Raw genomic sequence first — 225,984 nt, 5'->3', positions numbered from 1 at the left:
AATTCTGGATTTGCACAGATGACCTCTGCAACTATGACTTATTCAGTGTACGAATAAATCAAAGGCGTAAGAAAAAATGTCAGAATACATTAAACTGAGAGGACCCCCTCTTCGAAATCCATAACGGCCTTAAAACGGCTGCACAGACCAGCAGAGAAATCAGAGCACAGCAATAACACCCCAGAGGCATAACAGAGCTGAGGAGGCTGAAATTTTTTCATCTTATTCCTTCTCTGGTAGAAGAAACAGCCCACAGTATGAGCTCATCCAACCCCACCTAACAGTAATATACTCTGTATATATATATGTGTGTGTGTGAAGCGTCGACACAGCTGGGCCCACTACCACAACATCAGGAATTAGGAATGCCAAGTTTTCCCTCCTCAGAAACACAAGCATAAAGAAACTGGATCCAGAGTCAGCAGGGGAGAGACGGCACTGAGTACAATCAGATCAATAAATGAGGGGAAATGCTTTGGCTGCTGCGCACTGTTGTGTCATTAATCTATGATACAGTCAGGCATTCATTATTTTGTGATGAAATGTGGTAACTTTGAGTGGCTTCTATATAGCTTTTCCTTTTAATTGCCTCATGTGTTTCTCTTTCTCCGACATTTGTTTTTTTTCCTTCAACAAAAAGCCTGTGCTGCAAGCATTTAGGATGTCAGGGCGTGTATGTTTACACAGTTCAGTATTTGATTGCTGAAGCACTTTAACTTTTTGTTCACTTCGGATTTCTTCATCAACTTCTCTTTTCTGGATTCGGCTGCTGAGCAAAGGTGAAGTTTGACAGTGATCAAAAGGTTATCGTGCTCTTTAGGCATTTATTTCTGAATGTGTTGAAACATTTTCTGTGCTGTGCAGTTTATCCGATTGTGTTCTGCGTTTTGTAATGTATCACCCCCGTAGAGATGTGTTTTTATTTCTCACAAATAGAATAAAAATTGAACATAGTTTATGTAACGCAGCATCTCAAGTTGCTGCACTGCATGCTGGTCTATTGTGGCTGCTCCACATGGTGAAACTGCCCTCTGTGTTTCTTCTATGAATGATTTTTTCTTGTATGACTATGATGCAAAAGGTTGAAACTGTTGAAAGAAGCATTTCCCTTTTAACATTTCTTTAGAAGATAAAAAAGTACAAACAGTACAATGTTGTGAGCTGAAGAATGTAAGAAGGTATTTTAAATGTGGTTATGGGACGTGGGATGTGAAATATAGAGTGCTATGGGACACGAGAGTGCATAACAATATGTAAATATTGGCATTGTGAGGGATAAGAGAGTAAAACTATATCCTCAGTTGTAAGCAGGCGATACAAACGTGTGCCTCAACAGAGAACCTGACATTTACTGTTCCTTTCTTTTGATATTTAACTCCCTAGCTGCTCAAAACATATTGATGTGACATTTCACTGGCTATATTTCATCTGTTATCTGCAGAAATAAGAATAATGCAACACCAAGTAACAGAAATGAAAGGTGCAACAGTGGAAACAATGTTAATGTCACAGCTCAAAAAACAAGTGGAGCCAAAGAGCATGACTCAGGAGGCAAAGGCAAGAGTAAAGAGTCTTTACTGAGCAAAAAAAAAGGGTAAAGAAAGACCAAAAGAAGTCACGCTGGGGCAGGAGAATCTGTGGTGCTTTGGCAGGGTAAAAAAAACTAGATCAGGATCAGAAAGTCACAGGGAGACAGTAATCAGAAAGCTTGAAGGCATGAAGCACAAAGACAAACTGACAAAGGAGCAGTGGGAATGTTCTGGTTATATACTAGAAAGCTTATGCAGGAATGGGGGAATGGGCAAGTGGGGAGGAGGAACTGGTGAAGTGATCTACTGGTGGGAAGAGCAGGTGGGAGCGGCTGGGTCTGAGACGACAGGGAAATGAAAACACGTTCACGCAAACTGAATGAATGAGGTGACTGAACATCAAAACCACGACAGTTTAAGTGTTGCAGGTTAGATTTTGTATCAAACAAATGAATCATCTGTTTGAAAAGAGTCAATTTTTTCCTCTTCAGTTAATTTAATCAGCTCATATAAATGCACTTTGTCAAAATCAAAGAGCCTAACAAGCTGCAGGCGGAGGTCTATCCTCTGTGTCTGCTGTCTCTCTGAAGCCCTGCACTTGGAGGTTAATCTCATTATACATGTAAGCTGCTATTCCCTCCCTTCCATCCCGTCACGGAGAGACTCGTCAGTAAACGAGATCTGCCCCGCATCCAGATTGTGTATATAGAGAGGGAAGGTCACAGGGGTCAGAGCCACATCTGGCTCAAGGCTGGGAGATATTTGTCTTCATTCGTACGGACAGGGCTGCGCCTCTCGCCGAGCTGCTGTCACTGTTATCTCTGGGAAAGACAGCGATGCCCCAAAGCAGAGAGGAAAAAGTCTCAGCACATTCAGACAAGGAATGGATAAAAGCACACAGCCAGTCACGGCGAGGTGTTGGTGCTGGCAGCTCGGTCGGGAATACTGCACACTCACAGTCTCAGCGTCTGGCAACCCAGCCCTTAACTGGCCTGGTCACGTCAAGATTACTGGGTGCAGAGAGGAAACGAAGGCTGCATGGAGAGTTTCCAGTGGGGTCGGTCAACAATCCCTCTCCTGAGACTCATGGAAAGACAAAGCTCCACATTCCCATGTCGGAAGTAAAAAACAACGGGGAAAAATGGGAGATTTTCCAGAGTTGAGTACACTGGGTGGGAACTGGGACTAAAAAGCTGTGCTGCTGTAACTCAAGTCAAAAATCACACAAATACTTTAATCTCAGCAAGCTTAAAGAAAGGATAATATTATTCTATTTTCTAGTAGAAGGGGACCAATCTATAATAACTTAGTGTTCTGCAGTTATCTATGTTAATAAGTCTTTAAAAAAGGCTCATTCATTTCCCACTTGTAACAATCCATCAATAAATGTCATTAAGTCCTCATTGATGCTGATAACTCATTAAAAAAGTTTCATTATAAAACCCACGTGTGCATTTGTAAATGTTATTAAACTGTCGGTGGATTAATCTTGGTCCAGATGCTCACGGTGACAATGTAATAACAAGCTGATGTTTTCCATGTTCATCATCCTAGTTTTATTAGCGGTGAGAGCAGCTGAGGATGATGGGAATGTAATTGATTAAGCATTAAGTATTTAATCACGAACTGAAGCAGATGATGTTGTAGGTGAAAACTTACACTTACCACCAAAGTGGTTAACAATTCCTCCTGATGGGGAACTGAGTGTGTGAACCAAAGTCAGCAGTATTCATCCTCTGGGAACCATGAATGTCTGGAAAGATTTTTCTGCCAATCCATGTCTCCGTGTCATAGCTGTCGGCAAAGCCAACAACTAGATGACACTTAGGTAGAACTCTTAAACAAAAACACAGGTATTAAAATCAAACAAAGACTCAACCACAGACTACAGAAGTTCACCTGTTTTAGAGCAGAATGTATCTGCACATACATGGTCAAACTGGAAACAGTGTCAGGAGTGTGTGAAGACTGTTAAAAGCACAAAGTCAGATGGGGCTTTGTGTTTTCTCTGCAGACACTTCCAGGCCATCACCAGCCTTTTAGTTCCGCCGAGAATCACTGCTGGCATTTCAGACAACTATGCCAAAATGGTGAATCCAGAAAAAACTAACAGACGCACACACAGAAATACCAGCATGCGTACACACACACACACACACACACACACACACAGATGCACTATCTTGCCTCCAAAAAGCACAGAGGTCTCAGTCATGCATGTTTGCACACACATCTTCCAGAAAGATGAGAAGAAAAACACACAGATGTCTTAGTGTACCTGAACATACACACACACACACACACACACACACACACACACACACACACACACACACACACACACACACACACACACACACACACACACACACACACACACACACACACACACACACACAATCCTGTAAGCCTCTATGGAATTCCACTATGATGATTGTGGAAACTCAGCCAATTTCCTCCCGGCTGTAACCAGTGATCATCGAGTTCTGCATCATGTACAAGTTCAGTCTTGTTTGTGTGTGTGTGTGTGTGTGTTCCACAAACACTGAGTGTCAGAGAGCAGACACACACACACACACACACACACACACACACACACACACACACACACAGTGAGGAGGAATTTGTCTGAGCTTCTGTCCCAATGCAGAGGGAACGAGCGCAGGACTGTTAACAATAAGCAGCTTTAGTGAGTCAACTCTGGATAACTTAAGTCTTTTTACATTGGACCAAGTTCAAGATTTAAAGCCACATCATCCAAAATCTCTCTTTTAGACATGAGAAGTGGCTGTAAATTCAACAAAAAAAAGTTTTCCCTGCAGGAAAAAAAAGTCTCAACTCCTCAGACTTCTCGCTGTGAAGCCCACTTCTCTCTCCATTTGTATTTTCAGTCTGTGGAGCAAGTCTTATCTTCTTCACAAGAAACTGTTATGATCTTCAACATCTCTAAATGCTGTGCAAATGTGCAAATTTGCAATGCAACAACTAATGCTAATAATTTAAATTCTGCTTGGTTGCTTTCTTGTTGTATTTTTCCTCAAGGTTAAAACATGACCCGAGGATTTCTGCATCCAAGTCTCAAGGCGAGTCGGGTCTCAAAGGAATAGTTTGTATCTCTAAAGCTTGTTTGTTTAATCTGTGCAAAAATGAAATATAAAAACCGGAAGCTTTACCAGGATTTACAGAGGAGGGGAGGAGGGGAGCGGGGGAGGAGGGGGTTAGGTGCCAGAATATTTCTTGGCACAGTAACACCCTGTTAATTACTGAGCTTTGGCGGCGCTGGAAGGTAGATTTTGTTACGTTTGAACAGCATGAGGCCAGCTGTTTCTCTCAGTTTGCAGTCTTTGTGCTAAGCTAAGCTAATCAGCTGCTGGCTGTGGCTTCACATTTAGGGGATAGTGATACAGACGGTCCACTTTCTACTTTTCAGTCAAGGGAAAACTGTATTTTCTCCCCCACATTTCTCTTAATGATGTTGCTTTGCAGATTTTTTAAAGGTCCTATATTACACAAAATGCACTTTGTAATGTCTTTTCAATCTAAATATGTGCCCCTGGTGTGTCTGGTGACTGCTAAATATTGAAAAAAGACGGCCCTCTTCCTCTTCTTCTGCATCATCTTTAAATAAATGTGTGTGAAAATGCTGTGTTCAGACGGCTCTGTTCCTCTAAAAACAAAGTATGAAGACAGAGGCTGAAAACAGCTGCAGTAGGTGTGTCTGCCATTACAAAAATAATGCATTTATTTAACATTAAACCACGTAAAAGTGGTCTAGTAGGACTTCCAAATACAAATATGAACTTGAAAGTGAGGAGAATTTGGGAGTTTCAGGATTGTTTCAGATTTGTATCATTACAGTGTTGGAAGTATGTGCAAATGTTTAACTTTCCTCTGTGATGCCGACACTAAAAGCTCCCTGCTGTTTGATTGAATAAGTGAGTGGCAGCAATGATTTAATTGTTAAGACAGTTGTTCATTCAAACAAAAGCCAGAGAGACAGCAAACGTCTGCCAGATTTCAAGTCATCCAACAGACTCTAATCTCTGCTCCTCAAGAAAGTTAAACATTGTTCATATAACAATATACGACCAAAACTGTAATGATACAAAGCTGGTAGAAAATGAGTGAAATATCCCTTTAATTGAAATTATCTTTAGCTTCACGAGCTGCGTGGCTCACGTGACGGCAATGATGGTCTGTTGGTTGCTACACTTTAGTTCAGACTAAAATATGACAGTGATTATCGGATGGATTCTGCTGGAAACTGATCATCAGGACAAAATATTCTTCAGATCAAGACTTTGGTTTTGTCACTAAATAAACCTGCAACACAAAAAACCTGTCCCCTCAGCCTCAGCCTGTACTTCAGTGCTAATTAACATGCTAAACTGGAGCGTTCAGTGGAGCAGACAGAACAATATTGGCACCTTTATGTGTGATTTTATACAAAATGCTGTGAGCTTGAAAGAAGGTTTTGGTTATTTCTTCTGAACTGAGCACCAAAATCTGACCTATAACCTCAATGTTGTACGTCTTTGGTACCAAACGTTGGTGTAGCTGAGCTGGAAATAACTCACTATGTCCTTACATCTCCTACTTTTGGCCAGTTACTAACAAGAAAAAGTAAAATATCATAATTAATACAAAATGAGCCCAGAGCACTTGGCTACCAGCTGCTTTTCTTAGGCTGAGTTGTCTCTTTAAGTCACTGTACCGCTGCACTGTTTAATAAGTACAACTGTTTTCTTAATCAGTCATTCTGTGAGAGCAGCTTACTGCTTTTTTCCAAATGATGTCTGATGGAACAAAGCATCACTTGTGGTTGGTTCTCTGCGAGATGGGCGCAGCTACAGGATACAGACACTTGAAAGCAGGAGAGCATACACTGAGCTGACCTGCAGACATCGTCAGACCGGCTCACGTCCGGGTTTGAACCACACCCATCACTCACATGACACACACACACACACACACACACACAGATATATGTTTACAAATCATTCAAATCAAGACTGAGAAGCAGAAAAAAAATGTAGTGCTCAGAATACCGAGTGGATTACTGTTGCCACAGGGGACAACACATCCGCCGCCGGACTGCCAGAGGCGAGCCGACAAGGCCGACTGGGAGCCACCGAAGGCCGTGTTGTCACAAGGCACATGTGGGATTAGGAGGGAAGAAAAGAGGCAGCCGCAGTGTTTACACACACACACACACACACACACACACACACACACACACACACACACACACACACACACACACACACACACACACACACACACACACACACACACACACACACCTACTTAACACACATCTCTCACACAACAAAACACATGGAGGATAATCATATCTTGGTAAAATAAGATAAAAGCTGATGCTTGTGAAGGCACGTTTCATAAACTGATGACAAATAGAGAAATAAATTCCCTGTGAAATATTTTTCTATGTTCCAAAGCTCTTAATATCTATGAAATGGGTATTAATTTCCTTCTCCTAACTCTGCCGTGGTTTAGCAGGCAGCCAGCTGTCAGTGTCTGTGTCCTAGTGAGTCTGTGATTGTATAAGCCACAGTCAGCAAAGAATAACTTCAGCCAAAAAAAAAGCTTTGCTACAATCCTCAAATTCAGTGTTGAGGCTGCAGGAGTTTGGGATTCACAGAAAACAGAATAAACAATCAATCTACAGCCATGATAGCCGCTCTGTGAGGCACTGTGGGGGTTTAAAGGCAGGATCTGCAACTTATTCTAGAGCCACTTCTGGTTTTATTGGTTGAAATTCTCATAAAAGCCTGACAGCAATTAATAAATTTAATATTTTGACCCAAAAAAAGAATGAAATGTGGTGTTTGGCTGCCACAAACATCGTCATAAACACGTCCAGTCATTTCATCCATTGTAATGATGAGCTCTGTCTTTTCTTTTTTTCTCCATTAGTGTGTTTGGGGAGTGTAAAGGAGCTTTAAAATCATTCAGACATCTCCTACTAAACTTGCACCCACGGCTACAGTTTTCATCCCATAGACATAACACTGCCAGTGTAGCATTAAGGCTCATACTATCCCGGGTTTGTTTGTACCATTAGGTTACAGTTTACATCTAGTGCATGTAGGATTAAAGTAAAACAGTCGTTTAGTTCACTTATCCTTTATTAAGTTGCAGGTAAAATCTAGTCAAATTGTTTGTTCCTTTGTTCATACTTACCTTTTGTTTGTCCTGGCTCACCATGCAGGAGTAGTGTTTAGAGAGGAGGCCGGCCCAGCACTTCCCCAGTTTATGGTGTTGGTGATGTCAGAGTGACATCATTGGGTCGGACCAAGTGGAGGTTTTTTTTTTTCCTTTTGACAAATGTTTGTTGGTATTAAAATGCATAAATTGTTGTTTCCACTTGTTTAGCTTGTGGGAAATGGTTAAGAAATGTCTAGAGGTTTGTAGTTTGTGTGCTGTGAGTTTTATTTGCAGATTTGTTGCATTCAGGGTACAGACTGTGTCACCATGTTACCGAATGGTAGAGCTGAAGTGAGCCAAGGTGGGGATTGAATGCCCTATATAAGGAGGAGGTACTTGGATGCCTGGGAGAGGACAGATTGACAGAGACGTGAGGGCTGTGCTGCCACAGTATCATAGTTTTTTTTTTTGGTTAGCTACAGTTAAGTTTTGAAATTATGTTTCTTTGTAAATAATTTTTGTATTGTTTTTAAATGTAACTTCATGGAGCACTCAAGAAGTCTGCCTGCCTACCACCTTCCTTCCACCACCTTCTCTACAGATCCTTCAGCTGTCTCATGTTGTTTTGCCTCCGATCAAACACATCAACGTGGGACTTTTTAAACTGTGATATCTCAGTGATTTTGAACTCTATTCACACAAATCACAAGGAATCTGTTCAGACATACGACCCATGGTTTTTGAGCTTTCACGTCTTGTTCAGCAGGTTCTCTGTGTGTTAAGGACAGTCCTGCCCAGATACAGTTACACACAGCTGATGCTGATTGGCTGATCGGACGTCTGCCCTTTTTAAAAAATTTGCTTTTGGCGATCGCTGACTAAAGTCCCAGATCACAGGCTCGCTCCCATCAGTGGCGGTCAGTAAGGCTGATGCTGTGGAGGCAGTGAACTGTCCAATGCAGGATGTCTCTCTGCCTCTATGTGTCATGTGTAACGTTACTGTCGACTGCAGCCTGAAGCAGTGAGTTCACACTACAGGATTGTGGCGATCTTCACTTTTGAAAGATCACTGACAAAAGCCCCAGATCATGTAATACACACACACACACACTGAGTCCCAACATGCACCGCCGGACACTCTTTGGGTCATTTAGAAGGAAAATGCATTCGTTTTAGCATTCGAGTCTCTTCAAAAGTTGCTAGGTGCTTTTTAAAAAAAGAAATGCGAAGGTATTCATGGCTTTACTGTCGAGATGCTTCAGTCTGGACCAGAGTTATGAACTGACATTGATATCCACGGAGCCGAGGCGTTTCAGGGTCTTATAATCAGTCATCACGTCTTCATCATCATCATGATTGGCTCAGTATTTACACAAAGAAAGAAAAGAAAGAGCGAGGAGGTATTTTCTCCCTGCCAGCCTTGCAGAACATAAAGCCAGGTGGGCTGGGTTAAACTGGGCAAACTCCTTCTGGCCTCACTCTGGAACATCTTTTCCATTTGCACACTGGTGCACCACTCCAAGACATTACAGCATCCCAGTAAAACCACACACACTCATTCAAAAAAAAAAAAAAAAGAAAGAAAGAGAGCAACAATAATTTGGAGCATGATGAATAATTCAATGTTTCTCTGAGTCTCATGGATGCTGCTTTTTCAAAGTCACCGGGGACCTTCATGTACGATCATGTTGAAAGTCTCCATCTGCTCCAGTGAGGCGACTATCGGCCGAACATATTCTGCCGGTTCGGGTCGAGTTCTCAGGCTCGATCCTGTCTCCCTGCCCAGACGAGGCAGTCATCAGGATCCATCCGAGGCCCCGATGCAGAGAGCAGTTGGCAGACTTCACCGAAAGGGCGTGTGACTGAATGCGTTGCTGAGCAGTCGGGCTGTTGTGATTCTGTTACTCCAGCTGGCTCGGCTCAGTGTAGGAAGTCCATTAGCGGGACAAGTAACAGTGTGGGTATTCTCCGGTGCCTCAGCCCCGAGGATAATGGCCCTATCTGGGAAAAGACTTCCAGATGAGAGATGGGGATGCTGACCGTCCATGAATAGATAAGTGGAGTATAGCCACTCTTCCTCATGTATGGGAACACAAAGAGGAAATGCTTTAATCTAAAATGCCACAAATATTTATAGCAAAAAATACTGTTTACTATCTTTAATAAGCTCAAAATCCAGTCTGAATATACACACAGACTCTACTGATGACTATCAGGTGTATTTTGTTTCTGACAGTGTGAATAGTATTTTTAAACGAGCTCGTGTCTTTATGGAAGTCCATTAGTGCCACAACAGTAACACCAAAAATCTATGAAGTAGAAATAATAAAAATACAAACCAAATACAGATTATGCAATATATTTGACTCACCATGTCAAAACTATGAAATAAGAGGTAATAAATAAGATATGTGAAAATATATTATAAAAAATGTTTATTTGTAATTATTCATAACTTTTAACTGTAACTTTGACATTTTGAACATTCATAATTTTGCTCTTTGACTTTTGATTCTCATAATTTTGACTTTGCAGTTTTAACTTTATTTATTCACTTTTTTTTTGCTCCTGGCATTAAATGTTCTTCTGTACGTTGGAACAAATATCTTTTAGAAATATCTACATGTACATAGGAATCACATTTACATGAAGTAAATCCAAATGTAAGCAAAAATAAGATGCTAACACCCAGCAAACTGAAACAAACATGAGTGGAAATGCTTGTTTATTACTGATAAAAGACAGACAGACAGACAGATTGCCCCTCAGAGTCAAATAACTTTGTAATTAACACTCCCAGTCTTTATACATAGTGGTAGAAATGTAAAGCACTAAAAAAAAAAAACAGTCTTAGCAGAGAATGTGTGCAAACCGTTCAGAGCAGAAGAGGTGGAGTTTAAAGGAGCAGGAGATGCAGACAAAGCTACAACTTGTGGGAAAGTTAACTTAAAAAAAAGTAGCAGGAACTATTCAGACTAAGACTTAGTGGTTATAAAGACGAGTTTGACTTTGACTGTCCAGAGTGTCACTGAGCAACGACACCGCGGACAAACTCAGTAAAAAAAAAATAAACATACATTCACTGCTTGTGTTTCATTTCCAATAATGAGTCCTGCTTCTTGAATGAGCTCCCAGACGGACAGTGAACACACATATCATAACAATATTGCTATTAAAATGCATCAATCCTTCCACGTCAATCATTTTACTTCCAGTTCTGATCGCGCTGATGTGTGATTTGACAATAAACAACCAGGACAACCATCCAGTTTTAAAGTGCTGTACTTCTGTGATCTGTTTTGGAGCGACACTATGGACCTTTTGAAATAAAAATAACAATCTTCCAGCTGAATCCTGTTCAAATTGCATTTATAAGCGATAAAATGCACTCTCGCTCAAGTCAACACATTCAGGGGTTTTGCTGCTACAGCTTTTTTTGGTCTGGTACGACCAGTCGATTATGGTGGCTAGTGTTCTTTAATAATAGCAAACTTAATGACTCATCTCCATTTCTGCTACTGTAACGCTCATTGTCACCAGCAATTAATATTACATTTATTTTCCAGAAATGTTAAATAAAACAGCCATTCACAATTTCTCAGAGCCCGTGCAGTCTTCAATCTTCTTGCTTTATCGAATCAACAGTCCAAAACCCAAAGATGTTCAATTTACTGTCACATGACAAAGAAAAATCATCACATTTGAGAAGCTACAACCAGTGAATTTTAGCTTTATTAGCTTGAAAAGTGACTCAAATGATTAATTGATAATCAAAATAGCTGCAGATTCATTTTCTAATTGATTCATCGACTTGCCATTGCAGCTCTAAAACATCATTCAGCATCAACGGGGAAATTAACTTAAATTCTTTATGATTATTCTGTCATTTCTGCTCAAAAGTAACAAAGTCTCACTTTAAATTAAAGTTCTTCATAAACCTTTAATGTCTGGGAAACAAAAACAAAGCAAAAGAAGACAGATGAGAGCTTAAAAAAATGCACTGAAGTGAGAATGATGTCTGGTAACAATCATCCACAAACTGTAAAGACATTAAATGAGGAAAAGAATATAAAGATGAATAATATGAGTTGGAGAAGCTGCCTCAAATGTTTAAATAAAAACACAAAAACACCAAACGCACTGTAAGACGAATGCTGTTTTACTTAGTCAGTACCGGCACATGCTAACAAAAAGTCCTGACAGACATCTGACTTCACTGTAAGTACAATCTTTAGAGTCACAAAAGGCATTTAACTGTTCTCCTGCAGAGTGTATGTGGCAAATCAAGCAGCGTTTGAGGCCAACACAGTGTTAGAGGAGGGATGGGAGACAGTGAGAGGCAGGAAGAGAGAGGGGGGGGAAAAAAAGAAAAGAAAACTGACAACCAAGGCTTGTAATCATCTCCTGGTGAGAAGGAGCACTAACTTCTGTTGTTACAACTCTACAGCTCCGTACCTCTTCCTCTGGGCGTCTGTCAATAGCGCCCATTTTCTTCCGTGGCGGCGTGTAGGGCAGTGACTCCCTTCTAGCGTTACAGTGACACATGCTTTTCAAATGTCAGAGTCTACCTCCCTCTCTGTCTTTATTTCTCCCCTCCTGTCGAGCGACCCCGGACATTCCTCCTGTTACTTCATGCACACAGAGAAAGAAAGTCGCAGCCTTTGCTTTCAGAGGGAGGCCTTGTTCTGCTCAGCTGTTAGAGCATGACAACAACGGCGCCCGAGGTTAACTCAGGTTAAGAAATGTCTGCACTTCGTGGTTCTGCAACGTGCTTTGGATACAAGCATCCGATTCTGCAGCCTGGCAATTACCCCGAGCGTTTCCGACCTTCTGATGCATCTCTAGTTCAAAGACGTCCGAGCATTGAAGTCCGCAGAGAGGGAGGGGAGGGGGGTTGTTCATTAGTTAACAGTCGCTGTCAGGTGGAGCCGTTACTGCTCAGTGGGACACACGGTGCGGTCTTTGCAGCAGAAGTAATGCACCACCACGCCGTTGGGATACCTGGCAAATGCACTGAAAGGGAGAGATAAACAAAGTGTTTGTTTTACTGATGGCGGGATTATTACTGCACCACAGCTGGTAAACAGGTGTTTGATTTGAAAAAAAAGAGAGAAAAGAGTTATTGAAAATCTGGTAGTATTATCAAGTTAATTGATAATAACACTGCAACTGCAGAGACACAATAAATCTAATGAAAAGAGATAAAATGGACGATCCTGTTAGTTTATACTGACTGTGTCATAATACCCCAATTAAAAAAATTCAGTCCACTTTTTCACGATTTAAAGCAACATTATGCATTAAGAACTATTATTCTCTGCGGCTTGGCGTCTCTCTACTGTCGCAGTGACAACGTCTTGTTGTAAAAACAAATTGTGTCTCTTTTTCCTCCGTCAACGTCCTCTTCGGTCACTGTGATCTCCGTACTGAGAAGACCGAGTGTGATGGTGTGTGACGAAGTGTCGTAAAGCGTTATGCGTTTCTCCAAAGAGATCGTATTCACAGCAGCGTACAATCAACCTGATTTTCAAAGTAGCTAATTTAAGGTAAAATAGGAGCAAAATGTTGCTTTAAGATTCACAGGCTTATTTGTCATATACTTTGTCACATATAATATTATTAATTAGAATAAGAGTAAAAAGTTGGATGTGTAAAAAGGATGAGAGAAAAGATAGATAAGACAAAGATAAAATCTCAAAGATAAAACAAAATATGAATAAAACAAGAAAAACAACAAAAACAAATCCTACACAGAGTGTTACCTGTTTCCGATTTTCTTCTTGCAGACTCTGCAGGTCTTTTCCTCTGTGATGACACATTTAACCTGCTGGTGGAAGATGCGCTCCTCCTGCACCTGAAAACAGAAAACATGTCAGCTGAGCAGAGACAGACACAGTAAATCATCTGTGGCAGAGTTACCTGTGTGCTACATTACAAGGTAAAAAACCTTCATCTCTGACCCCAAAACCCTCAAACATTCAATAATGTATCATGGCAGACTGAGGACAAAATATCATGGAACAGACTCCAGCTTCACCTAAATTATTTCTGTGTGATCACTTTGTTTCTGATCACCTGCTGATCCAAAACTCTGTAAAGGCTTAGAGAGTCTGTAAAGGCTTAGAGATGATTACAGGACCAACAAAAGATGATGCCACACACACATTATGTTTATTCTTGGGACTTTCCTCCGATATTTACATTTTTCTTGTGAGATCCTGTATACTTTCACCTCTTCACGCCTCTGAAAGATCCAAAGTCATCCCAAAGAAAGTCATCCTAAAAATGTGTTGCTTTTAAAATACATTGTTAAGAAAGAAGCCGACATGCTCTGGGCAGACGGGACCAAAGTGACATTTGCAGCTACGTTCAGATGCTGTTGAATGTGCTGCAGCTGAGTAGCTCCTCAGCTCTCTGACATCAGCGGTGCACTTTTCTCAGGTGAATATTTGGTCGCTCGCTCAACAAGCTAAGGTGCAGAACAACATGTGTTCAAATGTGAGAGTCAGATTTTGATTGTTGTTGGCTCAGTGTGACCCGCCACTGACGTTAGTGCAAGTTACTCCTGAAACACGTACTAACTTACTACTGACAGGCTCTGATTTTTTGTTTTTTGTCTCAAAAGGAGAACAGAGGACGAGTGATTTACAGAACAGGTATGTACTGTGTGCTGTAGCAGACATAAAAGGGCAATTTAAGTTCACTTGGACTTTAATCAAATGGAACAATCTGACAAGGAAAAATCAATCATCAATTGAACATGCAGCCTGTGACCAGGGGCAGTAAACAGACACGGCCTTGTATTAAAAGGTCACAAGAGGCTGGTTAACTGCTTCACCCTCCTTCTGTTGATGAGTGTCTGAACTATTGTGTAAAGATTTAATGTGTGCAGGTAGAACCACCACTGTAAATCGTGTGACATTCAGCACATTTAACAAAACACAGTATGTACAAGACACATGTTCTAACTCTAAAGTCTAAATGTATCTACTTCAGCGACAGACACTTGAGGCTTGACACTTGACCAGGTTCTTCAACTTCTTCGCTAAAAGTTAATACCTGAAAAATTGTCTTTCAAGCTGAGGATTTTGGTTTAAGCTCCACATGCACTCATCTACCTCCTCGAAAATGAAGTGAACGCCTCTCAGATAAAGACAGGCTGACCCCTGCTCTCTATAGACATACTATTTCTCTGTGGGGATCAATACAGCACATTATCTTCCTAAGACAGATTACAGAGGCCCAGATTTCTTGTCAGGACGCAGTCTTTGACTTCACCCAACCATCAGTCATGTCAAAGTCCAAACAAATCAGATGTTACAACTGAAGTTTTGATCTAATTTACACGAGGGCCGAATGTGAACAAATTCTCCAGGACTCACCCGGAGGAACTCGGCCTGCAGCAGACTCTTCAGCACTTGGTTGCAGCGTTTCCTCTGCGCCTTCTCCTCCAGGACGCTCTCCAGGAAGACCCGGATCTCTCGGATCTGGGTGTTTGCCGGGAGCAGATTGATGGCCTGGATAAACAAAAAACATGGCTCGTTAAACAGTGCTGACCGAGCGGACGTTATCAGCTATTAGGAAACTATTTCATTAGGAGAGGGAACTTTGTTGACTGGACGGAGGAAACGTCTCTCTTCAGAAGCAAATTACACTTATTCTAAAAGTATGTTTATTTAATTAGCATCTTCTGTAGCAGCGGTAGTAATCTCATTGTTATGGTGAAGCAATTGCTGAACTGAATACAGAAACGGGGAACAGTGATTAAGACTTCTAACTGAGTCATTTCAACGTTCATTAGTAACAATATGAAATCAAATGACTCCCTCTAATTTGCTGTGGCTCACGTTAGACTGCTGTTACATGACATCCCCTACATTAGCATTAGCATCTTCTCTTACCTTTAGAAATCAAAATACCACGCCTGTTTGCTTCTGTGTTTTTCCTCACGGAGACTAATCGTCTTGTTGTACTCTTTTTTCAAGTCAACTTTATTGTCTGTTCCAGGTAAAAACAGAAATTTTCCTTTTGTCACGGCTATAAAAACAACTAAACCGACTAAATTAAATTTCTACAAAAGGCCTAATTACACTCAGACAGCTTGAGTGTTTTCTACAGCACAACGGCCGACAAGCAGAGCTGGGATACAATTCAGCTTAAATAACAACAACAACAATCAAATAAACATCTTATTAAGCTACTTGAAACACAAACTCTAGCAATATGCAGTTTGTGTAATAGACTGAATAGTATTCATTATGGTTAGATTTTTTTTGTAATACAACATGGCCCATCGGAGAGCTGGCCCACTTTGCAACCACCTGCAGGTATTTGTTCTCATTTTTGACACCACATCAATGTCTTTACCACACCGTAATAAAAAAAATCTGTTAGCCTTCAGTCAATTTTTGTGGCTGCAGCAACCGCGTTCGTTCATTATCCAGCTAATCTCAGCAGAGTCACCAATTAACCGAACCTGCCTGTCATCGGACTGTGGCAGGAGGCCAGAGTACCCACAGAGACTCCACACAGAAAGGCCCCAAACCAGCCGGCTGGCAGGTTCGAACACGGGATGGCATGTTGGTGTGAGGCTACAGTGCTAAGCACCAAACCACCGTGCTGCACAGGATGCAGGTTTGTCACTGGAAGGCTGCACGTTCGTCCATTTGAATGAAAATATGTCTTGAGCCTGAGCTTCGACATACCGGGAGGTCCCGTTTACACCTAACTACTTGTAAACTAACCCATGCTACTAAGTTTTGAAACAAGATTTATGCTAAAATGATCAGCTGACAGAAAATGAATCACTTTTTTGATAATCAATAGGTCATTTATAAAGCATACATGTGAGCATACGCTGATTTTTCCTGTTTATGTTTTAAACATTGGACTGTCAATCAATCAGACAAACCATCGGTATGAAGATGTGACCCTCGGCTCTATATAGACTAGGTGACACATTTCTTATTTGAAAGACTAACTGATACAGAAAATAATCTTACGTTGAAGCTCTAGATGACAAATTGTTCATAAAGAGCTGACAAAATTTGCCAAACAAAGATACAAAAAACAAAAAAAAACAGATTCTTGTTGGAAGTATTGCCTGAAGTTTTGTTCAGTCTCCTCTTGTCTGGTCGCCCTTATGCTCTCTTGGTGAGGAGGAGTCTGGGAGCGAGGCCATGGGAAATGAAAGCAGGATGCCATGAAAGTCAACGAGGGAGCGCAGGGAGGCAGAAGTGGCACAGAAAGACAAGACAGAGAGCTTCTGGCTGCAGCATCTAAAGCCCAACATTCATATAAACCTGCAGTGTTCCCCTTGAGAGACTCTTAATTTGACATGTCTGTGGCTCCACACGGATCAGCGGTGCCTTTCACACACTATCACATCCAACTTTAATTCACAGATAACAGCGCAGTCTGTTATGGAGCATTTTACAGGAGCAATATAACTCAGAAGAGATGAACTTGCGGGTTTTTGGTATTAAAATATTTACAGTGACATGGTGGAGGCGTTTCAAAGACTCTGCTTCTGTTCCTTTGTGATAAGATAAGGAAAAAAGAATTTACAATTTACTGAGTGGCTGTTTTCTCCTCAAAGCGAACTGTGTGGAAGGATTTTTTCCAGCTGGATTGTATAGAGACGCAGTGAACCAAATAGCTTTCTTCAAGAGATCCCCTTTTTGATAGACAGCAGCCAGTGGTTTGCAACATTAAGATCTGACATGCAAAATAGGTCATGAGCTGGTGTTGATCAGAACAGCGTTTATTCAATTAACTCTTTGCTATTTTGGTTCTGGGTTCAGGTAGACGAAATGGAGTAAATATATATGAATGGAACTTCATCAAAGATATTCACTTTGCAACGCAGATGCCTCTCGAAGGAGATCAGCACCCGGGTGGAAATCTTTTTTTGGCTCGTTGGATCTTTTCTATCACAAAGGCAGCAGCTTGATTACCCCCGACAGCGCAAACCCCTCTCATCTCCTTCTGAGAACAAACTAAACCAAATCTTCAAAACGAGTTGTGCCGAGTTCATCGCTGCTCTAATTTCACACCAAATGCCAAACGTCTAATTTTGCGCGAGTGCATGTCAATAAATATAGAGGAGACAGAATAACAGTTAATCGTGTTATTCAATTGCATTTGAATCCAGCCCAAACAAGCCAACTCCTATCAGCTTCACTTTCACTGCCACATTTTGGTGAATTAGCAATGATTACTAAATTTGTTTGATGGCAAAGAGCCAACTTATCACAGTAAAGGCCTGGGTTGAATTAGAAACTAATTCTTGCTCTCTGGTTTTATAAGTGGTTTAAAGTTGATGAGTAAAGTTGAATCAATGCATGTGTCAGAGGTCCTGACAGCTTAACACTGACATGGTCTTAATGCAGTAAACAAATGTTAGACTCCAAGGAGATAAAAATAAAATTATGTCAGTATAACTAGACTGTGGTTTGATGTTCAGCCACCCTGATGAGGAATGGAGAGCTGCTCGGTTGTTTATTTACCTTGGTGGTGTTGAGCTTGCTGTGGTGGAGCTCCAGGACATGCAGGGCCGCCTGGAGGTTGGCCTGAGGCTCCGATGGCTCCATCTTGATGGGCCCCAGGCAGTGGACATCAGGAGGTGACAGGTACATCCGCAGCAAAGACAGATAAACCTAAAGGGAAGACATACAACTGTTAATACTTAACTTAGTCCACATTTTATCTGAATCACAATCTTCTTTATATCACTTGAGCAGAAATTTGTCATGGAGACACATTTGACTGCAAAATGTCAGTTTTAGTGAAATAAAATGTTAAATGAGAGAAATTAGACAAGCAATTGATTAGAAATGTGATTAGTAATGTGAAAAAAGTATCACAGAAGTTAGAGTAACCTACGTCACTAAAAACATCAAACATTTTGGGAAATACACTTTTTACAAAGTGTAAAAACATTATAGACTGAGAAAACATGACGTTGCAACGTGTTAATTATTGAACTTTAGCTATGCAGGTAGGTGGATTGTGTTACCTCCGGGCAAAGCTACCTGTTTGCCCCGTTTCCAGTCTTTATGCTAAGCTAAGCTAACCGGCTGCTGAGTATAGCTCCATTAAAAATGTTCACATATGAGAGTGATTCATCTCTCAGCAAGAAAGTGACGGTAAAAGTGAAAGTGAAAGTCTCTTTTGTAAAAAGTTCATTATAGATTGATTTTAAACTATTTGTCATTGTATCAGCCTATAATAATGGGCTTAATATAAAAGCAGGCATTACACACACACATCCAGTATTTACACATTTTCCTTTACAGGAAGAATAATGATTCATTCATTTTCAGCACTTAAATGGTGGTCTCAGTCAAAAACATAACAGACAATATCAGCTGTCGTTTCTGAGATACTACAGATATTTTTATAGGACTGACAACATGCCTGTCACTGGGTGGTTGAGCCATAAATAATCCATTATATTTGTATAGCGATTTCTGCAGACAAAAGGCACTTAACTGAAAGCACCAGAGCGTACAAAATAAAATAAGTGGCCATACTAAAAGACAAACACACCAGAGCTACAATAAAAACAAGAGGATACAACAAACAACGAAATCAAAGAGGACAAGGCAAATGGAACAAAGCATATCAAAATGAAATAACATTAAAAGCCACTTACGTCTTTATTCCCTTCCAACTGACTGTTGTAATGCCGATGACAGTATCTGAAGAGCAAACAGAGAAAACAATGAGCAAAGACAAAAAGGTCTAATTGACCTTCTTTGTTTAGCAGAACAAGCTGGCACAAACCAATTCACTACATTTAGCAATGTCTCTTTTACAGTCCAACATTAAACTAACCAATCCAAAATGTATTGTACCCATTACGACGTAAAAATAGGGCCCAGGTTTATCAATGTTGGAATTCTCCTTTAACTGCTGCTGGATTTGCCGAACATTTGGCAGGTGGTTGGTGCTAATTTTCCACCCAGTTATGCAGGATTCTGTGGTGTTTACAGAGTACTTACTCCTCAGCCATGCGGGTGTCTTTCAGGATGTGCACATAGATGAAGAGCGCCTGCTCGTGTTTACCCATCCGACCCAGAAGCAGAGCTCGTTCCTCCAGCAGGCCTTGGAGATGGAAAACAAGGTCAAAGGGCCAAGTCTCACCCTTCGGCTTATACATATATAACTTTGCTCAAACTTTTCTCTGTAACTGAGAACATATGGACATGACGTTGTGGAAAATACTTTACAGATTATATATATTTATAATCTGTGGTTTACTTTTACTTCCAACAGATTTCTGAGATGTATCAAAAACCATTAACTTCCTTCCATCACTAAAGTGCAAATACTTAAGACTTTATTTTTACATTATCACAAAAGGATCATGAAGTTATGTTAAACCCAGGTCTTACCATCAAAGGGAAAGTCACTGATGAGTCTAGCTGGTTCATAGCTGGTAGAAATATCCAGGAAAGACAGAAGCTTGTTCCTGAACTCTCCCAGATCGCCTTCCTCCTTCCCCGCAGCAACAGCTAGAACTCCTACAACAGCACAGAGGTTTTAATGATAAGAGTCTAGAGCTGCAAAGCTTGGTCCACTGATTGATGAGTGTATCAACGGAACGTTAATTTGCAACAATTGTGATCATGAACTAATATTTCTAATAATATTTCTCATTTTTTAAGCACAAAATACAAAAAATTCCACCTTGTCAAATAGTGAACATTTGCTGCTTTTTCTTAATCTTCTGTGACAGTAAATTGAATTTCTTTGGGTTTCGGACTGTTGGTCAGACATAACAAACCGTTTCAAGGCATCACCTTTGACGCTAAAACATATAAAAATGTAAATAATAAAAATATGTATAGATATCTGTATGGACTTAAAAGGTACCCTGTGGAGTTTTTAACCACTAGTAGGTTTGGGTAAGAAACACTGAATGTAAACAGAACATTTAATTTTTTCTTATTACAAGAAATCTGCAGAAGAAAACTCAACAGGAAGTAAACTGGTTAACAGTTTACAGTTTTATATAAATCATTTATAATTTTAAAATATAATGTTAACTGTACGGCTGCTGTTTAAACAGACTTCAATATTTACGAAGTCAGGATGCTGTCATGTTGAACAATGTCCTACTTCATTGTTGAGAATCCCAGTATCTTAATATCACTGGCTGTGTACTGCAATATGCTTCATAATGCGATGTGAAGCAATAACCTGCCTCAAGGACAGATTTATTTATTTTATTAGCTGCTTTTATTAGTTTATTTCTCTGACAGAGTGCACATTAATGAGCATCCCTGAAAATGTAGCCGTGTCGGCTGAGAGGTTCATTTCAATACACGGTCCCCGGATGTCCATTAAAAGGCACAAACAGAGAGAGATGGATGGACTTCATAATGAGTCCTGACACGGGCTTTATATGCAAAGAAATGAGAGACTATCTGGATGAGTAACAAAGGCAAACTGAAGCCATATGCAGTTATGTAATAACAAGAAAATCCTACAATAAATTAGAATTATGTTCTTGTGGCATCAAATGTATTCTCAAAAATGGTGGGAGGCTTTTAAGAAGATATTAAAGCCCTGAAGTTTATATTGCCCTGCAGCTCTGACACGAGAAGCTTCCATTGAAAAAGTAAAGTATCACTTTACTTCACAGCTTTGACTGAAGTATCTGTATCTCATAAAAATCTGTAATCTGAAAATTAAAAAATAAGCCCTTAATTTCTTGTTGAAAAGTCCTAATCATTTACAGTAAGAATGAGTTACTCCACAGACACTTAGCATGCATTCAGTATGTGCACGTTTTCTCTCACTTGTACCTTCTGGCAGTGAGTTGAGGTACTGTTTCATGAGGCTTTGAACCCTCTCAAGGTAGAGCTGGATCAGCACGTTGTGAAACTCCGGGCCTTTATCGTCCCACACGTAAATGATGTGCTCCAAATACGGGATGGCGAGCTCCTTAAAGCCCTCCTTCAGGAAGTTCAGCACCTTGTCCCTGGGCAAAGTCTCCACCTCCGTCAGGTCCTCTGTGAAGATCTGGACAGTTACAGAGACTTTTAAACCTCCTTTATGGTGACTGGACATGAATTATAGTTAGAGAAGGAAGGTTTTTTCTGCTCTTTGTCCTGATTGTCATTGTGGTAAGAGAGTTTATGTGAAATATAAAGGTACAACAAAAAGACTGAGCTTCCGTCAACAACCAATCGGCAATAAATACAAAAAGGTAGGACATTTTGTGTAAATCTGTGTCTCACCTTCAGGCCATCCTCCGGACAGATCTTCAACACCCAGGGAGAAAACTCAATGATTATCCCCAAATTCTCCAACCCTGCATGTGGGGGATTACAACACATGAGCATCAAACATCCCAGAGTGAAATAAGTCAGGATGGACACACAGCACATGAGCAGTTTGAGAAATGTTCCTTTCAAGGAATGCACGACCACAAACAACTGATTATAACAATGATTTAGAGTTATTGGCGTAGACGGCAACATAGCAGCAAACTTTGATCAAGGTATAGAAAAAATCCATATCCTGCAACTGCAATAGTTATTGCAGAACAGGTTAGGATATGTGAATAGAAAAGAAGCCCAATGCAGAGGAGCTGCAACAATTCATCAAATAGACAATCAACAGAAAAGGAACTGGCAGCTATTTTTTTTTTTAGTGTCTGCATCATTTTTCAGCACAGTGGTGCAGTGGTTCGCACTGTTGTCTCACAGCAGGAAGGTTCTGGGTTTGAATCTGTTGGCCGGCAGGTTTGTGGTTTGAGCCTTGAACCTTTCTGTTTGGGAGTTTGCATTTTCTCCCCATGCTTGCGTGGGTTTTCTGGGGGTACTACGGCTTCCTTAGGGATAAGTGGTATAGGCAATGGATGGATAGACTGTTAGTGAGCCAAAGTCATTTGGGAATGTTATCTTGGATTCTGTGAGATTGTGACAGACACCTTTAACGTATTTTTCAGAACACACAATCAGCAGATTGATTAATAACGAAAGAATTTTGTTCGTTGCAGCTCTGCAAAGCAGTGTTGCGTATAGCATTGTGGCAGATCTACTAATAAGGTGTCATTTGTTTATAGTTGGTAGAAAACAGCAGAATTGTGCCATTTACATTATCTAAAAATGATCAAGATGATCATTTTAGTCACTGCATCATTGCCGTTTACTGCCCACCACAAGGCATTGCTACTATCAATAAATAAAATGCATTGTTCATGAAGTTGACCACATTTTGAGAAACTGGATATTATGGACGGGTATTAGTGCTTGGCATGAGAAAAATAATGAATTTTTAGAATGAAGCAAAACTTTGAGAATGAAGTCGACATGTCCAGTATTTCAACGTCATTCTTTAGATTTTGACTTTGAAAAGTGAAAGGCTGATAAGAAGAATCATAAAACAAATCACCCTGAACATACTGCAGCCAAGAAAAACCCTACACTTGAAGAAATCCTCTTTGTGACAAAATGTAATGCTTTTTAGGAAAATGATTATAATGATTAATGGCCACTAAGTAAATAAACTGTTATTTAAAAAGGCTTCTAATCATCTCCATCATGAGCTACAAGAGACACTGTAATTACCAAATCATTGTACCACAGTGTCACTATCAATTTGACACGGATACATTAAACAAACACACACAGAGCCATTAACTGGACAGTAAATGCGTGAGCATGCTTGACATCCCTGGTGCACAGATTTAAACGACTGACAGAGTTACACAGTAATACTGACACATATGGTACAAAAACCTCTCACAGTGTAGGTGCCAGACATGTGAAAGACTGCAGGCCATGACAAGCAGAATTTATATTTCATATAACTTCCATAATCAATCAGGGTGAAAGTTTTCTCTGAGGCTTTCCCAAACCCCAACCCCCCCACAAATTTAACAAATCTAGCAAAGATGACAACTTTGACACTGTAAGCTGAAACAGGCTGGAGTTGGCCATTCATTCTTACCCAGCCTTTGGAGGTACTGCACTGTTCGCTCGTGGCCCTTCAGGGGAGAGTTGGCCTTGGTGGACTGGTCCAGCAGCACCTGCAGAGCTGCGAGAGGGCAAACAGGGTGAGGGGAAAGCGAAGGGAGGTGAGCGAGAGAACCAAATGTGAGATTAGCCTGAGCGATGTGTCATCTACTCTGGTGTGCACAGCATTACATAATTCCTCTGTCAACAGAAACTGGATGAAGCACATGTGGTGTAAACTGGTGGACGGGAACAGCTGGTTTGAGTTGGCACAGAAGGGGAGGCAGACTTGAGCAGCGTGACATCACAAGCACAAACTGCAGCAGGACGATTAAAACCAGCCGCACTCACGGAGAGCTCAGCCCAGAATCTGCCGTAGAATAATGCCAGAAAATAAATGACACTGAGACGACTCTGATCTACGAGGATGACGAGTTGACCACATACAGGAAACCTCCTCTGAGATAAAATGCATAGCCTGACGGAGCTGATCCACCCTGCGCGCAGAACACGGCTTTGTTACAAGCACATAACTGGTACCTATTGACTTAACACAATGGAACGATTCAGCCTACAGTGGCTCTTGTGTTTGAATTGGGAGGTGATGAGGACACTGCTGACAAAGGTGGATGCAGGTCTGGCATCAAGTGATCCATCATTAAAACACTAAACCCCAAATTTAACATGTAATTTGAAAGTGAAATTGGAAACAGATGTTTCATTGTGCTTTATTGTGATGTATTCAGTTGTCATGCTGAGGACTGCGCTAGCTAAACCACACGCTGACAAACTAAACTGAACTATGATATCAGTCATTATCCATTTGATTGACTTGTCTGTCAGCAGCCTGATGAGTAATTTCACACTTCAAAAACATGTTTCACATTGGAAATTTCACTGGAAAGTGATTCTCCACATGGAATTTTCCTTTGTAAAGTAGAATATAAATGTAGGTCTAACTCTGACACTCTAGCACTATACTTCACAAGATATATTTACATAGAAAATGTTTCAAATCCCAGATGGCTCATCAGTACAAAATGTTTAAAAATGGTTATGTGTATGAGTGTATAGTAATAGACAATCATTTACTAAGACTTAAATGTTTATCAGAAGTGAGGATTTAAAACACTGTGATATGTTCGTCAGGTTTGCAGCATGGATGGTGGACCAGTGGGCAGACCCTTACCTTTCTGGTGCAGGCCCTTCTTCTCATAGAGAATAATGAGCTCACTGTACTTGTGGGCCTTCTTCAGGACATACTCGCTCTCCTCGATGTGGCAGTGGTTGTTTTCCAGGCGAAGGAGAGGGGACACCAGGGCCACGTTGGTCTAATTGTGGTGAGGATAAGAGCAGATTACGAAACATGAACACCACTCATTTACAAACTTTACTTCCTTCTCCCCTTCAGGGCTCAGGTTGTGTTTCATCAACAGACTACAGGCCAGGTGATTTCACTGATTAGTTCTTCCTCTCTGTTTCACAGAGTGTTTATCATTTAAAAAAAATCTGGAGCAGATGTTTGGCCGTCATTGTCTTAGTGGATCTACACTCCTGGGTCATCCCTCCAGTGTGAAATGGGTCTGCCTTTGGAGTTCCTTTGATTAAATTGTGCTTATGGTACCTTCAAAGGGAAGCACCTGGTGGCATTTTTCCTGGCTGCCCAAACCACATGAACTAAATGTAGAGGAGTGGAAAAAAGACTCTGAAGTGCAACTAGACTGCTTAGCCAAACCGTCCTGGAGAGAAACTTACTTTGGCTGCTTATATCTGTGATCTCACTCCAACACAAGTTGAGCTTAAATGCACAGATTGCCTGGTAAGTCAAATGTTTTGCTTTGCTGTCCTGGCATCTACTTACCTGATTTAACAACAGCCCCACATTACTGCACTCACCAACGCCAATTTTATCTATGACTCAGTTTTTGTTACTTTAAAGTAAATAAACTATCGAGGTGCCTAACACAGAACCCATTTACCTACGTGTGAGGTAATGCTAAGTGCCTCATGGCTGCCAAGTTCTCTGAGTGTTTGTAATAACTTCCTTGGGACATCATACTCTTTTCCTGTAAGTGGACGGTGAAGACCTCCGAGCTCGCAAGAGCCGACATAGCTTTTATCATGAAACTAAAATATCTGGATCAGGGTCACTGACAATTGCAGGTTGGTTGTCAGTCAAAAAGTATGACATAATTCAAGATTGGTATGAAGGAAAAGAGAAAGAAACAGATTGTGTTTCTAATAAAATGTGTTTCATTAAAAAATTAAAAAATCCACTGTATGAAAAAAAAGTGAGGCAAATGATGGCATAAAATAAAAACAACAGTGGACCTTTTAGGTGTTTGGTTGACTAAAGACAACAGAGAGTACGCTGCATATTCTGCAAGACACTGGATTATCAATATCAATTGATCAAAATGTCTCCACTTGTTAAATCACAACACGCATGAAAAAAAACACCGAAAATAGGGCCCTTACGTGCAGGTAACATTTCAGCAGGGTGGTATCAATGATCTGCAGGAGTTTTTTGCGGCTTTTAATAGTCGGTGTGCCCTCCATGAGTGGAGAAGTTGTAAAGGGGTCGGAGTCATTCAGCTGTTTCACAAGGTGGCTCCGTTTCTGTGAGCAGAAATAAAAAAAGACCCATATTAATGTTACTTAATAGATTTTATTATCATTAAATCCTTGAACTGTGGCCGAATTAAGAGTCTCATTTAAACCGTAAAACTTTGTCTGACAAAATGTATTATTCCATGCGTTTTTCTAATTTTCTCTGTGTTGTAAGGACGTCATACACATGCACACACACACACACACACTCTCACACACCTGGGTGAGGTAATCAATGAGAGCGAGATGAGCCTTCTCCAGCTCTGCCCCGGACAGAGTAGGCAGAGGGTTGGGATAGTGCAGCTGTTTGCGGTAGTCTGACGGGAGCAGGTCTGGGTACAGCCCAATCACATGGGTGGGATCTGCAGAGCACAGGAAGGGAAACTTGTCACACTTTATTCCATTCATGATTAGTTTAGTTTGTTTATTAGCCTTTGATTAAAAGGAAATGTGACTTGAGGACAGACTTTATAAAACAAATGGTAAAAAAATTACCACAAAATATACTGCAACAAACACATCTTTAGTAACCACACATGAAATCAAGAGCTCATTAGAGAAAGGAAAAGTCTGTCATCATTATAAAGATGTATATCATTAATAAAGATGTGACTTCAATACATGTGAAAATAATATTTCCATCATTATATACAATAAGCAGTAGATGTCTAATGATGTCAAGGGAAGAGAAATCTAAAAAAATAGGCAAAATAAATGTGAGGAAATTATGACCATTTAATTAGGCTACAATACACAAGCTAACCATGGGAGTAAAACAAATGTATAACACAGTTGGGCGCATCCAATTACCTCATCAAAGTTGACAGCAGTACAAAATATTTATTTCAAAATAAATGTCTGAGCTGTAGGGACTTACTGTGGATTCCTATGTAGTGATTAGCAGCCATGTGTTTCAGGTTAAAACAAATAAATATTACAACACGTATAATTTGGTCCTAGTCTGACTCAGGTGTTCACTGGCAGGGAGTAAAGCCTTACCTGTGCCGAGTTTGGCGAACACCTGCATGGATTCGTCAAATCTCTTCTGGCAAAACAGATTGAAGGCAAAGAGATTCTGAATGTGACGAATCTGCTGCTTCTTATCACCATCTGAATCATCCTTCATCTTCTGGCAAAAAGAAAAATAAGAAAAGCAACAAAGAAAAAAAAAAATCCATCATGTCTCAGCAAAATATCTACAATGTATTCATCAGAGTGCAAGCTTATATGTAAAAACATGAAAGGACTTTTTTTATTCTTGGGAATGCCCCAGGACAGATAGATTAGTGATAGGCTGACCATAACACACCGCCGCTAATCAAGATATGTGGCTTTAATGTTGCATCTTCTGAGCTTAAGCACAAATTGAATCTTGAAGAATCAAATAACAAGATTTAATAGTGAAGCGAGGGTGCCTGCTGCTCACCGCCAGCTGAAGAGCCAGCTCAAACTGCTTGTCCTGAAGAAGCTGCCGGATCTGGCTGGCTATTGACACGGGCACCAGGCGCCACACAAAGTGGTTGCTGGCAACGTACACAATATTTGGCCTGTGGAAGATAAAAAGAGAAAACAAGATTAGAGAGAATAGGTTGGCAGTGAAGTGTTTTCCTTGTAAGGACGACCTGACATAATCAGCATGATTATCGCAAGAAATAGAAACCAGGAGAACTGATGACTGAGTCAAATCATGCACCATTCATTATCAAATCTGTAACTTTAAGCAGAAGTTTTTTTCCACAGAAGCCTTTTTACCGCAAAATATAAAAAACTAAATATACAGATATAAAAATACTGTAGTATTCATTTTTTGCATTCTAAAAGATTTTACATTTTCGCAAAATTCAAAAAATGTGATTATTATGACATAATGAGACATCGAAACTTCACAGGAGGACTGCCTCACCCTGCTGAGGTGATGAAGCGAGGTCTCTGCAGCTCCACACTCTGCACCAGCAGCCTCGGCTCGAAGGTCCGGATCTCCACGTACCGAGGGAGAACAGCTATGATGTACGGAGGCTGGTGCTCTGAGAACATGTGGAAAGAGACAGCAAACGAATCTGAACTCCTGCAAGTGGGTTTGTCACATCAAGATATTACATATCTGCAAGACATCAATTATGTGTGGACTTGGATACAGTAGTTTTTTAAGTTAATACATGGGTCTGACAAAATGAACGGTAAAACAATAAGACAAAGGTCCTAAGCTGTAAAAGTTATGTTGCACTTTTACCTCGTCTAATTGACCACTTATTTTCTCCGGTCAATCATTCAGTATATAACATGTCAGAAACTGCCTAGTGTAATTTCCCAAAACAGTATTTAATTTACAATTACAGGAAAACAGAGCAGTAAATCCACACACAGTGAGAGTTTTGATGTGTAATTTCCCAAAACAGTATTTAATTTACAATTACAGGAAAACAGAGCAGTAAATCCACACACAGTGAGAGTTTTGATGTCCACCCCACCTAAACTGTGTGTCTTGAGATCAGGTGCCTCAGTTATCATTATGGAGTGAAGACCTCAAGGTTAATGTGGCAGGAAATCCAGCCAGGGACAGCAATCTACACAGGCCTGAGGCTGAACTCTGGATACTACACCCTCGGGGCAGAGCCCAGGCCCTCTGCTCCAGCCATCAAAGGTTAGGACAGTCAGTTAGATGCATTTTAAACTGACCAGCACTCATCCTCTGCTAATGCACACCAAAGCCACAACGTTGGCTCTATCAAAACAAGGAAATTGCAAACAGTTTGAAATGACAGCTCGAAGGCTTCATTTCCCCTCCATATTGCTCCTTTCTACATTTCAATAAGAACAGAAAGAGGAGCTCGTGAGAACTCGTCTTCATCACCTCTGTCACAAACCTCATTAGTAACCCAGACCTGTGGTGTCTGAGTCACGGGATAAAAAAAAAAAAAAGCTGATGTTTCCTCGTCTGACATGTGGAAAACAGCAGCACAGCTCAGACAGAGTGAAAAGAAAGATTTCCACATGGGGAAGGAAAGCATGAGGAAGAGAAAAGAACAGACAGACAGCAGCTAGATGATAACTAACAAGTGAACTGGCAGTATTTAGGCCAAATGCTTCATCGTGTGTTTGATATCCAGCCTTTGTTATGTGAACAAACCTGCTCGATTGGCGTGACAAGAACAAAATAAACTGTACTGTGACGGGAACAGGCATAGTCAACAAAAAACACTCTCTCTCAAACAGGGAAGTCAAATAGCAAAATTACTGAACACTTTATACAGATGCAGTAAATCTGCATTAGATTTAATAGTTTACTATCAACGGACAGAAACTGAAACTTCCATCTATGGAAAGAGGAAGGAGATTAAACTCAGATTATGCTCACACTTGTGCTGAAAGTTAAATTTAGAGTTAGAGGTGTGATATTTTAGACGCTGGCCAGGTTTAATAATTTGTATGTGAAACAAAAGCCAGTGACCTAGAAAAAGGCACGTTTTACAGCATCCACATAATTGTGGCCTCCACAGCAGCTTCTCTTCAATCCTGATGTGCCAGAATGCTGAAAAACTTGTTTCTTCTTGTGCTGCTTCCTTGTTTCATCCTTTGAGGTTTTTTCTCTCCCCAGTGCAGAAGGGTTGGACGAAATCTTTAATGTAAGATGATAATGTCCTTGGCAAAATCAATAGTTGCTTGATTTTGAGATTACATAAGCACTAAAGAAAATTAATGTTTGTTGGATTATTAGATTGTGCTAAAGATGGATACATTCAGTTTGTGTAACACTGTGAATGTTTTGAAGGATTTACGGTTATAAAAAAAAGCACATAACAATTAGGCTGATTTTGTTTTTCCCCCACCGGGTGAAACTGACTGCCAGTGGTGACACATTTGGCAAAAACACCGTCTGTGTTATCTGGAAGACAAACCCACACAGAGCTGGAGGAGGATTTTTGGCTCTTGTTACTCAGCACGTGCATGTCCTTTTGACTTTACTGTCAGTTCCTGTGGATATTAAATACAAGTTTGCTCTAGCAAAGACATCAGGGATAGAAACAGCGACTTGGACTGTGTATGTAGTAGCTTGAACAGCACGGATGAAAATGGACGAGCTAAAATGCAAATGAGTCTTTTTTGTTGATCCTCTTTCTTACCCATTGCTATAGGGATGTCTGTCCAGTTCAGGGCACACTTCTGAGTGCAAACGCCCTCCTCATTTAGCACTACAGTGAGGTCATCCTGGCCAACAGCCACCTTCCCATCAGCCAGTGGGGCAACCAGAGGCTCCAACTGTTTCCCGGTGGGGAAGAGCTCCTTGATGGAGCCACGGCCATCCATCTGGTTGACAGGAGAGATAGTACCAGAAGATACAGAACATATTAGTAACATCTTACAAACTTCATCTGTAAGGGCCACTACAACGTGCTTTAAACAAACAGACTGTTGGACTAGCAATAACGCTGCCTAACATTAGTTGACAATAAGAATAACAGGAGTAAGAAATACGAAGGAAGAAGCCTAAAATAAACACAAAATTCAAGGACACTTAGAGGAACTAATTATACAACAGCCTGTTTCTGAACTTTTCAGAAGTGGTATAAAAATATAATCTTAAAGGGATACCACTTCCAAAGTCTATGTAACATTCTCTGTCGACTTGAGAGGGACCTAAAGACAATTGTAGTTTGCCTCTTCACAGAGATTCAAGCAAGAGTCACAAGAGTCCCGCTCAGTCCACGACGCTGCACATGAACCACAGAAGACTGAGGCTTATGCTGTGTTTTTAGCAGTGTTTTGAAGAGATGTGACAGAGCATACAGACGAACAGTGGAGAAGTCAGTTATGCTGCTGGGGTTTAAGTGGTTTCTGTGGATGATTCAGTACTTGGCTGAAAAACTGTTACAACTGGACTCCAGTTTAACTTTTGTGAATCCAAATCTCTCTTCTCCTTCAAGGAACACACATTAAACCTTTTACAGCTTTCCTACAAGACTGCAAGGGATGTGTTTTCATATTCAAGAGATAGATTATAGGTGGAGTGTCACTTTAAGTCGCAGCTACAGATCAGTAAAGCTGAGTGTATAAAGCTTGGCGTTGTCCTTTCCTGTAGCACATACCCGAATGAGGTAATAGTCTCGTTTGAAACCAACACATATGGAGTTTTCACACCAAGCCATGGACTTTGGAATATCTGGAGCTCCAAAGTCCCCCTGACAGACAAAAAGAAAACATTAGGATGTCTCAATGTGTCAAAGGAATTGGAAGAAAACTGCACTGCAGTGAGTCACATGTTAAATATATTTTATTTCACCTGCAGCTCGTGAAACTCTCTGTCCTTCCAGTAATAAAGCTGGAGCTTCTTTTTCACTGCAACACACATTCTCAGCCTTTCCTCTCCTGAGCTGGTTTGCTAAGGACAAAAGAGACAAAATATACAGTTCATGACCTAAAATCAAGGAAACTATGAGTATAACACAGAAATGTGGAAACAAGAGGAATAAATCATTGTTATGACTGTGTTGGACCGTGTCGTAAAATTGTACAGGAAACATTCCAGTTCCTTATTGTTTTAGCTTATTCACTGGAAATTGTGTGTGTCTTAGATTCAGTGGTGGGTAGAATACAGAAAATGTATACTCAAATAAAATACAATCACTGCCATAAAAATGACTCAAGTAAAAGTGAAAATTACCATTTGAGCAAGGAAGGAAGGAAAAAAAAGTATGTGGTTAATAAATACTGACAAAAAAAGATTACTTTCCATTTTAGTATTTTTAGGTTGTGCGAAATAATGAAGACGCAGCATTTGTTGATAAAACTGTGTAGCCAGATGCGACCAGATGTGGACGGGGATAGAGACTGCCTCGTTTTGGGTTTTGCTCCTACTTCAGCGCATCGTGGTCAAAAACAGGTGGGCCAACTTTTTCTTTCTGTCACCTTGGCATCTAGGTGTTCCTCAATCCCCACATTTGGTGGAGACTAGTTGTAGTTGTAGGTATAAACGATAAAATATCATAGTATAAATGATGAAAGTAAATTACTGGCACAAAAACACAATTGAGTAAAGAATAGAAGTGCAGTTTAAAAAAAAGGAACATGATAAGTACCACCTTCTTAGAAAAGAGGATGTGTGTTGTGTCATGTGCTGTACTTGTAACTTGTTCCTACCTACCACTGCTTACATTACTGCTGGACATCTCCACAAATGTACAGTTGTGTTTTCCCATCTTTAAGGCAGCCACAATTTTCATTCATTTCAATACAGTAAAAACTAGAAAACAGAGACTTGACAAATGCTTGAGCTTGGTGATCCATGACAATGAACACAGGATTACTTTTTATCCTTGTCAAGGATATGTTGGCACACTCTGAAATGGGGGGCTGATTTAATAAGCATAAATTGATCTGGTGTTTTTCATGTGCTGGTGGGAAAGCAATACATTTGACAGGCAATGCAAATAGCATATAGGGTTGTAATTACCCTCCTATTTTTACTTACTGCACTGAAATGTATTTGTTAATTAACAAGTTGTAAATTCAAATGGCCGAAAGACAATGGTGAGCTCAGGCAAATAGTCAACAGTAATTATACTGTACATGACATTGTACATTGGTCTAGATGTATAAAACCACTGTTAATACACTCAAAGCCTAATTTGGTGGTCAAAATTCACTGGTCATGAAACAGCTTCGCATTAAGATACTGACTGTTCTGCATGATTGCAGATTGAAGAAGAAATTGTTCTCACTTGAAAGATGTAGAGCGCAATATGACTGCATAAATATGATAGCAGTGCTGTGAAGTAAAAATACTGCTGGAATGATGCCTGAAATCCTAAACTGCAACCACAAGGGGACTGTAACTGACCTGCAGGTCACAGGCGAAGAGTGTGGCTCCTTTGGCTTTGGACACCACAGTGATCTGCTGGAAGGTCAGGAGGTCATGGACGTGGATGTTGTTCTCTGCAGGAAAAAAAAAACAAATGAAATGAGAATGAATATCAAAAAAATGCAGATTTTAACAATAAACAGATGAGATCTAAACAGAATGGTCTTTTAAATTGAAAATTAATTTGATCTATTTATTTATTTATTTGGGAGAGAAACTTACCAAGAAGACTGACCAGAATTTTGTACTGTGAGACAACATAAAGCTGTAGAGAGAGTAAGAAACCCAGTCAAAAGGAGGTTTGAACCAAATGAATCCAAGATCATCCTGGCATCTCATAAATGTCATTCATGTATGTAATTCATGTGTTCCCTAGGTTGGTCTGTGTCATTCCAATCATATCAATTATGATTGGTATGCTATGGTGGCATATGGATGGGTATTGAGGTGTGTAGGATTTCCAGATTAATTCCAAAAGAGGGACTTGGCCATTGGGAATTGAGAGCAAAAATCAGAGTGAGATAAATCTTACATATCCTGTCAGGCAGTCACAACTCAGTACAACAGAATGTGAGGTAGTCCTAAAAATATGGAAGTATTAGAGTTGTGACTTCCCTCACCAGGCTTCAAATACTTCTCCCCCACAGAATTTCTGATTTATGGAGAAATGAGTCTGCGGTTATGCTAATCTAACCCAGAGGTCTCATCTACCTGCTGAATCTTCTTTGAGAAGTTCTTATTGGATTTCTCCAATGTCACTTCAAACTGGTTTGTGCCTGAGTGGAAGCAAGACATCAAAACAGTAAGTTGAGATGGTCTACAAATAAACAAGGAATCAGTTGCATCTCCCATCTCCCCCTTTGGCTCTTCCTACCTGCATCTTTCTTTATTCTGTAGAGAAGCAGGTGCCCTGGCTTTGTTCCCACAAGCAGCCAGTCCTCTGTGGGAAGGACAAACACAAGAATCAGGGTCTGATGGTTCAAAGGATGCTGTCAGTCATTTCAGGCACGTTGTGCTGCCAAACACACGCATTTCAGTCAAACTCATTCATGTCTGAGGTGACGCAATTCATCACTTCTACCTGAGACTGCAGCTCAGTAAACGCCCAGAGGGACCACTTCAATGTCAAAGACTTACAGAGTGACTGCGGGATAGACAAAGTGTCAACAACTCACCCCAGGCCGCAAAACAGTCTATCTGAAGAGGAAGCTTCTCCAAAATAGGCACTGGTTCATACGCGTCGTGCATCTTGAAGTAATGTTTCTGATTGAATTACAGACCGCTCTGATGGATCAATCCCACACGGAGTTGACGCCCGCCGGGATAACAGCTGACTGGCTGACCGTCCGCCGAGAAGCCTGTCAGGGTGGCACCCCTTTACGTGTCGCCATCAACCGACTGAGCGGTTCTGTGTGTCGACAGGTAATGAGGATCTTCACGGGCTCTGGTGAACTGGTACACCGCAGACTTCTGTAATGCTATGCAGTTTGGCTTGCTAGCCAGCTACCTCTCCGACCAAAACAACAGCTGATCGTTAGCCTAGCTAGCTTAGAAGTTAGCAAGCTACGGCTAACTGCTCCTAAACATTGTTCCCTCTTTCTCCATTTCGGCCGAAACCCGAACAAAGACAAGTCGGTTAGTTTGTCGATAAACACAGACGCAACCTTTAGCTCACTTAATGTAAGCAGGAAACGCTGTGTTGGCTACAGAGGTTAGTTTTCATTAGCCAGATTAGCTTCTTGTTACTTCCTCAGTTGTGTTGACGACGGCTGCGCGAGGGAATGTCGTTTGACAGGCACGTGACAGAAGTCAGCGCACTCACGAGGAACGCATTAAAGGTGCAGTCACTCAATTTGGTGCTTTACGATTTTAGCGAGGCTTAAAAACACTGGTTCACCTGTCTCTCACACACACACACACACACATATATGTATATATATATATATATATATATATATATATATATATATATATATTACCTGCATGTACTCAGAAATGTTAAAAGAATCAACTCAGACTTGTATGTCTTAAAGGATGCCCTCATTCATCTCTTTTACATAAATATGTTGTAAAATTAGAAGCTTGAACAAGAGAGCTTTCTAAAAGTCGCACAGGCTTTCTTTCTCTAACAATATGCTTATTAACAGGCACAGAAATATTAAAAACATTTTTCATACATACACACAAACTGACTTTGTAACGATGATTCAATAGAAATTTTATTTGCAGGACATACGCAAAAAAGCCATACAGTATCGTCAGCTTCACATTACAATGCAGACTCACATCCAGAAATTAAGCTTTAGTGTCTCTCTAAAATAAAATATTCTCAACAATACTTGGATATAAATATAAAAAAACATAAATTAAGGAATTTAGAATATCCACACATACTGCAGTAGATTGCACAAGGACGGGAATAAAATTCTGCCAGAGGCAAGGCAAGATTATTTTGTAGTGTCAGTGGGATAAAAGGAATCTAATTGTAGTGAAATTAAAATTATTTAGCATGTACACAATTTCATTTTTTAAACTACCCCGTGCTTCTGAATTTGGGTGAGGACCTTAACAAATCTGGTTTAGTTAGTGTTGGGAGTGAGGTAAGATTACATACATCCAGTAGATCACATGTATATTTGAATTTAGGCCCACGCCACATCTGTGAGGCTGTGATTCAGTAGCTTAAAAAAAAAAAAAAAAAAAAAAAATTCACTTTGATGACAACAACATGAAGTGGACCTAAATAATTGCGGTTATGTGAAAAGCTACAAAATATTTTTCCATAGAGATTAAAATAAACATCCTTAATTTTAGACTCATGACAGCTTCTGCTTCAAAACATTCTTTTCTAAATATATTTATCCCCACGCGCTGAGGACCAAGCAGTCTTTCATTTGTCAGTTAAAGCTTGAAAATGACTAATATCAGTCACATTTTCAATTGCTTGAACTGCTCTGTAATTAATCTGGTGTAGCGCTCTTGTATACAAAACCTGACGCTTCTGATGACACCGATTTTATGATATAAGTACATACTTGGCTTTGAGAGTTTCATGACCGAGAGGGTCGTTTCATTCTCCCAGCCCAGTCCAGCTGTTTTAGTTAACACAAGAGTTCCCAAAAAACACTGATGTAGCACATTATAACCCGACAACCATGATATGCTTCAAGTATTAATGTTCACTGATGCAGTGTGTTTACATAGAATAACAGTAGCTTATTTATTTCTCTATTGAGGATTACCCAGTTAGCCAAACAACAAAGTGTTAATTATGTGTTAAATATAAGACATACAGTGCGTATATAATTTAATGATGCAGCTACAAGAAATGAGCCACGGAAGTCTTCACTGGGTAGGTAAAAGCATTAAAACATTGTTTTTCAGTTATCTGGCTAAATGATTAATCATACCATCCAGTTGCTTTCTCATTTCACTATTAAATATATGTGACTCATTAAATATGTAGATCAATAAAACACATTCTGAAAACAGCAATTTAGTAAACATTATCTAATAGCATCGCACACCTCTGAAGATAAGTGTCTGTCGCTGTGTTGGCTTAAATTTACACAATAACTTGGTGTTTTCAGCATGTGCTTTCCCTCCAGTTGTACCATCGTCTGATTTCTTGGCTGATACACACAGCAAACATCATGATTTGGACGTGACAGATTCTGAATAAGTCCGCAATCCTATAAATCGGGCCCTGCGGTGATTTGCAGTGGGTGGGGGAACTTTTCTCATGTTTTCCCTTTGACCTCCATGCTCAAGAAACCGCACGCCCTGGTAAATATTGTAATAGACTAAAACCACAGGACAGGAATTTGATAACTATTCTATTTTCCACATGGCCAACGTGTATGATACTTGATTTTGGCTGTTTGTGCCACTGAAGAAACATCTTTCAAACAAATAAAATATTAATCAAAGTTCTCTGCTGTGTAATTGCTTCGGTTTCACCCCCTCACAGAATACTAATCCTGACATCAACAGCCAACCCATCCAACTATGGGTTGCATAGTACCGTCTTAATATAAACACACTACTCATGCTTGCTTACACAATACCCGTGAAATGACATAAAAAATGTTAAGTGTCTGGAGGGAACAGTTGGCTTTGCCCACATTTTTTGGTAATCAGTTCACTCAGAACGCATTCATTGCTGCCTCAGTGAAATGGCCGTCTTTTCATTCTCACATCATTACTTCTACTCCATTTTGGATCTCTCCATCTTGGTTTTCAGGATTTCCTAGAAAGAAAAAAAAGAAAGAATGCAGATTAATGCATGCACAGGAGCGTGACTGTGGACTGATAGCACAAAAAAGGTCGTGACCGGGAGCATTTTAAATGTTAAAAATGTGATCATGGGACGAGCAAGGGGAAAGTAAAAGGAGCCTTTACCTCTTCTTCATCTAGCATTACAGGTAGAGCTCTGTATGGAGAGAAAAAAAAGCAGAGAAGGAGGCAGTGAATGCATTCACACAGTATGTCCAACCCAGGCCTGGTTCAAAACACATTTTAAAATACGTTCTACAGCTTGTTTCTACTTCCAAAGTGTTGCTATTTGTGCATTAACATCACATCTTTCTAGTCTGAGCTGTCCTTCTCTAGCTACATCAACACACTTACATAAAATGAGACAATATGACATGTGAAGAAGGATTAAGATACCTTATTCACACAAATTCCAGGTAGCATAATGCTGAATCGTTTTTTTGGAAAACATTGAAATGTGAAACCATTAGGTGGTATTTTTAAGGCAGCCCTGAAGAGACTGAAGCATCAGCTAAATGTCTAAAATCTAAATTTACTTTACTTACACGTCGGCAACAGTTGTAGGAATGTTTTCCTCTACCCATTTTAGGTCTTCATCCTGGCAAATACAGAGTTTAGAAATACAAAATTATTAGATATTATTATTATTATAAATGGTTAAAAGAAGAGTGATGCTGGCAGTCAAGACAGTCAACCCACCTCTTTACTCAACAGTTTCTGGGAGCCATTAGAGTCAGGCTTTGAGCCTCTCATCTTCATTCCCTCTAAAAGAACGAAAATGAGCCAATTGAAATCACATGAACGCATCTTCCCCAATAATATCATTATAACGCAACTAAGTTATCACATTTCCCATTTATACTATGATATGATTACAGGATGAACATTTCTAAATTCTCCATATATCAGCATGAACAGATCGTGGCCTCAGCAGCACTGGGTTGTGCAGCACAGCACCCAGCTCGTCCTTACAGGATCTGAGGTCAACTGGGATCAGACCCACATTATTTTTAGATGAGTGGGTTTGTACAAAAATAGATAAAAGCTACTGGAAAACATTGTAAGCACTAACACAGAGATCCTTCAGAACAATGTGGAGCAATTAAGACGCCAGCAGAGAAGATTGGGACTTAAGTGTTTCCACATTTAGTGTGCTGTGTGTAACAAATGCGAGGAAAATTGTCGTCATGCCTACAGACCTCACGGCCCTGGGATCTACAATACACTATTCAAGCACCGACTACATCAAAAAGCCTCCAGTCAGATTACCTGAAACAAAAGCCTGGCCTTTAGCCTTCAGTCAAATTTAGACAAGCAGCTGATATCTGTATAATTTACACACAGCACAGGAATGACCAGGAATTTCTCTACTCTGAGTTATTGTATAAAGACAAAAAGGACAAAGAAAATCATCCCACAGAAAAAAAACAGAACAAAAATTAATCATGAACTAATTCAGATCTGCACTGTACAAATGCAACCTCAAGTAACACTGTCTGATGCAGGTTTTGTCTCACCAAAAGCTTCATTCAGCATGGGCTCCTTGGCCTCCTCCTCTTCATTATCTTCATCGATCAGAGGAGAATGGGAGAACCTGAGAGAAAACAGAAGCAAAAATGAATTACTGGCAACTCGAAGTGACAGAAATGGGTTTGTGCTGCAGGATCGGCCCCAGCTCCAGATCGACTCTGACCTCTGGCTGTTAGCGGAGGGCCTCAGCAGCACCATGATAACCAGCAGAATGGTGGAGAACAGCAGACGCCAGAAGGCATCGTCTACCCACAAGTCCCTCCAACCCTGCGGAGAGGATAAAAATAGACGAGTGAACGCAGAGATGGATGATATCACGTTGGAAGGCGAGTTCACTTTTCATCTCCGTATAAACAAGAAACGGAAACCTCATGAATGAACAGGGCTGGAACACAATGCAATAACCAATCAATAATTAAACACACACTGACCGTCTGGCAGTCTACCAGCTTGAAGACTTTGGTGGTCCAGATGATGAATATGATAGAAGCTGTGGACAGAAAGTAAACATCGGTCTCACTTTGATGTCTGTAAATATGAAACTAAAGCTCACTAAATATGACATTATACATTGTCTATTTAATCCAAACAGAAAAGTAGAAACTAAAACATGTATTATTTGAGTTTCAAGGTGACCCTGCTAACAGAGTACTCCTACAAAAACAAATCTGTCTCAGAGCAGTCGCTACTCACCGACAACAGAGAAGATGAGAGTGTTGGTGAAGTGCTGATACAAAGAGAGTTTCACTATATTTCTGCGGAGCTTCAGGAGACGAGTGGTTTGAGACAGACTGATGAAAATGTACATGAAAATTAAGGAGAACAGACTGTATATGCGCTCAAATAACCACAATCAAAAGCTTTATTTTGCCTCTGAAAATGCAAATCCTGATCAGCTCTGAGTGGCCGTTATGGCTGGTTGGGTAAAGGATATCCACCACATGACACAGGAGTCAATAAGGGAGAGGCTGAGATTAGCCACCAGGGCAACCGTCCCATAGAAACCCTGGAAAGAGAAAACACAAGGGGTGGATGTTTTAAACGTCTACAGGACGGCAAAGAGAGTGTGTGTGTGTGTGTGTGTGTGTGTGTGTGTGAAGATGACTGAGAGAGAAAAGAATTACTTACTAATCACTGCTATTTTAAACACAAGATAAAATAGCAAAGATCTTTGGCTCTGCGTCCTGACAAAACACATCTGCTCACCAAACTACACAACCTCTCCCCATTCTTCTTACTGTCTTTACTTATCTTGTGTTTGTTTGTATGACTCTGTGTTTTCATGACTTTTTGAACTTGCTGCAGCGTCTTAGGCTGCTTTTGAAAATCACTCTCAGATCAAATTCGTCATTCCCCATTATCATCACTTGTCTGCCTCCCAGAGACTGATCCCTGCGTAACCTTCTCTCTCTCTATCGTCTCCTCTACTCAAATCAAATTTATTTATAAGGAGTGCCTCGAAAGCTGCACGAGGCAAGATTTTTATGTAAAAATACACCACCACTATCAGCTTCAATCAGCCCGTGGAGGCTGCAACAGATAATGTCCAATCTGCATTATTTGAAAGGCAGTAGGTTCATTATATCTGCCCGGATGAAAACCATCCGTGGCCACAGAAAATGATGAATTTTGGCCTAGAGGTGAAATAGAAATGGTCTCCTTAATAGCAGCAAGAGAGTAAACAAGACTCAGTGTTAAGTCTTTTTTCCTCTTTCATCCACTTGGTTATATTTGGGGATGCATTGAATCTACAACGGGTGGTGTGGTTGAAATAGAGTGATCTGTGCACACTATTAATGCTGCCCAACACACCTGTGCCGCCTGGCTGTTGATACTAATCATGTTTATCAGCCTCACTCAGTTACTGCTAATACAAACCAAACATTTCCAACCGCTGCTATTTCACCACTTTTATTGTGAAGCAGTTAAAACACATGCACTGTATTTGTCGCGTGGGTTATCGCTGACTTGGCACTGTGTAGGACATGAAATCATTATGGTAGATTAGTGAATTTCACTAAATTAGTATTTCACACACACACACACACCACTTGCTCCTCTATTGCATTTCTGACAAAGCAGTTGCTCAAGGAGTGTGTGTCGCTACCATGGTAACAACAGGTGTTGCTAAATCAACCAAGACTGAAACCTGAAAGAGATTACAACTTTAACAAGCAGGTTTGTCACACTGCTTTAGTGAGACACTAAGATAAAACACATAGAAATGCAACATGTGACAATAACAAAAGTTTTTTTTTTTTGTATCTGCATATAATTGTTGGTGTTTAAGCTGCTTAAACCCAACCCCTAATGGGGGGAGTTGGTAGACTGGAGATAGTTATATATACTGATACACGATGAATCTATTTGTATGAATTATCTGAAAGTGTTGCTGTGTCCTACATGACATCTGGTACTTCTATCGGGCTGAAATAAATACTGAGAATGATAGCTGATGGCCAAGCGAGAGCCTGGTGGAGTTTATTAATAGTTGATACTTACGCCTGTCACTCTGAGCACACCTTCCACAGAGGAGAAGAGCAGGTAGAGGAGCCCAACAGCTACCAGCCGGTGCACTGTCGTACCCAACCGGGGCCTACGTGAGTGAAATGAGAGTATTAGCAGCAAGTCTCCCCCCAGTTTTTAACTTGTAAAGAATAATATCAAAGATTCAGTTTTAAAAAGTACGCTTACTTGACTATGCCATAGCCAAGACTGACGATGAGGACCAGGATTCGGGCTAGAGATCTTTTGAGAGCAGAGAGCAGCTCAGCAAAAATCACAGCACCTTGAACTGTAAAGAAAAAAGAAACACACACAGTGACACCAGTGTCAAAAGAAAAAACTATTTCACAGACAATCAAATATAAAAATCAACCAACCATAGTCTCCTTTGTAACGGATACTCTGGTATTCTGAGTAAAACACGGCCTTCTCCAGCATGCCGAGGATGATGACCGCGCCGATCCAGAACTGGATCCGCAGCAGATCCCTCCAATAGCAGGCGCACCAGAAGAGCCACAGGGCCCCGAACAGCACGTACACAATGCACATGGCCATGAAGAACTGTGATGGACACGAGGAGGAGAGAAAAGTTGGGCTGCTTCATCTATATTGTTCCACTTGGGCTCATTTAAAAAGTTGTTTCCAAAGCTTTCAGCATGCACTCTGCACCACTGAGTGTAAGTGAGTTGGATCTTGTTTCTGTTTCTTTTTTGTTAAATATCATGAATGTTTCAATGTGAAAACTGTTATGGTTGAAAGTTTATCTTTGTTCCAGACTGTGATTTAATTTATTCCTACAATTTCTGTTTCCGATTTAGTTGTAGCCATCGAATTTGTGTTTAAGGCATTTTTTGAAATTGAAAATATTATAATTTCTATTATCTATAGCACACACCATCATCAAGGGCCAGTCTGCTGGAGAAGAGAAGTCGTGTGGTCCCTTCATCTTAACTTCCACTGGCGAAAGAAAAATAAAAAGTCACTTGTTTAAATTCTCAGTTCCATTTTCTTTCCTTTACTAATTCATCTAATAAATATGAAAGACTCTAAAGCTTGTTTCTCACTTGTGAAAGCAAAGTTGAACTGCTCTGGCCCGATGTCTTCATCGTCAACTCCGCGGAACAAAGGCTGCACCTTCACTATGAACAGGTACGGGCTGTCCTCCCACGCTTTGGCCACTGCACTGAAATCCTGCAAAGGATGGAAATCATTAAGGATTATACTTTTAAGACTTACATGTTTGAGACATTCGTTAATGCAGTTTAAAATGCTGCATCGGCTACACTTCATTCAAGCTAAACTTAGAGAGTGTTCCCACAACTAAGCCCTTTAGGTGACACATGCAAACAGGCCCCAGCGACCTTCTATCATACGTTGTGGTCCTAATAAACCTATATTACCTATTATTACCTGCTACCTGTTATTTTTCATATACTCCAGTGTCCCTGCTCACTTACAGAAAGTTATTGCCTCCTTATTCCTCTTTATTAGCTAGACGCTCTATTCTCTTTAAGTGGAAGGATGCAGCCCCTCCACGGTCCAACCAATGCATCTAAGATGTGACGGAGAACATCAAGCTGCAAAAACAACATATGTACACTCAAGAGCTCCATTAAGAGATTCTACGAAACCTGGAACCCATTAATAAACTATGTGAATAGTCTGGAACCATGAACTTAAACCTTTGCAGAAAGTCTGTGCTACATATGGCTAAATACACTGTGATGCACCTTAACTCTGTTAACTCTGTTGTTGGTTTTGCTCTTTCCAATATTCCTTATTTTATAGTTTATTACTTTGAGATGATAATGTCTTATTTGATAAACAGAGAATATCCCTTTAAATAAAGTTCTCAAACAAAAGTCTCACCGGCTTGTCGGGCCAAAAAAGGCTCTGATTCGATGGGTCACTCTAAACAGAACATAGAAAATATTGCTGAGGTGAACAGACAACACAAGCAAACAAAGCAAATGACATTACGGTCGTTCTGGTTATGATCAGTGACTCACCTTTGGGCTAGTGAGGGGTTGATATGGATTAAAGTCTGCATAATACAGCTACACAAGAGGAGAGAGTGAGGAAATATCCAAACATTAGATAACTGCACATCGTGATGATTGATTGTTATCATCCATTGTAAGACAACGAGTTGGTCACAGACCTTCGGTAAGAAGAGGGAGGAGCAGTTGTCGAAGTACATGTAGCCTTGACTGTAGAAGCCGCTCCAGCCGTCTTTCAGCATGTGGTCCATCCCAAACATGTTCATCGCTTTGTTGTCCTGCAAAAGGACAGCAGGGGCAGCGGGGGTTAATCACCCTGGGCGAGGCAAGGCTGCTTTCTTTGTACAGCACATTTCGTATGCTAAAGCAATTCAAAGTGCTGTACAGAATAAAGAAATACAGTAAACGGAGAATCAATGATTGAAAAGTGTAGAGAACAAGCAACAGATTCACAGGATAAAATGATCAGAGACCGAGCAAAAGGATTAGAGAAGTGAAAATTAAATTAAAATCATATGCAACAGAATTAGATAAGTAACTATAAAACTGCAGTCAGTTAATCCTCTAAACTAAACAGGCAGAATACCAGCAGACCACAGATGGAAGTCTTACACTGTTAAAACAACAAGAAGAAGATGTGTATATTCAATGGTACGCAGTGGGACGTGTGCCTAACTTTATTGCATATTAGGATGAATTCATGAGTGCAGGAGGAGTGCAATTTTTGATATATCTCCAGTTTATAGTTATTCCAAAAGTCAAAGTAAAAACAAAGAAAACACCACATTGCACATGATATTTCAAAATAAATAACAAAATGTGCGGAGTAGTAATTAGATCAGAATAAATAAGAAGTGAAATCAGTGGGAGTAGATTCTTTTCCCAGATTCAAACTCAGCAAACATTAGACATTAATTAAACTATCAGAAACACCATTGCTAAGCATGTGATTCCAGTTCAGACAGTGAAGAGAAATCACATTTCAAAGACCTTCAGCCAAACAAACCTGGCTGATAAACAAATGAATGTTGAGAGAACAGTTGCAAAAATCCAAACCAGCTCACTTTGCTCAAACAACAGATACGAAGTAAAGCTGCACATCTGAGCTACATATTAGCTTTTCACTGCACCCCATTGATGACAAATGGGAATTAACGTGCAGATGTTCGAGAGTGTGAGTGATGAAGACTGATAGAAGAATCTAACAGAACAGTTTGTTGACTCACATCTTCCTGTTTGGTATCTGCTCTCATTACACTTGTAGAAATATTGTAAATTGTGTTGCCACATCTGTGTTCAGGACTTCCTCACGGCTTTTTTTGTCATCCGCCACAAAGCGAAGCACAAAGGAAGGAAAACTACACCAAGGCTCTTGAGCCTGACAGCAGAGGACACTGACATTTCATCTGAATGAAAAGTGTTCTGATCAGGTGACCTCAAAATATCCACTCCATTCAGCTCCCTGCCTCAAGATCGACAGCGACAAGGTGAAGTACATCAAAGCCATAGCAGCAGCTGAGTTTGAGACGCTTCAGGACATCGAGCCAGCGCTGGCACAAAGACGGATGCGGAGCCCGAGGCCATGAACACACTTTCAGGGAGGACGCACCAGCTGCTCTGACTGACAGACTGTTGATGCTGAATGTGAAGCAAAAACCCCCAAACTGGTGGAAAGTCCACGGAGTGAACTTTTTGAGAGTGAACAGTGGCAAAAAGTGCTTAAAATCCTGAAGGCGTGGCTAACCTTGTCCTCCTTACACAAGTTATTCTATTTTGAGTGTTAAAAGCCCATTTTATGTATTAAAGGGATAGTTCGTATTTGTTAAGTGGGATTATATGAGGCATTTATCAATAGTTGTAGTCTGTAGTGTATTAAGTACAGCTGGCTCCAGACAGCACACCCCCAGTTTGGTTACTGGCTCTGAAGCTATGCAATGTACCACTGTGTCAGCAGCAGAACGTATTTAAGCCACCTAAAAAAAGGCCCACCTAAAAAATGTAGTATCAGTTTAAGCGCACACTATATTTTCACCCCTTTAGCTCACCATCAGACGGGGGAACTGAAGCCGTTATATCCATCCGTGCTGTCGTCCAAGACACCAGACTCCAAAGTCACACCATAACACAAATAAACTGAGGGATCAAGTCAGCAGCAGTCCAGCAACTCCAGCAAGTACTGTTTTTGCCAATGGAGTCTGGTGGCTTTGAAGAGAGCGTTTAGCATTTACTGTTATTGTTTCAGTTCCCCCATGAAAAGGGCTGTCTGGTGGTAATGTAAGGCAGTGACAATATTCTAAATATAGCGTACACTTAAACTGATATTGGTTTTTTTAAGTGGGCCTTTTTTCATGTAGATAAAATACATTTTTACAGCAGCGTATGTTTGAGGCTTCAGCCTGCTCCTCTGCCTGCACTCTGTGCAATATATTCATTCTTTTACCTCACTTCACAATGTGCAACACATCTTTTTATACCTCCCCCTTCTTTTTAATGTATATTCTTCCTATTTTTATACTTCCTCTTGTCTAACCTGTGCATATTTTATGTCTCCTCCTGTTTATATCACTGTCCACTAGTTTATTATTCACTGTTCGTATTGATCTTATCTTATCCTCCAAACTAGGGGCAGGCTGACTTCCATCTCCTGCAGTAAGACACCGACTATGGGTGAGTATCTCATGCAACTGTCCCTTTAACACTGATGGCAAAACAAACAGTTGAGACTCACACACCAACATGCAAAAGTCAATACTCACCGGTGTGTTAAAGACCTCATTGTAGCAAACGGAGGAGCGCAGGTACCAGCTGATGTTGAAGGCCAGGTTTCTCTCACACGAGCCTGCGTCACCCTGCAGAGGACGAACTGCAGAGCGAGATGAACGACATTCAGTCACTCAAAGGGCGGAGCGCTGGATTATTACACAGGAATTACACCTGACCAGTCGCTCCAGATCATCACATGCCAGTTTGTGCTCATCAGAGCATTGCAGGAGTTACTCTGGGTGTTGTAATCTACTTATTTATGTCCATACTTTCTCCTAACAACTTCTATTTCAAAATGTGACTTCAGCTTTTTTCCTGTCATGTTGCTGCATTGCATCCTGGTCTATTTTTTTGCTTCCGCTTGAGTAGGAATCAAAGTCTCAGTTTCTGACTGATGCATTTATTCTCAACAAAATGTGATATTTTACCACTAAATGTTATTTACTGTATTTTCTCTGACCAAACTGCACTGCAAACATGCTGAAAATATCATAAAATAGGCTTCATAGTTTGAATTGCTGTTTAAGAGTAACATTTAAGCACTTTCAAGGTCTCTGAACCACAAAATCTGATTTATCTGTTCTGATATCAGTTCTGATTGTAACTGCAAAATAGTTTTACATTTTACAGAGTTCGTATACAAACAAATATGACAATGAGGTCAAACACCAGCTTATGTTCAAAATCAAGCATTTTTAAGAAATTGCCTATATTTTAATTAAATTTTTCATATTCCTATCCTTGAAAACACAAAGGTTTCAAATTGAGCATTTTCCAAACTTACTTTGTCTTAAAACTGAAGTTGGGACCTTTTATCAGCAAAACTGTAATATTACTATATTAACATTTTGTCTGGGAGATAAAAAATTGTGTTTAAGAGTTTTAGGGTGAATTTTACCTTTGAAATATTTAGATTGCTGAAACTGTAATGGGCTTTTTATTGAAAAAAAAAAAATCATTATTTTAAACGCCAGTGACAAAAGGTGCAGTTTGCAGGTTTTTCTGCAGGTTACAGGACATCCAGCTCATAATAGTCATAAACACTATATTCTGATATTTTCAGATAAAACTCTTGTTTTTAAACTCAAACCAGCTTGAGGTGTATTTTAACTGGGTCAAAACTAAGAGATGTGATGCAAAATCTTCCCCCAGGAGCTGCATAAAAGGAGCTCACATGTACATAACAACTCATTTACTAACTGTACTCATGTATTGCTGTGTCACTACGTTTTTCCTTCAGGCCGGCACTATTATGTGGCAGCACAGGAAACAAACTGATCTGCAAACTCCTTTATTCCTTCTGCTATCAGGTTACTTGACACTGCAGCATCCTGTTGACCTGCTCTTGTCTCCGGCATGTTGTTACTGTGGTTTTGTTTGTGACTAACTTTTTTTTTAATAACTTTTTTAACTGACAAATTTTGATTGTGGTTAGTTTTTGATTTGGGTGCCTGTTGGGTGGAAGAAATTAATGTCTTTCATTTGTAGTTAACATTTATATTAAGGTGTGTGCAGATGTAGGAAGTAGCTGGTAGAATAAACTATGCTGAGTCCCTGATCCGGTTTTAGGGCAGTAAAAAACAAACAGTGCATGATGAAGAGGTCAGACTACTTACACGTCATGAAGATGGTGGTGTTGGCGTACAGCGTCTTTCGAAACACAGCATCCTGTGTCTGAAAACACATCAAAGACAAATTGGTTAAGATAAGATACAACAAGATAACAGAACATATTCCTTTATTTGTCCCACGACGGGGAAATGTACAATCTAACAACTCCAGCTCTGCTAATATGACACGTTAATATCAGCTCTCCTGCTTGTAGCCACTTCAGGCCACACAACATATCAACATGGACACTTTTAGTTTCTGTCAGCACATTTAAATCAGGCCTTAAAACATTACTATTTACTGCGGCTTTCCAATAATAGAGCTACATAACGTCTTTTAATTTCTAACTATTCATCCACATGCTTTTATTGTCTTTTACATGCAGCTTTTATGCTTTTACTGTGTTTTATGTCTCTGTAAAGCACATTGAATTGCCTTGTGTCTGAAAGGTGATATACAAATACATTGCCTAGCCTTGGACAAAGTGCACTAACATTGTTGTATTTTTGTATATGAGGAACATCACACCTCTGGCTACAGGACCGTGCTATTCACCAAAACACAAAACACAGTGCAACATCAGCTACAGCTGTCGACTGTGTCAAATGCAGATAAAAATACAGTAGGTATCTATAAAAGCAGACATGTTGACCCGTATTTGCAGGTGGCTAATTCTTAAAAATAAAAGTACTCATTATGCAGAATAACGTATATCAATGTGCAAACATCACTTTATTGTTAAAGGTGGTAAATGTAATATTACTCTACTTACTGCTGGGTAGCTTGTGAGTTTCCCCAAATGGATCAATAAAGTTTTTTCATAATCTACATCATTATTTGTTTGCTGATTATATTATATTACATGATAAAATGCAAAGTAACTAAGCTTATAGTGGAGAGAAGCTAAAATATCGGTGTAGTGCAGAAGGAGAACAGCAGAAAGTGGAAATACCTCAAACTTGATGCATAAATGTATGTAGTTACTTCTCAGCCCTGGTGAGGAGTTTATTCTGATGCTTTTCCCCTTTCTGCCAAGCCTGGCTGCAGTCCTATGAACATATGCAGCCATGTACAGACTGAAACATCCACAGCATCCTGATCTGTGACTGACTAATGAATGGCCTGCTGCCTTTTAATCCCACATCTCTCTGTAGAGGTGCAATCTCCTTTTCCCATCTGTAGCACACTTATAAATAACATTATGTCCTCAGAGAGTATCTGCGTTGCACTAAATCACACCGGTGACATATTAGACGTGCACTGCTGTCCAACAAAGGTGAAACCATAAATAATAATAATAATTTAAATGTATGACTGTAAATGAATGTCTAAGAGAGACCGGAGGAGCCTGGACCATCACCTGCACCTGCACCGTGTGTCTGCAGCCCTCAGATGCTAAAGCGCTAGTTAGCAGCCCGGCTAACAGCTGCTATGGATGATTTAGCACGACGGGCCGTGTAACTGCAAGATGTGCGTGCTGACGGGAAAAACACTGACCGAGTTGATGTCCACCGTCCATACGGAGACCTCTGCTGCAGCTCCGAGGCGGAAAACGAACGCAAAAAACAGCAAACACAACCGATGCACCTGTGCATCTGGCATCTTCATCTATCCACTACAGGTCACTCCGGTATCCGCCTCCAGTTCCGGCTGCAGTTCACGCCGTCACCGCCAGAGGGAGACAAAACCACCGAACCGGGTCTCTGCTCTGAAGGATCTCAGTATATTTTTTAGGAAAAATCATTTTTTCCCCTAAAAATCATGATTTTTCCTCCATGTAATCTGATGCAGTGACTCCAGATCAATACCAGAAATGATCATTGCACAGGCCACAGAGGAGGCACCTCTTCATGTTAGAGTTCTTCTATGTTACTTGAAATCTGGTATTTGCACAAGATATTTCTTCATGAATTCTTCAATCATGAATTTTCTATAAAATAAGAGAAACAGAAAATGAACTTGGTAGAGGTGTTTCCTATTTAATTAGTGAAGTAAACATTTCAGGTATTGATTTGGTGCTATTAAAAAAAGAGTTTCCGTAAAGTAAAGTAATAATAAAAGTAAATTATTATCATTATTGTTATTATTGTTGTTATTAATATTATTATTATTATAATTATTATTATTAATAATAATAATAATAATAATAATAATAATAATAATAATAGGGCCCCATAAAGCGGAAGTGGAATTTTATTTTGAAATGTCTTACCGGAAGTCCGGTTTGTGGTGAAACCTGGTGACAATCATGGCCTCTGAGTGAGCGCTGCTGTCTCTTCCTGCGTGTTAAAGTCACACAGAGTTTTTATTTTCCAGGTTTAGTTTCCTTCCCGCAGCCGAAGAGCTCCGACCGGCGGCGGCTGGTGGTTTTCTGTCCGCTGGACATGGCGGACATGGCGGACGTCAGGTACCAACAACCAGCCGCCTTCAGCCTCTGTGGCAGCTTCACTCCTGACCTCTGACTGCTCCCATGCAGCCAGTGAGAAGAGAAACACTTGTCTGTATCCCACAGTGTGTTTAGAGTGTCTGCTGATCTCTGCAGGACTAAAATCTGAACAGCTACTTCTTAGTTGATGGTTTTTACACTCAAACAAATCTACATAGTTTGTATAAATGTATATATGTGGAATTATCAGGAGAAAAGTGTGTTTCCCCTCCCTGTTCCTGCTGTCTGGTGCATGGAAGATTAACTTTATTTAGCCAGGCAGATTAAGATCTCCTTTACAAGAGAGACCTGAACAACAAATGTGCACAATAACAAGAATTACAGAAGCAGTTACATGAAACAGGTACAAGAATCAACAAAGACATCAGGTAATAAGTCTTTAAAATCCCAGAGAGTGATGAGTGAGTCCAGTTTGAGGGCAGATTGTAGGTGCATATTACCTGAAACCAGCTCTGCCAATATTAATGCAGCTGTAATGGATCTCTAAAGTCACGTAGGCAGTGGATCGAGTGCTGAAGTCAGTGGATTTAAACAAGAGAAGAGATGTGAGGACGTCCGGAAGCTTCAACCACAGAGGAGCTCTGTAAACCAACAACATGAGGTTTTTCTCCTGAGTATCTGTATGACTCAGTGAGAGCGACAGGAGTGAAAAAAGCTTTAACGGTAGGAAGGTTAACTGGAGGGAAGGTCCCTCAACAACAGCAGCTCACTAGTAAGACAAATGTGAAAGGAGAATACAAAACAAAGAGACATAAACACTGCACACGTCCTCCATAGATACAGATGGATGGATTTAGTTTTGTCTCTGCTTGTTCCTCAGTGTCGTCCCTGATGATAAAGGAAAAGAAATGTTCAAGAGCAGCGGCCATGTTGCTTTTTACAGGTGTGTTGTCTGTTTTAATATCCATTTTTTTATCATGCACTTATGTATGTAAACATAAGATAAGATAAGTGGTTAAGTGGGAGTGGTTCTGTCTCCCCCTCTCTCCCACCACCTCCACTGGGACGAGGGGGCCTCAGAGCCCAGTCTCCAGTCTCTATATCTATATATTCATAAATACCATAAATGTGTGTGTTCAGTAAGACCCCGTCACTACTGTTGAGATGTTTAATTCTCTCTAATGTCTTTGTGTTTTGTCACTTTTTTACTGTTTAAGGCGACAGACGCAGGGTCCCAGCAGGCACTACCAGGCCCTGCTGGACACCTTGGTGCTCACAGAGAAGGGGGCACGTATTGAACTGTCGGAGCCTGACACACAGGTCTGAGCACTGTTCTGTAAATCAAAACAAGGATGATCTACTTCTTTATAATAATAACAGTAATAATAGGCTTATTTTAAGTGCTTTACATGGTTAAAAACAGTTCAGGACTTAAGATGAATCAAATCAGACCATTAAAAGAAGAACAAAATGAAATAATAAAATATACTATAGTGAAAATAAACAGTATCACTAATAATAAAACCAATTAGACCGTCCACATTTATCCACATTTATCCACATTTATCCACATTTATCCACATTTATCCACATTTGACATCATTTAATCACTATCACATAATAATATATACTTGTAATTTAGTCTCTTTAATTCACATTTAACATTAATATGAAGATTTTTATTTCTGAATATAAACATCATGTTAATAATCACATACAACATGTTTTACATGCGTTTTTAAAGTGAGCTGCATGTTCAAAATATTACATTTTTTGTCATGTTAATGTTAATGTTAATGTCTGTGGGGGTAAATTTACAGGAAAATCACTGTACATGCATTTTTATAGAGAATTTATACGACCACACAACATTGAAAGAGACATGAATCTTAATTTGGGTCATAAATTTGAATTCATGTCACATTTAATCTTTAGAAACTCACTGAACTGCCAAATTTGAATTTTATGTTAGTGAAATCCCCACTAGGACAAAACCTCCTTCTAATCTGTAAAAGTTTATCAGCTTGTTTTTACTCTTTTTTAAATGCAGTTTCTTTATAATCTCTGAATCTTTAATCCTTTTGCTCACATTGTCTTATTCATTCAGTTTTCTCATTTTTAATGCAGTTTTATTGTTTTCCTAATGACTTATTTTAAACGTGTTTTAATGCCCCTGTAAAGCACTTTGAATTGTGCCGTATAAATAATGTTGCCTTGCCTTTACATGACAATAAGTAGCTATTAAGCAGTTGTGTAATATGATTATTCCAGTAAATCATAAAATCAGTCCCAAGTATCTCCTGAACTTCATGAGAAATCACTTTCGCTTTGTCATAATATCTGAACTCCCCTTATTAATTCTACATAATTAAACTCTAAATTTGCTCTCTTCACAGGCCAAACTGCTTCTGTCTGTGTCAGCTTGCAAAAACGACACTGTGAGGATGTTAATAGATGAACTCCAGCCCGTTAAAGCTCGCTACCGAGTTCCAGATGTGATGACGGAGGATCGGCAGTGTGAACAGTAAGAGCTACGTCAGCGTCCTCTCTCTCCATTATGACATCCAGTCACAGAGGCAGTGGACTTCAAAAGTCCTCCAAAAGCTTTGTGTCTGTGTCGTGTTGCACATCCGTGACTCTCATGTTATGTTTTCGTTGGAAAAAACAAGGAATGATAATTTATTGGCTTTTAGGAGCTTCTCTGAGAGTGGCAGCTTTTCCCCATCAAAAGGTTTAAGTCTTAAAGAAGCTTTTAAAGGTCCCATTTTCTGCTTGTTTTAAAGTTCATGCTTGTCTGAGGAGGTCCTACTAGACCAGGTTTACATGGTTTAATGCACGAAAAACACATTATTTTTCTGCTGCAGCTGTTTTCAACCTTTGTCTGAACGCTCTGTTCCAGAAGAACAGAACCGTCTGTGTGTGTTTTCCTCTCGCCTTCAACTTCTTAGTGTCACCAGAGCTGGTGTTAGTGAGGGGAAAAACGATGGCCGACAGCGAGGTGGATTCAGGAGGTTTTAATTAGCGTTGAGAGTCGGCCTGCTGAAAGGCTGGAGGAGGTCACGTGATCCACAGATCCCTCTTATGACATCATAACGGGAGCCAAATCTAAACGGCCTGTTTTCACACACATTTCCTGAAAGAGAGCAGGAGACGATCTCATAGTTTGTTGGTCTCTAGACACACTGGGGACAGACGTTTACTTTGAAAAGACATTAAAAAGTAAATTTAGCAAAATATGGGACCTTTAAGTTAAAACTGAAGGGTCCCAGTTTTTTCCACCTTAAGCGTTACATGGATTCAGAAACCTTTTCAAATGTCACTGAAATCATTTTAACCGTCTTGATTTGTGTGATCGCTGCAGTTCTTGGACATTTGTTGACCTTTTTCCTCTCATCACGCGGCAGGCTGAGAGTGGAGAGACGGTCTAAGGACTCCGTCAGCCTGTCTTGGTCTTCAGGACGTCACCAGGTCTGCGTGTGGCGTTTCCCTTTCCGACTGGAGATCCTGTGTGAAGACGAAGTGACGGTTACGTTCAACTCTAAGAGCAAACTGTGGTTCGAGACACTGCAGGATCCCAACAGGTGAGGATCGGTTATTTCCTATTTTTCATGTTATTAAGACATGAAAAAGGGGATTTAACTCTATTAATTGATTTTTAATTGATTAAGTTTTCTATGTTTCTCCCCCCTAGGGCCACTTCTCATGGTAGTGATGTAAGAGAACACCAAAGCTACTCAAACTGCAATGTGATGTCAGTCGTGCTTGAAGCCTAATCCGGTCTGTAAATGCCTTTGTTCTTTTACACTTTGTTCCCCCGACAGCTTCAAGAGGACACAAGTTCACTATGGAGAGAGACGTTCAGGCAGTTTGTGGATGTCAAAGCTAATGGTTTGTTTCTGCTGTTTGACCAGTTTAAAGGCAGAGCTGTCATTCTCTCCTATTATTCTTCTTTTAAAACATTTAATTTCTGAGCATTTCTCTCATTATGAGCACAATAAAATACACAACCAGGAAACAAGAGACCAGAGAGAGAGACAACTGTGCTACCGCCATCACTCCAATGATGTTTGTTTCTCCAAGAACACATTCATATTGTAAAACGTTCTTATTTAAGTATCTTTAAGTAAAAATGATTCTGTCAGTATGTTACATATTATCATTATTGTTATACAAACACAAAATATACATTCATACATGAAGAAAAATGATTTGTCTTCATGTATTTATCTTCATTATCTTCTCATTTATCTCCAGGTCCCAGCAGCGTTGGGTCAGACCTCACTCTGCACGGCTTCAGTCACGCTTACGGTCTACCAGAGCACGCCGACGGCCTCCAGCTCCGGGACACCAGGTACACACACGTTATTTAACTAAATAAAAGCAGCACAGAGGGACGTTTGTGCAGTAAATACGTATGTGTTTGTATTCACTAAATTGAATCATGTCTGATTCACTTTGTTCCCCAGAGATGGGGAGCCCTATCGGCTGTATAACTTGGACGTTTTTGGCTATGACTTGTACAGCCGCCTCGGCCTGTATGGGTCTGTGCCGCTGCTGGTGGCCCACAAGCCCGACAGGACTTTGGGCGTATTTTGGCTGAATGCCTCTGAAACTTTTGTGAACGTTCATTACAGCCCCTCTGAGCACCAGGTAAGCCCTGTTCTGATCATTCCCTTAACTCAAAATATGACAGAAGTAAGAAGTCTGTTGGCTTCCTGGTTGCAATCAAACAAATAGAAAAAATATTTAACTTAATTAGAATCATGTTTGTTCTGAAAACTTACTGGCGAGTATTTTAGAAGATGTTCAAAACTGCACATTCATTACCACTTAAAAAGCTTCTGCCTCACCCAGGACGAGCAGACGCCCCCAGTGAAGAGGAGGCGTGTGCAGCCTCAGACTGACGTCCGCTGGCTGTCTGAAAGCGGTGTGATCGACTGTGTGGTTCTGCTGGGGCCCAGTCCAGAGCAGCTCTTCTCCCAGTACGCTCAGCTGACAGGTGCGTGTGTCCGTTCACACTTAAAAACTGAAAAATAAAATAAAGATTTATCATGGAGGTTGTCAGCTGTATAATGTCATACAGTTAAACTGCAGTTATTCTTTTAACAAACTGCACAAAGTAAAATACTATTTAGCAAAAAGAGAAATGAATAAGAAGGAAAAGTAATGCTGTTCAGTCTGGTGCTGCTGACTGCTTTCAATTTTACCCTCCAGATGTTAAACCCCATGTAATACTGACTGTCCCTCCATACTTGATCCACCAGTATGAGTCTAAACTTCTATAAATATATAAAACTTGTCAGGATATCAGGCGCTGCCTCCTTTGTTTGCTCTCGGGTACCACCAGTGCCGCTGGAACTACAACGATGAAGCCGATGTGAAGGCCGTAGACGCTGGATTTGATCACCACCGCATTCCCTACGACGTCATCTGGCTGGACATTGAGCACACGGACGGGAAGCGATATTTTACCTGGGACCCTGCTCTCTTCCCCGAACCGGCCGGCCTGCAGCGGCACCTCGAGAAGAAGAAGAGGAAGGTCCGGTATAGGATTCACTGCACATTTACTGCCTCTTTCTGTCGTCATGTGCTGCAAATGTTTTGTTATTTATTGCTCATGTTTTTTCTTCTCTTGCAGCTGGTGGTTATAAGTGATCCCCACATCAAGGTTGATCCTGATTGGTTGCTGTACTGCGAGGCCAGAGACGGAGGGCATTTTGTCAGGAACAGAGAAGGGCAGATCTATCGGGGCTCATGCTGGCCTGGTAACGTTTGGCTTGATATAAATTAAGTTTAAATCTAAAGTAACAGTGACATCTAAACAGATATGACACATACTGTGAAAAGCCTCGGCTGACGTAATAAGAAACCTAATTTCTGAATGTAATAATGGTTAGTTATTAGTTATATCATGTGCTTTTTACCTCCTCCATTGGGTTTTTATTAATTATCAACCTCTCTCATGCTGTAGGTGAGTCCTCTTACCTTGACTTCAGCAGTCCAAACACTCGAGCGTGGTACTCTACATGTTTCAGCCTGGAGAAATACAAAGTGAGCGTGAAAATAATCCACAAACCAGCACTATTCTATACATGCAACCCAGTTTATCCAGAAGAAGAATTTATAAAATGTGACATTTTTTAAAACAGAGGGGCAGTACTTAGCCCCGATGAGGACGAAAAACACTTTTATTTTCTGTTTTTTTTGTGGCTGTTAAATCAAGAATTCTCACATTTTTGCACCAAAAGCTTTGACGTCCTACAGAATGACCAAATATGTAAGAGATACAGTAACGTACAGTGAGCTGGTCAATAATGACTGCTGCTCCCACTTAATGCACGGCTTTGTACTAAAGAAATCAATAATTTGACACAAAATACTGACTTTAAAATGATTTTAATGCTTTTGCCATCAGAATGGCGTCCACGTATAACAGGGCATTGATACAGTGTTTGTTTCTGTTGTAGGGATCCACGTCATCGTTATTTGTGTGGAATGATATGAACGAACCGTCCGTGTTCTGGGGGCCAGAGCAGACGATGCCGAAGGACGCAGTGCATCATGGGGGCTGGGAACACCGGGATTTACACAACCTGTACGGCTTCTACCAGGTGAGCGAACCCTTTTAACTTACACCAATATTCTCTGGATTACAGCTGCTGAGATGTAATATTTGTATCATCACCCACCTCCTGTAGTTTTAACATTGTCTGTTCAGAAAAATCTGCGTTTCCCCAAAACATTTAGACCATTAAGAGACACTAAAAACTGCCAAAGCTGCAGCGCAGGGGAGCTGTTAATCTGATGCTACAGTTTTTACAGTCTCATCTTCACCTCTGTCGAGTGAGAGATGTACAGCTTCACTACATCACCGTTGTTTGTGAAGCCTACGATGTGAACTCCGTTTTCTCTCGTCTGGTCGCAGCACATGGCCACAGCGGAGGGTCTGATAACTCGCTCGGGTGGCTCAGAGAGACCTTTTGTCCTTTCACGCTCCTTCTTTGCTGGCTCACAGAGATTTGGTACGTTTTTAAAAGGAAAAATAAACTCAGTCCCCTGTGATGTGTTCATGGCTGTTTTCTCACCTTCACTGGTTTGTTGTGGCTGACTTTGTTCTGGACGCAGGAGCAGTATGGACAGGTGACAACGTCGCCACTTGGGAGTATCTGAAGATCTCAATCCCGATGGTTTTGTCTCTAAGCGTGGCGGGCGTAGTATTTTGTGGAGGTGAGTGCAGAACTTTGCATGGTGTTAAAATCACAAGTAGAATTGTGACTGACTGGTTTTAGGGACAAAACTTTATTTGGCAAAGTTAGTTAAGAGACACACACTGTTAAAACTATAGTGCCTACCTTAAAACTTGTCCCACAGTAACTAGACTTGCTTTAATCCTCTGTGACAACTGAATATCTTTGGGTTGTGACCACAATAAGATACTGTACGATGACATCTTTGGGAGACCAAACAACTAATAAACAAAATAATAATCAGACAGGATGATCGACAATGAAACTAGCCATTGCAGCCCGACCTCACACTTTCATGTTCTTTTCCCGCCGTGCTTCAGCCGATGTCGGTGGGTTTATTCAGGATCCGGAGCCGGAGCTGCTGGTGCGTTGGTACCAGGCAGCAGCCCTGCAGCCGTTCTTCAGAGGTCACTCTGCAAAGGTGACAAAGCGCCGGGAGCCCTGGCTGTTCGGAGAGGAAGTCACAGCTGCAATCCGCACTGCGATCCAACAGAGGTACTTTAAGTGAGCAGACAGCTGAAAGAGCTTCAAACAGAGAAATAAGCAGCGATGATGGGAGCTGTTGTCTTTTCTCTGTTGGCTCAAATACTAATTTTCATGTCTAGATTAAGTCAACGGGCTCTTTTTTGGTTTTTATTGTTGTTTTGTTTGGGGTATGTTTTGTATGGTGTTGTGACTGTTGATGGTGTCCCCTGTACTCAGGTACTGTTTGCTGCCATATTGGTACACTCTGTTCCACCAGGCTCACACCTCTGGTCTGCCTCCACTCAGGTTAGTGCTGCCGCCGCCTGCTGCTCAGTGGAGGTACTGCAGGCCCCCGTCAGCCTCTGTCATTAGACCCTCTGTAGCTTTACCTTGTTTTCAGGCACTAGAGGTCAATGTCTCTCATGTTTTGATGATGTAATGTTGGCAAGAATGGCTTTAACTCTAAATTGTTAATGACAGATGGATAGACGGACGTTTAAAGTCATAGAAATGATCATTTTATGTCAAACTGTACAGACCTCTGTGGGTGGAGTTCCCGAGAGAACCGAGCACCTTTGCTGTGGACAACCAGCACATGATTGGTGAAAAAATACCTTTTATTTAAGCATTATTACACTCAAGAATTACCGCGCTTTTGTTTTTCTCAGTTTCACTTTCTGTGATTTCATGTAGGAGGAGCACTGCTGGCCTGTCCTGTGACTGAATCTGGTGCTAGAGAAGTCAAAGTCTTATTTCCTGGATCTGGTGAGGTAAATCAATCAGCAGGTAAAGTGTTAATGTATTCTAATGTGTTCATGATGCACCTCAGTAGGATGTTGCATTAAGGCTCGTTTCTGTTTCAGGTTTGGTATGATGTCCACTCTGTAGAGGTGTATAAAGGAGGCCGAACTCTGAGTCTTCCAGTCACCCTGGACACAGTTAGTGTTCGTCTTGATTCACAAAGCAGAGTTTATGCTGAATTACTTCGCATTCATTATATTTATTGGATTCCATTTTTGGTTCTAGTGCTGTACTTTTATGCAAATTGTTCATTCATAAATAATAAAGCCCCAATTCTGAAAGCTGACTTTGATTCTCTGCTGTTTCCTCTGTTCAGGTTCCTGTGTTCCAGCGTGGCGGCTCGGTGGTCTGCAGGGCAGCAGGAAGTGGATCCTGCACAGCCGAACTCCAGCAGCTCCCCCTCTCCATCACCGTGGCCTTAAACTCTCAGGTGAGCATCAAAGGACGTGAGAATCTCTGTCATCCTGTTCGGCCACATAGAATTCGTACCATTAATATCATTAAGGACAAATATATTTCACATTGATAAACAACAGATATTCTTTAACAGAACCAGTTATTGTCATTTTGCCGTACTTTGTGTGGCACTGAATTCTTAAAACGTCTCAAATTTAACTTGCTGATACACGAAGACACCCTGAAAGAGCTTTATGACCTTCCAGGTCATATTCACAACATTTATGAGTTTTCTCATGTACGTGCTGAAGGTCATGTTACAGACCAGGAATGATTGGTAAGACTAGTGTGTTTAAACACTTGATAAAATAGAAAATGGAAAAGTTCATTTGTAACTTGAAAAGCTGTGTAGTAATGAAACTCTATGTCGGTTTAGACTTGTGTCATTTGTATGATTTAATTAGTGATTTAATCTTGACTGCGGTCCCTTCTCTCCGCAGGGTGTCGCTGATGGTGAGCTGTACCTGGACGACGGCCACTCCTTTAGCTACCGTGACAGAAAGGCCTTCTGCCTGCGCAGGTTCAACATGCTGTCAGGCCGTCTGCTCTGCCGGTGAGTCATAACTCACACCTCCTAAAGAGGGATCCAGTTTTAGACCACCAGTGAAAGGAGCCAAGTGGCAGACATGAGAGCTGAAGTGAATCTGAAAAAGTTTGAAGTTTTGAAATGAAAACACCTGATTTGATGTGTGCCGCTGCGTCCCTCAGTCCTGCCGGTGAAGAAGGAGCGTTTGACTGTGATACTGTGCTGCAGTCTGTCACCGTCCTGGGGCTGAAGACCAAACCGTCCACGGTGGTGGTACATGTGTTGGGTGAGGAGCTCTGCCAAACAACTGACTGTAACTGAGACAGCTCACATGCACAAACATGGGTCTCCGTACCAGAAGAACCACATTAGCATCCATCCCAAACTACATTAAATGAAAGACACAGCCAGTTTAAAGGAGAAACCCGTCCAAAAACACACATTTCCAGGTCATTCAAACTAAAAAAAAATTAAATTAATGTCTTTCTTGACTCACAATTTAATAATAAATGTAATAAATGAATAAAAGATGCAGGGAAACACATTTCCTCCTGCAAATGAGGCGAATACAGGGACAGAACAAAAAGTAAATTACAACAATTTGTTACAAATTAATTAGTTTTTGTAATTCTCATCAAGTCGGAAGCTAAACACGACATCTTTTCTTTATATCACCAGGTGCTGAAGGCGCTCCTGCTGCTTTCCAGTATGTGGAGACCTGCTGCATGCTGACAGTGACAAACCTGAAGCTCAGAGTGACAATGGACTGGGACATACAGATAGGTTAACTGGGGCTGTGACAGTCTCCGCTTCTCCCTCCTCTGGATTTGTTGTTCATGTGAGGTTAGTGACAGGTAAACCTTGTCAGAAGGATTTTTATCAGCAAAGTGCAACACTGGCTCGAAGAATATTTCAAATATATATTTATTTCGAGACTTGTTTTACGCTGTTGGTACTGAAGTGTTCATAGAACAAATAGAACAAAAGGGACTCCATAATTATGTTTTAATTATCTTACTTATATCAAACGACAGATTTACTTTTCGAAGCCTTTAACACATTAATATAATAATCTCCTGAAAATGTAACAAAATTGCACTTAACTTGATTGAAAATGTCACGAAACCCATTAAAGCAATAAAATGTCCTGACTGATATCATAATAACATTTTTACTGCTAATGTTTTACCTTTCAGCTGATGATGTCATATGTTTTACAGATAATGTATTGATTAGCTGTCTGCTAAAAGTGCTCAAATCTTACACAGATTTCATGTGTGGAAATGTGAACTCAGGCTTTATGTGAAGTTTGAGATACAGATACAGATTTTTAAATGTAATTTAAGCATAATTTCAGGGTACTTTTTGAACATATTATTACATTATTGGTCATTCATGGGTTTTTATTGCATTTCATTTTCATGTACTTCATCAAGTCAAGTACAAATTTTATTACATTTTAAGGAATTTTTTATATTAATGGATGCTAAAAACCTGTTAAAAAAAACAATTACAGGTTGGCAAATCCCTCCACTGCCCTCTGCTTCATCGAGTACTGTACTTCTTTTAAATTAAGTGTCAAGAGGACAAAAGAGACGTGTTTTAATCTGTGAATGCTGAGGTTGTTATCACTGTTGATCACTGAGAGATTACATCTGGTTTCAAAGTTGTGGAGTGAAAGTTTCCTGAAGAAAGGCCGAACTGATGTGCAGCTTCATTGTAACTTAAATGTTGTCATGCTGAGCAAATATTTGGTTCAACAGCAATGTGACGCGTCACCTGACCTCTTCTCCAACCAAAGTGAACAAGCCATGTTCCTTTTTGAGAAAATACCAGGAAACAGCCGTGAATAAAACATAGAGAACCAAAACACCTTGACATTGTCACATACCTTTATTTTCCTGGAATGATTGTGTTTGAGAGGGAAGTGCAGTGAATTACTGTAAAAGAGACTATTTGGTGGTTGGATTTTTAAATGTTGAAGCGTCCTAATTTAATATCCTGTTATCAAGCAGGAGCCCTTCAGTGATGTAACCATTTACGTAACAAAAGTTTTTAGTAGGAGGAAGAAAGCAGGAGGAGAAATGAGAGAAAAGATAATATATACATAGAGAAATAAGTGTTTCATCCCAAAAAATCAGGAAAACAAATGGATTTTAAGATGCTGTGTGTACTGATTTGGAATCTGTGAGACTTTACGGGAGGATATTTCATATATTTCAGAGCAGAGGAGCAGCACCAGCTGTAGGACTCTATAGTGATAAGACTGACATCAAACCTTTCTGCATATATTCTGGGTTTTCACACACATTAGATATTCTGTGTTTGTTTGATCACCAGAGTGTCGTTCATTCATCTGAAAGGAAAAGCCACCTGTGAAGCGGCACACAGACCATCAGGTCGGACTGAACGTTATGATCCCTTTACTGTCAGCCTCTCTCTAAGACAGGCTGATTTACTGTATACACACAGTATCTATCGGTGATCATCTACCTCCAAAACATTGTCTTTGATCTGAGCTATTATAGCCAGTGCTAAAAATGGAGGATACTCCTCTCCATAGCATTAGCCTGCTCTAGTTATGCTGAGACTGCTCAATGCTGAGCTCCATTGAGAATAGGTTTAAAGGGGTTGAATGCCTTCTGCTGAGGCAGGGCATCTACCGACCACTCTTTACATGCCCTCTGGCGCGGCCCGCTGGCCTTTGTGTCACCCAACAATGATGGCAGCACACACACCACAAGAGCACCACAGCCAGGGAGAGATCATTGTTCACTTCAGCCAATGGGGAAGCAACAAACAGACGTTTATGTGATGTGTGAGTTTCTGTGCATATGTGTGTGTGTATGTGCATGATAATGCAAAGGTGAATGCATGTGGAGTGAATGTGTCTTTCACACCGAGCTTTTGCATGTACTCTGTGACGAAGGGGAGGGGTACGTCACACAAAGAAAGAGCCAATCAGACATTAGCTGTTTGGATTTATGCCAGGGCTTTTAGGCTTGTAAGACTTTAGTACAAGTGGCAAAAGCCAGTTTTTAAAAAAAAAAAATAAGTCAGCTTAGACGAGATGCCCTATACGCCGTCTGGCTTTTTCTGTGACCGGTTGATCCGGGAACGAGAGAGGAGAGACGGGGAAGGGTCGCTGAACAAGCCCCTGCGCTTCAACGGCCAGGACTACACCGTCCTGAGACAGGAGTGCGCTCAGAGGAAGAGCCTGTTTGAGGATGACTCTTTCCCGGCCACTGTGGAGTCTTTGGGCTTCAAGGAGCTCGGACACAAGTCCAACAAGGTCAAGAACATCGTCTGGAAGAGGCCCAAGGTAGGAGGGGGGTTTTGACTGGGATTGGCACATGGAGAGACACGTTGATCGCAAAGTTAAATAAACGGGATGGATCACACATGTGGGAGGTGGGAAACCTGCACGGAAAACTAACTGCTGCTGTTGGATTTTACCTGGAGATGCAGATGGGAGGAAAATACTCCCCACCAGTCCTTCATGGATGGATTAGAAAATAAGTTACTGTATTGCAGCACAACCTTAAACTGTCATTACGCCTGTTTTCTATTTTTTTTGGCTTGGTGGCTCTAATGTAATGGCTGTTTTATTACTTATACATGTAGAGACGGCTTTAATTTATCCACACTCAGTGTTTACCAACATCTGTGCAGCATACAACACTCTCAATCTTTAGACTAAGACTAAATCAAATGTGTAGCTAATATGAGATTGATTATTGGTTCCTTTTTCACTGAAGCTAACCTCTTTTGTTTATTATTGTTTACAGGAAATCTGTGAGAACCCTCAGTTCATTGTTGGAGGAGCCAGTAGGACAGACATCTGCCAGGGAGATCTGGGTAAATCAAACCTCCTTTAACGATTAAGCCGCAGTCAGTCACACCTCAGCATCACTGTGTCAGCTCACATCGTCATTTTATTCATTTTGCGACGTGAAAGTTTGACTGAGAATGACAAGAGGGATTTAATTTAGATTTGAAGCAGCTTGTTTGACATTGTAATCAACTGAAATCAACCGCTTGTTCATGATAATGGGTTGAAATAACAAGAACAGCACATCAATGGACTGACAAAAGGAAGAAATCCACCTTAAAACTCTTCACCACTGTCCTGTCTGCTGTTTGGTGGGGCATCAACTGTTTCTGGGTGTTGCTGAAAGTCACTAACAAAATTACACAAAGCATGTTGGGGAAAAAAGTGGTTACAACAATAAATGACCTGTTTGGACCTCACATACAGTGTGAGGCTGTGTGCTATGTACTAGATGGAAGCGCTCTCAGTATATTCCACATTCACTCACACTCTGTATTCAGGCAGCTTTGGGGGTAACAGGGTAGCAAACATCCCATCGATCCCCCACGCACGGCCTCTCCGCCTGCAGCGGCCTCCCCATATTGTGCTTACTCTTTTGGAAGGGAATCCAACCAGCAGCACTTCTCATTGTTGTTCAGTTCAGACTGCAAATAAAGGGGACCAAAGGGACAAAGGTCCTGGCAGACACTGTTAACCGTTCCCTGTTGAAAACCTTACATTGTTTCTACCCGGCAGCTAACACCCCGTCACACACACCTGGACAATCAGAAAACACAAACGTCAGCACTCAGCGGCGGTCTTTTCCTCCGAAAGCAAAACAAAATATGTCCAGCAGAGAAGTTCCTGTGTTCCTGTTCCTTTGTTTTTGTGTTGAGTGAAATCACAATCGAACAGGTACACGCTCTTCACTGAGGCAGCTCTTGTCTTGTTGCACAAAGGAGAGGCGACGCATTTCCAACTGAATCCATACAGCAGGAATACGGAGAAAGTGAATATCAATCAGAATCTGCGCTTCAAACGTTCAAACAGTTCGGAGCTGCTGAACACATTGTCCTCACACATTAGACTCAATTATTCCACATTTTAAAATCATCTATAAGCTCACGAATAGATGAAATATGATATGTGACCGTCATGAAGATCTGCTTTGCTGCAATACAAGCAAAATTACATTAAAATGATATTAAGGTGAATGACATGAAATACTTTTCTGTGTTCAGGTGACTGCTGGTTGCTGGCTGCCATCGCCTGTCTCACCCTGAATGAGAAGCTTCTCTACCGAGTTGTTCCTCAGGAGCAAAGCTTCTCAGAGAGCTATGGCGGCATCTTCCACTTCCAGGTCAGGAGCCTCTACTTCCCATGTTTACCCACTAAGCCTCCATCCTTACATTCAGTCCTTCCTTTAGCATTTCATCCCTTTAAAATTTTTCCTTTGAAGATGAAGGAATGTAAATGGCTTCCCATCCTTTAAACAGTAATTCAGTATTGTTTCGTCCTTCTGTCCTTCAGTTCTGGCGTTACGGCGACTGGGTCGACGTCGTCATTGACGACCGCATCCCAACCTTCAACAACCAGCTGGTCTTCACTAAGTCCGCCGAGAGGAACGAGTTCTGGAGCGCCCTGCTGGAGAAGGCCTACGCCAAGTGAGTACTGAAGTGTTTCCCTGTGATGTGGACGCAGAGGAAGTTTCCTGGTAAAGGATTCTCCAAAAGTTTCCCCTCAGGCCGAAGAGCTCAGCTACAGTCTGGTACCACACGTAGCACTTTTATTTTATTGGACTGCAGATGATGACAGGTTGTAGCTGAAGTTTTCTTGAGACTACTGTACAGACAGTGGATGCATAGAAATACACTACTACTCTGGTTAGGGCTAAATCATAGGAACATTAAAAAAAAATCAAAGCCAAGATATAATATAGAATATAGAAATAGATACAGGACGAACTATATCTATATATGTTTTAATTGTATACTGTCCAAATTATTGGACAAATTGTATTTTGCTTTTTATTTTTCTGATGTTTTGATGGTTTGGTAACATTGTTTCTTAAACTGTCATTGCCAGTAAAGCCAAATAAAAAATAATAGCAGCACATAAACATTCACAATATGACACTGGGAACGTAACACCTGTGCTCTTCCCTCCCCGTCCAGGCTTCACGGCTCCTACGAGGCCCTGAAGGGTGGAAACACCACCGAGGCCATGGAGGACTTCACCGGTGGAGTCACTGAGTTCTACGAGATGAAGGAAGCTCCCAAAGAGCTCTACAAGATCATGAAGAAAGCTCTGGAGCGAGGCTCCCTCATGGGCTGCTCCATTGACGTGAGTCTGACATTTTTATGTAGGATCATGATTCCCAGGTTAATAACCAGAGCTTTTTTATCATCGTCTCACTGACCTCCTCTGGTTAAAAGTCTGAAGTCTGTTGCAGCTATAAACACATAAGTGATGTCAAACAACAGTAAAGTTAAGAGCATTACATTTAATGCTCGATGTGCTTATAATATTTCTTCCTTCAAGTGTATTCTACTTGTTTTTGTTCTAAACGGCTACAATATTTTATTTGATTTTATTTTATTCTATTTGTATCTACAGTCCCTGGTTCCTGCTCGTTTTGAGACTCGTACTGTGACGGGACTCGTGAAGGGTCACGCCTACTCTGTGACGGCAGTGGAGGAGGTAAAGCTGGTCGCTGATAGGAAAACGATATTGTGTGCTAAGTACTCGAATTGTGCCCGCACAGCTGCACTGCCAGTGTTAGTATGGCGTCACTGATGCTGTATTTCACTGCAAATTAACAGCAAAGTAACTCCTGCTGTGACAATTAATGTATGTGTTATAGTTGATGTCATATATTTGCATTATAATCCCACCGACTAAGAATTAAGAGTAAAACTATATAAAAAAACTGGTGGTAACTGCTGCTAATAATAAAACAGTAAATTAGATTAAATGTGAGAATCCCTGCTGTTTTCCTACAGTGTAAACCGTCTCACCACAAGGAGTCTAAAGTTCGTCTGGTGCGTCTCAGGAACCCGTGGGGTCAGGTGGAGTGGAACGGCCCCTGGAGTGACAAGTCAGTGTTTTACCGACTTTACTGATGATTAAATCTTTTATTTTCAGCCGTACTTTTCCATTACAGAGGAGCAAGAGTCTGATGGTGGTGCAGCAGTGATAACTGTGATGTCTTAAGAGTTATTTATTCTTATTCATAACAATATTAAGCTCAATTATTCAACATTTTTCTCTTTGTACCAACAGCTCTAAGGAGTGGACCACGCTGTCCAAGACTGAAAAAGAGAAGCTGCAGCACCAGAGCGCCGAGGACGGAGAGTTCTGGTAAGTTTTTACAGTTTTACTGCAGCTGTGAAATGTGGATCTAATTAACAAGACCTCAAGTCTTTTTAGTTTATAGAAAACAAACAGAAGGCGAGTAGCATTTACAAATAATCCATTAAAAGGCACTTATTGTAACACAGCTGTAAACTCACCAGTGTGAGTGTGCTGCCACATTAATGTTGTGAGCAAAGCACTTGACTCCTCAGTCAGAGTCTTACTGATGTGGAGACACAGTTGGGAGCTTTACTTGTGCTGCAGAGATATCAGCTGGATGTCCCGATCTCCTCTGTGCCTATCTAGGATGTCATTTGAGGACTTCAAGAAGAACTACACCAAGATCGAGATCTGTAACCTCACCCCCGACGCCCTGGAGGACGATAAGATTCACAAGTGGACGGTCTCTGTGAACGAGGGCCGCTGGGTGAGGGGCTGCTCTGCTGGCGGCTGCAGGAACTACCCAGGTACCCCAGCCATCTCTCAGGTGGTTTTAAAACCACAGACAGAAGAGCTTCGTCGCTCAGGGTGGACTCATTTATCAGTGTATTTAATTTATGCGCTGCCAGTTTAATATTTGACGATCTAATACGGAGAATCAAGTCTGGAAAACACACCACTCTATTATGTGAAGAAGTGTGTTCGTCCATGTAAAATGGCCATGTGTATATTGAAAGAGCCTGAATGTTTCCTTTTTGAGATGTTGTTTTGGATCTCTACTATTTATACCAATTATTATTAATTTATCACAATGTGGGAAAATGCTAAATTCAACAAATATAAATGAAAACAAAGAAAAAGCCAAATGATACACCTGTGAAAATCCTTTCTAAATGTCCTGCAGACACTTTCTGGACCAATCCTCAGTACCGCCTTCGTCTGCTGGAGGAGGATGATGATCCCGAGGACAACGAAGTGGGCTGCACCTTCGTGGTGGCTCTGATGCAGAAGAACAGGCGGAAAGAGCGCAAGATGGGAGCCAACCTCTTCACCATTGGATTCGCCATTTATGAGGTGTCCTCTTCTTATTCACCTTCAAAAGGCTGAGCAACAAACTTTGGTTTGCACAGAAACTTAAACATTAGTTAAGAATTCCTGAGAACATGCAGACATTTTTATTACATCAAGATTTTTGTCATGTTCATTAATTTAGAGGATTTTTTTTTTTAGCACGTTGAGGCATCAAATTATGTTTTAAGTTTCTCGTTCTTTCAACAACAAGATAAGATAAGACACAAGGTAAGATACGATGAGATAAGATAAGATTTATTAGTCCCACAGCGGGAACAGTACAGTGTTCCAGGAGCAAAAGTCAAGCATCAATAAAACGACAAACACTATGTGCAATATAAACAAACAATAGACAGAGTTGAAATTATAAGATTGCATGTAGGAGATATGGCTGAAATACAGACATTGCACATTGAAGTGACAATGCCTTATTATATTATATATATATATATATATATATATATATATACACACACACACACACACACACACACACACACACACACACACACACACACACACACACACATATATATATATGTATAGCTGTAACAGGCTGCCACTAGTGCAGCGCCATGTTGGAAACTATGATTGAAAACTGATTTTACAGGTACAATGTAATACAATGAACATTAAGAAAAAATACTGCTAAATGTACTACTACTACTAAATAATACTAAAAACCCCAAAACAACAACATATTGGTCAAGTGAATCGTAAAACAAGAGAATATGCTAAATGAGCCATAAGAAATGTTCTGACAGAGTGTCCATCAATGGTTTAGTGTTTCATTTGTCCTGCGATGTCTTTAATTTAGCTGTGTTACTAATCACAGAGGCTCAGACAGATTCAGACTTCCCAGATGACCCCTTCAGGTTTAACAGCATCATGAAGGACAAATCATTTGGGGCAAAAACAGTTTTCTCCTCCGTACTAATAAGGATACAAAGGCACTACTGTCCTTTGTTTTCCTCTTAGTTATCTGATGACCTGGTGGCTCTGCACACAGTGTAAATGCCATGTTTTTAACAGCATTAATAACTTTGACGTCACAGAGGAAATGAGCTTTTAATTCTCTTCCTTAAATGACACAAACACTAATGTTGCCTCTGTCTCTCTACAGGTGCCGAAGGAGGTAAGGAAGGTGGAAAAGACGCTCTCACAGTGGAGCAGCAGTCTGCAAGTTTGATTGCACCCCACACTGTTTGTTTTGATACCCATGTTTACGATTTTTACCATCATCACGTCATTTGGTTTCGCTTTTTTATGCATACGAGTGTTAAAACGGATTTCCCCCCCGTGCCACTCCCTCCGCCTCCAGATGCACGGGAACAAGCAGCACATGCAGAAAGACTTCTTCCTCTTCAACTCCTCCAAAGCTCGCTGCAAGTCCTACATCAACCTGCGCGAGGTGACCCAGCGTTTCCGCCTGTCGCCCGGGGAGTACGTCATCGTTCCCTCCACGTACGAGCCGCACCAGGAGGGGGAGTTCATCCTGCGAGTCTTCTCTGAAAAGAGGAACACTTCAGAGTGAGTGGGTGAGGGCGATCAGGGTGGCGAGCTGGGTAAGACGAGGGAAAGGGCACGTCGTTTTCTCCCTGTTAGAATGATATGGTCACAGGTAGATATGTTTGTTAGTAGATGATTGATGTTGATTCTGTGTTTCTTAGTAGGGCTGGGTATTGAAATACAACGCATGTCCAAACTATATTAGTTTTTAGCACTGATAGGGTTTTTTTTCATTAGAGGATATTGAGAGGCATTTTTCTTCAGAGATGATAACGTTTGAGAAACCAAGTTGTGATTTCCACCTTACAAGGGTTTGCCCCACTGGATAGAGACTGCAAATCACAATTATTTTTGATCTGTCAGTCATTTTCTCATTTACTCAGAAGATAATGAAAAATGTCCAGCGCAATTCCCCAGTCGAAGGTGACGTCGTCAAACGTCTTGATTTGTACAAACAAGAGTTAAAAACTTCTACATATTCATTTCACGTTCATGTAAGACAAAGAAAAGCAGCAAATATTCTCATTTGGGAAGCTGGAACCACCAAATGTTTGGCACTTTTGTTTAGAATCTGATGATTGCTGATTAATTTTTGGTAATTCAATGATTTAGTCGTGTCACACCTGATGCTGTTAAAAGCTCCCAGTAAACTTTGTCATCTATTGAGCGATCAAAACAGCTGCAAAGTTTTGATTCCTGTTTGAATCAAAACAAAGTTAATTACTCTATCTACTCTGGATCTGGGCTGAAAATTAGATTTTATCTAATATAATCACATTTTAAAAGGAGATTCAACAGTGTTGTGAGTCTTTGTGAGGCAGAAACCACAACTCACTAATAGTCTCAGGTCACAGATAGATTGATTAATGAATAACACTTTGTTTAGCACTATAAGAATCCCAGGAGCAACTTTAGTGAATCTTAATAAAATAAAAATATTGTCAGTATAAATATACCCAGCCCTACTTGTCACTATTTAAAGCAGCAGGAATGATTTAGGATAGAAAATACCCAGTTAAGGGTTATTAATCCTCCCTCCATGTGTGTATTTCAGTGCGGGTTTGTGTGTTTGCTAATGTGGGAGGGGTTTTGTCGGGGGGCTTGGTGGGGTGGGGGGGGACACAAACCACCAAGAACAAACAATTTTAACGGCGATTTGATTTGTAGAACTGGAAGAAATCGGCCCCAGTTCGAAGCTGTTATGGAATCTTTTTTAGGACAAGCGACTTCAGATTCGGGCACGCTCCGGTAAACTCTCAAAGTGTTCAATACTGCATATTCAATCCCCCCATCCCGCCCCCACCAGAGGACCAGACAGCACGCAGAGGCGGCCTGCACTCTGATGGACCGGGACCTGGCTGAGAATCAGGCTGTGGGACAGATGTGCACAGCAAAGAGCTCACTGTGACGGGCTTGAGTTTCCAAACATGGCTGTAGATGGAACAGTTTTTGCAAATAGTCCAATATTAATACATTAGTTTTAACCCACTTGAACACCAGACGGACGTGGGCCATCACATTTATTAAGTGGCAAACTTACTTTAAAGGTCCCATATTCTGCTCACGCTACGACAACAGGTTTACCTGGTTTCATTTTCAAAAAGCACGTTACAGACGTGGCTGCTGCAGCTCTGTTTTAGAGGAACAGAGCAGCCTGTGTGCTACTGAGAGCTGGTGTTAGTGAGGAAACAACAACAACGAGGTGGAATCAGCAGGTTTTCAGCGGTCGGAGACAGTCGGCCTGCTGAAGGTCACATGATCGACTGATCCCCTTATTACGTCATAAGCGGAGCCAAATCCACACGGTTTGTTTTCACACACATTTACTGAAAGACGGAGCAGGAGAAAGAGAGACAGGATGGTCTTTCTATATAGTTTGTCTGCCTTCAGGCACACTGGGGACACACATTTGTGTTGAAACGACATTAAAAAGTGAATTTTGCATAATATGGGACCTTTAACCTCATCTAACACAAAGTGTAAGATCAAGAAAAAGACGCTTTCCACAACCAAGATTACTCAAAAAGGAAGCAACAGGTGGTACTAAACTATCAGACTTTATTCACAGCTTCATTGAGAGTTTTTCAGTCCAATGTGAGTATGGGACTTTAGCAATGGTGACGAATTAGAAGTCTGTTTAAGTGTCCAGCTCAGGATTTCAGGCTTATTTAACTTTCTGTCTAATAACATGACTGACTGTAGTAAAGCAAACGAGTGCGCAGGCTTGTTTGGTCCACATGAGATGTTGTTGTCACCATCGTGACTGCTGTTTGTTCGTCTTCACTCAGGGAGATAGAGAACAGGATCGAGGCCGATCATCCAGTGGTAAGTGGCTTTGCGGAATTAGGAGGCTTCATTTTTCTTTGAGTGACTGAATGATAACGATCTCCTCTTAAACAGCTTCATTTTTTATGTGTTGTAGTTTTTCCTATTTGCATACAAGCCACAGGAAATAGTGTAACATTGTTCTGTGTTCTAGATAATGTGCGTTAAAGCTTAAAGTAAATCTTCTCCGTCAGCATGTTCATCACACATCACTTGTCCTAATAAGGATAAATAATATAAACTAAGTTCCTAATGCATGAAGGTAGTTACACACTGATTCTGAGGTTTGTCACCTTTGATCTCCACATTTTCTCCCGTCAAATCTTCTCCCTCTTGTGTCTTTATCTCCTTCTGTGCTGTGACTCTGTGATGGTTCAGCCGGCGCCGGCCTCAGCGGGGGAAGAGAGCGAGGAGGACCAGCAGTTCAGGACTATTTTTCAGGAGATAGCTGGCGATGTGAGTATATAGTACAGAAAGACGAGGAGAGGGGAACTGAAGAGACTTACAGATGAAAAATAACAATTGTTTTATTTAGTCCTAATTACGAACATAGTCCTCGTGTGTTTTTGTGTTTTCTGCTGACAGCTGAAGACATGAACTTATTATCTTTGTGTAAATATTTGTATGGGAGTTGGGAATTAAGTCAAATTTTAATGGTTGTCTCCTGTCTTCTTCTACCACTGCTTTCTCCGCTCTGGTGTCTCTCACAGGACATGGAAATCACAGCCAACGAGCTGAAAAACGTCCTCAACAGAGTGATCACCAAACGTGAGTCCAATTAGATCAACTCAGCCGTTCGCTTTCAAAGTGTCGCCGCTACTTTAACGCTCAGTTTAAGCTCCTGTCCATTATTTTAAATCACAAAGGGCTTCACTTCAGCACACGGCACAAACTAAAGATGAAGTGAGGAACTTATATCAGAAACCAGAGCTGAGCAGCAGCATTTTTTATCGCAGATGTAGTGCACAAGTACATCGATACTGAAACCGATTTAGACTTTAAAATACACACAGCTCACAGACACATTATTTTATAAAGGAACTCCTCAATTAAATATTATCAGTGACATGCCAAAATAAGTTCTTTCAACCAAAATTGTACTGAAATTATGTTGCCTACTGCAGCTTTAAGTCTTAATATTTTCTCAATGGAGCAAATAATAATGTTCAGAATTTCCTGTCTGATATTAGAAGTTAAATTAGTCTTAAGACTTTATTTTTATCGGTTAGAAAATGAGTTTTGAAAGCCTAAAATGTGTCTTTCACCCAATCAGCTGTCTATAGATGTAATTTGGTAATTCTGTCTTTATCTTTTGTCCTCTAAGTCTTTCACTGCCCTGTGTCTCCCCCCAGATAAGGACCTGAACACAGAGGGCTTCAGCCTGGAGAGCTGCAGGAGCATGATTGCTCTGATGGACGTATCCTTTGTATCGAGTGCATCGGGCTGGCTGTGTTGTCTGTAGGAGGCACACCCTGCCGAGACCCATGGCGGGGTCTGTGATGGACGCTCACAGGGCCTAGTCCTCATTTCCCAGCGGTATTTGCAGAGTGCGTATTGACTCCTGACAATCCGCTGCTGTAGCGGCAAAGCGGGACGTGATGAGCTGATGGAGAACACGGTCCACTTGACACGGTGGCGTAAAAACAAAGCCTGCGGTCTTTTTGTGGGAGAGCCGGTGTTGCTGCAGGTGCAACACTGACGTGATGTTTTTAATTGAAATGTCAGTTTTAGCCCCGTAGAGCAGTAGTGGAACACAGAGCCAGTTGTTTTATGAGTGGACATCGATTAATATGTCACATGATTGTGGTCTTAACTGCTTCTGTTCAGATGGATGGGACAGGTAGACTCAATCTTCAGGAGTTTAGACATCTGTGGAATAAGATTAAACAGTGGCAGGTGGGTGTCCAGGTCCCCCCCCTCTCATTTTATGTAATATTTCTCTCCTCTTTTGTTCCCTGTATTTCCTCATAGTTAAACTTTCTGCAAGCAGTAAGTTAATCAGACTAATGATTATTTTCATTGTTGATTAATCAGTCATTTATTTTCTCAATTAATCAATTATTTGTTTGGTCTGTAAAATATCAGAAAATGGTGAAAACTGTTCTCCAAAGCCCAAAAATATTCAGTTTACTGTCACAGAGGAGGAAAGAAACCAGAAAATATTCACTTTTAAGAAGCTGGAATCAGACAATTTAGACTTTTCTTTTATTGTTAAAGACACAAACTGATTAATCAGTCATCAAACTAGTTGGTGATTAATTTGATTAATCATTGCAGCTCTTCCCAGCAGGATTATCTCCATCACATTCACACTTTCTCTCTTTCAGGGAATCTTTAAGCACTATAACGCCGACCAGTCCGGTAGCATCAACAGCTACGAGATGAGGAATGCCGTCAACGATGCAGGTGATAACTCTCACAGAAAAATGACTACTTTCAGTTCAAAACAACAGATAGTTTGCATCCACATAGATATTTGGGTTTTTTTTGCCCTGCTTTTAAGACGTCTGTGTCCTGCTGTAGTTCTAATACAACAGAGCTCAATAGAGTTTAGTTTTTTGTGCTCAGAGCTTTATCCAGAGTAACAAGGAGTTTCAGATTGAAATATTGCTTAAAACTATAACTATAGAACTAATATGCTTACAATGTAATGTGTAATATTGGTGAACTGATCCTTTAAGGTTGTTGTTTACATGATCATTCATTCAAAGCATTTTAAAGTGACACAGATTTTCCAGCTGCTTTAATCAAATTTGTGAAATGATTTTTAATGCTCTATTTTCACTTTGGAGCGTTTATGCTCCAGTAAACCAATAAATCCATTTGAATTTGATCCCTAAAATATGTTTACAATCTTTAAAAGCTAATTTGTTTGATGTTTTATTTGTATTTAGAAATCGTGATAGTGACTCGTATCCTCTTTGGTGTGAACGTGCTGTTTGTAGGCAGTAGGATTAATTCAGTCTGTGCCGCAGATGAACTCACAGCTTGAACTCATCCTCTTCTTGTCACTGTACAGTCATGTGTCTTGTGTCCCGCTCAGGCTTCCGTCTCAACAACCAGCTGTACGACATCATCACCATGCGCTACGCAAACGAGAACATGAACATCGACTTCGACAGCTTCATCAGCTGTCTGGTTCGGCTCGAAGCCATGTTCAGTAAGTCGGTCCCTCGGCCCGCAGAAAGCCTTTGTGTTGTCGGTATTTTACCTGTTGTGTCTTTGACCTTGATGTGCATTTGGCGTATCACTTATTTACTTCACAATATCAGTCTCTCCTACTAAAAACTAAATCAGAGTTTGACTTTCCACTGCTCTCATGTTCTTCAGAACAACAAAGCTGGACAAAGTAAATGCCACATTTGACTTAAGCATAAACTTTTAACCTCTACACACCATGTAAATATGTGTATAGTAAGTATAGATGGAAAAACAAGGACAACAAATTGTAAAGAAAACATCATCCCACATTTAGTCCAGCATCAGGTTCCATTATATACATGACATAGATAGATATATACAGTGTGTTCAGCATGTGTAGATTCATATTTGACAGTAATGGTTTTATTTACTGTGTTTTATGAACTGCAAAGAATAAACTCTAGAATAAGTAGGTGCAGTGTAACGGGGCTGTTGCTCAGGGATTGTTTGTGATCTGTAGCATCGCCGGAGGGGAGGAGTTGGAACAGGTTGTGTTCCCCTTGTAGATTCAGACACATTCAGATGTGCACAGATGGATTTCTAGCGTCAGGGCCAGATGTTTGTCTTCCTGGAAGCTGAGAAATTATAATCCTAGGAGGGAAACACAGCCATCAACAAGTATGTTCACAGAGAGAGACCTATTCCCTTTTGCCAAAACCCTTGAGCTTTTGAGCAATTACTCCTCCTGCAGCTGCTATCAGAGGAAAACAAGGTGACCTGTGTGTAGTTATCATGATTGTGGTTCCCCCCAAACAACGTGTTTGTGTCACATTTAATAGTTTGGTGTCCTTGCTGGGCTCTTACTGGGCGCTCAGGTTGAATCAGAGGTTAAGTGTTTTGTGTGTCTTTCTCCCTCTAGGGGCGTTCCAGGCCTTTGATCAGGATGGAGATGGTACAATCAGACTCAGTGTCCTGGAGGTAAGAGCTACGTAAACTGCTGCCTGCGCTCCACAGCCTGTGGATTAGATGTTCTTCCTTTGGGTTGCAGATGTGGCCTCTGACTACATCTGTTACTATAGAAGTGCATCTAAAGGAAGCATCAACATTCAACTCAACCTCTTAACGTTGTCCTGAAGGTTTTGTTCTACAAGATCTTGTGTAAAAGAACATCTGATGCAGGGGCTGGGGGTCACAAGATGATTACAGGGGAAGGAAATAAGAAAAAAACGACCTTCAGCAACACAAAATTGTCATTTTTTTCTTCTAGTCTTTGCTATTTTGTATGTCAGTGCTTTTCTTTTAGATTAATGAGCAACAGGCTGAGATCCTCTGTTGTGTACAATACTATATAAAAATCAGCAATCACTGTTGTAACCAACACTGCTGATATTATTTCTGTAGGAGGAGAAGCATATGTATAAAACTATTGTTGCTTCACAACATAGATTAACTATTTTTTGGTAAAAAAAAAATGAATGTGTTGCTCCTGAGGAGTCACTTTTGAAAGGTAGTCTGTTGTACAATTGTGCATCCAGGTGCAAAAAATGTAAATGAAGTGAAAAATGCCGACTATAAGGAGGCACATCAACCACAATTACTGACCCTTCTCCTTCTCTTCGCCTGCAGTGGCTCCAGTTGACCATGTACGCTTAGAAAGGCCCATCTTCTTCCAGGTGAGCTCCACTCCACACGAGGACCAGACCTGCCAGCCTTTACCTCAATATTCAGTGTGCCCGATCGTCGTTAGCTCTCATCCACTTCACCTCCAGCCTTCCCTCCCTCAGTGCCAACAGCTCTGCTATTTCTACTCCAAAATGTTCAACACGCTTCTTCCATTTTATCTTTCCAGTTTCATCTTCCTAGTTCCCTCTATCTAGGTCTCAGGCCTTTTGCATTTCTCTATCTGCTCGTCCTACCATTATCATCGAAATATCAGTCTCTCCTTTCAGCCATTAGCCTTTTTTTGAAACCCTCACGTAACACTTTTACGGTACTTTTCTCAGGCATAACACACACACAACCTCTTTTTTTCTGTCACAATACCTCACAGAGCTCCCTCCCTCCACCACCCCTCATGTTATTTTCTTCTTCTGTTATCAACCTGAGCAGCAAGGGCATTTTTCCTGTATTCATGCCAGTGAACTGGGCTCTCTGCTGGACAGTGAATAAATTTATGAATCAGTCCTACACCTGTTATATTTCTGATGATACAACCATCAGCTTCTATAGGCTTCCTGAGCAAATATCACTCTCTATGTGAATAAAACTGTCTTGCTGGAATTTTTGTGGGCCCCAAGAGCGAGCCACATTTCACCCAACTAGTGACTGTGCTCCAGTCTGATGGATAGCGCCCCCTGCTGGACAAACTCAGGCTTCTTTTGTTCATCTCAGCTCCAGCCGACAGGAAGTCTCCCCGCCCTCCTCCCCACTACCCCCTCCGACATCTGTCCAGTCTGCCAGTCTTTCAGCTCCTCATGGATGAGACCCAAGAACAAAACTGTGGAGCTGAAGAGTTTTTACTTAAACACCGACGTTCGAGGTTCAAATATGAATTTGAAAGAATATGGCTAATGGGTTGGACTGCAGCTTTTTGTGATTTTTTTTCTTCCCTTTTAAGGCTTTGGTCAAATGAGTGTACTGCATTTTTAACCATTTTAACCAAATAAATAAATGTGTAGTTATTGGTTTGACTGCGTTACCAGTAGATTTGATGTGAAATTGTAGTATTTTTGGCCTTAAAATGTGCTTCGTCTTTCAGAATTCAGACACATAATTCATTTAAAATCACATAAATCAGCATATAAATCACAAACACCATATAGAGGACAAAGGAAATTATAATGTTGCAACATTTTTTTATTATTAACAATGTTTTAGATTGCACTTTCTTAAAAAATATCTCTTCACAACTTTGATAACAACTGAAAAACTTGAAGAAACTCAGGAATGCCAGGTAAGAGGTGAACTGCACGCTTTCCTCGGTCATTAGTAACGAGCGGATGAGGCGCGTTTGGAAGACGGCGGCTGTGAGAACGAATCCTCCAAAGAGGGCACAACCAAGAGAGCTGTAACCACACAAAAGTCTGCCAAAGGGAGCATCGGCTGGGCTTTCACACTGGTTAAAATTGGTTGAATATGCCTTTAAAAGTGGCTTTGTGTGACCAACTTGCCTGTTTTTAGAGGGTGAGGTATGGCATGGGAGATGAATCATTAATTCTTCCCTTCAAGCTCTTCCATCAAACACCTCCTCAAAACATCCTTCACCTCCACACTTCATTAGAAAACTACCCTCACTGTGGAAAATACAGCTCTGGTGCTCCAAATATAAAATAAATTCCAAAAAAAACAACATCTCCAAGGAGGAAAGAGGTCACAGAAACAGTACTACACACTCACTCATGGAAAACAGGCTCCACCAAAGAGTTAAACCTCTCTGTCGACACTTAGGAAGAATAAACCCACACAGATAAACTCACATAGGAACACACACACACACACACACACACACAACACCATCGCCATCATCACAGTCATCACCACCACGTCTTGGTTCTGTTATCACTGCAAATTTAAATTATTAAATGGCAACCTCAGGCCAAGTCACACAACACTGCACCAAAGTCCCTCAACTCTTAAATATCACTGAGCAACAAAAAAAGAAAAAAGTTAAAGTTAAGTTACTCTGCTAACAAAAAAGAACGATTGTTAGAAACTGGGTTTTTCTATTTAAGAATAAAAACCAAACCAAAACTAAATGAAATGTGTCACTTCAATGAAACTTCTTCAAAACAAATAGTCACACCGTTGAACTAAAACACGGCCTGGAGACACATTTACTTCCTGAAAACTTCAAATCACTCATTAAGGTTACTTTGAGTGAATAATGGCAACTTAGGTAAAGAAAAGAAAATAGAGATATAGGTTGCTCAACATGACACATCACAACTGCACATCAACAATAAAAACATCTCTTAGCCCATGCCATATTGTAGCCAACACATCCGGAAGATGACTGTAGGTTTCTGTTGAAATGTCAACAGAAAAGCGTAACAAACGTCCCCCCCGATACTGGCAACGCTGGAGTTTCTTCAAAAAACAAAAGTCACGTGTTTCTTTGTCTTACTTTGGTCAGTGAAAAGAGGAACTGCAGTGGTCAGACAGAGAGAGGAAGGCGCGTTTTGTAGAATGTAAAAAAAAAAACATACACCGGCACAACCAACCCTCCTTTGATGACTGTATTATGGTTGGATTCCAACACCGAACATAAAGGATGGAGTCGTCAGACGCCACTCATCAGGCTCGACAGGAGCGCTGCTAAGTTAAGTGGGTCCCAAGAACATCCCCCCCAATATGGGAGGTTAACAGGAGAAGGGGGGGGTAAAGATAGCAGGAAGGGGAAGAGGGCTCAGGGAGAAACCATGTTCCCACCAGCAGCCCTTAAGGCTCCAGTTCACCCTCCTCCTCTGCATGTTTCTGCATGTGCACCAGCATCCCCTGCAACACATGAAGAAATATCCTCCAAATCAAGTTCACGAACCTCAGCGCACTCCTCCGCTTACAAGACGATAAAGCGTTTGTGGCATAAAAAACAGTTTCTATACCTGCTTGGAGCTGTTGCGTGCACAGAAAAACTCTTCACAGTTTTCCCAGCGGCACTTGACTGTCTGGAGGTTGCTTCTGGTGTGGTCACTGACGAGGTGGTGCCGCAGATGCTCCATCATCCCGAACACCAGCGAACAGCCGTGCCACTGCCGACACAAGACGCCTTTAATCACACTGAGGTGGTCTGCACAGCTTTGTTTTTGATGCTCAGCACTTTATTTGGGTTTTAAACAGACATGACAACCTTGAACAACAGGCAACGGCAGGAACAGAGAAAAGAACTTAACTCATACATTTAATAAAAACATCAAAATAGTACAAACTAAATAATTACGTTTACATAAAGGGGGCAGGGGGGTGCGGGGCTCTATCACTGTGAAACATGAGTTAGGACTGTGAGAGGTTACTGGACATTTAATGTGACTACAGTTCCTGTTCCAGTTAAAGCTGGTTATTAATCCTGAAAGGTAGATTTCTCATAAGCTGCTATAATTCTACAAAGATGAGAGAATCAAACATGTGCAGTCTGGGGGGCTCAAGGTGCATCAAAAAGTTATTCAAATAAGGTAAAAGGTCACTTTTTGGCTGGACTGGTCACAAACTGTGGACTACAGGGATGCCCACACTGAAAAATGATGAACAGGGTTGTTAAGACCCTCAGAAGCACAAAATAAATTCAAAAAAACTGATACCTTGTATTTTCTTAATTTCTCCTGTTCTAGTCACCTAAATGCACTGACACACTCCACCTCCACGACCCGTGGCGTAAGTGAATCTTTCCTCGTCTTATTAATCGCTCTTGACCCCTCAAATGATCCATTCACCTCTGATCTCCGCTCCCCGGCCCTCATCTTACCCTGCAGCGGTAGTTCTGCATCAGGTTCAGCTTGACGGCCTGCACGCTGCCATCGTAACAGCCGGTGTAGATCTGAAACACAAGATTAACACAAATATTATCATTGCTTATATTCATTTGGAAGGGAACATTCAGTACTTAAAAGGTGTATTCAGTATCGTGTATTGTGAATAATGAGGTCTCTCACCATGTTCTTGTGGATAGCCATACACATCACCATGTCCTTGTGTCCACCGTAGACCTGCAGCTGGTCGTGACACTGTGAGGGGAATAAAGACACAAGTTATCAACACAAAACAGCTTTCATACCCAAAAGTGAAACAAGAAAACTGAACCTGAGTGGCTAAAAGCATTTAAAGAGAGACTTAAGGCCTAAGGATGCAGACCTGTAGATCGTAGACGCGGACCAGTTTGTCCAGACAGGCGGTCACCATCACCTTCCCCAGGATGGCCACTACAGTAACAGCATGACTGTGGCCCTTATAGACCCGCACCAGCTCTCCTGTCTGTAGGAGAAAATACAGTTTCTCAATGATTCGTGATGTAGCTCCATGTTGTTTATGGCTTCTCTTACTTTTTTAATTAAATTTTCAAGGGAAGAACCAGACTAGAGCCAAACAGGAAGACTCACATGGATGTTGTGTGCGTAGACACACTGATCACTGGAGCCGCTAAACACCAGGTCATTGACCACCTGAGAGAGAGAGAGAGAGCAGAGACACAGTGAGGAATGAAAGTCACAAAAAAAGAAACATAAAATGTAAAAGAGACTAAAGACTCAAAACAGAAGTAAATATTCAATTATAATCACAGGTAACACACTGAATTTCTTTCCTCAATCTCAGCAGAACGCAAAATGTAATTTTTTCTAAATTTCTGTCCTTGTTCCTTTGCTTTTCTGTGTTTTCCCAATACGTTTTATGCCTTCAGTGAAATTCGCTCCAACAGTCATGAAGTCTCATGAGCCTCCACTTACCTTCATGCAGAGCACGGTTTTGGTGTGTCCCTCCAGTGTGCGCAGCAGCAGTCCATTCTTGGCGTCTCTCACGCTGATGGTGCTGTCGTAGGAGCCGACCAGCAGGAGCCTCCGGGCCCCCTCCTGCGAGGAGGCCAGACAGCTCACGGCCCGCGGCCCGTGGCACTCGAACACATCCATCTGCTTGTTTGTCTGGACAAATAATGGCAAAATAAAAATGACAGCCTTTGGATGGAGACGGTCTGTTTATGCTCACAAACCCACATAAGACAAAGTAAAGCAGCAAATCTTCATATTTAACAAGCTGTTTAAATGTTTAGCATTTCTGCTTGGAAAATTAACCAGTTGTAAAAAAGTTGTTGAAAAGTTGCTGATTAATTTTCTGTCAGTCAATTATTCAAGTAATTGACTAATTGCTGCAGCCCTAGTTTGTATTAAAGATTATTATTATATATTATTGTATTACTTAGAAGGTGTGACCCAAACACTAAAGTCACAGCATAACAAAAACAAACTAGCCGATCATGGCAGCAGTAGACCAGCAACTCAAACTGTGTTATACGAGGTAAAATTACTGTATTTGTCAGTGGAGTTTGGCATCTTTGAGGAGAGTAATGTAACGGCTGTTTTATGTTTTTATGCATCTCTCACCTTAAGGTTAAAGGTCACCACCGTGCCATTTGCCAGACCGGCGTACAAAATCTTCCAGCGGCTGTGGAGGCAGAGGACTCTGTCTGGAAGAGAGAACTGCTGCTCAAGTTCTCGTGTCTGTGGACATGAAGGAACAACAGCTGAGAGTCCAGAAATGATTCAGGAGAACTCAAACACACAGGATATGTTTTTCTTATGCTCAGGTGGTCACAGGAATGATTTATTCTCTGACTACGGAGAAGATAATCATTAATCTGATTAATCGGTAAAAGATGATTTCTGATTTCTGCATTTACCTTGAGACTGTAGCAGCGGATGGTCTGATCACTGGAACCAGAGTAAAGGCGATGATGCAGGCAGGGAGCGGCGGACACCAACAGGCAGCTCACTTTGGAGCTGTGACCCTCAAACACACCCACACATTTATGACTCTGCAACAATAAAAAAAAAAGTGTTCGGTTGCATTCACAGAGAATACGTATGAACACAGTTAGTCACAACCAAAAGCTCCTGATGTCCTGACAAACAGCAGCAGAAATTCATCCACACCCACCACAAGGTCGAAGGCTTTGACGGTCCGGTCTCCAGAGCACGTGTACAGCAGCCCATTGTGGATCTGCATGGCGTTCACGGCCTCCTGGTGGCCCTCGAACACACCCTCGGTGGGCAAATCATCCTCACCGTGGTCAGATGATGCATCTGTGTCACACCAAATACACAAAAACACATTAGCATCAATTTAAACAGCTTAAATGACAACAAACTATTCAAAGGGTAATAAGGTTGGTTTCTTTTTCTCTAAACTCTCCAGATTGTAATCTGCTTTAAAAGGTAGAGAAAATTTCATTTTCCCCTCAATTTTCCACATAAAAAACCCTCAAACATACAGGATCTAGTTTATATGAGTGTCATTTTGGTCATCAAAGTACATAATTTAACAAATGTCCTTGATCAAAGTGATTTTGGATTATTTTCTCTCGATGTTGGCGAGAGAGTAAACATTTAAATGAAGGTTAGACCAGCGATCACTGTGCTTCAGGTTAAATATACACATTCTGAGAAAGTAGCGTCCCTTCATCCACACACTCAATCAGGCGTCACTAAAAGTCTCCCAACAGCTCTATGAATATCTTGCCCATAAAAAGTCATTTGGGAACGTCAGAGTCTATTTTAACCTGGACAGGGAGCATGACGTTTCTAATTCAGGCTCCTCTGAACGTGGTTTGATTTAATGTTTCGTTCAGATCACGACAGTGGGTCAAATCTCTCTGTACTGATCAGTCACGGTGCTCCGCCATCACTGCAAAATTATCTTCATTGTCAAGAAAAATGCTAAAAAGAAATAATGTGATGAGAAAAAAAAACTTCAAATATAATACGACTGATACTATACTATAATATATATAATAATATTAATACTATAATACTACTACTTTATTTATAATACAGTATACAATAGAAACACCTTTAGAAATGTAAGATTACCCATAAGTGCACTTGAAGCAGGAAGTTAAAGGAAATCAATCATAAAATAACTTATGGTGCCAAATGACCCCCTTAGAGGTGCTTCAGCTGTCATATAGCTTCATAAATGCCCTTCTCCTACATGTTTCCAGTGTAAGACTGGAAGGGAGGCTGTGTCTGATCATCACTGTAACCCTGTGAAAGCTGAAGTCCGATATGCACACCTATTTCACAGTGACTGGCCAGCTGTGTGGAGGCGAGAAAGCTGGATTTGTATTTCTCTCTCTAGCTCTCTTTTTGCATTTCCGTCACTGTCGACAGTCATGACATTTTTTGATTCCACTTTCCAGTGTGGCTGTTACCTGCTCTCATAGCATGACCGACTCTGCAGAGATGAACATACCTGATGAGTTCTTTGTTATCTTGGGTAATGTGATGGTTATCTGCACGTCACTGTGGGGAGAAAAAGTGGAAATGATGAGTGATTTTCAAAGGTAGTAACTGGTCTTAAGCACAGCTCAGAGTACATGAGTAACATTTTTAAAGAATTATTTCTAGAAGTTTAATGCTTTGTAAAGTAAGCTCCAAAACTACATTCAACTTCATGCAACTTCACCTTTACTGAACTGTCAGGGTGAACAGCAAGTCTCACCTCTCAGAGGATTTACATATATCCATGTCACTGGTGGAGGTGACCTCGTTGCAGGCCAGGCTCTGTGGCTCAGGTCTGGACGAGTCTGGGATGTGGGGCTGCTGGCAGACTGCGGTGACCTCCATGCTTTCTTCTGAATCAAAGTTCACTGTAAGTTCGGCTGAGGCCTCCTGGAGAAGATCCACTGTGTATTTGGGGGACTTGAGGTCAACTTTTTCATTTTTGATGGCTGGAAACGGCAGCTTAGAGGCGTCCTCTGGAGGCCCCTCCATTTTCACGTCCCCCTCTCTATCTTCTGACGGCTGGGTAGAGGTACTGACCTGGGAGCTTCCACTGGGTCTCCTGCGTGGTCGAGGCCACCTTGGCCTCAAGGCTTCTCCATCTAGCTCTGTGTCACTGCTCTCAGGCTGCTCTGTCCCTTGAGCCTTCTTCAACACCTTCCTCTTCTTCAGCTTCCTTACACGCTTTCCGCTCCTCAGTTCAGATGGAGAGGTGGGTAGATTAAGGACTGCGGGGACAGCGGGGGGCTCAAAGAACGGTGTGGCTGCACAGTCAACAACACTCCCCTCTTCAGAGTTCCTCCTGCTGGCTGAGAGAAGCTTTATGGAGGTTTTGGAGTTGGGCAAAGAGGCGAGAGTGTTCTTCCCTGCCTGTGTGGCCTTTTCAGTTGTCTCAACCAGCCCTGACAAGCTCTCTTTGCAGTCTGCAGGCTCATCAAAGTTCTCCCAATGGTGTTCTGTGTTGGTTTGGTACAGCTCAGGCTTTCTTTCAGGAGAAGGTTGGAAATAAGGGGCAGGATCTGCAAGAGTTTCAAATGCACACGGATCAGTTCACTGCAAATTTAACTGACACTAAACACTGAATAGGAATTGTACATTTTCATCATCAGGCCTGTAAAACCCATGATTATCTATGACCACATTTATTAGATGCAGAATATCAGATGAACATTTGACGTTTCTTATGATCCAGGAGGAGAAAGTCTTGACAGAGGTATGTATTTTTAAAGTTTAAAGACCAATGGCATAGGGTTATGGTAACCTTTAAGGTCTAACATGCTAAATTAATTCCTGCTTTCATAAGTCCTGAAAATGAGCAATTTCCTTTTTTTTAGATACATTAGAGTCAGCAATGTTTACATCCATCTTTGCTAGATAGCAGTCTTCAGTTTTACTGTCTAAGTAATAACATAAACATAACATAAACCGTACTAAATGATGTTACCTGGTGAAGGGACAGGCAGCTCTGGAGTGGTGCTGTGAGCACAGTGGGTTATATTGTCCACAGAATCCAGCTCTGAGCTGACATGGACAGGAGACTGAGGCTCCTGCTTGATGACTACAGGTGTGAAAGGAAGACTGGAAGAAGGGGGGGAAGCACGCTCGGCAGGAGGACTTGGACTAGGAGCCGCAGCAGCGTCCGTAACAGAGGAGAGCGTAACGGAGGACGGCATGTGTGGCTCAACATCGACTGATTCCACCATTTCTTCTTTCAGCATGACCTGAGGCGTTTCCTCCATACTACCTGGAGAAAGATAACACCACAAAGACCTCATTCCACTGTTCATCTTGGTGTCAGTTATATTCATTACTCTCATCATAAGCTGCTTCTGAAAGGAGCCTAAAATACTGTACGTGTGGTGTGCTGTGTTCAAATAGTTCTAATAGGTTGGTTTCTGTAGTTAGTCATAATCGTCGTGGTATGCAAATGTTGTCACATTTAATTTTGAACCTCAAATGTTGTCAGTGGCAGTAAAAGTTACCATTTAATGCATTTAACAAAACATTCCATGTGTTTCACACCATGACATCTTACCTTGCATCCCTTTTAGTAGCTCAATGCGCTTGTTTCTCAGTGTGCTCATCTCTCCAGTCATCTGAGTAACAAAAAGTCACACAAGAGCCACCAGAAAGTGAATATTTCTGCTTGTAAGTGTGTAATATACATGCTTGGGTGATTACTGATTAAGGACCTAGTAGCTTCAATACCTCAACAATAGAAATAATCATGTGGCTGGCAAAGACATACACACCAACCTTCTCTCGTGGATTAAAAATGACAAGTAAAGTTTAGGCATGCAGGTGCTTTTAGGACCCCCCCCCCCCAACTCTTTTTACCTGCTGTTTAACCACCATGAGACGCTGCACCTCCATGTAGGCGGCCTCCAGTGCAGCCCGGGCCTGGATCAGGCTGGTGTCCACAGTCTGCAGGGAGCGACTCAGCTCTTCCTCCCGCAGAGACACAGCCAGCAGCTGGTCAATCTGTAATCGCTCTGCACAGAGCCAAACACACACTTATGAGCCATCAGAGGCTTGGCACAAGATAGAAGATAACGGAGTTTCATGTAGTCTTTGTAATGTTACGATCGTTTTAGCCTGTCTGCCAACGTATTACTCTAAAGCTTAAATGATGATTGAAGCAGTCAAATCATTCAACTAAAATCATTCAATTAAAATAGTATCCGTAAAATGATGCAGTATATATCACATATCCATGACTTTGTTATTGCAAGACAACTGGTAGACACCCACCTTTTTTGGATTTGACCTTCCTTCTTTTGCTATTGTGTTCTAAGCAAGACGTCTCTGCACTTGGAGCATCCTACCAGGGAGAGAAAAAGGGTCACATTCAGCTTGTTCGCATTTAGGTAGGCACAAATCAGATAGTTGGTGACGGACTGTTTTTTAAAACAACACTAGCATTGCATTATACCATTTCCAGGCCAGTGGTGGACAGTTTTGAGTATCAAAATTGTTTCCTTTACTCACCCCAGCTGCTCTTCGCCTCTTTCCTGTTCCCTGGCCGTCGTACTGCTCTGTTCCCGAGCTGCTGTCCCCAAGCAATGAATCGGACCGCTGGAGGGCCTTCACCGTGGACGACGTTAGCTTGTCCGGCTCCTTCTGTGCTTTACCCTCATACTGTCCAAGCATCTGCTCCACCTCCTGGTTGCCTTTGTTCCCTTGAGCAATTATGGGACTGGGAGAAACAGAGGATCCCTGCTGCTCTGACCTGAGGTCTTCTCTTTGAGCTGTCTCCTTTGATATGAGAGATGGAAACAGGGAGTGAGTGGATGCAGGGGCAATGCTGCTCTCCGATAAAGAGCGTTTTCGGGAGGCCCCCAGGGCGGAGATGTCCGTCAACGACTCCCACTGGAAACCCTCCAGCAGAGGAATGTCGTCTTCCTCCTGGCTCTGGTCCTCCTGTTCGCATGGCACCATCTCGATGCCAAACCTGGAGGACAGTAGACAGAAAGGATCGAACGTGAGCTTCAAACTGCTATCAACAATAACACTGAAGGAAAGTATCACTGCAAACTCTAAATGTAAGATCTAAATTTCACCTTGGCATGCCTTTTCCTTTGTCTTGCTTCTTCCTGACCTCCTGATACACCTGTTCCCAGTTCACATTGCGTCGGGACCCAGAGGAGCTGATGAGCTGCCGCACAGTTGGTTTGAGCCCTGAGTCCTTTTCTGTGTCACTTCTCCGCGACTCACTCAGGTTTCGCACCCGCCTGGCGATGTTCAGGTTAGGCTCGTGGCTACCTGTTTTGCTCTTGGAGCTGATGTGTTTGGTCAGGTCACGTTTTAAGACGGGAGGCAGGTCAAGTTTGGACAGACTTGACGTGTTTGACCCTGAGACCGTCTGTGCTTCACCACTTCTGGAGGTGTCACTCTCAGAGCTCTGTCCTGCCTCAACAGCCTGCATGGATTCATCTGGGCATCTTTCCATCTCCACTGTCTTCCTGTTCTCCTCATCTCCCCTGCTGGAGGCTGCAGGCTCTGAGCTCTCCATGGTAGAAGTGCTAACTTGCAATGACTGGAGAAACTGGCTGCTGTCTGAAGATTGCAGTGCAGGCTTTTCTGGCCTGACTGAGGCAGGTAACTGTGGGTTAGCTGCATTCTGCCTACAGCTGTTTTCTTTGTTCACTCCAGTTTGACTCTGTACGTCACCCCTCTGCTGCTCCTCAACAATGTGCAGTGCCATTTCCATCCTATTGTTTCTAGAGCTATCCAAAGAGCCCCTCTTCTCTAACACCATCTGTCCGGCTTTATTGAAACTTTCTGGGAGCTTCCCCTCTTGCCCTGATTGAAGGGGCCCACTGGGTGGAACCTGGAGTCCTCTTTGATTTGCGGCTGATTTTGATTGTGCATGCGCTTCACTTGAGGCCTTACTGTGTTGGGCTCCACTTTTGAGACCGAAACTCGAGGATATCATCCGATTTTTATGTGGTAATGGCTTATTTGCCTTCTGATTGGAAGGACCGGATGAGGAGTTCTGGTGGCCATCTCTCTGAGCACTGCTACTTCTACTCCTCTCTTTGGGTTTGGCTGTGGGGTTTATTTTATGCTTCTTGTTCTCTTCCACAATTTGTCCACTTGAAGTCAACTGCCCTGGTTTCTTTTCAGGTCCGGACTGCCTGTTAAAGGCACTAGTTTCTGGTGCCTTGTCTAGTTTCTGGGGTTTGGGGACTTTGGGGTACTTCTCTAATGAGTTTGGGTTGGCATCCTTATGGGGTATTGATTCAAAACCCTTTGCGACTGGATAGGGTGACCAGCGACAGGCTTTGTCCAGCTTTGGATTGCTACCAAAGGTCTTAGATGTCTTACTACCATTAAGCTCAGGTTCTGCTGTTTGTCCCTCCCCATTCTTTAGCCTATCACCATGCTGATCTGCCTGGTCATTGGCTGTGTTTTGAAACTGGTTTAAAGCCTGGGCAAAGACACAAGGTGGAGGTGGATACATAGAAGACGGCCCCACAAGGCTCAGGGGTCGGCTCTTTTGTGGGTGCTGGGAAATATTGTTTCGGCCATAGACTCCGTGACTACTGCCCCCATTGCTGAGCCAGGGCAGACGATTTCGGTGATTTCCTGAAAACGCACCCTGATCCCACTGCTTGTTGCCCCAACCATCCTGGCTATGGAAGCCTCCACCAACAAACTGTTCAGGCGCCCATTTGTGAAAGTTGGGAGGCTCCTGAGCGTGCCAGGTGGCGCTCTTTCCCTGTTTACTGTGGTGCCAGGGTCGTGGCTCCTTTGCTCCAGCATTATATTGGTTGCCCCCATACCAAGAACTGTGCTGACTGGGTCCATTGTACCCTCGTGACGAGTGCTTCCAGGCACAGTCCAGTCGGTAACGCTCCTTAGCTTCCTTTAATCTCTGCTGAAACTCGTCCTTTCTCCTACGATCTTCTTCTTCTTGTGCCAACTTTGCAGCGGCAGCCTCCTTCTCTTTTCTAAAAGCAAAAGGCAGATATGAAAATAGATATGTGCGTAATCTCTTAACTTCCGTATGTGAAAGTGCTCACTTGTAGTAATAAACAGACAGAAATTCTCACCTGATTCTGCTATTAAGTTTTAGTGCCCTTAAGTTTTTTGTTTTGCTTTTCCAGCCTGTAACTTTACTGTTTGGTTGCAGCTAAAGCAGACAGCTGTTATCATGAATGAATGCAGAGTGTAAAAAGGCAATTATTGGCAAGAAAGTTTGCCATAAAAGGAGATATATATTGTCAAAGTTCTGGGACACTGTGTGAAAATCATTCTGTCAGATACACTGGAATCTGTCTGCCTGGTAATAGCATCAATTGCAGCGCTGCTGTCAGATGTCGAGGATAATTCACAGTGTGACCTACAGAACCGACCAGCAGAGGGAAAGGATCTGGCATGTGACAAGCCGACAGCTGAATGCCAGTTTTTGCCTTCAACAGTCTTGACATATGTTTGTCTCCTACAACCACAACTATATATCAAAGGAAAATTTACACAATTTATTCAAAACTGCAGAGCGTCCCAGGATTGGAGCGAGGGTTTTTGGATGTGTTTTACTATTTCTAGGGGGCAGTAAACTTAAAGGCAGCATGTGTCTGAACTTTGTGTGTGCAGTCATGCTTTTTTTTAGGTTGCGGACCTGACATTCGACTCCAGCCTGAGCTCAACTTGAGGCAATAGCTAAAACAGGCCTGTGAGCACCACGGAGCAAAATGTGACTATACATGGCGTATGTACAAACAAACGAGAGCTTGTTAGCTATCACTTACTTTTACATTTGTGATTAAATCATAAAAACATTAAAAATGTTTGCTGGTGTTGAACAGTTAATCAAAGAAATACTGTAATGGAAATATTGCCCACTGGACGTGAGTTTTATGAACTGCAATATTTCTTTTAGGACCTGGAAAACTGATAAAACGCTGTGCTGACAAATGTGGAGTGTGTTTTGTTTTCCTAAAAACATCCCAAAAACCATTTTTTTCTCATATTTGCAACACAAACAATTTAATAAAATTTATGTTTTCATCAATAAATAAGCCTTAGGCAACTTTTTTTACTTAACTTTTTATAAATACTATAACAGCATTTTTGTTTTTGTTGTTAAATTAACACCACTGACTATTATTCCCCCACCTCTAAAGATAATAAAAAGGGGTCAATAGCACGACTGTCTTACCTGATCTGTTCTTTTCTCTTCTCAATCAGATCCACCAAAGCCTGGTCGAAGTAGTCCTCGTCACGGTCGTGCCCCGGATGCTTTTGTTCTGCAGCCTCCACATTCTGCTTGTGTGTGGGACTGGAAATGTGGCTGGCATAATCTGTCAGGCTCACCACTGTTACTTTGCACACTCTGCACTCGTGTCCACAGTCCCTGGGGAGGGAAGGTGAGAGCGGGCGTTCAATCGTTCCTTCAGGCATTGTTGTGATCTAGTCTGGATCGGTTTCTTTGCCTGCAGAGCCACCAACAGCGTTCTCTGGCTCTACTTTCGATTACTTCAAAGTCAAAATAAAATTAGGAAAGGAGAATACTCAACAATCCTTAAAAAATAACTTGTCCAAATTCTCTATCTGTCACAGATCAGGAGGTAGCTAACTTGTAATTTTCACTCGTTTAAAAAAAGTTAAAATCTTTATCTTCCTGATCTTGTTGTTCCTTTCTTCAGCAGGCCATAGGTGGCAGGGCGCGGGCAGGAGGAGCAGCCAGGCGGGACCCAGACAGCATGCTAATGTAGCTGTTTATGTCCAGCCACCACAACCAGCCATGCAGCACAGCACTGGGATGCGTGGAGGGGAGAGAGGCACAGCGCCCTCAGCCTAGTGCGCTTTCATGATGGTGTCCGCTGCGCTCTGAGACTCTACAGTGGGCAACGTCTGTATTTGACTCCACACTCCTCTCTGAGAGCCAGGAGCCACCCCACCCCCTCCAGGCCACCATGTGTTATAGGCCTGAGCATCCTGCTGACCAATCCCAAGAAAAGCCTGTGTAACTGGAGCCTTGTGCAGCTGCTCATCGCCTCCACTTCAAAACCTCTCCCAAGTATGTCATCCTGTGATTCTGATAGGGGCAGTGACTTTGCTGGCTCCTTCTCAGTTTCTTTTTCAAATCTGTGTCATGGTATGCTGCCATTTTGTGACCTCTCGTGCAGTTGGCAAACTCTTTATCAAAGAGATAGGGTTACTTTTTCATTTTGACACGTTATTTATTAGTTGCATTAGTGGGGGAAATGCAACTTGAATTAGTACTGATGAATTTGCTGAAATTGTAATTTAGATGTCAGCAGGGACCTCATATAAAGCCGCACCAAGCTGTAGCTAAAGTTTCCCATTCCTGGACACACTGTTTTCCAAATCACCCTGAACTCTTGTCAAACTTTCCTTTCATGATTAAAAAAAAAGGAACTTCCTGCAAACTGTATATATCAATTTATTAACAAATTGACCTTTGCGCCACTAGTGGATTAAAAGAAGATGCCATCTTTGCATATCAATGTTTGTATGAAATTCTAGTAACGTAGCAACAGCTTCAGCCCTCAATCAGTATTCGCTCCACTCCAGATTCTTCCATCTCAGCGGCAGACCGCATACTTTCTGTAATCTGCATGGGAGTCACAAGATAGCCAGTTGCCTTCTATCGGTCATGCCTGTTGTTCCGGGGAGATTGTGTCTAAATATATGAGCCACAGTTGAGGCAGCTGCCCATATATCCACTTGCCTGATAACTGATGAGCACGTGCCCGTGTGCACACGTGCCACATGACCTACATACGTTTTGGACAAATTTCTTGAAACCAGTAGTTCAGTTAGACATGATGTTCTGAATAAGATGCATTTAGAGTCCAAATTATGATGCTAAATATTTTGCTAGATGTTGTGAACCTGATTACTAATCAGGAAAATGGATTATTAGGGAATCAAAATGTTTCTATATTACTAATTTAAATGTAAATGTTTTAGCATCATGATATATATCTACATGACATCTGTGCATGATGTTTATTTTTGGAGAAACGTAACAACTCACCGGCCTTTCAGCTTCTCCAGCTCGCGGTGGTGAAGCATACTTCTCATGTGCTCATCCATCTCCTGCAGATTCACGATGGAAATAAAGTTTTTCTTTTAGGCATCCATTAGCATGTCAATTTCTTGCAAGTTTCTTTGTTTAGGTGGTGACAGATTATACTTTATTATGGAAAAATTCTACTCCTACTTCTAAGCTGAATGATGAATTGTCCCAAAAATGAAAAGTAACTGTTTTTAGGTCATAGAAAGTTGATATTTTGGAGCTAAGCAAAGAGGGTATTCATAAATAGGTACAATAAACCTACATAAAAAGGTAGACAAACACAGAGTCATCTATCATTTTCATTTTGTCAAAGAACTTCTGTACCACTGTCAAGGCAGCCACAACTCTTGAATGTATCAAATGAAATCATACAGTTTTTACACATCTATAGCATAAATCATGTTTTACGGGTGATTTACCTGCTTGGAGGTGTGGACTGTTTCACAGAGGATGCACTTTCGGTCTCTCGCCATCTTGAAGACGAGTGAAAATCAGCCCATTACTGTCAAAAGAGAGAATTTAATAAAGTAAAAGAGCTCATCAATCACAGCTTACAAGTGACAAAGCAGCAATGTCAGTAAAACCATCCTGAATTATAAATATATGTGGTGTGGTGAGTGTGGTTCAACCTCAGCTGGATAATGTGATGATCAAAAATAACTATGTTCAGAGCTCAAAGCTCATTTTCTCTGAACAACGACATCTAATTATTCATCAACACGCCTCAGTGCTACACCCCAAATGTCAGGACAGAGTTCAACCTGGACGTTGGTCTAATTCCAGCGTGCTGATTGAGCGACTCTGTGGCCAGAAGGCAGCAGAGCTGTGGCAGCACCAGCTATGTCTGGACTTGTTAAATGTCCACAAACAGGGTGGGAAACTAACGCCAGCCACGAGCCAAAGGCCGACGAAATCAAAGGCTGGTGAAGTTACGCCTGTTAGATCTTTTCAGGAAACCACTGACCCAGTGGAGACCCTGTTCTATTCTACATTCATTTTAGAACAACTGGGGATTCTTCCTAATAGCTTTGGTGAGCAAACTAAATCACAAAAAATAAAATAAAATAAACAACAAAAAGCTAAACATGCCTGCCTACTGATTGTTGAATACCTTGAACAGTAAAATCTGAAGTCAGAAAAAGAAAATATCAGTGAGTAGATCCAGAAAAGCATTGCTTCAGAATGAAGAAGGATCAATTACTGATGAGGAAGTAGCTCCAGTAATCGATTCATTCATCTAAGCAATGCTTTGGCTTCATAGTACCTTTTAAGAAACACTGTAATTGGCTGTTAATGAACATAATGTGGTGCTTTTCAAATCTGGATGGTGCCAAAGACCAAAGCGTTATCAAAAAATAGAAACTCTGGCACTCCAACCGTCCTACAGCCAACACCCATCATGGATCTGATGGGGTTATTGATTGGCTAACAACAAGAAAAGAGGTGTAACATTTGATGTGGTAGAAAATGATTGTTACAAGATTACATTTACATTTACAGTAAAAAAAAAACCCACAAATCTCTGAATTCTTATTAATAACTATGTATGAAGATGAAGCCTGGCTTTGGCCTGATGAAAGCTAACGCGGCGACAACTTTTCACACGACTTTTATAACATATTGAGTGACCTTACCCATGGGTAAGGTCTTGAGAGCCCATCTTCCTCATTAGTTAGACCTATAATCTGTTTATAACATCATAATAACTCCATAACTATTTCTATTCACTCCCAAAGCACCAAAGGGCAGCTATTTATAATATTAGAGGGATCCATGGGTCATATTACCTCTCAGCCACTGACTCTCTAAGGGGCAACAGGCAGGACAGAGCAAGACACCAAATTATTGTCTAAAGTCTGATATTTGACTGATATAAGTGGCGGACTGATGGTAAACATGTTAGTGAACAAGCAGGGGACTGTGTGTGTTTAATGTAAGACTGATTTAGAAAATGTTTAATCACCACAGGGCTTGCAGCTTTCTTCTGCGAGCTCCATGCAAAGTTAAATGGAATTAAGAAGATGTTAAACGCAAAATGAACCTTCAGGTTTTAAGATAATTAGCACTGAATGGCGCAGAACCCGGAAAAGACATCAAAAACACGTATTTGTTCAAAGCAGTTCAACAGCTAGCTTGCTAACAGTTGGAGCAGAAGTTAAACATAACAAGTCACGTAACACACAGCACCTGGGGTACATCTGACGTTGTAAAGCCTGCTGCTGCATTAAACCCATCCTCACAGCTGCTTTAATAATAAAAAACACACATTATGACCAACTTAGCCAGCTAGCAAAACGTTTAGGTCCTCGATTGTTGTTAGCCTAGCTGCAGCTAGCTGCTCGGTGCTATCAGAGTGCAAAAACAATCTCCAATAATCAATCAATAATTGGGTCGAGAAGCCAACAAACAGATCTGCAAAACTACAAACTATGACCCATAGTAGAATTAACAGTTACTTGAACTGCTTAGTAAGAGCTATATCCCAGTTAGCTAGTGGGTTAGCAAGCTAGCAATAGCATGCTAGCCAGCGAAACCAACGTTAAACCACTAATGTCGTCACTGATGTACTAAATATGAAAGCGTGAGGGAGTACAGCGAAAACTGGGTGGTTTACTACATTATAAATAGTGAGACATGATCGTTGGCTACCTTTAAGACATCCAAATTTGTGTGGGACTACAATATTTCCTCATCCACCGCTGGAGCTAACAACAACATCCTCCTCCTCGCCCCCAAAATGAACTACAACCCAGGCTGCGTTCAAGAACATCGCTGTGCAGGAAAACAGCACACCGCCTTCAGTGTTTGCGAGAAGTTTTGTGCAGTTTTTTTAATTGTCACACATGCAACACAAGACACTTTTATATTAAATAAAGTCCACATTAATTATCTATTTATTTCTTACCAAATGTTGCAGCTTCAGGTGATATCTGGTCCAATAAATCACCCACTCAGATTAAAATTAAGCCATAAAAATATATTTTTATTCTCCAGAATTCCTCAAAACACAGACTGTGAGATGTGATATTGAGCAACAACGTTATTAAGACATCAATTCAAGTAAATCTTGACAACAATGTTTACATTATGTTAAAATCATATAAAAATAGAACTAAGACAATGCTTGGCCAGGACAGATTCAGCCAAAACGCTACATCACTCTGATGGAGCAAAAGTAGTTGACATTAATCCCTTTAGAGTTAATCAGTGTCATCATGATGCTTTGTGACATGACTGCGATATTCTCTTGAAAAACAGCTGGACACAAACATAAAATACTCTACAATATTCCCTTTAGAATAAAGATCATACACCTGAGCAACATCCAGCAACATTTTTAACCAAGATAACATTTTCTCTTGTTTCCACCTGAAACAGCCATTCCTTTAAACATCCTTTAAAAATCAAACATTTTTTCAGTGTTCAGCAGCATTTTCTTTTACATGTGAACAAAAATGGCAATTCCAGAAATGACATAGCTTTTTCTTTTGAAATGCAACTAAAATTTCACAGAATTCTTGTCAAACTGACCATTTTTAGGAAATTATTTATCAATCAGTAATATCAGTAACAACATATCACTGTTAGGTTATGGATTAATATTCTTTAGTGTTGATAATCCTTCCCAAACATTACAAAATAGCGCAAGTAGTGACCTTAAAAAACACGGTGGTGTAAAAATAATACTCAATCAATCAGTTGGATTATTTGGATCTTTATCGGATTGTGCCACCAGTGTTTTTCTGTGAACCTTTTCAGGTTACTTGATTCAGTTCCCGTGCTTTGTTCCTCAGATGCCTCTTACGCATCCTGATGATCCACTGAATGGTGAGTTTGGCAAAATTAGCAGCCTTGAAAAGAGCCATGAAGACGCCACAGAGAATGGCTACAGAGCTCCAGGGATTCGCTGTCACTACCTGTTTGGAGGTAAAAGAAGCAGAGTTACAGACTGAAATGTTGGACAAATCAATTCCAATGGGGTCAGAATGTGTGGGGGGAACTTACCAGCCTGATTTCTTGCATGAAAGGATCCCGCCATTCAAAGACAGCAAAGAAGAGCTGATTGCTTTTCTCTGTTTCTGGCCTTTTGTCATTGAATTTCACCACAGCTGACTGGAAGATCCAACATAAATGATGAAATATAAGCTTTTAAAACCTATTTCTATCATGTATGTAAGTATGTGTACACTGGCTGGACACAAATACCTCTTGCCGAAACTCGACAGCCTCATTGCTTTTCCCCGACGTGCTCACTAAAGACATCTTGACCCATGTTCTGAATCCTCCAGAGAAGGTCCACATGGAGTAATTCCTCTCACAGTCTCTCATGAACTCTGTTTTATTTGCACTAGAAAGTCAGATAACAAGTCGAAAAGCAAACACACAATCAAACTGGGGGTTGAACAGCTTTTCCAAATTGTTCAGTAAGGCAATTTCAGATAAGTTGTCAGCCCCATAACGGTTTACTTAATTGAAGTGAAAATGCCTAAATAAATTCCTGTTGAAACTATCAGCCATTATCTGGACTGTCTGTGTTGTGAGCCTCTTCTTCACCAAGCAAAGCGTGAGCCCCTTCAGCTATCACACCAGTCAGACATCACAGGATCAGTACCTGTCCTGTGCAGTTACCTGTCAATGAAGTCACTAAACTTTGCAAAAAGCATGTAAGTGATGGCGCTGAAGTCCTCTTCTGTTTCATTATGACTGAACTGCATGAAGATCAGCTCTTTGTTTCTGACATCAGACGGGCCGCGGACCACAAGAGCTCTTTTCTGCAATGACAAATTGAGAGTTAATACTTTGAGAAACCTCAGAGTTACCGCTGCATCAATGAGTACAGAATCCTCCAGCCCCCCTGACATTAGGCGAGGGGTACACCCTGGACCGATCGCCAGACAATTACGGGCAATTTAGACACCAATTAACGGAGCACCTGGAGAAAACCCACACAAACATGGGGAGAACAGTGCTAACCACCGCACCACTAACCCTAACCCTATGCTGCTCGTGTTTATCTTAAAGTGTTCTAATTTTCAGCCTTTAATGTAAAGCACTTTGAGTTTACCTGTAATGAAAAGTGCTCTATAAATAAAACTGCCAAGTGCATCATTGAGACCTGCAATTCATCACCAGCTGAATGTTTTCATGGCTCACCTCTGTTTGATTGGTAAATGGGCCAAAGTAAGTCACTTCTTCATACACACAGTCTCCTTCTTGAGGCTTTCCCGGGTCCACTAAAGGTGGGATGTAGTCATGATTGTGATGTCTGCAGCTCAGCAGCTTAGCTTTGCCGGGGTACAGAGCGATACCTGTGCAAAGAAAAGAAAAGAAAAGCACAATTAATGATGAATCATTATGTATTGAGGCGTTTTAAGTCAAAAGAGTGTACAACATTAGGCTCACACTATTTAATTACAGTATGCTGCTAATTTAATCTTAATCAAGCTGACTAAAAAGGGTTTAAGACAGGACAGATATAATACATTTTTATATTCTGCATATACTGATTACTTACAGAAGTGGCAGTGGCTGGAAGAATTAGTACATTAACTACAGTAATGCACTTAAGCATAGTTTTCTCCTTTTCCACGAGTTCATCCATCTAATCCACAACATTTGAGAGGAAAATCATGTACTTTTTACTCTATAATATATAATAATCTATAATTACTTCTTAAATGCATAATAAGTTGATAATATCACAAAATACTTAAAGTTCAACACATATTAATATTACGGCTTCACCGTAACCAGCTGCAGCAATGAAACTGCTGCTTACTTGTCAATGTATCACAATTAATCCAATAATATATCACAATCTCTGGGAGAGGCCATTCTGCCTACATCTGATACTTAAGTTGATTTTCATGCTCATATTTCGGACTTTTACTTGTGTTATTTCTACCTTTAAAGATGTTTCCACCACTGCTTAGCAGCGCATGATCCCAAATGATCCGCCATGTGAGTTATTAATGCAAACCTGGGGGTAAAAACGTGTCAACCTCCTTGTAGGTGACAGACATAACAGGCTGGTTGAGTTTCTCCAGGAAGTCAGTGATGGTCTGGTAGGCCAGGAACACCGCCACCGCCGTCAGCAGCAGGTAGATGAAGATGAGCACCACCGTGAAGACGTTCTTCACACAGGCTTTGCTGAATCTCATCGGTGGACTGCCTCCCCTGAGGTCATCCTCTGTTACGAAAGAGGGAAAATGTTCAGGGAGCTCAACGTCACACTAAAGGCTCAAGAGATTTAGATGCAAATAACAGTTATTTTCATTACTGATTAATGTTAAGAAGAGTTTTCAGGGCTGAGATGAGAAGACGGACACACAAACTAAGGGTTGAGCTTCACAGTTTGGCTTTTAGTTTTAGTGACGTGACATGACATAGTCTGACTGTAGTAAAGAAGGTTCCACACATATAAACCCAAAATGTCATTCATCATTCACTCCATGAACGAGCCTCCACGCAAACCAAACTCTCCTCGCAATCAATCGACATTTCAGCTCTAAAGACACGACTTTAATTGCTGTATTGAGGCCCAAATTACTTAATTAAGTAAGGGATCATGTACATCGAGGTAACCCTGACAAGGTGATGCAGGGTCCGTCTCGCTGTGACCGCTGTTCACTGTACATCATCCCACTTATCACACAGCTTCGTACTAAAAACTACCATTGATTTGAAAATGATTTTCCTGCTTCTGCTATCAGACCAGCATCCACAGCAACAGTTTGTTATACAGATAAAACAGAGCTTAGAATGTCGTCATTGAATAATCGAGTATTCAACAAAGCTGTGTAATAAAAACTTAATAACTTCCATCCATCGCCGTCCAACGCCGCTGGGCATCACCTTGTGAGATGCTGCTGTTCGGCGCGTTGCCCTTCAGGTCTTCAGTGGCATCGTCGAAAAAGTCTGGGGACTGTGCGTCACCTTCGTCGTCATCATCATCATCATCATTGAACTGTGAAGTTTAGAAAAGGACATTAAAGTGGAGTGTAGTAACACCAAGGAGAGACAGTCTGAGTTTAGTCCATCATAGGAACGCATTAGTGGAGAAAATACACAAAACCTTTAACAGTAAAGGAAGTTAAACAATCTGTCACCATGTTATTAAAGGTTTAAATACAGAAAAATGTGAAAAGATAAAATATGTTAACGAGCATTCAGTGACTGAAATATACATATTTATTATGACAGTGAACAGACGTCAGCGATCAAATGAATGCACCATATTTGGCTGTGATATTATAGAAATACATTATTATCATATTAAGTATTAACCACATTAAGTACATTTCCTCAGTGTGGGATAAATAAAGTGTCTCTTATCTTATCTTGTGAAAATAGAGCAAGAATAACAATATAAAGAAATTAACTACAAACTTATACAACAAACTCTATGAACTAATTCTCATAACAACACAATTTATGTATCTGACGACACGTCCTTGTTAAATAAAGGATGCATTAAAGTTTTAGGCAACAGTCTGAATTCTTCAAATCATAAAAGTCCGATTCTGACAAGTCATAGAATAACTAAAGGGTAATTATAACAACTAAAACAACCAATGATACATGAGGATTGACCGTTTGTACTGTCATTTCATTAATACTAATACATTATGTTCCTTTAATGTCCTCTGAAATGTGTCGTGCTTCACAAGTGGAACAAAGTTTCACATGCATATTAAACTTGACAAATATCACACAAATAAAATGTCACTGCATATTAACAGCACAAAAAGCTTCTAACGTAACTGGTGGTGGAAAGTTATTTCAAGAAAGTACATTTATTCAAGTGCTGCGCAAAAATGTACCTGAATATTTCCAGTTTATGCTACTTTGCACTACATTTCAGAGGGAAAAACTGTATTTTTTTAATACTCCACAACATCTATTTAGTAGCTGCAGTGACTTCAGATTAGTAACATAAACAATAATCAAGTAATAAATTGTAATGTACTGTTATAGATCAGCTCCACCTTTACAGGCTGACACATTCAAATGATGCACACACTAATGCAAAGTGAGTACTTTTACTTTTTGGTACTTTAAACGTGTATTTTGAGGCTAATACATCAGTACTTTTACTTCTTTTTTATCACTACTTATCTGAGTACGTCTTCCACCACTGACACTGATGACAAAACTCCTACAGAGGGTATTTTAAAGGTACTTTTAGGGATGAAATCATGTTTGGCTTTAAACCCACAGGGTGCAGCTTTAACTCAGTGAGCCCAGAGGAATCATGAAGTCAGCTGTACAGTCACATGATGATCAGTGACCCAGACACTGTGGATTTTCTCATCTCAAGAGGAAGTTACATGCTACTGAACTGCTGCCTTCGGATTATTATAGAGACAAACACCAGGGATAAACACACACACACACACACACACACACACACACACACACACACACACAGAGAGACACACAGAGGAAGTTGTGTAAAGTTATCCTACCTCTTGGTACGGCCGGGAGTTTTCCTTCCTGTACATTCCTCTGCACTTCTTCAAGTCACTGCTCTTCATAGGGAACTATTTGGGCTATTTGTGCGAAGTCTGAACGCCACTTTGAATAAATAGCAGGTGCATGTTTAAGGACCTACAGGTAAGCTCTCCTGGCCCGTGTTTACTCCCCTGTTTTCCGCTCCGGAGAGAGACACACACACACTAACCGCACAAACACGGCGACAATGGCCCATCCCCTGATAATAAGCCACCTACAGCCTGCCCTCCAATAGGAAACCTCGTGTCCTTGTTTCCTTCCTCCTTTCCTTAGGTTGATACCTCGTGCTGCCTTCATGTGCTACTCGTAAAAGTGTAAGCTCAAAGGTAAAAAGTTTCGTCTAGATAATGTATAAGACACTTCCTTGTTAAATAAAGGACACATGATGGTTAATACAGTAGAATTCACTTTCTGACTTCCTCAATCATCTTGAATGAGCCAGTCTGCATACTGAGAACTTTTACTTTTTTACCACTTTAAATATTTACATTGGATTTGGAAAATTTGAATTTTCTTGTATACCAAGTATTTAATCATTGTTGTTTTGCTATTTTAAAAAACAAAATCAGAGTACTTCTTTGGTCACTTGAGTGATTGTGACTAACTTCAAGTGAACCGAAAGCCCGCCCTTTATTTGTTAAATTTCCGACAGCCATAAACGCCGCACCAACTCTCCGAGCAGGAACACGGAAGTGAATGAGGTCCTAACAACGATCCTACCATGGCAACAGCGCGAGTTTGTCTCCTTTTTCTTGTACTTTCTTGGACTTCAGCGAAAGACGTTAAGTTAAAAGACAAACCGGCCTCCAAACCTGTCCGATTATTCACCGAGGAGGAGCTGAAGAGACACGACGGCAGCGAGGTGAACTTTGTTTCTAACCCTCCATAATCCAGGGTGTGTTTGGGAGCCTGTGCTTTTGTTTGACTTCCTGCATGTACTTGTGATAATAATAGTTTATATTTTGTCATTTCCCTCCCTGTCTTAGAAAGGACAGCCTATTTACATGGCAATTAAAGGAGTGGTGTTTGATGTCACCAAGGGAAAAGGTAAATAAACCACTGACAATTAGGCTGATAAAGATGATAAGTTATTCATTCTAACTAAACAGTGACATGAAAGTTAAACTGACTCCCTGATGCCCACCAGACATAACTGATGATGTAAACCAGACATTTATTCTGGTGCTGTGTTCATTGCACTGTTTTGAAGTGATGTTTTATTTGACACATTGCAGACTTTTATGGAAAAGGTGCAGCATACAACGCCCTGGTTGGTAAGGACTCCACTCGGGCCGTGGCTAAGATGTCTCTGGACCCAGCAGACCTGACATCCGACACTGTGAGTTTACGGTGTTGTTGTTGTCCGATGTTTTGCAAGAGGTTGACAATGTGTTTGTTGTGGTTGACTCCCTTGGGTGGGGAGCACCGACATCTGACACCGACATCTGAGTGTCAGCTGCAAAACAGCATTGTGTTTATAAGCTTTATAATTGTCCTGGAACTTTACAGTTTTGTGTGAATGCTTTTAGCCACTCTGCACTGTCACACTTTTGAGAGGAAGAGATAACAAACACAACAACAAAATGTGTGTGGACAGGCCAAACACAATTCTACTGATGGAAAACACAGAGAGTGGACAGATGAAAGCAGAATCTTGAAGCACATCAATCATGAAGCGCCTCAAACACGATTGGCATTGCACGGATAATTTTCTGTTTATTCCACTTCTTACCTATTTACATTTTTCACACCAAGATGCTCCTGATTCAGGGGATAAGTGGAGCGTCTTTAAGACTGCAGGATCTCTGAGGAACTTTAAAGTGCTGAGAAAAGTAGTTGTTTTCCATCTTTCCATCCACAGACGGGCCTCACTGCCGAGCAGCTGGAGTCTCTGGATAGTATATTCGAAGGCACGTACAAAGCAAAGTATCCCATCGTGGGTTATACAGCAGCACGCATCCTCACGGAGGATGGAAGCCCCAACAAAGACTTCAAACCAGAGGACCAGCCTCATTTTCAAATCAAAGATGAGTTTTAATCTCATTTGAACCTCTTTGTAAAATATAGCTGTGAATTTCCTGTTTGATTCTTTTCTCTGTATTTGACCAGAACCTAATAAGCCAAACAGGAGGAGAACAAAACACATGTGATGGAAACGCTTCATATTTATTGAATTGTACTGTAACTAAATGTTTACATGATCCTTTATAATCTGTGAGAGCTTTAATGTGAACAGTCCCTAAGAAACCATTTCCATACTTGTTGGTGTTTCTTATTATATGTGTCATTCTGTACAGCGAATGATAAGTAACAATAAGTTATGGATAATAATAATGGAGGAGGACTTTAATTTGTGAATTATACTGAATGTAGTTACAGCAACAGTCGGCTACATTTGTCAGAGCATTAAGAACAGTGGAGTTATTTCACAGGAAGGCGTATAAAAGTAAGATCAAACCACCGTCTTCAGTGAGCAGACAGACCAGATGCAATAACTAAACGTCAACACTCACATCCCCTTTGAATTAGATAATAAAAAGTCGGGCTGCAGCTAAAGATCATTTTAAACATTGATAACAATGAATCATTTAGTCTATAATATGACCATAATATGTCCAGCACACATAGTACACATGTCCTATTAAAGTTTTTATTTTTAATTTCACTTTATTCTCATTTCAGTTTATTTTTTATTTGTATCAGTTTTATTTTATTATTTTTCTTTATTATGATATTTGGGGTATTTGTCAGGGGCAGATTGAAGAAGTTCAGAATTGGTATCACAATACAAACACAACACTTCGTCTGTCCTCGTGCGTGTTGTGTTGACAGATTTCACCAAATTGACTAAACAGAGTATTGTATTGTATATTTTTATTTCATTTCAGTTAACTTTGGAAGGACATTTAAGTTTTTATTTTTATTTCAGTTACCTCAAAATGTTTTTACACCTATTTTTAGTTTTATTTAACTATAACAACATTGGCCTTCAAATGTCTGCTTTTGTCCTAAACCCCCAAATATTCACTTTATCACGAGTTGTAATTAAAGTGGAGAAATGATCACCTTATTATTATCAAAATATGACCATATTCTAATACATTAATTGTTTTAACATTAGATTGTAAAATGTTCTCCTAAACGGATCATTAGAATATTGAAATAAAAAGCTCGGTGAATGTTTACACAAGTCTGTTTGTGTTCTGCTTGGTTTTGTTTTGTTTTGCAATTCTCATAAAAATCTGTAAATCTGAAACTCCTCATGCTGCCGTTGGGATGTTATCTTAAACATGAGCTCTTTATGACAGCCCATGGCTCACCATGCCACCTCCAAACAGGCAACATAAATAGTGCGTCCGGGCCTATATAGGCTTGTGTGCTCTGATCAAAGGTCGCAGCAGTTCAGGTGCTGAGACAGGTGATTGTCTTTTGGGCGGAGCTGTGTGTCATGTCCTGCGCGTCCCTGCCGGGTGGTCACAGCGGAGGCAAGTCCACCAGTTTATGTCATAGTAACCACGTTGAACCTCCCACATCTCTGTGAGTGATCTACAGCCGAGTTCAAAGGACACAAGCCCTGCCCTTGAGTCTGCCTGCAGGAGCGGAGCTGTGTTCTTTATCAGGTGGAGCTTCTGCTGGGAGTCGGCCACTGCAGCCTCGGTCAGCCTGGGAAACACTTTCTTCTGCTGGAGCTCGCTCACCAACCAGAGCCAAGATGCCCAAAACAGTAAGACTCTTATGATTTTGATGATTGAATGCCGCTGAAATGTCTCTTCCTGGTTGGTGGGTTTACAGATTTATCTATAAATAAACGTTGTTAACATCATAAAGCCTAAGTAGTTGTGGAAAAAGCCCCATGAGCATAAAATCATTAAAGGTTCAATCATGAGTATTTTGATAGTTTTAGTCACGTCTTGTGTCCATGTTCAGTCTTGCGAGTTATTTCCAGGAGGCACCTATCCTTCTTGCCATTTACTCATTAACTAAATGTAGAGTTTGACCCATGCTGCACACATTCCCCACAGAAAAACTGCTACTAAAATGCTACTTCATGACAAGAACTGGGCCATATGTTGTCTGTGGGGTCGTGGTAATAATCCTTAGTGACACTGGGGTGATTTGTAACTGTCCGCAGTGACTGTCACCAACAACTCATGACTACATGGTTTAACAGCTTAATTCTCCTCCTTTAATTTCTTTAATAATCAGATTTTCCATCCAAAATGAAATAAACACTTGTGATTTCTTTGCTGTAAGTCCTAAACGCCCCCAGCCGGAGTTACTTAAGTGTTCAGCATCAGTCAGTCTCTGATAAGAACGGCCGGCCTGCGCATTACAACTCTGAGCTTCTATTGACACTCCAAGGAGAAAGTCTCTCCTGAGAGGTCATGCAGACGTCCGCCTCCATTTCTCTGACGTTAAACTAACCGGAAATCTACTTTATGAGTTATGGTTGCAGGTATTGCTTGTGTTGTTTGGAAAAATGCTGAAAATGTGATTTAGGAGTTGAATTCTGGCTTAAATTTTGAACAGTTACAAGGGAAATGTAAGAGTGATAGCAAACAGAATGGAAAACCCCCCAAAGTTAACTCAGCAACACACTGATTGATCGTTATGGATTACTGCCTCCATGATGGTGGTTTCTGCCGTCAATGATTTGAGGAAAAGGTTCCTGATGCATTCCTCACTGTAGCTAGCAGTGAGGAATGCATCAGAGGGAAGTAAGAAGTTATCTCACACATGTGATCATGGAAAGTGGAAACAACTGAGAAACAAGTTTGAAATTTCATAAATGGATGATCCAGTTTTTGTTGCCCAAGTTTCAGTGGGTTTATCTTTATGACACCCGGGGTGTGCTCGGGTACAACTTCATAAATGATTGTGTAACTGCTACAAGCCCAACCAGGCCCGCAGGCCGAGGTCATGCAGTTTTTGTCTGTTTGTCGTGCTTTTTGGAAAATATTGAGGGTAAACCTTTGTTTCAGTCTGAGAAATTCATTCTACAAACACCTCAGATTTATGTGCCAGTTTTACTACTCTTGTTATAAAAGAGGCTGATCTTACTAACAGCGGTAAAGTCTAAAGTCAACTTGGCAAGCAGGGAGTATTTTGATATTTTAATCTACATCTGTTCAACCTTGTGGCACCTTGCAAGGGTAGTCCAAAGTCTAATGAGATAGTGAGCAATTACGGTTTATGAACAATCCACTTCACAGCTCCACATTAAAGGCATTCTTCACACAAATCACTTTATTATTTGTGTTGTGTCGTAATATTGCCATCAAAAGCAAAATTGAGAAGCAATTCTCAAGATTAAAAATGTGGGATGATTTGAAAAGCAAGAAAGTACGATGAATGCTTGTACTGAATGGAAATAAGAGTGTTTATGTGTATCCAAACAGAAAATCTCTGCCGTCACGAGACTAAATGACCTTTTTGCTGCAGGTCAACGTGCGAGTCACCACGATGGATGCAGAGCTGGAGTTTTCCTTCCATCCCAACACCACAGGGAAGCAGCTATTTGACCAGGTCTGTATGTTACAGTGTGACAAGACTTGACACAGACTGATAGAATCATTGTCTTAGTTGGGACCTTGTTTTTGCCCCCTTCAACTACAACACTATTATATAGAATAGCAGTAGTATATTATTGGATTGTTGTTACTTCAGCATGAATATGAAAGCAGCATTTTAAAGTGGATCGAATTTGAACTACATTATATAATATTGGGTAGTTTAATCCATATCAGCATGTCTTTTACAAGCAGATTCTATGTTTTGAATGCAAAATCTTCATCAGTAATCAAAGTAACTACAGCTGTCAGATAAATGTAGGGAAGTAAACGGGACATTAATTCCCTCTGAAATGTTGTGGGCACAAAATGAAAGCACTGAAATAAAGTTTAAGTATCTCAAAATTGAACTAAATGTGCAGCACTTGAGTAAATGTACTTTCCAGCACTAGTGGTATCATATCAAAGAGCAATCGGAGGGCAGTTTGTAAATGGCTCCACACATTTAATGATTACACTTTATTTGAATCATATTGTGTCATACCACCGGCAGCCATGCTTTTAACTTCTGATGCGTTCATGTCCCGTCTTATGCCGTCTGTCTCATGAAACCCTGTAAAGCTCTTTCAGACAACTCCAACGTGGTAGACCCCCAGGGTGCCTGAAAAGTTTACTCATTAATGCACTCACTCAGGGGCTACATTATCAATAACTTGTACTGAAAAGTGACATCACCCTCTCTCCCTGGCGCTCACTGTGTACGCTGTAATTACCCAAACCTTTGGACTTGACGGGAAGGCAGCTCTGTGACATATATCCACCACTTCCACAGCTGATATACACAATCTGCTAACAATGCGGCCTCCATGGGTTGTTTCTTCAGAGGCAGATTATCAAAAGTGTGATGAACAAAGAAAATGAAGCAGAGGAGGAAGAGGTGTCACGTCTCTGCTCCTCTCTCTCTCTCTCTCTCTCTCTCTCTCTGTGTCTCAGGTTGCCAGGACCATCGGACTGCGTGAGATTTGGTACTTCGGGCTGCAGTTTGTCGACACCAAAGGATTCATCACATGGCTGAACTATGACAAGAAGGTAAATGTGTGGTTTCGCCACGTGAGTGTGATGATGAAGGATGCATCGATTTGTTCTTGGCCATCATCCCGTTCTGTTAACCTGTTGTGTCTGTCTACCCTGCTCTGCATTACTTTACTCTAGTGGCTGTCAACCTTTTTGGTGTCAAGAACGCCCAGATTCATGCACATCAGGCCGCAGACCCATATTTGATAAGATGTACTCTCAGTGATCCCCGTCTACTGTCTATACTGCAGATCGAGTGTGAAACATATGAACAGAATAGTAATTCTAATACATTCTCTCATTAGGCTAATGTCTAATCAATTCAATTATAGTGCAACAAAGATATTTCCCATTTTTCTGGGGACCCCTGAAATCCCCTCAAGCACCCCCGCAGGTCCCCAGACCCCAGATTTAGAATTGCTGTTCTACACTACATTACTTTTACAGTATGGTCCTTAAATCTAACTACATAATATCACTTCTTAACTGTACCCTACTCTATGTTTTACTCTAATATATTCTTTATCTTACTGGCTACTCCACTGTACTTAACTATACGCTATTTTACACTTTTGTCTGCCATACTCACACAGCCCTAGGAGATTAGTCCAAGTACCCGTCTATCGATGGGTTAATAGCATGGGTTAATTTGAATTTAAAAGTGGAAGTTATAACACCATGACTTGCATTATGTTTCTTTTCTCAGTTGGTTCGGTCAAGTTAGCATTTGTCCTGCCACTAGAGTTGTGAAAGTTTGCATCTCAGAGGCCATTTTTATGACTTTGTATTTCTGCTTCCCCATTTTCTTGCTAAAGAAATTGTAAATTTGTTGTAAATTTAGTAATAAAGGAATCTTTTATCTTATCCTAAAGAAAAGGAGGGAGGTGTTACAGATGACTCGTGGTGGTTGGATATGTGTCCTGCGATCAGTTTCAGTTATTATGTAAATAAACATACAAAAGCTCCTCCTTACCAAAGTGTAATACTTTTTAAGTGTTTCTCTTCCCCTGAAACACAAACGTGTGGATACACATATGCACTTTAGCTATTCTGCAATCTTTCCCAGAACCTCCTGGAGAATCCTGCATGCACCCATGTTTGGAAATAACTGCTCTACTCTATTTTGCACCAGGATATTCTGTCTATCATGATGTATATTGACCACTGCACTGTACTAAATTCTACTCTAATATATTCTACTATTAGTTCTTCTTTGTTCAAACGTCCCTATTCAACTATACTCTGCTTAACTGTATCATGTTCTGCTCCACTGTACTGTTTTCTACTCTATATAGTACTTTATTCCAGTCTACTCTGTCTACCATTCCTTGCTGTATTCTTTTATCACGTCTGTTCTTCTCTTCTCTGCTCAGGTGATGGTCCAGGATGTGAGGAAGGAGAATACCCTGCAGTTCAAGCTGAAGGCCAAGTTTTACCCCGAGGACGTGGGCGAGGAGCTGATCCAGGACGTCACCCGGAGGCTTTTCTTCCTGCAGGTGAAGGAGGACCTCCTGGGAGAGGAAGTCTATTGCCCTCCAGAGTCCGCTGTGCTGCTGGCCTCCTACGCCGTCCAGGCCAAGTATGGAGAGTACAACAAGTCTGTGCATCAGCCGGGGTACCTGGTCTCCGAGCGCCTGCTGCCCAAGAGGTGAGCGCGAGTCGGCGGGAGAATGTATGAGCTCTGCTGCTGGTGCTCGTTTCTCTGGCGTTTTCCTTTCTGCACTGAACTTTCCAGAGATCACCTGTCAGAAAGAAAACCTTCAAATCAAAGTTAATCCCTGCAAGTGCAATGTTTGCAGCAACATGGCAGATGGAGGAAAACGAAAAACCACAGCTAATCACACAATCAGAGCCTATAAGCTAAAAAACTATGTATGAAATTAGGTAATTAAGTAAGGAAGCCGTTCACAAGCATAAAAAACCCTCCACAGGAAAGTGAGAAGATGGATGCAGAGAGTTAAAAGAAAAAGTCTTCCAAGGACAATAAAAGATAAAAGCCTGATAGAAAATCATTTAGAGTAACTGAGGAACACTCTTCTATTCACAGGGAACAAATACTGCTCTGCATGCCAAAAGACTGATAGCACAGGTTGGAAAAAGACCAACTGGCCAATTATTAAACAATGGGTGAGGCAGAAGCTATGAAGTCTTCTGTTATTTGTATAGTAAAGGGCAAACCGGATATGTTTATTGCTTTTGTCAGGACTATGGAGTTTATAGATGATGAAATGTTCCTCTTTCTAAATGCCTCAGTATGTTTTGTATGAGCTCTCCAGACAAACTGTGTGATATAAATCAATCAAATATCATTCCATCATTTTATTTTCAGTTTAGATATTTCAGTTTAGATATAATACTTTTTTCATGTCTGAGAAGTTATTCTTTTTATGTGTTCCTAAATGTGCGCTTTGCTTTTATTTCTGTGTTTTTGTGAGAGCAGAACAAATAATGAATATATTGTTAGGAAAAATAATTGAGTTAATTGTACTGAATTAAGTTAGAAAGAGTTTTTGGAGGAACAGTATGTGCAACTTCTTTTTCTGTAGCTTTTCAGACAGTTAAGTTTCTGTAAACCTTTTTATTATCTTTTGATCCATTAAATTCATCTCGTCCAAGTCCCAAAGTCGGAACCACTGAATTATATGATAGGTGATGAAACCTAAACTACTGTTCAGTACTTTTTGATGGATTAGAAACCAGTCAAATCCACAGTTAAAAACATGTGTGATATTCACATTTATAATCAGTTCAGTTTTACATCAGCTTTAAAGTTTTTGTGAAGTCAATTTGCAAATTTCTTTTTCTTTTTCATTTACTGATCTCTCTGTAGAATCTGGACATTTTTCAGACAAATAATGATTCAATTATGAACAAGTGTCCTATTATGTGCTCACAAACAGAAGAGATAACAGGACAGGGAAGGACAGGACAATGCAGCGTGTGTTTGATTTAGCTCTGTAGGTATATACACACACTGTTCACATTTTCACCAGTGAGCGGCTGCTGATGGCTGGTGTCTCCCCACAGAGTGCTGGATCAACACAAGCTGTCCAAGGAGCAGTGGGAGGAGAGGATCCAGATTTGGCACGCAGAGCACAGATCGATGCTGAAGTAAGTGATGTTAATCTCCTCCTGAAAGATGACTGGACTGACAGCTCTACAATATATTCATCTTCATTTTAGAGCAGCACAGCGTGACCTTACAAAGATCTTCCTCTCACGTATGAAAAGTTGCATTCATAAGCAATAAAAAACACTCTTACTCAATTCAACACACTCAGCGTTTTTGCTGCCACAGCCTCAGACTCGGTCTGATGTGACCAGTAGCAGCGTTAGCTAACTTTACACAGATATTGTGTAACTGTATAACTGACTTTCAGTTTGCGGTTTTATGAATCTTCTCTACTTGTGCTGATGTTACATTACTTTCTCACAGATAAATATGTTTGATTTAATCTCAAAAGTAAATTCAAAACACTAATCTGTCATCGTCCTGTAACTTCACTGTTGCACAAAAGTTAAAAGAATCTCCACCTCCACGTTCTTTCTTTGGATCGATGATATTTTACAGGATTCAGATTTATTTACTTTTCTTTTTTTCTTATTGTTAACAGTGATGCAGAGGTAGACGTAGTAACAGATTTAGGACGTGATCGTAAATCTTTGAATCTATTCAGGTTCACCTTTTTGACATTTGTAAATATCGAAAGATTAATATCTAACAGAACAATTCAAAGATAGGCACACAGTGAACTAAACATTTCTTAAGATTTGTTATTTAACTAAAGTAAATGTGTTTTAAAGTGCACTTAAAACAGGTTAGAAGTTGAATAAGTTACAAAACTGTATATTTTCTATGTATTTTAATTCAATTTTATACATGCATGAAAATAAATATATACTACATATAGATATATGTACATAGATACATGAACATGCACTCTACACTTTTAGAGCACAGTATAAGAAATACACAGGCTGAAATAATGCAGTGATACACAAACAAAGCTGTGTATTTTACCAACATTGAACCAGATTTAAATGGAGCAGGCTAAAGGAGGTCAACCCTACTTATGGTCTGATGAACTCAAAAGTTTAAATCTAGTTCCCGGGGTCACACAAAACCTGCTGCAGTAGAAAAATAAGCTTTTACTCTCACCTATTTGAGTAAAAGGCAAGTTTATGTATGCTTCCACCTGACCATCTGACCTGAACAGGGAAGACGCCATGATTGAGTACCTGAAGATCGCTCAGGACCTGGAAATGTACGGCATCAACTACTTTGAGATCAAGAACAAGAGGAACACAGACCTGTGGCTGGGAGTGGACGCTCTAGGGCTGAGCATCTATGAGAAGCAGGACAAGTAAGTCAGTGATGAGTTATGCAGCGCAGCACTCACTCATTAATGTCTCTCCTAACATCATGTGAGTAGTGTGCATTGATCTGACAGACAGTTGTAGACGGGAGGCCAACACACGAGCAGCCATCGACCTCTGCTGCCTTCTCTCTCAGTCGGTCAAGTTTTAAATAACACGTTTGACCGCGTGGATGTTGTTTTGAAGAGGTCATTGACCAGAATCTCTTGATTCTACAGCAACATGGTCTCACTGGACTGTTGCAATGGTATTTCCTGTCAGTATCAAAGCAGCCTTTAAAACAGTTTTCTGCCTGTGAATGTTCTATAAAAACACACTTTTTAAAACAACCTGCTGAGTTTGTTTGATCACGCCTTTCTCTCCGTCCTCCAGGCTGTCTGCAAAGATTGGATTCCCCTGGAGTGAAATTAGAAACATTTCTTTCAATGACAAGAAATTCCTCATCAAGCCCATTGATAAGAAAGCTACTGTAAGTATTCCATGAGCAATGAAGCGGTTACAGGTTCACGGAATAAAGTGGGATTATAGTTGTAGACATCTTGTTTAAAATTTCAAATACAGATATGCAAAGTACTAATTTACATAATAAGATGGTTCTAACAAAGTACAAATTTTTGCAAAAGTTATTTCAGTATTTTATTAAATACTTAATAATTGGATTATTATTCACCATAATGTTTTAGTACGCAGAACTAGTGTCAATTATTGTAATTTGTCAGTAAAAAATACAAGTGGATTCTGGTTTATTAACATTAAATAAATGACAATATAGCAAAACAGTCAAAAACATGTCTTCATAGGAGAAGTTATAATTACTGACGAATACTGTGCATTAATAAACACTGAAAATGTCCTTTGGGCCATGCCAACCACATTACGGTGTGTTCTACACCTTTTATTATACAAAGGATCCAAAGGAGATTAATCATAAACTCTTAATATAGATTAAACATTTTGGTAAGAGGTTAAAAAACAACTACACAGACTAACATTGGATGTAATCTAAGAAGAACTGCCCCTGACATGATGTTTCCTTCTTCTTCTTCTTCCAAGGATTTCATATTCTACGCTCCACGACTGCGGGTCAACAAGCGCATAATGCAGCTGTGCATGGGAAACCATGACCTTTACATGCGCCGCCGCAAGACCGACAGCATCGAGGTCCAGCAGATGAAAGCTCAGGCCAAAGAGGAGAGGCTGCAGAAAAAGATGGAGAGGTAGGGGAAGGGTCATCAAGTAAAAGTGGCTTACTGATCAATTTAAGAGGTCACATGTGTGCAAGTAAGGGCCCCCGGCAGGCTGAACACTGAGGATTTGTACTCATCTGTCTTTTGTTGATCAGGGATCAGCTGGAGAATGAGAAGAAGAGGAGGGAGACCATGGAGAAAGAGAAGGAGAACATGGAGAGAGAAAAGCAGGAGCTGCTGATGAAGCTCTACCAGTACGAAGAGACAACCATGAGAGCAGAGAGGGGTGAGACAGATATTGGTCATATTTTGCTGCAGAAAACTACTGTAGACACATATTAGTAGGTCAATGTCATCAGTACAAGTGAGTGTCCAAGTATAATTTATGTTTTGTGTTCATACTTAAACACGCAACATGGCTTTACTGCCCTCTTCTGTTTGTTTGCATGAAATACACAGATAAACTTGATGAGAATGGATGTTACTCTCTGGCTGTTAAAAGTTAATAGTTATTGAAGGCCATAGGTTTGTAGTTGCTTGCTTACTATCACACTGATTGACAGTCAGAAACTAACAGTGCAGCTAAGCCTTTGAAAGTTCTCTAAATCTGCACCAAACGGCTTCTTTTTTTTGTTGTTAATTAGGATTGTGGCTGATTTCTGGGAGAGATACAACTTAGTGTTTTCATATAAAACTGACAATGCAGCTTCGTGCACTAGAAAATGGCGGCAACATGTATTCAGCAGATGAAGAAAATTCCCAGTTTTGCAAAAAAGGGCCCCTAAAAATCTAAAAGGGTTCCCAGATGACTACAGGGGAGAAATATTTCTCTTTTTTTAATGTTTTTTTTCTTATTATTTTTCCTCTGTTGGGTTCTAAAAAATCATTCAAATTTAACAACTTGAGAAGAAACAAATCAGTCACAACTCTTATCATGAAGTGAACACAGGTCGTGAACCACCTATACCTTTAAATAATTCACAGGTATAGAATCGTCCCAAAAAGCCCCACAAAAATCAAGAGTAGTTAATCTGTCACCCTGTGCGATGCATGGTGGATTTCTCTCCATGTTTCACCGACTTTGTCCCGCAGACCTCAAGGAGCAGCTGGAGAGGGCCATGAGGCTGGAGGAGGAGAGGAGGAGGGTGGAGCAGGAGGCGGCCCGGCTGGAGACTGAGAGGATGGAGGCCATAATAGCCAAGGAGGAGCTGGCCAGGCAAGCTGAGGACCAGATAAAGAGCCAGGAGCAGCTGGTGAGTGCACGGCGCAAGAAGTGCTCAAATCCTTCACGTGAGAAAGTCGTGATAGAAAAACAGTCATTACAAATAAAGCTTCTACATTCAGGATAAACACTTATTACCTGTTTGGGGGGATTTTCCTGCTTTCCTTGGATTATGTCTTTCTCATGACTCTCTTGACTCTCTCTGTTTAAAACTCTGGAGAAAATGTCAAATGAGCAAAATGTCATTGATTTTTTTAAAATGTTTTTATGATATTTAAGTTAAGAGTTAAGCAGAAGTTAAATGTGAAATCTGAATGTAGCTACTAGAGCTGCAAAGATTAGTCACTTAATCGATTAGTGCCAACTATTAAATTACAGCTATTTTGAGAATGAATTAATTGTTTCAAGTAATTTTTGAGAATAAAAACTTGATTTCAGCTTCTCAAAGGTGGATGTTTTCTGGTTTCTATACTCCTCTTTGAGTGTCAGCTGAATATTTTTATTCATTAGACCTTTAAGGACGTCACCTTGGGCTTTGGGAAACGGTGATCAACATTTTTCACCATTTCCTGGCATTTAATGGAACAAAAATCTTATTGATTAATCTCAAAGATGATTAAATGATATTGTATTAGAATTATTTTTATTATTACTATTATGAAATAAATGGTGAATTCCAGTTTGTTTGACCTCACTCAGTTTTTTTTCTTTGTCTATTCATAAAACTCCACCGTGTCCAGATAATTGAGGTTGCCGAGGTAAACAGGTGTCTATTCTTGGGCTTTTTGACGACACAGTTTGTGCCTCCTCCCGCAGGCTGCGGAGCTGGCCGAGTACAGCAGCAAGCTCGCCCTGCTGGAGGAGGCCAAGAGAGCCAAGGAGGAGGAGGCTGAGTCATGGCACAGCAAGGTGAGTTTCCAATACGCGATCAAAGGATGCACGGAGCCCCTTGAAGTCACAGGGATTACCTGGAATAAGGTTCTTTTTTATGTCATCTGTGCAATAATTTTCTTTATTCTGTGTGCTTGATTACCTACGTATAATAAAAGATGACATATTAGATGAGAACACATTGGGAAATAATTTATTTTAACAGATATAACTGTTAATTATTGTTAATTATTATAGTTAATAACAAATACAAGTGGATGCCTGAGTATAAACACATAATAAATGGCAATATACTAATAAAATCATGCCCTCATCTGAGAAGTTATAAGCTGCTGACAAATACTGTGCATTAATAACAACAACCACATTACAGTGTGTTATACAGCTTTTATTAAAGGTTTGTATGCTGCTTAGAAATGCTAAAAAGTTCAGCAGTTCTTTCTTAATGTAAAAACTCTAAGCAAAGATCAACACATTCTCTCCAGGGACTTTGGATTTATTGTGACAGTTTATCATCCAGTTAATTAATCCATAGATACTGGCCGGGCCAAGCACAGAGGTTAAACATTCACAATATGCTGCAGGGAAAGTCCCTGAAATTGCTTGTAGTAATGGAAGAAGAATGTGTATCCTTACCAGATATCCATTTAAAAATCCTTTGCACTGCCCTGCACGTCTCATTTGTGCACTTGTGACACTTGTGTACATTACTTTTTTTAAACATACATTTACAACAACACACTTGTTTATGTGACAAATCAAACTAAAAATCCTTGAATAAATTACCCAATTTGTTTATAGGAATAAATCAAACCAACATCCATGAGAGCAAATACGCGTCCAAGCCGTCACAAAACTTTCAGAACTTTTCAGAAGTGAAATTTAGACCTGAGATCAGAGTCCATGGCAACACTTACAGGATGAAGGTTTTAGTGAGTCTGATACTATCAAAGACATTTTGTCTATTTTCAGGCTCCTTTTTAACATCTGGCAAGAGACAACAGATGAGACTTTTCTTTCTTTTCTGTCTGTCAGATAAATTCTTCTAAAATTCTGCTCTTGGTCTCAGGCTGTAGAAGTGGAGGAGAGTCTGATTAAGACGAAGGAGGAGCTGCACACTGTGATGAGCTCTGTCAATTCAGCTCCTGCTGCCCCTCCTAGCCCTCCTGCCGCCCCTCCTAGCCCTCCTGCCGCCCCTCCTAGCCCTCCTGCTGACCCTCCTGCTGACCCTCCTGCTAGCTCCTCCTCCTCCTCCTCCTCCTCCTCCTCGGACAGTGAGAGTGAGCACGAGCAAAGCGAAGAGAACAGCACCTACAGCGCTGAGCTGCAGACGCAGGACATCGACGACCACCACGAGGAGGAGGAGCGGCTCACCGAGGCCGAGAAGAACGAACGACTGCAAAAACGCCTGCTGGTGAGTTCAGTGTCCACGGATACAACATACAAAAGTGAAGTTTGCATGAAAACTTCTTACTTTTGACACATTTCTTCCAGTTTTGCAACCTCCTGAAGACAAAAACTGTTGAACATGCTCTTGAGGGAGAGGATTTTGACTGTGATGCTTTAGCCACAGTTTAGGAAAATTGTCAAATATACCTGCTGTCATTGGAAAGTACAGTATAAGTCATATAACACATGTTTGCATTGGATTGATGTGAAATACAAAAGAACATAATGATCAGAAAGAGTATTGATTGGCATAACAGGCATAGTGTAACAAAACATAAAAGCACAATCAGATGGTTATTCATAGTGTAATTTTAATGTTTATATCAATATGGTTAAATGTAGAGAAATCATTTAGTTATTGAAGGCCTCATAGGAAACTTCTCTATCTGGTCTCAGTATTTTGCGCTGATACTCAATAATTAAATTCACAAATTCATCTTAGACCGACTGTCAATTGACCAGAATGCATTGCAGCCCCCAGACAGGTTGTGTTGTGGTAAAGCGAGCCTCAATAGAGAGCTGTGGGAGCATCTTTTACACTTCAGGGTGGTTAGAGGAAAGGTTTGTGGTTAACACAAGCACAAGAGATTGATGTTTTTTTCTAAGAAATAACAAACACATCAGTAAATACCCCACTCATGAATTCTGAAATGAGACTAAAGAGGCTCTAGATGCTTTTAGGCCTCTAGTTGTGGTTTTACTTGCGCTCTTGCAAACTACTCAAACTCAAACTTTCCAATCATAGTTTTTAGTTTCAAATAGTAGAGTATATTGGTGGTGGTGTTGTTTGTTTATAGCCTAACATGCTTTTTATTCCTGGCAATTTGTTTGCAATTGCGCTTGTGAATTTTATATTTCATACAATAATCCAAAATCTAATGGAAAATTCCCATTGGCTTTTTGTGGAGGGAACCAGGGGGATACTAACTTCCAGCTTTGCCTGAAAAAATGCTTCATCCCTTCTTTTCGACTGCTAAAGCTCACATGTAACAAATACAGTTATCTGAATTTAGAGTTTTTGTTGTGTTTTAAAGTGAATACAGTGTGAAAGTGTGTGTCGCTGTGCCTGTGCTCCCTCCGCAGGCCCTGAGCTCAGAGCTGGAAGAGGCCCGCGACGACAGCAAGAAGACCCAGAACGATCTGCTCCACGCCGAGAACGTCCGAGTCGGCCGCGACAAGTACAAGACCCTGCGTCAGATCCGTCAGGGCAACACCAAGCAGAGGATTGACGAGTTTGAGGCCTTGTAGAAACCTCAGAGACCTGAAAATACCTCATGAGGGCCCCATTCAGCAATGTGTTTAATTTAAGTGTCTTATCGCAGTCACACCTGATTTTAAAGGCCCAGAAAAGCATGGAGCTGATCTGTGTAAAAGTACCTCCATGAGTTTTATTTTATTGGTTTAACTTTTGCTTGGAAGCACTGTTTTTCTTTTGTTTTGGGTTTTTTTCTCTCAAACATCTCCAGTGTGCTGTGTGCTGTCCCATTAAAACATTAAAAACATAGCATATTGTGTTCCTGATATACTGTATGAACAAAGCTGGTGTGTGAGGTGCTCTGTAGAAATTACATATGTTATGATGAACGATCGAAAATGTTACTACAATTTGGCTTTGCAGTTTTATTACTATGCCAAACTGAAGTGGTTAAATTCAACCCTATTTAATTAATGTCCCATATTGGAATCGTTGCCCTGTAGAGCTACAACTGCAACAATCATTTTTATCATTGATTAATGTATTTTGATTTGTTTTGTCTATAAAAAGTCAGCAAAGTGTAAAAAAAATTCCCACCAGAACGTCATGTCTTTACATTCCTTGTTTTGTCCCAAATTTATGATAATAAAAACACAAATCCTCACATTTAACAAGCTGAAACCAGAGAATGATTGATTGAACGCCCATAGTTTCATGGGCAAATCAATTTATTTAATAACTAGCTTCAATACCCTTATGATCTCTCATAATTTTAATTAATTTAAAAAAATTGGTTTCACTTGATAACTCTTTACATCAGAGGCACAAGGAGAACCTTTTTAGATATTCATGATGGCAGCTGATTTAGTTTTTACCACAGAGGAACACTTTGGACTGCGGTGTTATTTAAATGACCTTTTGCTGTGAGTGTTGGCTGCAGCCTCAGTCTTTAGCTAAACTATCTGCAGTATATATCCACTCATCGCCTGCTTTCGTCTTACATCTATGTCCACAACATGTGGATGTATTACAAGAGGTCTGATAATCACATAAACTCCATGACACAACCTCACCAACCAGTGCAGCACATGTCGATGTTACAGGATAATGAAGCTGGCAGCTTCGTAGCAAACTTCTGTCCATCTGTGAAACACTTCGCTAATATTGACTCGTCTTTTATTTCGTTTATTGACGCCTCTCTGTCAGACTCTGCTTGATGAATCCGTTTTCCTTTGTTTTGGTTGCTTTACAGTGTAGACAGTTGTTCCAATAATGGAATTCCAACTTGTTTCAACAAGATTTCCTGCCGTTGAATCAGACTTTAACCCAAGCCCACAGGAAGTGCACCAGGCTTTGAGGCTTACTTTGCGTAGTGGCAAAAATGTGTAAATATAACAACGGTGTCCGTCATGTGATGCCATTGGGCCCGAAAAGACTTTTTTCCATAGACTTACACTGTGAAAGAGATGTCTGTAAATCAGCTGAGACATTTTATGACCAATTGGATTCATTAAGTCTGATAACTTCTGGAAAGTCTAGTAGGGCCGCACGATTAAATCATTTTATTCCTATTCAAATTAGCGAAGGGCTAACTGGCTCAGCAGGTCTGCAGTAGAGCGCCATGCTGCGGAAGATCGGGGTACTTTTACACACTTTCATGCACCACTGAGCAACTTTCATAGGCGTGAACGGAGACCTGCCAGCTGTGATTGGCCAAAGCCTCCTGTCACATGTTAAACTTTCTAATGCCTGGAAGCAGAACCAAGAGAAGATGCAGAAATCGGTCAGATCACTTGAATTACAACATGCTGAAAGGTTATTATGACAACCCCAGGTTTAAAAAGGAAAAGAATGGCCAAATGTGGCACCAAACATCCTGATTTCTAGTCTCTAGTATAAGGAAAGCTCCAAAAACACTGGATCCTACATTCCCCACAAAGCAATACAACAGACCCAACCTGCCTTCACTTTATAATACAGATTTTCCATTTAAAATACATTTTTCGTCTCAAATAACCCTTATGACATGACCATGCCCTCACTAGGGCTGTTTTAACTCTCCTCTATGTAACTGAGCCTAAATCGGTGTAGTGATCCTTTAAACCAGCACTGACTGATCCTCAACCTGGTGCAGCTTTACATTCAGGCAAATAAATACAACGATAATAAACTTTTATGTCTGGAATCTCATAAAATAGTGTCCTGTTTCGTGCTGTAAAATAATAAAACTACACATAGTCGTGTCTTTATGACCATGCTCCTTAATTTTCTCTGACACAAACTGTATCTGAAGAATCCTGCAGCCCGCTCACCGTGAATAGGATGTGCCTTTTAAATATTTACACACGAAAAAGGATGGTTATCATTAGGTTGCTAGACAACTTGTGAAGCCAGTTGAACCAGTCTGTTTAAATAGCCAGAAGGTAAATATTTTATCTGAGAATGAACACACGAAGCAAGGAATATTTGACAACTTCAGGGGCTACTTGTTGGAGGCTGCACCACCTCTGCTGAGGAGAAAAGATAAACTGTTTATTTTGGCCCCAGGGAAGAGGAGACGCGTGTGTGAGTGCGCGCAAAAACTCCGGATAGGTGAGCTGCTACTCCAAGAAGCCGTCTCTGACCACCTGTGGGATTGCCCTGCGTTTCTTTTCTGCAGAGACTAAAAATACAAGTCGGTGACAAATAGTCCAAATACAGTAGCAACCCAACTGTGATGTGGGGGTGGTGCTGAGAGAGCAGCATCGTCTCCAAAAGTCCCCCTCAGTTGGATCCGGAGTGCGTCAGGAGAAGGTCGCACTGAGTCTCAGCTCCCACCTGCACTTGGATGATTTTTTTAATTCTCTTTTTTTATCATGAAGAGACAAAACGCCCGGACTCTCGCCCTCATCATCAGCATCCTCACCTACCTGGTGGTGGGAGCGGCCGTCTTCGAGACCCTGGAGTCGAAGCAGGAGAAGAGTCACAAGAGGAGGCTCGACGCCAGAAAGTACGAACTCATGCGCAAATACAACTTGACCAAAGAGAACTTCGAGGAGCTGGAGCACGTCGTGCTGCAGCTCAAACCTCACAAAGCAGGCGTCCAGTGGAAATTCGCTGGCTCCTTTTACTTCGCCATCACTGTGATTACGACCATAGGTGAGTTATTTAATGAGCACGTTTGGAGGACGCAGGGTGACGCCCGACATCTTTCATTGAGAGATGCCCTTTGCCCCAGATTGTGCCTCTAATCCGAATATTCCGTTTTCTGCATGATGACAAAGATTTTTAATTAATTTCTAAAGTTGTGTCACTGTTTTGTAGCACAAACAAAGATGCACACTGAGAAAAAATAGTGCTAAATAGTATAGTACCCTGTATAGAGTATACTGTGGTGTGGTGGGGAAAGTATTCACATCATTTACTCTGGTAAAAGTACTAATGTCACACTGTAAAAAGACTCTGCTACAAGTAGAAATCCTGCATTGGAAATGTTACTTAAGTAAGACTGTGTGAGCAGAACTGGGAAAATGGTTGAAGCCAGACGTGCTTCATTGAGAGATGCCCAGCGCAGGGATTTCAGTCCCCTTTGCTCCAGTTTGTGCCTCTAATCAAAATATTCCATTTGCTGCATGATAACAAAGATTTTTAACTAATTTCTAAAGTTGTGCCAGTGTTTTGTAGCACAAACAGAGATGCACACTGAACAAAAATGGTGCTAAATAGCATTAAAAGTGGTTCTTTGGCTCCTAATCATAGGAGAACTACTTTTGGTGCTATATAGTACCTTTCTTTACAGGTGCCACACAGCACCTTTGTCAAATGAAAACCTTTCCTAAACTAAAATAAGCTGAGGAACCTTGAAAGAACCACATAGGAGCTTACCAGGTTCTTTGTATGCAACGGTGCTATATAACTCAACCACCCAAAGAACTACTTACAAAGCACTATTTTACTGTATAGACATAAATCTTTGCTCAATTTATACAACCAAAACATACAATCACTCACATTTGTTCGCGTTCTACTTTTTATTGTAGAGTATTGTATTATTGGGGGAGGAAGCATTTAGATCATTTACTCTGGTATAAGTACTAACATCACACTGTCAGAGTACTCTGTTACAAGTAAAAGTCCTACAATGAAAATGTTACTTAAGTAAAACTTATAAAGTATAGTAGTTATAAAGTATCATCAGGAAAATGTACTCAAAGTATTAAAGGTAAAAGTACTCAATGCTGACAAATGTCCCCTGGACTGCTATACTATTATATATCATATCATTAGATTATAATTCCTAATGAATAAATGTAAAACCAGGATTTTACTGTTGCAGTTGTTGAGGTGCAGCTCTTTTTGAGCTAATTTGTATCAGACTGCGACTATTTATTTTGACTTATTGGTTGATTATTTGGTTTGAAATCCTGAGAAATATCATCACGATGACCCAAAGCCCAAAATGAGCCCTTCACAAAGCTCTGTTTTGTCAAACCAACAATCCAAACCACAAAATTATAAAAAAAATGTATCATAAATAATTCAAAGAAAAGCAGCAAATCCTTGAACGTTTTTGCATTTTAAAAAAATGACCATCGATTATGAAAAAGTTACTTCTGTTCTGTCAGGCTGTGCGATATGAACAAAATCTCATTTCATATCCAGATAATGATGCATATCACGATATTGCACATTTTCAGTCTCGTCATATCCAGACCACGTCCGTGCCACAGACGTAGCCTCTCTTTTAGGTACAAGCTCCTGGTTTTGTCTCATCTCGCGTCCTCGGTTATTAGTCTTGGATTTACCCCATTCTGTGCCACGTTCACCGTCCTCCATGTTTGTTTGTGCTGCCTGCGTTGGTGCTAACTGATGAAAAGTATTGCTGTAAAGAGTGTGATTTGTGACACAACAAGATAAACCAAACAGCATAATATGAATCGATTTAATGAAGAGTGATTTCAGCTCTACTTGTAGAAACCTTTGGATACTTTAATTTAGAACAAAGCATCCCGTTTTAGTGTTGAAGTCTTACTGTGTTGTGTAAGCTGTCAAATATATACAGTTTAGTAAAAAGTACAACTTTTTCCTCAACAATATCATGTTGTAGTAGAATGAAAAGAAAAGATTCAAAACTGCACCTGAGAAAAAACTTAAGTGACCGTCACCACCGATTGATGTTACGTTTCTCATAAACCTGCTGATTTCTGTCTTCTTGTGTAAGATGGTGTCAGAAGGTTTGTACGTCATGAACCAGACTTTTTATTGTTTTATATCTTCAAGCTAAATATGCATCGATAACTTCCTTCTATTGTCTCAAAAGTGCCAGGCATGTCAGGCATCCTGAGTGGAAACAGAGTCGCAGCTTGAAAAACAGGTTACATTTGTGTTTTTGTGCAGCAAACAGAATATTTTTCTCATCCACATAGTTTAATAGATTCTTTGAGACTTTTGAACTGGTCTTAGTTATTTTTATGGTTTTAGACTTAGGCTGTTTGTGGGATGAAATATTGATGATGTGACCATATTATTTTCGTCTTATTGTTTCTGCTGCCTATCTTTGCCATGACATCCTTGAAAAAGACATATTTAGAATCATTTTATCTTAATGAGGCTTTCCTGGTTCAGTGAATTAATAAATAAAAACATAGTGAATGTGATTTTGGTGGGACACAAACAAAATTCCCTCATTTCTTTTTCTTTCTTTCTTATATTTTTTAGTTTAAACAGTCAAAACTACAAATTCTAAGTAAAAAAATATTTGAATTTGTGTGTAAATATAAAATTGAAACACTGTCTGAAGACACCAAAACAACAAAGACATGCCTTTAGGCCTGGCTCAGTATCTGTTATTACGATTCAGCCACTTCAGGGTAATTTAGGTGAGGAAAATGAAGCCTGGCTGATTTATTTCCAGTGTTTACAACATCTCAGCTGACAACAACGTGGGAGTTATAAATAAATAGCTGTTAATTCACAACATTGAAGTCAAGCTGAATAGTGTGATTGGGTTTTCTATTAAGGGGAGGATTCAGTGGGCGTGTGTGTTGGTTTCCTGTGGATTTAAGTCGAGCAACAACTTTAAATTGTAATTTCATTGTGAGAGCTTGAGGTCCATCCGCCTCGCCAGCTTCTCAGACAACATTCAAAGTCATGTGCATCATATGTGTCTCAGGTGTGAAACCGCGCTGTCTTCTCACTCAGGTTACGGCCATGCAGCGCCCAGCACCGACTCAGGGAAAGTGTTCTGCATGTTCTACGCCCTCCTGGGGATCCCGCTCACCTTGGTCATGTTCCAGAGCCTGGGTGAGCGGATCAACACGTTCGTCAGGTACCTGCTGCACCAAGCTAAGAAGTGCCTGGGAATGCGTCACACCGAGGTCTCCATGGCAAACATGGTGACGGTGGGCTTCTTCTCCTGCATGAGCACCCTGTGTGTGGGGGCTGTGGCGTTCTCCCACTGCGAGGGATGGAGCTTCCTCCATGCCTTTTACTACTGCTTCATCACGCTCACCACTATCGGGTTTGGGGACTACGTGGCTCTGCAGAGGGACGATGCGCTACAGAATGACCCTCGGTACGTGGCTTTCTGCTTTGTCTACATCCTGATGGGCCTGACGGTGATCGGAGCGTTCCTTAATCTGGTGGTGCTTCGCTTCCTTACCATGAACACTGAGGATGAGCGCAGAGACGCCAAGCAGAGGGCCCTGATGTCCGTCACTAAGCCCAGAGGAGAGGTGGCTCGTCTGATACCGGTCTCAGCCTCGACCTCTTCCACACCTGTAGCAGACGACACCACAAAGGCTAAAGATTTAAAAGGTGTCTACACTGAGGTGCTGCATTTCCAGACTATATGCTCCTGCCTGTGGTACAGGAGCAAAGAGAAGCTGCAGGGCTCCATACCCACCATGATCCCTCAGGAGCTGACGTTCTCCGATGCCTACATGCAGCAGAACAGTAACTGTCCTCACTACATGGAGCCTGGATCCACAGGCTGCGTCTGCAGTCCACGTCAGTGCTCGAGCATAAGCTCCATAACAACGGGCCTACACATTCTCTCTCCGTTCAGGGTGTTTAAGAGACGCAGCTCCGTCTAGCCTTTCAATACAGCAGATTTCAGTGCAGCACAGTGCGTCTATACTGCCAAGTGGACAACAGATACTTGGCAGTCCTCACAGCAAAGACATGACTGCAAGTTTGTGGTGCTATAATCCCAGTAAACCAACAGTAGGACATGCAAAAGGGAAAAGCACATACAGTACTGTAAACAGCCAGTCTTACTCAAATATGTACATGAGCAAGCACAGCACACAATGTTTTGACTTGAGGTGCTTTGACAAATCGCGTAGGAAGTCATCTGGATGACTACACATGGACACATGAACACACTGCAGCACATGTGATGTACAGCGTATACACAACTTGAACAGGCGCTACAGGGAGAGGTTCAGGTCGAGTGCCGGCACGATAAAATGACTGAAACCTCTCAGGCAGCTGCTCTGCAGTAAGTTCCAATTTTGTGTTGCTGAGGGGTCGTTTCTTAAAGCTGTAGTTTGTCGTGTTGTTAATCAGCTGTTTTCCTGTGTTAGGCATATGTCTTGATGATTTTTTACACTGGTGCAGCGCCAATTCAGATAACAACTCTCTGGCCCCTTACATAAGTTGCCTTATGTTGCCCTTAAAAACAAATCGTGATTGTCAGAACTTATCTGAAGCTGACAAACACTGATAATATGACTCACTCCCTGTGTAGCTGCCTCTGTTTTTGTGATTTTTCAGTGTTCTCTGCCCAAATTGCTGGTGCATCAGTCACAAACACTGCTGCATTATGTAACGTCACAAGTGGAGCAGTTCAAAAAATCACAATGACATATCCCAAACACAGTAAAACTGCAGTAGGAAAGAAGTACAGTAGTCACTAGTAGACACTCATCGGCACTGACTGAAACACACTTTAACAACGCTACAAAACTCTGCTTAGAAGTAACCATCAGGCTAAATCAACGACTCTGACAATCCCACCAAAAACTGAACACGATTAGCTTTACAAGTCAATGTATTTGTTATTTTGTCCACCCCTGCAGCTGATGGTTCATCATATTAGTCCAAAAGTTAGTCCAGAGCAGGTACTGTTCTGCTTCGTGGTGTCTACAATGTGATGCTCTCATCAGTCCTTCAGGAACCAGAGCAGATACACACTGAACATCCAGGTACAAATGAGCTGTTGATTATAAAGGAATAGTTAGACATTTTAGAAAACATGCTTTTTCATTGTCAGAGATTTAGATGAGCAGGTGAGCTATAAATGTAGTCCCCAAATTCATTCCCTCGGACTATGAGCCTAAGGTACCATTCAAAATGATATCTATTCAACAGCATTAGAAAGCACTGAAGCCCTTAACACATGGGTCGTGATTCTCAATCAAAGTGCACATCTGAGACGTGAATTTACTATATTTCTTTTGACCTGAAGGAGCACGAGGCGTCACAGAAGTCTGACAGTCAAACAAAGCACATCAGCTACTCTGATGTGAAGCGTGCCGAGCTGTCGAAACCACTTGTGGATCAGATTGTCGATGCAAACTATTTTTAGGCGCAGTTTGGCGTGGCAGATGGAACGGGGTTTTCTGTGTCTCAACAATGGATAATAAACTGGTTGTCAATCACAGAAAATTACTCCACAATGGACTTAGTCTCTCTGATTGATGGAAAAGGGAGAAAGAATCCACCATCAGATACTATACCTTGTATTTCTGAGCCTTTTTTTGTGTTGAGTGGTTTATTTTTGCTGTAGGCGACGTGCATCACATTTATTTCTGGCATCTACAAATGAATTTCATGTCAGGAGATTGTTAATCAAGTTTGTTTTGTTTGTTTTTTCATTATGAGGGATTTGATTTAGTAGTTAGCTGCAGTTGAAACATCAGCAGTAACCTCAAGAGAATGCAAATCAGCTGCAATAATATCTTATCAGTTCTGTTTGGACTAATAATAACAATAATGATAATAAACTTCATTTAGACAGCATCTTTCACACAAGAATGTAAGTGAAAGTACATAGATAGATAAAATAGATAAATAACACAGGTATTGTAAAAGTACTCCTTTAGTATATATCCATAGTAAAAGAGACTTTCCAAAAACATGAAAATACTTTTTTAGAAGTCGACACTGCTTTTAAAATCACACTGAAGTAAAAGTATATCAAGTATCATCAAAGTGTATTTAAAGTACCTGATGTAAAAGCAGAAAAACGCTACCTGTGAGTGTTATTATGCATTACAATACTGTTGTGACTGATTCATTGTTGTATCTGGATGAGGTGGAGCTGGTTTTAACAGTGTGGGCTCAACAGGGTCACAAGATAAATCTGAGGACTCATGAGATGAGTAATCAGGTGGAAAAAAAAGCTCTGCTACATAAATTTGTTTTACGTTTTTTGGACTTTTTGTGAACTATTGGACAATTTAATTGCTATAGTCCTCAAAGAGCTATTTAAGCAAAGACACCTGAGCAGTTTTGGGTGGAAATGTCTCTTTAGTGGAAGTGCCAACAACTCATAGACAAATGTGACAAGAGGCCCAAACTAGGCAATTTTATTACTTTATTTATATGTATATTTTTCACAGGAGCCGCAAGCCACTTTAGCAATACATTATACTTTATAAGCTTATAATGTTTATCTTAACCTGTAGAGAAACTAGTAAGAATAGCTGCCAGATAAACACTCAAGTAAAGTACAAGTACATCAAAGTTTTACTTGATGTATGTGCAGTACTTTAGTAAATGTATGTAGTAACGTAACACAACTGTCACCACCAGAGGAAAGTGGGAACTGGAACATCAAAGATTCACCACTGAAATAAATGAAACATCACAGACTGATAATATTCTGAATATCTGAAGGTGGATTTTTTTTCCTTTTCACTTTTTGTTGTTGTTTTGTTTTTTCTTGTTGGGTGAAATACCGACCACACGATACACTGGACAAAGAAACGAGTGCCAAAAATGACTTTTAAATTTGATCTAGATCTGGTGTCTGTTGAGAAACTGATCTAAAAGTGTTAGGAGCATGGTCCTGTTGTGATTATCTGTACTGTAACTTACTGAAAAACATGAATACTGTTTGCACATGATAATGAAAGAAGAACGATGATTGCGTTGCTTTCTGCTTTTCACCTGCTTTCAACAATAAGTGACCCAGAAACAGCCTGTACTGTATATTTCATGCAAGTACTGTATTAGTTTTAAAGTATGACTACATCATGTTGCACTAACAGAAACAGGTTTTTTTTCTCGGAAATAAAATGTTGTTTTTTTAAAGATGTCCAGGGGCGTATTAGTACTTCCACACACAAGTAGTTCTTTCAATAATTGTAAAGAGATGACTATTACTACTAGAGACTATTAAAAGACTAATAAGGCACATCACTTGTAGTTTAAAATAATATTGCACTATTTTTGCCCAAATATAGAAAAGAACATTTATAGGAAACATTAAAAACGTGGATATTTAATCCCAAAACTGCTTTTTTTTTGCAGTTTTACTGCCCTGATCACCAGATAACCACCTTAAATGAATTATGATTTACAGGAAATATGTGTGAAATGAATTTCTGTATACAATATAAGTGCAGTATAAGATGTAGTCATGTGATGTTACCATCTCCATGCTGTTTATCAACATGTGCGGCGTGCGAGAAGCCTGCTGAATGTATAGAAATGGCTGTTTGGTCCAGATGGTTTCCCCCTGGGAATTCTGACTGAGGTCCAGTTCCGGACAACCTACAGCAGGTTAGTCACGAGCGCAAAGTATGGCGCTGCATCATTATGTCATCGTTTGTGGCAGTATGTACAGTATTTCTGTTACATCCAACACTTTATCACGTGGTACAGTCAGCAGACTGTGGACAAAATAACAGAAACAGACAACAAATACTGTTTTGGAAAAGGTGTTAATGTCAGAATTGTTTTTTAAGACTACCAGAGGTGGTGATTCACAATATTTTATGGGTCCGCAATAGCCAAATAATTTACAAAGGGCAGTGTAATTTGGTTCTAATTATAGAGAAAATGTGAATTGGTACACTTAATTAGAGTCTTTTAGTTACAGCACTTATAAACAAGCTTAAATGTCAAATTTCATACATGAAATTCAACAAAAATGAAGAACAAAAGTGTATAATATTAAATTAGTAATGATAATAAGAATTTCTTACAAGAAAATAGTTAATTTCTCCATAATTAGTACCATAATATTCCCAGGAAATTAAAAAGGAAAAATTTTTGGATATTTAAAACCCATAGAATACTGTATTGGTATTTCCAGTATATATATATATATATATTCAAATACCACTTAGCAATATGCATGAGCTTTAATGTAGCTCTTAAATCACCATTTTTATGACTGTACAAAGAGAGCATTGTGAGTTAGGTTAAGTTTGGACATCACACGCACACTTGTCTTTATGCTTCTGTCTGCAGTGCTGCTGTTATCTGTAGATTAGCTTCACTAACTGGTTATTAAAGACCATGTTTGTCTCTTAGATGGTCATTCAAAAGAAAAAAATACTGTATGAAGAAGTCATGGTCTATATCATGGGCCTGTATGTCTACTGATTGTGAGGAGGAATCACTGCTCTATATGATTTTATATGAAAGTAGTGTGTCAATGATGCAGGAAACAGCATCAGTAAAGTGAATTATGAGGATCAGGAAAATCTAATTCAAAAATCTAGTTCTGTGAAGCTATAAATGCATTAAACCACAAATCAAATTGCTGTATGCACCAACACCAGGATTATAACATCAAGGCCTCAGGTGCTGAGAATAGAGCAATTAGGACTTTATGTTTTATTGTCAAAATTTGCTGCTTCGCCACTGCAACATCAAACCAGCTTGTAAGGCCTGGCCGTCTGCCTGTGAGTCTGCCTTCAGCCATTAGATGTGCACAGAAAAGCAACAGAAGGAGTATCCATTCGACAAATCCCTGTATTGACCCCCTGTGGCTGGAGCATCTGCTGTTTTCTACTTTGGCTATAGACCTGAGTATCTATGTCAAAGACAAAAATAGTTCCACTGAGAAGGTCAACTATGGCATTACGTCACCTGGTTTCTTCTCTGTTTTTAGAGAAATTCTGGGCAAGTTAAAGCTGAAGGTGTCTGTCACATATTTTTGCCAATTTGGACCGAGTGTTGAAGCACGCTTGTGTATTTTTAACATGTTTGCTGCACAGATTTAAATTTGTTTTATCTTATCGTGCACTATATTTAATTAGTTTTACTAAATTAAGCATGAACGATTATCTATATGCCTGTTGCTGTCCTACATCTGCCAAGGGAAGGCAAATGTGTTTGATAAAGGCCTGAGCATTAAGACCTTCATTCATATGGAGGTTTAAAGTTCAACAGTTTGTGAAATACTGTTCATTTTATTGATGAGAGAAGGTGAGAAGATCGACACCACTCGTGCCGTAACAGTAAATATGCCTTCAAAGTCCACTGAGGACTTCTGCTTATCTTTGGTTACCGTTAAAACGCTCAATGGCACTTTTTACTGTTAGTGAATATTGTTATACTTCCAATGCCTCCTGCTGGAGAAACGATATCTGTGTTGCTGATGTGTGTCTGTTATGTAACCTGTGAAAAAAGGGTCCAATATTTACTTCTCCCATTAGACTCAATAGACTCAGGACCTGCTGCTGGTGTCCTAAAGTGGCGGGCAGCGGCAGAACCTGTGTGACACAGATACAGGAAAAGACTCTTCAGCGGGCCGTCTCTTTTCTAAACCGTCTCTGACTGAAGCACTTATGACAAGTTTAACGTTTAACCAGATGTTGTTCGTAGCTTTCTTAAAGTGATTTATCTCTGACACTCTGCACAGGTGCTTGCAAAGGGTAATATTAGCTCTTAAATGAAAAATAAGAAACTTAAACCCTGCTTAGGGGTCTAGAAGGGTTCGGTCCATGGTTTGGTGTGACCCTGGAGTCACTGGGACACAAACAGGATGGTTTGTAGGGTCGACCAGTCTAGTCTGGGGGGTCAAATGAGGGCAAAACACAATGAGCGGTGCAATAAAGTGGAAGCAAGAGTAAAAAGTATATGAGAGTGTGGAGATAGTGTGGAGGGAAATGGTTAGAATTAGAGCTAGTGGACTTATTTTACATTTCACAATGAGGAGAAAAGTATAAAGAAAGAGCACCATTATTTAGGTCAGTGTGGTGTGTTCAAATCTGTTCAGTCTTATTAACCATCACGGTGAGTTTAGACCTAGCACTTCTGTTTTATATTCTGTATATAATTTGTTACATATTCTGAATGTTTCTTGCACTTTGGGGTGAAAAAGGAGGTAGGAGGAGGGCAAAATGATCCTGTTGGCTCAGCCTATCACAACGAAGTCCGGAGTGGGTGTTGCCGTTGACGGAGCGTAAGTGAACGCCACACATGGAGTCCACTGTGTTTTTTAACGAAAGTTCAGCGTAACGAAAAAGTCAGTGAGGCTTCAAAATGGAGCCGAGGGAGCCGAGTATGAGCGCCTTGGTCCCCAGTAAGGGAACCGCTCTCCTGATCGGCGGGGTCGGCGTCGCCTTTCTGGGACTCGGTCTCGGATTTAAGTACCTGAGAAAGCCGGAGAAATGTGTCCGTGTGGGCGTCGTGTCGCAGCTCCTGGTTCACCCGCTGAAGTCCGGCCGAGCGGCGTCCGTGGCCCTGGCAGAGTGTCTGAAAGTCGGGCTGAAGTTTGGAGCGCTGCGGGACCGGTGAGAGCTCATGAAATAATAATGAAAGTAGTAAGTTTAACTCGGTCAGAGAGGAGTTTGAGTAGTGGTCTGCTCGTAGAAAACACCTGAAGCCACTAAAGGTAACGGTCACACCAGCTAACACACCTGTCTGTTAGCACACCTGTGTGTTAGCTAGCTGAGGCAAAAGTTGTGTTTTTCCTCATGAAGTTTCTGCCTGTTCAGCATGTGCTATTGTATACTATTATACACCCACTCCAGCTGTAGTAACTTGGATTTTCTGCACACAATATTTGAAGTTGAAGTTGCCTTTAAGTGCCCAACAAGTCCTGTCTCACCTTAAACTGCAGGCTCAGGTGAGATTTGACTTTTATTTCCCAACCCTGAATGTTTTTTCCTGTTGGATTCAGGCTCCACATGGATGCATAACCTCTTAAAACAAACCAAAAAAAGTGAATGACTGCTGTGTTTTGAAGATTTGGTAAATGTAGCCCCTATTTAAGATGTGATTTGGGGATATTAGATTACTATATTTCTATATTTTGCTTAAATTCATTACCTTCTTGTATTTCAGTTCATATTAGTTTATGTTATTACTTGAGAGATTGGACTTTTTATTGTGTTTTGACATAGCATGCTATATTAACTTAACTTTTTAGACAGAAGTGGACATATTTCATTCACAAACATGAGGTAAAATGGGATGTTCATAAAAATATCTATATTTACATATATTTACACATTCATATATAATTTACATACATATTTCTATATATTGTAAATTTCCCCATGGTTGGACTAATAAAGGAATGTCTTGTCTTATCTTTTGTATGTGATTCCCAGATCAATTTCTAATCAAAATGTGATGTAAATCTGGGGTTTATGGATGAGTCAGAGGCGCAGCAGTATCCATGGCAACATGTAATGTCATCCTGTCTTGTTTGCTTTTACGCCCAATTCTTGTAACTTTGCACCAGATCTGTGGGAGCTCGGTACGCAGGTTTAGTGTCGATGGTGCAAATGTGGGAAATCCATGGCGGCTGTGTTTGCTTTGATTGCAGACACTGGATGGTGGTCAAAGAAGATGGTCACATGGTGACGGGCCGTCAGGAGCCTCGTCTGGTGCTGGTGTCTCTGACCTGTGAGGGAGGTGATCTTTGTCTGAACGGCCCGAACATGGAGGAGCTGCGATTCCCCGTCAAACAGTCTGACAACCCCGTCATCAACTGCAGGTTTTACAGTCTAACTGAATCCGTAACACTTTATTTTACTGTTTTTATGCAATCTGCAGTTTCATCAAAGATTTAACCAAAGGCTCTACTTTAATATTTAATATGGTCCCAACCTAATGCTTATTAGTCATCTTTGAATAAATTAAACAGAAAATCACAGTTAAAGCCTGCAGCTAACAGTAATTTTCATTAGCTAATCACGCGGCTTCAAAAAGGTAGGAAACAGTTGTCTTATTTTGTCCTACCAACAGTCCAGAAACCCAATGAGCACAAAAACATTCAGTTCAGGTTATAGAAAACAGAGAAAAGCAGTAAATCCTCACACCTGAGCAGCTGGTACCAGTAAACATTCAGCCTTTTCTTCTTGAAAAATAACTAAAAACAATAATTGATGATCAGAATAGCCTGCAATCAATTTTGCAGTTGTGATATATAGAATTTAGTCGTTTAAGAGCCCAATAATAATAAGATACTATAGTTGTTGTTGATAACACCTGCTTCATTTTAGAAAAAGTTTACACCCTTAATTTGTCTTTGTTCATTATTTACATTTTTCCCAACGCTGCAGAGTTTTTGGTTCTGACATTCAGGGACGGGATTGCGGCGAAAATGTGTCTTGCTGGCTCACTCGTTATCTGGGACATGAGGAAACCTTTCGCATGGTGCACTTTGAACCCCAGATGAGGGCGAGGAGGCCGGTGGAGATCGAGTCTCTTTTCCCACAACATGATGTAAATGGAGTTCTTTGTTGCTTTTCATTCCTGGATTTGAAGGCTTTACCTGTGTGCCTCTCCCTAGGTCAAACATGTCTGCCTCTCACTTGAAGGATAACTCCAGTAATCTCTTTTTTTTAAACTTATTTTTACACGCTTTGGGTTCAAAGTGACTGTTATGTACAAAAGGTTTTGGAATTGGTCCAATAGATTATCTCCACCAAGCTGCCCCCAATCAAAGTAAGTCCACTAAAAGTGCTTCTGTTTGCCACTAACAGGCTCAGAATGTTATTCAAAGGGACTGACAGCATTATGGAAAGGATCCCTACATTGATAGATCTGTAAAATCCTTTGTGTTTAACCAGAAATAGCTGTTTCAGCACTCGGCTCAAAGCTACCAGACTCTGTTAACAAAAACAGTAATTTGAGTTGCTGGTCTGCAGCTGACTCAGTCAGTTAGTTTGTTTGTGTTGTTGTGTGACTTTGGTGGTTTAAAGAGTTAATTCAGATCCAACATAATATTTGTGTAAACAAACTAACTAGTCGATGCAGCAGTAGACTGGTCACTCCTGTGTTCTTGAGGTAAAATTACTGTTTTTGTCAGTGGGGTCTGGTGGGTCTGACTAGCATGATACAATGGCCTCTTCTGGTTAAACAAAAAAGATCTTACAGGTCTATATCTGTGTAGATCATTTCTGTAACGTTCATAGACACTTCAAATAACAATCTGAGCCTGTCACTGCCAAAAACAAGCACTCTTATAGTATTTTCATCTGGCACAATTGCCCTCGAAGATAACATCATGACCATTGTTGCTCATTTGCTGCCAGTTTTGGCTGCTGGTGGAGGTGATCTACTGGACCAATTCCAAAAGTCTGTGTACCTACCAGTCATTTCAAACCTAAAATATGTAAGAATAGTGCCCAGGTTTAAAAACACCGGAATGATCCTTAAATTGAAATACCAAAAAGTGTACATATTTTAAGCTTTTAGCTGTTCAAAGTGTTACAGGGTTTCTATATTCTCACTGTTTATCCATTTATTCAGCAAGTGGCCTACCCAGATGTCGGCCCGGTGATGCTGCTGTCCGAGTCCTCGGTCAAAGATCTCAGCAGCAAGTTAGAGAAGGACGTCACAGTGGAGCGTTTCCGCCCAAACATCGTCATAAGTGACTGCGAAGCATTTGAGGAGGTGTGTTGTTCAGCTTTTACAACCAAGGAACACATCTGCAAATCTTGCTGATTCTACTGTTCGGCTACGAGAGTAGAAATCTCGGCTACATAAACAAAGAAAAACATACCATCAAGTAAAGATTAGAACCAGAAATAGCAGATCTATGTGTCTTTACACTACAGCACACGAGCTTTTGTTTTCTTCTTCCCTCCTGTTTGGAAAACTGATCATTTGGTCCTTTACTTCTGACTAATACCTCGCCCTTTACAGTGTGAGCAGCGTGGACTAATTTTATCTCCAACTCAAAAAACCAACTGCTTTGCTTTTTCAGGATTCATGGGAAGAGATCCAGATTGGCAGCGTGAGACTGCAGCGTGTAATGTCATGTGGACGGTAACAGAGATTTTACAGAGAAAGAATCACTTCAGTTGTCAACAATGAAACTAAAGCTGTCGTGCAGTCAGAGCAGGGGTTTGATTCCCAGGGTACAAGTTAAATTCACTTATGATTCAAGTGCATTCATTTTTCCAGATGTCTTTTCACTACGGTTGACCCTGAAACGGGTATAATCACCAGAAAAGAACCTCTGGAAACACTGAAAAGGTGAGGTTTTAATTCTTATTTTACATTTTGGTGGTTATTTTGGTGGGTTTTCTGCCCTGTTGGGTCATTTTTATTTTATTGTGCAGGTAAAAATGGTTTCCTACAAAATGTATTTTGTACTTTTTAATTTGTTTTGTTTCTATGCTATTTGTTTTATTATCTGTGTAGTTAGGGTTGTCTTTGTAGGAAAACATGCTTTAAACTTTCCTTTTTAAAGTTTATTTAACAGTACGTCTTTCACTACCGCTGAAGTTCTTGTTCTTACAACATTTTTTGATTTGAGTTTTGTGTTATTCTTGATGTATCTAGTCTCTTAAGTGTATTTTTGTGTTTGAGCTTTTGAGAGTTTAATTGGAAACATTGTAAGAACTGAAATATATATTTTCTGATTTCACACCAAAATGCCTTTGAACTCCTTCTGATGATGATTCTCTCACAGCTATCGTCTGTGCAAACCATCGGAGAAGCACATCTACAAGTCGTCTCCGTTGTTCGGACAGCTGCACACTGTGAAGAAGACGGGGATCCTGCAGGTCGGCGACGTGGTGTATAAGATCAGCCGCTGACTGAGGGAGTCGGACAGGAAAAAACACGTCAGCACACATTCTGTCACTTTTTTAGAAGAAATCTTTGCTATTTGCACTCTCACTGCATAATCACTGTGCTAATCCACACTAAGAAAGCACTTAAATAGATGAATAAATGATGTGGATAATGCATCCAAGTCAGGGGGGCTTTTGTGTTTTGTGGTGAGGAGGTTAAAGGGTTAAAGAGAGAAATTAAACTGCCTCAAGTCTTTGTAATATGATACATAACGTGTAATTGTTACTAGAATAAATGACAGAGAAACACCGTTGGGCAACAACAACAACAGAACATTTGGGATGTTACCTTTCTTTTTTTGGCCATAGGTAGTTCTAATTCACACAAATAAACCTTCTTCCCATGTCTTCATATCTTAAGGCATGCATTTGTGATTTAGTATTTTGAAAGTAAATGTTTTGTGTCTTGCTGTCAGAAAAAACTACAGACTGATTTAACTTTTAAATTCAGGTCCTTGCTGTGAATGTTTAAAGGTCGCACAAATCTGTTTCACCTGGTAAATGTTTTCCAGCCACACTGATGTCGTGCACTTGATACGTTTATGTAGAAAAACGTACAAACTTTTACCAGCAGAGGGTCAGTAGGTCACGCTGAAGCATCTGAGAGAAGCAAAGGATCAAACCTGTGACCTTTCCGTTAATGGACAATCTGTGCTTTCCTGTCGGTGTTTCAGACCAGTGAGGACTCCAAGTTACATGACATTTCCAAAAGATTCCCATGAAACTAAACAGTTGCAGATCCCAGTGAGACACATATTCAGTTAAATGCTGTACAATGGCCAGTAGGGAGCAATGTACCTTTACTTCACCACCACTAGTGCCTATCGAGGGGAGAAAGATATATCTGGATGTCTTTATATACTCTTACTTACTTCTTTTCTACTCAGATTTCAGTTCTTATCAGCTTTTTAAGTTTATTCTATTAAACAATGAGTCAATCCTGTTGTTGTCTTAAATAACTCCAACATTTAAGTTAAATTCATCTTTGCTCCTGAGTCAAAATGGACCCGAGCAGGTTTGGTTTTTGCGGTCAGTCCCAGATCATCGTCTCTGAACTGAGACTAAGTTGTGGAATGGTGCCACATTTCTCACCGAGCTGTGAGAGATCTTTGCTCATAATGATGTTAAAGCAAGAGCTCTCCGCTTGCATTTTACAGTGGATCTGTTTTTATCTGAGAGCTTGAGCCATTTACTGGATCTGCTCCACTTAAGTAACAGAATAATAAATAGCTGTGATCTGATTTAGGCTTCTCTTATATTACTGTCAATGGTTGTGATCTTATAGTAGAAAAGAGTTTACTGTCGTACTAGCAGCACTCTGAGGACGTACTTATCATATGACAATATTAACATGCTGATGTTTAGCTGGTATAATGTTAACAGTGTTCACCAACTTGGTTTATCATGTTAGCATGCTAATATGTGCTAATTAGAAGAGCATAAAACTATTTCAGGATATTTTCATATAATTCAATATAACTTTTCGCTACTCATGTAAAAGATTTTGTTTCATTTCAGCCTTTAAATGTGTTGTTTTAAACAGCCAACTTTGCATATTGCAGCAGCAGACGGTTGACATGAGTGGACTAAGAAGAGAAAGTCACGCACAGAAACGTAATCAACAAAAAAATATATATATTCATATGTCATGTATTGCTGCTCATGCCCTTTAATTAAGGTTAATGGGAATTACATTATTTCAAAGTACTGGACAAATTAAAATGCACTAATCTGAGTCTGGACAGATCAACAGAAAAAAATCTGTTTTTAACAGTTTTTTTTATTTCTTCTGGCTTCATGAAGGCTCACTGTTGCCAAAATGATACTGTAAATAGTACTTAGAAAATACTGCATTCCCTGTGCTGAACAGTACACTAATAATCTCCAACCCACCTGACTGGATGTCTTTAGGCGGCAGCAGAACACCAGAGCACTCACAAGAAAACCCACACAGCATGCAAACAAAAACACATGAATTTGTCTTTATGACTCAACTACTCTGCCACTGTGACACACTGTTTAGATTTTTTTCCCTCCAGTGGGTTCAGTGATTCATCGATTTGCTCAAAGGCACAACAGAAGGGTTGAACCCTCTGTCATCAGTGCAGCAGCTGGATGCCCCGGTCGGAGGATGATCTCTAACATTTAAATCAGTCCCTTATTTCAGTGCTGGGCAGCTCCTTACATGTCCGCTTCATTGCAAGGAATTCAACAAAAATGACAAAACACTGAAGCGTGCAAACATCTAATTTAAAAGTGGGGGGGAAGCATCGTGCTGTGTGACAATGAGGGCCTTGTTAGTTGAAAAGTGCTGCGGTTTGTTTTTACATTTCAAAGGGTCGCCCCTCCAGCAAAACAGCCGCAGGTAACGACAAGAGCTGATAGGAGCTGTTGCACAACAGGAAAAGAGCCACACATCTGTCTGGCCTCCAAATCCTGGCAAAATGGGTACTTCAGAGTAAACAGTCATTTTTTTTGGGGTAGAGTCAAAGGTACAACAAGCTGAGCTGTGTTTTCTAAATTGGTGGCTTTTTAGCTCAAGTATATGGTTATGTAGGTCTGTAATTTGGAGGGATGTGTTGGGTTCAAACAAGCTCTACACCATATGGAAGACATATAGTAGACTTGCATTAAATCTGCAGAACTTTATATTTCCAGACCTCCGAACCATCATTTTAAATTACTCTAATCTAATCAGTATAATTTACATTTCATGCTAGATTTTCAGAGCTGGTTTGTGACATTTAAGTGGTGAGGTGCTAGGAGTCCTTAAAAGTATAAATAAACAAATAAAATACTTTTATTTCACACTGCTTTGGTTTATTGTTGGCGTAAGTGGCATCTTCAGAGCATCCAACACATAAGTTATCAGCACAGAGTGGAACAAGCATGAATAAAATTTGACTGTGAAGGAGAGCTGATGATGGCATGTGTCCTCTATGTATCTCTATGTTTCAGCAGCACATCTGTTTTTGTATGATCTTCTTGAGGGTTTGTGGTTTGTTTGCTCAAGTGATGTCATGGTATATGAGGTCATCTTGTGCCGTGTCTTGTTGCGTTGTGGTATGTTGATTTCATGTAATGGTTTATGTCATGCCACATTATCTCATGTAGCATGGTACATACACTACTCACAAAAAGTTAGGGATATTCAGCTTTCAGGTGAAATTTCAGGATGAACCTAAAATGCATTCTAACCTTTCCAGGTGAACTTAATGTGACCTTCTCTAAACCTTTGAATGCACATGTCCAACTGTTCAGTGTCTCAGTACTTTCTGCACCAGTTGCTGTTCTCTAGCAAGAAGCTTAACAGCAACATTCACAACAGGTTTGATCCATGAATCCACCAATACATTTCCTGCTTCAGTTAGAATTGGTATTTAAACAGTCCTCCTCATCCTGCTGTTCACATTCTGACATCATGAGACCAAGACGACACCTAACAGTTGATCAGCAGCACCTCAACACTGGAGGCTTCAAACAGGAAGTCCTCAGACGGAGGTGTTCACTGAGCTTAGAGGGTCACAGAGTGTCATCAGGAGGTTGGAACAGTGATACAGAGACTGGAAGAGTCACAGAAAGGAGAGGAGTGGACGTCCTTTGGCCACATCCCAATTTATTGAGACACTGAACATGTTTTGTTGTGGTATACCTACCACTGTTGTTAGATTTTCTTCAAATAAATTGTTTAAAATGAAGAAATTACCATTGCATGCTTCTACTTAAATGCCCTACTTTCATGATATAATATCACTGTCGCATTAACTTTTTACATTTTCCATATATTTCACCTGAAAGTCGAATATCCCTAACTTTTTGTGAGTAGTAATATTAATGTCATGTTATGTGGAGTCATGATATGGTCACAGTATGGTATGTTAACTTTAGAATATGTCATGTCAAGCTGATGTCATATCATGACATATTAATGCCATCTCGTCTTATATCATGCCATGGTATGATTTATTTATGTCATGTAATGTCATGATATATCAGTGTCACATCATGATATGTCATGTATGGTATGAGGTATGTCATACATGTTATGTCGTGCCTTGCCCTGTAAACTGATGCCATGTCCCAGTATGGTATGTTAATGTCATGGGTTAGGGTTACATGCAACAGTAAGACTTCCATTGTTTGAACATGTTTGACATGAGTGCTAGTGTATGGTATACTAAGTACATGTCTATCTATCAAACACAAAGCTATTAACACAGCAAACATCATGTTCTACCTTAAAATATGACTTGTCATTGGTACAGTGAGATTAAGCCATGTCATGGTATGTTTGTTATGTCATTTTATGTTATGAAAGCAGTCACGGCAGCGTTTATCTAGAGGGCACATGTTCTTGAATAACCTTTCTTTCACCAGAATCAGCACAGTTGCATGTACAGTCGTTTCAGCTCTCCAAGGATTATGAAATACACAATGTTGGTTTCAGGATTGGCAGCAGAGAAAACGCTAGATTGCCAGATTCATTTAACCTCAGTGTGCACGACTTACATTTACAACAGTCATTATAGAAGGCGCAGCGGTTCCAGTTATGATCAGCGGTGGGGAGTTTAATTACAGAGAGCTTTTGAGACACACACACACACACACACACACACACAGACACTTTCTAGTGTTTATTTTTAACACTTGCATGTGTTGTAAAATTAGAGCAATGAAACAACACAGGGCTTTGGTTTAGTTAGAAGGTTTTGCTTCTGTTTGTTGCTTATTTCTACTTCAGACTTATTTGATATGCTTTAAATACAGACAGGGTGGTTGGACCAGTTTTACAACAGTCGAGAATAAAACAGTCTCATTACATGCATAATTGCACGCTACAGTTGTAGTTGTGTGTCCTTTGTAGGAATCGGCCAATACTGCTTACTCACTTTCTAACTGAATACAGTACACACCATGATGGCTGTAATGTAAATATGAAGCTAATGTTAGCAGTCAGTCAGCTTAGCTTAGCACAAAACAGGGAAACAGGGTAAGTAATCGAACTATATAATAGAGAAAAGTATGTCTGTGTGTGTGTTAGGGTTAGAGGGCTAGGGTTAACCCAATGAGGAGAAAAGAGGCTTTAGACAGGCAGACACACACACACACACACACACACACACAGACTTTTCTCTATTATATAGTTAGATTACTTAGAACTGTGGGAACATAGACACGCTCCCTGAAACAGAGGAATAAGTAAGCCTGGACCTATGTTAACTAAATGAGCTATAACGTGTTAAAACGTGACCTTAAAAAGGTCCTAGTAGGTGGGTTTTGTCACCTTTGGATGGTGCCAGGTCAGCTGTTAGCCTGCTTCCTGTCTTAATGCTAAGCTAAGCTAATTAGCTCATGCGGATAGCGTCATATATACCTGTGACATGAGTGGTATCAATCTTCTCATCCAACAAGAAATTCCTTAGAGGCAGGAAAGTCCACACAGATTATTTGACAAACAAAAACATACAACAACATGACTCAGTCAAAAAGAAGGTTCACAGAATGTTTTAAAGTGCTTTGGTATGTTTCGCTTGCTTGCGTTTTACCTGAGGTTTGTTTTGCATCGTTCTGTTTGTTTTCACATTAACGTTTGTCTTCGTTTTATTCATGACAACATGAAATTCTTTTGCAGATTGTATCAGTTTTATACTGTTTTTGTCTTTCGGGCTCTTGGGGTTTTTCTTCTTCTTTGATTTGACTTTGTCACTTTCAGGTTTTATCACAGTGGCCTTTTTTTCTTCAGATTTCCGTCTTAAAGCTTTCTTCTTCATTCCTGTGTCAGCGAACAGCTTGCTTGCCACTTTGTTTTTCTTCCATGGTTTCAACTTATCTTTCTTCCTCGCTTTGTTCTTTCTGTCATTTAATTTCCACTCCAGCTGCACAGCGTTTGCTGCCGTCACCGCCACGGTGGCCGCAGGTCTTGTAGCTTTGACCCAGCTGCTCGTCACTGGTGGTTTGGTGGTGAGTTTGAATTTTCTTGGTGGTGGTCTCGTAGGTTTTTCATTTGTGTTCAGCACAGTCACTGAAATGGCACAGACAGTCAGTGAGCCTCCGTTGTCAGTTTACTTGTTCAACACAGCTAAATATGTTGCATTTTACACAGCTGGGCTGAATATTTGGCTCAGAAAACAGTCCTAAATGTTTGAAATACTTCCCTCTTATGCCTCTTTCTTTTCTGAGTATGTTTGATGTAAAATTAGAGACAGCTTTTTATAGTTTTATATATGACCTCAGTGTGTCACATATATGAGCAGGGTCTGTTGAGGACAAGCATACTGAAGCATAAACATTGTTTGTAGACAATTTGTTGGCTTGACAGAACAGATTTCTTCTTACACTAACCTCTAACATCAGTTTAATTGACTTGAAAACATGTTGTTCATATTTAGTTGACTCTGACTGAAACAAAATCATTTTTTACTCAAAAAAATGAAAAGCAACGTGCACATATTTCAGTATAAGGTACAATTTCAGAGGCTCCACGTTTTCAGACAAACTCAATCAATAAAAAAAAAAGAAATCCCTTCCAAATGGCTTCATCAGCAAGTCTGATATACAAACATCTTAAAAATTAGACATTAAATTACAGTATAGTAAGATGTAAAATAAGAATGTAAAGGCAAACTGAGGTGACTTACATTCCCTGGGCACAAAAGGAAGCTTTTTCCCTCTCACTTTGACAGGAAGCTGCTTCTGCTTACATTTGCCAGGAGGAGCTCTCCTGCAAAAGTTAATAATAATAATAATAATAAGAAGAAGAAGAAGAAGAAGAAGAACTTCATTTATATAGCACTTTTCTTAACAATGTTACAAAGTGATTTATAAAACAAAGTAAAACCAGGCAAGACAGTTAAGAATGAGGATAAAAGCACATAAAAACAATTAAAAGAATAAAGATAAGATAAATAAGAACAATAAAAACATAAATATATCAAACATTACCGAAAGCTCTCACAAAAAGAAACGTTTTAAAGGGGAAGTAGATTTGTAAAAGTTAAATGAGGTAATTTTATGTCAATAAAGGACTCTTCATTAGTTTTAGGACAAACATGATACAAATTTATGGTTAAAAGGGCATAAATTATGGTTGTCAAAACTACATTTCTCTCACAACAACTTAATGTTCATGAGAGTCTTTGGACCTCAGTTAGTCTCATGTTGCCTTTTCTGCCACGAGAATCCTTGAAAATATAATTGTAAGAACAAAAAGGCCTTAAAATGCTTGACGGACACTTGAGATACGCAGCAGCAGCATCTACAAAATGACTCATTCATCTTATCCACATTTATTGACTTGATGTTTTCACTGTAATTCTAATAGTTAGATGTAAATGTAAGCTGTGACTGATACTCCACCTGGACGGGTCCATGAATTTGAAAACCGTTCCAAAAGGAGACATGGCGCTGGGATACGTAGTGGCCAAAAAATATAGTTCCCCTAAGAAAACGGCATGAACAGCCCATGAGGAACGTTAAATTGGTGCATAGACACAGAGAGAGAGGTGGGGTTGAATGTTACCTGCTTCATCTTCAGCAAACGAGATGATGAACTTGTGGTGATGATTGATGAGTCCAGGAAAAGAGCACGTCTTAGTGTCACCCATGCACACGCTCCTCTCCTTCCAGCGTCCAGTTGCTTTATCTTCTTCTAACGCCATGATTCGACTGCAAGGAATCACTTCTATCGTTACAACCAAACAACGGCGGCTTGTTGTTATGTTTAAGGCAGGAATTAACACTTTACTCTACTGAGGATGATGTACGACCAAGACTAAGAAGCCAATCATTTCTGGTAGAAGAAGAAACTACATTGCTTCAAATATTAAAGGAATAGTTCAACATTAAGGGACATTTTCTTTTTACAGTCTATATCCTGCCCTCAACAGTCCTCAACAGTTCTGACTTATATATATTTTATTTTTGTATTTAACTTCTGCTTTTTGTCTTAGATTCTTTACTTTTACTTGCATGTTTCTCTTCTTTAGACGTATTGTTTGAGGATTGTTGGAAGGACCCTGAGATTTACAATTTTCATTGCGAATGACTGCTTCACTTGAATTTTTGTGCAAATAATGAACTTAATCTAGATGAGAAGACTGATTTTACTCTCATCCCTTTATGCTAAATCTGGAGCTACAGCCAGCAGCAAACAGCTATATCTCATTTGTTTTCTAATATGGACAAACCCAGACTATTGCTTGGTGGAGACTGCAGGAAGTCACTGCTCAAGCCACATAAGCAGAGAATTTTTGTTTTCACACTTTGGATTTTGTCCTGATTAAACAAACAAGACAAAACATGTTGTTAGGATGATCCTGATTATTAAGAAATTCAAATGTTTTTTTGCCAAACTGTGGCTAAAAGTAAAAGACTAGACGTAGATGTAGCTTTGCTTGAGCCCTAAATCATTCAAGTCAAGGCCTGAGTATAAATATAAAACACCACATCAAGCCTTGAGTCTAAAAGTATGAATTACAGTTAATAAGTTGGGACATGTGCCCAAGCAAAATATTTATATATGGTTACATTATAAGCAAATTATGTTGTATCTTTTATCTGCTCTTGAATCTATTAAAACGTGCATAGGTAACATCAAACGAGCTGAAAAACTGAGCCTCTTTCCTTCACTCCTGAAAAGATTCAGGACAAATTTGCAGACAGAAAGATCTTTTTTCGCCCAACAGTTGGAGTAAAGTATTTGGCTCAGATCAACACAATCTTACCCACTCATAAAGTCTCCAAAAATGTACAGGCCGTTCAGATTGGGTGATTCACATCCTCTGTACACATATCCCCCTGTCACAGACTTCCCAACATGATGGCTGTATGCAAATATAGGGAGGATGTCATCTGTGGTGGCAGAGAAAGATGCACTGAATTTAACTAAAATTTGAAGCATCAAAATTAGACTGAAAACGGTCCATTATGGTGGAGATAACAAGTGGTGAGAGCATCAGAAAAAAGCTTTTCATTTTTATCATCAGAGAAGTTTCACATGAACAGAAAATACTCACTCAAGGAGGCGTTGTAGCACAGTTTCACATCATAGCACTCAAAGCCCTCTTTGGCTCTCCATCCATAGTTTCCCCCCTTCACAATAATGTCAATTTCCTCATAGCGGTTTTGACCCACATCTCCACAGAATATCCTGCCCCTGCCGTAGCGGCTGACCTTGTCCCCGCGGTCCACGGAGCATCGCCACATATTTCTGACTCCGTATGCAAACACCTCTGGCCGGGCATCTGGGTTGCCAAGGAATGGGTTATCAGGGGGGATCCTGTACTGCTTCCCACTGGAGTCACTTCCATCTACATCAATGCGGAGAACTTTTCCTAACAGAGCGGTCCTGGGTAGGAAAACAGGGATTTAGCAACAGTTGATAGGCCTTCTAGTGCAGTGATTCCCAGCCAGAGGTACTTTTGCAGCTTCCAGGCAATATGTGGAAAGCTTTCAGAGCAGCTCAACTATTGCAAAAAAAATGTTAGCTAAAGGAAGTGAAGAAATCCTTGAAATAGTTAGCTAAAAGTAATCGAAAGCAGTTAAAACTGGTAGGTTAAAGTAATGGGTAATTGGTTAAAATGGTTGCATTCATTGCATAAGCTGTTGATATAACATGAAATATCTAGATTAATGGTTGAAATAGTTAATGGGAATGAGTAAATAGTTGGAACTGTTTGCCTAAAGTAATAGATAAACAGCTGAAATAGTTTAAAGTATTGTATAAATTGTTAAAATAGTAATAATAGATCAAATAAAATAAGGCTTGAGGAAACCTGGAGCACCTTACTTGTTTTGTGCGTTTCCATACTTCCCAAATGGATCCCCAGCTTTTCCACCATCCCCAGTGAAGATGTACAAATATCCATCGAGGCCAAACAGCAGCTGGCCTCCGTTGTGGTTAGCGGCCGGCTCCTCGATCTCTAGAATGACCCTGAAAGTAAAAAGGATGCAGTTCAGAACAAACACAGGTGTGACCATCTGCAGGTCATGATTCATTCAGCCTTTTCAACACTGATGCTTTGGTGTGCGCTACTCATTCCAAGTGCAGTAATAAATTTGTCTAACAGAGAGCATGATAACAGAGCTGGCCTCAGGCATCTAATAAAGTCTGTTCACTCAAGATACAGAAATACAGATTTTCTCACCTACTTCTAGTGATATGTGCTGAGTGTTTTGGGAAGGGTTTTTCACAATGGAGGTGCGTCTTTGTGGGGAAATACGATTGTTTGACTTCTGGCAGACAGATGGATGTTCAGATCGATCCTGCTCTCATGTCTGTCTGTTAGATATGAAGCTTAAGAAGCCTTAAAGACTTAGCATAAAGACTGAAAACAGGGAGAAACAGGTCGTCTGGCTCTGTAACAACCTCCATATGTTATGTGCATTATTTTACCATGAAAGCAGCTGATAAGTGGCTTTGTTGAATGTTGCTAATAGTTTAGCTCACGGCTGGAGCTAATCTAAGTAATTTAAGTTAAGTTTATGTAACTTTCTATAACAGTAGCGGGATCACAATCATGATGGGATGATTGAAGCTGCTAATTTCATTTTCCTGTAAAATCTAATTGTGCTTCGTTAGTGGTTCGTGAGCTTATGTCCATAGATTTACCATGAAAGCAGATGATGAGAGGCTGTGTTGAATATTAATAATCAAGTTAATAGTTAAGATAGTTAATAGTTTAACCATAGGCTGCGGTTAATTCTAGTTCATGTTTACATGTTTAAATATAAACGGTATAATAAGGAACCACATGGTCTGTTGAAGCTACTAACTTCATTTTCCTACACGTATGCAGCGCGTGCTCGTCTGCTGAGAGGGGCTTAGGACAGAGAGGGAAGAGCTGTATATATGTCAAATTCTGGCTTTTTGTTTTGCTCTTTCCAGAAAATTGCAACCCCCACCCCTCCTGCTTTAAATGAAAAAGAGAAAAATCATTGGGTCGCTCAGGGCCATGGAAAAGCTTGAAAAGACAGTTGACTGAGGTTGTTTATGTAGAATATGTTTAAGCATGCCCAGGTGCCGTTTCAAAGGGTAATTGCAGTAGGTGTAGACATCAGTCAGACCTCAGATGCTATGAAGGGAGTAAATGCGTACCTCTCTGAGTAAGGATCAGCCATGTTCATGTCGTGGTCAGACACCTTCATCTCACTGATTCTGACTTTCTCCAGCTTACTGTTGACCTGGATAGAGTAGTAGATGAAGAAGCGTCCGTTGGCCCGGTACTTTGGGTGGAAGGCCATGCCCAGAAAGCCCCTCTCATCCCCCAGCCAGGGCGTGGTCATCACCTCCCCGCTCATGTCCAGGAAGGGCTGCTCCAGCCGGCTGCCGTCACGCAGGTACACCCACACAAATCCCACCTGCTCGGCGATGAACATGCGATGTGTGTCGTCGCTGCTGTGGAGCATCAAAACGGGGTTCCTCAGGTTGTTGGCCACCTCTGTCAGGCACACCTGGAGGCACCCTCTGGGGTCCTCAGACACCTGTCCCAGGTTGCCGTTGAGGTCAGGGCTCTTCAAAACGTTGGGGTAGCAGTAGTCCTGGTCGGACAAGCCCACTATGCTGCAGAACGTGGACGCATCTCGCTCAGAGGTGTCCTGCAGTAGCTGGTTCTCAGTTAAATATTTAAGCACATGCCGACACTTGCCATGAAACTCAGAGCAGTAGCCAAAGCAAAGGCCGGGTAGCTCTCTGACTGGTGTGTATGGGTCCTCAGCATCATAGAGGTGGGCGGCATATGGAGAGCACTCCTGGATGGAGCAAACATGAGAGACATTTAGAGTGAAAGTTTAAGGGGCACTTTGCCACCATGACCTGAAGAGGAATTAATCATTATCTGTAAATAACCAAATAGCAGCCGTCTGGCTATTTGCAACCCGGTACAAACAGACACTCCGTTAAAACATTCCCCACATCTCTGGGACCCTTGGAACCCCCCAAAGACCCCTCTGTGGATTCCTCACCCCAGGTTTGAGAACCACTGCATTATAGGACAAAGATGTATTCTGATTATCAACAAAGGGCACTTCAGCAATTTAAGATTCATCCACTTAAAATCATTAAAAATACTCTGGATTAGAGCACTGCCCTGTACTGTGCAGTGGTCTGTTGGGGGAGCAGCATCAGAGCTGGCGACACCAACAGACTGAACAAACTGTGATTGGCTGCAAACCGGACACTTTCGAAGTGGTGGTGGAAAGGAGGACCACGAACAAACTGACAACCCACTTCACCCACTTCTGGATAGACAGCGGAGCAGCTTCTCCAACAGACTGGTTCAGCTCCGCTGTCACAAGGACCGATACAGGAAATCCCTCCTGCCAACAGCCATAACCCTGTTCAATAACTCACCTCTGGCTGGCAGAGAGCTCTCAGCACCCTCTGCCATTCAACATGAACATGTCACTACTGGACTTTAAAACTTGCACTACAGTTTTTATTTCACTTGCACTTTGGTTTTACTCTGCACATTACATTTGGTTTGCACGTACTGTTTATAGTGTATATTACACTTTGTATTTATTTTTTTACCTGCAACATTTTGTACATTTAAATTTTTGTTTTGCTTATTTATTTTTTTGTATTCATCATGGTGGTGGTCACTTTTACTGCTTTACTATTGTAACACCAGAATTTCCCCCCGGGGATCAATAAAGTATTTCTATCTATCTATCTATCTATCTATCTATCTATCTATCTATCTACTTGTCAGAGTTTTATCTAATGTAGGTGCTTAGTTTTGTGAAATGTTCATTTTAAAGAAGAAACAGAACAGATCTAAGTTAATTAAATTAGCTGCATGATGCCTAAACTGATCTTTTTACAAATACAAGCATAACATAAGTTTAATAATGATGGTTTTAATTTGATAAAACTCAAATTAATTCAAGTGTTTACAGAGAACTGTTGACTGTGATGGACAGTTTAGAGAAGTTACAAACAGTTTATTGATTAGATAAGGTTTCTGCTGATATGTAGAGGCTGCAGTAAACTTCAGCACTAATGATTAAGATTCACTAAGATTCACCATCCATCAAAGCAGCATCCTGAAAACTACCTTTAGAGGGAGAAAAAAAGAGTTTACCTGGCACATGATTTCCTTCAACATGTCCTCGCACAGTTCATAACCCGCCACTTCCAGCTGGTCAATAATGTCCCAGTACCTCTCCGCGATCATGTTGTCAGTTTTCTGGTCGCAGCAGCCAAACTGTTCGTACTGCGAGCAAAACTCCAGGTGCCACTGCGGTTTGAAAGGTGGCTCAAAGTCCAGACACTGAGGATGAGCTGATGCCGGCTGGACCGGGACGAGCATCATGACTGAGAGGATCAGGATCAACTCGGGAAGCTGCGGGGTCTTTTTGGAGGAGCTCGGACCTGCTGCCGTGCGTAAAAGCGCCCAGCGGGCTCCGCTTGGATGGAGCGCAGCATCCCGCGTACTTGTCATTTTTGCCGTCTGCCCCCGAAAGAGTTCAACTGTTTGCTCTCCTTTATATATGAACCAGAGCATAAGTGTGCGCGCATGCATGCTTTACGCGTGCGCAAACGTTCGCCTCTTTTGCCCTCTTTGCGTCTCGCCACCTGCTCCAGCAGAAATGCACCTTGTCGCCATCTCTGTCTCCCATCAGACTATTTAATAGCAATTAGAACCAAACAGTCGTAATGGCGTAATTAATTGAATATAGATCTTATCTATATATATCTAGTTTTTACACCGCAGCGAAGTTGGCAGAGGAATAAGCACAATTACAACACACACACACACACACGCGCGCGCACACACACACACACACGCTACAACACAAACTATAATTTAGTCTGTCTCGCATTCATGTGAAAGCGCCCCAGGCAGCGTGCCGTTTGAGCAACAACTTGACAGCAGCTGTGCTTCATCCTACAGATTTACTGTTCCGGCATGTCAACCTTCATTTGAATGCAGACTGCAGTCAACGCGTCTGTCATCAATTTGTACCGGAGCCAATGACAAAAAAAAACAACTAACGAGATTGTATATGCGAGGACAGTATGTGCTTGTGTAGTTTGGTGGGGGGGGGCACACCATGGACACCCTGGACAGGGCTGACACATGGAGACAAACAACCATTCAAGCTCACACTCACATCTGGGGGCAATTCACAGTGGCAATTATCCCAACCTGCATCCTGCATGTCTTAATACTGTGGGAGGAACCCGGAGAACCACCCAGGCTCAGGGAGAACATGCAAACTAAGGAAATCTAAGGATTAAGTTTGCGGTTAAATGCACTACAGTCTGGATAAAAGAAGTACATAATCTATTAAAATCAGAAAATATTACAATACAACTATTTATTATTTCTCCCTTGATGCAATACTGTTTTTATCAGCTTGGCCCCATACATCCAGGGGTCACACAAGCACCAGTCTTATTGTGTGTTAACTGGTTTGAGCTAATTTAATTAAAAGTTTGTTTGCACCACTAGAAGACACTGTCATGTGAGATGATAATACTTTAAGATTAAACTTGCATTATTACCTGATCTTGATGAAGTTGTTTCCATCTCAGCGGAGGTGGCTGCTCCATTAAAACACAGAAAAACCCTGGATGGCACTCAATCAAAACCTATAGTCCAAAAGCACAGAAATGTATACAAGATTTATACAAGAATAACAAAAGACATAGAGTACATAAAAGTATAGAATATTTTTGAGTGGTTTCTGATTAATCCACAGTATTCCCTTTCTTAAAGGCTGCTTTACTCTTAGAAATTGTGTTGTACTTAAAAACTATACACAGTTTGTAAATCAACACAAAACAGAAAGAGGTAGAAACTGAATCATTCTGGCTTTGTGAATGTGATATTTGTCCAACAGACACAATAAGATGTGAACCTCTGTGAAGGCAGCTGATTTAAATAACTGTAACCTAACAATGCCGACGAGGGTAAAACTCAAAGAATAAGAAGAGCAGTGTTCAGATCTTTTTTCTTCTTCTCCCTCCTTATTGAACAAATTTAGAGGAAAGGCCAGTCGGACATAGTTTTACAAATCTTTGTGTCTGAGTAGTAAAAAGAATCTAAATTAAATGTATGAATCTAAAAAAAAAACAACATGATGAATAAAACAAAAGAGGTAAAAGTTTAGAAACGAGACAAAGAAGTGGTCTGTGATTTAAATTAAAAGTTAATTCATTCAAACTCTGTTTATTTGTATATGTTTACACCTCCCAGCAGTTCTTTTGCAGATGCTGAATACATATTTTGGAGTGATTGAGTTTAGTTGTAATAGGGTGGATTAGTTGTTTATTCTTGTATAGGCCCAGGAATGTCGTTGCACCTTTTGTAAATTGTTTCTTGATTTGGGGGTGAATAAATCTCTCACTCCTCTCAACCTTGTTAAAATCAACACTCAAACACATGACCGTACTTCCTAAGATAGAGGGGAATATTTACATGATTTACCTCATAGCCAAAGTATTTGTTAGGTCATTTTTTCTCCGTCATGCATGTAATAAAAAAGTCAATAACCCAAAATGACGTGCAGTATTTATCCAGCTGAGGGCAGCAACCAATTTAGTGATTGGCCTCAAAGTGGACAAGGAAGCGGAACTTCGTCATTTCTTTTTATTTTGCATTTGTTTTGGTGAGGAGGAAAAGTGTTACTCTAGTCTGAATAAAAACACTCAACTTCCGCCTGGGCGTTTCAGCTTAAAATACTCATTGATGGATTTTGATTTGTTGATTCGTAATCCAACTCACAAAAACGGCTAACAATTAACAAAAATACAAGTAGCAACGACTTACTAAGAGTTCTAATGTTTTTTTGTTTTTATTTAACAAGCACGGGTAGTCTTTTTCTTGGAAAACTACACTGTGCTTTTATTTTGAAGGCTAAATCTGCACTCTTCCGGTAGCATTTAAGCTAACCGTGTTGGGTTTGACGCGCGGCGTTAAGGCGCTGCCAAGTCTGACAACAAAATATAATTTACCAAACGAAGCCCATGCAGCGAAACCCCACCGCCATGGCATCTTAGACGGGTGGGAGAAGACACGGTTTCATGCTCGGTAGGTGACCGGTTCACTTTTCGCCGTTCTGCGCCCTGAAACAGACGCCTGTGCGGACGCTGGAGAAGCTACAATGAGCTCAGAGCACCAGAGCGACAGCGAGGACGCCGACGAGTCGCAGGACAGGCCCGTCTCCGACAAAGAGGAAGACCCCGACATCGACGTGGAAGATGACATCGCTCGGGGGGGCTCTCCTTCACAGTTGGGGAGCAGCGGGGACCGTCCGGAGCTCAGGGCGACGTCCCCGGCGTCGGAGGAGCGGGAGCCGGCCGCGGTGCCGCAGACAGGGAGCAGCGAGGGCTCCGGCGCCGACAGCCGCAGGAGGAATAGCCTGTTTTCCTGGCTGCAGAGCAGGACAATAAGACGAGGAGTGTTTGTGGACCCGGCTAGGGACAACTTCAAGACAATGACCAGTTTGTACTGCTCTATGAATCCGGCTGTAGAGTCTGTCAACCTGAGCACTCAGACCCACGGAGCTGTGTTCAACCTGGAGTACTCCCCGGATGGGTAAGACAACATTTTGGCGTCTACATTTTAGGCCTTTCAGAGGGAGCACATGATCGCAAGGTTCCCACTTACCTGGAAAACCTTTGAAATGTGAAACAGAGCACTGGAGGGGCTTCAAAAACTGTGGATAAGTGGCCTTGAAAGTGCTTGAATTGCATAATCAAATTCACCCTCATATGCTGCAGCTCTCTGGACCAAAACTTAGACTTCAGCATAATTTCTTGACTTGCAAAGGTTTAATAATGAGCTGACAATTTGACTCAGCTGACGACCACAATATGACAATTTGAACTTCTCAGATTTAAAAACCTGAAAAGCCACTCGCGCTGTGCACACAACTAAAGAGCACACACAGGATTTAAGCCTCCCTGACCAGACAGCAGATGTGGGAAGTAAATCCTGCAGCCAAACCAGGTCAAGCTGTGTCCAGAGTAGGTCAAATGTATTTGTGTGCTCATGTGGCCGCAGGACAAGAAGCACAATGAGATGTTTTGTGGAAGGTGCATTCATTTTATTTTTTGCAGGTGATGAAAACCCTAAATATTAACTGCCCACAATGCTTCTGCATGACTATCTACATCATGCTTAGCTCTTGTTATTAGTGTTGTTTGTATTTTTGAAGCTGTAACGTGGCTAAAGAGATCCACTCTGTTCCCCTCTTGTATGTATCCTCTGATTTGTGCGTCTGCTCTGCTCAGGTCTGTGCTGACTGTGGCCTGTGAGCAGACTGAGGTCCTGCTATTTGATCCCATCTCGTCCAGACACATCAAAACCCTGACGGAGGCCCACGAGGACTGCGTCAACAACATAAGGTGCATTTCTCCGGTCTCTTAAATCATCCAGGGAGGCTTTACAAAGTAAGAGCGCAGCATCCTACATCCACGCCACCAGAGAGTGGATGTAGGGAGGTGAAGCTCAAAGCAGTGAAACACAAAAAAAAAAGGAGAGATTCAAGATGGCAAAATGATCCCTTAAATCATCTTTACAGGTCGGAGCACTGCAGGATGTGAAGTGCAGAGGCCATGAAGGAATCAAGCTGCTGTCTAGATAAATCTCTACAGAGAATGTTAAATGAAAATCGTCCCCTGACTTTATTTATTTGCCCTGCAGGTTTTTGGACAATCGTTTGTTTGCCACTTGCTCTGACGACACCACAATTGCATTATGGGATCTGCGTAAGCTGAATTCAAAGGTTTGCTCGTTGCACGGCCACGCCAGCTGGGTGAAGAACATCGAGTACGACACCAACACTCGTCTCCTCGTCACGTCCGGCTTCGACGGCAACGTCATCACGTGGGACACTAACAGGTGTGTGTGTGTGTGTGTGTGTGTGTGTGTGTGTGTGTGTGTGTGTTTGTAAAAACTAGAAAACTATGATTGTTTAAAGGTGAATTTTGTGTTTATGTTCTCTGCACCTTTTTTTAGATGATGAGTGATCACATGTTCTGTATACATTCATTATATCTTTTGTTCCCTCCAGTCTGTCACACAAAGAGATAAAAATAATTATTAATTATTTAGCATTGTTAGGACTTTAGTGAAGGTTGCACCAAATTATATTTTTCATTGTTGATTTTTTTGATTAATCAAATAATAAGAAAGTCCCAAAATGTCAGATAATCAGAAAAATGTCTATTACACGTTCCTAGAAACCAAGAAGATGTTCACATATTGCTTGTTTTGCCCAATAAACCCAAATATATTTAATCTACAATAAGAAAAGCTACAAATCCTCATATTTGAGAGGCTGGAACAAGTGAATGTTTGTCATTTTTTCTTAAATTAATGACATGAATGATTAATCAATTAACATTATTGCTCACAATTAATTTTCTGTCTATCAGCTAGTCAGTTTTCTTTATATTTGTGTCTCAAACATTACTTCTACCTCCTGTTCCAGTGTTGACGTCATTCTGTACCAGGAGCTGCACATAAAAGTCCAACCTTTACATCACTGGCTTTTTAACAGTCCTCTCTGCTTCATCCCCACATCAAATAAAAACTGCAATTTGATAATTTAAGGTGGTGAAAATGGGCTCTTTGGCTGCAATTCAGCCTTGAAGAACTACCTAAGATTATTAGGTTTCACCATGGATTGTTTGTCGGCCTGCCCACCTCGAGCAAACTGAAAAAAGAAAAGAAAAGAAAGCGGCATCAATCTGCCCGTTCAGCCTCCTCTAACTGTCCCTCCCCTGCAGGTTTACAGAGGACGGCTGCCCGCACAAAAAGTTCTTCCACACCCGCTACTTAATGAGGATGCGTCTGACGCCCGACTGTTCCAAGATGCTCATCTCCACTTCCTCAGGGTACCTGCTCATCCTCCACGACCTGGACCTCACCCAGTCCCTCGAGGTGGGCAGCTACCGCATGCTGCGAGCCCGACGGACGCCCCTCAGCTCAGGTCAGAGCACGATCTCACTGAACTTAAAACAATCAAACAAGAGAAACAATCTGCATCCATTTTTCACTGAAATTAGTAAGTGATTAGTACGTTAGGGATGTTTCTGGATTAAAGAAAATGATTTTTAACCCTGCTGTGATTCTGTAGATGGAGGCACGTCAGCGTCCAGGTCAGCTGGAACTCCTCGGCAAGGAAACGACTCCAGCAAGATCCACCCTCATAGAGAAGGTCAGACACACTCAGCGGTGTAAACTGAATAAAAGGTGTCAGCTGAGGTTCTATTCTGCCAAAGGGAATGAGATGGGCTATAAATCTGTCACATATTTCGTTCTTGCAGGACTTTCTCCCAGAAACAGCCTGGAGGTTTTGACTCCAGAGATCCCTGGAGAGAGAGACCGAGGGAACTGCATCACCTCGCTGCAGCTCCATCCTAAAGGCTGGGCCACGCTCATCCGATGCTCCAGCAACATGGACGACCAGGAGGTGAGTAACTGCAAAAGCCCCTGACAGCCTCTCCGCCCAACGCATCTGATCTAACCCTTGTTGTACGGTGGCTTGTAACTGACATACAAAGAAAGTCCTGTCTCAGGTTTTTCAGGCTTGTTATGAGAGCGCCACAGTACACGGTGATTATTGGGTGGAAAAGTCACTGCTTTGTCCTTGGGCTGATTGTTTATGATCATTGTCTGATACCTTGGTACTGATACCTTAACAACACTTTAAAAATAGTTCTATATAACAGGTTTTAGTACAAAATGCCATGGAAATCTGAAGAAAATGAAGGAATCTGACTCTCTGGTCTCAACTCAGTCATTTAAAAAAACCTGCGTCTTAGCATCAGCTCAACATTCACATCCCTCCATCTTGGACAAATCCCAGATGGGCTGAGTAAAGATGGCACCTACCTTGTAAAGATCTTGCTGGCAGCGAGTAAAAAAAACCTTCAATCTATTAATACTGTTAAACACTTTCATCTCCTAAAGCAGACGACCTGCTCTGTACGACTCCAAACGAGACAAAAATGATGGGAGAAATTGTTTGTTTATTCAGGTCTTTCATAATTATTGAAGGGACCGTGTGTAATATTTTATTTGCCTTGATTTACTGACCAACCTATGACCAGATACTTGATGTTTTTCTTCTGTAAAAAAGTTTAAAAAAGGAAAAAAAGAGAAACCAAAGTTCACAAATGATGATTGTATAAACAGAAGCAGCTACTGTACATAATAAATTAGAAATGTGGAACATTTTCATTTTAAATCAGGAATGTTTGATAGAAGAATAAGTAATATATTGTTGCAGTTTCAGTTGGTAACCAACAAGTACTGAGAGATTCAGACGCAAATCAGATGCAGAAATTCATTCACACCAGGAACAAAATATAAGAAAGAAGATTGCCGTCAGTGCAGTTCTGCTGTCGAGTGATTGAGGGAATTTGTCTCATCACAAGCAAAAAGTCACTAATGGTTGGTGACTGACAACACGATTAATAGTCTCAGGCGCTCGTATGTGACTCTGACTACGTCTAAACCTGCGTGTCTGCTTTTCTCTGTCGCTCTCTCTAGTGGACGTGTGTGTATGAGTTCCAGGAGGGAGCGCCCACCCGCCCGCTGGTCTCCCCCCGCTGCTCCCTCCGCCTCACCCACTACATCGAGGAGGCCAACGTCGGCAGGGGCTACATCAAAGAGCTGTGTTTCAGCCCGGACGGACGACTCATCTGCTCCCCGTATGGCTACGGCGTCCGCCTGCTGGCCTTCGACGAGAGCTGCGGCGAGCTGGCCGACTGCCTGCCCGTCCAGACCAGCTGCCTCAGGGAGATCCGCTCCATCTACTCGCACAGCGACGTGGTGCTCACCACCAAGTTCTCCCCAACGCACTGCCAGCTGGCTTCAGGCTGCCTCAGTGGACGCGTCGCCCTTTACCAGCCCAAGTTTTAGCCGCCAGGAACGATGCACTGCAGACCTGGGTAAAGAAGTTCCAATCGGGGCTCATGCACAGATCCAGAATGCCCCAGTTCATACAGCCACATATTTTCTATGATTTTAAACTCCTATTTGTTGTGTAAAGACTTTATCTATAAAGTAATATGTCCTTTTTGGTATCCTTTGGTATAAATTTTATCAAAACCATCAAAGAAAATTAAACATTTAAAAAAAAATCTGAATCTTTAGGAACCCAAAATAACATCTTCAAGCATTTGTTTTAAAGTGCTCGAGTGGACCAGATGGGTGGGATTTGCTGCATGCAGATGTGTCAAATGTCAAAAGTGTGACATACGATATGAATCAAATATTGTGATTTTTCTTGACCCTCTGCAAGAAAAACTCCTCCCATCTGGCACCTTTAAAGGGATAATTTAAACTTGTAGACTTCTTCTAGACGACTTCTAGGCCCAGGTCTGCAGCTGTGAAGCAACTCTACTTGTGTGGGAACCGTCGGCTGAAGGCCACCTGAGAATAAATTAAAGAAGACTTCAGCTGTGGCCTCTTGAACAGGCTGCAGAAGTGAGAGGAAACTTTCAGCCTCTCTCACCCTGAACTGAAAAAAAGACTTTGAGTCAACAAAACGAAAAAAAAAAAAAATCGGGCTTTGCAAACCAGACTTCTATCCAGACTGAGGAGAAGAAGTAGGAAGTCCAAACCTTGAAGCTCTTGATCAGTAAGTCAAGAGATGCAACACTGCATCACCCTGGAGTTCATCTGTGGCTCTTTTTCATACTAAAGATTAATTTTGGTCTCTGTAGCAGTAGAAAACTTTGATTTACTTTGAGACTCAACACATTCAGATGTTGCCGTCTGTGGACAAAACCACTAAGGATGCAAAACAAACAGTCTGACACATATTAATCCATTAATTCTGACGAGATAAACGAGAAACGGGCGCTTGTGTCTGTCGTCTGAGCTGCCGTCGGCCGTCCTGACGCGGCGTCCTCCTCTCCGGATCGTGACGCTCTCAGCTGCTCCGCTCTGCTCATGCCTTCTCCACAGGTGCTGCTTCTCTGCTCATACAATCTGAACTTTGACCCCTGACTTCAAGGACCTCATCATCAACGCCTTTCCCCTTTATCTACCTGTTACTTTCTGTCTTCCATCTCCACCCTGTTTCCGCCCTCAAGGTCTTTAGTGGTTTAGGTTTTTAGTGGTTTTATAGGTGTATTAATGCCCGCACTGCTGCTTCACGGTGTTTGATTCATTTGATTCTGCGGTCACTTGCGGCAGCTTTAGGACCAGTTGCGCTCGAGTTGCTCTTCATTTCTTCTCTCAGTCTGTGTGTTTTTATCTTTAGTTTTTTTTCAAAGTATTCCATCCTGACACTTTTCAGACCCACTTTCAGTACAAACCACTATTGCTACACTTTCATACTTTTGCAAAGAAAATACTTCTAATTACATATTTCCTCCCTAAAAGATAAGGCGGGTATTATTCTGTATTTTTTACACAGAGCACAGTAGTCTGTCTCTGCTTTCTGACTTCTCTACCTTGTCTGTTGCCCTCGACCCAAGCTTACTGGTTCCTACTGAAGATGTAAATCTTTAAAAACAGCTTTTAAAAAACGCTCCAACATTTGCTGAAACAGCTGATGACTGTAGTTTAAAACAGACGTTACTCAAACAGGAGTAACGTGGAGTAATGCACAATCAGTCCTCTGGTGAGAATTAAACAGCAGGACAGTGTATATGGGATTGACAGTATTAGTTCGTAGAATCTATTTGTAGTTGGTCTTTTCTTGGGATTTACTGACTCTAAGAAAAATGTAGAATACTGCCAGCCACATCCTTTAATCAGCTTGTTGAGTTTTTGGGCATGTTCGGTAGAAGAAGTTGCCTCAGCATCATTTGTTTAACCTTCGTAGGACGAAATTGTTGCCAAGAAACATTTAACTTGTTTTTCGACCCATTACCTCATTTCATTGGTTTATGAAGAGAGTGTTGATCCACACCAGTGTTTGATTTGTTTCCTCCCATGCGTCACATCCAGTTTCTCACTTTTACAATGCTGTCATAAAGGCGACCAATCAGGTTTTTTCCTGTTTAAGGAGCGCGTTAATTGCTTTGACTGTTCTCGTATCTGCAATGCTTTTGTGTTTTAAACCGGTGTAGTATAGCTGCTCTAAGAGCCAAGCACATACGCAGATGTTACACCTCAATGTAAACTGGTCCCAGTACCTACAAACTGACTGACTGCAGAATAGATATTACATAGACAAAAGATAGACATAAGCGTATACTACTATGCATACCAGCCTTTATGAAGATTCTCCTCTCTTATTTATGTGAGGGTCAGATGCCAAAATATGGTTTGCTTGGACAAGGCAGTGCTTCTCCTCTGTAAAACTGAGCTGAGAACTGAGGGTGAACAGCTGCTGTTGTGGATTTAAAAAAAAGTGTTCTTTACATGTGGCAAAAGCTTAGATTTTTAGAAGAATTGATTGGAAATATGCTTATTCGCTTTCTTTAGATGAGCAGGTCGATACTTGTCTCATACGAGCAGCCGGTTAGCTTAGCTTAGCATAAAGACTGGAAACAGCAGAAATACTTATTCTGGCACCGCCCAGTGTTACAATAACCGCCTACCATCACCACTGAAAGTCACTGATTAGCATATTATGTCTTATTTGTTTAATCCACACAAACAAAACAAGTTAAGGGGCGGTTATCTCCTTTATCTCCTTCTCAGCTCTGACCAGAAACTTTCTCCACTGGTTGTCTGACAAGCAAAGAACAAAGATATAGTCCGTGAAATAACCTCTGTAAAAGGGCGACTTGTCTTTTTACACTTTGGTTTTTGTAAAAAATAATTTAAAAAAACAAGATAAAATGTGTTAAATAGTGAGTTCTACAGGTTTTGTCCCTGTTTCCACTTTGTGCTAAGCTAAGCTAAGCTAACCGGATGCTCACATGGTAGCTTCATGTTAACCCTTCAACACATGAGAGAAGTATCAGTTTCTCCTTCTAACTCGCCGCAATAAAGTGTAATAAGCATTTTTACCAAAACTTACGCGATTGAGAAATTAGTTTAGATTGGAGGTGAAAAGATGAAGTTGTGTGATCACAGATGTGATTTCCAGCTGACAACATGGTCCTGTGTGTGCTGAGGGAGGAAGCTTTCAACACTTTGTACCTCAGTTAACTGCTCAAAATGTGCATATTTCACAAATGGGGTCTCTTTCACTTTCAGTTCAGTCAATTCAGGGACTTCCTCCCCTCATTTAATAACTCATTAAGAAAGACTAGAGTGATTTCACTTGTAAACTGCTAATATTTATGGTTATTTCTTTTAATTGACTAAGCTGAGAGTTAAAGACCGTCCATGCTGTATATTCAGTGCTGCTTTTATTCCACTTACATTAACAAGCTCTTCGGAGAGAAGTGTCTTATCTGCCATTTTCACTTCAGGTATAGCAACTAGAATCAGTTCATTTTGGGTTGTTTTTTTTTTCAGTCACTCCTGTTCTGGGTTTTAACCTGTACTCTTTTGTGGATTAGTTGAATGTTCTTGGTATTTCTGGTGTTGGCTGTGCACTCTCACCTCAACTGATCACAGCTGGTGGAGGGTCGGACGCGAGACGAAAAACATGTTGAATTGCTCGCACTGTTGTTTCCTAAATGGCTGTACACGGCAAGGAATCCCAACAATGATACTAAAATGGTACTTATTATCACTGAAATAAAAAGAATAGCTTCTTTTGCACTGCTGATTGTTTGGTGTTCAGTATTTCTCCTCTTCAGTCGACCTTTTTTTTTCCTGAGTGTGTTTTTGCATCTGGGAGGAGGATGTGATGGATGTATGGATCATGAATGGGTACCAAAAGTCAGCATGTTAACACACCAACCTAAGATGGTGAGTGTGGTTAACATTATACCTGCTTAATATTAATATTAACATTAACATTACCAGTTTCTGTCAGATCCAGGCTGTTCTTCTTCACTTCTGGTCCAGATTCAAATGTATGTAAATAAATATTAATTAAAATATAGATAACACCATTCTGTGATATTTATTTGAGATGTTATGGTCCTGTTGGACATTAGTCAAACAAACACACAGAGTTAGAAAAAACATGTCACACATCAGACCAGCTGACTGTTGAATTCTCCACTTAGTCAGAAACAGACATTACAGCATCCTCGGCTGTAACGTAGAATAAAGCAGTTGAAGCTGAGTCCAGGGTGCCTGTTCGTTATCCGCCAAGAAGTTCCATGTTTGTGTGACATTGTAGAAGTTATTCAGTTTGTGTCCTTGTCTTTGTGTAAAAATGTTGCCTTTCTATGTATCGTGTAAAAGTTTGTGAGATTACAGTGGTTTAATCTGCTTTAAAGGGTCAGTACACCCAAATGACTCCCTGTTGAATTTGACATTTTAGAGCTGTGGCCACCACGTTGGTGGAAACCTCAGAGATATTTTGGATCCTCAACACGTAAAACTGTCTTGATAGCACTGAGGCTGTGCAGACAAATACATTTATGTATAATGGGTGAACTGACCCTTTAATAGTGTCCTCTCAGTAATAATTAGTAGGAAAACGTCACTATTCTGGTTGATCAGTTGTCTCCTTCTGAACTGAGCTGAACTTCACTTCAGCCTGTGATCCGGCTCATCTCTGAGGCTCCGTCAGCCCGTCGTCCCGTCTGCTCTCACGCTCTCCGGCCTTCAGACGACCGAGCTCTCCTCACCTGCTCCTGCTGCTGCCGCTGACTCTCCCTGCGGCGGTTGATGGCCTTGGTGCTGGCGCGAAGCTTGCGGAGCCTCAGAGCGCGAAGACGCAGCTGAAGGTCCTGGGGGATCTTCCCTCCTTTGGCCCGGATCTCCTTCAGCCTCTGAATGGGCGTTTTGGTCAGGGTGAAGTCACAGATGGTTGCGCGGGGCTCCATGCCAACTTGGCACCGACGCATGGACGGGAAGTACCCCTCGGCCCAGACCACCACCTTGTACTCTCCCGGATTCAGCAGACGCCAGTAGTCCCCGTCAGCAGCTGAGGCCATGAAAATGAAATGGAGACAAAAACAAGGATTGATTTTGTTGTCTCTTCAGTCAAAACTTAAACGTGATTGTCCTAAAAGTAACGTCTCTGAGGGTTTAGTGGTTTGCTTTTCTGGTTCTGACCCACAATCCTCTGTGCAGCCGCCGAGAGACGAACAGACAGATGACTGGACATGACAGGTCGGATGTGTGAGCAAGAGGGTCAAAGTTCAAGGCAAAATGTCCCAACTGTATGTCTGACCTGATCGGATGTCGTGATCGTGGTCCTCCACCTTAATTACAGCATCTGCTATTCCTCTTTTGGTCAGCTTGTCCCTGATCACACCCTTGATGCCTCTGTGGACCTGAGTGAAGAAGAAACACAGTGTGAGCCCCCAAAAGTCCAGCAGATGACTTGTGAGATTTCTTTTGCTTGTTTGTTTCGGGCAGTTACTGCAGAAGCTGACTGACCTGCTCCATGTAAACCAGCAGAGACTCCTTGTTGTTCTCCCACTCGAAGGGAAGCTCACTGGCATGAGGGAACTTATCACAGGACAACTCCACCGTCACCTCAAAGCAGTTGGTGTGCAAGTAACTGAAGTCATTCATACCTGCAGAAAAGACATACAAGAACGCGATGTGCATAAGAAAGTCAGGCAAAAAGTTTTTAAAAAATGAGCTATTTCAGGAGATAAACATTTGAATTTATTAATTTTATTCATGCAAAGAAGTTGGTTGAAAGCCTTTTTCATGTGAGCACAAGAAAAGAATAAAACACAGAGAGATTTTAAATAAGAAACAATTATATGAACTCTGCCATTGAATGCAGCATTCACAAAGAGTATAATTCCTGTAAAAGCAAACAAAATAGTACACAACAGGAAGTTTTAGACCGTAAAACAGCGTTCAGTATTTCAGGTAAAGATTATTGTGTTGTAGATAATAAATGTTAATAGAATTAGTAAGTTTAAGGTGTAAAACAATTCAATTAGATTCTTGATAGAGCAGAATTACAACCATTAAAGGTTTAAATTTCATCAGTAAGCAAATACAGTGGTGATCAATTTATTCATTTAGGGTGTTAAAGAGCAATTTTTAAGCCTGCAAAGTTTTAAAAAATGATCTAAGGGCCCCTAGCATGTGTTTGGAAAGGATGTTTTTTAAGTGTTATTATCTGTGAAAGCAGCCCTGCAGAAGCACTACACAGCATTTCTGGGTTAGTTTTCACTGATATGTGTCTGCAGGGACTCACTGCCGGGGACGGTGTGCCAGGCGCCGCCGTTGATGATGTTGTTGTGAGACAGGAAGTCCTCGTAGTGGCACAAACGGCGGTCAGGATTGGCCATCACCAGGTTGGTGGAGGCGTAGACGGTGGCCAGCCAGCGGAAGAAAGCATTGTCCGCCGTGGGGGTGTCCTCCTGAGGGGCCCAGTCACGGGTGCAGTCGAAGGGGTACGTGACCACCAGTTCTCCCCCGTGGAGGTTCGCACTGAGCACAAAGGGAATGTCCTGCATCCAGCTGATGACGGCCCGGGTCTCTGGAGCGACCTGGGAGGGATGGATTAGTTTTATGTCACTTTATAGACACGGATTTATAGTCAAGATTCTAATCTAACACAGACTATGACCTTTTTACTATTATGTCTGATATTTACTTGATGTGTATGTTGCATTTTACTGCTGTAGATGTTTAAGGTTGAGCTGATTTTAACTACTTTATATACTGTTGGTTAGTTTCATCTACAGCAATGCATCATGGTCTACAAGCTCATTATATGTTTGTGGCGTTGCTGGCCTGTGAGGACCACATATTTCTAAAGAAAGAAGAAAAACAGCCTGTTTTCTGCTTTGTAACAATTTTCCAGCTAATCCAAGAGGGAGGAGATTTGAATAGTTTATTTATCTTAGGAAGTAGGTGGATTCTCTGGATCCCTAAAGGAACGTTTAATCCTCCATTTTATCAGAACAATTAAAGTTAAGATAACCCATTTTGAAATTACTTGGATTTTCTGTTGATTACATTTAAGTGTTTGTAGGCGTTCCTCTTGTCTGTCGCTGTACTGATCTGACTGAGCCACTTTCTTATATGTTTCCATCTGCAAGGCAGAAATATAAACACTTAAATGCAAAGAACACCACTGTGACAAATCAATCAGCTGCAAGGAAGCTGTTGCCGAACACGGAGTGACAATGCTCGGGCCTCCAGGAAAACCACAACTCACTTGGCTCTGAAATTATTTCCTGATCTGAGGTTTGCATGTAGATAAAGTGGAAACATTATTTTCCTCTTCTGAAACTGTCCACACACAACCTTAAAAACCTGCTTTTCACTGTGACCCACATTTATGCCCTCATAAACTGGAGACCTACTGTAAGAGCTACTACATGTCCCCTTTCCTAAGTAGCAGGGTTAGGTCCTTTGATAAGGACAGTAATCTGTATTATATTCAAATCTCTGCATTCACTTACTAATTCCATCAATTGCTGCATCAGAGTTTTACTGTTTTGTCAGACAGTGACGTCCAACTCTACAACTCCACTTTCTTTAGTGTCATTGTTAATATAACCACCAGATGGTGTCACAGTGCGCAGTTTTTCAAAACCTACACTCAAGTCCTGTTTGCACCTGCCATTAAAGGCAGAGTCTGCAGCCCGATTTAGAAAGTATCCAACCAAAACTCACCCACCCCCTCCCTCCAAAGACACTCCCCCACAACACATGAACGCACCGCCTGACTAACTGCTGGAGGACGAGTCCATGACAACGATGAGAAGACCGACCGCCACCACCAGGTCCTTCGTTCGACACTCTCTCTTGGTTTTTCAGTCTGACAAATTACATCTCTGCTAAATTTTTGTGCCCTGAGCTCAATAAACGACAGAAGCAGGTCTCTCTCTGTCTCAGGCGGTGTCAGCTTCATGTTGGTAACTCCGTACGTACTTTCTTACGTAGAGAATGTCAGTTGTTAGGTGGCCCTCCAGTGTGGCCTAGGACACTTACACATGGCTAAAAGAACGTGGTCACATGCAGCCCAGACCAGCTCCAAATGTGGGCTGAATCATTGGATCTCAATGCGTATTGGGTGCATTCATGCCTGCAACATGTTAACTATGCATCTAACTAAGCTCCTAAACTTGCCCAGCAATGCTTTTCTTTATTGTTTTACTGGTGTTTACAAAAAGCTACTCCGTACCATCGCGTCCTCTTTAGTGTAGTACTCTGGGATGGGGATGTAGTGGTTGGAGACTTTGGATTTATCTGTTGCCGTCTCTTGGGCGTCCCACATGATGTTGTTCAGGTCAGGGAAGTTATGATTCAGGTCGATTCCTTCAAAACTGTATCGTCCGTCTGCCCAGCCGGCCAGCTCCGAGCCCTGCAGCAGAAAACAGTCAGTAAGTACGATCTAGTAATGATCTAGTGGTGCTGCTGTCAGTCTTCATTCTTTCTGTGGCCTCAATAATGAAATGTGTAAACAAGCATCTCTCAGTTATAAGAATCATTATCATTATTGTTGTTATTTGGTCATTTTTGCTTGCTGATGCGACGCTGGAAACAACCAGTGACCATAGCTGTCACATGGCAGGCACCTTAAACATTAGGACACCAGGAGGCCGCTTATTTTAATGAACAGTGTGGCCTCAGATTTTGGCAAAACGTGGCCGGTGGTGAAGCAGATCTGGTCTGATGAGTGAAAATTAGACTTTATTTCATGGCAGATTTGATTCTGTGAAATGGAGACTTCAACTTCCTGGAAAACAGAACGGTAAACAAGAAAGTCCTTCATCATGCCATCTTCCAGTAGCTGTATTAGAGTGATCCCACCTTGTACTTTATTTTTAACAGGATTTACCTGAATTACAGTATCCAAAAGTCACTTTAACTTCACCCACCTTCTTATAAGCTTCTTCGTACCCATCAGGGTTCATGGAGGGCAGCAGGTGGATTCGAGTCTCCGTCACCAGCCGGACGATGCGCTGGTTGCCCTTCTTGTATTCTCTGCATAAGTACTGCATAAGGTTCAGGACGAGCTCTCGACCCAGAGCCTCGTTCCCGTGCATCCCCGCCACGTAACGAAACTCCGGCTCACCTGCAAGAGGAAAACTTTATTTATCCTACACCAGGGGAATTTACTTGTTACAGCAACAGAGGAGACGGAAAAGGTGTCAGTAACAGAAGTAGTGCAAAAACAAGGGATATAAGAAATATAAAGTTTTGAGAGAAAAAAAAAATCTATATATATGATCTATATATATACATGTATGTATTGCACAGGATATTGAAAATATTGTAATTCATGACTGTTTACTTGAAAAACTCACATTTTTGCACACAAAACACATAAAGAGTTTATAAAATATGATAGTTTCTTGTAAATTAAATTACCCAACAGTTGTAAGGCTGAAGTAATTTCCCAATTAATCAATTTGTTGATTGACAAAAAATGATTTTTTTCTCTCTAACTTTTTTGATATTTCAGTCATTTTACATATAAAAATGTTTAAGGGTTTTCAAATGTAGGGATTTTTCTGCACTGTGTACTTTTACTTTTAATACTTTAAGTACATTATCGTACTGCAGAGTATTTTTACTGTGTGGTATTAGTACTTTTATTAAAGTAAAGGATGTGAATACTTCCTCCACCACTGCACTTTACTTGCCAAGCAGTAACTGTGGAGGAACAGTGGGTCAACAGGTAGTAACAGGTCACATTAGACGTGACGCATCTAAAATGTAAAGTTTGATTTTACTCAGTAAGTCAGAGTTAAAGCTCAGAGACACATGAGGAACTCTCTGATAAAACTTTCAACCCCATTTGTAGTGTGTTAGGCAACAGTGTGATGGCACTTTGCCAATAATCACACATGGATTGGCCAAACTGATTATAACTTACATAACAACTAAAACTACAAAGACTCAAAATCAGGACTTCCTGTAACTCAAAAATAAAATATGTGCAATGGCTGCTCTACTTCTTAGATTTGGCACCAGTGTTCTGTAATTTAAATCAGCTGCTGGCACTTCTTCCCATTATCCCCACTAAGAGTGAAGCAATTTCAAATGTCTTTATGCCATTTTCCTGAGAAGAAGGAAAGAAAAGCCACACTTTGTTTATTTCAACTTTTTGGCAGATGTAGAGTGGCCCCCAAAGCCCTGCATCTGAAGACAAGGTCACAAAGAAATCAGTCTTGTTTGGTGGAGAGGGTGCCGTCTCCGATTTCAAACGTTATCAGTTTGTTTACACATGAGAGGCCCTCTCTGTGAGACACCCCAGACTCCCTGTGTGCTGCTGCTGCTGCTGCTGCAGAGAAAAGCCTGTATAAACACCGGAGGATGTGGAATTGGGGCCACTGAGCAACTCAAACTCTGCTCAATGTGAGAAACATGATGAACTTTGCTGCAGGGACTTCGGAGAGTTTGAGGTTTCATCTGAACTCATGGAAGAACAGTGGACATGCTCTTACCTAGTTCGTGTTTCCCGGGGTTGTCTGAGATCTCCATGACGTACAGCTTGAGCCCCATGTAGCTCTTCCCGATGGTGTAGATGTGGGTGATGTTCGGACACTCCTCCGTCACAGACTTCATGAGCTTTTGGAGGTTTAGAGGAGAAATTAGACTAGAAGTGTCCAAAGGGTTAAATCTGAACTCTGAGGAAATCTGCAAACTGTTAGGAGTCTGAGTAAAAACCCTGGCATTGGTTTTAGGGGAACCAGAGTTAGTCATCATGCATGTGTGGCTGCTCTTCACGCTCTAACCTTCCTCATCTCTTTGTAGTTGTGGTGTCTGAAGTCCAGGACGTCCTTTGATCCTTGTTCTCGCTCTGAGGAGTAGATGTCAGCTGGATCTACGAGGAGGTGGCACAACCTGGCATTAACCTCCTTTTGTTGACACACAGACTTTAAACACGTATTATTCACTGTGAACATCTCGTCCTGAGAATAAACACGTTCAAATGAATCATTATTCCCATCAGTCACATGTTGAGTGGCTCGACACAGACCGTGGATGTTATAAAATCATCTCAAATTCAGTGAAGAGAAGTTGGATGTCTCTCTATTCTTTCCCCTAAACTCTATTGGTGGGTTGTTAAATAATATTACGCCGTCTTCTAGGAAGAACATTTGATTCCAACATCTTGAAAACTTGTTCAGTCATGTTTTTACCATCTTGAACTTATTTCTGAAATCAGGTCAATTCTATCATCTGCTCATATTAAAAAGAAAAGTTCTACATGCTGCTGGATTACAACAGTGCACTTTATTCTGGTATCAGGCAGGACTCCCTCCACCGTCTCCAGTTTGTTCAAAACGCCACTGGAACAAAGAGGTATCCCCCCTGTGCTCGCCTCCCTGCACTGGCTTCCTGTAATTATCGAAATTATTTTAAAATCTTTAACTTTTAATGCCCTCAGTGCTCCTGAGTATTTGTCTGAGCTGCTCACACGGTATGTGCCCTCTCGTTCTCTACCATCAGCAGATGGAGCCCTGCCAGTTATTCCAAGGTTTCTAAGAAATGTTTTTATTTCTGTCTTCCTGTGTGCTTTTATCCTTCTCATTCTAACTGTCTTGTCTTGTTTTTACTTTGTTTCGTAAAGCACTTTTTGGGCTGGAGACAATCCCAACTGACTTAGGGCGAGAGGCGGGGTACATCCTGGACGGGTCGTCAGTCAATCACAGGGCCAACACATAGAGACTTTATTATTATTATTATGATAATAATTATTATTACACTGCAGCATATTTCCTACCGTCAACACGGCAGCCAAGTATTTCGGCCCTGAGGCAGATGGTGCCGTTGAAGTACCAGGTCTGAGGGTTGATGCGGATGTACCGGGCCACAGTGGGAACAGGGAGGAGTCCGAGCACCGGAGTCTCTGGATTCTGGTTTCCTTCAAAGATCTGTACAATTCAAAGTGGATGACATGACTTTCATTTAAACATAAAACCAGAAGGCCCTCAGAGAGTGTACAGTATACCACCACCATGGCTGCACACAAGAATTAGACATGTTTAGCTCTGTCGCTCTGTCGGTCCACCACTTTATTGCAGATTGTATTATCTCAGCACTTATTGGATGGATTGCTCTGTATTTTATATACTTCCAGCACAACCATTCTTAATTTGTTTTCCCTTTTACTCTGGACGAGTGGTTAACTTACATACACTACATATTTTACTTTGGCACAAACTCGTAAAATGTGTTTTCCATCTGCATGAGGTCCACTGTTCACGGTTGGTGCATTCCTTAAATCAATGCAATAAAAAAAAAAAAAAAAGCAGCTCTTACTGCCTCTGCTGTCCCATTCATGGAGGGTTTCCAGGTCACAGAGTCATTACTCAGCTGGACTTTGTAGGTGTGGACCCAGTCCCAGCTGTATTGAAGACCAAGAAAGACAAGAAGCCAGTTTTTTATAGACTTCACAGCAGTGAAAGAACATTGTGCTCAGTCTTTGTTTCACAGAACATAAATAGAAAATATAAAAATAAGCACATTTCTTTTACTGCTCAGCATCTCTTGGGTCCAATCTGTAAACATGTGCTTGTGCAGTTTTCTATTTCACTATTTTGCACAGAAACAAGTTTTAATCCTGATACTACCTGACCTCCAGATGGAGTTTCGGCCCTGCAGGATGACTCCAGTGAACAGAGTGAGGTGGATGGTGTCCACCTCAAGCCACTGGTGCCGGTCCTTATACTCAGCACACCAAGCTCCATCATACAGGTCGCCGTCCTCGATGCCAGACTGAAAACACATGTTACACAGACGTTTTTTTTTTCTTTTTTCCAAATGCAGAACACATTAAACTCTTGGCTCTGCCTTAATGTGAAGCAGCGTTGACCCTGATTGTAAAATAATTGCTGTCAGACTGAAGATGTTAGACAGCAGAACATGAAGAGGCAGCTGTGATGTTGACGATCACCGCTGGCTCTGTGAGTCGCAGTAGTCAACAAAATCATTGGAGTTTTATTATAGTGGCAACTTTACATGCCAATAAAAGCAAAAAGGGGGAAAAGTGATGGAGAGTGCGGGTGATCTCTTTTATTTTATAGCCCATTAGTAAAAGAAATATGCAGCAGAAGTTATAGACAGAAATAAAACATGATAATATGAAGGGAATGAGTAAGGACATGAGCGCTGGTCGCTGTGCAATTAAATTAAACTACTTTGTGCTGTTAATTTGTGTCTTTATAATAAAAATAATGAAGGAACCAAAAGACATTATTTGATGTTATGTGATATTTGTATAAAACCCTACTAATCCAAAGTATTTTTTCTCTTATGCCACCTTAATTGGCTTTTTTAAAATCATGATTTATAACTTAGACAGTTGGTGGATTGGAGTTTTGTACAGACAGATTGTGCAGCACTTTGAGTCAACTGCTGTTTAAATATGCTTTATAAATAAAGCTGGATTGGATTGAATTGGAAAAGAACATAGAAATTGTGGTTCCTACTGCCCACGCAGGTGAACAAACCAAAACTAGTTCTAATAAATGAGAAAATAATCAAACAAATCAAATAACTAAATAACTCAAACTTCTAGAATAATCAAAAAAATTATACTTATTATTAGTAAAACAACAACTAAATACTGACAACAAACGAATAGCTCCCACATAATCTTCATACTGGTGAACTTGAAGCTCACTGCACTCTGTGTTTGAAGTTTGATCCACATCTAGACCCACCTGGATATTCAGCCTGCCCCTGTGAGGACCCAGGCCCTCCCGCTGATAGGACGAAGCTCGAATCTGACTGTCGTCCACCCGCAGGGACTCGAGGCCGAGGGGAGGACAGTCTGGAAGGAGGAGGAAAAGATACCAAGAGATGAAATGTTTGGGTTTGTGTGTGCTTGTCAGGAGACGCTGATCCTTTGCAGGACTGCTGAGGGGTTAAAAACTCTCTTTCTGGTTTCTCTGAGTAAGCAAACACATGGCTGATGTAATAAGGGTCCCAGTGGTTATTATGTGGAATATCCCTAATCATGCCGGGTCACTTTCATTGGAAGTTTGGAGGCCCTCGCCACAAAGGAAACTGCAGATAAGCAAAGCCGTGGAGGGTTTGAATGCAATTTGAGACGAAGATGAGGGCCAAGAGGGAGTGAAGTCAAACTCCGAGCAGAGCAGGAAGAGGAAGGCTACATCTGCAGGACATTTTATGGCTTTTGGGAACAAGTAATAATCACAAACACTAAGAGCACTGGCAGGGAAAACAGCTTTGGTCATTCTCTTTAGGTCAAAAGAATTTTTTTTCAACTGCAACATCTAAAAAAGAAAGAAAAAGGAACAAAAGATGTCTGGTTTAAGGACGTTTATATTAGCACCTCACAAAAACCCGGGACAAATCCCTTTAACATGTGTGGAACTGCAAAAAAATCACTAGCTCATGTTTTTCAAATGGGAATATTTGCTGGTTTTCTTCTTCTTCTGTGGCAGTGAACTGAATGTCTTTGTGTTTGGGGCCGCTGGCCAGACCAAACAAGCTCTCTTTGGACGTCCTCTCGGGGTATAGGAGTCAGCGGTGGGCACTTTTCACACATTTTCTGACCTAAAATGATCGTTAGTCGCAGTCAATGATATGTTATCCTCTTGAATCTGGTGAATCATTCAGCCGCCTGTTCCATATTAAATCAAACCACACAGTTACATAAGGTAATATTTGGTTTCACTAATTCGACAAACAATTAGTTGATCAATAGAGAATCAATTGGCAGCAATTTTGATCAAACTAATTCTAGCAACAGTGCAAAAACATTTGTTCCACGTTTTCAAATGTGAATATTTGCTGGTTTTCTTACCTTTTATGACAGGAATTGTGTTTCTGGATTCTTCTCTGGCATTGTACAGGCTAATCAATCAATCAAGAAACTAATTTATAACTTTAGAGTAACAAAATTGTAGAAATGAATGTTTTGTTTTCATTCATTTAAAGACCTTGATTGATATTCTAGTAGTTCTAGAAGTACTGTTCTTAAGTACACCTTTGAGGGAGTATTTCCATTTTTATGCTACTTAATACTTTGACTCTATTTTATTCCAGATTAAAATATTGTACTTTCACTCCACCGCATTTACGTGATACTTGTTACTTTACAGATTCAGATTGCTAACACAACGTACAACATGCACAATGTACAACAAAATAAAAGTAAATATACTAAGTGATTAAAATTATGTCCACATGAATGCATCAGTAATTATAATATATACATTATTCTAAAATGGGCCATTCTGCATAATGAGTACTTTTACTTTTGGTACTTGAAGTATATTTTGATGCCAGTACTAACCCCAACCCTTGTAACTGAGTATCTCTGTAGTTTTGCTACTTTCACTTAAATAAAAGATCTAAGTACTCCTCCCACCACTGAAGTCAGGAGCTCAGTGGGTCCCTGAAGGCATCATTAATTAACTGCATGTAACTGCTTCCTTAATTAATAGTAGTACTTGGGTTTAATCAGCTTGAAGTCTCCCTGACTTCTCACAGATTGTTGTAAAAGAGTAAAACTGGGCTACTTGGCTCATGTCCACATATCAGAAAGTTGATATTTAGATATTTTCTGTCCTACCCAGTTCTGTTTTCTCATTTCCTGTCTTCCTGTCATCTGTTTCTTCCTCTTTGTTGTCGTTTTCCTCCTTGATGTCGTGGTGTTTGGTGTCCAGCTGTGTGTCCCTGACAGTGGTGGAGAGTATTGGGGTCCGTGCTGTTGTTAGAGTCGGTCGGTCTGTGCTGTGATCCTGCGGCTCCACAGTCACAGACTCAGCTGCTGTTGTGCTGTTTAATAATGAAGAATCAGTCGTTGCAGCGTCTAAAAATCCTCCCAGAAAAATCACAGCAGCCAAAATGCAAAATGACTTTTCCATCTTCCTCTTTGTTGGCTGCTGCAGACTGAGAGGGGAAAAAACTCCCCAGCCAGTTTATGTGGATTTGACAGAGCCAGACCCCCCTACTCCTCCTCCTTCTTCCTCCTCAATCCCACCTCCCTCCTCCTCCTCAATCCCACCTCCCTCCTCCTCCTCAATCCCGCCTCCCGCTAAAAAAATGTGCTTGAAAACGGACTTTGCAGTTGACATAATGTGGGTTATGTGCAGTAGTCGAATGTAACTAAGTTCATTTACTGAAATAAGGTGTTGAGCTACTTGTACTTTACTTGAGTACTTCTGCTCGTACTTCTACTACACTACCTGTCAGAGGGACGTGTACTTTTTACTACACTACAGTTATTTGATGAATTTAGTTATTTTGCATGGTCAAATTACAGTCAGATTCAGATGGATGCTGACGTTACCATTTAAGGCACAACTGTGTCTAAGTCCGTCCTCCCAGAGCTGCAAACATGACCGTAGACTCTTGTTTTGTTCATATACTGTAGGATATAGTGCATATAGCAGAGTAAATATAAATCTGCCATGTTCAAAGTAGCAGTGAAAGATCTACCTTACACTCAGCGCATCTTCTGCTCTGCTACCCACAATGAGGCTTCATTTGGAGGATGACACACTGTAATCAGTTTTTAGAGGATGATAACTCAGGTATTAGCAACTAGAGATGTTACAATAATAATAATAGAGTAATTTAACTACTGCATAATGAATGCAAACACAGCCCACCTCTATACACGATAAACAGACCTCTCTCTGCACTCATAGGGCCACAGAAGAGATCAAACACAATCTTTAGTCTCCTCAGAGCCACATAAACCTCCAGTGAAACCGTTAAACACCTTTGACAGTCTTCCCTCACTGCTAGACATCTTTGTGAGATCACACTGAAGAAAGACCCACATAATGTGTCAAAGATCTGCTGTTATCTGTTTATATGATGTCTCAATCTGACACCATCCCTCTCATTGGTGGTATTGGTGACTTTTTGCCAGAGAGATGGGACTTATGTGCTTGTGTTATGTGTTTTGTTTCATACTAACTGATTTAAGTTTTACTTTTTTTCTTAGTGTGAGTTGGTCTTCTTGGTTTGAGTGCCTGGTGACGCCACATGTTTGGATCTTGCAGGTGACAGGAAAGACAAAACAGATGTCGCAATATGTATAATGTGTTTGTCCTGGGTTGTTGGTGCTGCTGATTAATACCGGTGATTTTGTCGTGGAGTGAAAGTGAAAGTTGTGCTGGAATTTAAAACCCTAATTCCTGCACATTTTTCTTGTTATTTTTCAGTCATTTCAGTTCACTCCCCAGCTGTAAATTGTCTCTCTCCACTCTGTGTTTGGACATAATCTTTTATTTTTCATGATTCACATCGTCCTCCGCCTCCCTCTGCTGCTAACCTCAAACCGCCAATAACCATCTAGATAACGGCATGAATACCAAACTGTCCATATATCCTGTAGCTGATTGTTGGTGCAGCCTCCTGTCCTCCATCTGTAGCGTGTCTGTAGTGACTGAGATTTATTACAGCAACAACTGATTATTTAATGAATTTAATGAACACAGTCACAGGGAACACATCAGCCCCTGTTTGTCTGCGTCCATCCAAACCACATATTTTTTAAATTGTCAGCAAACCATCACATCTGTGTTGTATTTAAGTTGCACTGACATGAACTTGACTCACTTGGCTGTCAACATCTGGCAAAATGAATAATGTCGCAATGCAAGATGGCATTAAGAAAAACAAGGAGTCACTCTCTGGGCTGTGTATGACTTGTCCCCATGTGGTCTGTATGTGCATGATCACATAAACAGGCTATACAGCGAGGCTGCCTTTGTTTGTGTTTCCAGGTTTGGCTCAGAGCCGAGCTGTCAGTCTCTCTCCTCGCCGTATTAAAGGTCCTTAACACATGACCACATTAAACGGAGAGTAAACATCTCATAGATGTTGTTGTGCTCAGTGGTAGAAGAAGGATTCAGATCCTTTACTTAAGTAAAAGTACCAATACCACACTGTAAAAATACTGCTAAAAGTATTCAATGCAGAAAAATCCTCATATTTTAGAAGCTGGAAATCTGCTTTTTTTTTTACATGTAAATAACTGGAAAAGTTTAAGAAAAATTTATTTTCTGTCTATAAATTCATTGATTAATTAGCAGATTACTTCAGCTGTATTTGTAAATACTATTGAGTAGCTTAATTAACAATAAACCATCATATTTCACATTTCTTTACATGTTTTATGTGCAAATTGTGTGTGAATATATAAAGTAAATAGTGACTAAAGTTGTCAGAATATTGTAGTGAAGTTAAAAGTACATTTTTTTGTAAAATCAGGAAAATTAAGAGGTAAATATAAAAGTATTTAAAAGTAAAAGAACCCAAAGCATAAAAATCCTCACATTTGAGATGTAAAACAAGAGAAAAGATCAAAACCTACACTAAAAATTGATTTTTCTTTGATTGATCGATCAACTCAAACTGATTAAAGGGCTAACCATTTTAACTGTTCTCGTTTAATATTCTATAAATGTACTTTATAACATAACCATCATATCATATTATTTAGAATTAAAAATTAAATATAAAAAATGTGAATCTGTAAAGTGACTTGTAGATAAATGTCAGATAAATGTAGTGAAGTAAAAAGTACAATATTTAGTATAATAAGGAAAACGTACTGTTCTTGTATACATTTTATAAATTTGATTTTATCCATCAAATAACAAAACCATAATATCATATTCAAATTGCTTCAGCTGTACTTTAAAATGCTGTTGGGAAGCTTAGTTAACGAAACCATCATATTTTAAAAAACACTTCTTATGTTTCGTGTGCAAAAATGTAAAAAAATGAAATAAAAAACTTGTGACTAAAGTTGTCAGAGAAATGTAGTGAATATTTACCTCTGAAATGTTGTGGAGTAGAGAAGTGTGGAGCGGAAAGAAAAGAACTGACTCAAGTCAAGTACAAGTACCTCAGATTTGTACTGAAGTACAGTACTTGAGTAAATGTACTTTACTTGTTACAGTACAGTTCTAGTTACGTTACAGCTTGTGCACTTATTAAGTTTATTAATATCAGAGGTTAGAGCTCCTCGGCTTTGCCAAATACTGTTTGGGTCAAAGTTTTTGAGAGAAATATGTGTTTTTTTCTGCAGCAGTTTTTATGTCTGAATGTTAAATACGTGTAAACTTGTGACTTTTACGTGTTGATATCTGTGTGGAATCAAATATAAACTACATGATGTGAGTAACGGCTTTGCTGGAAGAAGAAAAGAGGAGAGGCAGGCTACCTCTCACCCACACAACCAGGAAATGCACTTTTTTTATATTACTCATCTTTTTTCTAAGGAGCTGCAGTAATAACATGTAGCCACATGTCACGACCCTACAGAGCTGGTCATGAGATAAATTGCAGCTTCTTCTGGGAATTTAACTTAAGTTGTTTGGATAGACATGTGGGATGATGTTCTGTGCTTTGTGGAAAGAAATCAGACAAATGCTGCTGACTACAGATGGATGATGGTCAGAAAGATGAACGCACTCACAAGTACAAAAAACACACTAATAATCTACCTGTCAAAATACGTCTTAGTCCCTCTGAAATGTCAGGGACCCTCTGCGATGATGGGTTTGGATTTTCTGTGGTTAACGTTCCGTCTGGTCACAACGCTTGGTGTTGCCTGCTTTTTTATTATTCCCTCGTCCATCCATTTAAAACCTAAAAACAAGAATTACAAGTAAAGAAGGAAATACGGTTACTGTTTATATAAACATGTTTGAAAGTATGAAATTGGTCCAGGACATAACATTGATAGCTGTTGCTCCAGTCTTCAGCTGTTTGTGAAGTAATACATCTGTCACATTAGACCAGTGGTTCCCAACGTTTACTGCATGTGAGCCAAGTCTTCTTGTCATAAATTACGACTTTAGTTAAGTGCCGTGAGAAATTTGACCCAAGGGTCATTTTTCCTCCCCAGATTCTTTCCTTTGAAGGACTTTAAGAGGCTCAGAAAGGTGAAAGTATTTCTGACAAATAAGCAAAATGTAGAGAACAGTCAAAATAATTAATGCATTATTTTGTGCTATCCAAAAATCCATTCTCTTTTATACCTTTAACCATCTTGTTAGTCTCCACTGAAGCATAATAAGAAGACTACCAACTGGGAAAGCATATGGAATCAAGGTAGTATAGATTTATTGTTATTTCAAGTCTGTAAGTTATAGCACTACACATAGGAAACATATACAAATATTTTAATTTAGGAGAGAATAAAATACGAAACAATAAATCCAGTTATAATAATTCCAATTATATAAACATAAACTTATTTAGCTATGGGTCTATGCAACCAGACATTATGCACAGTATGGTAGACTGTAAAACACATCTTTCATATGATTATAAAGTTCTTTTATGGTATCTCATTTCTACTTTTGATTACAAATTTCTAGATTTGGTTTACAAAACTGGCAACTAAGAAAGTCTACGTTGCACCACGTTGCTTAAAATTGCAGGAGAAAAAAAAAAAAAGTAAATTATGATCATTAGTGGTTATTGTTCCTAAAACATTACTTTTATTTTGAAATCCTGAATACCCGAAGCTGATTGGTGTGCGTCGATGAGACGTCATACAGGAAATGGCCACGCAAGCGAGCGGAATCATAACATTGCATTGGAAGTGTCTCTACTCCTCCTCATAGCGGCTAATTTCAGCTATTTTAATTCGCTTTTTCCATGACGGCCGTATCAGATTATCTTTGACGAGCGGAAGTTACAGGGAAAAGTGAAATATTCGGTCCGCGGTGCTGTGAAAACATGTTGCTGGTCGCTGTGAAGGCTAACCAGCAGCAGCAGCTACTAGCTAGCAAATGGCTATCCGGCTATGATATCTGTCACTGTGCAAAGTAAGTGGAAAAACTGCCGCTCTGTACACGCCAGCTGCTTTAAAGCTGTATGATTGTGGTGTCCTAATTAAAAACGTGTCTTCTGCACTTCTCTAGCCTTAATTAATCGCTCAAATGTGGCTCCAAAGGCAGAATTCACAGCTAAATAACGGCCTGGTTGCTCACAGAAGAGTCCCTGGGTGCCTCTGAGTAGCCTAACATGAGTTAATTTTTTTAAAATCTGTTTCTCAGATGACAAGAAGACGAGCAAAGCAGTGCCAGCAGTAGCTAACAGCATGTGACACACAAGCTCCCTGCTCACCCAAATAGAAAAGGTCGGTTTCAAAGATGCCTCGTCTGGAAGAGCTGGCCAACGTCGCCCTGAGGGTGCCGAGCATCCTGGTGCTGGACCTGCTGTATAAATGTGACATTGAAGGTCTGACGGAGCACCTCAGGGCCAAAAATGAGGACATGCTCTTCAAATACAAATATGTCATCTGGAATATGTACTATCTTGGTATGTGTGCTTGTCGTGAGTTTTAAACAGCTGTTGCATGATCATACTGGACTTTTAGTGAATACCAAATATTTTCTCTTTGTTAAGGAGGAACAGAAGGCTGCAGTGAGATTTTTAGCTCTGTTTTCTTTCTTTTTGTCATTCAGTTGTAGGACAGCATCTAATGTAACATCTGTAGATTATTTTCTCGAATAACCGATTGATTATTAGGTCTAGAAAACAGTGATAAATGTGCAAAATCCCAGTCCTAGTGTGTCCAACAAATAGATCAAAACTCAAAAATATTAACTTCATTATAAGTCATAACTTGGAAAAAGATGCAGTTTTTGGACATTTTGTTTGAAAAACGACTTAAATTATCAATCGCTTATCAAACTAGTTGTTGATTAGTTTTCTGTCGATCTATTAATCAATTAATCGACCAGTGGTTGGAGCTCTACATTCCTGTATTGGGTCGGCATCCTTTAAGAGAATAAACTCACTGGTCTGAGCTTGACAGAGAGTTTTGCTCTCCTGTGATGCTCTAAATGTTGCCTCAGAGGAGCTTCTAGGTCGCCTCCAAAGGAATTAAATCAATCAACATAATATTTGTATGGACTTCTTAAAGAATGAGTCAAACCTTGAATCCTAACTGAGATTAGTGCTGTTATTTATGTTAGATTTCTGTGTGCCCAAGTTGTCATAGCTGTCCACTTTTTCTAATTCTAGTTTGTCAAATGTGAGGATTTTCTGTTTTTCCTTGTTTTATGTCACTGTGATTGATGTTGGTCAGACAAAACAAGATATTTAAAGTCACCGTGGGAAATTACACCCAGTATATTTACTATTCTCTGACATTTTATTGATGATTAAACAGTTAACCGAAAAACTAATCAGCAGTCTGCAGCAGAAAAAAAGTCTACAGTTGAACATGGTGTGTTTTTAATTTTAGTGTTTTGGCAGCTTAGTCAGACAGATAAATCAGATAAATCTTGTGTGCCTTTGTAGTGTCTGTCTTTTATACCTTTATATCATCAATCTTCACCGTTGGCTTCATCAAATACAGAAAACATGAACGTTTCCGTTTGCGTTGTAGGTCATCTGATAAACGTGGTGGTGTTGGTCCTGCCATTGAGACACATTGTGACACTCTACCTCCATATCCTCGCTGCCCTACTCCTGTACATGGGGCATCAGATTTCCAAGTGAGATGCCATTATACCACTACTACTACTACTACTGTTTCCACTACTACTAGACCTTTTATATACCCAGATCAGTTTTCTCTACCGACAGACCTTGGCTGTTATCACAGTCGTTCCCCTCCCTCTGTATATCCGGTATCCTTCAGCCTGATATTTAATTTTAACTGCACTGTATCGAGTGTTGCTTACTGCTCGCTTTCTTGTTTATTTGTCTTGTAACGTGAGAACAAACAGGGATTTGTTCAAAGGCTTCATGCTTGTTGCTATAAAAAGACCTGACTTGATTTATTTAGACAGAGATAAAGAATTACTACTTTTATTTTTACTTTTAAGTATTACTAAAGTAGGATAATATATCACTTTCAGATGTTTGTGTATCTACTTATTTATTGCTCAGTTATACGTTTATTTATTTATTAATTTCTCAAGACCCAGTAGACACAGTACTGATACAATCAAAGTACCCCTGAGTAAGGGCAGGTACTCTGAAAGACAAGCTAACGTTAGAAAGATGCAGCATAAAATAACAACTCAGGCAGTTGTCTTGTGTTTTGCAACACACACTGTACAAATAATTATAAAACCTGTTTTTTTCTCATTAATTTTACAGGGATTATGTTCGTGAGGAGCTGCAGTACGGTTATGAAGGAGCAGTGTACCTCGATTCTCTGGCCTTCAACAGATTTGTCTCTGCAATGACTAGTGAGTCCTGAAACCAAATGTGCATGTCAATATTCAGCATTTAGAGTCATATTCGTAGACTTTTTTTGTTTGCCGTTGTGCTCTCCCTCAGGCAGCATCAGTGCTGCCAGATGAGGACATTTGTTATGTAACTGTGCAGGTAAAATTGTTTGAGACGGGTGGTGATAATTCAGGCTTCTTTCTTTACCCTTTGGACGGTTTCCACCATTGAAAAGTTAGGCTATATTTTTGAATTTTGTTTCACCTTTATTGTAACATCCATCCATCCATCATCTATACCGCTTATCCGTCAGGGTCGCGGGGGAGCTGGAGCCAATCCCAGCTGACTTTGGGCGAGACTGGTCGCCAACACATACAGACAGACAAACACTCACACTCACACCTACGAGCAATTTACAGTCACCAATTAACCTACATTGATATTAACCTTATCAATGTCCATGTCTTTGGATTGTGGGAGCCACAGGGAGAACATGCAAACTCCACACAGAAAGACCCCAGTTCAAACCTGGAACCTTCTTGCTGTGAAGTGCTGACCACCGCACCACCATGCTGCCCCTTTATTGTAACAAGTTTATTAAAATAAAGGTTGAGATCATTGAGACCAAGGACATTTTTTCCTCTCTTAAGGGAGAACTGGCCACAAATGGCAGCAACACATAGTTTCAACATAAATTAACATTGAAACACATGAAACATAGATTTGAGAGAATAAAATAAATAATTTTTATGTGGGCAGTATCATTGAGTTTTACATGGCACTTAGTTCAGCTGGCTCAGCTTGATATGAAATGACTGATTCTTACAACTAAAATGAAACTTTTCTATTCCACGTTATTCTGTCACTTTATGATTGAACACTTGCAAACACTTGAATATGTTCATGTGAAAACTTTGTCATTTATTGTAACATTATCTTTAAAGACTTATTTTGTTTTAGGACTTCTATTATGATGTTCTCTGTTGGCCTTGGATTTGTCTAATTACTGCATGGAAATTAAAAATTGGGCCACGTTTTATGATTCATGAAAGTTATTGGTCTATATCTTAAATACAATCTACAGTCGTGATTGCTTAATGTAGTAACTGAATAGCTTACTGATTGTTGTCGTTCTGCTTCCTGTTCAGGTCAGATTATTCTCAGCACCCTGTGTGCCTTCCTGATGAAGACCAGAAAGGTGTGGTTGTTCTCAGCTCACATGCTCCCCCTGCTGGCCAGACTCTGCGCTGCTCCTCATGCCACGCTGTTAACCGTCAACACCTTCTCCATGGGACTGACCGGAGCAGGAATCACCATGTTCCTCCTCTCAAACCTCTTCCTGCCATATCGCCTCGCAAGGGCTGCCTATTCAGAGCTGCTGCAGCTGGAGGTACTCTTATTCTGAAACCTCTTTTTTAGAAATATCTATCTCTATATTAAAACATTTTCACGTACATCTGAGGAGTTTGTAGACGCCTTAAACGTGTGAGCACGGTTTGATTTGTTTTTTGTGCAAGCAGTGTTTTTGAAATTCAATAAAGCCACCACTCAGTTGACAAAGTTTTGAAGAGATTATGGCTGTTTTATAGTGCAATATTACTCAATTAAAATTTATCAATGCCCTTTTACGCATTAAGAAATCCTTCTCTTTGTCTTTCTACACTTGTAGAAATATCTGTAGGTGTATTCAATAATAAAAACTCAATTCAAGTGCAGGTACCATAATAGATGTCATGGCTTTTCACGTGTAAATAAATCAAGGTTGATTTTCAGACATTACATCTACTGTTCCTGTGTGACATGTGATAAAAATCTGCTGTGTGCTCACACTTCTTTGCCTCAGCAATGGTCCTCGTTAAAGCTCCTCGTCACGTCACTGGTTTCGTGTCCCTCAGGTGATCGAGCTGTACAGACTTCTGGCGGTGGGGATCTCTCTGTGGAACCAGTTTGCCGTCCCAGTGCTCTTCAGTGTCTTCTGGTTTGTTCTGTTTGTTGTCCAGCTGGGCTCAGACGCCATGTCTGCTACCGCCTCAGCAGGCCATCAGGGAATCTTGTTCTTCCTGCTCACAAGGTTTGCGGTGATTATGTGGATTTATGCATCTTATTCCTTTGTGTATGTTTGTACCTGATGTCAGACACATTGTAATTTATTTATAACTTGGGTGTTTTCTTTGGTTTATTTACTGAATCCTACAGTGTCTCCGAATGTTGTGCCACACCGTACTCTCTTCTGGGTCTGACCTTCGTGGTGTCCTATCTCGCTCTTGGACTGCTCAACCTATGCAAGTTCTACCTGGGAGGTTACGCGGCTATTCAGAATGAGAACGTCATGCACAGGTAGGATGTCGTCTCCATTGTTATGCCCCATCTAGGGCTTATCAGTCATGTGAGTTAAATGTCGGTTACTGACTTACTCAACAAAAGTGTCTCCCAGCACATTAACTCCTTCTTGAAAAAGATAAAAGGCAACTCAAGGAATTGTAAAAACGTTTTATTGATTTTTGTATTGTCTTTGTGCAGAATGTTTACGTGAGTACAGCATGTTTCTAATGGTGTTAGTTACCACTGGTGGGCGCCAAAGTCATATAGTGGCAGTAAACCTTACTGGTGATTTCCTAGAACCAATTACTGTGCTGTGGGATCAGTTGCTTGGAAAAGTTCTTCCCTTTTGTGCAACTCACAAGCAGACTTGGCAGCAATACTGTCAATACAATCAGTAAGGAAGCAATAACAATTATTTTCATCTGTGCTGATTTATTTTATTGACTCATCAATTGCCGTTCAAAGATCAGCTTTATATCAGTTAAGACAAGAGAAGTCTCTTCTAAAGCACAGCAAAACATTTTGAGTCCAGCTACCGTTATCTCTGTTACTTTTGCTCTATTATATCTTTATTTTACCTTGAATTCTTTATTCTTTATCCTCCTGGTCCTCAGAGGTGTGACCGAGGGCGTCACTCTGCTCCTGCTCGCTCTTCAGACGGGCCTGTTGGACATGCAGGCTCTGCAGCGCACCTTCCTCCTCAGCATCATCCTCTTCATCGTGGTGACATCAACCCTGCAGTCAATGATCGAAATAACAGATCCAGTTATTCTGGCCCTTGGTGCATCACGCAACAGGTAACGGCAACAGCAGTGAATGCCGTTTCTTTTTTGATGAGATGCAAGTGAAAGATGCTGAGTTATAAAGCTACTGTATATGTTGAAGTACAAATTGATTTCAAAAGTTACAGTTGCTGTAACTTTCTGTGTCCTCTGTGCTTCTAGGAGTCTGTGGAAACACTTCCGTGGCCTCAGCATGTGTCTGCTTCTGCTGGTTTTCCCCATGTTTATGGCTTATAAAATCTCCCAGTTCTTCCACATGGACTTCTGGCTCTTAATACTGGTGTCCAGCTGCATGCTGACGTCCCTTCAGGTAGGAAGATTTACTGTATATGTCTGTTGTTGTTGTTAAATGCTGACGAAAAGAAGCTGGAATACTCTTTGTAGCGCAAATGTTTGAAGAACTGAAGTACAAAAACTTTGAAACTTTGAATAAAATATCATTAAATTGAACTTCCCTAACTGCTAAATTAAGTAAGATAACTAATAAACCAGCAACCGATAAAGTTACTTTGGCACACATGCTTAATGTTTTGAATTGCTGAAATTGATTTGTTGTCAGTTTCAGTCTGACAGCTTCTTGACTATCAGTTTTATTTATTAGAATAAGCACGGCACTGATGTTACAACAGTTACGTTTTATTTCTGATTTGTGAACAATATGAACCTGAATAATATCAGCATATCAACATGTCTTAATTGAAATATGCTACATTCTGCATTTGGCAGATTGTAATGTGTTATATGAGAATATGTTGTTTACGATCAGTATCATCATATTGAGAATAATAATGGAATATCAGTGTGCATGTCAACATAGTCTGAAACCCATAAAAACAAAAACCTTTGACTATTAGAAAAAATCAAAAATGAAAGATGTAAAGCAAAAAAATCTTTGAGCAAGAATCCTTCCAACATTACAAGTCACGTCATTTCCTCTATAAAATAGAATATCGGTAATATTCTACATGAAATCGTGTGCTGTTTGTCCAGGTTACAGGCACTATGCTGATCTACTCCCTCTTCATGGTGGAGCTGTTTCGCAGCGACCCGATCGAGAGCCTGGACGAAGTGATCTACTGGGTGAACGCCGTCAGCAGGGTGCTGGAGTTCGTGGTGGCGCTCTGCGTGGTGGCATACGGCACCTGGGAGTCGCTGTTCGGGGAGTGGAGCTGGATGGGCGCCTCTGTCATTATCATCCACTCGTACTTCAACGTTTGGCTCAGGGCTCAGTCCGGCTGGAGGAGTTTCCTGCTCCGACAGGAAGCAGCTAAGAAGATCAACTCCCTCCCCAAGGCCACGGCTCAGCAGCTGCAGCAGCACAACGACGTCTGCTCCATCTGCTTCCAGGTCAGTCGCACTGTCACGGGCAAGTCATGGGACAACAGCATGCTGTGAGATCCAAAGCGCCATCTTAACCCTGATTTGACCATGACAACTGATTTTAAAGATCATGAAGCGTCTGCACAAAAAAAGGGCAGGCAGTACACGTGTGCAGGGAAGTAGGATTTTAACTAAATAAAATCAGACTTCAGACTACTTGTAGTGTCATATCAACCATGTTTGATGTTTTTTTTCAGTTAGCTTGTAAATACAGAAGTTTTCTCACTGTCTGAGTCATCTAGTTTCTAGTTTCATCTATTTTCACTTGTGTGACAGATGGAGATAGACAGCTATATTAAAATCAACATGGCCACCCTTGTAACATGCCTTAATATTTAGCTTTTCTCCAGCGGTGATTTAAGAATTACTTGGATTAGGGGGAGTTTGTACCAAGAGGCTGTTGTCGCTCTTGTTGTTTTAGAGATGTGGCTAAATTGGGTGACAGTATACATGCAGGCTAGAGATACAGTAGAGCATGTTGAAAATCTCTCTCTTCACATAAACCTGGAAATAATCAGAGGGTTTGAGGATCCAGACACATGTAAAAACACAAGACATTATAATGTTTAAAATGAAGACATACGTAAGATACTGCACTGTTAAATTTGTGACATTGGCCAACTTTGAGCTCTGATCTTGAGTTGTATCTTTTCCTTTGAAACCAGCTGACACTCAGATGGGTTTGATCTACTTCCCCTTTTGTACAAAGGTTTGCCTGTGCCACAAATTTACTTAAATTTGGTTGCTAGAAATGCAGAATCTTAAATATTTCCTCTTCGGTTGTCCTGTCATAACATCTTGTTTGATGTGTTTGTGTTTCCGCAGCCTAGAACTTTCTGATTATTTCCAGGTTTACTGTTTCTGTTTTACATTCTGCTCTCGGACATATAATGTTGAAACCACACCATCAATATGAGACCAACTCCCCTCTAAATGGTATTTACTGTATGAAAAGACCCAAAGTACCATCATGATATCAACATTAGTATAGTTATACATTTTGTGATACTAGACCGTGTGGCCCATGTGACGTACACTGCTGTGTTTATGTAACACTGTGGGTGCCAGTTGTTCCTGTTTTTCCAGTTCCCACCTCTTCTTGCACTGTTCTGCCTCCATTAAAACCAGTTAATATTGTTTGTTTCACTTGTCTGTGACAATGATCACTAGATTGTTACCAAGGATGCAGCTACAAAAAATCATGATAATACAACAGAGAACAGTTAAAGAGATGATGTTAGCCCAGCGTTTGCTAAATGAAGTATTTAGATACAAGTACATCCGGTGTCCTAACCCATGATGTATGAATTTACTGCATAAAAGAACTATATAGATATAGGTATGAATAAGTACAATTATAATATGTATAATGATATAGTAAAGTTAAAAATGTTTTATGGAAATACTGTTTTATTACTGTATGTTACACTATACGTTAATAAAGCCGTAGTATGAAGTATATATGACAGAAATCAAAGAGCACAATGATTATAGCACATGATATGTGTTTAATACATATATAATAAGTATTATAACTGTGTAGTATTATTATAGATATGTTCTTCTTATACTACTACATTAAGCCAAATACTGCTTTACAGGTATTCTTGTCAAGTCAACTATGTCTCTCCTCACAGGAAATGAGCGCTGCTGTGATCACATACTGTGGACATTTCTTCCACGGCAACTGCCTCCGCAAGTGGCTGTATGTGCAGGAGACGTGCCCCATGTGCCACCAGACGGTGCGGCCCAGCCCGTCAGCTCAGAGCCAGGCTTCAGGCGACACTCCGGCTGCTCCAACTCAGAGAGACGCAGAGCCAGATCCGGCCGCACAAGAAGGAGATCAGCACCAGGACGACGACACGTCCCAAGACACGCAGAGCGACGCCGTAACTCCTGATCCCACCGAGCAGCGGGAGGAAACGGGAAGCTTTGGGGACGGAGACTGTGGGACAGGAGACAAAGACCATCCAGCTGAACCTCACGGGGAAGCAGTCCAAGGTCTTTGTTTCAGCTCCAGTGGAGACTTTGTGGGTTTTGTCAGTCCACTGTCAAGCTGCTCTTCAGGGGACGCCCCAAGTTCCCATGTGCTGCTGGGTAAAGCCTCTCCTCCAAACATGCACAATCAAGGTGAGGAGAGCGGCAAGGGATCACCTCTGCCATCTTCTTCTCATGCCGCGAATGAAAACACGGTGGAAAGGCAACCTGACACTAATGGAGTAGAATCTGAAGATACTTTATGTCCGAGAGTGCCACAAAACGGTGATGGTAGACATGGTGGCTGTGATGGGACGCCTAAACCACGGAACAGCTTTGATTCACCAGATTTAAACAATATAGATACAAATCTTGAGGCATCTGGTGTGAGCCTTGTTGAAAGCCAAACATCTGCCAGATCATGTAAAGAAAACTCAGAACTCTTAGACTGCGTTGACGATCATCAAACTCATGAAGGTAACGGCACACATTCAGATTTGGACCTGGACGAGCTCAGAGAGGCTGAAACTGTCCCACAGATCCCCCGGCTGTCCTCCTCAGATGCCACCTTCTCTTGCATAAGCACAGACAACTGTGACTGACTGCTCTGCATCAGTGCCTTGAAGGGGTAAAAGGGTGAAAAAGGGTGATCCTCCATAATGGGGAAACAAATACATTGGCCTTCTCTCGTTTGGAAAATAATTGTGTCTTTTACCAGACAGTGTAATGAATGTGCTCCAGTTGAGCAAATATCATGCATCTGGATTAAATAAGGAGACAAAATTATGTTGAGTTACAAAGATCCTTATTGTACAAGTGTAAAAATTTAAATTCACAGAAATTATGTGTAACTATAAAGCAATTATCTTGAGTCAATATTTACCAAATTCTAGCAGGTTACGATTAAAGATGTTTACTTAGAGAAATTAAATGACATCTGATTTATTAATTTTTTTTTTTTTGCATTTCATGTTTTCCAGTGTCCTGGTAGTTTTCATGTAGCATTTTTGTGAAAGCAATGTGGCAAAAGGAAAAAGCTTCAGCAGTTGTCTTTGTTATTCATGAATCAGCCTTTTGTACTGTAAAGGTCTCCTGTCTCCCAGTATTAAATTACTGCTGTGAACACGTTCTTTTTTTCTTTTTTACTATGGTCTCTGTAAAAATTAATAAAGCCATGACAGGTGCACAGTGAGGCAGTTTTAGTGTGCCAGATTTATGAAGTCTAAACAAAACATTTCTTTTGTAGCCTTAACCCAAGAGAGCCCAGGTAGCATTTTTGGCTTATATGTTGATTCAGAGATAATAAAAATATCCTGCATCACAATCATCTACAGTAAAGTATCATAATGAGCATAAAAAGCTTAAAATAATAATTGTTTTGAAGATGTTTCTACCATATAAACCACAACTAACAACTAAAGGATTGAAAGGAAAAGTTTGATTTATTAAAAGTGGGATTGTATTGAGTTATTTATCCATTATCAGATGGAGGAGCAGACACAGCATGGATGCCAAGTAGTTTATGGCTGTGGACGGGAGCAACAGAAAAATGTAGTTTGGGAACCTAAAAAGAGCCCACAAAAAAAAAAAACATCAGTTTATGCTGCTTTACATTGCTGGCAGCACTTTTTTTTTGAGGAACTGAAACTGTAGTATCGCTCTTCTCTCTCTTCAAAGCCACCAGACTGTATTTGGAAACCATTCTAGCTATATTTTTACACCTTTTTACGTTTTAAATCTTACTTTAACTACATTTATCTGACAGCTTTAGTTACTGGTTACTTTACAAATGAAGATTTTCTAAAATATGATGGTTTGGTATACATTACACTGCATTACACTACCCAAGAATACTGTATATACAAGCACAATTCATCAATTTGCTGTTTAATAGAAAATTCACTATGATTTTGATCATTTCATGTAAAAATCATGTTTCCAGCTTCTCAAATGTTTGTAACAGAGCGTTTTTACAGTGTGGTATTAGCACTTTTACTTAAGTAAAGGATCTGAGTCCTTCCTCCACCACTGTATGTGTTTGGATTAGTGTTGAAGACCACTTCTCTGGTTTTTGAAAACAAATGCAGCAGAAATAATAGATAAAACATGATGAGCGCCCTTTGGGAGACCTTTTCACTATTCATATTTTACTCTGACTACATTTATCAGATTCAGTTAGTGGTTTCTTTACAAACTCAAAACATGCATATTTTCTCAAATGTGATGGTTTATTATACATTAAACTTCCCAGCAATATATACAAGGTCAACTGAAACGATTAGCCATTTGATCAGTCTGTGATTGACAGAGAAGTGACAACTATTTTGATCATTTCAGCCATTTTCTCATGTTAATAATATATTTCCAGCACCTCAAATGTGAGGATTTTCCTGCAGTAAGTACTTTTACATTTAATACATGAAGTGCATTTTCCTAAATACAGTAACAAAGCTTAGTAACACTGTAAATGCATGACTTTTTAACAATGTTTTGCAGTGTGGTATTTGTACTTTTACTGAAGTAAATGGCCTGAACACTTCTTTATGGTCACAGCACAACATACACAACGTCAGCTTTCATTAATACTTAAAAACCCTTTATAATTAAACGCCGACATGTCCTGACTGGTGTGTTGTGTTTTGCAGCAGGCTGCTGGTGACCAATCTGCCCCCACATCCGCCCCGTCACTCAGCAGCCAACTGCACCGCCTTCTCACCATAAACCTTCAAATACATGTAGGCAGCCCAGCAGTCGGCTAGCAGCATCGACCGAAACCTAAAGAGGAGCACCTTTTGTCGGCCGGGTTACTGCACCTGGAACGCGCACTTATTCAGCCTCCACCGGGGATACAAATAATCCGAAAGAAGACGTTTAAACTGCGGGGAAAGCGAGGGTTATCGACGGACAGTGAAGCGTCTGTCGCTCGGCGAAAATAAGCTGGATAAGATCGCCAGCTAGCTAGCTTTGTTAGCAACTCCGCGCATACGTAGTTTTAGCTCCGCTAGCACAGGCTAACTGCGCTAGCCCGAGAAGAAAAGGCCGTCGAGTTGACCCAGCGTCAATTATTTAACAGCTCAGCGGATCATCCTGGCACACCACGGTTGCCGCTCACTGCTTGGATCGGACAACCTTCAAATTAAAGAGTACAACATCAAGAGAGGATGGCTCTGAAAAGGATCCACAAGGTAAGATAGCGTTGACGCTAGTTAAGCTAACTGTTGCCTCGCCGCGCTAGCATCCCACAGTGTAAGCTAGCGCTGTTCTTCATACTGCACCCCGTGAAACATGGCGGTGAAACATGTTCGGGGAAGTGTTAATCTTTTGATTCTCCGTGTGTACAAGTGTTCGGCGTGTTCACAGTTGAGTGAATTGACATTTTTTTTTCGCTGTTGGCACCGGCAACCACACACTGATACCAGCGTTAAGCTAGCTAACGTTAGCTAACAAGAGCAGTTTCAGTTTCAGGTTCCGTGTGTTCGTCGAAGTGGATTGACGGTGTAAAAAAAAAAAAAAAAAAGAAAAGGCCGCACCAATTGCCCAACACTTGATACCCCCTTACATAAACACACACGTTTGAATGTTGTTTGGTTATAGCACGTAGCCTCGCGTTTCTCGGTGACCAGCTCATCGTTTTAAACATTTTGCAATAGTTGGTGTGACTGGAACCCATGACTCATGTAACTCACTGAATCTCACCGAGCCGTGTTCATGATACATTTCCTTGGTATGTGATCGTATTTGCTGTGTGTGCCTGTGCACATCACAGGGTGTGTTCTGGCAGTCAAATGGAGGAAGTTGGCAGCAGTAGAGCAGGGTAGCACCTCCTGAGGTGTTCACACGGTGGCTTCAGTTTGTCCCTCTGCTGTTGACTGTGATCTTCTCCTGAAGGAAGTCCATAAACTAACTTTAAGAAATGGAGTTTGTGTCAGAAGGGCGGGGTGGGGCAGTGGCTTCCACCTCACTCTAAAGTAGCTGGGGAGCTAAAAATAACAGCAGAGGCTATGGGGAGTGTATGCTTGGGGCTCATCTTGCTGCTGTTAACTGTGGTGACGATGGCAAGGTGGCCCCCTGCCCCTGGGCTGGTGTAGAGTTGAACTTAGAGAAGAGCTGCAAGGAGGACGAGGAGGAGTATTGTGAAATAAAGATGGTACACAACCTCACGTGTGACATCTCCAATTCCCCAGCCACCCTTGTTGACATTTACTACCAGGATGTTGTTTCAGATCGCCTTTTTTTTGTTTTTGTCTCTCTAGATTACTGTGGTCTAATTGGTTATTGTTCTAAACCTCTTTTCATTACAGGAGCTTAACGACCTGGCTCGTGACCCTCCTGCACAGTGCTCAGCCGGCCCAGTGGGCGATGACAGTAAGTGTCCCAGGACAGGCCAACAGTTTTAGGGCTACGCTAGATTATTATTGTGTTACAATTTCCCACAGACCAAAGTGGCATTTGAATGCTGAGTTTTGTCTGAGCAGCAATCAAAAACCAAAGATTCAAATTATTAATCTTGCATGACAGAGAAAACTATCACACCTTCACTCTTGAGAAGCCAGAAATGGTAAATAATGGCCATAGTCAGTTATTTAGATAGCTGCTATCAATGTATTTGCTGTTAATTTGATAGTTTGGTGGCAAAACGACAATGAATTTTAAATACAAAACTAAAACAGAAAGTTTGCTGTTGTTGGCCTACCACTGCCTCGATCAGTGAACTAATATGTTAAAACCTGAAAGTCACAGCAACTAGACTAACAACTTTGAGAGGTGAAATTCCTGTTTTTGTCAATGGAGTCTGGTGGCTTGGAACAGAGAGATATAACAGCGGTTTAAAAACATCTTAAAGGTCTATCTTTGTAGGGATCCTTCCTGTAATGTTGTGAAATGCTTAGAATGACAATCGTAGCCTGTCGATGGCAAAAACAAGTACTTTAAGTGAGTACTTTTATGGGTGAGGTCGCCACAAAAGGATTATGTTAAATACACTGTAGCTCATTCTTAGCTGCCGGTGGAGACGATCTACTGGGCCAGTTCCAAAACATTTTGTACTTGCCAGTGATTTTTGGACCCACCGTATATTTTGAAAAAATAGGACCTATATTTAACCTTAAGATAAATTGTACTGCAACTCTAAAAGCAGAGATTGATGTAGGTCTACTGCTGAGCACTGGTCATGAATACCTCCATCCTAAAATAGAGTGATGGACACTAGAGTAAAACTAATACCTAACCACCATGGCTACAGAACAGCACTGGAATTATTTAAATGGGGAAATGGTTTTACCTGGAAGCTGCACAAACCTTTTTAAGGAGAACAGTTCCTGTCAGGTTACATACCTATGATCCTTCCCTGTTTCCTAACCTTTACTTTCTGTTCTTTTTCTGCAGTGTTTCACTGGCAAGCCACAATCATGGGACCTGTAAGTAGATACTTTATGACATTATTGTTGCCCTCTTCATACTGTAGAGCGGCATGATGTTGAAATTTGTCACCAAGGTCGCGTTCCTGGCTGCTTTAAATGTGCTCATGAGATAATGGTTGACATTTGACTTGGTAATGAAGAGCTGTAGACAGGAGGTTTTAAGATAATTCTCTCTCATATGTAAATGTCGTTCTTTCCTCCAGTGTGACAGTCCATATCAGGGAGGTGTTTTCTTCTTGACAATTCATTTTCCTACAGACTACCCCTTCAAACCACCCAAGGTAAGCTGAAACACACCTGAAGCAAAGATTTCTATGTTTATTGCTTTGATACATCAGTGTAATTCATGACGTTATTGTCATTGATCTAACGAGCCACCTGTAGTATCCTTCATCCAACAGACACAAGTCTTGGTTGCAACATTAAGATAATGGCTGGTTCAGTGCAAAGAACCAAGGTCAAATATTGTACATGCGTGACACTCTTAATATATTATCATTAAAGTTACAGAGAGACGATAAACAATTCCTTTAAGTGAAACTGAGCCCAGCAGTTTGGCATCCTGAACATTTTATCTGTTGACAACCCTCATGAGGCAATACCGGTCGTTCCAGAAGTTCACAGTCATGAGTGTCAAACGTCACTGACTTGTGTGAAGGAATTTATATTGCATAACCTTTTAACTTGCCCCTGGCTCTTTTATTTTACTTGTCCTCACTGTTTTGTTTTGTTTTTTTTCCCTTTTTCAGGTTGCATTTACAACAAGAATTTACCACCCAAATATTAACAGTAACGGCAGTATCTGTCTGGATATTCTCAGATCACAGTGGTCTCCTGCACTTACTATTTCAAAAGGTATGGATAACGGATCTTGACAGTGAATTTTTTTCCCCTTAACTAGCTGACAGCAGGGTCTGAAATGAGGAAGATACAGACTAGTAACAATATTGCAGTTTCATTATGCTTGTGGGTTGAGTTTAAAGTTTTAAATAAGCCCCATACCCAGTTTTAAGAGTGATGACCAAGAGCATTTTGATATTTTAAATGTCTTCGGTTGAATTGACTATTTGTTTATGACAATATGCACATTTCTGGTTTAGTTATTTGTAGACATTTCAGGATAAGCCAAGCAATGAATCTGTTGCTAATGAAAGTAAAAGTAACTTGTGTAGATGAGATAAAATGCAACATGTTACTTTACTTATTTGCTCATTAGAAAATTGTATAGAAAAATTTGCTTACTCGGTCTCCGTTTCCCGCAGTTCTTCTCTCCATTTGCTCACTCCTATGTGACCCAAACCCTGATGACCCACTAGTGCCAGAGATCGCACGAATCTACAAAACAGATAGCGGGAAGTAAGTATAGTACACCAACTTCTCTGAACATGTGAAATAAGTCATTCTATCTCTTAACAGCCCTGTAGTACATTATGTATTTACATTTATCCACAGTTCCAACTGTCAGAGGCAGAGTTAATTACAGATTCACCTGTAAATGTATCACCCCAGTCCAGTATGTAACCTAATTTCACTCTGTCAGGTACAATAAGCTAGCTCAGGAGTGGACTACGAAGTATGCCATGCTTTAGGGTAAGGCCAGGAGGCGGCGCTGCATCTTGGCTAGTGCTGTTGGTTGGTTGTGTGTGCTGCTCGGGTCTCACTGGCATAACCAGAGGCTTGGATCCCTGTTATGAAGTATAGAACCGCGTTTCCACTACACAGTACGGCTTGGCTCAACTTCTTTTCTCAGATTTTGGTACAACTTTTTCTCAATTTCATTTTCCACTTCAGGTACAGTAGTATCGTCATAGCAACGCAACACAAATACAAACTGCAACTTGCACTGTACATTTACTGCTAAAACAAACAAGTTCACCGCTAACCTTTCCTCCTGCTGCTCGCATTCAGAGTCATCCTCAGGTGCTCGCTGTCTTCACTCGCTCAACCAACCACTCACTCACTGTGCGCGCACACACACCTTTAAAGGAGCCATGCTGCTTTTATAACAGGACATCAAAAAGATTGCGTTCTTGATAAACTCTACTCTATTCTGATACTTGTCGGTCAACTACTGCGTGGTTTGCATGCTGCCATTTAAACGGAAAGGAAATCCAGGTCAAGTGAATGAAGGAAAGAAAAAAAAATGTGGTTGCATTGACGTTAGCTCAGCTGTTTCAAAATGTTTGGTTTGTGCAGGATGTCCTGTGTCGCTAGTGACACTTCTCTGATGAATCAGTGGTCTGCAGTTTTCTCACGTCACCTTTTTAGTATCAACTCAGCACATTTTGACGATTTTGTCAAGGTGATGCCAAAAAAAGGGTACGAGGTAGTTTCCGTAACTTTCATTAATGGAAAATCAAAACAAGTGAGGCACGTTGAGCCGTGTGATGGTGAAACAGCATACGACTACTGAGACTTTGAGTGCACTAATCTCTAGCTGTCTATACATATATAGAGTAACTTAGATCTTAAACAAAGTTAAAACAAACAAGTTACAAGAATATTTCTGCCCCCAACTGATGGTCCAGACCAGAGAAATGAAGCTCCAGTAGGAGGAGGAGAAAAAAACAGGGAGGGTAAAACAGATTGGGTGTGGTCATAAACAAGTATTTTTTACACGCCTGATAAACAGAGATTTTAGATAAACATCTTTTTAAGACCACGCCTTAGTTCGGATCCCATATTTGATCCGAACTAGCAATATACATTATTGCTGGCCATTTTCCAACACAGGCCACACGTTTACGTAAAATCTCTTCAGTATAGTTGGAAAATAAACTTGCAGAGACATAGTTGATCCATCAGTTAAAAATTGGTTGCCTTTATTTTTCACAGTCATCATTGTTGCACTGTAATGCAGTTGTCAGCAGGGACTCTTGTGAAAAATGTTATTGGAGGTGCATTCAAGGACACGCCAGCAATTGGCTGCCGAAAAGAACCGCATTCATGAGCTATGATGCCTGAAACTGAAGCCCAGCGGAGACACAACCAGTAGGGCTTCTTGTATGAAAGGTTGCTGTTTGAGCAGATTATGAACCCTGAGGTGTTTTAACAGTGAGCTGATGGATTAGAAAAAAGAAAAAAAAACAGGCAACAAATCTTTAGCTGTGATGCTTTTTATCTCCAATGAGTTCCAAGTCTTTGCCAGCTGTTTTTCAAATTGTACTGAAATGAATGTGTGCCTGTGGCCTCCTCGAAGGAAATCGATCTCAACGTGTGTTTTGTTTGTGAAAATGGTCGGAAGGATATACTCTAACATAACTTTAACATTTTATTTAGTGGAGGCAGGCACATCTTTACACAATTTCAGGGTCACAGGACTGGCCGTTCTAATAAAACAGGAAAAAGCAGGAAAGAAGGGTAGGAAAATGAGCTAAATATAAAAGTGGGCCTGTCGTTAATAGTTTTTAATAAAAATAAAACCCGTCACATTCACAGGAGGTTCTTGGCTATGATATAAATGTAAACAGGCACCTCTTTTTATATGTCCAGAAAGAGAGAAGTCTCACTTTCCACTGAGCCTACACTCACAGGATGCAGTCTTTACTTCACCCAAACCTTGAACTTGGTCATTCCCACCTTTTTTAGGGCTTTTTAACAAATAATGTTGGAGAAACTAGCAGGAGTAGCTAGATTTTGGAAGCATCCATCTGTCACTGAACCATAATTCTAAATTTAAGCCTCACTTTCTCTGCTATTCTAGTGCGGCTAGCTTTAGCCTCCCGTCATGTGCAGTGGGTGCACTTATAGTTAAACACGTACGTTGGCAGACTGTCTGAGTTTATTACAGTCATGCAACAGCCACAGACACCAGTTATATATGACGAGCTATTTCATTCATTAATTGCAGTCAGGCTGTTATGAGAATTTCAACCAATATAACAAATTGCTTCAGTAAGTTGCAGTCTATTTTTTTTTATTAACGGTCCCATATTCTGCTCATTTCCAAGCTCGTACTTGAATTTGGAGGTCCATCTACAGGTTTACATGGTTTAATGTTTAAAAGAAAAAGAAGTCACTGTGGTAACGTGTAAAAGCAGGATTTTCTGTGCATGTTAACGCAGCCACTAACTCGAGCATGAGTTTCTTTGTTGTTGCAAAAACATGAAGCCGTACTTGTCACATTGGCATGTAAAGACGATCCCTGACATGTCAAAGAAATATTTCTCTATTTCAAATTGGGAAGCTCAGTCTGTACAAAGTGTCCAGCCTGTTCTTAGGACGCTAATTTGACTTTAAAAACCAATGTGCTCAAAGTGCATGTGCTCTAATAAATTATGAATGAAAGGCGCTTGTTCCCATTTGCGCACAAGTCATCAACAAGGTTTTTATGGTCAAAGTGTTGCGTTGGAATTGGATTCCCAAAGTTGATTTTTCTTTTTTCTCTCTGCAGATACCACAGAACGGCAAAAGAATGGACACACAAATACGCAATGTGATGACATCGTCTGGAAAGCTGGTGGAAAATGTCATTGCTGGTTCAAACTTAAAAAAAAAAAAAAAATCCAGGATTCTGTTTTTGTTTTTCACTTTTTTTTTTCTTTTTGTTTGTTAATCAGAGCATTTTACTTCCTCCTTTTTCCCCCCACCTGTGCGCTCATAAGAAGATAGTGTTTTCTCTCTAGGACACGTGCCAGTTTCTGTGAAGTTTCTACTCCCGTTTTGTATGGAGTTTAAAAAAAAAAAAAAAAAAAAAATCACCATGGTTCTGAACACTCGGCTTGAGCATGCACCAGTGAGTTTTTTTTTTTTTTTTTTTTTTTTTTCCTCCAACCCCAGATTGGTGATGTTAGTAATTTACTCTGCACACACACAGTAGAATCTGATGCGACTGGTCTCCTGACGCCGAACTGCGTATCAACCCCGTGACGATCCAGCAGCTGAACTGGCCGGATCCCGTGCGGCTGATATTTACTTTACCGTGGGCTGGATTTCTCAGAGCACTTGTAGAGACGCCTGTTTTCTTGCCGTATGCGTAAATTTCTGAATTTTAAAGTACTTCGAATTTGGCGAAATTGTGCTGCGTTTTATTTGTTAGTGGTAAAATCTGAAATGGGTGGGGGGGCATGCCATTTCTCTGGAAGACTTAGGAAAAGTGGTCAGTGGCTCGTGTATCTGCCTCCTGGACTGTATCGTTAGTATAGGAATCTATTACCTGGGGGAAAGAAGTGTATCTTATTCCACTATAAAAGTGTGTGTACAGAGAAGCACAGCAGTATATATCAATGTTAAGGAAACAAAATATAAGAACTTCAATGTTGTATTTTATGCATGTTAATAAAGGTAGGCTATTATATCTGATATGTTTCTGCTAATTAAGTGGATTGTAAGACTGAACAGTTGGAAAAATTTGGTTCCCCTCAACGGCTTTCTATTTCTCTTTTCGTTATCTAGAAGCCAGTAGATGAGCTATTAGTTTTACGCCCACTCAAACACTGTCTTCTTGTAGCCCTAAAATATTGATGCAAAGCTAATGGTTGATAATCAACTCGTGGCTCTGTTTCTTTTTAGTTTTCCCTTCAATAAAGTTACTTAAACCAGACAACAAACCGAGGTGGTGCTTTTTGTTTTTCGTTGATGGTGAATATGGAAACATAACTTGTGTTTTAAGTGTCTTCAAATTCATGATAACTTTTTGTTCTGTGTAGAGTTCATGTTTATGTTGTACTTGTTGGAAGTTTAATTTCTCAGAGGTCGAGACTGGTATGATGATTTTTTTTTTTGTGCCTTTTGTTAAGGAAACTGTCAATGACAAAATATAATTTTCTTCATGGGGAAAAATAGAAATGTCTCACTGTGTCTGTCCCCTCGTTTGATTGATAATGATCGTTAATTATACTAATGGGCCACAGATTCATCTGAATATTGAATAAGAGCCAGCTCATCAGTTTAAATCAAATGATTTCTTGGACAAAACCTCCTCGCTGATGTATGCTTAATAATACATTTTCTTCCATGGTAATTAAATATGGAGTTGTTGTTTTTTTTGAAGTTTTACTCTGTAGGTTTTCCAAACTGAATTGCCATATCAATAATTCTGAACATGACATGTTTGTTCAATAATACCAAAACAGAGTATTTAACCTGTTTTTGTTCAACAGTACAAAAATATGTAGAATGCATTTATATAAACATTTGTCTAAAATGAAGAGGTACCAAATAACTTCATTTTACACAACTAATCTGACAATAATGGTGCTAACACACTTCTACACAGACCCCAATTAATCTAAATAAAAAAAAAAAAATCCTGTTTACAAGAGCATTTTTTACAGGTGTGTAGGTGCAGCTGCCAAACTTTGTAAAATGTAAAAAATAAAATATAAGAAACCAACAAACAGTAACCAAGTATATTTCCTCAAGTTGTGTAATTTAGAGACAAGTTTGTATTTGTTTATCAAGTTTTCTTCACCTTAATATTCCTCCTTGATTGATTTAAGAAATATTCAGACAATGTGAGTGTTATTTGAATGCAGAGCTAAAACTGAATAGTTGCCAATCAATTTTCAGTTGATAAACTAATGGTAAATATTGTGAAGTAGTTTAATTTATAACAAACTATAATAATGTTTTATAATGTGTGTGCAAATATGTTAATTTATCAGGCTGTCACATAAATGTAGTGGCCTAAAAATGTTTGTTTCTTTTCATTCTGAAACTTAGTGGAGTAAAAGTGTCACGTGGCATAAAAAGAAAATACTTAAAAGTAAAATTACCTCAAATTTGTACTGAAGTAAAAGTATTTAGTTACATTTCACCACACATATTAATTAAACACTGACAGGGATCGTATAGATAAAGTTTTTGTCTTGTTTGTTTGAATAAATAAAGAGTCCTCGTGCCACCACTCTGATCAGCTGACAGTCACGGAAGGACCACGTGACAAACCCGGAAGAGCCCGCTCAGTAAACACAACCAAACCCCGAAGGTTCACTTTTGAGTAGAGTTTGCGTTGGTTGCGATGCCTGCAACAAACCCAAGGCCATGACTCCGAGTGGAAACACTTGTATTTGTGTTTTTGGCGTTTTGCTGTGTTTGTTTTCCGGAGTTTTATCCGGATTTTCTTCACTATCGGAGCAGCAACAAACTGTGAGTCTGGACGGTAAATGGAGCCTCTCCAACTCCAACAGCTCACTGTGTCTGCCTGCAGAGGTGCCTGGATGTGTTCATTCAGCTCTGCAGCAGCAGGGTTACATCCAGGTAGGCCAGTCAGTGAGTCTGCATGAGGATATGACCTCAGCTTAATGTTTTCCATATATGTTGTTTAAGTTTCTAAACCCTGCATGTGTTAATATGCAGCTTCCTGTCATTTGTTTATGCAGTAAGTGTTTAAATTCAGCTTCACTCCCGTTAGAATAAACAGAGATCTGATGCTGGTTTTTATTTAAATCTTTAAATAAGTACATCTACTGAAGAACCGTAGTTATATACAGGTTTGAAGGACTTTACTTGAGTGTTTCCATGTTATGTTACTGTGTATTTGTAGTTGTAAAGTCACATTTTATTTGTATAGTTCAAAATCACAATTCACCTCAGGGGACAAACAACAGCGTAGACCCTGTGCTCAGATAAGGAAAAAAATAAATATCTACATTTATTTGACAGAGTTGCTGTTTTACATTTTACATACAAACCACAATCAGTATTTAAAATGTGTTGTATTGTTAATAAATTGGAAGGTTCAAGCACATGTGATATGTTGTTTTAAATGAACATGATTGGGTTTTGGCAGAAGAAAACAAAGAAATTGTTTTTTGTGCAGTATATCTGGGGGATGTGATCTAAAGGGTTAAAAAAGGCATTTTCATTTTAGATTGACTTAAGATACCAAATAGGACGTGATAGATAAAATTCTGATGACATTTAACATTGAAAAGCTGCTTACATGTCAATGCATCAGAACTAATAATACAATAATACTATATAATAATTTTACATAGGACATTCTGCTGTCGAATGAGTACTTTTACTTTAAACACTTTAGTACATTTCATCCTTAATACTTCTAAATGTAGAATTATACTATTATAAATGTAGGACTTTTACTTTGTAGACTTTTACTGCAGTGACAGCAGTAAATTGTACACACACTTTTACAACCATTAAGTTAGTAAGTAACTTTAGCACCTTAAAAGAGCAGAGATGTTACAAAGTGCTTCACAGAGTAATAAAGGATCAAGATACATACAGAAAAAATGACACAATAAAACAAAAACAAGAAACAGGAACATTAAAAACAAAAACGAATGGGTCTGGGGTTGCTTTTTAAAAGTGTCCACAGATCCTAAATCCAAAAGAAGAGCTTCAGAACCACAACCTTAAAAGCACGGTCTCCTTTATTCATAAACTGAAACTGAACTGAAGAGAGAAATGAAATGAAATTACAGCTAAATCCTTTTCCACTTCTCTTTCAGGACCCGTATTACAGGTTCAATGACGCGTCGTACCGGTGGATTGCCTTTGACAACTGGACATACACAACCACGTTTAATAGATCCTCCCAGCTCAGGTCAGAACTATGACTTCTATTATTCTTCAAAGCATTTTCTGTGTCCTGCTCCTGATGCTCCGCTGTGTTCTCTGCATTAACCAGGGCCAAACAGAAGCTGCTGCTCGTCTTTGACGGCGTCGACACCGTTGCGTCGATTAGCCTCAATGGCCTCACTATTGGGAGGACGGACAACATGTTTCGTAGATATGTATGTTCAGTTCACAATGTGCAGAACACGTTCTTCTTCATCATCACAGCATCGCTTGTCTGCTCTCTTTGATGTGCAGGACTTCTCCGTCAGAGACTTGCTGAGGGACGGGGACAACGTGCTGAAGGTGAGCTTGTCGTCTCCGGTCCTGTATGCGTCTGAGCGGAGGAAAGCTCACTCTGCCTACAGAGTTCCTCCTGAATGTCCTCCAGAGGTCCAGAAGGGGGAATGTCACGTCAATTTCATCAGAAAAGTAAGAATGTCGGAACAGTCAAAAGAGAAATACAAAGTCTCACACCATCAAGAGCACCTAATATGTGACCAGGATTCGTATCACCGTACATTTAAAATTCACTCTCCCTGTTTTGATGAAGGAGCAAAGCTCTTTCAGCTGGGACTGGGGGCCCTCGTTCCCCACGATGGGACTGTGGAAGGGGGTTCGGCTGGAGGCGTTTGATGTCCTGCAGCTCATCCAGGTTTCCGCGGTTCCTCTATACAGTAGGCATGATTCTTTCTCACCAAGATTTTGTTGATTAAAATGACAAAAAATAAGAATTAACAGGGATGCTTTGAGGCATAAGTAGAATTTGTAAATAAAATCAGTCATTTCAAACTTTGTAATAAAAATGCAGGAGACCCTCTCATCTGATAGAAAGTGTTAAAAACTTTTAAATTATTTATTTGTCGTATAAGAGCATTACCTCAACAAATTGAAATAAAATAGAATGCATAAAATGTGCTATATTATCAGGTAGGATGTAGCGCAGGACTGTCGCATTAGATTGCATTAGTTTTAGCAAGGTGTACTTAATAAACTGGCAACTGGCAAAAAATCATATATTTAAAGTTTGCAACTGAGAAAAGAGTTTCTCCCCTTTAAAACTTTTATAAATTAGAAGTTGAATCATGTTTCCATTTTCTTTTTCTGACAGCATTACTTCGTCTCACCCTATGTGAAAAAGTTCAACATGTTTTTCTCTCTTTTTACTTGTCGTCTATATAATCTGTGTTTCTGTGCAGATCTCTCTCGGTGGACAGTCCAGGTTGAGCTTCTTGTCGATGCGGTTCAGACAACAAATGGGCAGATCACGCTCTCCATACCTGAGCTGGACTCAGAGCAGAGCTTTCAGACGCACTTCCTGCCAGGAAAGACCAAGAACAGCTTCACCTTACACATCAACACGGTATTAAGAAATATTAAGAAAGGGAATTTTCAGAGAGAGAGAACCGAAGTTTTGAAAAGACTGCTGAAATATTGCTTACCTTTATCTTAAGACATTTATGTTGTTGCAGCTGTTTGAGCAACAGTCTTACTAAACTCTGCTCTCTTGTGCAGCATATGTGTTTATACTGTGGTATTAAAAAGTCTTAAAGTCTTAAATTCAAATTGATGATATATCTAGAAGTCCTGAGACCATTTTCTTCCTCTTCCAGAGTATCCAGGTGAAGCTGTGGTGGCCCAACGGACACGGGGACCAGCCCTTTTACCACCTCATTGTCAAAGGCTTTCAGGATGGCTTTTTGGTTCTGGATACAGAGTCTAAGGTCAGAGTTCACTGTCTGCCAGCACTTACATTCTCCTCATATTTTATTTAGGCATTTAGATGATGTATTTATTCAGGACAACTTACAGTAAAATATGTGCAACAGTAGAATCAGCTTAAATTCCTTTAAAAGCCCAACATATCTCCACCTTTTCACTCTGCAAACATGACAAATAAGCATATGAGCATCAAACAGGAGATTAGATTGGATAAAAGGTCATGATTAGCCACTGGTTTATACAGTACAAATTGTTACACAGGTTAGATTTTAATGTAGAATCATCATTTATAAATGTCCTACAGATGTAAATTACAAGCCGAGGCTGCAGCGGTGAAATAGAGAGGCCTGTTTTTTTAATTTTCCAGCCAGTATATTTAAAATTCTAGTGTTGTTTAGCACAGTTCCCCACCAGCATGACTGAAGTGTTTGGTAAATCTCCAGGTTTCAGGTGACAGAACACACACAGAGTTAAAAACGTTTAGGACATAAATCATTTTTCTACTTGAGGCTGTCAAAGCACAAGCTGAGATTCTTGCTCCATTCTTGGGTTTAAATTATGTTGAAAGAGGCCTAATGTGCCTCAGATATTAAACAAAATTCATAGAAGTAAGTGAATTAAAGTTGTAGTGTTTCTGTGCTTTGAAAATGTCTCCTGCAGGTGTATTTTCGCACAGTCGAACTTGTCCAGGAGCCAATTGTCGGCTCTCCAGGTTTGAGCTTTTATTTCCGCATCAATGGGAAACCAATTTTCCTCAAAGGCTCCAACTGGATCCCAGCTCACTCGTTCCAGGACCAAGTCACCCCTGCTGTGTGAGTTTAGTTTGAAAAGTTGCTTTTTAAAAATCTCCCTGCACCTCTTACTTCAATTCCTTTGTGCACAGCCTCGTGAGGAGAATATTGATCACTAATTAGGATAATATTCTTAAAAAACACTATTTTTCCACCTTAATTTCTCTTTGGTCTCCTCTGTGTCTTTGTACAGATTATTTTCTGACTTTGAATCACAAGATAGGTCTTTATTCAACACTGAGTATATTTCAATAATGAATAGATTCACGCTCTCTGTTTGTCCTCCAGCTTAAGGAGCCTGTTGCAGTCAGCCGTGGATGCTAGCATGAACGCCCTCAGGGTTTGGGGAGGAGGAGTGTACGAACAAGATCTTTTCTACAGCATCTGTGATGAGATGGGAATCATGGTAACTTCTGCGATCATCTAGTCATACTAATAATACTTAACTTATCAATATCACCACCACCAAATTATGAAAACATCATTATGTAGCCAAAGCTACTTAGTCTTCATACTGGTAGTTAAAGGTTCAATCTGCAATCTTCACACACATCAATCTTTTAGCCTCATTTACTTTGTGACATTGGTTATAAAACAGGAGAGCATCATCAACATAAAAAAACATATTTTAGCTACTTTTACTTTTTGACATTAATTATTAAACAGGAGAACGTCATCAGCATAAACATTTATTAACAGATTATGGACTAAATAGGTTACACGTGTCCTGATACATTGTAGTCTGTGCAAAAACACATTATCAGTAATTAGTCACTATTGTAGCCTTGCTATTTTGTGTTTTTAGCAGGTTACAATTTTATGATGATTTGCATGTTTTCCCCTGTGAGATTTCATTTTTATCTGATTATTCTGCACAACAGATAACATACAGTAAGTCATGGTTATAGCATTTGTTAAAGTTGCCTCTTGATGTGGAGAACCATGTATATAGGTCACCTATTAAAAAAGTACATTTGCTTTGAAACAGCTTTGCTGCCTGTGCAGTTGATTTGGGAAGGGAATTGCAGGGTTTGCTCTACTGGGAGTCCTTGTGTTCCTTTTAAAAATAAAGCTTAAATCAGGACTGTGTAGTTCCAAAAGTGAAGCATCAATTTTTACGTAGTGTTAGTAAACAAATGTGGGACCAGTTTAGCTCCGATGACCATATTTCTGTATGATTTTGACTGTGTAACACCGCTGTGACTCATGTCAACATATTGCAGAACAGATGGACGCTGAAAGTATTTCGATATGTGTGTTTAGGTTTGGCAGGACTTCATGTTTGCCTGTGCCATGTATCCCACTGAGGATGACTTCATACAGACGGTGAGAGAGGAGGTCATCCAACAGGTGAGTGGTGTATTTATTCTATTATTCTATTTGGTTATTTTATTTAAATATTGGTTCATAACTGGACACTATATCTAAAGCTGAAGAAAAGGGTACTTGACATTCAGTGTTTCTATCCAAAGTTTGTTGATTAAACCACATTTTAGATGATGAACTGAATCAAAACGTGTATTTTGTTGTGAACAAATCTAACGAGAGTTGCAGCATTTCAAGCTTGTATCCTGAAAATCTGCTGTTACATTCTTTACTGACAGTAAATGTACTCTTTCACTCATCAGGTCCAGCGCCTCAAGTCTCATCCTTCCATAATAATTTGGAGCGGGAACAATGAAAACGAAGCTGCACTAGCAACTGACTGGTTCAGCATCCCAGTTTCTCAGAGGCCTACATACCTGAAAGACTATGTGACGCTGTATGTGAACAACATAAGGGCGATAGTTCAGGAGGTGAGAGTCCAATATGTATATTTTTTTACCAATTACATTGGTAAAGGTGTAATATTCAGTATGATAATTTATTGTTTTATTATCTTGTTAAAAGTAGAAACAAGTGGGTAAGGAGTGACCAGCTAATGTCTCCTCCAGGAGGACCACAGTCGGCCATTCCTCGTCTCCAGTCCGACAAACGGGGCTGAATCCGAGCAGGAAGGATGGGTGGCAGCGAACCCTTACGACCCTCATTACGGGGACACGCATTTCTACAGCTACATCCTGGACTGCTGGGATTGGCGGACTTTCCCTCGAACACGTTTCGCCTCCGAGTACGGCTTCCAGTCCTGGCCGTCCATCTCCACTCTGCAGCCGGTGACTGAATAAACCTTCCTTTTGTGTTTTGTTTATACTCAACATCTGAAATATCCTCTTAATGTTGAAGTAGAAGCTTTAAGATCTATTTATTTATTTTAGAGTTTCCTTCTTTTTTGTGATGTTTCAGGTTTCCGTCAAAGAAGACTGGAGCTGGAGCAGTAATTTCACTTGGCATCGCCAACACCACGAGGCTGGAAACCAGCAGATGTTACTGCAGGCTGCTTTACACTTCATCCTGCCAAACTCCACCGACCCCCTGAGGAGATTCACAGATACTCTCTACATCACTCAGGTAATGCCTGACACTTTTAAAGCTGCCTGGTATGTGGACAGATACAATAACGGGCGTGAGTGTAGAGATCAGTGAAGAATAAGGACTTAAGCACCTACAAACTGCATAACATAAAAACTGTATAGAGCCCATTTATGTCTTACTTTAGGTTAAAAGTCATTGAAAACATCTGAATAGAATAAACATAATATAACATAAATAAACCATTTAATTCATCTGTTGATTTATGTGTGTGTTTTATAGGGACAGTGTCAGTGTAAAAACACAAAGATGTAAATTACAACTAATTGCTAATTTACATTGTTAGTGTCTGGGCAGGTTACGTTACAAGTGACAATATACAAATGTTAAATATAGAAATGGATGAAATATACTGTACTACATTGTGGACTATACATTGTTTGGGTCCTAAAAGTGTGATATGTAGGGAACGCCCTTATGGCCAGTAGTAGGCCACTCCAACGTATAATAATCATGATTAATATCGTGGGATGGGAGGGGAACCATATGTTTCTTCAAAAAAGCTGTCTGTGCTGCATGTTTCTTCACCCCCTCCCACTCATGGCCCCAACGACAACACTACAGATAATATATATAAATAATTTATTAGGTAAGGTATCACCAGCTCAGCATTCAGAGAGAGATCAGTCTTTGTTTTGTGTTATTTCTTTTTGATACAAACTTTTTTTTATTTTATTTAAAAAAAAACATGTCGAAACTGATCATATTTCATGTCCAGGTCATGCAGGCTCAGTGTGTGAAGACTCAGACTGAGTTTTATCGGCGAAGTCAGAGCGAGATCATTGAGGGTAAAGGTCACACTATGGGCGCCCTCTACTGGCAGCTCAATGACATTTGGCAGGCGCCTTCCTGGTCGTCAGTCGGTGAGTGAACATCCACTCAGACGACACCTTGTTCAGCATTTTTCTGTTTATACAGATATGTCATTATGATATACTGTATGTGTCACCTGTGTGTGTGTGTGTGTGTGTGTGTGTGCACAGAGTTTGGTGGTAAGTGGAAAATGCTGCATTATTTTGCACAGAACTTCTTCGCTGCCGTCCTGCCTGTCGGGTTCGAGGATGACGGCACGCTGTTGATCTACGCCGTCTCGGACCTGAATCACGACCTGAAGCTCCGGGCCGTGGTGGGTTTTCAGTGGTAGACTTTATCTTACAATAAGTGCACTCAAAGTCCAGATTTGTAGGATTTGTAGAAACCTCACGTCCTCCACTTCAGTGATGAACCGTTACTGAACATAAACTGGATAAAATCTGATTTGTAAATGTGTGATTTGATATCAGGTGTCCGTGTACTCCTGGACTGATCTGGATCCGGTGTGCATGCTGAGGTCGGACCCGCTCCTGGTCCCCGGAGGCAGCGCTGCGGCCCTTTTCAAACAGCCTGTCGCCGCCCTGCTGGCAGGATGTGGGCGCTGCACCCGCCTCACCTGCCTGCTCACCTTCCACCTGGAGGACGGCAGCGGCCAGCGGGGTCCCACCAACCACCACTTCCTGTGCTCACCCAAAGACGCTCAGGGACTCCAGAGACCAAACATCACAGTAAGACGGATTCAGCTCCATTAGTCTGTAGTGCAGAGCGGAGCTGACACACTAACAGTTGTTTTGTGTGATGATGTGATCTTATGTTTGTGGTATTTCACCTTTTATTTTGAAAGTGACAGATACAGACAGGGAACTCATTGTGGGTCAGACTTCAAAATGACACTTTGTTGGACTTCACGTTGATGCTTGTTACAAACTCAGCGTGTGTTTCCCTGCAGGCCAAAGTGCAGGAGGATGAGGCGGGATACTCCGTCACCCTCCACTCTGCCGCTGTGGCTCCGTTTGTCTGGCTCGACGTGGGAAACATCCCCGGGCGCTTCGGCTCCAACGGCTTCCTGATGGTCTCTAGAAACAGGACGGTTGGTTTTAACGCGTGGCGTCCCACCAGCGTCGCAGAGCTCTCCAGATCCCTCACCGTCACCTCTTTAAGGGACGTATACTGAAGTCTGTAACACACTGTAAGTCTGTTTTTGTTTTTGTATCCGTGCCTCTGATCTACCACTCGTATATCATCATCTGAACATCGACTTAGAATTTTTAAATGGAAATATATTTGTCAATCTGAACAGACTCCTGAGGATCCTTTTTTACCGCCTTGTTCCATTCAGCCGGCCCCGTTTGTTTTGCTGCTAAGTGTCTTATTAAAAGTGTTGATATGACTGAAGTTTGATCTTGTGAAGATTTGACTGTCAGAAAGATATTTTTGGACTGACGCTGATACTTTGTGCCAATTTTCTAAACTTTTCAACTTAAGTTTCCCAAACAAAGGAGGTGATATTTTTATGTAAATGGGTGATTAGATGAACTGGACCGTGTCACCCTGCTGTCAGACCTCTAAATCTCCTTCATCTTAGATTTCTTTAACTGTTGATTTAGATGGCAAATGAATGAATCAATTAAAACTGCTTCATTGTAAGGTTAGGCCAATATATGATATTTAATAAAGCTCTAATATTGATACTGACATCAATCAAAACCTATGATCACATCCTGCTCTGGCTCTGACTGGTCGGATCTTACAGATGAATGTAGGTTGTGCACTGAAAACTATTTTCCTTTTGGCTGTTCTGCTTTTTTTTTTTTGCACTCAGGTGATTAACAGAGCAAAGACTCTAATACTTGATATCATGGATGTGTTGTATTGTGTTGCAATATGCTGTCAAATATTGTTTTATTTGTACTTAATTCACATACATTTGTAGTGCTACTTTTGACATTTAAGTATTTTAATCTATAGATCAATCTGTTTGGTCTGACCTATATGTACATATTCTGTATATAAAAAAGAACAACTTTTTAGTTTCCCTGTCCAGTGAAAATCATGTATCTCCAGATCTGTTTGTTTCTTTAAGAGATGAGAAAATCGTCCAACGTCTTAAGCCAAATAAACTTAAATTTAAAACCCTCTTGGATTACCTGCAAACTGTACATAAATAAATCTGAAAACAGGATGTTTTTCTCTTAAAACGTTTAGAGATGTGTGAATCTCACAGGACGACACCACAAAACAAGATGATCTTACAGACCATGATGCATTGCTGTAGGTTAACCTACCCAACAGTATATAAAGTTGTTAAAATTAGCTCAACTTTAAACATCTACAGCAGTGAAATATCAGGAAAACACTGACCGGGAACATTACGACTACTTTTACCTTTAACACAGACACCTGATGATTGTTAAATTCTTAATTTTGAATTCTTAAATCATTTGGTCTCTTAATTAAAGAGTTTTGTCTAAACCTGCTCTTGTGTCTTGATAGATTGAGATTGGTACTTAAAGTACACTTTGCTAATAATACTTTCACTGAGGGGTTTGAACACAGAACTATTTTCACAGTGCAGCATTAGTACTTTTCAGTTGTTGATTCATTTGGTCCATGCATGTACTTTGTTCTCAGTGATACAGGCTCATATCGCCATACGGGGCAGATAATACAGGGCAAAGGACATATTGTAATGTAAGCATCATATATACATCCAATAAAGATAGTTTCAGCTGATGGAATAACTAATAATAGAAATGATAAAATAAAAGTAGTTGAAATCATAAAAATCATAGTTATAACCCCAATAAAGCTAAATCAATAATATAATAAAATAAGTACTAACAAATTAAAAGGTAGAATATTTAAGTATATTCAACAATTCAATTTAAAAAATACATAAAGAAATATAATAAAGATATAAAAAAGAACTATATAGAGAGTAAACTGAATATGAGGCACTGAGGCATGGCAGCAGCAAGAAAAATGAATACAATATAGTTAAGTATGTGTGTGTGTATATATATATATAACCAATAAATACAAAAAAAGCCTAACAACAGATTAGGTAATAAAAGGTGCTTCTACAGTGAGTGAAAAAGAAGTGAATGGTTGTAAATACAGAGCATGTGTGAAGCAGTAAAAGGTGCCTTTACACCAATAGTCCTACTGTATTATTGGTCCTAGGACTTTTCCTGTGCTAAAAATAGGACTTTTACTGTGCTAAAAATAGGACTGCACACATGTGAGTCAGATCATGCACAGGTGAGTAGTTCTTCCATCACTGCTGCATCCTACAAGCTGCACTTTGCTTTATTTTGCAACCTTTGCTCGGCTCTTTGTCCTGCACTGACCACCAGCTGCCACCAGGGGGCGACAGGGGCCTTCAGACGCAACCTCACGTGTTCTCATGTTTATGTTTTTGTTTAGTTTTCCTGCAGGATCTGCAGCTGTTTCATGGTTAAACCGCTTTAAACCGACTCAGCCTGTGTGTTGCACCCTGCCTGCTTTTAACCCCACTTTACACTGTTGCAACACACACACTCACACACACACACACACACTCACTCACCAGTAGGAGTCTGTGTATTCATGTGTGTGTGCGTGTGAGTGTGTGAGAGAGGGAGAGGGGGAGAGGGGGAGCACGTTGCATGCATACCAAGTGAGAAAGTCAGCCACAAAAGAAGGCATTCAAACTGAGAGTCCACGCGGTCGGTCACCTCCATTTTTCCCTTCGTGCCTCTGCAGGCTGACCTTTGAACCCGATCCACCTCCGGCAGTCCTCACGGATCCTCTGTGATCCTCTGTGATCCTCAGTGCTCACCGGGGACCCGCTGCTCCCAAACTAAACCCACCAGGCTCGGAAAAGCTGCACAACTTTAAAGGACTATTCCGCCCTTTGCGCTCGGACTCTGCCATGGATGGATGTGACTCCGGTCTGCGCACAAAACTGCACCCAAATCCTGATGTTTGAGTAAAATGAAGCAGCAGGTTTATTTAACTCTCTTAAAACCAGACATGCTTTACTTGAGATATTTTATTACGTGCGTTTTTATTTCAATGTCCCAGAGTGTGGCGGTGGTAGAGCGGGACGCACAGGGGTTTTTAGACAGTATTTTACGCTACTATGGAGAAAATAAATCCATCTCGACGGAGAATCTGGAGGATTTGCTGCTGTTAATCTCAGACAGAAGATCAGAGTCAGTGAGTGGAGGAAACCCGCTGGCAGACCAGGAGGTGAGCACATGAACTATTGTTGTATTGTTTGTTACTGACTGAACTAATCATCCTGGATTAGTTTGTAACTCTTTTATTACAGCCGGTAGCACGTCAGACCCAGTTTAGATGGCTTATTTAGGATAAAATGCAACTCTTGTTTTTACTTTTTTCCACTTATGAAGTTGTTAAATATCCTCAGTTTATTCTGTATTGAATGCCTGTCTGATATTAGATCTGACTGACTTATTATTTGAAGGTATTTACAGTTAAATAATTGAGCTTATTTGTGACTAAATATGTAACTAATGCACGTTTTATGGCATTTTTTTGCTTTTTGATGTAGTTAAATGCATTCAAAGAGCTTTTCTGTGTTGTTATGTAGCCTGATTCTGCTTTAAAAAGACATTAAACGTTTCCCTTCACTCTACTCTACAGTTTGACAACATAGAAATAACATTTAGTTATTAGTAGAACCTGTTTTATCTCCTGCCTATGGTGATAATTGAACTTCATTTACAGCACATTTCATACAAAAAGATAGAAGATACACATAAAACCAGACAGATGTGAGAAATAGAAGTGTTAAAAACATGATTTTGGAGACAAATAAGAGATTTGAAAGCAATAAGATGTCTAACAGGGTCTTTCTGCCCGTCAGTGTCCCTCAGCAGAGCAGATCTTGTCCCATTTTGGGTTCAGTAATGTCAGTCAGCTGACTGTGGGACATCTGGGGAGGATCTGCCCCGCTGTGTTGGCCCAGGTGCTGCTGCCCTCCTGCCCCTACACCGCCCCCAAGCCTCTGCCGCCTCTCGACTACACTGGTGAGTTGCTTCATCGTGGAACCCTCGGTTTATTTGTCAAGACCCCCGCATGTCAAATAATTCACAGTTCACGGGGGTTTGTTGGCTTGAATGAGATCAGGCGGTGCTTTCATCCACTGTGACACAAATGTGCTGGAGATGATTTTTATGGAGCACGCTCCTTGAGGACAGTGGCTGCCGGTTCTCTTATGCTTGTAAAGCCCTAAAAACGAGGAAGAGGATGTTTGGTGTTCTGGACACTGATTGGCTGACGTTTCATTCGACTCAGCTGTGAAGTCGAGGGTTCAGATCTGAGCTCAGAGGTCTTTCCTTCTCTCTGTCTCTTATCTTTCCTGTGGCTTTTCATTGTAAACTACAGCAAACTAACTATTAAAACTACCAAAAGCTGTGACACTGACATAGAGTCTTTGACCTGGATGAAATCTGGCACTCTCCGGGGCTTTTACCTTGTAAACACTTTACAGACAATAAGAAAAAAAACCCTGTCATTTTAGTTTACATATATTGTCATATGTTGTCCGAAGAAGATGATGTGATAAGATTCAAAAGCTCCAGAATTATTACTAAATGGACCTTGTGGCGAGATTGTTTTGCCAACTGCTGTTTCCAAGGTCAGGAATGAAATCTGACTCCGAGGCTGCTTCAGTCTCTGCTTTCACCCCCAGAAAACATGGAGGTCCAACAGAGATTCAGATGTACGTAGTCAGTTCACAGACGGTGGAACGTAACTGAGTATTTAAGTACAAAGTTGAGATCACTTTCTATTTCTACTCCTATAAATAGGAAAATGTACTTTTTACTTCTACGTTTGTCTGGCAGCGTTAGTTACCTCACAAATGAACTATTTCATAGTTTGGGCATCACAAATGTGAAGATTTGCTGCTTTTCTCTTTACTTATTTCACTAATTTCAATTTACTTTTAACCATAGATATAATATATATAATATACATATAAATTGTGGTCCTTTGGTTGGTAATAACAGAGCATTGTGAAGGCGTCACTTTGGCTCATTGTGACAGTATTTCTCACTATTATACAATCGGACAAACAATCAGTGATTAATGGAGAAAATAATCAGCACATTAATGAAAATAATGGAAATAATCACTAGTTGCAGTCCGATACAAAACTACAACAGTAAAATCCTGCTTTTACATTATTACATGAATAATAAAGATAAGTAATAGTGATGTAATGATATGATATATAACAGTATAACAGTCACAGGGATGTTTTTCTGCTTTAAGTACTTTAATTTTGATACTTTAAGCACATTTACCTGATTACACTTAAGTAACGGTGTTACTGCAGGACTTTTACTTCTAACAGAGTGGTATTAGTACTTTTACCTCAGTACAGGATCTCAATACTTCCTCCACCACCTCCATGATGTCCTGGATTGACTCTCAGAGCCACTGACCTCTCAGACACAGTTACAGCCAACTGTGACTGTTGTTCAGTGTTTTTCATGATGCATGCTGTTTCTTCACCGGCCTTGAGAACAAAATCTGTCTTCTGCAAACAAATAGCATGTCTTTTGTTGATTTAAACGTCCGTTGTAATAAATGTAACAAGATGTAGGTTTTGTGTCTGCAAAAAAAAGTCTGGTCCAGCAGAGGAAGAATTCAGGTTCTGCCCAAGAAATGGGAACAAAAAAGTATATCTTAAAATACGCTATGTTGTTGTAGATAAATGTAGTGATGCTGTAATCTGAGCAGATACGTTTGTTCCTTCTCCTCAGTGGCTCCAAAACACTGAGCAAGTCTTTACTCGTTCACTAGCAAGGAGGCTAATTCAACACATGTTAGTTTCAATGCTAATATTTACTTTTACCACCAGTATATACATTTTGCATATCAAGAACTGGTTTCACTAAATTATCATCGTTGATTTGTTGAATTTGCTCATAAACCAGTTAAAAAGTAGCTCCCCCTTCTTCAGTGCTACGATAAGATGTCACACAATGTGTGGGTTACTAACGCTGCTGAGGAGCGAGCAAGGAGAAGTTCTTTAGGACTTATTTTAAATATCGCCTGAAAGAGAGACATACGGATGTATTTTCTTATTTAATGTTTTTATACGGGACCATACTCTGTGTAAAAGAAGTGAATGTAACTTCCAGGTCTGAAAAGTGGCTCCAAACACAGACTGTATATAGGAAGTGGACGTAGAAGTCCTGACGCCACCCACTAGTATGTGGACCGCCATTTTGAAGCTTAAACTTTATGGGTGTCTTGGTTTTATGTCTGTCGCCATCTTGGTTTTTATTTAGCCAGGAGTGACACACCTTCATATATAGCCTATTTTATTTTAAGCAGAACCAAAATTTATTAAATGAACATGCTGTATTGAGGAAGACTTGTGAACCCATTAGGAAAATGTTTATTGAGGTAATAAATCAAGTTAGAAGTAGGGTCATTTTCCTATTGACCTCCATTCATTCAGACCTCTTTTTACATCCAGCAGAGTCGCCCCCTACTGGACATTAGAATGAAAGCAGGTTTAAGGCTCTTCCACATTGGTTTTACTTTCAAATCCAGAAGTCATACACAACACAGTCATAGCTGTGCTTTATACAGACTATGGCTCCAAAAATAAGTCTATGAGAAAATGACCCCACTTCTCACATGATTCATTACTTCAGGAAACACTTTTCTTTATGGTCTCAGTCTCTAGTTTAAAGTCTTCTTCAACACAGCATGATGTTCATTCAGTAACCTTTTTGTCACATTGGAGTAAAGTAGACCATAAAGCAGGGTATGCTTTAGAGCAGGACTCCCTTTTACCAATCAGAGGCCGTCTTTGTGGAATAAACATCACTTCTGGCTCCAAAACCAAGATGGCGACGGCCATAAAGCTAAACTCGAGGCGTCTCGAGGCCTTCCTCTTCCTCCTCTACCTCCTCCTCCTCCTCCTGCTGGACATTTCTCTGACACTAATGCATACATGACATACACAAACAAACTAAAAACAACTTAAATCACGTGCCAAGTTCAAATCATGACCTCTGTTGTTATGTCTTACTGATTTGAGTTATTATCTGTATGTATTATGGCCTGAAATCCTGTACAGTAATTCAATTTGCTCCCAGATCATGAAATCTTTTTCTCTGCCCTGACAGTGTGGGGTTATGGGTTTCTCGCGGTCACTGTGATCAACTTGGCGTCCCTGCTCGGCCTCCTACTGATCCCCTTCACCAAGAAGCCGTATTTCCCCAAAGTGCTGACCTACTTCATTGGCCTGGCCATCGGGACGCTCTTCTCTAATGCTGTACTCCAGCTCATACCAGAGGTTTGTAAGGGTAAAATGGAGCCAAACACAGAGTCAAGAAGATGCCTTTGTCTTAGTCTTAGTGCTTCATAAAGGGAGATGTTTTATACTAACATGCCTGTAACGCTCTCCTGTTCACCTGCAGGCTCTGGGTTTTGATCCCAAATCGGATAACTATGTGGCAAAAGCAGTTGGAATATTTGGAGGGTTTTATATCCTGTTCTTTGTGGAGAAGGTTCTGAAAATGGCTCTTGGCATAGAGCACGAGGTAAGATACCAGTGCACTAAGTGAGTTTATTAGGTGCAAAGCACTTCTCTTTTATTGCAGTGATGCATCTTATTCCAGTTGTGTAACTGCCAGCGAGTAGCCCTGGTTTATTGGCTAATTTGCCTGCTAATTAGTGTCTTCCATGTGGAGCAATTACACTTTACCGGAGTCACATAAGTTATTTGTTATTGTTTTAATAATTTGGAACAAGGGTCAAACACTCAAATAGTGTGTGTGTGTGTAATTACAATAATAGCGTCCGTCACATGACGCCATTGGGCCCCAAAAGACTTTTTTCCATTGACTTACATTATGAAAGAGATATCTATAAATCAGATGCATTTTTTGAGCATCACAACCCTGTGAAATGACTAATTTCACCATCAGAATTTGATCCATTGAGTCTAATGACATTTGGAAAGCTGCAGGATTAAATAATTTTATTCCCATTCAAATTAGCGAAGGGCTAACCGGCTCAGTAGGTCCAAGACTCTAGTGCGCCACGCTCTATGGGCCCAATGATGTGGAAGATCTGGGTACTTTTACACACGGGAAGTTGAAGTATTTTGGGCTTCATGCACCACTGAGCAGCTTAGATAGGAGTGGACGGAGCCCCACCTCCAACGCTGTATCCAGTTCTCTTTATACATCCATAGGAGCTGCTCGTGAGTTTTTTTTAATCTATGATGGTGAAGATGAGGGCTGGGGTTAGACTATCAGGGAGTCTTACCCTAGCCCTTACCATGTGACTCCTTCTGCCTGAACATAACCAATCACGGTTCCCCATCCCTAATACTAACCAATGAAGGGTCCCCATGTTTCTAATCCTAACCAGTTGGTGGACTGATGGGCAGGGCTCTCCTTCACCATCCAAGGAGAAATAATAAAACACAACAACTCTTAGTTTCAGGTGATTATATACTACTGAAAGCATAGTTATGAACATTATGTCCCATTCTTGCCTGGTTGCCCTAAATCCTACACACTGCACCTTTAAGAGAAAATAATATCAGTCTATTTATAAAGGTTGGAAATGATGAAGTGTATTGAAATAAATAAATGGCACAATTTGAAGACTTCTGTGTTCTGAAATCTTGAATCTAAATATATTTCCAGGCTTTTTGTGTTTGACATTTTTGTGGTCACAAAGTCATAAAAAGACTTTTATATTACACAATGACTCCTATCCCTCCTCTCCTCTGTCCTTAGCATGGCCACAGCCACTTCACTCCTGCAGAGCCAACGCAAGAAAACTCCCTCCACAACGGAGACGTTCTGGAGAAGAAGGAGTCCATCGTCTTGACCGGCATCAACACCATCGCCACGGACAAGAGCAGCCCAAACCCGGAGCCCCCGCATGCAAACGTGACACTTTCTCAGGTAGCAGCGTTTAAGTGCGTGATCCGTCCTCCTCTTGGGATTGATTGATCAACTCCACACATGTCACATTAACCTACACAGCAATAAACCTTGTACTCAATTGTCTTTTATCTAATGAGAAGACAAGTCTTAAGATAAGCGTCTAAAAACAGTGAGTGGATCTGTGGGCTTGATAGAGATTTACTGTCCACCACGGCCAGCTATCACACCCACAGCTGCCAGGCGCTCATCAGGAACTGTATTTTAAACCTCTTATCAGTCATTTTGGTGTGAGTTACAGTGTGTGCCATACAGAGAGTGAAAGTGTGCACGTGTGAACAGTATTGCAAACTACATCCAAATGAGTTGCAAGCGAACAGAAAGTGTGGACATTTTACACATAGTTTGGATGAACTCCTTTAGTTCTCTATAAGTTCAGATGTTTAGTTTTTGCTCCAGAGTCATTCATTGAGCTGTTATCAGTGACACTGGGGCGATTAGAGCTGCTGTTAATGTTTAACAGTGAAACCTCTTGTGTCATATGAAGGAGCTCCGGCTTTGAAGGGATCAAAATACTAAACAAACAGACATGCCGCTATCACAGAGGGATCAAGCAGTGAAACCAAGCTGAAGGCCTCAGATCCTTCCCCTCCTGGTAAATGCTGGAATTGTCTGACTGGAGCACAAAAGAGCTCTTGTCTGACCACGGCTAATAAAAGGGGCGTTTTGTCACTGCAGGGTATCTTCAAACGAGGCCCAAAGGCTCTGTTTATGTCATCCTGTTCTCCGGTTTCCCATCAAAAACACTTGTGCCATTATATTTGTAATTGAAGAGTTCCGTTGCACACGCTGCACATTCGTTTAGGGAAAATATTTCCTGTAGTTGATTAATCAGTATCTGTTACACTCTGTGGATCCAAGATGGACGTGCTTAGTTGATTAAAGGCTTTTAGTGAGTACGAGCTTCTCTTTAAGTCTTTATTTTTAGCCATGCTAGTGACATTTCCCTTTGGATCACAGTAATGGCTGTCTGTCAGTGTGGTCGGATCCCTCTGACCTGAATGAGGTGCTGTGTGTCGAGACTTTAAAGGCAACAACATTCTTTATTCATGCACTCACACATTTTGAGATTTTTGTCTATTTTGCCTCCGTAATGTATCTTCTGTCAGATTCATGGAAACTACACATCCAAATACACAGTTAGGTGTTTATATTGCAACATTTATTCTATGAAACAACCATTTGAACCTGGCTTTCTTCGATGTTCAGATTTCTGCCCTGGAAATGAATGCAAATAATCCATCCAGCTGACTTTTAGTGAGAGGCGGGGTTCACCCTGAACTCGTCACCAGTCAATCACAGGACCTGAGTGCAAATTATCATATATTTGATTAGATAAGGTATCATTTGCATAGTTAGACATAACTGGGGATGTGTCACTGTGATATCTATTGGTTATAATTTTTACCCTATTACCCCAGTGCAGTGTTTCAAACATCTATTGGATGGATTACAACTAAAATATAGCACAGACGTTCAACTTCTCCTCAGGACGGATTGTAACGACAAAAACTAGTACCATCATCAGGTTAAAATATGTCCAACATTTTTGTTTATGACTCATCACCTACAAAACCAATGACACTCCCGCCATCCTCAGTAGAGCTTGGCCGATAAGTTCATCTATTTTTGAAAAATCAAAACAGTTGTTATTCTTTAGATTAATAATAGTATCTAGTAATATTGGTTAGAAAAATGCCTTGAGAAGGTTTTTATCAGAGTACAAAATGTTCAACTGGATGGTTTGACGTAACCTTTAACCTGTGCTGTCACTCCTCCAGGAAGTCCAGCTGTCTGGTGTGATGTGTCACTGGCTGCGGGGGCAACACATCTCCAACATCAAGACGGTGGCGTGGATGATAACTCTGAGCGATGCGCTGCACAACTTCATCGACGGCCTGGCCATCGGTGCCTCGTTCACTGTGTCGGTACTGACGGGCTTCAGCACGTCCACCGCCATCGTATGTGAGGAGTTTCCCCATGAGCTGGGTGAGTGAGTCCGATGTCCTGCAGGGGTTATGTTACTCACAGAGGGTTGTTTTAAATTCTGGTGGAGATCCCAGTGATACCAAATATTTGAGTATATATGTGTCTCTAATGTGTATATAATGAGACCTAGAATATCTCCATTTGAGGGCATCCGATGAAGAGCTGGGGCAGATACAGCATATGTGATTCTGTTCGACAGGGCAGAATAATCTTAAAGCCATTTCATGAAAAATCAAACAGGAAAACTGTAATTTAAGGGATTAAAAGCATCTTGTTGCTCAAACTAAAAGGACAGTTAGGAATCTATGATCTACTATAGACCTCTGCTGACGTTCTGCAGAACTGCTCCAAAACTTGTGTTTCAGTTTCATACACAGAATAAATTAAATAGTAGAACCGAGAGTCCAGATCTCCAATAATGTTACGTTTCTCCATATTCTTGTTCATACTAAACAGTTCAAAAACAGTGAAATGCTTTTACGTTAATGCACAAGAAACGATAATCTAATGATATATTATATAATAGTATAACAGTTACAGGGGGACTGAGCAGTTTTAATACTGTAACTAGAGTAAGTGCATTTTCCTGAATATACTTACTTAGTTTTATTTAAACAACATTTTGAATGCACCACTCTTACTTGTAACAGTATAGTGTGATATATCAGTGGCTCACTCATTAGCAGAATTAATCTTTAGTTTGGGGAAGAAACTTTACTGATTACACAAAAATGATCTGCAGAATATCTCAGTTTTAAAACTCTGGTTTGCTGAATGCTTTGGACCAGAAATAACATGTCTATTTGTGTTTGCAAGTGAAAAACCTCTTTTAATCAAAGTTAAGTTTAATCAGTTATATTACAAACTAATTTACAGAGCAAAGTGACACACGTTGCTTTTAAATAACTACCTGTTTAACTTGTCAGTTTAACCGTTGTTGTATTAATTTGTGTTGTGTTCGCTCTGCAGGTGACTTTGTTATCCTGCTGAATGCTGGTATGAGCGTCCCACAGGCCATTTTCTTCAACCTGCTGTCAGCACTGTCGTGTTACATCGGTCTTGTGTTCGGCATCCTGCTTGGTAGCAACTTTGCCCCAAATGCAATCTTTGCCATCGCAGGAGGAATGTTTTTATACATTGCACTGGCAGACATGGTGAGTTCAATTACACCTATATGTGGACACTGCATGTGCAGTTTGGTGTTTGGAGTTTGGAATACAGATCCTTTTTCTTTAATCAGAAACTGTCATTTTAATTGCATGGTTCAAAGCCACCAGACTCCATTGACAAAAACAGTAATTTTACAAGGGAATTGCTAACCTACTACTGTCTCAATCAGTTGTGACTTTGGTGTTTAAAGAGTTGGTTTGGATCCAACTATAGACTGTAAAATGCAACACTATGTCTGTGTAGCACACAATAGCACAAACAAACCGATGTGAGGCAGCAGTGAACCAGCCACTCCCATGTTCGGCCAAGAAAAATGACTGCTTTTGTCAATGCAGTCTGGTGGCTTTGAAGAGATCGATATAATGGCTGTTTCTGTTTTTTTTTTTTTTTAATGGATCTTGCAGGTCTGTCTTTGTATGGATCATTTCTGTAATGTTGTCAGACTCTTGATAATCTGATAATCTGAGCCAGGTTTACAGCCATTACAGCCATTCTTGGCTGATCTACGGCACCAGTTCCAAAACCTCTCTTACCTAACAATGATTTTGTACCCAAAATATGTAGAAATGGTGCCCAGGTTTAAAAAATACCAGACAATGGATCAAATGCATTTGTGTGTGAAAAGTGTTACCTGTAGTGACAACAGGACGTTATCACCTGACGCTGTTGTTCTCCTCAGCTCCACAGAGCGTGTCTTTTAGCCCATTGTTTTGGTTTAATGTCCCAGAACTGTCCTGTTTGAGTTCCTTCTCACTGCTCTTATCTGTTTAGTTTCAGCCACCTGTTTTCAGCTAAAAGCTTTCATAGCACCCACTGTGTACCACCTGCCCAGCAGAGATATTATCAGAAATATCAGACTTTTATCCACCGGGTTGCCAGAAACATGGCTCCAAATGAAATGTTGCTCTGTGCCTATAGGGAAACACACATGTTATAATGTGGCGATAATGTGTGCATGTTGTGTTTATAGCTTGTTGTGCTGCCCCCATGTGGCCAAAAAACCCCAAACAAACAATGAATGCTAAAATTAATTGCTAAAAGTCCATCCTTTAGTTGATAAAAAAAGGCTCAGACAGGAGTAAGTTTTAAATGATACAAAGTCAACTGAATAGCCACATAAACCACCTGATTCACACTTCTTGTTTGTGTATGACACAAAGGGTTGTGTTGACTGATAAACAATCAAGCCTGAGTGTTTTGCCTGTTGGAGGACTGTGCACTAGACAGACGTCTTACTGTCATTCTTCGTCTCAGTTTCCAGAGATGGACAGCATAGCACGGGAGCAGAAGCGGACCTCGACCAAGATCATCTTCTTCCTGATCCAGAACGCGGGGCTGCTCACCGGGTTCACCATCATACTGCTGATCACCATGTTTGCAGGGGATATAAACCTGGGCTAGAGGCAGCGAGACGGAGGGAAACACAAACTGGAGAGAAATATTCAATAGATGAGCTGCTTCCATTTCTGCTCACTCGTCCGAGCGGGAAAGCGAATGTAAAGTGAATGTTTTGTACAAACAAAACCAAATGTTTAAGGGAAAAATATAAAATGTCTTTTATATCTTTTGACTATCAATTTAGGGAAAATCTTCACAATCATTTGATGTATGAACTCTAGTTAAATTTGTTTCTGAGGAGACAATAAATTATTTTTTCAGTCTTCGTTTAGTGTGAAATATCTTACATTTATTGTACCTCGATGCTGAAGTGTGAACTGCTGTGACAACAGCTATTGTTTTGCCTTTAATGGCAGCCATGTTTGACCTCAGACTTTTAGTGACCTCCATGACTTTCAGTGGTTCTTTTTTGACTTGACTTTTTTGTTTTGTCTTTTTGAGTATATTAAGTGTGTATTTTTGCTGTCTGTTGAATTTAAGACACTGCTGAGATGTTAATGAAACCAAAGGGGCAAAATAAGACAAACATCTGCACCACCACTTTAAATGACATGAGCTCTGTAGCCAGGTTCAAAGTACACGAACCTGTTAGTGTTTAGAGGTTAGAGGCTATATGTCCTTTATATTATGCTTTCTTTTAGTTTTCCCACTAAGGGCCTATGACATTAGTACAGAGACCGATAGGATGCTACTAATACCAAAGACAGATTAAAGAAACCTCTCGACAATACAAATGCACCAAATACGTACATTTTTCATTAATGTGCTTGAACTTTGAACTGTGTTCCCTCACTTTATTCTATGTATTCTCTCAAAGTTTCTCAAAATTATAAATATATTTTGTAAAAACAGCCACCAAATCTTTCAGCTGGTAAACTGCAGGTCTTTAAATATTTTGTGGATTTAAGGTTTTTATGTAATTTACTTTTTCATTTAATTTTAATTACCTGTAAAGGTAAAAACAAATGGTAACAATATACAGATTTTAATGGCATGCACAGTATTGTGTGGTTATCTTATTTTGTAATGTGATAAACTGCTATGTAACCATGTACTGTAGGCCAGTGCTCTCCATCGGGGTGTGCAGGGTCCTAAAATCAATCAAAAACACGAAACTTTCTGCTGCACAAAATTATTCGGACTTTCTTTGATTATAGTTTTTGCTTTTGAATTATTGGATAATTTACCTTTTCTGGTCTCTAATTTATAAAAAATGGACACAACCTATAGAATTGCAAGTAAACATTGTTTTGTTTTAGTCATAAAGGTTGGAAAACACTGCTATAGAGGTTAATTGAATTGTAAAAACAAGGTTCTTATTCAAACACAAGGCTGAATAAGTAAATAGTGTCTCATTTCTTTATACCAACAACAAAAATGTAAGTATGTTAATATATGCACAGTAATAGGCTTAATAAATCTTGTAAACTTACACCATAATAGTTTCATATAGATGATGCATTACGTTTGACCTGGTAACTTGTCTCCCTTTAATCAGAGCTCCACCTTTAATAATAAAAACAACATGAAGTGGCAGCAAATCCGCATTAAACAGGAAGTGGTGCAAGTTGAGTTCAGGACACATCGGGCAGCTCGTAAAATAAGAATTATTAGCTGCCAAGTGGAAAACCCATTCGCGGCAGTAGCCTGCTTTTCATTCATGGTTGAATTTATAATTCGACAATGATAGTTACAAAAGTTTGAATCATCTTAGTGCGAAATGGATGGAGTTTAACCGAAATTAATTCTCAAACTGGAATAACGGGATGTGTTGACTTTCCTATTCTACTGACAGTTCGTGAATGCAGCATAACCGAGTTGAGGAAGTACGTTGTGAGACGAACGAAATGAGACGATTTTGACTTCTGGCAACTTTTGCTCCGCTCAGCACATCCAGACAGACCCTGCAAAAACAAAACACGTAAGTCATGTTTACTGAACCTATTTAATTCCTCCTGGTAGTCTCCTCAAACATCTCAAATAATCCACGGCATCTTTGTCCGGCTAGCACTGATGCTAGCTGCCGTTAGCTAATCACTGTGGAATTAAAGTCTTGTCTTTGTACGCAGCGCTGCGTATTTTATATATTTGTTATATGTGTTTAACGTTGAAGGACAACGTGATAAAGTTGGTTAGCGGCTAGCAAAGTTAGCTAACATAATCTTATAGTCTTTTCGTTAAAACCACTATAATTTACTCTCATGTTACGTTTGAGGGTCATTGAGATTTCAGGTGAAACTTCTTTGTTACCGTGTAGCTGCTGGTTACTGTTCATTATTGGCTCCCCTGCAGCCTCTACACACTGTTCTTCTAATGCACCTTCCGCACAATGTGGTTTTATTACAGTGACTGAGTTTATTAAATAGTAATTCCATTTTATGAACTCCACAAAAGTTGAAAATTAGCAATAGGTATAAACTCTCTAGTGCATCACACTAGAGATGCTCTCAAATAAAAATAAAGTGCAGTACAATAAAGTTTGACACGTTTTGATTGACTATTGAGGTAATTTAAAGGGAAAAACAGACACATTTAAGACCACGTTCTCCATTAAGAGTAAAAAAACTTCATTCATACAGTAACAGACGGTTTGTTAAGGTATTTATCAACATTATTAATGTGTCTGTTACTGTAGTAACAGTAAAGAGTAAGATAATGAATATTGATAAGATAAGAGAGACTTTATTTATCCCACACTGGGGAAATTTACTTGTTACAGCAACTGAGGAGACAGAAAAGGTGCAAAATTAGAGCAAAAACAGGGGATATTACAAAATATAGCAATAAATGCAAATATGAGAGAAAAAATGTACATATATAAAATATATAAATGTGTGTATTGCGCAGGAGTGGTAATAGTAAGAAATGAGTCACAAAGTAAACACATTATTATCTATATTTTGTGGTCTATTTATTTACTTAGCATTGGTATTTTAATCTGTAGCAGTAAGAGGTTGGGATTTGTTTTTGGCATGTCTGAAAGTTAAAACTTCCAATGATGATTAATTACAGGACATTTTTTACAACAAACATTCTTGAGGTTCCCTCAAATTGTAAAATCTTTGTATGCAAGGTTAGTAGGAGCTAGAGCCATCAGGTGAACTGATGAAATATTGTAAAATGAATGCTGTAAAAAGTTGCCAGTTATTCTCAGCTGTGGTTCAATAGTAAGTTTCTGTGAGTGCATGTTACCAGAGCTGGAAGTGATGCCTTCAAATGTCATAAGTAGTTTAAACCAGCAACCTAAAAATCCAGATTATCACATGTAGACTTCTTACACATAATGCAGTGCAGGTGAGGCTTCAGCACTATGTGATGCTGAAAAGAAACAAGAAACAAAACATAAAAAAGGACTAAAGTATTAATATGTGGTTGCAAACTGATTTTTCACTTTATGACCCTCTGTTTTAAAAAAAAACAAAAACAGGGCTGAGCCATGGCCAGCATTCAGATCAGGAAGTACCGGGATGACGACAGCGAGGCAGTGAAGGAGATCTTCACCTTGGGGATGAGTGAGCACGTGCCTTCGTCCTTCATGCACCTTCTGAAACAGCCGGTGACCCAAATGGTCCTCATGTGCACGTTCTGTGCTCTCATGACCAGCTCCAAGTCCTTCCTGCTGCCCATCCTGGCCGTCACCCTCCTCCTGGCCGCGGCCCGGCAGTTTGTCGTCTACATGTTCAGCAGATACATCGACACCTCCCTCAGGAAAGACCTCAACAACATCGGTGAGACCTACCTGAAGCAGAAGGACTCGTGTTTTTGGGTGGCTGAAAGCGAAGGTCGGGTGGTCGGCACGGTGGCTTGTCTCCCCTCAGAGAGAGCGCCTGAGTGCTTGGAGTTGAAACGCATGTCTGTGCGCCGCAGTCACCGCGGGATGGGCATCGCTAAGGCCCTGTGCCGGACAGTGGCTGACTTTACTCGTGACAGGGGTTACGCAGCAGTGGTCCTGTACACCTCTGTGGTGCAGACAGACGCTCAGAAGCTGTATGAGCACATGGGCTACGAGAAGATCCGAGAATTTGTCGTTCCTGAGCTTGTAGCCAAAATCATTAACTTCACCCTGTTTGAGTACAAACTTTATTTACAGAGAGATGAGAAAAGGGACTGAGCGGTCTTCAACTGAGACACCAAAGACTGTGCAACAGGGCAACAATGCCGTCCATTCACCCAGTTTCATTGCTGTTTACCCAGCATGCATTGCAGTTAAATCAACCAAATACTCAGGACAGGTCAGGTGACAGTATCCACATGAGGAACTGTTTACTCAACACACTTTCAGTCAAGTTTAGGCATGTTTTCTCTTGTTGTAAACACACACAGGACAGACTGATCATTCAGTAGTACCCTTTTTGTTATCAGCTGATAGACATATGTGCCCGGTCCATGTCCATGCTGTTAAAGTGTTTAAGTTGATGAAGCTCCTTCTTTCATTTGATTATTTAATTAAGTAAATTAAAGATTCACTTTCAACATGACTACTTGGATTCCAAGTCTTGGAATAAACTGACAGATCTGAACATGCTCCTTTCATGTTGTTGCTTTCATTTTTTAAAAACATTTTTTGACACTATTAGTGATGAACTGATCCAATACGCCAGCTTAGTATCGGGCCTGATACGGATTGATCCACCTTAAGTACTGTTTTTCTTGTCAATATCAAATTCAGTGTTTCTGTTATCAGATTTGTTAAGTCGTAGCATGTTACCTTAAAATGAGTGAGGTGTTCAGATAAATATGGGAAAAAGAGAGCAGTGGTATTGTATCTGAACTTTGTATCAGTGATAATGGGGATGTGGTGCATCCTTGTACTGTTACAGTCATGTTGTCAGATTATAAAAACCACTCTGAGCTTATGCTGCAATAGAAATGAGCTGATTGTGACTGTGTGAAAACTAAAGTTTCAGGTCTGATTTCTGGATAACTTATTAGCTTTCTTCACTGATTATATAGCTGGTTATTTTCACACCATGACCTGAGGGCGTCCTCTCATGTATGACTTTTTGGAGCAGTTACACTTCATGTGCTTAAATATTTAACACTGTTGCCCTTTGACAGAGTGTTTGACATGCATGTGTGGTTTGTACTTCACCTTTTCATCCACTTGCATATTCAGTTCATTTTCCTGCTCAGTTGTATGTGTGTTGTATGTGCAGAGCAGTATGTAATTTGGTCAGGGAACTATTTTCCATGATGTGTTTCTACAGCACAGTACTAAAACTGAGCTCTACAGCTTTACATTTTCCTCTTTTTTGTAACCACAATTGTGCAGCTAGAGGCCTCAAAAAGAATCAGCTGCATGTTCAGCCAAACAGGAAGAACTAGTCCCTTATTTAT

At 40.5% G+C, this 225,984-nt stretch overlaps 18 protein-coding genes across 21 annotated transcripts; 12 read left to right on the top strand and 6 right to left on the bottom strand.

Annotated features, from left to right (window-relative positions):
• Positions 1–10,405: 10,405 nt before the first annotated feature.
• vps39 (VPS39 subunit of HOPS complex) lies at positions 10,406–34,896 on the bottom strand. Its single transcript, XM_070842518.1, has 24 exons — positions 34,310–34,896; positions 34,009–34,074; positions 33,846–33,910; positions 33,357–33,399; positions 33,114–33,208; positions 31,557–31,655; positions 31,363–31,455; positions 30,400–30,583; positions 28,182–28,302; positions 27,705–27,825; positions 27,278–27,407; positions 26,498–26,640; positions 26,147–26,287; positions 24,858–24,999; positions 23,664–23,750; positions 21,947–22,020; positions 21,512–21,728; positions 20,096–20,224; positions 19,703–19,805; positions 19,354–19,399; positions 18,206–18,355; positions 15,080–15,214; positions 13,460–13,551; positions 10,406–12,710 (listed from the first exon to the last, which is right to left on the bottom strand). The coding sequence occupies exons 1-24, from the start codon at positions 34,380–34,382 to the stop codon at positions 12,629–12,631; spliced, it is 2,631 nt and encodes an 876-aa protein (XP_070698619.1). The 5' UTR covers positions 34,383–34,896; the 3' UTR covers positions 10,406–12,628.
• A 482-nt stretch (positions 34,897–35,378) lies between these two features.
• LOC139211497 (transmembrane protein 87A-like) lies at positions 35,379–49,428 on the bottom strand. Its single transcript, XM_070841691.1, has 20 exons — positions 49,316–49,428; positions 47,824–47,881; positions 46,201–46,307; positions 43,606–43,722; positions 43,454–43,501; positions 43,314–43,355; positions 42,509–42,635; positions 42,340–42,401; positions 41,822–42,005; positions 41,634–41,733; positions 41,442–41,535; positions 39,874–39,945; positions 39,633–39,741; positions 39,371–39,429; positions 39,103–39,206; positions 38,927–39,003; positions 38,109–38,173; positions 37,955–38,007; positions 37,536–37,566; positions 35,379–37,383 (listed from the first exon to the last, which is right to left on the bottom strand). Exons 1-20 carry the CDS (start codon positions 49,424–49,426, stop codon positions 37,342–37,344), a joined length of 1,662 nt encoding a protein of 553 aa, XP_070697792.1. The 5' UTR covers positions 49,427–49,428; the 3' UTR covers positions 35,379–37,341.
• Positions 49,429–50,088: 660 nt separating this feature from the next.
• On the top strand, positions 50,089–61,554 carry ganc (glucosidase, alpha; neutral C). Its single transcript, XM_070842454.1, has 25 exons — positions 50,089–50,225; positions 51,085–51,147; positions 51,422–51,524; positions 52,601–52,728; positions 53,609–53,785; positions 53,896–53,917; positions 54,026–54,092; positions 54,459–54,555; positions 54,671–54,854; positions 55,059–55,203; positions 55,508–55,743; positions 55,843–55,969; positions 56,176–56,255; positions 56,672–56,815; positions 57,130–57,226; positions 57,330–57,431; positions 57,772–57,946; positions 58,154–58,222; positions 58,454–58,518; positions 58,610–58,686; positions 58,780–58,854; positions 59,034–59,147; positions 59,614–59,726; positions 59,882–59,985; positions 60,378–61,554. The coding sequence occupies exons 1-25, from the start codon at positions 50,203–50,205 to the stop codon at positions 60,485–60,487; spliced, it is 2,697 nt and encodes an 898-aa protein (XP_070698555.1). The 5' UTR covers positions 50,089–50,202; the 3' UTR covers positions 60,488–61,554.
• Positions 61,555–62,634: 1,080 nt separating this feature from the next.
• Positions 62,635–77,448, top strand: capn3a (calpain 3a, (p94)). The gene is made up of 21 exons (XM_070841689.1): positions 62,635–63,021; positions 63,488–63,557; positions 64,752–64,870; positions 65,041–65,174; positions 65,685–65,853; positions 66,127–66,210; positions 66,513–66,607; positions 66,793–66,870; positions 67,171–67,331; positions 67,709–67,878; positions 68,999–69,010; positions 69,197–69,405; positions 71,673–71,709; positions 72,088–72,165; positions 72,420–72,477; positions 73,062–73,126; positions 73,537–73,605; positions 74,037–74,115; positions 74,753–74,869; positions 75,770–75,828; positions 76,477–77,448. The coding sequence occupies exons 1-21, from the start codon at positions 62,770–62,772 to the stop codon at positions 76,501–76,503; spliced, it is 2,142 nt and encodes a 713-aa protein (XP_070697790.1). The 5' UTR covers positions 62,635–62,769; the 3' UTR covers positions 76,504–77,448.
• Positions 77,449–77,685: 237 nt separating this feature from the next.
• Positions 77,686–95,107, bottom strand: znf106a (zinc finger protein 106a). The gene is made up of 22 exons (XM_070841793.1): positions 95,032–95,107; positions 92,802–92,884; positions 92,341–92,402; positions 90,496–90,690; positions 87,392–89,284; positions 86,820–87,282; positions 86,583–86,652; positions 86,169–86,323; positions 85,867–85,927; positions 85,276–85,575; positions 84,052–84,850; positions 83,803–83,852; positions 82,489–82,634; positions 82,232–82,366; positions 81,936–82,052; positions 81,285–81,476; positions 80,940–81,002; positions 80,695–80,814; positions 80,496–80,567; positions 80,309–80,380; positions 79,452–79,598; positions 77,686–79,344 (listed from the first exon to the last, which is right to left on the bottom strand). The coding sequence occupies exons 2-22, from the start codon at positions 92,853–92,855 to the stop codon at positions 79,288–79,290; spliced, it is 5,223 nt and encodes a 1,740-aa protein (XP_070697894.1). The 5' UTR covers positions 92,856–92,884; positions 95,032–95,107; the 3' UTR covers positions 77,686–79,287.
• A 133-nt stretch (positions 95,108–95,240) lies between these two features.
• On the bottom strand, positions 95,241–101,022 carry pacc1 (proton activated chloride channel 1). Its single transcript, XM_070842311.1, has 8 exons — positions 100,851–101,022; positions 99,238–99,349; positions 98,363–98,572; positions 97,537–97,691; positions 97,012–97,154; positions 96,589–96,730; positions 96,388–96,495; positions 95,241–96,299 (listed from the first exon to the last, which is right to left on the bottom strand). The coding sequence occupies exons 1-8, from the start codon at positions 100,917–100,919 to the stop codon at positions 96,138–96,140; spliced, it is 1,101 nt and encodes a 366-aa protein (XP_070698412.1). The 5' UTR covers positions 100,920–101,022; the 3' UTR covers positions 95,241–96,137.
• A 568-nt stretch (positions 101,023–101,590) lies between these two features.
• On the top strand, positions 101,591–103,046 carry nenf (neudesin neurotrophic factor). The gene is made up of 4 exons (XM_070842895.1): positions 101,591–101,758; positions 101,883–101,943; positions 102,132–102,235; positions 102,758–103,046. Exons 1-4 carry the CDS (start codon positions 101,618–101,620, stop codon positions 102,932–102,934), a joined length of 483 nt encoding a protein of 160 aa, XP_070698996.1. The 5' UTR covers positions 101,591–101,617; the 3' UTR covers positions 102,935–103,046.
• A 1,374-nt stretch (positions 103,047–104,420) lies between these two features.
• Positions 104,421–118,465, top strand: ezra (ezrin a). The gene is made up of 13 exons (XM_070841865.1): positions 104,421–104,620; positions 106,339–106,422; positions 107,400–107,495; positions 108,854–109,128; positions 110,508–110,591; positions 111,698–111,844; positions 112,230–112,326; positions 112,911–113,074; positions 113,200–113,330; positions 114,137–114,297; positions 115,083–115,175; positions 116,227–116,571; positions 117,690–118,465. The coding sequence occupies exons 1-13, from the start codon at positions 104,609–104,611 to the stop codon at positions 117,852–117,854; spliced, it is 1,854 nt and encodes a 617-aa protein (XP_070697966.1). The 5' UTR covers positions 104,421–104,608; the 3' UTR covers positions 117,855–118,465.
• A 2,191-nt stretch (positions 118,466–120,656) lies between these two features.
• kcnk3b (potassium channel, subfamily K, member 3b) lies at positions 120,657–125,221 on the top strand. Its single transcript, XM_070842722.1, has 2 exons — positions 120,657–120,939; positions 123,982–125,221. The coding sequence occupies exons 1-2, from the start codon at positions 120,657–120,659 to the stop codon at positions 124,872–124,874; spliced, it is 1,176 nt and encodes a 391-aa protein (XP_070698823.1). The 3' UTR covers positions 124,875–125,221.
• A 5,991-nt stretch (positions 125,222–131,212) lies between these two features.
• On the top strand, positions 131,213–136,188 carry marc1 (mitochondrial amidoxime reducing component 1). The gene is made up of 7 exons (XM_070842073.1): positions 131,213–131,537; positions 132,578–132,748; positions 133,317–133,479; positions 134,509–134,652; positions 134,966–135,027; positions 135,166–135,237; positions 135,677–136,188. The coding sequence occupies exons 1-7, from the start codon at positions 131,287–131,289 to the stop codon at positions 135,801–135,803; spliced, it is 990 nt and encodes a 329-aa protein (XP_070698174.1). The 5' UTR covers positions 131,213–131,286; the 3' UTR covers positions 135,804–136,188.
• Positions 136,189–140,992: 4,804 nt separating this feature from the next.
• hhipl2 (HHIP-like 2) lies at positions 140,993–149,281 on the bottom strand. The gene is made up of 10 exons (XM_070842453.1): positions 148,922–149,281; positions 146,935–147,587; positions 145,627–145,770; positions 144,854–145,185; positions 144,563–144,689; positions 143,359–143,504; positions 143,196–143,277; positions 142,478–142,560; positions 141,490–141,861; positions 140,993–141,021 (listed from the first exon to the last, which is right to left on the bottom strand). Exons 1-10 carry the CDS (start codon positions 149,279–149,281, stop codon positions 140,993–140,995), a joined length of 2,328 nt encoding a protein of 775 aa, XP_070698554.1.
• A 2,501-nt stretch (positions 149,282–151,782) lies between these two features.
• wdr32 (WD repeat domain 32) lies at positions 151,783–157,650 on the top strand. The gene is made up of 7 exons (XM_070842990.1): positions 151,783–152,383; positions 153,082–153,195; positions 153,494–153,691; positions 154,582–154,784; positions 154,932–155,012; positions 155,122–155,267; positions 156,350–157,650. Exons 1-7 carry the CDS (start codon positions 151,950–151,952, stop codon positions 156,719–156,721), a joined length of 1,548 nt encoding a protein of 515 aa, XP_070699091.1. The 5' UTR covers positions 151,783–151,949; the 3' UTR covers positions 156,722–157,650.
• A 3,106-nt stretch (positions 157,651–160,756) lies between these two features.
• cpxm1a (carboxypeptidase X (M14 family), member 1a) lies at positions 160,757–172,613 on the bottom strand. Its single transcript, XM_070841971.1, has 13 exons — positions 172,311–172,613; positions 170,431–170,540; positions 169,344–169,483; positions 169,028–169,112; positions 168,489–168,639; positions 167,497–167,585; positions 167,206–167,329; positions 165,634–165,830; positions 164,937–165,116; positions 162,996–163,290; positions 162,215–162,354; positions 162,006–162,108; positions 160,757–161,756 (listed from the first exon to the last, which is right to left on the bottom strand). The coding sequence occupies exons 1-13, from the start codon at positions 172,603–172,605 to the stop codon at positions 161,419–161,421; spliced, it is 2,247 nt and encodes a 748-aa protein (XP_070698072.1). The 5' UTR covers positions 172,606–172,613; the 3' UTR covers positions 160,757–161,418.
• Positions 172,614–177,278: 4,665 nt separating this feature from the next.
• Positions 177,279–187,619, top strand: LOC139211719 (RING finger protein 145). 2 transcript variants are annotated; one of them, XM_070842060.1, is made up of 11 exons: positions 177,279–177,537; positions 177,769–178,033; positions 179,109–179,217; positions 179,828–179,919; positions 181,048–181,289; positions 181,795–181,970; positions 182,096–182,236; positions 182,836–183,018; positions 183,166–183,313; positions 183,994–184,350; positions 186,021–187,618. In XM_070842060.1, the coding sequence occupies exons 2-11, from the start codon at positions 177,865–177,867 to the stop codon at positions 186,960–186,962; spliced, it is 2,559 nt and encodes an 852-aa protein (XP_070698161.1). In that variant the 5' UTR covers positions 177,279–177,537; positions 177,769–177,864; the 3' UTR covers positions 186,963–187,618. The 2 variants fall into 2 exon arrangements, with proteins under 2 accessions (XP_070698161.1, XP_070698162.1); XM_070842061.1 differs by lacking the exon at positions 177,279–177,537 and having other exon boundaries at positions 177,851–178,033; positions 186,021–187,619.
• A 1,476-nt stretch (positions 187,620–189,095) lies between these two features.
• LOC139211597 (ubiquitin-conjugating enzyme E2 D2-like) lies at positions 189,096–197,747 on the top strand. Of its 2 annotated transcripts, XM_070841856.1 has the most exons (8): positions 189,096–189,545; positions 190,662–190,725; positions 191,746–191,777; positions 191,984–192,061; positions 192,530–192,635; positions 193,043–193,136; positions 193,321–193,370; positions 196,174–197,747. In XM_070841856.1, the coding sequence occupies exons 1-7, from the start codon at positions 189,522–189,524 to the stop codon at positions 193,367–193,369; spliced, it is 447 nt and encodes a 148-aa protein (XP_070697957.1). In that variant the 5' UTR covers positions 189,096–189,521; the 3' UTR covers position 193,370; positions 196,174–197,747. The 2 variants fall into 2 exon arrangements, with proteins under 2 accessions (XP_070697957.1, XP_070697958.1); XM_070841857.1 differs by lacking the exon at positions 193,321–193,370.
• Positions 197,748–198,696: 949 nt separating this feature from the next.
• Positions 198,697–208,031, top strand: manba (mannosidase, beta A, lysosomal). Of its 2 annotated transcripts, XM_070842630.1 has the most exons (18): positions 198,697–198,980; positions 200,195–200,289; positions 200,374–200,479; positions 200,559–200,732; positions 200,854–200,977; positions 201,500–201,663; positions 201,914–202,024; positions 202,683–202,834; positions 203,102–203,219; positions 204,077–204,163; positions 204,442–204,609; positions 204,748–204,966; positions 205,097–205,261; positions 206,001–206,145; positions 206,266–206,408; positions 206,566–206,823; positions 207,045–207,284; positions 207,396–208,031. In XM_070842630.1, exons 1-17 carry the CDS (start codon positions 198,765–198,767, stop codon positions 207,267–207,269), a joined length of 2,670 nt encoding a protein of 889 aa, XP_070698731.1. In that variant the 5' UTR covers positions 198,697–198,764; the 3' UTR covers positions 207,270–207,284; positions 207,396–208,031. The 2 variants fall into 2 exon arrangements, with proteins under 2 accessions (XP_070698731.1, XP_070698730.1); XM_070842629.1 differs by having other exon boundaries at positions 207,045–208,031.
• Positions 208,032–210,109: 2,078 nt separating this feature from the next.
• slc39a8 (solute carrier family 39 member 8) lies at positions 210,110–221,199 on the top strand. The gene is made up of 8 exons (XM_070842631.1): positions 210,110–210,328; positions 210,969–211,131; positions 214,255–214,424; positions 214,549–214,671; positions 215,881–216,051; positions 217,872–218,079; positions 219,049–219,233; positions 220,504–221,199. The coding sequence occupies exons 1-8, from the start codon at positions 210,110–210,112 to the stop codon at positions 220,648–220,650; spliced, it is 1,386 nt and encodes a 461-aa protein (XP_070698732.1). The 3' UTR covers positions 220,651–221,199.
• A 1,253-nt stretch (positions 221,200–222,452) lies between these two features.
• On the top strand, positions 222,453–225,438 carry LOC139212164 (probable N-acetyltransferase CML1). The gene is made up of 2 exons (XM_070842641.1): positions 222,453–222,568; positions 224,075–225,438. The coding sequence occupies exon 2, from the start codon at positions 224,084–224,086 to the stop codon at positions 224,756–224,758; it is 675 nt and encodes a 224-aa protein (XP_070698742.1). The 5' UTR covers positions 222,453–222,568; positions 224,075–224,083; the 3' UTR covers positions 224,759–225,438.
• The last annotated feature ends 546 nt before the right edge of the window (positions 225,439–225,984 follow it).

This window comes from Pempheris klunzingeri, chromosome 13, assembly GCF_042242105.1.
Source record: "Pempheris klunzingeri isolate RE-2024b chromosome 13, fPemKlu1.hap1, whole genome shotgun sequence".
Classification (NCBI taxonomy): Eukaryota; Metazoa; Chordata; class Actinopteri; order Acropomatiformes; family Pempheridae; genus Pempheris; species Pempheris klunzingeri.
The sequence above is the reverse complement of the archived record's forward strand: the minus strand, read 5'-3'. Positions and strand labels throughout refer to the sequence as shown.

Bases quoted from the DNA above. Each gene is read 5' to 3' on its own strand.
- ezra (XM_070841865.1), top strand. The intron at 114,298-115,082 runs GTGAGTGCACGG...CTCCTCCCGCAG, and splicing joins TAAAGAGCCAGGAGCAGCTG to GCTGCGGAGCTGGCCGAGTA. The intron at 115,176-116,226 runs GTGAGTTTCCAA...TCTTGGTCTCAG, and splicing joins CTGAGTCATGGCACAGCAAG to GCTGTAGAAGTGGAGGAGAG.
- hhipl2 (XM_070842453.1), bottom strand. From the start codon at position 149,281: ATGACAAGTACGCGGGATGCTGCGCTCCATCCAAGCGGAGCCCGCTGG. The intron at 145,771-146,934 runs GTACGCATTTAC...TTTTACTTTCAG, and splicing joins GCTGATCCTTACTCAGAGAG to GGTCATTCTAGAGATCGAGG. The intron at 143,278-143,358 runs GTAACATTCAAC...CCGTTTTCTTAG, and splicing joins GTTTGCTGAAGATGAAGCAG to GGGAACTATATTTTTTGGCC.
- pacc1 (XM_070842311.1), bottom strand. From the start codon at position 100,919: ATGAAGAGCAGTGACTTGAAGAAGTGCAGAGGAATGTACAGGAAGGAA. The intron at 98,573-99,237 runs GTGATGCCCAGC...CTTTCGTAACAG, and splicing joins GAACAGCAGCATCTCACAAG to AGGATGACCTCAGGGGAGGC. The intron at 96,496-96,588 runs GTATTTGTGTCC...TGGATCTTCCAG, and splicing joins CTGTCGAGTTTCGGCAAGAG to TCAGCTGTGGTGAAATTCAA.
- LOC139211497 (XM_070841691.1), bottom strand. From the start codon at position 49,426: ATGAAGATGCCAGATGCACAGGTGCATCGGTTGTGTTTGCTGTTTTTT. The intron at 39,946-41,441 runs GTAAGTATCAAC...TTCTCTTTCCAG, and splicing joins GTGTGCTCAGAGTGACAGGC to GGTTTCTATGGGACGGTTGC. The intron at 37,384-37,535 runs GTAAAGGCTCCT...TTTTCTTTCTAG, and splicing joins TAATGCTAGATGAAGAAGAG to GAAATCCTGAAAACCAAGAT.
- LOC139211597 (XM_070841856.1), top strand. From the start codon at position 189,522: ATGGCTCTGAAAAGGATCCACAAG. The intron at 189,546-190,661 runs GTAAGATAGCGT...TTTTCATTACAG, and splicing joins CTCTGAAAAGGATCCACAAG to GAGCTTAACGACCTGGCTCG. The intron at 193,137-193,320 runs GTAAGTATAGTA...TCACTCTGTCAG, and splicing joins TACAAAACAGATAGCGGGAA to GTACAATAAGCTAGCTCAGG.
- cpxm1a (XM_070841971.1), bottom strand. From the start codon at position 172,605: ATGGAAAAGTCATTTTGCATTTTGGCTGCTGTGATTTTTCTGGGAGGA. The intron at 170,541-172,310 runs GTAGGACAGAAA...TCCTCCTTCCAG, and splicing joins AAATGAGAAAACAGAACTGG to ACTGTCCTCCCCTCGGCCTC. The intron at 169,113-169,343 runs GTCAGGTAGTAT...TCTTCAATACAG, and splicing joins GGCCGAAACTCCATCTGGAG to CTGGGACTGGGTCCACACCT.
- wdr32 (XM_070842990.1), top strand. From the start codon at position 151,950: ATGAGCTCAGAGCACCAGAGCGACAGCGAGGACGCCGACGAGTCGCAG. The intron at 153,196-153,493 runs GTGCATTTCTCC...TTTGCCCTGCAG, and splicing joins GACTGCGTCAACAACATAAG to GTTTTTGGACAATCGTTTGT. The intron at 153,692-154,581 runs GTGTGTGTGTGT...CCTCCCCTGCAG, and splicing joins ATCACGTGGGACACTAACAG to GTTTACAGAGGACGGCTGCC.
- slc39a8 (XM_070842631.1), top strand. From the start codon at position 210,110: ATGCTTTACTTGAGATATTTTATTACGTGCGTTTTTATTTCAATGTCC. The intron at 211,132-214,254 runs GTGAGTTGCTTC...CTGCCCTGACAG, and splicing joins GCCGCCTCTCGACTACACTG to TGTGGGGTTATGGGTTTCTC. The intron at 219,234-220,503 runs GTGAGTTCAATT...TCTTCGTCTCAG, and splicing joins ACATTGCACTGGCAGACATG to TTTCCAGAGATGGACAGCAT.
- nenf (XM_070842895.1), top strand. From the start codon at position 101,618: ATGGCAACAGCGCGAGTTTGTCTCCTTTTTCTTGTACTTTCTTGGACT. The intron at 101,759-101,882 runs GTGAACTTTGTT...TCCCTGTCTTAG, and splicing joins AGAGACACGACGGCAGCGAG to AAAGGACAGCCTATTTACAT. The intron at 102,236-102,757 runs GTGAGTTTACGG...TTCCATCCACAG, and splicing joins CAGACCTGACATCCGACACT to ACGGGCCTCACTGCCGAGCA.
- vps39 (XM_070842518.1), bottom strand. From the start codon at position 34,382: ATGCACGACGCGTATGAACCAGTGCCTATTTTGGAGAAGCTTCCTCTT. The intron at 26,288-26,497 runs GTGTGTGAGAGT...TTCTGCTCACAG, and splicing joins TCATTGATTACCTCACCCAG to AAACGGAGCCACCTTGTGAA. The intron at 13,552-15,079 runs GTGAGTCCTGGA...TTCTGTTTTCAG, and splicing joins TGCAGGCCGAGTTCCTCCGG to GTGCAGGAGGAGCGCATCTT.
- znf106a (XM_070841793.1), bottom strand. From the start codon at position 92,855: ATGGCGAGAGACCGAAAGTGCATCCTCTGTGAAACAGTCCACACCTCC. The intron at 92,403-92,801 runs GTAAATCACCCG...GTGAATCTGCAG, and splicing joins CAGTCCACACCTCCAAGCAG to GAGATGGATGAGCACATGAG. The intron at 82,635-83,802 runs GTATGTTCATCT...GGTGTGACACAG, and splicing joins GATAACAAAGAACTCATCAG to ATGCATCATCTGACCACGGT.
- marc1 (XM_070842073.1), top strand. From the start codon at position 131,287: ATGGAGCCGAGGGAGCCGAGTATGAGCGCCTTGGTCCCCAGTAAGGGA. The intron at 134,653-134,965 runs GTGTGTTGTTCA...TTGCTTTTTCAG, and splicing joins ACTGCGAAGCATTTGAGGAG to GATTCATGGGAAGAGATCCA. The intron at 135,238-135,676 runs GTGAGGTTTTAA...ATTCTCTCACAG, and splicing joins CCTCTGGAAACACTGAAAAG to CTATCGTCTGTGCAAACCAT.
- capn3a (XM_070841689.1), top strand. From the start codon at position 62,770: ATGCCCTATACGCCGTCTGGCTTTTTCTGTGACCGGTTGATCCGGGAA. The intron at 63,022-63,487 runs GTAGGAGGGGGG...TATTGTTTACAG, and splicing joins TCGTCTGGAAGAGGCCCAAG to GAAATCTGTGAGAACCCTCA. The intron at 63,558-64,751 runs GTAAATCAAACC...TTCTGTGTTCAG, and splicing joins CATCTGCCAGGGAGATCTGG to GTGACTGCTGGTTGCTGGCT.
- ganc (XM_070842454.1), top strand. From the start codon at position 50,203: ATGGCGGACATGGCGGACGTCAG. The intron at 57,227-57,329 runs GTACGTTTTTAA...TTCTGGACGCAG, and splicing joins TGCTGGCTCACAGAGATTTG to GAGCAGTATGGACAGGTGAC. The intron at 57,947-58,153 runs GTACTTTAAGTG...CCCTGTACTCAG, and splicing joins CGCACTGCGATCCAACAGAG to GTACTGTTTGCTGCCATATT.
- LOC139212164 (XM_070842641.1), top strand. From the start codon at position 224,084: ATGGCCAGCATTCAGATCAGGAAGTACCGGGATGACGACAGCGAGGCA.
- LOC139211719 (XM_070842061.1), top strand. From the start codon at position 177,865: ATGCCTCGTCTGGAAGAGCTGGCCAACGTCGCCCTGAGGGTGCCGAGC. The intron at 181,290-181,794 runs GTACTCTTATTC...CGTGTCCCTCAG, and splicing joins CAGAGCTGCTGCAGCTGGAG to GTGATCGAGCTGTACAGACT. The intron at 183,314-183,993 runs GTAGGAAGATTT...CTGTTTGTCCAG, and splicing joins GCATGCTGACGTCCCTTCAG to GTTACAGGCACTATGCTGAT.
- kcnk3b (XM_070842722.1), top strand. From the start codon at position 120,657: ATGAAGAGACAAAACGCCCGGACTCTCGCCCTCATCATCAGCATCCTC. The intron at 120,940-123,981 runs GTGAGTTATTTA...CTTCTCACTCAG, and splicing joins CACTGTGATTACGACCATAG to GTTACGGCCATGCAGCGCCC.
- manba (XM_070842630.1), top strand. From the start codon at position 198,765: ATGACTCCGAGTGGAAACACTTGTATTTGTGTTTTTGGCGTTTTGCTG. The intron at 200,480-200,558 runs GTATGTTCAGTT...TTTGATGTGCAG, and splicing joins ACAACATGTTTCGTAGATAT to GACTTCTCCGTCAGAGACTT. The intron at 201,664-201,913 runs GTATTAAGAAAT...TTCCTCTTCCAG, and splicing joins TCACCTTACACATCAACACG to AGTATCCAGGTGAAGCTGTG.